The sequence below is a fragment of the Trachurus trachurus genome (genome assembly GCF_905171665.1).
Source record: "Trachurus trachurus genome assembly, chromosome: 9".
Lineage (NCBI taxonomy): Eukaryota > Metazoa > Chordata > Actinopteri > Carangiformes > Carangidae > Trachurus > Trachurus trachurus.
The window spans coordinates 33627808-33916165 of NC_139895.1; the positions used below are offsets into that span (position 1 = coordinate 33627808).

The window sequence follows — 288358 nt, forward strand, 5'->3', positions numbered from 1 at the left end:
GGTGGACAAGTTGTGACCTGCACATTCACCACGCTATGAGATAATAACAGAACGGTACGAGATGGAGTTGTTTTCGAGGCAAATGCACTGCTTGCCAAAAAACTGCCTCTGATGGGGTTGCGCATCAGCGGTTTTGCATGAATTTACCTCAAAAACAACTCTGTCTCGTAACGTTCCGTTATTATCTCATAGCGTGATGAATGTGCAGGTCACAACTTGTCCACCGAGCGTTTTGGAGTTGTTGGATTGTGTATTTCATGAGTTTGATGAGGGAAACCAAGAAATCCCATTAGCCTCTGTAGTGTAGCTCTGAGCAGCTCGCGGCTCTGCTCCACCATTCTAAAAATAGCTTGCACTGGCAATTAAAGGTAATGTAATGGAAAATTTTGATGTTAACCCATATTATGTTTCACAAGTGTTGTATAATCATGGTTGTGATATGTGGCACTCAGTTAGCCTAATCCTTTTGATGACAGCAGTGGTAGGTACACCAGAGAGTCCACTCAGGACAGGTTAAAGGTTAAGAGCCAGAAAGGCTCCCATAAAAGAGTGTCCTGTGGAAATTTACAAGGGATTGGTAGTGAGACTAGGCAGAACCACCAGAGGTGCCATATTGTGTCTATTGGAATTTGTTTGGGAACTATAAAGATAGTGAGCCTGGGAACATCTTCAGTTCACTTACCCACTGACTCGTGTGCTGTTCAGTTGTATGTGTGGCTCCATTCATGAATTAAAACTCAAGAAAGACAGCCGACGTGTGAAAACCTTCTTTTTAATTCTTCATTGAACAAAGAGAACTCATTTTTGCCACCACAAACCTGGCGACCACGAAGGGACCCCATCTGTGAGCGGATTTTGTGATTTCAAAGGTGCTTGGAGTGCACATGACAAAGGCCTAGGCTCTTGGATACCTCAAACTCCCCCACAGAGGAAGGTTGAGAAGAGGGTCTGACGTCTGGAGGACTGAGAGTCCCCTCAAAACTGGGGTCCAACGAACTTGGTGGCTGTCAACACCTCGCTGTCTTTCGTGGTGAGTTTAGAAAACCAGAGCAAGTCTTTCTCCACCTACTAATCGAGAGTAGAGCCAGCAGATGTGCCGGGAACCGTTTTTTTTTTCGTCTGAGAAATCTGAGAATTGACAGGTGCAGGAGAAGACTGAGCTTACGCTGATTGTAGGAGGTTAGATTTCCTAGGAGGTTTGTAGGCTGGAATTAATTCAAAATTAATTTAGATATACATTGCTATCAGAATTGAACCTGAAAACAAAAATAAGAGAAAATAAAATCTTTTTTTTGTTTGTTTTTTAGTTAATTCAAATTATTTTCTTTCAATTCGTAGGTATTTCTTGAGTTTTTGTTAAGTATATTTTACTGAGTTAATTAATCTAAAGTTTTCCTAAACATTTTTTTTAGTGATAACTATTAAACAAAATTTCCAAAATTAGTTTTGTTTTTCTGGATACTGCTCAAAGATCTGAGAGTGAATAGCCATGGGGTCTGGAAAGAGTAAACACTCCACGGAGGGCATTGAACCTGATTACAGCACCCCCAATGTGAGATTCATGTTGGGCAATTACGGGAAGGAGAGTGTAGAGCAGTTAGATCTGTGGGTCAGGGAGTGCAATTTCCCAAAAGGAGGTAGCCTGAGTGTCAAACAGCTGGAGGCTTTAGAGGTGACGCTGACACTGGTAGAGAAGAGGAGGCTGAGAGACAGGAGTGGAAAAAGGCTCGAGTTTCAGGTAAACTGGTCGGCTCTTGATTGTTGGATGAGGGAGGCAAAGCGCAGGCATGGCCCCAAGGATGTCGCGGCGCAGTGTTTGAAACTGGATTTGGACCTCGACTCGGCCCCACCACGCCCAGCTCCACGCCACAGACCGGACCAGCCCCCACTGTACTCAAAGCTGTACCCTAATCTCCAGGACCTGGACAAGGGAGCAGCAGCAGCCTCCCCCACATCAGTGGTGGCATCGGCAGAGAAAAAGGTCACACGCAAAGCCTGGGATGTGACACCCGAACCCCACCCAAAACCCGACCCCTCAACGCGCTCTGGACGGGACTTTAAACTAAAAGCTGAGAGCGCAGAGGCTGAGGATGGGGAGCAGGACAATGATAAAACACAGCTGATGGCTCCCATGCTCGAGGTGGCGGCGGGGAATGGTGACACACAGCTGGTTTACAGGCCATGGACAATGCGTGAAATGCAGGAGGAATGTGAGTTCCTGCCGTGTCTGATGGAGGGGGGAGAGAAGTTTGGAAAAGAGCTGGCTCTGTTAATCGGACGATACAGACCAACTATTGATGACCTGAGACGGATGCTGCGATTACATTTGAAAAATGACTGGTACAAAATCTGTGATGTACTCCAAAGAGTGGGAGATCTCAGACTGGTTCATCATGACATGAACCATGATGCAAACGTGGAATACCAAAGAGTTATTCAACAGCTGTTGAGCAAGCTGAAGGAAGAGTTCTCTGTTTGCTTGGACTGGGACAAAGTTGAAAACATCAAACAGGGAGCAGAGGAGAGTGTCTCTGCTTATCTGTACCGCCTGAGACAAGCAGCGGTGCGGTATGGTGGATTGACGGAGGAAGAAGCCCAGGGCGGTCGTGGGGGGAGATACACTGGCCACCTGCGTTGGAATTTCCTAAATGGAATGAGACCCGGGATTGCAGAAATAGTTCGCAAAGGTTTCCTCATATGGAATTGCGCGGGTCTTACAGAAATTGAACTTCACGCAATTGACGCTGAAGCTAAAATTCAGAGACAACAAGAGAGGAAGGCAGCAAAAAAGTTGGAGAAAAGCTGCAGAAACGCTGGCCGCGGCCGCAGAGGCGCTGATCGTAGGCGTTGAGCGTAGATGCAGAGATGATGACCGCTGTTTCATCTGCGGCGGAGAGGGACATTGGTCAAGGCAATGCCCCAATAAAAGGACATAAGCTCTGGCTTGTGGTCCTGGTTTTCTTTGAGCGGATTGCAAGCGGCACTGATGCATTTGTTTTCCCCTGTGTTGATCGTTCTTCTGATATTGTGCATTGTCATGTGTTGCGTTGTACCCTATATCACTGGTAACAACAATGATATCATCTGCTGTAGGGCGCTATGTGCAGATGGATGTGTGGGTTCCTCCATATGAGGAGCAGTATGAGCTGCATTTTTTTTTTTACTGCTGTTATTCATTTTTGCAGAGTGATGTAATCAATAAAGTTGATTCTTTAGTAGGTTGATTGAGAAAAAAAAATACAATTAGTAGTAACATTGATTGAAATATACTCATTTGCATTTAAATGTATTATTCCTTTATATAATCATATAATCAGTGAAGAACTGTAGTTCCATTTTTAATTGTGTTTTTTTGAAGAATCACATGTTTCTCTTTTTATTCATGATTATTATGTGTGAGTTAGAGTTAGTTTAAAGGGATTTTTTCCTCATCATATTAGAGGTTTTTCCCCTTAGTTAGACAGTGCAGTTAGATGCGGGTAAGTCTTTTACCCTCTCCTTTGCCAAACAGGGTTGGGGGGGATTTTTGGCTTGTCTGTGCCTGTGGTCTGTGACTTCTGCCTGTGATTATTTAACTCCTGTGTTGGAGATCTGGGATACTGGCGTTTGGCTGGTACGGGCAGAACTCGCAGGGCATGAGGTAGTAAGATGTGAACATTTTCCATAAATTGTGGTTTAGCATAAGAATGCTAAAACGGGTGGAATGTAATGGAAAATTTTGATGTTAACCCATATTATGTTTTACAAGTGTTGTATAATCATGGTTGTGATATCCTTTTAATGACAGCAGTGGTAGGTACACCAGAGTACAAGGGATTGTTGTGTCCTGGTAGTGAGACTAGGCCATATTGCCATATTGTGTCTATTGGAATGTGTTAGGGAACTATAAAGATAGTGAGCCTGGGAACATCTTCAGTTCACTTACCCACTGACCGTGTGCTGTTCAATTACATGTGTGACTCCATTCATGAATGTTTTATTAAAACTCAAAAAGACAGCCGACGTGTGAAAACTTTCTTTTTAATTCTTCATTAAACAAAGAGAACTCATTTTTGCCACCACAGTAACAAACCTACTCCTAAAACTATATTGATTATGGCAATGGGTCAATTTTCCAAGAATGTTGAACTATCCCTTTAAGAGTAAAATGGAGCAAAAAAGGACAGTGACATGACTGAATGCTACTTTTGCTTTGTGTGCCTCTGATGTGTAAATTAGCAACTGTTTGCAAGCACATCTGCCATTAGAAGTTAATGAAGCCATAATACAGTGTGTAGTAATACACAGTGTAGTTTGTGGTCACCCTGTGCCCTGTAAGTGCCAAAAACAACCTTCTTTTTCTATGTAACCTGAAGAATTCAGGTTTGTGGTACAATGAGAATATGTTCACAATAGAAGCAGCAGATAGTAGTAGCTGTATAAAGGAAACTATTTGTTGTACTAGCACTGCAACTAATTGTGAAGTGGTAGTGGATCCATCCATCCAGCTGTAACACTCATCTATATAGAGTCTCTGGGGGGCTGGAGCCAATCCCAGCTGATGTTGACAGCTGTCACCAGTCAGGGCTGAAAGACAGAGACAAACAACCACTCGTGCTCACATTCACACCTATGGGCAATTTAGTGCCGCCATTTAATCTAACGGCCGCAAGTTGGACAGTTGAGGGAATCGGGAGCAGCAGAAAACCCACGCAGGCCTTTATTAGATCTAGTAGGGTTAGGGTTAGACACTTGGACATTCTGATTGGAGGAGCTGAGAATCAAACTGTCTGATTGTTGATCTACAGTAGCAGATGTAGAAAATGTGTAAGGGATAATGTACAGTGATCACCATCGCCATCTCCGCTTCGCGTCAGGGTTTTATCCTCCTTGTCAAGGATTATTTCTCTATAACAACCTTCTCACTGTACATTATCCCCCTTATTACACAGCTACTTACTGTTGAAATAAATAATTTGAGACAGAACGTTAATTAAATTACGATTTTTTTTATTGATTTATAAATTGCATCAGGAGGGGGAAAAAAAACTGCAGCTTCTGGCAACGGCTGAACGAAGCTAAATCTGTGTCCACAAGGTTTCATTGGTGGCAAGAATGAATCAGTGACAACTTGCTATTTATAATTTATATTAAATCGAACATTGCCATTGATTGTAACATTTGAAACAGGACGTCTCTTGAGATGTTTAAAGTAACATTGTTGTTTCCAACTGGCTGTGGCCCTGGCAGTGATCCGCTAGACCTCCTTTTCTCTTTTTTATTTTGAAATACAAGACAAACAACACAGTATACATCAATGTATTACACGAACAAGGTGTTTGTGTGTGTGTGTGTGTGTGTGTAATACAGGTATAATATAAATGGTGGTCATAACAGTAATGGTGATAGCAGTAATAAAGAAAGAAATGAATAATAACAGTAATATAGGTCATAGTAGTAATAACAGTATTAATAAAAACAAGAGTTCTGACAGCAATAGCTACAGTTGACAGCAATAATAACTTGTGATAGCAATAGCTAGACAGCAATAATGACAATAATAATAATAATAATAATAATAGTGATAATAACAGCAATCACTCTAAAAATAAGAAAGGAAAATACAAACAAGAGATGAAAGGATATGGGAGCAGAGTATCAGTAAATGAAGGAAATTTTGAATGAAAAAAAATTGAATGAACAATGAGAGAGGAGAACAATAAATATAAAATAAAATAAAATAAAATAAAATAAAATGGGGCCAAAATGGGGTCAAGCCAGTGGTTCCCGACCTTTTTTGGCTCGTGACCCCATTTTGACATAAAAGATTTCTGGCGACCCCCGATCACGTGCAGTCATGTGATCGCAGCCGTCAATCATGCATCAGCTCAGATTTTTATATGCTGCATTTTATTTGAACTTTATATTCAAGAAAGTGAAACTATAGAATACAGTTGTTTAAGATTGTGTGTGGTGTTTTTAATAATCATTTTAAAAAGAATAACAATTGGTTAAAATTAGTTTTTATCAGTAATTTTTTAAATCAATTACTAGACATTTCAGGCGACCCCATTTGAATTCCAGGCGACCCCAAGTGGGGTCCCGACCCCAAGGTTGAAAAACACTGGGTCAAGCTATTGACCAATCAGAATTCAGCATTTAAGAGAAAGTTATATAATAGCATCTACCATAGTAGTAGAGGGGGTAGCAGCAGTATCAGTAGGCTACACGAAGAACAAATAACACAATAAAAAAAGCATTGGTGGTGTAAGTGGAGTCTGCAGTATTAGTGGTAGCAGCAGTGTTGAATAATGTTCTCCATAACATATTCCAGTATTGCAGCCCTGAAAATCACAGACTTCATTTTTTGCACTTCACAGAATTTAATTCCCTGAGATGTTCCAGGTAGAGATGACGCTCTGGCAGACACATTCATCACGGCAGCAGAAAACGTCTGTACTATTGATTTATGCAGCAAAATTAAAAGCAAGCAATCTTGTTTTTTTTCCCCGCTGTCTGTCTCGGTATTAAGCAGCGTACTTGAGGGGCGCGCCCCGTGCCTGTCAGCATGTGTGCGTCTGTGTTTTATGAGTGCACCTAAGTGGAATGTGTTTGCATGTGTGTGTTGTCATGCAAACAGCTGCACCATGTTAAGCATACGAAAGCTGCGTAATGACTGGAAACATGCCAGGTATGTTTGTGCACATGTTCACAAGCCCGTGAGCTCGCAAAAATGCAAATAACGTCCCCGAGCGTGCGCATTAAAGGGATAGTTCACCCAAAATTCAAATTTCACTCAGTATCTACTCACCCTCATGTCAACTAAGAGCTGTGAGAATTTTCAGAGTCCTCCGTTCCTTCTCTGAGTTACGGGGGGGTCCGTGCAACAGTATTTGTCCATATAATGGTTGTCAATGGATACCAACTTTCTTCGTCCAAAAAGACACACCAAAAACATCCAAATACCTCCATACTGCTCGTGTGTAATGTCCCTCTTGTATTGAAGCCCTGACATGAGAAATTGTTCTGAAAAAAATTAAATAAGTCTATATTTTAAGCTTGTTTGTAGCGGAAGCTCCCAGTGTCTCAGTTCACTTCCTGTGTCAGTGCAAATCTCGCGTGATTTGCACTGACCAGCGGAACAATTTCTCATGTCGGGGCTTCAATACAAGAGTGACATTACACACGAGCAGTATGGAGGTATATTTGGATGTTTTTGGTGTGTCTTTTTGGACGAAGAAAGTTGGTATCCATTGACAACCATTATATGGACAAATACTGCTGCACGGACCCCGCCGTAACTCAGAGAAGGCATGGAGGACTCTTTCAGCTCTTAGTCGACATGAGGGTGAGTAGATAATGAGTGAAATTTAAATTTTGGGTGAACTATCCCTTTAAATAAGTCGCTGAGGTAACGCAGAGAACCGGAAATCTAACCGCAGAATTCCATAAATGAAGATAAACTAAAGACGTTTACAAACCCAATTACCTAATGCCAATAAAAGTCTGGAGATGATAAATCTCTCTGTGCAGCTCTGCAACTCTTTTTGCCTTTAATGTCCCTTCAAAACCAACTCTGAATAAGAAGGAGAAATGAAAGGGGACAGGAGGTTACATTCATCTTGAAGGTCAAATCTGTTCGCTGTGATCCACCCTCAGAGCCGGATGGAGTCAGAGCTCCCTCGCCCCCCCACCCCCCAGCCTCATGCACGGTACCTCGCAGACGGACGCCCGTGACGACCCGCAGACTCTCACCCTTGAGGGGGTAACGTTGGGAAGACAGCGCACTGCCAAGGGATCCTTGACTCAGAGCTGCGTGTTTGGGCTGGCAGTCTTATTTTGGTCTCAGCACAGTGCACTGTCTTGCCAGACAGCAGAGAGACTGACGCAGGCTTGCCGAGTCTGTGTGTGTGTAGCAACACGAGGATTACCGGCTCCATGCTCAGCCGTGCCACATGCAGCTTTGTGGCCGTTAAGGATGTCTTCAAACGTTTGAGGCACACACACAGACTTGCAGAATTAGTCAAACATGTAAGTGTTAATTAATGTGAGTGCTCACCTAAGATAGAATGCCAAAGAAATGGGACTGTGAGCTGTGCAACTCTCTTAACTCTACAGAAGCTACATCAATGTTTTCATTTAAAAAAGAGGCAACAAATGCAATAAATATTCAAATCCAGGAAAAGGCAAACCAAGGTCCATTGGTCCCGTTAAATATTGGTAAACTTTGATGTAAGTTTTGTTTTACTTTGAGGTAATGTCTTTTACATTTAATTCATATTAGTTCACACAAACAATCCATCCGGCTGACCCTGGCCCGGTCTGGCTGTCAAATTTTTAAAATCATTATGGCCCGTAAACCAGAATATTTGCCCAACCCTGTTCTAACCTATGTATTCTCCTTATCTCTGTGGGCCATTTTAACATCTTTCGGCTTAGTGTTTGGTTTGGTGTTGGTGGAGTCAACACATACTTGAAATGGCATGCAGAAGCTTTCCACAGTTGTTAAAGGAATAGTTCAACATTTTGGCAAATTGGCCCATTGCCATAATTCCTATAGTTTTAGGAGTAGGTTCATTACCTTTAATTGTCGGTGCAAGCTATTTTTAGATCGGCGAAGCAGAGCCGCGAGCTGCTCAGAGCTACGCTATGGAGGCTAATGGGATTTCTTGGTTTCCCTCATCAAACTCATCAAATACACAGTCCAACAACTCCAAAACGCTCTTGTGGACAAGTTGTGACCTGCACATTCACCACGCTATGAGATAATAACAGAACATTACGTGTTGTTTTCGAGATAAATTCGTGCAAAACCGCTGATGTGCGTTCCTGTCTCATAGTGTGGTGAATGTGCAGGTGACAACTTGTCCACCAGAGCGTTTTGGAGTTGTTGGATTGTGTATTTGATGAGGAAAACCAAGAAATTCCATGAGCCTTCGAGGCATAGCTCTGAGCAGCTCTGCTCCTCCGTTCTAAAAATAGCTTGCACCGACAATTAAAGTTAATGAACCTACTCCTAAAACTATAGGGATTATGGCAATGGGCCAATTTGCCAAAATGTTGAACTATTCCTTTAATGTTGCAGGGAAGGTGGTTGGTAAGCCACAGCGACAACTCTGTGAGGTATTTAACAAGGCAGTAGTCAGGAAGGCCAGACAGATATCTGGGGATGCCTAACACCCTTTAAACTCCCATCTGGCTCTGCGATTCAGGGTCCTGAGGGCGAGCCGGAATATACAATAAATCTTTCATTCCATGTGCTATAAAGGCACTCAATCCAAAATGACTGCACCTGATTTGAAGTATGCTCCAAAGGTTTTCTTTTTATTCTAATGCACAGCTGTTATTTCTTTCTCATTTACATAATTATTCATCTTCTTGTTTGTAATGTAATTGAATGTGGGAGAAGCCGACGACAAATTTCCACTGAGGTGGACAATAAAGTAAAAATGATCTACACCAAACTTAACTTTTCTGTGCACTCCACCCTATGAGTCAGGCCCCATTGACCCTCATATTAAGATGTTGTTAGAGAATAAACATGAGACTAAAATTGTTTTTTTCTCTGAAGCAAATATCTTCCTCAGTGATGACTGTACAGGGGGTGAGCTTTTATACAAGTCAACTGATGATATTTAAGACTTAAAGTTCTAATTAATTTATGGCATTCCCCTTTCTGTGATGTTTGTGCCTCCCACAAACTGGCACGCATGGAAGTCTCACACATGAGTCACTGCTCAGAATTTTGAGTCAGTCACTGACAAGATGGCGACAATGGAAGTTGGAACCTTTGGAGTTGAGAAACCTGTGGGTGACATCAGGTCCATCTTCATTTACAGTCTCTGGTTTTATAGTCGGCGATGTTACTGCTCTAGTTTAGTCTCAGTATTGTTTCAGAAGTTGAAACGCTGCAGACAGGAGCTTCCACCATAGGTCAGAGACATCCTTACTCCTTTTACACTGACATCAGTTCAATCAGACAACTTGATGAATGATTTAAATGTTTATTACAGCGACAGTATTCATTCAGAGTTTGGCGTCCATGCTCCGACCTCATCAGTCCCTGTGAAGAGGATTTCATTATAGGAGTGATGAGGAACTATATTAACCACTGGAACCTGCCAGGTGGATGCTTGGGTGGTGGTGGGGCAGAAACAACAGGCAGTAGGCAACAGTGCTCTGGGCAGCAGTCTCACTGACAGGAAAAGAGGAAGATGGGGACATTTTGCAGCTTAAATATATAGAGCACCAAATTGGGAGGGTGTGTCTGAGAACAGTGTAGCTCCAGTTGACAGCAAATTATCTGGCAAATCATTATAAGCCATACACTGGTCAATTTAAATATACAATATCCATTTCCCTTCGTCTCTCTCAAGGAAGAATAACTGATGCCCAGCTGCTTTACATGACACTTGTGGCACTCAAACCTGTTCTCCTGTTCTGACTTATACAATCTCAAATTCCCCATTAAGACCGTTTGCTTGATATGCCTGTAGTTCTATGCTTTTTAGTATGCAGGCCAGATCTCATCAATGAATGAATGATGTCAAAAAGGCTTGTAGCCTACACATTTTTGTCTTCTTTACAGCTTAAAGGGAGAGTTCAACATTTTGGCAAAATGTGCCTATACTGTATGGTACAGGTCCCTCATCAAATACACAATCCACCAACTCCAAAACACTCTCATGGACAAGTTGTGACGTGCACATTCACCACGCCATGAAATCATTATGTAACATTACAACACATGAAGCAAATACTCAAATACTGAAATCATTCTGCCCAGCAGCCATGTCTGGAATGTACTTCCGGCTATGCATTTGGCTTGAAAACAACTCTGTGTCGTAATGTTACATTATTATCTCATAGCGTGGTGAATGTGAAGGTCACAACTTGTCCATGAGAGCGTTTTGGAGTGTATTTGATGAGTTTGATGAGGGACAGGGGACCTGTACCATTCACCTCCATTGTGTTCACTGAGCAGCTCACGTCTCTGCCCCGCTGATCTCAAAACAACATGCATGGATAAATAAAGGTAAAGAACCTACTCTTATGACTATAGTGAGTATTGTGATAGGTGAATTTTCCCAAAATGTTGAACTGTCGTTTCAAATATGGTGTTACAAGGACACGCATGCTAACATTAGCTAACGATAGCAACAAGCTATTGGTCATACAGCACCGATGACTGTTGCAGCACAAATCCAAAGTGTAGTAAAATCAACACAGTGTGTGTTATTGCTCATGCCCTCTGTCTAGTCTCACCCACAGTGACAGAGCATAATGAGTGGCAGTGTAACTCTCAGTGACAAAGGCCATGATACCGTCAACACCACATTCTCCACTGTGGTCACCTGAAACCTCTCCATTCATGCGCGCCTGTCGGCAAACTCTCTTTTTCTGCTCATTTCCTACTCCACACACCCCGTTTCATAATTGCAATGTGTGCGTGTGAGAGTAATTGCCTGCTGCGCTCCCATGATGCACCACACAATTTCAATCAAGCACTCAACAATGGAGCACTAGAGTGTGTCCAGCCATCTATGTTCACTTACCATATCTGCCCGTTTACCACCAGTGCCTGTGCAGAATATAAATCCAGAGGCCTGCATTATTTAGAGAGAGAGACGGACAAGAGTGGGGGGAGAGAGGGGGGGACACAATCAAACTCAGCAACAGTCCCAGCCAGGCCAACCATGTTCTGTAGGAATCACATTTCTTTACAACTACCCTGCAGCTGCAAATACATTCGGTAGAAACTGTATTTGCTCAGAGGTAATGCTTTTTATTTTAATGAATGGAGCAGCAGTGATCGGAGGAGATGATCGGCATAAAAAGCCCATCACTGTTACACCAGAGAGCGAGGTAATCCCCCACCTGGCCTAAGAAACAAAAGCACTTAGGTTAGGGTGAGGGAAAGATGTTGACTGTGAACTGTATCGACCCATAATAAACCAGGCCGCAATATTTCCACAAACTTACTGTGGGACTCTAAACAGAGCTATACTGTAAATAATGCTGGAGTCATTACAAATAGATTTTGTTCTGCAAGAGCAGATATTTTAGCAGAAAACAAACAGGATGTATCTGGACATTTTAAAGATTCACAAGCTCTTAGTTCAATTTACAATTCACTATCAGTTTATTGGTGATTTTCCACATTATGCAAATTCCCAACATATCCTCATTACGTAAATTGAAAAGTTTAGTTGTAAAGAAAACATAATTTATGAGAGAGGGAGAGTTGGGGTTGGACAGGAAGTGATCCCTGCCTCTATAAGTGGCATTTATACTGTCAATAGAAAACAGCAAATATTATTCAAATGATGCGTTTTATTTCCAGTGTTTTTGATTGAACATATCTGCAAAACAACAGAATTTGCTAACTCTTCAAAATCCTGCAATTGGCAGTGCAGTTTAATAAACTGATGAAATATTAACTGGTCTGTACTTGTACCTGAAATGCAGACACAGTAGTAAAAGTATGATTATGGTGATAACTGGAAAAAGAATAATGTAAAAATGAATTATGCTGGATAATTTATACAATATTTATTTGTAAATACCTAAGAAACGATCCCTGGCTGGTCTTACACCTTCACCTTCAACTTCTTAAAGGGGACATATTATGGAAATATCACTTTTTGAAGGCTCTTTAACATATATTTGGGTGTTTGTCTTGCCTTCTGCCCCCCAAAATGTGAGAATTGACAAAACAATCTGTAATTTTCAGGCTCCCTATGTTGAAATCCATGTGGTTTTATGAGCTGTTCCCTCAGATGTCTTCCAGTGATGTAACTAAGTTTTCAAATTTGCATAACCCCACCCCTACCTGGGACCAGTAGAAGGGGCGGGGTGAGCAGTGGTTAATTTGCATTTAAAGGGACAGGCACTGAAACCAGCCGTTCTGAACAGGGCTGTTTTGAGAGGATGAAAAGAGCTGTGATGTTTGATCCTTGGGGGATTTTGACCAAAGCATGTCACAGACATGTCTTTAAGACACTTGGGAACTATTTTAATTTGTGGAAAGGGGGCAGAATATGTCTCCTTTAATCTGTCTATCCAGACCTGGTGGAAAGCATGGACTCAGAGCTCAGAGCTCCAATAAGTTCCAAATCCAATCTACTGTATGTTTTCAAAACTTTAAGTGGGTGGTTGACGAATAACACAATTCTGACTGTCCGGGTGTCACATACTGATAAAATTTTTTATTTTTTAAGAATATATATGTAAATGTTGTTCCTCTGACAAGATATAGTATACTAATACCAAAGTTGTTGGTGGTGTATTAAGATTTCTACTCAGAATTTTGATCCAAACATCAAAAATGTCATACGGTGCGACTGTCCGGCATATGTGTGACCTTAATAATAAGAGCATATTTCCAAATAAATTATAAATATTTGATAGTTGTACAATGCATTTAAAATAATGAGGAGTTTTTAAAGCCCACAGAAAGATTTGATGTCTGTGCATAATGTCCAAACAAGTTTTGACCAAATACATTTTGTCCGCAAAATGGGCGTCATACGGTGTGACACTATTTTGTATATTTTGAATGGGCAATAATTTGGACATCTTAATGATAAAGAGGACCACACTCAACCAGGAAGTTACAGTAACATCTCTGGAGTGGTATGCCAGGTCAAGAGGTGAGCTCTGCCTTTTGGATTTTTATTTAAAAAGCAATATATCTGACATCATCAATAGTGGTCAATGTTTTGTGTCTTATGGTGTGACATTATTTGCATGAAAAATAATTATTTTTCACAAATATTACTTATTAATGCTTCAAAAGTATTGCTGCCATGTGGTGAATAACATGATAACTATAGGCTAGCTGTTTTTAGTTGGCTAATATATTAACTTAACTGAGCAGAATGTCATGTGGTGTGACACTTTGTCATAACGGTGTGACGGTTTTTCTAAGTCACACCATATGACATATCTGTCACACCGTATGACATTCACTTTATTTTGCATTAATATTAATATAAATAAATATACAAAACACACAAATTTAAGAAGTTTGATGTTAGATTTTTTTATCTATACAAATAATATTTCACATTCCAATTTTATATTTCATGTAACCATATTTTACCATTTGCCATGCTGTGCATATTAACAGATCCTATTTAAAAATAAATTTAAGGAGACTCGTGAAATGACATGTGGAAAGGATCGTCTCTGTCAGGAGTCGAAGTGGCAATCAGGGCTTCAGTCGTATGCCAACATGGGACATATTGTCTAACAACTTGACCACTGAGCACCCCCGACTGGGAAATAATGTTAAATGTTTGATGTTTTTTTCAAAACTGTGTTGATAATTTTTTTGTCCTAATGTAGAAATGTCAACATTTAATCATAAAATATTCACATTAACTCATAAGTAGATTTTAAATGCTAATTCATGCTGAGTACACAATGTAATGTAATGTGTCTATATTGGACCATGGTTTTGTGGATGATGTTATTGTTCTAAGACTTTAGTTCAGCAATTGGAATTCCCGTGTAACCTGTGCCCAAAATCAGTTTTTTATTACAAGATATGTCCTCAATTGTTTTTGTTTGAATGTCAAATACATAAAAAACACTTTTTTGCATTTTTGGTGCAGTTTGTCATGTGGTGTGACACTCATGTCATTTGGTGTGACGCTCACAATTGTGACAAGAAAACAGCTTTGTTAGTGATAAATTGTGAAAATATCCATAGACCACAAGGAAAATAGAACTACCAAGAGTCTCAAGCATTGTGTTAGAGTTATAACAAGGTTTAACAGAATTATTCTAAAATATCTTGAAAGATTGAGGAGCGATGTCATCCTTTGTATGATAATTTTGAAAAATAATCCAAAATATAATACATTTTCACAAGGAAATGTTAAATATCAAATCAGTCATGATTAAAATGTATGATGCAGTCAGTTAGAAAAGAAAAAAGTACCCCATTTTCATTTTATATAACATAGCTTTCATGTCACACCGTATGACAATTTAAGGCACTGATACAGCAAATTGATGAAAAAATGCTAATTTTGATGCAAAATCTTCAAAAACATATATATATGTGTAAAGTTAAGAGTAACGACAACACAAAAAAGTAATTTTCAGGGATAATATTTGAAGTTTTAAAAAAAATCTTTTTTTCGGCTTATATGTCAACCACCCAAAGAACATTATGTGCTCAACTCATACCACCCCTGTTGAAATGAGTAACATTACAGGGGGAGGTTGACTTGTCATGAGCTCTGATGTCATCATTACAATTATATAATTCAACTTAAGAATCTGCCTTAACAGAAATTATCATCTAAGTGATCTATTGTCTGTATCCACAGCTACTTTGCAAAATGTAAATAAAAAAATCAAATGGCATTACAACAGTCCACAGTCTTGCTCTTCAGACACATTGATGTTTCAACTTTTACTCTGACATAGGAAAAAAAAAAGAAAATACAGACCTCTCTCCATTTTCATTTTGATAAAAAGACAGTATTGCTTCTTGTTCATTTTCAGGTGGAAAACACTCAAATGTAAGTGTTAAAATAAAAAGGCTGTTACAGAAAGTTTGGCGAAGGCTGGAATCATTAGCGAGGTGTGAGTGAGGAGGCGTTCACAAACCAGCTCAGGTGATGTTAGAATCTGTCACCTCCACCTGTGGCCCGGCCTGGAGACCGGTGCTGGAGTCAGAGCGGAGCCCCTCCAGCTGCACCCTGTCTGTCCTCTACTACAAACACACAGCTTGGCCAGGTCATCGGTCTGAGTTCTAGACTCTTCTCAGTGCTGCAGGTCCAGCTATGGACCTCCTTTAGCTCCGTCTGTCCCTCCCAGGACACGGCGCTCTGCTCCAAACAACCAGCCACACATTCCCTCTGCACAGCTTGACCCCAGTTCAGATTATATCCTCCTAACCAGCAATAAATATTTCTTTTTTTTTCTCTTTGCACTTGGCTCCACAGACGTAGTTGAATTCTTTTTTAAAAAATGTTTTACCTCCATTATAAATCATGTCCCAGTGAGACTTCAGATAAACACATCCAATTAATCAACCCGGTATGAAAAGATGCTAAAAGGTGTAAGGTGATTATTGCACAAGAATATCTGTAACTCTGGTCCCTGTCATTAAGAATAAAGCCGGCAAGGTGGGCAGCATGGACAACTACCGACCAATTGCTTTAGCCAGTGTGCTGTCCAAAGTCTTAGAGAGCATCTTATTAAATAGAGTGTCTGTTTATGTACACACCTCTGATAACCAGTTTGGATTTAAGGCTAAACATGGAACTGATTTATGTATTTATGCTTTAAAGGAAATTGCTGATAGATATAAAAGACAGAATTCTTCAGTTCAATTGGTTTTATAGATGCATCTAAGGCATTTGATCGTATAAACCATCATAGATTGTTTTTAAAATTGAGTCAGAGGGGCGTGCCTGACAGTGTCCTAAGGATTTTGGTTTATTGGTATGCCAATCAGTGCATGCAAATAAAATGGGGGAATGTAGTCTCTGCTCCATTTGGGGTGAGTAACGGAGTCCGTCAGGGTGGGCTACTGTCACCTTGCCTGTTTAATGTGTACATATGGATGATCTATCAGACCAGCTGAGAAGATGTAAAACAGGATGCGTGATAGGAAATACCATTGTTAATCATCTTATGTATGCGGATGATCTGGCAATCATTTCTCCCTCTAGTGCTGGGTTTCAGGAGCTGCTCAACATATGTTCAGAATATGGGGTAGAATTTAATGTTAGTTATAATGCCAAAAAGAGCTCTGTTATGATCTGTCGAACTAAAGGTGATAAGGAACTGGTGTTCCCATTATTTCATTTGTCAGGGAATGTGTTACCCTTTTGTCATACTGCTAAGTATTTGGGACACATCACTGATGATTTGTGTGATGATGAGGATATGTACAGGCAACGGCGTATTTTATATACACAAGCCAATGTGCTGAAACGTACATTTTTCTGGTGTTCTAATGATGTTAAAATTAGTCTCTTCAGAGCTTACTGTACCCCCCTTTATACTGCCCCCTTGTGGGTTAAGTTCAAAAAGGCAAGCATTCGCAAACTTCAGGTTGCCTATAACGATTGCCTACGAATTTTGATGGTAAAACCCAGGTGGTGCAGTGCAAGTGAGTTATTCTGTCAAGTGCGTGTAAATACTTTTCATGCTCTGTTGCGGAAATTGATGTATAAATTCATCTGTCGACTGAATGACACACACAATTCTGTCTTAATGCTGTTGATCAATCCTGGACTCAGTGCTGTGACGTACCAGTCAGCCATGTGGAAACACTGGTATGACTGTCTCTTTTAAATTTGTATGTGTGTTTTTTTAATGGACCTTGAGTCTAATAATTCTATCTATCTATCTATCTATCTATCTATCTATCTATCTATCTATCTATCTATCTATCTATCTATCTATCTATCTATCTATCTATCTATCTATCTATCTATCTATCTATCTATCTATCTATCTATCTATCTATCTATCTATTATTTTAAGCCAGATGTTTGAGGAAGAATGACTCTACATATTTCTCCTCTCCGTGTGCATCAAAGGCTTCACCTGTATATGTGAGTCTGAGCACTGATGCATGAGCGCTCTGAGTGAAAGAAGTGGAAGAGTGTGTGTGTGTATGTGTGTGAGAGAGTGAGAGAGAGCCCCGTTGGCAGATCCTCTTGCTCCCTGCATCAGTGAAACTCTTATTTCACCTGTCATCTCCACCACCACTGTCATGTCCGTCTCGAGGGCCCATTGTCTCATCTGTCTGCTCGCTCTGCGCTTTTTGGTGTGTGTGTGTGTGTGTGTAACAATGCACCTGCAGGCAGATTTGGACTTTTTATTAGAAACTTAATATCATCCATCTCAGTTTAGATGTGACAGAGTTATCTCTGGGATCTAATCGTTGTGATCACAGGTGGACAAACTGCACAACCAGATGACCTGTGTCAGAAAATAGATCCTCCTGGTCAAATATCACTCAAGTGAATGATGTTCAGTCCAGTTTTTTACTTGAGTTAAAATAGTGGAGAACTTGATTGTTCCTAGCGTGGTAGGAAATATTATTGGTGCATGCGCAAAAGTGGTCTGGAACGATCTTGTACTGGTCGGGTACCAACACTCCGCCATAGACTGTCCTTTAGCCAGGATGTTGTCAGTACCCATTCGGATACACAGTTTGAACTGGCATGAAGATTGAACATATTTTTGTCGTTATAATTTAGTTCATATAAGAAATAATTTGAGTGGCCTTGATGGTTTTCATATTCAACCTGCACTTCAACACACGTAGGCCTGGGTTTTGTTATTATTTATGTTGAGGATATAAGAAAGATGTTGTTTTTGTGCAAAATTTGTACTTCACAGGAGAGAAACTGAAAGTTTAAAGAAATCCATTAAAATAGTCATTGAATATAAATATACTTTCTTTGTGTTTATTCTACATTAATGTGATGATTTTACATAAATAAATATAGTTATAAGCTTCAGTCTTAAGTATAATGATAGTATGATCCAGACAGAAATCCATTCAATCAACTTTCACTGTAGGCTATAATGTAATTCATTTTTATGTATTGTGTCTTATGATGATCTGTATGTAACCGGTTTACATTCATCTACCTGTTTGACGGATGTGACAGCTGTGAGCGAACACACACACACACACACTGTTCACAGGCACCACAGCAGTAGCTACTAAAGTCCAGAGTGTTAGAGTATGGAGCGGTTGTGGTTGTTGATGCCTGTGGGGATCTGGGCCACAGTATCAGTGGTCAGAACGTGATGTAACACAGATGCCGTCATTTTTTCCCAGCTACACGCAGCAGCACCAGCGTGTTTAACAGGGGCTCCTTCTGAAGCTGAGTCACACCACGGCCCTGCTCACACACACACACACAAACAGTACATGAAAACACATCAGATTAAAGGGATTGTTCAACATATTGGAAAATTGGCCCATTGCCATAATCCGTATAGTCATAGCAGTAGGTTTGTTACCTTTAATTGTTGGTGCAAGCTATTTTTAGAACGCCGGAGCAGAGCCGCGAGCTGCTCAGAGCTACGGTACAGAGGCTAATGGGATTTCTTGGTTTCCCTCATCAAATCCACAATCCAACAACTCCAAAACACTCTGGTGGACAAGTTGTACCAGAGCATTTTGGAGTTGTTGGATTGTGTATTTGATGAGGGAAAGAAATCCCATTAGCCTCCATACCGTAGCTCTGAGCAGCTCACGGCTCTGCTCTGCCGTTCTAAAAATATCTTGCACCGACAATTAAAGGTAACAAACCTACTATTAGGGATTATGGCAATGGGCCAATTTTCCACAATGTTGAACTATCCCTTTAAGCTCTGACAGTTGTTTTGCATACAGGGACATTCATTTGTTTGCTGGCACATAGGACGCTGCTGGTGGGTGGGTGTTCATTGTTCTTTCTGCTGTTCATTCCCAAAATCTATCAGACTGAATCCAAGTCTGAGTTCAGGTACACAGTGATGTTGGCTGTTACAGTTCTCTGTTCTTTTTAAAAAAAAGAGTGGAAACATTAAAGATGTCCTATAGTGGTTTGATCCCTGACACTTCAAGAGAAGTGTCCACGGGAAAGATATTGAGCTCCAAATTCCCCCAGAGTGTGTGTGTAATAGAGATTTGCTGCTTGTATGGAAGTACGTACTGTGGCTGAAGGTATAAAACACTTAGAGATTGTTAATAGTGGTAGAACACTGTATACATGCAGCCCATTTACAACTGACTCCCCTGAGACCGTCCTCAGCAGGAAATAATGACCTCCAGTATGTTTCTGTTTCCCTGACAAGACACGTGTTGCGGCCGTGAATAGAATTAGCCGAACATCCACCGATGCTGCAGCTGCCTGCGCTATCATCCCGAGACTTTAACACATGGAGAGAACATAAGAAAATGGGGGGAAATGTCATCATCAATTTGACGATAGCATTTGGAAAACATGCTGCGTACTGAGAGAACGCAACCAAATACACATTCATTCATGTATATAACAGAAAACGAAAAAAAAAAAAACAGCAATGGTATAAAACACCAGCCTATATAAGTAGGTCTTCAGAACGTATAGCCGAGCTGACACTGATGTGGAGGCCGTTCGATAAGGCTGAAGCTTAAGTGGCAAATTTTTTTTTTTTTTTAAATAACAGAGGGAGTGTAGCAACTCATAATAGCTTATAATGTAATAACAGCTCATAATGTAATATCACGAGTGCATAACATATTGTTATTACATAATTTAGCTGTGCCAATAAGGATCATAATATAATAAATTATTACAATATGCACAAAGCCATTATTAAGTTGTGGGCTCATAATTTTATTACATCATAAGCTGATTATTACATTATGAACTTTTATTACATTTACTGTAGGCTACATCATAAGTACATCACTGTACATCATAAGTTGCTACATGGTGCCATGACATCAGTGAGTTCCTCCTTTTTATTGAATGGATGGATGGATAGATAGATAGATAGATAGATAGATAGATAGATAGATAGATAGATAGATAGATAGATAGATAGATAGATAGATAGATAGATAGATAGATAGAGATGGATATTCTGTCTATACAGAAACAGTAAACTTGCAGAACCATCATCTCATCAGAAAGAGATGACACAGCAGAGATGAGGAAGCTCCACATTGTCATTGTGATTAATAAGATTGTTGAGTGTGAACTGTAAAATATTTGTGTCTGTTCCTGAGTGTAAGAAATATGTTTTAAAATCTTCTTACATCATGTAAAGACAGTAAAAACAGAGACAGCCACTGTTGCCTGACCCTGATACTGTGGGACCTTTAGAACAGTTGCTTGTTTTTTTTCCAATGATAAATGAAATGTCTGGCTTTTACTCCTGTGCTGCTGTCACAGTCAGTCTGATGCCTGTGTGCGATGTTCGCTACGGGCTACGCGGCAGAGATTGACTGATGGTGGCATCGGCTCCTTTTGTGTGGCAGCTTAAACTGACAAAAAAAAAAAAAAAAAGAGGGGATGACAGAAGCCAAAACAGAACACCAGCCACAGACAGACATGTGTGCTGCAGGCTGACACACACACAGACACACATACACGGAGACTCCCCTCAACAAACTGGGCCAGGTTTGAAAAGCTTAATTGCAGCTGCCTTCTGCGTTTCGAACCAATAAATCCTCATTCACACACTCTTGTTTGAACTTTTGGTAAGAAAGCGACGGAGAAACGGTTCCTGCCTCTTTCTTCAGGGAGCCTGGTGAAATTGCATTCTATTACCAGAGGCAGGGATTTCACCCATAAATCCACAACCTTTAGGAATGGCCTATATTTTTGCTGCTCATGCTCCATGAGATATCTGGAGTTAGCGCTTGTTATTCCAACACGACTCGGTATACAGCTTGCTGCGGCAGCCTACGCCGAGCGCGCGCGTGCCGCAAATGCATTCACTTTGATGCAAATATGCAGCGATCACGCTAAACCAATGGAGGAGGTGGGAATCCGATTTTGGAAACTGTGTAAAAAGAGGGACGAATTAATATTCAGCACTCAGATACAGCCACTCCTCCATAATGCATATCATGAATATATCCCACTGCTAAGCACTGAGTAATGAGATGCAAAGAAATCTACAAATGAGCAAAAAATAGATCATCTGGCCCTGACACATTTTCTCTGCTAACGGCTCTATTCGGTGGCCAACATGCAGCTGTGATCAAAGAGCACCACTCCAGAAGGGAACAGAGGGCGTCCTGGTGGCCACCGACTCTGTCCTCGATCGGAAGGGTCACGGGTTTGATTCCCACCCCGCCGAACGGCTTACCTGCCCCGCCGACCGGGATAAATGGCGGAAAATTGTAAATGTGGTGCACGGAAGCCCCCAAGGATGTGACATGTTTCCTGTCACAAACATGGCTTGTCGTGACAGTCCAACCATCTGGACCACGGGCGCTGTGCTCAAGGGCAGATGAAAGACATTTTGCCCACTCCATTTTTTTTTTTTTTTTTTTTCCCCACTCTCTCTCCTCTCCTTCCATTCCACCGAATGCAATTCTGCACTGACCTAATAATCTGACCTAGTTGAAATAATCAGCAGCAGAGATATTTTGCAAATTGCATCGCCGACCCTATTTGCACATAAATGTAGCCCTGCAGCTATACACCGCCTTTAAACCTCAGCCCACATTCTGACGCAGACCTGGAAGGAGGAGGTGCGGGGGGCCATTTCTCTCAGCTTATCTTATCAGTATCTATTTCATACTCTTCTTGACTTATTCACTTTCCATAGCGCGGCGGTGGCAGCGGCACTACCTGCACACCACAAACAGTCTAATGCAGCCCTGTGAGGGACATGAGTTAGGGCAGGGTTGTCAAACTCATTTTAGTTCAGGGGCCACAAACAGTGCAATTTGATCTCAAGTGGGCCGGACCATTAAAAGAATAGCAAGATAACCTATAAATAAAAAGAAATTAGAATTTTTCCCTTTGTTTTAGTACATTATTAAGACATGTACAGTCAATGAACTATCGTTTTACAAAATATATTATGAGCAACCTGAAATTTCTTGATAAAAATACTTGCAATTGCAACAATATTATGCCTCTTCAGGCATGATGCTTGTGGTTTTGTCTACGTGTGGAACTGCTCAGCGTGCTCTTGAATTGCCCCTTGGGGATAAATAAAGTTTTTTTTAATTGAATTGAAATGAATTGAAAAGGCCAAAAAATATGCTTAAAAAAAAAAGTATTCTATTGCTTAATGCACGGCCTTGGTGAACTTGGTTATTGATTTTATTCTAGGTGAGGGTGTCCAAGGTGAGGATGTGGATGATCATGAGGGAGAGCCAGTAGTGGTGTAGTAGATCAGTGTTGATCCGTGATCGCTCTCCCCGGATCAGCATGCAAGTGTTCCACGGATCGTTGATGGAAAAAAAAGTTATGCAAAGTGTAGTGACGCTATGCACCGCTTTGCATTGAAAAAAAACAAAAAAAAAACACTTCCGAGCCGAATAAGCAGGCAGTTTAACAAACAAAAACTCTGCTCATATATGCAGCTTTACATCGCACACAACAACAACCAGGATTGAAAAACAAAAACTGTGACTGAGCAGGACTGTGATGGTGACGAGGCCTTTCAGAACATTAGATGCAACTTTAAAAAATCTGAAGTCATGCAACCCCTACGATGAGTGCGTTCGTCCCGCCATGCACTTCCACTGCTGCTACATCACCATCCACTGATGAAGACTGCAGCAGCAGCAGTAGAACTCTCATTTACACAACCAAAGACCTTGTTACTGTAATCATCCTTCAATCTGAGCATCGCCAACAATCCACTAAACCCTCCGTCCTTTACCCTGACAAAGTATCTGCCTAAAGCACGGAGGAGCTAGGCAGATAAGAAAAGCTATTATTGAATGGGTTTAGAAGGCATGACAGAAAAAAAGGAAGTCAGTGGAGCTTGAGGTGGAATCTGTTTTGTGTGTTTTATCAATAGAAACTTTGAAAGACAAAAAAAGTCTTTTGGATGACATCATCTTCACCGCCATCCGAAACTACTACAAATGCATTTTGAGAAGTGGAAAAAAAAAGCTTTTAACTTGACCTTGAGTGAAGCATTTTGTCAGATTGTATTTCCCAAGATGGAGAGCAACTTCCCTGCTTGTAGTGCAGGTTGGAGGACTTGTTGAAACCCTGAGCTGAGGCAAGGTCGTTGCCCAAATCTTTTTTGGTTACAGTGCTCTGTTCCATGGCCCTGAGTGTTTCCTCTTGTTATTTTATTTTGGCAGCTCTGCCGTCCACATAGTGATCTGTTTTCCTCCCCTGTTCACGCTGTTGGTTATAAGTATGGGCTAGCAGTGAGCAGCTTTTATTTTAGATTTGAGAAGAGATACATGTATTAACCAAATACTATAAGAATGCAAAATGATGCAGTGGCACAAACCAGATATGTAACTTGCAAAGTGACGTAAATCTAAATTTTACATAAATAGAACACCTTGTCTTTACTAAATCACTACTGTAGTGTGCATAGTTAATTGTCTATTTGAATCTCCATTAGCTATCAGTGACTGTATTTACATGGACTTGAGTATCCCGTTTTTGAGCTTTTTCATGCACAGTAAACATCATATCTCAATTTCAGAAACAAGGATAGGCCTGAGTCCTGGTTTTGATAAACCCGGTTTTGCTACCTGGAGAATTGCGAGAAAGAACAGCACACTGTGACTACCTGCAAAAAAACATACATCATATGTCACACAGTCAACTGAAAGATGTCCTTGTCCTCTGAAAGTTTTCCCTCAACTCAGAACTCCATAAACACACAATTCTGTCCCACCATTCACTGCTGTGTATTCCCTCCACCTCTCCCTCGTCCTACACTGTGGTAGTGACAGACAGACAGCGCTCAGAGGTTAGGACCGCTTTGTTATCACTCTCTTCTTCCACTGCTACATATAAGATGAATGAGCTATATTTGCAACGCAGTCATAGTTGCTCCTCCTGGAGGGCTCAGCACATGAACAATGGATTGTACAGTGTAAAAAAAAAGTAAATCATTAAAAAAAAAAAACAAGAAAACAACAGTGTTGAGATATTTATATCATTTTATTTGACAATCACTTTGAATCAATATAAACCTAATATGAAACAAATACATAGACTAATACAATATTATTACTGCTATTAGACCTAACACATTATGATAATAATTATCCTAAAGAATAGGCCATTAAATGGTTTAAGGTGGATGTGAATGGGTTAACCCTCCTGTCCTCCCTCAAATTGACCCGATCTGTTCCCTTCCTTCCTTCCTTCCTTCTTTTGATCTAACTGACCCTCCATCTTTCTTTCCTTCCTTCTTTCCCTTCTTCCTTCCTAGAACAAATCTGTTCCCTCCCTCCATCTTTCTTTACTTCCTTTTCCCCTTCCTTCTTTCCACAATCCTTTTCCCTCCCTTCCTTCCTTCCTTCCTTCCTTCCTTCCTTCCTTCCTTCCTTCCTTCCTTCCTTCCTTCCTTCCTTCCTTCCTTCCTTCTTTCCACAATCCTTCCTTCCTTCCTTCCTTCCTTCCTTCCTTCCTTCCTTCCTTCCTTCCTTCTTTCCTTCTTTCCACAATCCTTTTCCCTCCTTTCCTTTTTGACCCAATCTGTTCCCTTCCTCCATCTACAGTATCTTTCCTTCCTTCTTTCCTCCCATCCTTCTATTTGTCCTTCCTTCCTTCCTTCCTTCCTTCCTTCCTTCCTACATACCTTCTTTCCTTCCTTCCTTCTTTCCACAATCCTTTTCCCTCCCTTCCTTCCTTTTTGACCCAATCTGTTCCCTCCATCTATCTTTCCTTCCTTCTTTCCTCCCATCTTTCTATTTGTCCTTCCTTCCTTCCTTCCTTCTTTCCCTTTGTCTGTCCTGTCTTCCTTCCTTCCTTCCTTCATAGACCCAGGTGGACAACAGGAGGGTTAAGGTGGATGTGAGCGGTTTCAGTCCAAACTAAATATGACATTCTCTGACGCTCTCCGCCGCTTCCCAGCTCTGCCTCCGGTGAGCTGACTGGCCAATGGGAGCGCAGCGGGGCGGAGAGCAGCGGCAGATTGTACTACAGTGTAGTACCGCTGCCAACAGTAGACGCGTCTCCCGCTCAGTCCGCCGCTCCTCAGCATCCTCTGGTTAATGGATTATACAGTTTCCCTCCAAGTGCAACATCAGCTCACCGTGTTCCCGACACACTTCTACCAGGGCTACAGTGTGGAGTTACAGGTACACGCGTTTCTTTTTTTCTTTTTCTTTTTTCCATCCCCACTTGCCAGTCCAGTCTTCTTCTTCCTCTCTTTTCTCTCTCTCTCTTCTTGTGTTCTGTCCATGCTGAGAGGCGTGCATGCTTGCAGAGGAGTGAATGTGACTTTATGGAGATGCTTTGCTGCAGGGGGAGAAGGCATGGTTGTCGTGTTGCATGCTGATTTTTTTTCTCCCCTCCTCACCGACATTCTTGTTGCGTGCTGCTGCCGCTGCCGCTGCAGCCGCCGCCGGGTGCCGGAGCGGTGACAAGCAGCGCTGCGGTGCACATGTGGCTGCAAAAGTAAAAGCGGAGCGATGCTCGACTCCGCGGCTCAGAGACAGGTCGTGTGTGTCGGTGGTGGGGAGGGTGGAGGGGTCGAGGGGGGGTCCTGATGCACCGCAGAAAATGAGAGAATGAGAACCAGAGCGTCAATCAGAAACGCTCTCAAAGTCTGACTGTTGCAATCAGAGGCTCAACTTTGAACGCAACACCAACAAACAGAGCCGCTTCAGGTCCCTGACAACAGACTTTCAAAATAAGGGCCATCCCAACAATCTGTTGTTGTTGTTGTTGTTGTTGTTGAATAAGAACTGTAATGAATATTAAAGCAAAGGAACAATGCCAGCATCAGCATCAGCATCAGCATCCCCCTCGCTCCGGGTCGCTCTGCATGCAGGAGAACGGCTGGTCGATTCTCTCAAGGTGACATTTAAGGTGGATTAGAAGCAGGGATGCAGCGCGAGAGGGAGCCTCGTGCGCTCCCTCCTCACCGGGAGTTTGGTGCTGGGTCAGAGCTCATATGAATTCTCATCAGATCAGCTGACAGCAGGGTCAGAGAGTCAAAGTGAGATTTGAAAAACAAAACAAAGAGAACTTTCCTCTGTTTTTTCCTTATCAGTGTTGGAGGCAGCGGATTGGAGGTCACAGTTTATCTTATTTAGCTGTTGGTGTATTAAGAAGTCACTGTGTGCAGCTCCACACACAAAACACTTGTGGTAGTGAAGTTATTAAGTCTGTTAATTAACGCTTCTTCTCATCAGTCTTTTATTTAGTTGATTAATCAATTTGTTAAATACTAAACTGTGGCCAAGGTCACTTTTTCCTCCCGACAGTCTAAAACCTAAAGATGTTATGACAGGAAAGCTTCTGGAAGAAACAGTTAATAGATGAAACAGTTAATAGATGATCCAAATAGTTATATATATATTTTTTAATTGATTGATTAGCAACTAACAGGTAAAACAACCACAACAACAAAAATATTCTTTTTATCCCATCATGTGTTTCATCTTTGTTTGTGAGGAGGACTCCAGTGGGCATGTCCCTCCTGGATACAACAGTAAACAACGTAGAAAATGTCTTGTTAGAATCTTTGCTTTGATGTCTCTCAGGTGACTTTCTTTTTTTTTTTTTTTTTACAGTGCAACGCCTGTGTAATACTTAGCTATTCTAAAACAGTCCAGATGTATTGACTACTTTCAATATTAGGCCTAGTTAATCTGTTGATCATTTTCTTGATTTATCAGTTCATCTTGTGGTCTGAGATTTCAGAAAATGCTGAATGTCCATTCAGTCTCGCTTCACAGAAGTCTTATTCTGTGTAAATGTGCTCATATTATGAACAGAATTAACAGGATTAAGAAAATCTTCATAATTAAGTTTCTGAAATCAGTGAGTTTGTGCAATTCCCCTTGCTAATTAAAGTAATTATCATTTTTATTCTTAATCAGAACTATAGAAGCCCATTTATTATGATTAATTTGTTGTATTTTGTATTTTACTGAGGATACAAGGAGATCAGGTTTATTAAATCACTTTAACTGTAAAACTAACTAAATCTGGGCAGTGTCGGGCAGATCCACGGAGGAGGATCCCCGTCCGGGCGCCATCTTTTTTTTTTCTTTAAGTCGACAGTTTGTTTCATGAGCGCACCGGCGTCGCTTTGTTCAAACAGGATATTTCATTAGGAGACAGGAGCCGTCCTCTCCTCCCACAGCTCCACTCACACAGCTCACAGTAAAGATCCAGATAGGGATGATACGTTTGATTCTGCAGCTTCCAACATGATGAGAAAAGAAAGAACAATGCAGCGTCTCTGAGCTCCATCTCCATCTCCGCCTGCCTCATTTAAAGTTGACTGTTTCCTTCAGAAAAAGAGAAAAAAAAAAACCCTCACAAAATCCCCCCCCCTCCTGTCCCTCTGTCCTCCTGGAGACCACAAGATGGCTCCATCTTGGCACCGTCAAAGCCTTTTGAAAATTTCACAGTGACACAAACACGTCCGGATCAATTCTCCTCTCCACCACGACAACACCAGAGACTGGCAGCCTCTGATAACAAAGCTCCGTCATCGACCCTTTCTTTAATATTGCAGTGATTTTCTACGTCTTAGTCGTCCCCTCTATTTATGAACAACTTGAAGCCGTAAAAAGCACCTCCTGCTTATACCGTCGGTAATTTGCTCTCCCTATAAATAAAAAGACTTTGAAGCTCGGTGCTTCGATGTCATCAATAATTGTTTTGCTTTTGTGAAGCTGAAATTGCCCCGCGTCTTTGTTGCCTTCTATTTCCTTCTTGCTTGCAGTTGTTTTCAGCTCTGTCTCCATTATTTCTTTCACGGGAGGTCAACCGAGTTGGGTCTCAGGATTGTTATAAATAGCACACACAGTGTAACAAAGAGCTCCAATAATCAGAGCTGAACATATTTACTTTCACAGGGAGCAGAAGTTGCTTTGAAGTGAATAGCTAACGAAAGAGAATGTGTAGTTTATCAAAGGTGATGAATCTCCTCCTCCAGTTTTCTTTTCTTCTTTTCTTTTTGCAGCAGCAGTTGAAAGGTGAACTTAAACGCATCCATGGATCTGCAGAACAACTTCAGATTAACTCATTTTTCAAAACTGCCATCATGCAAGCACCTTTTTTATATATATATATCTGAATTAGATATTGAATGCAGTGTCCAATAAGGTGACACCTGAGCTGTGTTCTATCAGCTGGATCCAGATGTTCACCCAGTGGACCAGCGCACTGAGGCCTTGAGGATACTGATCATTTATTGTCTTACTGTAAATGGCTGAATTGCTGTGTAGTGGTTTTGTCAAGGGTGTGAGGGCCCAAGCCAGGAGTTAATGAAGTGCAGACCATGGAACAGGACATAAAAAAACATCTCAGTGTCCCTGTAGTTTAACCGCCTCTTTATTTCCTCTCTATGGAGCTCTAACAGCAAAAAGTCTTCTGAGTGACTGAATTAAAATTGAACAGATTTTAAGTGAACACACCAGTTCTATAAGATTTGATGGTGGGTCTTAAAGATGTCCTGAAGTGGCCCTCAGAGTGCTGTGCAGTTCCACATACTTGTGTTTCCGGTAAAAACCCCAAAGCTGGGGAGGGACATGTTACATAATTGATCGCTGTGTATGGTAGCCAATCACGTTGAGTTCTTTTCTTCACCTACCACACACACCTGTGGACCGACAGGCCGAGATGAAACAGAGAGGAAACATTTAAACCAGTTTTGGACTGAGACCATGCAGATTGTTTGAGCCTAGAGCTGAAGGTGGAGAGCTGCAGGTTCATGATGCTCCACAGAGTTAGAACAAACACACACACACTGACAGCAGAGCTAGCAGCTCAGAGGTAGTGAGCTGGAGTTTAAGGGTGTATTCACACCTGGAGAAGTTGTTCTGAAACAGGGAGTGTTTCAAGTTCATTTAAACCTACCACACACATAAAGATAATCTGGCGGATTTTGCCCCGACCAAGGACAAAAATCGCCAGATTATTTTAGGCTCTCAAGTAGGGCTGACCCGATTATCATATTTTGATAATTGAAGCTACGCGCGATTGTAGCGGAAATAATGAAAGTAATGGCAAACAAACACTGCATATCTCCAAAATCAGGCAGGTTTCTAGGATGCCAAGTAGCCTACTCATTGTAATGTAACAATTGCCGATGAGAACCAGTGTCAAAAAGGAAAAAAAAATCGATCACGGACTTCATGATCGATTACCATGGCAGTGAACGAAGCTTCGGATTTTTTGGGTCAGCCCTACTCTCAAGATTATCTTATGAGATTCTCCTGTGGTGTGTGGTGTGTTAAGAGTTAAATTCTCCCGACAATCGGCTCGTAAAACGGTTGACGCCGACAATCGTCAGCGTTTGGATCAAAAGTCGTCTTGTGTGTGGGGGAAGCCGACAATCCTGAGTCACCGACTCCGCGGGATGTGACATGAAATTGAATGTAACCAATAAAGAAGCGAGCTGACTGAAGAACATGTAGCATAACAAACCAGTGTGGCTACCGTCTCCGTGGCTACCACCGTCAGATCACGTTTGATCATGTAAGATTTCTGGCGTGTCATCAGACAAATCTTTATGTGTGTGGTGTGCTGTATTTGGAATATCGGAGCACACCACACACAACACGATCAAAACTGTTCAATCAAAGATTTTTTATCTTCATGTTTGGGGTCTCTCACAGATAAAAAATCTGTTGAGATTTAGAAAATCTTTATGTGTACCAGGCTTTAGAAGGGGTGGTCACGACACGCTGCTGATGTTCCATGGTTCTCAATGGGCCGGGCCAACCCGACCTGATGCGCTGATTCGTGCTGAGTTTGGGCCAAAAATATATAGGACGACTCAGGACAATATCTACAACTGACTGGGATCAGGTTGGGTCCGGGCTTTAACCGCAGTACGGGCCAGGTTTTAATGTTCAGGTCCATTGATACCTCGTCTATTCCAAGGTTTTTGCTTTTCCTGGGTAAGATTTCTGACCAATGGGAAACTGATCTGACAGGTCTGAATGCACCCTGAGAGAAAAAAATACAAGTTTATATGAAATGTGCAGTTGCTGCTCTTATGATTTCTTTGTTTATTTCTTTTTATTGGGAAGCCATTGGCCATAATTGAGTTGCTTGTGTTACCTTTTTTTTTGTCAGTGTTATTTACAAGTAATTTGGCAGACCATCTAGTTGTAATTTTAAAATGAATTGATGAGGGGGCAGAGATAATACGTTTCCTCATTCTGCTCCTTTTCCATTATTGGAAACTGTAAATTATAATCCATAATCATTTTGTCAGTAATGTATGAATTGAAAATGTCCATGCGTGGAACGAATAAAGATTCAGGATTAAAGCTCGGAAAATATTTTTTTTAATTCACGGGGTCTTTCAGTGGCTGAGAATGGTGAAAACCTTGCTGTGACCTCACAAAGTTACAGGGGTCCTAACGCTCTGTTTATGAATACAGTCTGTGCATTTCTCTGTGCACTGAGGCTTTAATACTTCCAGATTATTGGACTGCTTTATGAACACAGGCACCTTTATACTGTATGTGACCTTCTATCTATTTTCTCTGCTGGTGTAGTGTCCCTTTAATATTCCCCAACCACTACAGTTCTCATTAGCTGCGTTGCTTCTTTCTTTTCAGAGGATGTAATTTTGTTGTGCAAGTCAGCCGCAGCCAGCATGCTGGGGTTGTTTGTGTGTGTGTGTGTGTGTGTGTGTGTGTGTGTGTGTGTGTGTGTTGTTACAGAGTGGAGAAAGATGCGTGTTGCAATCCTCAAAATAAATTGAGAAGTCATGGATCACCTAATGAATTAAAAAAGTAATGATTCCACACATTGAGGTAATGCTACACAGAATGAATTGGACAGCTTAGTGGTTGTATTTAAAGCTTAACGTTCCAGAGGACATATATTATTTCTCAGTCTCTTCCTGGCTGTAACTTGGCTGTATCAATCCTTCAATGTACTAAACACTTGCCCTCGCAGTTAAAGGGGACATATTATGGAAATATCACTTTTTGAAGGCTCTTTAAACATATATTTGGGTGTTTATTTTGGCTTCCAGTCCCCAAAATGTGAGAATTTACAAAGAAATCTGTAATTTTCAGGCTCCCTATAGGTTGAAATCCACATATCCTAGTTTTATGAGCTGTTCCCTCAGTTGTCTTCCAGTGATGTAACTAGGATTTGAATTTGCATAATACCACCCTTACCTGGGACCGGTTGAAGGTTTGGGGCGAGGCAAGCAGTGGTTCATTTGCATTTAAAGGGACAGGCACTGAATCCAGCCGTTCTGAACAGGGCTGTTTTGAGAGGATGAAAAGATCTGTGATGTTTGATCCTTGGGGTATTTTGACCAAAGCATGTTACAGACATGTCTTTAAGACACCTGGGAACATAAATTAATAATAAATTAATTTGTGGAAAGTGGGCATAATATGTCTCCTTTAAGTGCTGCGTGAATCAGACTTGCTGAGGCTTTCTGCAGCTGGACCGCTCTGCTACTGAAGTTCCGGTCTCATGCAACAGGTGTCTGCTGTAATATTCCGACTGCCGCCCTGACAGCGCATGATTGGAGTTTGATGTGGCACACACACTGGAAGGAATTAATCTCATTAAGCTGACCAGTGTCACGATTTTATTGTCACACCAACTCAACATTTGCCCTAAATGTCTGCTCTGGCCGGACACCAAGCTGATTATATTACTGAAGCGCAGGCAGTCTGCCCAGTGTGCGTGCTAATGTTTTCACTCAGCAGATCTGCGGACGGCGCCGAGGTCACCCTGCATGGGAATAGTCCACTTAGCAGCAAACACAAAGTAACTGCTCATTGTTTTGACCTCGAGGCATGGCATTACAATTTGGCTTGAATTTTTCCGCGTCCCCAAGGCCAAAGCAGCAGAATGATAGAGACAGAACGGGCAGGCAGATCGGTGCGCAGGGCTCCGGGAGAGGAAGTACAGTCTCTGCCGTGTGAGAGTGCAGCCTCATTCATCCAGTCTGGCTAATTCCCCCCACCCACTCCACCCCCGCCCCCCCACTCCACCCCCGCCCCCCCCATCTCCCCAGGGAGCAATGTTGGAGTCTCTCCCTGGCCCCTGGAGCACCAGCTGGACAAAATGCTGCCGATGACAGAGGCAACACTTTCTATGGAGCTCACCGGGCACAGTGAGACCGCAGGGAGGCCAGACAGCTGCTTTTATTCTATCTGCAGCTTTTGTTTTTTCCTTTTTTTCTTTTCTTTTATTCTTTAAATCAGCCACTGGCTAGAAGTGTCTCTCTCTATCTGCAGTAACAAGTTCTAAACTTCACTTTACAGACTTACTCATACTGAACTCCAAAAGGACACTAAGTGACATTTAGTGAACTAAAGTCTGGAACTGGAACCAAGAGTAGAGTAGACTTTCCCTCTGTTGTCCCCTTGGCAATGACAGCCTGTAATTGACCCAAACCATTAAGTCACATTTGCACAGTAGAGATAAGTGAGCTCTTCAGATACAGTGGGGAAATGAAGACGATGAATATGCTAACTAACACTGCTGCTGCTTAGTCATGCTTGGTCAAAGTAATGGGCATTCAATGGGAATCTTTCTCTCTGCATTTATTCAGAACGGACGTTTTACATGTGACACGTGCAGATTAATCAAAACACCATGTGACCGATCAATGATGGAGATCTAATCATCTGGTAAATGGTAAACACAGTAGTTGATCATTTAGACACTTTTATCCAAGCAACAGCTTGAAGTTTTTTTGAGTTTTTCATGGGCTTTTAAAAAAAAGTTGACATTTTCTTGTCTTCTGACTAATTTAGGGATAATGTTCAGTAGTTTGAGAGAGTTCGAAAACAAGCTCTCCGCCGTAGGCCATATTTGCCATATTTGCAAGTGAAGAAACTTTGATCGGTTTGAGAGAAGGAATATCCCATCCGTTTGAAACTGAATGATTCCATTTGGTTTGGGCCTGCTTATTCTGGCTGAGGTGTTTATATGGAGCATTTTTACTCGGTTTGGACATCTAATCCAATTCCAATTGGAATATTTGGCTCTGTGTAACCCAACTACAGTCTCCAACCTAAATGAGTAAATAGATGTTGTTGTTGCCTTTACAAAATGACCTATACCAGCTGCTACTGTCAGGATGGCATCTTTTTTTTTTTTTTTTTTTTTACTGCTATTCAAAATCTTAACAAATCAAATGCAACAGGTTGTTTCTCTTCTCTGTTCACATGTTGTCATTTGTAGTTAAAAAACAGATGTAAAGTGGAGCTTCCTTTGTCAGTGGCACATCCAACACAATCTCCTTGGTCCATGTTGCTATAACAACATCATCCTATATGCCTTTGCTTATGAAGACCTCTTATACTATGACTAAGCCAATGACCATTTGTTTCATATGAAGACAGTTTTCATATGTTTCCTTGGATTTATCTTCGTCTAGCAGTTAGCACCGTCCTGGTGGAAATATCTGACCAACTTTGGATTCACGTTTAAAGTTTTTCCAGACATTTGTGGTTCTCTGAAGATGAATCCTGCTGATCTTGGTGATCCCCTGACTTTTTACTCTGAAGCCACTTTTTTTTTTTTCTTCTAAAGTTCCATTTTAAGTCAGTCTGAGAAACTCTGAGTGAATTTTTGAGCGAGTCCATCCAACACGTCGGCCAGTCCCATGCACTGACCCCTAGGGGTGGTTAATTGGCCCAATTTCCCGATTCGATTCGATTACGATTATTGAAGTCTCGATTCGATTACAGACCGATTTTCGATTATTAACGATTATCGATTTGATTATTAATGATTATTGTTATGATTATTATCAGTCAGTTGCTGAATTATTATTAGCCTATTTTTATTTATTGAAAACCACATATTAATTTTCTCTTTGTGCGTTGATTGCTTGTTGGCTCATTTTTTGATTCTTGGATTTTTTGTTACAATAAGTTACTTTAACTGATCATGGACCCTTTGTATTTTTAGACGTGTCACAAAGGAGATTTAAATTAGTAAGTCACTTTTTTTGAAAGACAGATGCAACACATATTTTACTGTAGGCTTTAGATAATGTACACATAAAAACAGAACACAACACACGTAACTAGTGATCAAATAATATTGCTCTGGAACAACCAGCTTGCACACATTTTACTTTAGCCTACTGTTATAAAAACAGAGCACGCTGTGTAACTTCAACTTCAGTGATCAAATCATTGCTCTGGAGCAACCAGATTCTTATGGAGGAAGACCAGCTGGTCCTCATGTTGTGACGTGTTAACAGCGCTAAAGCCAGAATTAAAACAGCTTTTAGCAGCTTTACTGCTATGGTTGTAGCGATGCTAATTTCTGTTAGCCCGTCTATGGTGTTTTACATTATACAACGTTAGCATTAAGCTAGCGGACTTTATGCTTCAAAAGCAAGCTCACTGCTGTCTGTCCCATAGAAAAACATGACAGCGGCAGCCTAGTTTGGAACATGAACCATGTGACCGCGCTGGTGGCGACATCAAAAGCTGTCGCCACTCAATTGTATCGATCTTGTCTCGCTCCGGCACCGTTAGCACCTTGTTAGCACCTTGTTAGTGCAGACACACTTGCTCGCTGGCTCAGTTACACAGCCTCTTGTTATGACAGACAGACCGCTCTACCTTGTGGTTAAATCCTGTATGACATCCAGTAACAGGAGGACTCGCCTTTGTATTACAATTTGAAAAATATATTAAAAAAAAAAAAATTGAAAAAAAATTTTTTTTTTTTTGAAAAATATAAATAATCGATTTTTGGAAAATTAATAATCGATTCATAATCGGTCATTTAATAATCGCGATTAATCGATTATCGATTTTTTTCACCACCCCTACTGACCCCATATGTGATGTATTTATTCATGTTCCCCGCGGGATTCATCCAGCTTCAAGTTTTTGACCAAATATCTCTGGATAACTAATGACATTCCCACCAGCCTCGGCTGCTCCTCTCTGTTAAGTGATTACCAGAAAATGTGAACACACAAATGGTCAAAAGACTCGTACTACAGTGTTACTGGTGTGGGCTGAATCTCATCATATTGCCATCATTGACTAATCTGCTGATTAGTGTCTCCATTAATCAACAGCTGCGGCTGGTTTTGTTTTCACTTTGTGTGTGTTGTGTGTGTATGTGAGGACAGATTTGGTCACCATGACAACATCACAACTGTGCAGTCACGAAACTTTGTAGTGACAATGAAAATGAAAGAGTATAAGAGTGGGCATTTGTTTCATTAATTTAATTTCATTCTTCCAGTATCATGAAATCCTGTCATTTTAAAAGCTGGAATTAGGAAAGTAAAGAAATGTCCAAAATCATTTTTCATTTATTAAGGTATAATTCCCTGGTTGGTGGTGTAATACATTTAGTGTTTGTTTTTTTTGGGATAATCAGAACAGAAACGTACATGGATGAAACACAGAGAAAGAAATGTCTATTTTTACTTAATCCAGCGAATGGAAAAGCAGACAAATCAAAGTACTTCATCACAGTGATGCAACCATCCTTTAAATCCAATCCTGCCACACAGTAATCCTGCTCCTTGATTTTCAACACTGCCCACAATGGTTTATACAACCACAGATATCAAAGGGAGAACTACACAATCTCCAAAAGTACATACGTTTACAGTATTATCTCATGTACCAAACACTACTTCTGGACAAACTGTACGATCTCTCAAACGACTACCCCAAACATACTTTGTCATCGCTTCATGCCAACATACACTGATACTGTTGTGGACGATCTCCAATAAGCTGATTGGTTGATATGTAAGGAAGACTCGCCTCAGACGGTTCATGCCTCCACGTCCTCCATTCATTCCTGTTAACTGGACAGAGCATTATCCTGCACCATGGCCACTTACCAAAGACATGAATATTAAAACTATTATTTATACTTCCATGTGTTTTACAGTTAAAATCATGAGTTTTTGTCAGCCACAGCTGAATGGTCTATTTAATAGTGCAGGCAAGAAAAAAAAGGAAACCTGCTGTGGCTGCAGCCTGATAGTTGATCAGTGAAGGGAAGTGAGATGACGGCTTAACGTTTCATTATACAAAGTATTATTTCAGAAGGCCAGTGCACCTCCTACAGAGTCTCATGGTCAGAGAATGATGTGCTGAGGAAAACTTGTTAGGCTATGAGTCTCTGTTGCCATGGTTACCAATTAGCAGTTGAGCCAGCGCAATAATATTGAGACCTGACTGGAACGTCTTTGTAAGGCATCCTATAAGTAAGGGATAATGTATAGTTCGGAGGTTGTTATGGAGAAATAAACCCCGACAGGTTGTATGGATGTTGAATGGTTTCATTCAACATGAAGGGGTTTATTTCTCCATAACAACCGACCAACTGTACATTATCCCGCTTATTACACGGTTTACGAGTGAAATTATTAATTTGAAACATAATGTTGACCAAAATACGACTTTCATCGATTTAAAATTGCATTTAGCGAATCTGCAAGACCGGTCACTTCCGCTGTTTTGCCGAGCCTCCTCCCGTTCGTGCATTTGAAGCCTTTGATAATCAATCAGTGGATCGATGGATTACCATACACGTGTTAAAATGTGTGTATTGTGTGTAGTCGTATCTGTCATAAACAAGAGATTACTTTACTGTTTACGGGGTGCGTTTGTGTCGCGGAGCCGCGGTGCCAGCTGCACCGAGGCGAGAGGAGAGCTGACACCGGTCAGAGGCTCTGATCAGCAGGTTTGGTTTCCAGCCACGATGTGGAAGGAGCCTCCACTCTCCTTGTAACAGGTTACAAATCATTTATCTCTAACATCACTATTAGTCCGACGCTGTTTAATGACGGTAAAAATGAAACACAAGGTAAATATCCTGCATAGTTTCTCTTTTCTGTGCTGCGCTGATCAGAGCGGCGTCCCTAGCAACGGTCTGTTATACATGACGACGGTCCGTTATACAGAAATAACAGACCGCAGAACGCAGTGCTGGACCAATCAGAGAGCAGCATTCAATAGAGCCGTGTAATAACACTCTTTAACGGACACCCTGCAGCCAATCAGAATTGAGTATTCACCCAGAACCAGGGTAGAAAGTGTAAAAAAAAAAATTATATATAGGATGATCCAGGTTTGGTGGGATTTTATTTTTTTGTTTCTACTTTGGAAAGAAAACCGCGAACTAAAGAATTATTCAGTCACAGTTTTTACATCTGAATATATCTTTTTCATATGATCAACAGCTATATGCCAGGGGCTGTCTCAGTGGGAAACGTAGGATGACATATTGTGCCAGCTGCATATTGCAGATGATTCTGACACAGTCATATTGTGATGACACTGTGATTAAACAGCTGTGACATTTTAATTGCTCACCTTTATCTGTGTTGCAGCGGCTGTGTCAGTCACAAAATGTTATTGTGGATGGGATCAATAATCCACAGATGGGCTGGCAGTTTCTGAAAAAAACTGCTTTTTTTTTTTAAAGATTATTGCAACAGTGCAGAAGTTTTTGTCACAATCTCCCCACCCCGGCTCTGAAGTGTGTGAAGTGTGTTTATCTCTCCACCACACTACAGTTTGTGACTGTTAGATGGCATCTTCCTTCACACTGCTGATTCTTGCCTACTCCGGGTTTTTCCCACTAATATCTGGCCTCAGAGAGCCGCGTTGGAGGCCCTCCAAAATTCATGACCGACAATCTCTCTTCATTCCTTTATCATCACTCACTGTCAGCAACAGGTCAGCAAAAGATAACGACCATTCATTTAAAAAAAAAAGAAAGGAAAAAAAAAAGTACAATTCTGGCTATTGTAGTGTTTCAAAGTGATTGATTCTCTCTGCTGTGCTGGGCGTTTAAAACTCGTCTGTTTCGCTTGCAAAGTCAGGGGAAATGAGAAAAGTGCAGGTGCAGTGGAGATGACGGTGGAGAATATGAATGGATGGTGGAGGGGCGGTAACCTCTGACAACTTCATTATCACCGGCAGATAAGTTTGCAAATTTGCCTTAATTTGCTACACATTAACATTCTGACAAAGGTTGATGATGTGTAGATTTCAGAAATAAAGCAAAGGAGCAACCCTGAAGAAGATTCATTTAACTTTTAACTGAGTTTCCCTCTGAAGTGAGAACCTCTGCAGTAACTTCCAGAATGAATCCACTCCTCAGCAGGGTTAGCAGCTCGTCATCGTGATTTGCAGTCTGCTGTAATAGAGCTGTGGTCAGGGAGGAATTACTGTATAACCACACAGGCCCTCACTTATTTAATAAAGAGGCCTGTTTGTCAGGATGCTGGCAGTGCAACACAGGTTTACATAAATATAACCCTAACTCTAACTGTAATTATGGCTGGCTTGTTGAAACATTTGTTAGAGAGTGTCCAGGTCATTTCCTTCTTTTCCCCCATTTCCCTCAAATGCTCCTCAGTATACATTATGAGGAGTGTGACTAGTGCTGTGTGGTGGCTGTGCTTTCAACACCTTTCACTTTAACCACTTTCCAAAGCAACACGTCCAGAGGTTATGGCCTCATGGTGACAGGCGCAGAGGATGGAAGTAGGTCTCTGGTCCCCATGGGATAACGCTTAAAGATGAGATGACTTTACCTTTGGCCATGATACAGTTTCCCAAAATGCAATGCCAAAGCTGTTTGTTACAGGGACATTTATATACTGTATATATATTTCACTTTTATTGTATTTTTCTTTGGTTGATTATTTTCTCTTTTAATGTATTGTACGCATTTTATTTCTACAAGCACCTTGTAACTAACTAAGGAAAGTACTATATCAATATTATTATTATTATTAATACAGGTGACCTTTTTGATTGAGAAATATTACTCTGCCTGCCGCACTACTCAGAGCACTTTGCTCTATCTGTGCTGTATCACACAGATCTGTGAATGCAGGTTACATGCTCGACATCCCACCATTACATACCATCATTCTGACATACCGCTATTCCGACATGCAAACGTCCCACCATTCCGACAAGGCTTTCAATATCAGGAAATGTGCGTTACTCAACAGGTGACTCCCTTCTTTAAGACATGCTAATAGAGGAATACCAACATGGTTGTGTGTAATTACGCAGCAGAGCAGACAGGGACTAGTCTGCCTGTCTAGCCTCTACCTGCTCTTTTTACTAAACTTAACCAACTCCTTTCTTCATTGCTTAAGCCCAACCAGTGCAAAATCTTTTGGGGAAAAAATACGCTATTAAAGGAATTGTCGGAAAGGCGTGATGTTTAAAAAAAGAAAAAAATACCGTCATTCCGACCATAGGAGGCAAAAATTGTCAGAATGACAGGACATTTGATTAAGTGTTGCCATTTAGACAATTAGAGGCCTACTGTATGTCGGACTGGTGGGATGTTGGAATGGTGGTTGCCCCCCGTTAATGCATGCATTTCTTCTGAAGCTTCAACACAGTAACACACACAGTCAAGTCTGAAGCAACCACATGTCATGCTGTTAGGAGATCTGTGTTGGCAGAGTTATTGTTCGGGAAAAAAATCTGGTCCGCGCAAGCACACATGAACACATTGTGTTATTCAAATACATCAGTGCTAATGTAAATTCCACATTATCTCTTATTCTAGTTTATTGTAGAACCTCAGTAACAGCCTGTGTCCTGATGACCCTGAATGTTCATCAGGGTAAACAACAGATTATTTTCAAAGCTATAATGGACATGGTATGATGTCCGTGCTATAGGGGATTGATTTATTTCTGATGTAAAATTCTGTAAAAGTCTAACCACCACCAATAACTCACACTGACTCACTCTTTCTGGAGCTTGTCCTCGTCATAGTTTTTGCGAGTGAAATGCAGACGATGAGCCTTTTCTTAACGGGACCTCATTATGACTTTTTACTGCGTCGGGCTCCTCGGCAGCTCTGTGTGACAGTAGCTCCAAGCTACATCTTCCCAGCACTTCTCTTCTCCAGCTGATACTCTTAATGTGTGGACCCGCTATGATTAATTGCCACTTTTACTACTTGAAGACTGCGCAAAGAGTGAATGACCGTCTTCTAATTTATGAGTTACCGCGACCATCCATGTGTAGTCATCATTCACCATTATACAGGTCTACAGTTTATGGGGGAAGGCTACTTTATTCTGAGAAGTCCAGGACGTCCAACGCTGCAGTCCCGCTCATTATTTTTTTTAAATGGGTTATTATTTTTTTGTCTAAAAAGCAGATAAAAACTCATTTTAATTAGCACTGGTCTATCAGAGGCAGTACAGGCTGAACAGCCAGATAGTGCACTAAATGAGTGTGCAGTTAATATTGAATTGAATTCCTTTAAATGCTCTGCATATGATCTCATTTTCAGACTCTCTGCTCCCTCTCAAATACAGAATGACTCCTGTCATACTCAAAATAAGGAGCATTTTCCTCTACAATGCATCATTGGTAACAATATTATACATTTTTCTTTCCTATAGTCATGTAGGCATCTCTGCTATTTATTTATTTATTACATTTTTAATTTTTTCCCCCTGTAAAGCGACTTTAGGTTTCTTAAAAGCTGCTACATAATTATTATTGTTAATTTTGAATAATTAAGATATTATTTGTATCCTTTCTGTGTGTCCTGAGCTTCCTAATACCAAACGCCATTATGCATTAACATTATTGTTCTACAGTATGTAAACCTGATTGCTTTTTCAAATAGCTGAGGGACAGTCATCGGCTCCCAGGATTTGCAAGTCAAAAAGGCGAAGCCTCTGCGTAAAAGTGCTGTATAATTCAGAGACCTGCATGATACAGCTTAAATGAAAGTCTCTTTGTCATGAATTATACAAAGTCTTCTATCTCCCTAACTTCCGTAATGACCGAGTGAAAAGCTGGAGAGTTGTTTCAGGAGCTGCTTTAGGATGACTGCGGGGATAAGTGGATGAATGTTGCATGGATTCCAACGTCTTGTCTGATCAGTTCTGTCTGCCACCGGGCACAGCTTCTCTCTCTCTCTCTCTCTCTCTGAGAATCAGTTAAAGGACAATTCCGGGCAAATTCAACTCGGGGGTGTATTTTCCTAACATTTTAGGTCTAAAAGAAGGAATATGAAGATTTTCAGTTTAATTGCTCCTGTTTTGCGGTAGTTGTGTCTGTCCCCGCATCGCCATGGCAGAAATGAATGGGAGTGGATGCAAGTTCCGCTGCTTAGGCTGTTTACATCCCTCAAAGCCGCATTTTTTTTTCCACAGACAGCGTCAGATGGCGACTCAAACATGCACCGAGAAGTTTATTTACTTCAAGCAAGCCGACATGATTGTAAAACTAGATCTAATTCAAAGTCTCCCAGAGTCTCGCGCGAGACCCAAGTTGCCGTGCTCGGTGTGTTCAGGTGCAGTTGGAGCTTCCGTTTGTGTCATAAACACAGGAATATCAACTCTTGATTTGCTTCAAGTGTACATTTCTTTCCACAGACAGCGTCAGGTGGCGACTCAAACATGCGCCGAGAAGGTTTTTTTTACTTGAAGCAAGTCAAGAGTTGATATTCCTGTGTTTATGACACAAACGGTAGCTTTCCCACTGTCCGTGAACACACCGAGCACGGCAACTTGGGTCTCGCGCGAGACTCTGGGAGACTTTGAATTAGATCTAGTTTTACAAACATGTCGGCTTGCTTGAAGTAAATAAACTCCTCGGTGCATGTTTGAGTAACCATCTGACGCTGTCTGTGGAAAAAAATTGTGGCTTTGAGGGATGTAAACAGCCTAAGCAGAGAAACTTGCATCCACTCCCATTCATTGCTGCCGTGGCGATGCGGGGACAGACACAACTACCGCAAAACAGGAGCGATTACAGTAAACTGAAAATCTTCAGATTCCTTCTTTTAGACCTAAAATGATAGGCAAATACACCCCTGAGTTGAATCTGCCTGGAATTGTCCTTTAATTAGTCACTTTTCTGTGTTTCTGTGCTTGATGACACAGAGTTACATGGTGATAATGTTTCAGGTGTAAGATAACGCCGGCTTTAGCCTACTATATATACCATGTAGCCCTTTGCTGTGTGGGTCCATGTGCACGGCGCAGCCAGATTGGGATATCAGCAGCTGGTATCAGTCATGACCTTTAAAAGGTCTCCTCTCTCTGTCTACAGCGCCGCGCTCTATGCTTTCAACTCTCTGACAATTTAATGACAGAGAGAGCGGTCTGGGACTGATCTGCCACAACAGCTTTGCACTAGAGGAATCTGAGGTCTCTGTGTGGGAGGTGCACAATCACCCCAAGTGACTACAGCAGCAGCCTAAATGAAATGAACTGAGGAGGACACAACACATTTGGTCATCAGTTTGCTCTGCTCAATTAGGGTTTTTTTTTTAGGTTTAGCAGTGTTAGTGCAGAGGCAGACATAAAAAGGTTACATGCCACTAGTAGCAACTAATGAGAATTTCAGATTCTCCACAGTGACATGTCTCTTTATCTTACCAGCTCCACTCCACTGTACCCACCCCTTTTTTCATTAGGTAGAAGTACCTGAGCTGTGTCTCAATTTGAATACTTCCATGAGTGTACTGTCATGTAGTATACTATGTACACTATGTACTTACTTCTGTAGTGCGCAAATTTCGACAGTTAGTGTGTTGTCTTAAACCGAATACTGTCGTTGTGCACTTACTGGAACTAACAACGCAACGGTTGCCAATGTCTTCTTCTTTTTTGGAAGCCCATCAACACATCTACCCGCTTGTTTTGTTTGTAATTTCAATTAGCGATAAAGAATGCCTTACTTGTACACTGAGGTACTTGAGGTGGAGATTACGCCATGTCAGTGGGCTCTTACTGGCAGAAAACATTGTTAATCTACTAGGGATGTGCACGGTTACCCGAGTACCCGAGTACCCGGGTACCCGATCTGCTATCCGGTTATGAATTTATTATCCGGTTAACCCAGGATTAAAAAAAACGGCACATTAGAGCGCAGTCTAGTGTCGGATCAAACTACATGATCATGCCATAGTTCGGCTTTTTGTAGTGTTTAACAGTTTCTGATCAAGCAACGTGATTTTCTGCTGTGTAAAAGTGTTTTTGGATCAAGCCTCGGACTTTCAAACCTTTTACAATAATCTGTGGTGGTTCTCCCAGCGTAAACCGTCGGGACGGAGACGACAGGTGTCATCAGGTCTGTTAGAAAATCTGCTTTCAGTTTACAAACATTCTGAAACCTTCCCAGGTATTTCCTGAAACGATGCGAGGCAGAGAGGACCGAAGGCACCGAAATGTAGTGTGGACTAATAAATAAGCACCGCTAATGATTTAAAAAAAAAGAAAAAAAGTTTTCTCCTCCGAGGCAGCCGCGGCATAAATGCGCTGCGCTCAGAGCGCATGCAGCGCATTTATTCCCCGGCATAAAGATGCACATCTGCCCCATATGTGCATCTTAAACTCCATCTCTACTCTTATTATCCACCTGATATTTAGTCTGACGACGCTGTGTGTCAGTAATGCGACTGTCTGACGGACAGAGCGCATTTATGCACCGGCTGCACTCTGTCTGTCGGACATGATGTCATTTTATTTTTTATTACAGTATTCGGTTACCCGGATACGACAAGGTTAGGATACTCGGTTAGAAAATTATTCGAAATGCCCATCCCTATAATCTACATCTTGGAAGTGTCCATCGTTCCACACTAAACTTTTTGACCGTTATGAGTGCACCATCTGGTATAGTGCACTGCATTTTACTTGCCAGTGTGAAAGCACTCAAAATAGATAGTGTCAGTATGGAAGTATTCAAATTGAGATACAGCACTGGAGTCTTGTACTGGGTACCTTTCTGGGCTGAGGCTCTAAAACAGGTAAAGAGGTACTGAAAGGTGATGTGAAAACACTGCAGACCTCTCTCCAGAATAGTATCTGATACCAAAGCTGAGTTGAGGTTTTGACTGAGAAGAATATAGTACTGTAAATTGAATATCTCAATGATGTAATTATTAGGGGTGTAACGGTACACACAAGTCACGGTTCGGTACGTACCTCGGTTTGGGGGTCATGGCTCGGTACGGGTTCAGTAAAACAGACACTGATTAAATGTAAAACTAAAAACCATCTTCTGTTATTAAAGTAAAAAATACATGGAATAAAACATAAAACATAAAACATGTGCATTAAGAGTGTAATAATCCCATTCATTCATTCTAGAGGAAAAGAAACACCCTGGTAGAACTTGACAACTGGCAACTATTATAAAAAACAAGAAACTAGCATCAATGTTGTTTTACACAGTTAATGTGTGTAGCTGCTTTGGTGATGTTTTTGGTCCTGTCTGTGTTCATGTCAAGAGTTGTTGCACACAACTTGTCTTTTTCCTTGCACCAGTGACATATCAGAGTGATGCCGTCTTATATGCGTTAACATGTTTGATGCGTTTCTAGCGACGCACCGCACATCCCTGAAACATCGCTGACGGTCCAGTCGACCACTCACTTACCGTCGCCGTTGTGTAATTCACTGAGAAGCCAAAGTGTTCCCACACGGGTGATGTAAATGAGGCAGACGGCTCCTTTTACAGTCTATGCTCTAACTCCACACCATGGATGTATTATCTATGATTATGCTCCACACTCTCATCACTTATCTTCTCTGTCTGCTATGACAATTGCTGCTTGGAGTGAGGACTCAACTTTTTTTTTAAATATTCATTTAGACGTTTTTGTCGTATGACTGTGTGAACCGAACCGTGACGGCACAGGACAAATACAAATACTGTTACACCCCTAGTAATTATGTTATGTGTTCACAGCAGTGATCTGGTATATGAACTAGATTTCCCTCAGGTTGCCAGGTCTGCTCACCTGTCAGACCGCATTGGCAAAGACTCATTGTGTATACATCTAATCTCACTCTGCTGCCCCTGTGGATTGAACCAGAGTGGGTCGGTGTTGAACCGGAGACAACAGTTGAAAGAGTTTTTAAAAAAAAAATCTCCTGCTTTGAACTTGGTGTGGATATCAAAGTCAATTTTCTTGTGGAGACAGCAGCTGCATCCCGCCGAGCTCGTGATGACATCCCAGCGTCTGAGCCGTCCTTCGTCAAACGGACACCTAGAGTTGAAGGTCCGGTATGAATCTGGCTGGTCTGCACTGGCCTCGGTCCAGCTCCCCAGCTTAAAGGGATAGTTCACCCAAAATCCAAATTTCACTCATTATCTACTCACCCTCATGTCAACTAAGAGCTGTCCTCCGTTCCTTCTCTGAGTTACGGGGGGGTCAGCGCAGCAGTATTTGTCCATGTAATGGTTGTCAATGGATACCAACATTCTTCGTCCAAAGAGACACACCATAAAACATCCAAATACCTCCATAGTGCTCGTCTGTAATGTCCCTCTTGTATTGAAGCCCCGACATGAGAAATTGTTCCGAAAAAAATAAAATAAGTCTATATTAAGCTTGTTTGTAGCGGAAGCTCCCAGTGTCTCAGTTCACTGCTCTTCCTGTGTCAGTGCAAATCTCGCATGATTTGCACTGACCAGCAGAACAATTTCTCATGTCGGGGCTTCAACACAAGAGGGACATTACAGACGAGCAGTATGGAGGTATTTGGATGTTTTTTGGTGTGTCTTTTTGGACGAAGAAAGTTGGTATCCATTGACAACCATTATATGGACAAATACTGCTGCGCGGACCCCCCCGTAACTCAGAGAAGGCACGGAGGACTCTGAAACTTCTCACAGCTCTTAGTCGACATGAGGGTGAGTAAGATAATGAGTGAAATTTTAATTTTGGGTGAACTATCCCTTTAACGCCCTCCCTGACGAATTACAACTGACCTTTTTACAGCTGCAACTTCTGCTGGGCACTGGCTGCTGTGACCTCCCTTTCATCTCTGCACTCCTTCCCTCCCACTGTTTCATCATCATGCCTTTTTCTATTTTTTCTTCCACCTCCTCCTGCCTCGGGGCTTCTGGCTCTGTTGCCGCTCGCCTCGTCCTATACTTGCTGGCGGCTGGAGTCAAAGACGGACAGTAAACAGTGTTGACTAGGTGCGAGGAACACGCTGGCTTCCTGCTAATTTGATCGACAACGCGCGGCGCGCTGCATCGTTCCCTCTGTGACTCCTCCGTCCTGCGTCTCTCCTTCGACAAAGTGGCATTGCGGCTCCTGTAATGAGCTCATGGTGCTGTGCCGAGAAAGCTTTCGCTCTAATGATGTTGACAACAGCTGTTCTGATCAGATATTGATGATTGAATTGTGCCGAGACCCCCCCCCCCCCCCCCACACACACACACACACACACACACACACCACACACACCACCCCGTGTTGGTTTGTGATTGCCATGCCTCCCCTTATCCAATTACACTGGGTGAAAATTAATATTTTTTTCAGCATCTCATTTAGAAGAGTCAACCTCATGCAATTACAGCGATGTATCTAACAGTAAAATCCATTAGTTTAATGAATTGATCAGTGAGGAGAGGGACGTGTTCGTTCAGTGAGCAGCAGTTGCTCTTTGAAGAACTGAGCTCTTCCCTCAGCAGGAAGGTTCCTGCTTTCTTTCCTGTGCTGCTGGGTGACAGATGCTGACATACAGCACAGGAAGAAGAAAGTGAAGCTGTCAAGTAAAGAACTGAAGGATTAGTCTAGTATATTATTACTTGGTTCTTACTTTCAGTGTTGCATGTAGCATATTTCACCGGGAAAGCACTTAAAGAGACATTGTGTAACTTCTCCTGTTATCTTTTCACGGAAATCGATTATTTTATTCAAAAGTATGTTTTTCATTAATCAGTAATCCCCCCCATCAACAAAGTGAAGTGTTCCTTTCAGCTCTGAATGAGCCGTTCATATCATTCATATCTCCATGGAGCGGGTAAGCTCGGTGCTGGCTGCCATGTGGTGTCGCCATGTTTTTACGTTCAGTGGCAGCGTGACGGTTGGAAACCACGGAAACTGTCGGCTCATGGTACAGACACACCAACTCCGTCAACCGACGTTCAGTCAACGGATTCCATTCATGTCTATGTGGAGCAGGAGCTCCGGCCAGGCGGGGCAGATGGATACAGCAGGAGGAGTTGACGGCCCCGTCGCCGTATGTGAATTTGCATAAAGTTCGATAGATTGAACTTTATGCAAATGAGGTCCGTCCAACGCAATGCGGCCGGCTCCAGAAACTTCGTTCAAACTATCAAACTAGGCGGTGTTGATCAAATATAAATCCAGATTCTGTTACTGCACTACACATTTCCCGCCTCAAATGTTTTCAGAAACATACTTTAGTGTGTTGTTTAACTGTAAAATGAGATCGTTTGTGACCCGGCCGCCATGTTGGAAACGGCAGAGCGAAACTCAAGCTCGGCACTACGTCACATAAACGTCACATAGTCCTGCCCACTCGCTGGAGCGCTCGCCGGTCCGATGTGGCCGGAACCGTCGCCGCCGGAGTTGGTGTGTCTGTACCATCAGGTCGAGGTGGCGTCTGTGAAAAGTCACCGCGGTAACGCAGTGAGGAGGAATGGAGCGTTACACTGATGCTGCATTCAGGTGCAGTCGGGCAGACGGCCGTCGGTAACAAACCAGATGTCATTTTAGTCACAGAAGTCGAGAGAAAGCCGGTAAAACGTGGGTCAGGTAAACAATACGACATCGCCATGACAACATATTGTGACGTGTATTGTTTTGCCTCGTGCTGACGGACCACTTGTTTACATAGAGGCTTGTTAATGCCGTTACGTGCAGCGGCTGTCGTCCGTCTGCCGTCTGCCCAATTTCACGTGAATGCAGCATGAAAAATACGATCGAGTTGCTTGCCACCATGACACCAGTGTGTGGGAGCATTGCTGGGTCAGTGTCATAAGTGGGAGAGTTGTGGATGAAGGTGAAGCTGTTTGTCTCACAGTAACGTCAGCGTGTCACACAGCTGCAGCAGCACAGTAGTGTGACCTACAGCGTCGCTAGAGATTAGACTGCATTGATTGCATTCGAAGTTGTTTGTCCAAGAAGAAGTGCCAGGCCACAGAGTCGGAGAGAACAATTTGTCAAACAAGCTTAATTAGAATTATATATCTGTCTATTAAACATTACATGACTTTGAAGGTGGTGAGATGGTTCTCTGTGTGTGTGTGTGTGTGTGTGTGTGTGTGTGTGTGTGTGTGTGTGTGTGTCCATCAGACTCAACAATCATACTTATTTAAGGTACATCAACAGCACAAGGTCAGGCAGTCGTCCCCAGCTCAGCTGTGTGTTCTCCGTATGCTGCCTTTCCGTTACTACGGGAACGGACATGTGTGAAAAACATAATCTCTTTCCACATGGAATTGTCTTTGGGGGAGGTGTTGGGGGAGATAAAATGCACTAATATATTTGTAATATTTACCTCTGGGACCCAGCAGCAGCATGGTTTTAATGCTGACATGTCCTCAGATTTACAGCAATTAGTTTGGTAGATATAGTGTTATCACAACAGAATGGGCAAAAACCACAGAGGTAAATACTAAGCCCTGTTAGAGATGTCCTCTCTGTAGCGGTGCACTCTGCAATAACGGTAAAATAAGGTGACTTCACATGCAGACAAACGTTAGGGTCAGTGGTCGTATCCTCAACAATGGAGGCGACTAAAAGCTTCCCCGGCCTCCGGCACAATGACGCATTATTTTGACATACTAGGGGAAATAAACACACAAATTGTTGATTTGTGGTCTCTATCTGTTTATTCCACATTGCGAAGCCGCAGCAATTTGGTCTGAAACTGAGGCAAAATGTAAAAACTGAACAATGGAGGAACTCACATTGAACCCTGTGGGGGGAAGAAAAAAAAATCAAATCTAGGTTAGGAGTTGTTGTTGAATTTATTCTATTTTTTGGAGGCTTTTGCTGATGCATCTCCTCGTTGCTGTTTGCCGCTGTTGCCACTGACGCGTTTGCTTCTTAACTGAATTTAGAGTGATTAATCATTCATTTGCAGCATCTGTGCACCCTTGCTAAAAAAACAGGCGGCGGGCCCAACGCTGGCACGAGCAGATAGAGAGCTCGGAAAGCCGCTCATTTATGTTGTTTGTCCTGTAGAGTCTGAACAGAAAAACGCCGCTGCTCTTGACTGATTACAAGACTGAGGAGGAAGAGCGCCGCCGCTGATTTATTTATATTTTCACCCTCTTCCTCTGCAATCTGTCCGTGCACACACGGGGACTCCTGACATGTCTTACCCCTCGTCCTGTCATCCCGTCCCGTCGGTCTGGACGCCACAGTCCCCCGCTACAAGGTCACACCGTGTCCTGCAAAGGTGATGCTTATTAATAATGAAGGTGAAAAGAAAGCGTGGGAATTTTAAAAATGAATGATAACCAGTGATTCTCCTCATTAAATCCCACAAAACCAGCATGGTATTGAGGTTATCCTGCAGTGTCAGTTTTCATTACAACAGAGGAAATATCAGTCATAGTGGAGCTGGTGTATATGAGCTGCAAATCTCCCAGTAACAGTGCATCATATGTCACCACCAGCAGGTTTACCAAGACAATTTTAAATTATGAAATGTCCCACTCACCAGACCTAAAACCCAAACCTCTAAATTGAAAAAAAAAAAAAAAAAAAAAACTGATACTGGAAAATTGTTGTCAGACTTTAAAAAAAAAGAAAAAGAAAAATCAAATATTAATATGGTTATTGGCCTCAAAAATCCAGCATCTTATATATATTTCATGAAATAAAAGTTAACATTGCTCCATTCAAGCACTCCTCCTTTCCTTGAAGACTGTGCTGTAATATTCCTCATATTTATTATGTGCCATATACCTGCAGCTTCAGGCACAAAACTGTGGTGAAGTGGCTCCATCCAACACAAGTCATTATTTATTTACACATCATCAGAGGATGACATGGGAAATAAGCTGTGTATGTTGCAGCTTACAGAAGTTACAGCACTGAATGACACAGGCTTTTTATTTCTCCTTCAGTGATCCAATACAACTTCTTTGATATTGATTCCAGTGCTACAGATACCAAGTATTGAACCAGTGTGAAAAACATAAACAGCTGTGTACTGCTAAGCCTGCATGGGTGTGATGGCTGTTATTGCAGTTTGGTATGACCGAGCATTGATGCTATTGCTATAGAATATTTATGTTGTTACATTGAAAACTGCTTATTGTAATCACAGCATGGGACAGAATCAATCCAGATCAACCTTGTTGTCCTACCAGGTGGGGAAATTGTCTTCCTGTTGTCCTCCTGGGTCAAATTGACCCAATCTTTTCCCTTCCTCCATCCTCCCTTATTTCCTTCCTTCCTTCCTTCCTTCCTTCCTTCCTTCCTTCCTTCCTTCCTTCGTCCTTCCTTCGTCCTTCCTTCTTCTTCCTTCCACTTTTGATCCAATTGACCTGATCTGTTCCCTCCCTCCATCTTTCTTTGCTTCATTTTCCCCTTCCTTCTTTCCACAATCCTATTTGCCTTCCTTCCTCTCTCCTATCTTTCCCTTTGTCCTTCCTTCCTTCCTTCCTTCCTTTCGTCCTTCCTTCCTCCCTCTTATCTTTCCCTTTGTCCTTCCTCCCTTCCTTCTTTCCCTTTGTCCTTCCTTCCTTCCTCTATCCCTTCGTCCTTCCTTCCTTCCTTTCTTTCGTCCTTCCTTTCTTCCTTTCTTTCGTCCTTCCTTCCTTCCTTTCTTCCGTCCTTCCTTCCTTCCTTCCTTCCTTTCGTCCTTCCTTTTGTCCTTCCTTCCTCCCTCCTATCTTTCCTTTTGTCCTTCCTCCCTTCCTTCTTTCTCTTTGTCCTTCCTTCCTTCCTCTATCCCTTCGTCCTTCCTTCCTTCCTTCCTTGACTCAGTAGGACAACAGGAGGGTTAAGTTAACCTCCTGTGCTGCAGCTATTAAAAAATAAATACATAGAAACAAAAAACATAAAACAACAATCTCAATATGGAGCAATAGAAAATGTAATACAGAATATTGAGTACGCAGCAGTTCTTATAGATAGATTTAAAAAAACACACACCTACATTCATTGCACACAAACACAGTTTCTCAACTGAAGCACCAGCTTTGACGCTTCCATTTAAAAGCCTAACAGATGCAGTGATGGATGGATTTTTAAATCTGTTTAACCTACAGAGCGGGCCCCTGAACCTTCTACCAGAGGGCAGCAGCTAAGCTCTGTATGCAGAACATGAGATGAGTCGCCACAGATCCTAATCTGTAAATACAGTAGTTTGCTGCTTACATTAGTCAAGTGACCTGCTTACACAGTTGATTTGCTGGTTTTTTTGTCGTCGTTGTTTTTTCATGCATGACAACATGTAGAAAAATAATGTAAATGTGTTTTAACACTAATGTAGCTGTCGGATGCTGAGGCTCTGTCCCTCGCTCGTCTTAACTCGTGTGAATTTCGCTCACTGACTTAAAGGGATAGTTCAACATTTTGGCAAATTCGCCCATTGCCATAATCCCTATAGTTTTAGGGTTAGGTTCGTTAACTTTAATTGTCTGTGCAAGCTGTTTTGAGACCAGCCGGCCAGAGAGTGACCTGAACATTCACCACGAATTGAAATAATAATGGAACATTACAAGATTGTTTTTGAGGCAAATGCAAAGCTGATGTTGTGCCGAAAAGAGACACCTTGCCGAAAAAGTGACTGCCCCGACAGGACCGCGCATCAGCGGCTTTGCATTTACCCATGCATTTACCTTGAAAACAACTCAGTCTCGTAACATTCCGTTATTATCTCATAGCGTGGTGAATGTGCAGGTCACAACTTGTCCACTAGAGTGTTTTGGAGTTGTTGGATTGCGTATTTGATGAGTTTGATGAGGGAAAGCCCGGAAATACCATGAGCCTCTGTGACGTTAGCTGAGCAGCTCATATCTCTGCCCGGCCGGTCTCAAAACAGCTTGCACAGACAATTAAAGGCAACAAACCTACCCCTAAGTGTATAGGGAATTTTCCAAAATGTTGAACTATCCCTTTAAGTCACTATGATTGGCTGTGAGGCCTCTATTGACCTCTGCTCTAAAACCCTTCCCTTTGTCCAAATGGACTAACTGTCAATAATTTTGAGCTCATCCCATACTCTGGGTCCGGATCTGGGTCTGGACCGCTATTAGTGACTACAGCCAGAAATCACATTTTGCAGCTCTATATAGTTCCATTAAGCAACTCACAATGTAGGCTATTATTAGCAGTAAGGAGGAACTGGTATCCAGGAAGATTGCTGCTTTATATGGCTGTGAAACTTTACATTGCATTAAAATCATGTGGCATTGAATCAGTGCATAGACCTGCACTGCACTCACCAGTTTTATTCAGACAGTTGAGGCAAATCTGGCACTCTGTGAAAAATCTGTTGGCGCATACACATCCAGAAGTCAAGTGGAATTAATCAGAAAAAAGTTATGTGAATCTAAAAGTGGGAAAAAAAAAAAACCCAATAAAACTTCCTGCTGCACTTCAGTTTCTGGAGAAGAGAACTCTAACAGGTTGGAGAGTTTTTGCTGTCAGTACACCCACATGACCCCCGGCTCTCATCTGTCCTGCTGCTCCTAATGAAGACGTGCCTGAGTAAATGAGGATGAGTTGAGCCTGACTGCCTCCAAAATATGAAATGTGAGCCCCTAATGGAAGCCTGGCTGAATTAGTAATAGAAAAGAAAAAGAGCAGAGAAAGCAGTGGCCTCAGCTGTGCCTGTGGAAAAGGAAATAGAAGCTTTTTGCATCGTCTCCTCCTTAAATCCCACCTCCACCGACACACACCGCTTTCACTCATGTATTTTAATGAATTTCCAGGAAAAAAAAAAAAAACTCTTGTCAGCTTGATCCGTTGTTGTGGTTATTTATTCATTGTCGTCAAATATGATTTTTTTTTTTTTTGGTTTCGTGGCTGAGGTTTCGCTGAGATGTTTGATATTAAATGGTTTTTCTGGCTCATTGCTTGCAGAAGCTGCTCGGCATCTGTCACTAACTCAAACGCTTGATGCGATGAAATATTGATTAACAGCGACGAAAGGATGAAATGAGATTATTGTTTACTTGCTTCATCACATCTCGGTTGCTTTGATTTCTCTCCCTGCAGACGCACAAAGCAGGGGCCACAGCGCGTCGTCCTGGCAGCAAGAAATCCAATGTCTTTTTTGCGGACATCAGTTTTTTTTTAATGTAAATTTCTTTTCAGTTAGTGAATGCAGTCCACTGTGTCTTCTGTGTCTATTGAAACATCTCTTCTCTCATTTTGTTAACAGGAGCAGCGTTGTGTGTCCAATTCTCGGCCAGTAACCGGTGAATTTGTCTCTGTCTCCCTCCAGATGAAGTCAACAGAGGTGGACCAAGGGCTTTTCACAGACAGCTACTGCAAAGTGTGCAGCGCTCAGCTCATCTCCGAGTCCCAGAGGGTCGCCCATTATGAGGTGAGCACCCGCCCCTCACACCACCTGACACTGCTCCGATACACAACACTCTGGTGGAGTTAATGAAGGACTCCGGGGTCACGCTGCTCTGGCTCCCAGAGACACGATCTATGCACCTGTGCCCTGCGCCTTCCATAAACACACAGCACACACCTTAGTTCACCCTATTATTTTTTCATGTTACCACACTGGAGATACTATGAAGCATTAAGAGCCCGGTGTGTAATTGCTGCTTCTGTTTCGAGTGGTGTTGATGCATATTTTCTCAAAAAAACCTGGCTATTTACAGTGCCGTGTGTGGCAGTTTAACCCCCGATACGTCAGTCTGACTCATTGATGCAATTGTATTTGTATCGCAAAATGTGTTCCTGTAGCCTATAAACATATAGTTGAAAGCAGCAGCTACTCCAGCTGAGCTAGCAGCAGATTTAAAGAGGAACTATGCAGGATTCCTACCTTAATTAAACAGCTTCAGAGTAATTATGATGGTTAAATAAATGACTTTATAATATTATCCACTGCTCCATGGATTGCTTTCTCACCAGCTTTGTTGAAAACAAATGCACATGGCCGGGGGGAGGGTTAGCAAAACAGAGGAAAAGCGACCAGACTTGCATAGTTCCCCTTTAATTTCACAAGAATAATCGAGTCCACACAGCACACACAGAAAGCTGCCAGAATACACATGTTTTTGTGCCTGTGTGCTGTGTTAGCACGAATTAGGCTACATATCAGTTTTACCTGAGAATGCTCAGCAGATTGGCTCGATGTTAGCTTAGCACAAGGGCAAAGAGGGCCTCCTCCAAAGAAGAAAAAGTCTCTCATTTCAAAAAATCAGATCTGTATCTGTTTTTGAACCACATATGAAAGTGGCATAAATCTGATTTGAAAAGATCAGATTTGACGTGTTTTTTGCTCTTGTGAAAAAATCACATCTTAGTCACATGAGGGGAAAATAAACTGATTCAGGTCACTTGGTGGTCCTGCTGTGAACAAAGTCTATGCATGTCTGATTTTTTCTTTTGAACTGACTGAAGTAACAGGCTTTGGTATACAGTAGGAAATTTTAACAACTGTGGTGCATGTGTTTATGCTGCCTGAGTGCACTGTCACTATCAAGAGTTTCAACCTAACTGTTAGACTTAGACTTAGACTTATGCCCTATTCGCACGGGATTAGTATTACCTGGGGACGTCTGGTTATTTGTAAATTACCCCCCCACGTCTGTGTTTCTTGCGGTGCATTCGCACGGGATAAGTGATGTCTGTATTTTTACTCGAATTTACTGACATTAAGGCTCCGATATGACGTCAAAGCTGTGCACGTAGTAACATCCGCTGCTGCATGGACCGCGGAACGCATCTGGACAAGGGGGGGGCATAACTTCAAGTCAAGCGGGGAGAGGGGGGGGTAACTTGTACCGGGGGTTATTGTTACCAAGGATACGGAAATAAAAGTAGCGAAGCTCCGGACAGAGTTGCGGTGATTGTATCCAGTTTATGAAACATTATAAAAACACATGAGTCACAACAACAGATTTTCCGGGATCGATCAAATCCATTGGATCATCACGCTGATTATCCATACGAGAGGTGGGCTGCCGGTTCTCATAGCCCCGACTTCTGCAAATAGTTTTTTTTGTTTTTTTTGGAGGGTGTGTGTGTGTGTGCGCCGAGGGGACCCGTCTAGAGAGACACGCGTCTATATGGGACAGGCTTTTATTTAATTTAGAACAAACCTTTATATGCTCAGCAAAGATGGAAATATAGGCTATAGTCTAATATAATAAAATGGTTCTGTTGTTTGGCCACTGTTTAAAAGAGTCAGAATATAAGGAAAGAATCGGATCCAGAGCAGCATCATTTACACTTTACAAGTTTAATCAGCACCAATTAAACTTCTTCTAAATAAACTCAAACTCAATAACTCGGGTCAGGTCGGACCATACGCATCCCGTATTGATAAACAATGCACTTGATAGGCTCACGAATTCAAATCGAAATGCAGCACTCAGTGACAGTTTTTATTTTATCGGCAGCAGTGAAGGTGTGTGTGGTGGTGACTTGGCTCTTAAAAACACAGATACAACAAAAAATGCCCCTCAATTACTGAGATGCAGATTCGCACGGGACTAGTTTTACCACGGGACGTCGGTCTTTGGTGAAATATAGTAGGTAATTTGCGGGGGAATTTTTACTTACTTTTTTACTGACATGGCGCATTCGCACGGGATTAAGATCACAGACGTCCTCCGCAATTATTACAAATTACCTGAGGTCCCCAGGTAATACTAATCCCGTGCGAATAGGGCTTTAGAAGACTTTATTATCCCCCTGGGGGGCAATTTGACGTGCAGCCAGCAAAGCACACAAAAATAGGGTACAAACCAGGGAAACAAAAAAACAACAACAGCACACATTCAATCATATGACTCACAGCAATCCACTCCAGCAACTGCTTGCGGCTGTGCTCCAACCAGTGACAGCTAATGGAAAACGTTGTAGTTGTAGTCAGAGTGCTGCGGTGGTGCTTGCATTTTACATCAGCTGCTTCATTCATGCTCGACAGTCAGTTTCATTCATCAGCTGTTAGTAAATGGTATCTAGTGTTCATATTCTACTTGTTCAGAGGGGGGATCAGTTGTCTCTGTGTCCCTGTATCCCTGTGTGTTGAGTATCCTGGTTCCCTGTCCTGCGGTTTCTCCCCTCCCCTACGTAGCTCTGCCCCAAGATGTAGGATTGTATCATCAGAACAGACATGTCCTGTGGTTTTCTGCCTCCTTTCATATTTAACAGAGGAACAATACCTGACAGTAATTATTTCAGCTATCAGGATGATAGAGGCTAAAAACAGTACTATTTCCATGAAGAGTGGGAAACACCGTTTTTTAAGAATGAATAAATGACGAATGAAGAATGAAAAAATTAATGTTACAAAACATGAGTAGCTCTTGGCCATTTTAATTTTGTAAAAGGTTGGAGACCCTTGGAGTGAGAACGTAGACACAGGAAGGTTTGATCTGCCCAGATATCAAGAGAGCTCTACTTTGCTTATTTCAGATGTTGATTTTGCTTGTGCACATGCTACTTTATAAGAAATACTTGGTCAAATAAGCAGCTTAGCTCAAACTAGAAATATCTGCCTTAGTTTTTGACAGTCCTGCTTCCAACGCTATGTATGGTACTCCAGGATTCTTTTGTGACTCGACTGAGACCACTTATTCTGAAGGGTCTCGGAGTAGTTGTTTTGGTTTGCGCCTGAGTATGATTACTGTGCTCAGATATTTGAAAAAACAAAACAAATTGTTCCAAGAGGAAAAATGAACCAGTGCAGATTTGAAATTATCCTCAGAGAGCTCTCTCAAACAACAGTATAATCATCCTCTCACCAAAAGGCGCCTACAATATGTAACCATTTTAATACAAACCATCTGATTTAGCTTGACATACAATAGCCATACTTGTGACATGATCAACCAACCAAAGGACAATGTGAATGAAACGGCCTGTCTGAGGCTCGTCAGGTAGCCAACTTTTCTCTCACTCACTGTCACTTTGAGTTAGAAGTGCGTCTGTGCGTCGGCTGCTGGTGGACATCTGCAGTAACAGGAGTTGAAAGGACTCATATGAAGACTTGGGTCCACTCTCAGGTATTACCAAAGGGCAGCTAGCTGGTTGTTGTTCCCGGTAAAGACTTGGAAGGAAACAATTTGAAACCTTGTGTCAGTTTAGCATTTTTATTGATTCTGTGTTGTTGTTCCTCCTCCTGCCGGAGACCAGGGAGTTGCCGAGGTGAAATCTCATCAACGAGAAATAAAGTTCCATTAATTCTATTTGACAGTGTCACGTTGTTTTGAAGTTTGCATTACTTTGTCTTTGAGTCAACTTTTTTTTTTTTTTTTGTTCTTCTGCAGCACCTAACAAGACAAACTTTTTTTTTTATTTCTGCAGGGCGCAGCGCTCGCCGTGCCGCAGTGGAACGCTATTTAAAGCGCTATTTAAGGGAGTTGTAACTGTCCACGGGTAACAGGAGAACTGCTTTGTTCTTCAGGGCGTCGCAGGAGCCAGGAAGTGGCTGTACCAATCCAAATCAAATATTCATTTTGTTATTGTATGTGGTGAATGCTGAATACAGCACTTGGCCTGTTGCCTCCTGGAGATGGGGCGTATTTAGAATTTCTTTTAGCACAGTTAGGGTCTAATGCATCGTGACATGTTTGGGTCATAGTGACGACAGCTAGAACAAAAAAAAAAAAAACAGATGGGAGAGAAAAAGAAAAGGATGTGCAAACTTAATTCTGTTTCAGACAGAGGAGGCTGCTTTGCAGTGAAGATGAATAGTTTCGGTTTTGTTTACAGATATTTGTCTGTAATTATTCCCTTTGTGCCGAACACTCACTGACAACAAAATCAGACTGCCTTGTTCAACATCGACGCTACGATATAAATCTCATCTTTGGACAAAGATTGTTTTTTTTTCAGTGATTGCTAAATTGTGATGCGTGAACTGAATGACATTCAGTGGGTAGAATCTGAGCTGTCATTATAAACATACAGATTTGTCGGAGGATTCAGAACAGAACATTATGAGAACATTTCCATCAGAACTGTTTGGGCTGAACTGAACGGATGATGATTATGAGGCCGCTGTGCCGGACAGACAAATGAAAAGAATGAAAAGAGACAGACACAGAGAATGAAAGTCTCAGTGGAACTGAAATGACTTGCATGATGGAAGATTAATGACATCAAACTTTCAAACAATGTAATCAGAAGAGACTGCGGCCAGGTTGGTGGAGGTGCATGGTTATTTTCATTTCACCGACTCAGGTCATGTAGAATGATCACTTAGGGATGTCACCATGATCGATTCTCTTGGTACGATTATATAATTACATTACTAATTATATACACAAAATATTTTACGTATCTTACCCAGTTACGGTGCATTTACCGTTAACTGTTTTTGCGGCATGTTTTACAGGCTGGCGAGCCGTCAATAACATAATATGTTTGTTTAGAGGGAATGAGTCTTCCTCTGTCATACGTTACCACTCAGGCACGTCTCTGTGTGCTGATCTGTCTATATGGTTCCATCATAATCTTTTTTGGAAAGTGACGGTATTTAGAAATCTTTATGATTAATTAAAGCAGAAGTAAGCGATCCGGTCGTTTTGGCTAATGCTGCGTTCCAGGCAGGCTTTTGAAACCGTAAGTTACAGCTTCATGTCACGACTTACGACTTTGTAGCGTTCCAGGCAACCCACTTGTGTTTTTCCGACCTGTTTTACCTGTGAAAGTCACTATAACGGCCACTTGTAACATCCGACCTGTGAACTCGCACCAGATCGAACTGGTACGACTTCACAGGTCGGAAAAACACGAGTAACGGGCTGCCCTGAACGCACCATAACTTCCTGTCAGCCGATGGAATTACAGTAGCAGCCCCCGCCCTCGTCATGGATCTATTGGTCCTCGTCCCTACGTCACCACATTCACGCGCATCCCTTGGCTGCACACACAGCCCTTCATGCCGTTCTCTCTCCTCGTTGGATAAAAATTGTAGGATACGAGAAAAGTTTTCTCCTCGGCTCAGAGCAGAGTGACTGAGAGACCCGTGTTTCGGTCCAAACACTCTATGTAAGTGATTGCTGTCGGAAGATAGAACTATTTAAGACTTATATTAACACAAATATATCGCTTACTTCTGCTTTAATTGTGGCGTTTAATACAGCAATTGATTCTGAAAACAAGTAAATTGTGACATCCCTAATGCAGACCATTGATGATTCGGTGTCACTAGCTGTGGCACTCCCCAGAAGGAAAACAACAAAGCAGGGAGTGACATTGCAGAACATGTAGACAGTTCTTTTCTTTAAATATTGTGACAGAAATATCCAGGCGCATTTCCAACAGCTGGTATCAGTTAAAACCAACGGTTATCTGATCCTGTCTTTACTGTACTCAACTATCTTTTATCCATTTCAACCTGTTTCTAACAAAGCCGTTGTTCTGTGTGGTAGCAGCCGGTCTCCGCAGCACAGTCTTTTCATGGAGGTCAGTTCAGGCTCAGAGGTTGGCAGGATTCACACAACCCGTTCGCTCAAAACACTCAGGTAGACGCTTCTCATGTTTAGCTGGCGCCGACCGTCACTTTCACCAATCAGCATTACTTCTGTGAGTGACAGGGTGGCAGGCCAAGGTAGACCTGTCTTTTGTTGGGTTAAAGTCTGGTGTCTGGTGTCTGCACTCAGCTGTGGAGCCTTTGTGGCGGGAGAAACTCTGTAGCACCACTGTAGTTCCATTTAACTTAATACATCTACTGTTGAAGTTTTGGACCCTCAGGCTTTGTTCAAAAAATGTTTTTTATGTTATTTGCTACTTTTACTGCATAACGCTTTTTATGAACATCAGTTGGTAGTATAACACACTTTCTTTTTTAAAATGTTTAACCCTTCAAATGCCAGTTTGTTTGCACCTGTTGGTACACAACCTCAAAATCACCATTTTCTATATTCTCAGTGCTACTGTTGTTTCGTGTATTATTAAAGGGATAGTTCAACATTTTGGCAAATTGGCCCATTGCCATAATTGCTATAGTCATAGCAGTAGGTTCGTTACCTTTAATTGTAGGTGTAAGCTATTTTTAGTACAGCGGAGCGCAGCAGCAGGCTGCTCAGAGCTACGCTATGGAGGCTAAGGGAATTTCTTGGTTTCCCTCATCAAACTCATCAAATACAAAATCCCAAAACTCCACAGCGCTTTTGTAGACAAGTTGTGAGCTGCACAACCACCACGCTATGAGATAATGACGGAACGATACGAAACGGAGCCGTTTTCGAGGTAAATTCATACAAAACAGCTGATGCGCGTTGCGTTCAGGGACAGTTTTTCAGCAAGCAGTCTCCGTATTTACCCTGTATTTACCTCGAAAACGGCTCCGTTTCGTATCGTTCCGTCATTATCTCATAGCGTGGTGGTTGTGCAGGTCACAACTTGTCTACAAAAGCGCTGTGGAGTTTTGGGATGTTGAATTTGATGAGTTTAATGAGGGAAACCAAGAAATTCCATTAGCCTCCATAGCGTAGCTCTGAGCAGCCTGCTGCTGCGCTCCGCCGTACTGAAAATAGCTTACACCTACAATTAAAGGTAATTAACCTACTGCTATGACTATAGCGATTATGGCAATGGGCCAATTTGCCAAAATGTTGAACTATCCCTTTAAGATCACGACTATGGCTAAATGTCTAAACCTAAATTGTGTCATTCATTGTCTCCATTGGAGCGCAGTAAGCCATCATACGCCCCCTTTTGGAAACTAAGATGAAATTGCTCCTTTGGCCGAAAATGGGCCAATGACATAATAGGCTTTATGCCGAGCTCCACTACTTCCTGAACTTAAACAAGCTCCTTTATTTCCTGTCTTACATTATTGGACAAACTGATTAATCCAGGTGTGTCTGACCATTGTTGTGACTACTGAGGTCAGACTCAGACACACCCGGATTAATCAGTTTGTCCAATAATGTAAGACAGGAAGTAAAGGAGCTTGTTTAAGTTCAGGAAGTAGTGGAGCTCGGCATAAAGCCTATTCTGGTAGAAAACATTAAAAACCACAATTTTCAAGCATTGAGTTTAGAATGAAAGACATTGTACCTAAATTGTATGATTTTAATTTAATGGTTGCTAACTTTAATGATTTTAGACACGATGGAGCCAAGTTGTACAATTTAACGTATTATTAATGTAGCTCCATGCGCATTAATAAAGCTAAAATTGTCCAAAAAAAAAATCAACTCAGGTAGATTTTGAAAAATAGATGGTACTCAGGTCAAAATGAGCAAATAACTTGGAGTCCAAACTTTGACAGAGATCTCCTACCTCCATCCTGCCTTCTTGCTGATTGGATGATGTTCTATGAATTGTGTTAGTGTTTGATTAATGATGAGACTTTAAGCTTGTTTGACTGACATGTGATCAGAGGCATCACATAAATCAGCAGCATAACAAGGTCTCACAGGACGTCTTTTGGTATCACTGATGCATAGATTGTGAAGGCTAATTAGTCAAACACCTCTTTTTGTTTCCATGCATGGCCATAACTGTAGAAGCATTTCCCCTTGAGATTTCGCTTGCATAGAATAAGGATTATCATAATGTATTTACCACTTTAAACAAAGGCGCAGTTTTGAAACCGTCATTTCACTTCATGCCTCCATCCACCCCTCCCCCCTCGCCTTCAGCTGAACCATTTTTTGACAGACTGCTCATGTAACTCACACTAATATGCCGATCCCTGATCCAGTCAGTGTCCCTTTGAATTTTCATCCACTGCTTTTTTATCAAACTTTAAACTCTAAAGTTGCAGTCCTTGTGTGACAGCAGAGACCAGAGATGTAATTGATCTTTAAGCCTCCTTTTTAAACACATCAAAGCCGGCACTCCTCTGCAGAGAGGATCAGAGTGGTCTCTGGTTCACGGTTCAAAGCCTCGTGTGGCTCGTGTTAATTTATGCATCCGTCTTTTTGCATGTGTTCTGGGGTTGACTGTGGACTGCAGCCTCCATTTGACAGGCCGCTCCGCTAACCAGCAGCGCTGCAAGAGAGCTTCTTTAAACCACGGCCTGTTACTTCACAGGGGAAGTGGAGTGGGGGAGTGACCTCGGAGTAGTCATTAACCAGGGTGCAGGAGTTGTAGAGTATCTGCACTGGCAGAATACTAATGTCGAGGAACTGTTTTCAAATGGATACATGGCAGCTCTTTAGAGCTATAAATGGACACTAGATGTTTCTCTGAGTTTTGTTTGTATTTTTATTATTTCCCGATGATGAAACGCTCCTTTGGCCCATTTCAGGCATAAATACAACATCCCATTTGTCAAGGATGTCCAGTAAATGTTTCTCTCAAATGAGGTCAAGTGAAGCAGCCTTCAGCCAACAGGCTCATCCTTTGCTTCGGTATTACAAAATCCATTGCATTATTATTTTATTCATCCATCCATTATATTTTCTGCTGCTCATCTGCTCTTGGGTCACGGTGGCAGCAGGTTAAGCGAGGCAGCCCACATGTTCATTTCCCAGCTCTGCCTGGTAGATCCTGTTGGATTCCTGTGCCAGATGAGACGCATAATTTCTCCGCTGTGTTCCGGGCAGCCCACTCCAGGCGCACTCGCCTGCAGCCAAGGCTCGGAAGGGGAGCTTCCTGATGAGTGTACTGTCTAGGGGACCTGGGGTACAAAGAAACAACATGGTCTGACACCCCTCCCCCTAGGCTGTCTCCCTCAGCTGCCTGTTGCCTCTTTAAGGCTGTATTCAGACCTGTAGCTCATTTTCTTTGTTCTGATTTTGTGGCTAAACCGATACAATTGTTGCATTTTTCTTTCTGTGTTCCCACGGTAACAGTCCCAAGTGGTCCAAAGTTGTAAACAGATGCCATGCGTGAACCAGCTCTTCTCACATTGGTCAAAAATCTTACCTGGAAGGAGGATGAGGTTACCCAGGAAAAACCAAAAACGTGGTCTCAACCGGCCTGAAAATTGAAATCTGACCTGGTTCAGAACCACTGTTGATTCCCTGACCCCAACCCGAGTCATTTGAACACAGCCCGGAAGCTGAGTTAAGTTTTACAAGGAGAAATGTGTGATCGGCGGAGTCTAAAGTTTAGCCAGTAGCTAACGTTAACATTAGATAGCATTGTTAGCTAGTTAGTTATTGTGAGTGACCAAAATAATGATTTTCACCACTTTTCGGAAATGTCATAGCCTGGGTTTACCCATGCTGCCTTGCGTGCACATTTATTTGCTCTGCAAGTCAGCCTGGAAACCATGGACCAATTTTTCCCTCAACGAGGGAGCCAATCACAGAACAGGGAGGGAGCAAGAAAATGACGACACTCTGAAGCGACTTTGTTGATAGCTTGTCGATCCAACATGGCGGCAGACGCGTTACCTTTCGATGCAGCGTTAAAAAGTGTTTTAAGTAGTTTAGACCGTGTAACCGCAATTTTATTTTGAAACGACGTTTAGCGTTTTTTTTTTCCTCATTGGATTTCCGTCGCTCTATACATCATCGGGTATGGTTGATAGGCTACGATTGGCTAAGCTACATACAGACGCATTTGATAGACATTCGTAGCGCCCAATAAACAGTTCTGGGCTTTCATAAACCACGCCTCTAATACGAAAAAATGAATGGGTGGTTCCCAGACCAAATCTCAAGAAATGTCATGTAATGCCTGTTCAATTGGTCTTTAGCCACCCACATCTGTCTTCTATCACGGACACCATTTTTCTGATAGATAAGTTAATTCAAATTTTCCTTACAAGCAATTTAAATCTGCTTTCCAATGGGAGTTAACCCTTTTGTGACCATTGTTTGGCAAACCTGGCAACAGTAGGCCTATCCGTTGAATGCGTGAATTACTTTGTAATTTGACCAAAGGAACTGGTCTTTGGTGTAAAAAACTCCCTATTTTCAGAACAACTGCTCCAAACGAACCAGGTCTGAATACATAAGCTCTGTGTAGGCCAAGTTAAACCGAAGCACTGTGAGGTCTGTTGACTGTAGCAGCTCACTGTGAATGTGTGAAATCCAGATACAGTGTGGAGACTGAGTGAACGTAATTCATTGAAATTGAATCAGCATTTTTTGAGCTGCGGCGTATCCTCAAAAAGGAAATATATTAAAGTCCAGTTCTGTGAGTATTATTCATTTAAAAAGAGAGGGAGCCTATAAATTGTGTATCTCCGGAGCATGCATGATACATGCCACAGCAGCACACTCCCATCCATCCACACTGCTGTGTATTCCAGGCACTTCAGTCAGAATAATCTCATCCCCCTCACCACTGACAATGCTTGTTAGCTGGTATTTGTCAGCTCTGAGAAGACTTTTTGCAAAATGCAAAAAAGACTAATTCAAAAGCTGCAGCACGTTTGACTTCTTCTGTGGTTGTTACGTGCTCCCACTGGGTTCACATTTTATATTTTCAGTTTAAACTATGATTCTTTGTACAACATGGAGAATAGGCCTACTCATGTGCTGGGGACTCCAGCCTCAGTGACTAACAGCAGCATTCAGCTGTGTGAGGTTCAGTGAGTTGGTTGACTCGTGCCGTGCTGACTCTTTGTCCACTTCACGTCTTCACTAATTGGTTTCCATTATCTTGGGCTGCAAAGTGAATTTGCTTATCACTGTTTTATATGCTACTGTTGTGTTTGCGCTACCAACCGTGCAACAATTGCCTTGGTTGGTTTGCAAAAGGAGTAGATGGGTTTGGGAGTTCAACAGATATACAGTGTAACCATAAAGCACATCATCAAATATAATGACTCTTAGTACATGACTCACTCTGCGATGCTGCTCTGGCTCGAAGGCTTTGTAGTAGTAGTAGTTGTAGTCCTGCTGCACAAAATTATATTCTCTAAAATATTCAAATTAAATAAATGCCTGGGATGAAATTACTATGTGGTAGAATGGTTCAGACATCATGGATGTACTGCTGTATACACGGTGTATGATCGGAGGCTGCAAGTGGCACTTACCTCATCCTAACGGATCATCTGGAACATCTGCCTGTCTGTCCGTGTCTCCAGTGGTTCGCCTGACTGACTTCACACTTGGCAGGTGTCTTGCTAATGGTACGACTGAGTGCAGTGCTGACTTTGGTGTTGTTTGGATGAGAAATACAAGATACAGTGGGGGAAATAAGTATTTGATCTGCCACTAGTTTTTTTTTTTTTTTTTTAAGTGTGTTCCCTCACAAAGAAATGGACAGTCTATAGTTTTTTATGGTACGAGAGAGAGAAACAGAATATCAACAACAGATCCAGAAATGATCATATAATGCTTATGAATTAAAAAATAATTAAATTAAGCAGCAAATCAGCAGAGGATCAAATACTTATTTCCCCCACTGTTAAAAGAAACACTTTGGCTTAGAGTTGTCAGTGGGCCAGGCCTGGCTGGATGTGTTGGTTATATATCCAAATGACTTGGGTCGGGTCGGTTTTTGTGAAATGCACTGAATTGTGCTGTTTATTTTGGTGATGATCATCAAAAGAATGCATAAGTTACAGTAGTAATATAGGATACAGAGTTCTCATGTCCGTCTGTCTGCTCTGATTTGCTTTCATTCAAGTTTCATTACGTCATTATGGTTGGTAGAGTAGAAAATAAATGAAGTGTTGCCTGTAGAATGCAATAATGATGCATCATTGGAAACTCTACTTTGGCTTTTGCTGCTGTAGCCACTTCCCCTCTCACACACCTTAGCCCTGATCGAGACTGGTGGCCTGTCATGATCAACCTTACCGCCCATAGCCTGGTTAGTCTATGAAGCTTAAGGTAACAGGTTCATTGTGTTAACAGCTGGAACGTAGCTCATGTTTATGCCTCATGACAGCAGACTTAATCCTGACTATTCATTGGCTAACTTTGTCTCCTGTTACTGATCACCACTGCCTCGCCCCCTCCCCCGCGACTTTTTCCTCATTGAGTCAAGTTAGCCGTCACTGTCACCTCAGCTGTTGTGTTTAACATTATTGTTTTATCAGTTGGTATGTAACAAGTTTAACACGTTCATTTCTGAACCTTAATTTCAAATCAAGGAAGGTACACGTTGAAACCAGTAACCTGCCCATGACTATTCTCTACTATCCTTAAAATATGATGCATCTTCACTTTCTGGAATCTGGATGGTTTGTTTGTTGCAGTCCAATCAAGCTGTTCAATGAATTTTTATGTGTGCGGTGGAGACCATGGGGCCTAATAACTTCACTTGGCTCTGATGATATTACCTGCCCTCAGGCATGGCTCTTGGATGTCTCATTCCACTTTTCCAACACCATATAGTTTGTGATTTCCATCCTGTCAGACTGCTGTGTTGGGTCATATCTGTCTTTTCTTCATCCTAAGCAAAAACGTGAATAAAAAATAAATAATAAATCCACACTAAAGATTTGAAGACGTGTAAATGCAGAAAGTAATAATATGTTGAGGTTGAACATAGGTGAGTGGGGATGAAGACACAGATCATTGGAGTGTAGCTGGAGAAAGGGCAAATCAAAATGGCAAAGGAGGAAGCTGTAAAAATAGAAACGACAGTGATTTGTTTAATTCACTTGCGAGCATGACATTTGTGATGTTTGAAGGTTAGCAGGCCGTCTTTCGACAAAGTTAAATCATTTTATAACTCTTAATATTGATCTAAAACCTTGATATTTCTATGAACCTTTGGTCTTGTTTCCTTGGAGCAGCTGAGCTGCAGCTGTCCCGTCTTCACTGCGTGCTATTGCCATGGTTACGGGTGTTGTTCTTGTTTACTGTGTGGTTAGCAGAAGACTAGCAGATTAAAATGGTTGAGACACACACACACACACACACACACACACACACACACACACACACACATGCATACTGATGCCTCAAAACAGCAACATTAACACTAACGTTAAAGAGGAGCTATGCAGGATTTTCACTATTTTTACCTTAATTAAAAAGCTTCAGACTAATTGTTTTTTAACTATGCCGGACTCGCATAGTTCCCCTTTAACATTGGCATTACATCCAGTGACCTGGGCCCAACTGTGTTAGTTCATCCTTGTCTAAATATCAGTGGGGTTGTCAGTGTCCATAAATCTCTCACCGATTCCCTCCAACTAAAGTTTGCCAATAGGTTCCTTACACAAAACAGAATGAAATGAAATGTGCTGATGTAAAAAAATATAAAAAGATAATCTGATCTTATAAGCACTAATATCTTACTTATTCTACAAAATCTTAATAAACACACACTTTTCTTATGAAAGGTTATTCTTTTTATTTGTTTTTTTCATAGGCGAGTTATTGTTGATGTAACATGTCATAGCCCCAGACAAAACAGTGGTTCTCCATGTTCACACAAAATGCACATTCAGATGTTGCCGATTTATTTTGTTCATTTCTTTCTTTCTTTTCACCATTTTTTTTCTTTTTTGATGTTTGTTTTTTCCAAGTCGGGCACAGCAGCTAACGAGAGGCAAACAATCCTCTCAGCCTATCATCTAGACTCGGGTTTAAACGCCCTGAATCAAAACTCACATGCAGCCGTGTCACAGTTATATGCAAAAGGCTGTCATGTATTTTTTTTTTCCTCAGTCATAATGAAATTGTGCACATATCTTGTTAATTGACGAGACATGCATCAAAATTATGATTCAAAGTGTTGGAAATTTTTCAAAGCCTCATGTTTCCCAAACTCCCTCTGTGTCATTATCCTTCTGCTCCTGCATTTGTACAGTGTATCACAGCTCAGCTCCGCTCAGCTCATTAAAGGTGGTTTCAAAGAGATCTCTGCTTCCATGAAGATGTGTCTGTGAGAACTAGTTAAAGTAATTAACACTTTTGGAAAAGACACTTTTGTAAGGCTGTTATTCTTCCGCATTATACCTTACTGCTGCTGCTCAACATTTACTTAAAGAGAGTGAAAACTGGTAACGATCAGACTTGATGCTGGAAAGAATCAAAAGGAGAGGTGTAATGTGAAAGAAGAAAATGAATATATATTGAACAGCTGTGATGAGTGGGCAGATCTGCCTGCTTCTTTGCCTGAGGGTGTAGGAAAAGCTTGATAGTATCAGAACTACAAGACATGAATCATGACCTGTTAAGTGATCAGGTTACGGTTTATCCAATATATCTTGTAAGAGAAAATACAGAGTTGCTGTTATAAATACCTTTCTCCATATGTTACAACAATCAGTTTTAACTGAACTACTGGTTTTACTTTCACCTACTGTATTTAATGTAGCTTAATGCTAATGACATTTTCTAATTAGCATTAACACAATTGATGATGTCATTGCCTTTTATGGTTTTTAATCAAAAAACACAGTACTGAAGCAACTGAAGTTTGACATATTAACAACATTGCCTCCATTCACAGATTATAAAGGGTAGAGATGTTCCAATACCGATTTTTTTCCCTCTTAAATTCCGATACTTGTGCTTTGGGTATTGGCTGATACCGAGTACCGATACTGATACCAATGTGTTATTTACATATATAAAACAGACACTGCTACTCCTGCTTTGGTGTGATATGATTATCATTGTTGTAAGGCCTGTAAACATGGGTAAATACAGCAACTGTACTCGTGTTGGTAGAACAAACAATTTTGGTGTTTTGTTGTGCATGATGTACAGCTGCCGATACGAGCAGAGTTTTTTTCACCCGTTTATCCGGCTGGGTCGGTGCGTCTAAGTGTTCCCAGTACATGCACACCTTTTTTTTTTTCCTTCAACCTTTCAGCAGAGAATTTGCTGTGTCTTCCCTTCCGGTCTGTTGGCGGGCGCGAGGCCCCGCCCCCTTGAAAAACGGGAAATCTAGGAGCCAATCGCGGTCCGAGCAGACCTGTTGGTCTGACTTGTCCAAAACAGTTGGAGCTCTCCACCAGAAACACAGTAAGAAGCTGCAGACGGGTTCGACCAAATGGTGCTACTCTCCCTCTGCCATCTGATTTTTAAATACCAGCGCTCACCCTCAAAAAACGATCACATGAATGCAATGCAGGCTTTGGGGGCGCGGAATCACGGATGTGCATTTCTTTCAGAATAAAATCAAAGCTTAGTCGTTTTTCCATATGAAATCGAAATTTAGTTTTTTTTGTTTTCGTGCACCTACGTATGTGTCACTATGTTTCAGCCTGATAAGATGTTACTGTGTTTTCACCCTTACTAATTGAGTCATTGTGTAACTCGGAGGCTACTGGCCACTACCTGGCACTTTTAAGTTGAGATGTTTTTATTGATACATCTTAAATGTCAATGTAACACAAGCACTTAAAAAAGTATAGACATTCCAACCACATCACATCAAGTGTAGATCTTTTATTTCATCACACAGCAGTGTGTTGTTCTGCTTACTCCTTATGAACACAGCTCTCCACTTTCATTTAGTCAGTTCTTTATTTATAGCAGGGTGACCTCCGAAGGTCTTCAGTGTAACATTTTGTGAACCCTGAGCTTCCACCTCCCTCCGCTCCCGTGGTTCCATCTGCCCATCACCAGATCGTAGCCTCTGGGTGTAGGAGAGTGTGTCAGCTATTGACGAGCTAATCTGCATTTTCCATGCCAGCTCTGTTTGACCTTTACAAATATTGATTTTTGGAGGAGAGGATTAGTGAAGCACAGTGGCCCAGTAGGAGTACTAGTAGTTGCTCTGTGGTTCAGCTTTTATCTCTAAACAGATACACAAAGGATTTCTTTTTACAGAAAATGTTGTTGTTTTTTTCATTTGCTTTTCTTTTTATTCCCCCACAACTTATATAGTTGTATAGTTGTATATATTCTTCTTAAAGGTATAATGTGTAGGAATTCCCCCCATCTAGCGGTGCGGTTGCATATCGGAACGTATTCTTGATGTTGCATTCACCTGAAATCGGGCAGACGTCAGACAGACAGGATAAACAAGTGTCTATGTAAACAAGTGGTCCGCCAGCACGAGGCAAAACAATACAGGCGTGACAATATGTTGTCATGGTGATGTTGTATTGTTTACCTGACCCACGTTTTACCGTCTTTCTCTCGTCGAGTAAAATGACATCTGGTTGGTTTGCCGACGGCCGTCTGCCTGACTGCACCTGAATGCAACACCAGTGCCTCCGTCCTTCCTCACACTACACAGTGGTGACAGTTTTAACAGGCGCTACCTGGAAAACTTTCTCCCCGAGCCGACAGCTCCGCTGAGTTTCTATGGTTACCTACGGTCATGCTGCCACTCAACGTAAAAAATGGCGATGCAACATGGCCGCCTCGGTTCGGTGCATCACCCACTTATGTATTTGTAACGACTTGTAACAACTCATTCTAAGGTACCAGAAAGCTTTCATTTGTATGCGGCTGTGATTCCACTTCAGTGAAATACGTATTTATGAAAGCAATATTTGATTTTTGCTAATAAAAAGCCAAATAAGTTACATACTGGAGCTTTAATTAATGTATAATTACACAGGACTCTTCCTACGCCACTTCCTGAAGGGCAAAGTTGCAGCACCAGCGGTTTCGGAGCAGCCCTTGCCGAGTCCTGGCTGAATGTCGGTGGCGATTTGAACGTGTTTGTCAGATAAAGAAAGAAACTAATTTCTATGATCCCTTCTTAATTACTTGGCACGCGTCATTAGCCCAGTGAGTTCTCCTAATAGTCGGTCAGAGAGTTCATAGACACTCTTGTCTGCGTTTACAAGAGCCATGCCCATGCCGCACCCATCCATCATCGCCTGTCATTTTCATAGACTTGGGAGTTAATGGGATGGAAATATTACCCATTTCTAGTGCTGACAGAAAGTCATCTACAGTAGAGAAATAAGACTGAATCATCATGCCGCCTGCTGATAATTGAAGAGGATGAAACGAGCTGATGAGTGCAGAACGGGAAAACATAATCAAAAGTAAAGCTACTTTGCGTCTTTGTAACAGTACTTCTCTTTAAAAATGAAAATGGTTGAAGACAAACGTGATGTCCTCGGGAGTCTGTCTCCACGCCATGAGCTACTAACACACACCGAGACGGTAATTAAAATGCTTCCAAACATGTTGGCACAGAGGAAAGTGGTCCAAAGCGTCTTGTGTAAGCAAAAACTGCACCGCCGAGAACGCTTAGCCCTTTTTATTTAGTTCACTCTAATGCAGCGGCGTTTACACTGTTTAATTATGAGCCTGTCTCACTGGGAAACAGTGCAGCGAAGGAGGGGTTATTAATAGAAATAGTCCTGAGAGATCAGTTGTTAGTCCGCCCTTTATAAAAACGACCATGGTGAGAAGAGAAAGAGAGAGGATGAGAGACAGAAAGAGAGAGAGGTGAAACGTTCCTTTCGGCTCTTGAAAGATAAAAACGAGTTTGAAACAGCCCCGAATCTTTGTGACAGGGAGGCGATTAGCCGATGAGGCATGCCAAATTGAAAGAGCGTGAGATGCAGATTTCCACTCACACTCAGATTGAGTTCTTTTACAGTTTTTGGTATGACTCAACTCATAATCCCAGGCAGGATTTTAATTTCAACATAACCCCACACATCATGTGCTTTCAGCCCCATGAGGCACAAACTCAAAACAACAAGCTGGATTTTCAACACTGAGAATTTCCTTTTGGTTGAATGGTGAAATAGTTCTGTTGCGTGCTATAATAACTTGGTGCATTACGGCTACTGTGCATAAATACAGAGGATGCTGCACACTGAAAGCATTAAGTGAGACAATTAGATTCATTAATATATTTTACAGGCTTTAATTGAGCTGAGCTGAGTTTGTGAGTTAGACATTTAAGGAAATCTCCATAGAGAAGAGAGAATATATCCCACTGCTGGCCTTTGATCCTGTCACTCTTTTTTTGTGGGGAAAAAGAAACGGGGACCTTAAACATAAAATAGAAAATAACTAAAAAACTTGTATTCCTGAGGAGAAAAGCCTCCAAAGTGCAGGAGCCCCTCTGGAGCTCCACTAACCACTGGTTGATGAGCCTTTCCTGTGGGGTGGGAGTTTGGATGGTGGGTCCAGGTGGGCGGGGCTTAGGGCATGGCTGAGTGCACTTTGTGCTTTTTTGTGACATCACAATGTCAATGTTTCTGAATACAGGCTGTGGGTTTTTTGTTTTTTTTCTCTGATGGAGGCTTTGACTCAGGAAGTAGCGCAGGTCGTCCACTAACCAGAAGGTGTGTGGTTCGATTCCTGGCTCCTCTAGTCCGCAGACTTGCCCCTGGTGCCCCCTGGTGTGTGAATGTGTGTGTGAACAAAAAAAGAAAGTGCAGTATGTGTGTGTGAATGGGTGAATGTGACCAAGCACTTTGAGTGGTCCCACAGACTAGAAAAGCGCTATATAAGTGCAAGTCCATTTACCATTTACAATTTGATAGCGCCACAGCTTTGACCTAGACCTGATGATGAGGATGTTGAATTTACCTTTCACCTCCATCAGTATGTATGTGCATGAAGTGAATATATAATAAAACCAGCCCACACTAGTTCTGCTTGTGCTCAGATATATTAAGAAAGCTGGGTATGGTTTGTCCCAGAGGCCATTCTCAGTACTGCAACAGAAACATTCCAGAATCATTTACTGTTTTTGTGTTCATTGAACAGATAAATATAGCGTGTTAGCTTTCTTGAGGGCTAGAGGTGTGTGGAAGCTTCCGACTTGTCTTATAACACATTGTCTCTTGTGTTTGTAACTGGTAAAGGTATATTGACAGTAGGGATGTAACGATTGCTGGTATTAGGGTCAGTTTCTGTAAAGCTTTTACACAGTAGCGAAACCATCTGTGTGTAAATTAATCGCATTATCTCTGTGGATAATTATTGGGATAAGTAATAAGAGCCTCACCCAAGTCTCCCGACGTTACATGCATGTTGTGTGCATATGTAGCTTGTATGTGCACTGAAAGAACCTTTCCTGATAAATAAGCTTTGTTGCACTTTAGAATATTGCAATTATATTGATAACCGTGATAATTTGATCACTATAATCATGATGTGTAAATTCTACGTGCTGCTGCTGACCTAGGGAGCTGTCTTGTATTGTCAGTGTATTGTTGTGTTGTTTATTTGTTTGTATTTTATTTTTATTTTTTTGTGTGTGTGTGTGTTTTATGTTGTATTTGGACATGGATTGTATTTATAGGACATACATTGCATTGATACACTGCAAATATGTTGTCTGGACCCCAGGAAGAATAGCTTTGGCATTGCCATAGCTAATGGGGATCTGAATTAATCAAATCAAATGTCAAATTTTCCATATGGTAGTTGAGAGTGTGGTTCTTGAGGGTGTTTGCACCAGTTCTATGCTAGCAGTAACCTGATTATGAACCACTGATAAACCTCAACATTTTATGTCACGTACCCACTGTATGTTAAAAAGCCTATGTGCTTGGATAATGAGTGAAGTAATTACTTATCTATGAAATAAGTTACGACGAAGTGTGACAGATCAAGGTCAAAAGGACGGATCGAATAAGTAATAATATGAAAGTGTGGAAGCGGAAAGCAGTTCTCACTCTTGAGTTGCAGCGTTCACACACTCTTTTCATCAGTCCCACTTTCGTGAGAAATCATCCTGAAATCCACTGATGGGAAGAGGAACAAAAGCTTTCTAAGCTCTGGGGAATGAGAGTGAGATATAATATTAGGAGCTGTCAGAAGGAAAATCAGTGAAGTGAAAAGTCCTCCGGCTTCGTGGGGAGACATCGCGCTCAAATCGCCCACAGAATCATAATATATTTACTCTTTACAGCTGTTTCTGGCTTTGCACTTGTTTCCTTGAAATATCAAAAGTATTTTTTTTCTTCTGCCGTATGTTATGGACCGAAATGTAAAGGGAGACGTGCATGCTCTGTTTTTGCTTCTGCAGGTGACATGCTCTGTGATGTAAAAGTATGACCGAGCCAACAGGAACATCCAGATGATGTCATTCCTCAGGAAGCCGGTGAAACAGCACCATTTTTTTTTTTTAGTTTTTTTTTTTGCTTTCTAATGTGGGATGTTGCATAAAGCCGGCGGGGCCCTGTTGTCTTTGATCTCACAGGATTTATTTTGTGGTCGATACCCGTGTTTTTTAGTGGGAGTTTGAGGATTGACTGCATGGCCTACTTTCATGACAGCGTTTCTCTCGGCTGTCTCAGGGTTTTCTCCCCGCATTGTCTACTGATCTCAACAATCCTTCGCCTGCTGCCAAGGAGATTTGGCTCGTGTATGAAAAAAAAAAACCCAATCCAGCTTCCAATGTGCTGTCTCAGTTTGGAAGGGGTTAAATTTTGGGAAGAATAAAATAAAAAAAGACAAACAAACACGAATCCATCTAGAAATCGTCTCAAATTCGGTGTAAAAACAGTGAGCGTGTATGAAGCTGCAGGGACGATCGACGGTGAAGAATTGAGTCGGCCCTTCTCACTGGAAACAAATTGAACGTCTGCTTTGATTTATGCTCTGATTGCGGTTGCTTGTGTCGGCGGAAGTGAGGCTTGGATAGTTTGATGTGACATTAGCGTGATGAATGTGAGATGACGGGGAAAATAATGTGAAATGAGGAGGTGTCGGGCCGGTGTATGAGACCCCAGTGCCACTGGTAGGAGGAGTGCAGGTTGTTGCTGATGGATGGGTCCATTCCAGCTGGAGCTCAGCAGGAGCGCCGATGCTCCTTTACACCCAGCTACCTCCATTAGTCCTCCATCATTTTTCATTTCTCATTTCATGTTTACAGGCCTCTTATAAATTCATGATTCTGTGTGAAGACTGATGTAGCACAGTGTCCTTCCTGCAAAATACTATGTTACTGTGAAACCGTTTTGAACTTTTAATACAGTGCAAAAAAAAAAATCCTGCATGGTGTTTCCTTCCCCGTTTTCCCTTCATGGTCTTTATTTAAAGGACAATTCCAGGCAAATTCAACTCGGGGCTGTATTTTCCTAACATTTTAGGTCTAAAAGAAGGAATCTGAAGATTTTCAGTTTAAAGCAGAAGTGAGTGATATATTTGTGTTAATATAAGTCTTAAATAGTTATATCTTCCGACAGCAATCACTTACATAGAGTGTTTGGACTGAAACACGGGTCTCTCAGTCCCTCTGCTCTGCTCTGAGCCGAAGAGAAAACATTTATCGTATCCTACAGTTTTTATCCAATGAGGAGAGAGAACGGCATGCAGGGCTGTGTGTGCAGCCAAGGAACGCTGTGAATGTGGTGACGTAGCGACGAGGACTGTTATGGTGCGTTCAAGGAAACTCGTATTTTTCCGACCGTGAAGTGGTACCAGTTCGATCTGGTACGAGTTCACCGGTCGGAAGTTACGAGTGGCCGTTATAGTGACTTTCACCGGTAAAACAGGTCGGAAAAACACGAGTGGGTTGCCTGGAACGCTACAAAGTCGTAAGTTGTGACTTGAAGCTGTAATTTACGATTTCAAAAGCCTGCCTGGAACGCAGCATTAGCGAAAACGACCGGACCACTCACTTCTGCTTTAATGTCTCCTGTTTTGCGGTAGTTGTGTCTGTCCCCGCATCGTCACGGCAGCAATGAATGGGAGCGGATGCAAGTTCCGCTGCTTAGGCTGTTTACATCCCTCAAAGCCGCAATTTTTTTCCACAGACAGCGTCAGATGGCGACTCAAACATTCACCGAGAAGTTTATTTACCACCGACATGTTTGTAAAACTAGATCTAATTCAAAGTCTCCCGGAGTCTCGCGCGAGACCCAACTTGTCGTGTTCGGTGTGTTCAGGTGCAGTGGGAAAGCTTCCGTTTGTGTCATAAACACAACTCTTGACTTGCTTCAAGTAAAAAAAAATTCTCGGCGCATGTTTGAGTAGCCATCTGACGCTGTCTGTGGAAAAAAATGTACACTTGAAGCAAGTCAAGAGTTGATATTCCTGTGTTTATGACACAAACGGAAGCTCCCACTGGAGCACGTAAACTTGGGTCTCGCGCGAGACTCTGGGAGACTTTGAATTAGATCTAGTTTTACAAACATGTCGGCTTGCTTGAAGTAAATAAACTTCTCGGTGCATGTTTGAGTAGCCATCTGACGCTGTCTGTGGAAAAAAAAATTGCGGCTTTGAGGGATGTAAACAGCCTAAGCAGCGGAACTTACATCCACTCCCATTCATTCTGCTGTGGGGGGACAGACACAACTACCACAAAACAGGAGCGATTAAACTGAAAATCTTCAGATTCCTTCTTTTAGACCTAAAATGTTAGGAAAATACAGCCCCGAGTTGAATTCGCCTGGAATTGTCCTTTAAGTCTGGCAGCACAAAGAAGACACAGCAGCTGAGTTTATGTCGCACTCCCTGCTGTTCAGGAGTCAGTTTGTATTACTGCAGTGTTTACCACAGGTCAACAACATCTGACTCTCGGTCATCAGTCGTTTCCCATGTCGATTTGATTTCACAGAAATCCTCCTCTGCAGTCTTTCAAACACTATCGGCTTCTTTTCACATCATACTTGGAACTGTCTGTGAGACAGGTGTCATTGAATTAAAGGTTCAGTTGGTAACAATTATTCAGTCAAATTTGCTGGAACTGTCACTATATTCTGATAGTCGGAAATGAAATGAGTAATTTAGGACCAAATCCAACTCCTCTGGCTCCACCTACAGCCTGGAATCGCTTGGCAGAGGTTGATAAAGGGACCTGATGGTGTGTTGTCTTGAAATGTCCTAGTCGCGGAGTTTACTTTCACAAGTGCATAAAGTATTTAATAATAAATCAGAATAAATATAAAGCATAAGTATTTAAAAGGTTAACAATAAATACCTTAATGTGAGCTTTATTTTATGTTGAAAGGCGTCTGGTCACATGACTGGGGTTTGTGGGGTGCTGGACTGTGGCATTGTGGGTCAAAGCAGGGATTGGGCTATATAATATAAGCAAGATAAACAATTTGTGTTTCCATGTGATGTTATGCTAACATGGGTAAGCCTTGTTAGCTTGTTGCTTTTGTTTGTTTCTGCTTTTGTGGACATTAATGTGACTTAGAAACTGATGCAATGAGACATTGTGTGAACTTTTATGTTTTATTTTGTAGTTTTCCCGGCGTCTTGTGTTGTCTGATGTCATCAGCACAAGAGGAGGAAAATAAAAGAAACCAAGGACCAGTGTAACTACAATACTTTTTAAGAAGGGAATTTTAACAGTAACAACGTCTATTTTCGGCTGAGACAGAGCTATTTTGGTGGGTGTCCACATAAATATGAGTTGTGAGTGCTGTATGACTGTTTGTGACTGTCAGTGCTGATTCATTAATATGGTGAATAAAGTCCCATGAAACTGGTGTATTTTTAAATAAAACTTCAAACAACATGATTTATTTTGGCCACGACGATGACGGCACAACAGTCTGGAAACACTTTATTTTATCAGTCATGACTGAGCTGTGTTCGCAGACAGTTCCCTATCAACACAGAGAGCAGTGGTCACGGTCATTTTGAGGCATGAAACAAGAAATGGAAGTCCAATATTTAACCCCCCCCCCCCCTTTACCTTAGTCATGGTCTGAGGTGTGCAAGTATTTAGCACATGTTTGTTTAGTGGCTATACCCTGACTCCTGGACCATCCTGCCCCAGATCCCCTTAAAGGAGACATATTATGCCCCTTTTCCACAAATTAAATTAATTAAATAATAGTTCTCAGGTGTCTTGAGAACATGTCTGTGACATGCTTTGGTCAAAATCCCCCAAGGATCAAACATCACAGCTCTTTTCATCCTCTCAAAACAGCCCTGTTCAGAACGGCTGGTTTCGGTGCCTGTCCCTTTAAATGCAAATGAGCCACTGCTCACCCTGCCCCGCCCCACCCCTTCTGGTACCAGCACTCACAGGTAGGGGTGGTATTATGCAAATTTGAAAACTAATGACATTATTGGATGACAACTGAGGGAACAGCTTGTAAAACCACATGGATTTCAACCTTAGGGAGCCTGAAAATTACAGATTTTTTTGTCAATTATTACATTTTGGGAGCCGAAAGGCAAGACAAACACCCAAAGATATCTTAAAGAGCCTTCAAAAAGTGATATTTCCAAAATATGTCTCCTTTAAGGCTGCGTCCTCTCTCACCTGCACCTGTAGGACAGCCTCACTCTGCCTCCAGCTGGAAGAACACTCCTCTACAGATGCATCTATGCAACACATGGCAACGTTATACACACAACATGTCACAAAGCAGCTCCGACCTACTGAGGCCTTATGGAAATGTTCCTCCTGACTGATCTCAACATCTAAGAGCATTTTTTTTACACACTGTGCTTGTGCGTTACAGAGTGTGCACTCACCTATTTTGGCACATATTACTTTCTTGACAATATGCCCTTAAAATAACAGAGAAATACTTCACTGCTGCCTTGAGAGCAGCGGTTTTTGCTGGTCGATTGCACCACCACTTTCTGCTGCCTCTAGGTAGCAACGGTGTGCCTGATCACTCCTCATTTTACAGTTTTTTGCCATTGCTAAGACACAGAAACTGGTGTTTGTGGTGCAGTGATTGAAACCACTAACTCATGTAGCCGATCTGTTGACCAGATATGCTGCTGAACCATAACCACATTGTGTGCCTTACACTGAGTTTGCAATTCTAAAACACACTTTTTGCAAATGACAAAGTTATCAGTTCCCTGCAAACAGAATGCAACTGTGAAAACACCAATGAGATCACTTGAAAATCTTTAACCCTAGGATTCAGTTTGCTCTTTGGTTGGCATAACAATGGAGGCCCATGTTGGAGAAAGAATCAGAGGCAGAGGTGTTTGTGTAAGAGGAGGACAAAGAGGAGAAATCTCACAAGTGAGATTGAGAAGACTCTAACTGACCATGTTCCATGGGCTGAGTCTGCAGGAGGCTGGTCAGAGGGTCCAACCTCACTTGAGCTGCTACACTCTTCCACCAGAGAGGACGTCCTTTGTGATGTTGATGAGGTGCTGTGGCCAGATGCACGCACAAGACGGGATAGACAGTAATTGACCCACTGAATTTGAATTTATTTATTCAGGATAGCCCCTTGAGATGAATCATCTCATTTTCTAGGGGGTCCTTCTGCAAAACGATACAATGTCAAGTAAAGAAAAAAAGAAAGAAATACAGTACAGGCCAAAAGTTTGGACACACCTTCTCATTCAATGTGTTTCCTTTACTCTCACTGAAGGCACCAAAACTATGAATGAACACATGTGGAATTAACAAAAAAAGTGTGAAATAACTAAAAACATGTCTTTTCTTCTTTGTCTTCTCTTTCTTCTTTTCTTCTTCCTCTCCTTCTTCCTCCTTCTCCTCTATCTCTGCCCCCTCCAATTCTAGTTTCTTCAAAGTAGCCACCCTTCGCTCTGATTACTGCTTTTTGCTCTTGGCATTCTCTTGGTGAGCTTCAAGAGGTGAACCTGACCTGAAAATTGTTTTCACTTCACAGGTGTGCCTTGTCAGGGTTCATTAGTGGAATTTCAGTGAGAATCGACAGTGTAAATAGTCATGAAAATAAAGGAAATGCATTGAGTGTGTCCAAACTTTTGGCCTGTACTGTACATTGAGACACATTTCCAGGACTTACACACACACACACACGCTCACACAGAGAACACTCTCCTAATCCCAGCTAATCCACAAACGGCCAGATATCATATTAATTGTCAACGTAAAGTACAGTAAGTAAGTAAATAAAAAAAATAAATCAACAAAATGAGAGAATCACAAAAAAAATTACAGTTTGTACAAGAGAGAGGGGAAAAAATCATCAGAAACAAGAACAGGGCGTTTGGAAATGAATTAGAAGTGATGCATACTGTACAAAACTGTACAAATAGAAATGCAAGACTCTATATATAGAGTATATGTATATGGCACATTGGTGAGCAAATGGCAGGTGGCAAAGGCTACTGATTTGCTATTTGTGTGTAAAGTTGTGATGGAAAAATAACATTTTTAATATAGTTTTGAATGAGGTGTCACCTGTGCAAGAGATGTCTGAAATCAAGGGCATACTGTATACTTTGGGGGGGCACCAATCTGTCCCCCCCAATAATATATAAAAGTATGTGACATACATTCTCCTTTTAAGAACCCCAGGTGTTAACGCATCCCTCTTTTGTTATTTCCAGTTTATCTTCCATTTAAATCTATAGTTTAATTAATTTGTTAGGGAGACTGTGTGTGCAACCACCCCCCCTCCCAGCTGTGTGTTGGTAGAGCCCATGTAGCGGCGGCTTGTTTGAAGCGCCGCTCCGAGCCTGCAATGACGGGCTGCAGGAGCTCAGAGGGAGAGAGTCAGTCCACCTGTAGCTAAGCAGGACCAGCAGGTATCAGACAGTAAGCTACTACATCTCTAAATAGCAGTTTTGTTGTCAAAATGACCACGACAAATTTTGAATTAATGTGAAATATTTATTGGGTTATAAACGGCCCAGTTTTAAAGCTAGAATGAAGATACAGACATCATATTAAACCAGGAGACACGAGGCTCCTGTTGGTATCTTAAAACATACACACAAAGTACACAATTTAAGACTTAAATTGTGTACTTTGTGTATGTTTTTGTTTTTTGTGTGTTAAGTTTTGACAAAAGGGACATAGTTTTTTAAAATTGTGTTTTACCAAAAGTAAGAAAAACTGTAAGACCAATACCCCCATGGGCGCTGGAAGAGTGTGTGCTGGATGTGAAGCTTTTTTTGGTCTGAAACTAACAAACACACTCTGAGTTAAGCTCTGTGCTGAGTGTAAGATTGGCCCCCTGGAGGTAACAACCTCCATTGACACAGTGGAGTACCTCTGCTTCATGGAGACCATCACCACAACATCAGCACCACCACCAACACAGCTGAGCACAGGAAGCAGAAGATTTTCAACCTGCTGCACTTTTTTCACCGACAATCGACCAATCCCATCCCATCCCCACCTCCTCCATCACCACCTGGCTCACTGCTGCCTCTGCCAAGCACAGGAGCACACGGCTGCGTATCACCCACTCTGCAGAGAAGGTAATTGGACACAATCTGCCATCCCTCCAGGACCTGAACACCTCCAAGACCCTGAGGCGAGCAGAGAAGATTGTAGCCAACCCCTCACAGCCCACACACAAACAGTTTGATCTGTGGTGGTTGGTCCATGAGGGCCAAAACCCTCGAGGTAGAAGAGCTTCCTCTAGACTGCAGACGCCCCTCCCCCTAACTTTGCTCATATTTATGTTTTATCTTCTTACTAATTCTATTATCATGCACCAAAACATCAAAGGAAATCCTTTGTACACTAATGACTAGATTTAATCAGATTGACTGAGCTAACAGTATGCAAACACAAAACTTCCTTCATTCAGATATGTATGTTAATCAATTATAATTCAATATCTGTCTGAGTAGAGCATATTTTAATGTTAATACTTTCCCTTTGAATACAGAACTTTTCCTTATTAGTGTTTCTACTGTTGGTCTTAGACACTTGCGTACACTATGTATACTGTCTGCAGGGTTTTCTATTTGCACTATGTTGGCACAGTCCTCAGTGATGGCGTTGCTTGACTAATGCATAACGATATGTTCACTGCTGTCACTGTGAGGCTGCTTGCTACCAGATTAAGTCCTTCTAAAGCACTTCTCAGAGCCCATCAGAGGGCCCCACCGATAATCACACATAGGGATGACTTAGAGGAAGCACAGTGGGAGTACAAAAACTCAGCTCCGGTCCACATCTTTGTGTTTTCTGAAGCTTAAAAAAACCCTAAATTTTGTATTAGCGCTCGGCCTTCAAGTCACAAGTGAAATCAATTGTCTTGTGTGATTCTATTTTTAATGACCTTAATTCTTCCCATTTAGCCTGCATGTGTAGTTAACAAATATGAATAAATCTCATAAAACGGCGAGGAAACAAAGTGATGGAACAGAACAGACATAATGAGAGCAGGATGAATTTTAAAGGTGCTTATGGAGGCTGGGGACAGAAATAGCATCAGAGCTGTGATATCGGCAAGTTCTGACGTGTAAGGAAATGCAACAGAGCCCTCACTGAGTACCAGAGTGTCAACATCTCATCATCATCATCATCATGACCATCATTATGATCATCATCATCATCATTATCATCCAGGCTAATGTTGGTTGATCTTTTCCAAGCATATTTTCCTTTAAATCTCCAGAATTACTTTTAAAGTCTTGCATTTCCAAAAAGTTAGGTTGATATTAAGTTTTGAGGTTATAATATCCAACACCGGGGAACATAATAACTACATTACAGTAGGTGTATTCATGCTGTAGGAATGAAAGATAACTTGCAGAATTTCCATAAGGTTCAGATAATGTTCCTCCATGGGAGAATCTCAACCTGAGCCACTAACAAAAACTTTGTGTTTGCTGCTGCTGCAGTACTGAGAATGTCCCCACTGTGGGACACATAAAGGAGTGTCTTATCGTTTTCTTCTTATTCTGTAGTGTAGGTATTGAACTACACATCAGCATGAAGTGTGTCCTTTACCATGATACTTTCTGTCACATTCACATTCTGACCGCAAATGTAAATGTAATTGGTTTAAAGGTCCAGTGTGTAAAATGGGGGGGAAACCGTGATATGTAGCATTCAAATTCTAGATTGCAGTGCTCACTCAAAGCAAGACGGATAATTATATGAAGGAGGCTACGAAAACCAAACAAATTTTATTTTATAGCAATTATACAAATATGTTCATGGGTAGTATATTCAGATTTTGCCAATAAACCTTGCCAAATATTACACACTGGACCTATAATATGTAGGAATTACCCCCATCTAGCAGTGCGGTTGCATATCGGAACATATTCTTGATGTTGCATTCACGTGAAATCGGGCAGACGTCAGACAGACAACAGACGCTGCATGTACAGTAGGTACTACTTCGATGTGGTCGAGTTCACGCATGATTCTCACGTGAGTCAAAATGTGAGAATTTACAGAATTGAACATCTGTAATTAGTAGGCTCCCTAAATTGAAATCCATGTGGTTTTATGAGCTGTTCCATCAATTGTCTTCCAATGATGTAACTAGTTTTTGAATTTGCATAATACCAGCCCTACCTGGTACCAGTAGAAGAGGTGGGGCGAGGCAAGCAGTGGTTCATTTGCATTTAAAGGGACAGGCATGCTGAAACCAGTCGTTTTAAACAGGGCTGTTTTCAGAGGATGAAAAGAGCTGTGATGTTTGATCCTTGGGGAATTTTGAGCAAAGCATGTCACAGACATGTCTTTAAGACACCTGGAAACTATTTTAATTTGTGGAAAAAGGGCATAAGAAAGTATAAATAGACACTCTGATGATCATTTCCCTAATGGTAATGCACCAAAAACACACACACAAACATTATATAACTAAACATTCTTACTCATATGTTGGGATTCTGCCTGTGTAGTTTAGTGCTGATTCACATTTTGAATGCACTGAAGTTGAAGTTAAAATTGAAGCAATTTATTAAACTCCTACAACCTAGTTTCTTTTAAGTGTTTGTTTGTTTGTTTTTAACTTCAGTTTGTTCACGAAGAGAGGCCCCAGTTCTAACCCCATTGCTGCTTTGAAAGAAGCTCATGCGATTGGTCATTACTGAAGCTAACCTACTCCTACCACTAGCAACGTATTCAGCCTCCAATGTGCCTGATTCATCCCGCTGCCTGTTGTTACCAAAATTGTAGAAGAAGCTGCTGGTCACGCCTGTTTGTCCACAGCCCTGCTGACAGCTGTGTGAAGCAGTACTGTACCTGAGCTAAATGCTCCCAGCATGCTTATTGTCACAATGCTGCCATGTTGGTGTTTAGCAGGTCCAATGTTTACTAGGGGTGGTAGAAAAAATCGATACACATAAATATTACAATATCTTTTTTGACGATTTTTAAATCCATTTTTTTTTAAATCGCTGAAAAAATATATATTTTTTTAATATTGTACATTGTGCATTTGTTAGCCTTTTTTACATACAGAGAGTCCAGGTTTTGAAAAGGGTTTAAGTTCATTTTATAATGGAGTATGTTAATTTATAGGCTCCTACAGTATTTGTGTGCAGATAAATATTAAAAATGCAGACTAAAAATCGAGAAAATCGGCAATATCGTAATCGAATCGCCATCGAAAAAATCGTGGAAGAATGGAATTGGGAGAAAAGCATATCGTCCCAGCCCTAATGTTTACCATGTCTACCAAGTTGGTTTGGCGTAGTGTGCCACCAATTATCAAGAAGGTATCTAATAGTTGTTGAATGAAATGTCTCATAACGTCCACCTCATGATGACACAGGAGGAAAAGTCAGAGATTGACCAAAATCTGTAGGATTCATCCTCTGAGCACCGTGAATGTCCCAGTTTTGTAGTAATCTATCAATAGTTATAGATCAGTGTCAGTCTGAACAATATTGATGGACAAAAGATGATACAGTGCTATGAAATATCAATATCCTATGTCTGTAAAACCAAGTGTATTGATTTTATAGATTGAGGAGAGGAAAGCATGGGCGAACGGAGCGCATGTGGTAATTGGAGCGTCCTCTCATTAACCTTTATTCTAAGTGCTCACTGGAGACCTGCACTGTAAAGACTGTTTATCTTCACAGCTGTATTCAAAGCAGCCAATTAATGGAAATCAATCACGGGCTTCTGATGCCTTTGCCAGGTGAGCGTGCTCCAGGCTTGTGATGTTAAAGCAACAGCTGGGAGCCCTGTACACTCTTGTTGAAAGGCTTAGAGAAACTTTGCCGCGTTTCTCCGCAGGAAGTATCAAATCCTTGGAGGTCTTTCTGAGTAAACACAACTGTAATCCCCCTACAAAACCCTGCGTGAGCCTGCCGTTCTGATGTGAACCACTGATGATTCATGCGATAATGCCTGTTTTAGTGTGGACTGCGGCGCTCTTCCTCTTCCCAGGGTTCCATGCGGCGGAGAGCCTTGTTATAGGCTTGAGGGGGGGTTACAGCAACAGTCAGTAACATTTTGCCGTGCCCTGGGCTAACTGGTAAGCACAGAAACCCTCTGCTCAAATCACCCAGGGACAGCTAAGAAAGACAGCTCAGCCCGGGTCCTGGGTGTCTCAGACTCCTACCTGACCTCTGTCACAACTGCTTTTGTCTGACTTTCTTTAATTAGAGCGCTCAGCGAAGGCTGCGGCGGTCGGCCACTGGAATGGTCCATGTCACTAAGCACTCGGGGCTGCGTTTGGGCAGAAGGCTCCACAAATTATACCGGGGAGGCAGCGAGGAGCATCCATTGTAAGAGGCGTCAACCTGAGGCACTGGAGTGGAGTGGAGACTGTGGAGTGGAGTGGAGATGGTACTAATAATGGTGCTGGCCTGGTCCCTCCAGGCACAGGACAAGACAACTTGTTGACAAAACAAGGCCAATTATCAGGTGTTTTCTTGTCTGGAAATCTGAGTTTCTTAAAACAGCTGAACAACTGGAAAATCTATTTCCCTCTGTTTTCAACACAAATCAACTTGTTTTCAGTATTGTGTGTCAGAGGGAAGACGTCAGGGTGACAGCTAGCCCACACTGAGGATGTTATGTGTGTCCTGGCAGCTGATGTCAGCAGAACTGCTGCAGAGTAGAGTGTGTGTTCACAACAGGTGCATCTATTTATATTGCAACACACTAAAATGTCTGATGACTCTTCATTAGGTCGACTAGATAAGTCAACGTAATCGCCCTGGTAATTCACTTGGGTCCAAACAGTAGATAAGTGTCATGTTTCCATGACGACTGACCAGAAAAAGACAAGCGATATGTCATGTTTACATGACTCCAGATTGTAAAAATCTCTGAGCAGTAACACTAAACTTTCACAAGAGACTGGGATAGTTATTTTAAGTTTTTAATGCAAACACTTGACAATATAATTATAATCTTTTATTTTTTTGTGGTTGGTTGAAACATTTCAAGCGTGTGTCTTTTTGTAAGACTCTGCTATAGCTGGTGTTTAAATATGTAGAATAAATGTCTCATGAAAACACATGATTATGATCATATTTTCTAATTTCCAGTCAACTTTTAACATTGATCTGATGCAAGGCCTTTAGGAATCAAACCTTCTAAATTCTACTACTCCCTTCATGAATCTGTTACCTATTCTGTTAACACGTTTGGAGGCACTGGGGGGAGTAACTGACCAGTAAGAACTATGAGATTTCACTCCAAGGCTAGTTCTGGGGCAAAGTAAAAAGGGTTGTCCATCAATCAGAAGGTTGTTGGTTTGATTCCCAGCTCCTACTGTTCACATGTTGAACAGTCCTTGTGCAAGATATTAAGCCTACATTGCCCCTAATAAATCATGATCAAATTGCAATGTGGCCAAGATGGTGAAGTTCAACAGATGGTGAAGCTTTGTGGTGATACAGAGATGCTCCAGCCTACGACTCATGCACACTCGTTTGATAGAACAAATACATTTGATAGAACAAAAATCACATGATCATTCATGGTTTTTTTTAAGTAAAAATGAAAAGAAAAACGTACTGTGACTCATTTTTAAAATCACAGTATCTGTCAACACAGTTCTAGTGTTTTTTTTTTGTATGTCTTATTAAGCCCTCAGTAGAGCACAGGGGGGTATGTTTTCTGTTTACAGGAGGTGAAGAGGAATCTCACCTGGTCAAACAGAAATGTAGCCAGTGTTTGATGTTTGTCTTTCTGCTTTTTCTGTTTTATCACACTCGTTAACCTGTGATGGACCCAAGAGTTGTGTCAGGTAGAACTCAGCTTTCAAACACAAATGAGTTCACACTGAGAGCAACTACAAGGTTTACTGCATTGTATTTTTGTATTAAATGTTTTTTTTTGCTGAAAAACGAATATCATAAATTAGTGTTGAGTTCCTCTTTGAACAATCCTGATTAACAGCCTTGAATTTTCACGTGACTATATAACACTCAGTAATCCATTTATGTAGCATCACAGAAAGTTAATCCTTCCCAGAACATACGCCTGAAAAGCTCAGGCTCCAGCAGTGCTGCTTTGCATAAAAAAGGAATTTTTAAATTGCAGATTTAAAACATCATATGGTGCTTCAAAGTACAAATGAAGATAGTGTTTGGAATTTCTAAACAATCGTGTCCAGTGTATTTTTTTTCTTTCATTTCATTATTATTTATTAGTTCTTTTGCCTTGCTTCACAATCGAGCACATATAAAAGTTCACAGCAGGGAACTGTCCAGTACAGTCACAACCTGCTGCTGCTTATCTAAAATAGATTCTGATTGATTGATAAATAAGCTTAAAGGTACATTGTGTAGGAATTACTCATCTAGCGTTGCAGTTGTATATCGCAAGCAACTCAATCGTATTTTTCATGCTGCATTCACGTGAAATTGGGCAGACGGCAGACGGCAGACGGACGGCAGGTATAAACAAGCCTCTATGTAAACAAGTGGTCCGTCAGCACGAGGCAAAACAATACACGTGACGATATGTTGTCATGGTGATGTCGTGTTGTTTACCTGACCCACATTTTACCGTCTTTCTCTCGACTTCTGTGACTAAAATGATATCTGGTTTGTTACTGACGGCCGTCTGCCCGACTGCAGGTGAATGCAGCATCAGTGTAACGCTCCATTCCTCCTCACTGCGTTACCGCGGTGACTTTTCACAGACGCCACCTCGACCTGAGCCGACAGTTCCGGTGTCTCCGCTGAGTTTCCGTGGTTTCCTACCGTCACGCTGCCACTGAACGTAAAAAGATGGCGACACCACATGGCAGCCAGCACCGAGCTTACCCGCTCCATGGAGATATGAATGATATGAACGGCTCATTCAGAGCTGAAAGGAACACTTCAGTTTGTTGATGGGAGTGATTACTGATTAATGAAAATAATCAATTTTCGTGAATAGATAACAGGAGAAGTTACACAATGTCCCTTTAATTGTGTGTTTATTATTGTGACCATGGCAACAAATGTATAGATTTTATTTTATTTCATGAGGGGCGTCCTCCTATTGTATCAGTGACCCTGTATGTTCAGGTGGGAGGACTTGCTGGCTGCAGATGGAGGAGTGTGCCACTTTTCTACTACAGCACTACCTCCTCTTATAACATTTATATTCATAAAGGTCATTTTCATATATGAGCAGGGTCAGTTTTTATTACAGTTTATCCAACTAGAAACAAGGCTCGTTGATAATTGGCAGCAGTGTTACTGTCTCATTTGGTCTCTGAGTGTTCGTCCCATGTACTCTCCTGAGCCAGAGCCAGTCATGTGCTGGTCAGCTCACTGATGTAGTGGTAATGCATTATGGATTTTTCTTCGGCCCTGATCATGTCAAGCGTGCACTTAGCTACCCTCTCGCACAAACAGTGTGGTGGAGTTCTACTCTCAGTGAGGATTCTCTGTCTCTTATCGAGATTCTCCACTCTCTGATCGGCTGAGACGGGAATCTGTGCCATGCAGAAATATATTGCACTGCAGCAAATTATCAGTGTGTGGATCTTCTTGCTGAACTACCTGCGAAGTCTCCTGCTGCTTTTCTCATTGATGTTTTCTGTGTGCTTTGTAATGTTTTTTCTTGTTTTGGTCCATTTACTCCAAATCATATTCCGTTACAAAAGTCCAGGTCATTTGCAAAACATTGCAATGTGTATGAATACATTCCTCCTTCCCTCTGGTTCATTAGATTACACTTGGCATGGAATTTGTTTTGCAGACACTTTAAACTTGTTGGAAGTCCAAATATCGGAGCAGATAAACAAACAAAATGAAAGTCACAGACGCTTTTCTCGTTCTTTCCAGTGTCAGGCACCACAGGAAACATCAAGGGATCACCAATGAGATTAGTCCTCTGAGGACCATGCATGGATGCACACACTTTAATGCCATCTCATCCAATTTGTTGATGTGGGAGTGGTGGATAGACTAACACACTGCCATCCTTAGAGCCACACTCGGTCTGAGTGCAGGGGCCACGCACTTCACACTGCAAAAACTCAAAATCTTTCCAAGAATCTTTGTCTTATTTCTTGTCAAAATGTCTAGTTTCTAGTCAAATCTAATCTCTTTCACTTAAAATAAGACTCATCACCTAAAAATTAATTTGTTTTTAGATCATTTTCACTTGTTTCAAACAAATTTTCACTTGAAATAAGTAGAATAATCTGCCAGTAAAAGCAGGTTTTTTTGTGCTTGTAATAAGGAAGAAAAACCTGCTCCACTATCAGATTTTTCTTCTCAAGTGACAATATGCTTGAAAGAAGCAAAAAGTGTCTAAAAACAAGCTACTTTTTATTTGATTAGTCTTACTGTAAGTATAATGAGATTTGTTTTGACTAGAAATGACATTTTGACAAAAAAATAAGACAAATATTCTTGGTAAGATATTTGAGTTTTTGCAGTGCAGAGGCCACATCTGAAGAGGGACTGCACCACAACAAGGCTGTGTCATTGTGAGGGCTCCCTCAAATCCGGGCAATGAAAGATCCAATGGGTGGATCTTTTATGTCCCCGTCTGCTCTTAAGATTCACTGCACGTCGGTAATGAAAGCAAACAACACTTGTCTGGAAGCTTGAGGATTACACTTTGAAATGTAAGTGTCGTTCCCCGGCTAACGCTACAACTTTTAAAACCACAGACCTTAAAGCTTCAAGTTATTGTGAGAAGAAAAAGTAAAGTGTTGCCTAAGTTGCTTGGCAACAGAAACCGCACTTTGTTACACAATGGAAAGAGAGGGCACAGCTGGTGATGCGGAGCCAGACCTTCGGTTTGACCCGTTGTTGTTTACAGCAGCTTGAAAGGGCCACATCTTTGTGGACTCCTAAGGTCGTTTCCACACCCGACCAGGAGGACTCGGTTCGACTGGGGGGCTGGAAGTTGTGTAACATTGTTGTATTGATCAGTTGTTTCGCTTCTGCTTTTTCGCTGTGAATCTGAAGCACACCAAACTTTATGAACAATGTCAGCCGTGTTGGGGATTGTGTTTGTTCTTTTTTTATTTCTCAGATGCACATGGCTCAGCAAGTTGTTGAACATGACCACCAGGTTAGGCAGCGAGGCGGAGAGCATTTCACTCTTACAATGAGAAAACATGAAGGAAATGATAATGAAGGAAATAAATGGAAAAGGAAAACACAATCAATTACATGTTTGTACATTGTAGATTGTCCATCCTCCAGATACACTGTGTGTTGCGACACTACCTTCATTTGGTCCAGTGGGCGTTCACACTATGTAAACTGCACCACGGTTCACTTGCAAATGAACCAAGTAAAGACCCATGTTTTCAGGCGGACCAGAATTCGATTGCTTGGTCCACACCAGAGTTTGGATGAGCTTCCCACCGGCCCAAACAAAGTGGACTATCCAAGGAAACAAACTCTGGTGGTGTGAAAGCGACCTAAGATGCAGCCCCTGAACTAGGGGCCCAGCTTGTGTTTCCCAAACTTCTTCATCATCATTTGCTATGCAGCACTTTTAACCCTCCTCTTGTGTTAGGGTCGCCACTGACCCTAGGTTTTTATTTGCATACTAGCCTACATAAATTAGTTTATTGCATCAAGGATTTTTGACCTCGTCAGGAACCTTTATTTAAACAAAATAAAACTTCTTTTTTTTCTCCACAAAATTCTAAAATGCTCAGGGTAAAATTATGACATTTGTGGTGTTATGGTCAGTTATGACCCGGTTACGACGATACAAACAATAATGAGAGTTAAAACTGAAATCATAAGTGCAACCTTTTCATGGATAAGGAAGCCTAACATAACCAAGAGATGAGAAACACATGGGATGATACTGTAAACAATTGTTTTTACTACAGCTGATTTAAGACTCAGGTCAAAACTGACCCTAACACAAGAGATGGTAGCAGAAAGCTAAAAAGAGGAAGGTTCAATTGAAGACAAGGGGTACTGACATAAAAGGCCCAGGAGCCCACACCAAAAATATTAAAACCAACATTTCCATGGATAAGGAAGCCTAACAACGTAACCAAGAGAAGAAAAACTAATTGGATGAAAAACAAAATGGTTTTAGTGTATTTTACAGCTGATTTAAAAAAAAAAAAAACTATTTTTATGATATAAATTTGCTGCACATTCACATCTTTAGTCCAAGCTAACAGTTTGTTGGCTTTTTTATGACTAGCAGTAGGCAAACTTTGTGCACAACTAACTGAAGCTAATGTCACACATGTACTTTCAGTATGCACACAACTCAGTTACATCTCAGTAGCTCTCAGCTTGTTTTGCAGCTTTGAAAGATGCATGCGTCTTTTGGTAGAGTACAGTGGGAGGAGGTGACAGGGGACCTGCTGGCAGTAAGTAGAGCCAAGAAAGAAAAAAACTCCCACTTGAATGACATCAGCGTTCTACATGCACACTTTCATCAAATTTTCAAATGAGCCAGTTATGGAACAAACTCGTCAAACCTTGTTTTCCAAAATAGTTTCAGAATGTGTCTCCCAAGTAGCTTTGCCATTAGCTTGAACACAGGTGACATGGCTGTTCTGTGTGGACTACATCTACAGTATCTTCTTCAAGACTCCTCTGGGAGTTACAAAGTGGGATTGAAGACAGTGTAACAAAAAACAATGGGATTAATTTAAAAATGGTTTACAAGGCAGAGATGTAAAATATATGAGTGATGGGAATTGTGTATATTTTGAGTAAAAGGTTTCCCAGTCAGTTAACGTAGCATAAAGTGCAAAACATCTGGAAAAAGGCTCGGTCTAAAGATGACAAAATCTGCCTAGCGACAGTTCTACAACCACCAGGAACCATGATATTTCCTGTTACCTTAAAGAGGAACTATGTTAATTAAACGGCTTTGGAGTAATAGTGATGGTTAAATGACTTGTTACAGGGAGAATGGAGGCACTCTGCCTTCCACCTCACTTCTCTTGCTGAAAACAGCAGCATCTCCGACCCGGTGTTCCAGATCTCTTTGTGCAAGAAACATGGACTGCTTTACCGCACCATGACACCAAAACATGCCCTATATTCTGTAATCTCTTGTCTATGACATATGAGACTACAGAAATATCCGTCCATCCATCTTCAGCTGCCTATTCCAGGTTGGGTCGTGGGGGCAGCAGATCCACCAATGAGCCTCAGACTTCCCTTTCCCCAGCCATGTGTGACTGGGGGATCCTGAGGTGTTCCCAGGGCAGGTTGGAGATATGATCTCTCCACTTAATTGTAAATCAAGTTTTTCTAATCTAATCTAATTTAATCTAATCACTCTGAAACTGTAGGGAGAGCTCTGTAGAAGGAAAAAAGCGACCAGAGTTCCCCTTTAAATGTTAAAATGTAAGTACTTTAGTTATCCCTTAGAGGGGAAATTGAATGTCACCTTCACACAAAGACAGCCAACATACAGCAAGGAAACATACAGACTAAGGCAGCACCACATCAACATCACACAAACAATCCACAGCACTCAGCAGTCAACAACAATGTTCATTAAAAAACCTCACTGCACCAGGTATAAAGGATCGTCTAAATCTTTCTGAAGAGCACCTTGGCATCACAAGTCTGGCACTAAAGGAGCTCTTCAGTTCCCTAAAGACACCATAAAGTGGGTGGTCCTTATTGTGCAGTTTCCTTCCTATTCTCTTCTCTGTGAGTCATACAGTAGGCAAACCAATGATGGATCCTGACTTTTTTTAAAACTTTTTTAATTTGCTGATCCTATGTCTGTCCTCTTGACTTAAAGGAGACATATTCTGCCCCCTTTCCACAAATTAAAATAGTTCCCAGGTGTCCTAAAGTTATGTCTGTGACATGCTTTGGTCAAAATCCCCCAAGGATCAAACATCACAGCTCTTTTCATCCTCTCAAAACAGCCCTGTTCAGAACGGCTGGTTTCAGTGTCTGTCCCTTTAAATGCAAATAAACCACTGCTCACCCTGCCCCACCCCTTCTACTGCTACCAGGTAGGGGTGGTATTATGCAAATTTGAGTCTTACTTACATCACTGGGCGACAACTGAGGGAACAGCTCGTAAAACCACATGGATTTCAACCTATATATGGAGTCCGCACATTACAGATTTTTTTGTCAATTCTCACATTTTGGGGACTGGAAGGCAAGACAAACACCCAAATATATGTTAAAGAGCCTTCAAAAAGTGATATTTCCATATGTCCCCTTTAAACCCCCTTTCCCAGCAGACAATGGCGTAAAAAAGCACACTTGCTAAAATACTGAATATTGAAGAGTGACCTACTGACATCAAATGACCGAAGTTTCCTGAGAGAAAAAAAAAAACTGGGCCTTTGTAAAAATAGCGCCAGTGTTCTATGCCCAGACCAGCCTGTTATCCACAAGGATGCCAACGTACATATTACAAACAAGGAGGACACTGTTTCTGTCCAAGAAATAATCCAGCATACAGCTGTAGCAGTATCTTTTGGTTGGTTATCTTACCTTTGAAAACAACCATAGCAGATGTTAGCCCAGTCTTTGGAGGGAAATTAAGTGAATGGTATTAAAACCAACCTTATTTCCCTTAAAGCCCAACCATTACTACACTTTACAGTACTAGATTCTGTTATGCACTGCGGCTGAATGCAAAAGCAGTTGTATTTGTACAGTATTTGCAGCTGAGCCCCATTGGAAGTTATGCAAATAAATGGAGATATATCCTACATTTACAATTAAAGTAATCAGCAAGTACACTGGGCAACTATCAAGGCTAATGTGCACGGTAGTCCATTAGCTGGAATGACCTCTGTGAGCTGCTGAAGCAGAGCCTTTGTATCCAGTTTGCAGCTGGAAGTGTTTGCGCTGCAGAAACATCTCTCTGCTGCAAAAAAGAGATGTTACCTCAGTGTGTAAAGAGAAAGAAACAAATAGCACTTTGGGGGTACATAACAAATAATGTGCACCAGAGGAGCAATTGATTGCAGCTCACCAAAAAACAGAGAAAGGGGGAAAAGAAACCATGTGTTTCAGTGGGTGAATGGACGCCGAGCCCACTGCTGCTGCTAAATGATGACTTTTTGATGTGGTCGCTAACGGCAGTGACCTCACAGGAAATTGGTGTCAAACTTTGCTTGATTGTCTTGTTCCTGCGCTCCATGAAAGACAAATGTGCAATAGAATTTCCCCCACATTCATTACCCTTTATTACACGACAAAATGAAAATAAAAAAATCACATTTTGAGATGCACAGTTGTAGCAGTACAAAGCTGATTCTACCATCTTATAAAAAGCAGTTAATTATTTCACACTGATTATTTAGTGCTAAATTGGGGAGTATATTTGAATTTTAAATGCTCAGAATGTTCCAATTTCTTTCTCTTATCTCTGCTGCTGCAGTGGATGCTATAATACAACATGAATAGAACCACTTCACAATTCATATTCTCCCAAAATGCATAAGTAGCAAGACTGGAGTTTTTTTTTTACATAATGACCCGCTTTGTTCTTTTTCATGTGAGTTACAAGTGTCATCATTTTCATGTAAATACCGCGTTCGTTTTTCAAAGGAGACAATCAAAACGGCAGGTTTTTTAAGTGAGCCGCCGCCGCCGTGTGTCCTTCATGCTTTCCAGGCTTGATCAATCTTTCCTCAAAGAGGCGATGGAGCTCAGGTTGCTTTATCTCTGCCAGGAAAAACCCAGACAGGCAAGACAAATAGATCCCTGCAGCTTCGCCCTCACCCCGCTGACCGGACACGATGAGTTTGTCTGTCATGCCCTTGTGGAGGGAGAGGAGAGGAGAGGAGAGGCCGGTGGTTGTCCATCTACCTGATGGAGTAATCTCCCCCTCCTTCCCCCATCACCATGCCTCACTACACACTATTGTGTATCTATAACTCTTCTCCCTGACGATGCAACGACAGCATCGCACAAGGTTTTTTCCGGTAACACTTTACTTGAATAGGTATTCATAAGATTGACATAACACTGTCATAACCATGACATAACAGCTGTCATAAACATCAATGAATACTTATGACAGCTGTCGTTAAAGTGATAGTTCACCCAAGATTGAAATTTCATTCTATCTACTCACCCTCATGTGGACTAAGGGCTGGGAGAAGTTTCAGAGTCCTCCGTGGCTTCTCTGAGTTACAGGGGGTCTCGGCGTAGCAGTGCATGTCAATATAACGGTTGCAAATGGATACCAACTGTCTTCGTAACAAAAAGACACACCAAAAAACATCCAAATACTTCCATGCTGCTCGTATGTAATGTCTGTCTTGTATTGAAGCCCCGAAATGCGAAACTGTCCCGAAAAAAGTTAAATAAGTCTATATTTCAAGCTTGTTTTGTAGCGGAAGCTCCTCTTCGCGGTTCGTCATATTTGGACGAACCAGGGTCCGTCCTCTTCCCAGTTCGTCCAAATTTGACGAACCGGGAAGAGGAGCTTCGAGAAGCTTCCGCTACAAAACGAGCTTGAAATATAATTTTTTTCGGGACAATTTCACATTTCGGGGCTTCAATACAAGACAGACATTACATACGAGCAGCATGGAGGTATTTGGATGTTTTTTGGTGTGTCTTTTTGTTACGAAGACAGTTGGTATCCATTTGCAACCGTTATATTGACATGCACTGCTACGCCGAGACCCCCTGTAACTGAGAGAAGCCACGGAGGACTCTGAAACTTCTCCCAGCCCTTAGTCGACAGGAGGGTGAGTAGATAATGAGTGCAATTACAATTTTGGGTGAACTATCCCTTTAAGTGTCATTCGGTAAGTTATGTCACTTTTGATGCAAAGTTGACATTATTTGAGATGTTTTTGTTCTGACAACTTGACATCAAGACAATTTAAACTGTCATAGCAGACCTAATTGCCAAACTTTAAAAATGATGTCAAGTTCTCATAACAAGGACATCTCAAATAATGTCAACTTTGCATCAAAAGTGACATAACTTACCGAATGACACTTAACGACAGCTGTCATAAGTATTCATTGATGTTTATGACAGCTGTTATGTCATGGTTATGACAGTTTTATTCAAGTAAAGTGTTACCGTTTTTCCTCCACATCTGATACAGACGTCTGTGACATCTGCAGCTTCTCGTCATGAAGCACCAGCAGTTTGAGATAATCTAATCTCTACTTCCAAAATATGTCCCCCCCCCCCCCCCCCCCGCTATCAAATCCAAGGGGTCGATGGGCCGCTAGTAAGAAGACTCATACTGAACTAATTATCAATTCGATCCAGTTGTCAGGGAACGGCAGTGTACACTTCATTTCAGTCCTCTCTGGGTTTTTGATGGGATCTCTACGCGACACAAATCTGAGACAGATCCCTGACACAGACCGGTGTTTGGAAAAGGGAAAGGAAAAGGAAAAAAGTGTGACTCAGATTGATGCCACCTGCCACAATAACTCAGCCTGGTTCGATATCTTTCTGCCTTAAGCTCTGAAAGCACATTGTAACAAGGACTTAGTTGAATTGTGAAAGCGATGCACTTATAGTGGCAATTTCTCATCGCAATATTATTAATACATGACAGTGATTACCTAAAGTGTTTATTGTGTGCAACAGTGGGATACAGACTGCACCAGCATGAGTCTGTTGAGCAGGTAACGTGAGGTCACTCTTGTTGGATTCTTTGACTGTGCTGATTGTTTGTGTTCCAGTTTGGGCGTTTTAAAACAGAGCCGTTTGACAGAAGGGAGCGTGAGTTTGTAGCTTTGTATCCCTCCACTTGTCAATCGAATTGTCTGAGCTTCGCTAAAAATATTAATGTGAATAAATCCGGTGAGATTTTGTTTCCATCTAAGATATTTAAATCAAATAAAAACCTGTGGGTTATGACGTCACACACTGTTTTGCAATCAAATTGGTGTATTGAATAGATTTCCTGCATTTTAAGGATTTTGCAGTCATTTTTGAACTGAATCGTAAAACCAAATACACACAAGCCAAGTGTGACAAGCCGCTGGAGTTGTTGCCTGGAAACCAGTAAACGATACAAATTCCAGCCGAGTTAAGTTGGTAAATACTGCACAAGTTATAATAGTGCCAAGTAATTGTGGCATACCAAGACGGTTGCATGTAAATACAGTTGTGGGTTAGGGTTAGGGTTAGGGTTAGCAAAATGCTGCATGGCACCGGAGGCGACCCGTAGTTTGGGAAGGCAACGCTTCAAACAGTTCTGGGAGATGGTGGTTGATGATACTTCAGGGAAAGCCTGTCTGCCTGTTTGTCTGTCTGTCCACTTGCATCTTTCTTTGTTCACTCTCAACATGTCTTTGAAAAGCCAGAAATACATCGCAGAATAGATGTAAAACGTGATCACAATTCACATTTATGCGGCAAGGAACTGTTTCAATCAGCTTTCATTACATAAAGCCTTTTATCGATCAAGAGGAAATCCAATGAGATTGACGAAACAAACCTTTTGGCGATATGACATTCGAAATGTACCGTTTCCATGAGGCATTTTTAATTCAATATAACTTAATGCACAGTACAGTCAAACATGTGGATGGAAACTTGGAAGCTTGTATCTTTATGAGATCTGATGATGGATGGATGGATGGATGGATGGATGGATGGGTGGGTGGGTGGATGGATGGATGGATGGATGGATGGATGGATGGATGGATCGATGGATGGATGGATACTGTGACTTTATCATATATATTACCAAAAGTGCAGTCAGACTAATCCACAGTCTTGATTTTTCTAGTGCTGCTCTGTTATCACTTTACCTCAAATCACTCTATTGGTTTATTCAAAGAACCAATCAATAACACCAATTAGTGGTTTGGTTTCCTATACACAGATTTAACCTGCATACAATACAGTATGTACATTCAAACATGTAATAACTAAGTATTGTATGGATATGTAGTTATATTGTGGACATATGTTTGATATATATGCCTCTATCTCCTTAGTGGAGGTTACTACTGTATTTAATGATAATATGATCGCTTATTGGTTACACATGCCGACTTCATTATTGATAGAGGGGCATAGATGTGTTATCCGTACAGACACATTTTTTTGGACATTTAAAACAAACACCGACAGTACTTTCAGTCCTTTCAAATCTTATTATTCTAAGATGATTATGGACTAAAAATTGTAGTTTACATTTTCTGTTCAGTGGCGCTCTGTGGGCTTAGGGTTTAAGGCACCGACGAAGAAAATCCTCAGCTAATGTCCAATTTGGGAGCTTTGTAGCATGCCCGTCCTCATCTGTCTCTCCCTTCATTTCCTGTCATTTTTCACTGTCTGCTATCTAACAAAGGCAGAGAATATTAAAAGAAAAAAAAAAAAAAACATCCTCCTTCATGGTGGAATATTTGTGGGGAAAATAATGCAGAGATACAGTGGGCAGCTCCCAGGGTGGACAGGATGATTAGACAATTTGTCTGGATTTTGTAGATGTAAGAACTCGAATCTGTTGATATTTTCCTACAATAATTGTTTATTTTTTCTTCCTTGAAACTTGAAATAAGTTTTATGAACCAATTCAAGAACCTTATGAATGAAAATTGATCAAAATCCATGGCAATACTCTTGTAGAAAACAGTTGATCACACATCCAGCAGTTGAACTTGTGTTTATGTGAAACATCTGGTTCTTCAACCTAATCTCTCACTATGTCCTCTAGGTATCTAAGTACTGTCTGGTGCAATTTATGCAAGCCATTTTAACATTTAAAAGCCAGACTGGATATGTGTTGTAGATATCTGTAATTCAGTTTTGCCTAGTCAAAAAGAACATTTCAGATATCTGCAACTACATTCTTCCTATCCACAATTGTCATTTCAGATATCCACAACTACGTTCTTCCTAGGACAAATGACGTCACTTTTGCCATTCATGTGTATGGGGTTTGTCGTTACAGATATCTACAATTCAGTTGCAGATATCCGCAATGTGAATTACAGATATCTGTAACTGAATTACGACTAGTACTAATTCCAGTTTGAGATATCTACAATTTGATTCTGACTCGTCATAATTCCAGTTCAAGATATCTTTAATTCACCTCAATTAAAGATATCTACATGTCCCTTTTTGGATATCTTAAATTAAGTTTTGACTAAAATGACGTTGAAGATATCTGTAACTGGAATTATGACTAGTCAAAATGACGTTGTAGATATCTCAAACTGGAATTAGTACTAGTCGTAATTCAGTTACAGATATCCGTAATTCACATAGCGGATATCTGCAACTGAATTGTAGATATCTGTAATGACAAACCCCATACTGGCAAAAGTGACGTTATTTGTCCTAGGAAGAACGTAGTTGTGGATATCTGAAATGTTCTTTTTGACTATAGGCAAAACTGAATTACAGATATCCTGAATAAAAAATCCAACTATTCAAAATGTAATTACGAATAGTCAAACTTAGCTTTTAAATGTTAAATCCGCTTGCCATAGTAGGCAGTGGTCAGTGAGCTTTTCCTCTGTGAAAATCTTCCTGTTCCTCCTCTTCAAAACAAATCTGTGAGAGTGAACCAGAACAGTCAAGTTGTGGGGCGAAGCAGCTAAACAAGGAGCAGAAGCTGACAGTGAGGCTCTGTGCAGCAGCTGCAGATCCAGCTCATAAATTCTCTGAAAGTTCATCACTACAAGGCCATGGCTCGGTGGCCCGACCACCAGCACATACAGTAGATCGATAACAGGGCTGCAGCTGTATTTGATGCCGGCACACGAAGAGGGAGGTTTTGTTTGAGTTTTTTAAAATACAGCAATTGCCCTAATAATAGGCAATTTGGGTCCTCCATGCATTAAACGCCATTTTCTTTTACGATCACACTGCTGCATTGTGGGTGAGGTGGGGCGACACACACAGGGAAGTGGGAGGCTGGACAGTGGACACAAACAGCTGAAACGAAGGTAACTAGAATATTAGTGGAGTTATTGGACTTTATTGTAAGTGCAATAAAACATAGGAGGCCAATAAGAACTTTATCAAACCACCTGTTCAACAAGCAACAGTGTTTGCTGTATCCCAGTGTCTGGTACACAACAACATTGTGCGGGTGAAGCCAATAGCAACTTGTTACGGCCTTGTAATAATAATGATGCATCACACTGTCCAGAGGAGTGGGATACATTTATTTTTTACATTTGCATTTTTTTTATGTGCAGTCGTTTACATTTACATTAAGTCTTTTAGCAGAGTGACTTACAAGTAAAGGACACCAGTAGCTTCGGTGCAAAGGAAGCTCGGTGTAAATACTAATTGCTACATCTGTTACTTAAGTGCAAGGAGATTATATCGAGGAAGTGCGCTAAAGTTACATTGTTTATTGTTTATTGGATGGATCCCCATTAGCTGCCGCCTTGGCAACCACTAATCTTCCTGGGGTCCATAAAGTACATAAAATATAACATAAATGATAACATCCAGGACATAAAATAAATTCATGCAGTCATTCCTAGCATAACTACACTTATAATAATAACAACGATAAAACACACACACATACACATGTAACGGAGGGTCCGGGTGCACTCATCAATATGCATAATATCACAATATATTAAAGGGATAGTTCACCCAAAATCCAAATTTCACTCATTATCTACTCACCCTCATGTCAACTAAGAGCTGTGAGAATTTTCAGAGTCCTCCGTGCCTTCTCTGAGTTACGGGGGGTCTGCGCAGCAGTATTTGTCCATATAATGGTTGTCAATGGATACCAACTTTCTTCGTCCAAAAAGACACACCAAAAAACATCCAAATACCTCCATACTGCTCGTCTGTAATGTCCCTCTTGTATTGAAGCCCTGATATGAGAAATTGTTCTGAAAAAAATTAAATAAGTCTATATTTTAAGCTTGTTTGTAGCGGAAGCTCCCAGTGTCTCAGTTCACTGCTCTTCCTGTGTCAGTGCAAATCTCGCGTGATTTGCACTGACCGGCGGAACAATTTCTCATGTCGGGGCTTCAATACAAGAGGGACATTACACACGAGCAATATGGAGGTATTTGGATGTTTTTTGGTGTGTCATTTTGGACGAAGAAAGTTGGTATCCATTGACAACCAAATACTGCTACGCGGATCCCCCCATAACTCAGAGAAGGCACGGAGGACTCACAGCTCTTAATCGACATGAGGGTGAGTAGATAATGAGCGAAATTTGAATTTTGGGTGAACTATCCCTTTAATAACACTATAATTATATTAATACACTATAATAGCATGAGCAGTACCATCCATTAGTAATATATTTTCAGTCACTATTATGATAATAATAACTCTACTTATTTCAAATTAATAATAAGTTCCCAGTCATATGGTCTGCTGCATTAGATGAGCCTTCATTTGTTTTGTGAGGAGGTAAAGAGTTCCAGGACATAATTACACAGCAAGAGGTTTCAGGAAAGGACCTGATCTCCGAAGGGATGAGTTTCCCAGAGAGTCTTGATGCTAGAGATGGATGCTCCTGCATAGTTCATTCCACCACCAGGGAACCACAGATGAGAGCAGTCTGGACTCAGATTGCCTCGTGGACAGGGATCAGCTGATGACGCTCCTCAGAGGAACAGAGTGGTAGAGAGGGAGCACAAGGGCTCGCTCGCTCTGATTGAATTCAAGCAGATGGGTGCTGACCCACGCCGTCTCTCTGAAGGCTTTGATTTGATCGGGGCGGCTACAGGTAGCCAAGTGTAGGTCGATGAGTGAATTGTTCATTAAAGAAACATCGATGTGGGGAAAGGGAAAGTGAAAGTAGCCGCTTGACAATTCATCCTTGCAAAGTGTGTGAGGAGCCTGTGGAGAAGGGCCTCAAAGTAAATCCACTCTCTGTGGGCTGTTTGGTTGAAGGTGAGTTCACCAAGTAGCCATGTGTGTGTTATCAGGGGAAGTGAAAGGAGGTCATATACCACATGTATGTAGTATAAGTATAGCACCTTTAAAGGGATAGTTCAACATTTTGGCAAATTCGCATATTGCCACAATCCCTATAGTCTTAGCGGTAGGTTTTTTACCTTTAATTGTTGGTACAAGCTATTTTTAGATCGGCAGGGCTGAAACGTGCGGCATGCGGTACTTTCGCCTTTCCCTCATCAAATTACACAATCCAACAACTCCAACACGCTCTCGTGGACAAGCTGTGACCAACACATTCACCATGCTATGAAATATTAATGTAACATTACGAGACAGAGTTGTTTTCAAAGCAAATGCGTAGCCAAAACTACATCCTAGACACGGCTTCTGGGTGGAGTGATTTCAAAAACGCAAGTAGTTCCAAGTATTTGCTTCATGTGTCTTAATGTTACATACAGAAATTATACATTATTATTTTATAGCATTGGCGAATGTGCAGGTCATACTTTCTTCACAAGAGCATTTTGTTGGATGATGAGTTTTGAGGGAAAGGCGAAAGTACCATTTCTTGAGCAGCTCGTGTCTCTGCCCCGCCAATCTAAAAACAGCTTGCGTCGACAATTAAAGGTAATAAACCTAAGACTATAGGGATTATGGCATTTGCCAAAATGTTGAACTATCCCTTTAAAGACATCCTGAAACATCTGTGCAGTTCCATGTGGTTACGTGTTTCAGGTTAAAACTGGAAGCTAGAGATATTGATGGCTGTCTACAGTAGCCAATTATGTTGAATTGACAGTAAGCACCACCTGTGGGACTCATCACCTTCACACAAGCCTGTGGACCTCAGTTTTTGATTGAGACCATGCTGTTTGGTAGCAGTGGTGTTAGCAGGGGAGAGATGAACGTTCATGATGCTCCACAGAGTTAGGACACACACACACACACAGTGTTTGCAGAAACAGCTGGTTACAGCTCGGAGGCTGTGACGGTGATTGGCAGGATTTATATTCCAGGAACAATTTTTAATTGAATGCAAAATTAGGAACGCCCTTGAGTGCAGGATGAGTCATCAAACGTCTGAAAACATTTTTACATAATATGTTAATGTAAAAATACTCAAATAACTTTAAATCAACAACTAACTGTGTACTGTAGATACAGTGTTAACAGGGACATATTATGGAAATATCACATTTTGAAGGCTCTTTAACATATACTGTATTTGCGTGTTTGTCTTGCCTTCCAGTCCTCAAAATGTGAGAATTGACAAAAAATCTGTAATTTTCAGGCTCCCTAGGTTGAAATCCATGTGGTTTTACGAGCTGTTCCCTCAGTTGTCTTCCAGTGATGCAACTAGGATTTGAACCTGCATAACCCCACCCCTACCTGGGGCCAGTAGAAGGGGCGGGGCAAGCAGTGGTTAATTTGCATTTAAAGGGACAGGCACTGAAACCAGCCGTTCTGAACAGGGCTGTTTAGAGAGGATGAAAAGAGCTGTGATGTTTGATCCATGGGATATTTTGACCAAAGCATGTCACAGACATGTCTTTAAGACACCTGGGAACTATTTTAATTTGTGGAAAAGGGGAAGAATATGTCTCCTTTAAAGTACTTTTTTTTTCATGGGGCCTTTAGATAAAGGAGCTCCAGTGTTAGATATCCTGGTCTCCTGCAGCAGCCAAGGCAACCGCATCACAACAGCAAGCAGCTGCTTTCACTCTGCTTTACTGACACCCTTCTCCCTCTTCTTCTCTCCTCCAGAGTCGGAAACACGCCAACAAAGTGCGACTGTATTACATGCTACATCCTGTGGATGGAGGATGCCCCGCCAAGAAGCTCAGAACAGACAATGTGAGTCCCGCACTGCACTCTCACCGCCCCGCCGTTTGTCTGAGTAATCACAGAGGAACATGCACACGTCAGTCCACATCCACAGCTGCCAGCCTCACTGAGAAACCCTTACTGTTAATGGATTTTCCTGCTTTTCCCAACATACACACACTCACACACACACAAACACACACACTCTCCCGCTCAGTGTCAGAGCAGCTGACAGATAAACAGCAGTGTTTCTACACCAGTGAACAATGCAACAGTGACAGTGGCGCTGTGGTTGGATGCCAGGGGAGGCCAACCTTTCATCAGACACAAAGATACACTGCTGACGGCATCCCCTTGTCATGTAAATTGAAAATACATGACGGTTTTGACAGACACAATTACGCGGCCCGTCATTCCCTGTTCGATAAGTGCTTGGGTGGTGGTGGTGTGTGTTTTTTCAGGTTATTGAAGCCCTTTAAAGGGATAGTTCACCCAAAATTGAAATTTCTTCTCTGAGTTACAGGGGGTCACGGCGTAGCAGTGTATGTCCGTATAACGGTTGCAAATGGATACCAACTGTCTTCGTAACAAAAAGACACACCAAAAAACATCAAAATACCTCCATGCTGCTCGTATGTAATGTCCGTCTTGTATTGAAGCCCCGACATGAGAAATTGTCCCGAAAAAAAAAAGTCTATATTTCATGCTTGTTTTGTAGCGGAAGCTTCTCGAAGCTTCTCGAAGGACCCTGGTTCGTCCAAATTTGACGAACCGGGAAGAGGAGCTCCGAGAAGCTTCCGCTACAAACAAGCTTGAAAAATAGACTTATTTAATTTTTTTCGGGACAATTTCGCATTTCGGGGCTTCAATACAAGACGGACATTACATACGAGCAGCATGGAGGTATTCAGATGGTTTTTGGTGTGTCTTTTTGTTATGAAGACAGTTGGTATCCATTTGCAACCGTTATATGGACATGTCAATTTTTTTGAACTATCCCTTTAACAGCTCCAAGCTACTTCTGTTGCTTGCTGTCTCTATCCATCAGGGAAAAAGACAAAAACAGTACCTCTCATCCCCCCCCCCCCCCCCCCCCCCCCCAGTCAGATAAGCATCACCGTGTTGAGATTTCATGGAGCATGTAGAGACGTTATGCGACGGGCATTTTCAATCTCAGCTCCTTTCAGTGGGAGTCCGGGGTGATGGAGGAGCGGCCGCGCTGGGGAGATTGGAGTGAGGGAGGCTGAGGTCTTCTCTGTGATTACCTGTGGGGGGGGCTTCGCTACATATCAGTCTGGAAATCTGGGTTTCTGAACCAGATAAGAACACATCAGGGACACCGTCGCCTCAGCTCATCCTCCTCCGTGCTCCTCTCTTTCTCTATACGACTCTATATTTCCCTCCAACTGTCACTCTCTCCGCCGCTCTGTCTCTCTTTGTTCTCATCACTTCCCCTCTTCCCATCACACACCTCTGTGGATCTGCCTCCCCCCATTCCCTTTGCTCACATCTCTTTCTTTTTTTCCTTTCCTTCCCATAATATCATTTCATTTATTTCCTTCTCCTGCTTTCTACTTTACTATCCTTTCATTTCAAATCAGCTACTTCCGCATAATTTTCTTTCCTCCACTTTCCTACAGTATCTAATCCATCTCTCTCTCTCTCTGTCTGCTGTCATCCCTCTGTTTGTTCTGTTGCCTCTGCTTATCTGTTTTCGCCTGATCCCACTTTCTCTCGCTTTCGCTCCTCTTTTCTTTCATCTTTCATCTTCTTCCCACTCTGCCATTTTACCATTTTGCTTTTCCTTTTCTCTTTGAGTTATTCTCATCCTGTACTTGTATATCAATTTCCTCACCACTAGTTTTCCTTTTCTTTCCAACTGTCTCATTTCCACTAAGTTTTCCTCTACTTTGCATCACATCCTTTTCTTTTATCTATTCTCCTCATCCTTTTTACTGTAATTGTATACTACTTCCACTGTTCCTCTTCATTTCCCCTCTTCTCTGTTTGTCTCCTCTCCTTGTTTCCTTCCTCCCTTCTCCCCTACCTGAGCTCTTTCTCTGTGTGTTTCTTTGATGTGATCTTTGCGATCTTTGAGACTCTGGAGACTGGTGTGCTCTGTCTCCCCTCAGCGTTCTGCTGATGCTTCCATCACTCCCACAGGAACCGTGTGGGACCTGAGTGATGAGTGATGAGCCCTGGGTGTAGGAAGTGGGACGTCACAGCTCATCACTCTTCCACTCTCATCTGTTCATTTCATAACCGTCTTGTCAGGCTATACATGTAAAACATACTGCCTTACTGTAAGATAGTTTGGGGATTATATGAATGATTTTTAGGTGTGGGAATCTTTTACTATCTCATGATTAGATTTGATTCTGATTTTTGGGGCTACGATTCGATTCAAAATCGATTTTCGATTCAAAACGTTTTGATTCATAAGGATTTCTGCTTCGGGCTATCGGTGGATCCTCAAGGATCCTCATGATCTATTCCAGTCTGCTTTGCAAGACACAGTGACTACAGTGTCTTTTTCACATTTATTGAGTTTTAAACATTTATCCATACTTACAGTATATGGAATTGTTGAAACTGTTGCATAAAAGTAATATCACATATTGCTCAAAGCAGAAGTAAGCGATCCGGTCGTTTTGGCTAATGCTGCGTTCCAGGCAGGCTTTTGAAACCGTAAGTTACAGCTTCAAGTCACGACTTACGACTTTGTAGCGTTCCAGGCAACCCACAACTCGCGTTTCTCCGACCTGTTGCCTGTGAAAGTCACTATAACGGCCACTCGTAACTTACGACCCGTGAACTCGTACCAGATCGAACTGGTACGACTTCACAGGTCGGAAAAACACGAGTTACGGGCTGCCCTGAATGCACCATAACTTCTTGTCAGCCGATGGAGTTAGCAGCCCCCGCCCTCGTCATGGATCTATTGGTCCTCGTCCCTACGTCACCACATTCACGCGCATCCCTTGGCTGCACACACAGCCCTTCATGCCGTTCTCTCTCCTCATTGGATAAAGCTTGTAGGATACAAGAAAAGTTTTCTCCTCGGCTTACAGCAGAGCAGAGTGACTGAGAGACCCATGTTTCAGTCCAAACACTCTATGTAAGTGATTGCTGTCGGAAGATGTAACTATTTAAGACTTATATTAACACAAAAATATCGCTTACTTCTGCTTTAAGTAACAAAATTAAAAGTGCCTTTTTATTAAAAAAAATAGCGCTGCCTTTTAAATTCCAAGGAAATGGAGACTGACAGCAGATTTAAAATCGATTTTGGGACATTTTATATTGATTCTGAATCGTATTAAATGAGAATTGCGATTCTTATGTGAATCGATTTTTTGGCACACCCCTAAAGATTTCACTGTATTTTACTTAAAGCAGAAGTAAGCGATCCGGTCGTTTTGGCTAATGCTGCCTTCCAGGCAGGCTTTTGAAACCGTAAATTACAGCTTCAAGTCACAACTTACGACTTTGTAGCGTTCCAGGCAACCCACTCGTGTTTTTCCGACCTGTTTTACCTGTGAAAGTCACTATAACGGCCACTCGTAACTTCCGACCCGTGAACTCGTACCGGATCGAACTGGTACGACTTCACAGGTCGGAAAAACACGAGTTACGGGCTGCCTTGAACGCACCATAACAGTCCTCGTCCCTACGTCACCACATTCACGGCGTCCCTTGGCTGCACACACAGCCCTGCATGCCGTTCTCTCTCCGCATTGGATAAAAACTGTAGGATACGATAAATGTTTTCTCCTCGGCTCAGAGAACAGCAGAGGGACTGACAGACCCGTGTTTCGGACCAAACACTCTATGTAAGTGATTGCTGTCGGAAGATATAACTATTTAAGACTTATATTAACACAAATATATCACTTACTTCTGCTTTAAAGCAGTAAGTAAGTGATATATAGGAGAGAAGAAGAGGGAGAAGGGTGTCAGTAAAGCAGAGTGAAAGCAGCTGCTTGCTGTTGTGATGCGGTCGCCCCGGCTGCTGCAGGAGTCAGTCACTCTGCTCTGCTGTAAGCCGAGGAGAAAACGTCTGGTATATATACTTCCTTGTATCCTACAACCTTTATCCAATGAGGAGAGAGAACGGCATGAAGGGCTGTGTGTGCAGCCAAGGGATGCGCGTGAATGTGGTGACGTAGGGACGAGGACCAATAGATCCATGACGAGGGCGGGGGCTGCTAACTGAAGTGTTCATCGGTAGGGCACAAGAACAACACCGTGGCTCAGAGGGTAACTGTTGTTTACTGGAGATCTCAGGCCACATACACAGGTACAGCGTGTCACATCAATACCCGTCCGGGTTGCTCACTGCGCTACTTATCAGTTCCCACTCATACCACTGCATATCACAACATCCCCCCTGTTTAGCTGGAGTGCAACACAATAACCTTTACTATACATTTCAGTTACCCCTCTATTTATCTCATCATCAAACATCTATTCAATCTATCAATGTCACCGTTAACAAAACTACAATTACATATCACCACATTTTTATTCTACATTTTCCTCTTTAGTGCTTGTGCCGCCAAATAAACCCAAAGCAGAATGAAAAGAGTCCTCAGAGTACTTTACAGCACTGCATTTGATGTTATCTCTTACTTCACACATTATAACGGTCTGGTTTAATCACAGCTCGTCCAGATCTTGTTTGCACAGCTTTCAGACCTCTGGGCTCCTCCCTGTTGATATCCGTCCCACAAGTTGGTGTGGGAGATGCTCCTGCTGGTTGTGCCTCTGTTGGTTCACTCTCACAAGTCTCCTCCAGAGCTTGTGGCTCTGCAAAACAGACCTTCACTGGGCTCCTATGTGCATGTGAGTTGTAGATTCCCCGCAGATGGCTCCTACTGCGTCTCACTTTGTTGCCATTTGGTGTTTGGACAATGTAGCTCCTTGGCTCGGTGCACTTTTCTAAGACAACTGCTGGATTCCATGTTCCTTTGTCTTTGTGCAGCACTGTTACATGCTGTCCTGGACATAGTGGGGGTAATTCTCTGTGGCTGCTGCGATCATGATGTTCCTTCATGTCTACAACCCTCTGCTGTAGGTGGAGTCGGTGTTCCTCTTTACCTGGGTCACCTCTACTCGGCAACAGGGTTGTGACCGGTCTCCCAAACATCAGTTCAGCAGGCAATGGCAGCTTGCTGTCGATGGCAGTCGCTCTGACCTGCAGCAAAGCAACATGGAGATCCTCACCTTTTTTTAGAGTTTTCTTTACAATTGATTTGATGTGTCTCACATGCCTCTCAATGAATCCATTACTTTTGGGGTAATGGGGTGAACTTGTGACATGTTTGATCCCCCACTCTGTTATAAATTTTCGGAATGACTGCCCTGTGTACTGTGGTCCATTGTCTGTCATTATCTCATCAGGGCGCCCAAACAGAGACATGCACATCCGCATCTTTTGTGCCACTGCATGGCTAGACACAGGCACAGGCATTTCCTCCACCACTGGGAACTTAGAATATCTGTCCACGATTAATAAAAACTGACGTCCATCAATCTCGAACAGATCGGAAGACAAAAACTGCCAGGGTTTTGATGGTACACTGTGTGGGTGAAGAGGTTCTTTTGGGTTTGCATCTTGATGCTCCACACACACACTGCAAGATCTACACACTCTCTCAATGTCATCATTCATTTGAGGCCAATACACACTTTCTCTTGCAAGGCGCCGTGTTTTCTCTATGCCCTGATGGCCAACATGTAGCTGCTTTAATATATCATCAGTCATAGTGTCTGGGATGAGTACCTGTCTGCCTTTGAATACAACTCCTGCTTCCATTGCCAGTTCATCTCGAAAAGACCAATAAGCACGGAGGTCTTTTGGCAGGTCCTTAATGTTGTCTGGCCATCCATGTATGATCAGCTCCCTCAGTGCACTAAACTTGAGATCTTTGGCAGTTTCTTTTCGGAGCACATCCTGTTTTTCAGAAGAGAAATTTATTAGTGCAACAGTGTACAACTCTGAAACCTCAATTTCCACCTCTACTCCATCGATGCGCTCATCCAACTCAATTTCACCATGGTTTTCAGGATTTGGTAATCTACTGAGAGTGTCTGCCAGAACCATTTGGGTTCCAGGCCTGTACATAACTTCATAGTTGTAGCCTTGCGTCTTTAACAGCATGCGCTGGAGCCGAGGTGGTGCAGCATGCAGCGGTTTTGTACATATAGTAACCAGCGGCTTGTGGTCTGTTATCACAAGGAATGACTTCCCATACAGGTAAGTGTGATAACGCTGCATTCCATACACAATAGCAAGCATTTCCCGCTCTATGTTACTGTATCTGGACTGACAGTCAGTTAGTGTTTTAGAGCCAAAAGCAATGGGTCTATTGTTTTGCACTAAAGCTATGCCCAGCCCCTTCTGTGATGCATCGACCTCAAGGGTTAGGGGTGTACTTGCATCATAGTACTTCAGACAAGCATTCTCTGTAATTGTTGACTTCAGATCTTCGAAACACTTTTGGTGATCCGTGTCCCATGTCCATGGTGCATCATTTTTTAACAATCCCCTCAACGTGTGTGCTTTGTCTGCAAACTTGGGTATGTAGGGTGATAAATAATTTATCATTCCCATAAACCTATGCAGTTCGTCTTTGTTTTGAGGGGTCGGCATTTTTTGTATGTCCCTGATCTTCGCCGGATCTGGTCTGATGCCTTTGTCTGTGTACATATTACCAAAGAATGAGATGCTTTCCTGCTTTATTGTGCATTTGTCACTGTTGAACACGATACCTGTTTCAGCCGCACGTTCCATCAGACTGATCAGGTTTCTGTCATGCTCCTCCTCGCTCTCTCCAAAGACTGCGATGTCATCTGCTATGCTGACAACACCTTTGAGCCCCTCCAGAATCTGGTCCATCTTGGCCTGGAAGAGGTCTTGAGAAACACTTAGTCCAAATGGCAGGCGTTTCCAACAGTATCTGCCAAATGGAGTCCGAAATGTTGTTAGCAGTTGGGAGTCTTTTTCAAGATGTATTGACCAATAACCTGCTTTCGCGTCAAGTTTGCTAAATATTTTTGCATTTGCAAACATTGGATTAAGTTCTTCTACTGTTGGAATCTTATGTGGGCATCTCTTAATGCTGACATTTAGCTTTTGGGGGTCTAAGCATATGCGCAGAGATCCATCCTTTTTTGTACTGTATGCAAGGCTGGAGCACCAGTCTGTATGTTCTTCAACCTTTCGTATCACATCTTGTTTGACTAATTTATTCAATTCAGCCTGTAGTTTGTCTTTGATGTGAATGCTACACTTACGTGGTGGATCAATGAAAGGTTCAGCATCTTCTTTCAGTATGATTTTAGCTGTTCCACTGAAATTTCCGATTTTATCAAACTGATCCGGATATGCTTTTTTCAGATCTGCACTCGTTGATATGTTCTTTGGTGCTTTTGTTTTTTTCGTTTGTACTTTTTCCACCACTGTGTCCACATTAACAGTCACAAGGTTTAGCAGTTCACATGTTGGTAGCCCTACTACTGCTGGGCCTGGCACATCCACAACATAGAATCTGGCATTTGTCCACTGAGAGTCTTTATACTGGCATGGAATGTCAATAGTCCCTAGGCAGGTGATTGTATGCCCACTGTATGCTGTTAATCTTTTATAATTTTTTCTCAGCTTTTTCTGGATATCCGCCCTTTCACCATACATCTGCTTGAAAGTGCGTAGTGGGAGTGTGTTACCTGATGCGCCAGTATCAATCTTGAGACGTAGTGTGTGTCCACGGTCTGGTAGGCCAGGTGGTTTCACATTCAGGACTGAGTAGGCCTCTTCTCTGGATGGCTTGCTGTGGATGCTATACATGCATTTCTCACTGATAGTGACAGAATGAAACAGTTTCTGGTATGTGCATTCTTCGTCAGTGTCATTGCTCTCTATAGCATCAACATGAGACTCACGTCGCCTGCCATAACTTTTTGAAGTCTGCCAGCGTTGTTTGTATTGTGGTGGGGGGGACTTACTTCTCTGGCTTCGACTGAAGTGTTGCTGTCTCTGACGTTTGGTCTTCTTACAGCACTTCGCCCAGTGACCTTTACTACCACAAGCAGAACATTCATCATTATATGCAGGACATTGACGTGGTTTGTGACTAGTGCCATAGTTTCGGCAGGTGTACCCTCTGTCCACTGCATGGATTTTCTCGCTGTGTGACATGCCGAGTTTATGCAACTGTTCATTGCCTGCTGATAAGGCTTCATACTTTCGTCCTTCTGAAAGTACTTCAGCTAAGGAATAGCCCTTGGGTTTGCCATAAAGATCATTCCTCAGAGCATCATGTGGTGTGCTGGCAATAATGAGCTCAATCAGACGTTCGTTCAGCTCTTCATCATTAAATTGACATTTTTGTGCTAATGTTCTTGCTCTGGTCACAAAATCGTCAATGCTCTCGTCTGATTTTTGTCTGTATTGCATTAAGTGCAGTCTATGGATTCTGAAGTTCACGTTTAATTTTAACTGACCTTCAAAATAATTCCATAGACTGCCAGGCACTCTCTTCTCGTCCTCACTGAGACCACTGGCGTTTAGCCTTTTCAGCCCTTCATCTCCGATGCCACGGCATATCTTCCTTGCTTGTTTAGCTGCATCTGTTATTTCTTCGTCCTCTATATAGAGGGACATCTTTTGTTTAAACAATGAAATTGCCTCACTCAGATCCGGGTCGGACCAGTTCATCGTTGGTAGATGCGATGCCATGGCGTCTTCGGTTCCTCTCCACACAGTGGCGGCTGCCGTCGGTTAGCTTAGCCTCGTTAGCGCAGCTGCCGTCGGTTAGCTTAGCCTTGCTAGCGCAGCTGCGGCTTGCCGGCTTGCATCTACTCCTGTGATTATCCTCGGATGATCCTCTTCGTCTCTCGTCGCATCTGTAGGCTGTCCATTACCACTGCCACCATGAAGTGTTCATCGGTAAGGCACAAGAACAACACCGTGGCTCAGAGGGTAACTGTTGTTTACTGGAGATCTCAGGCCACATACACAGGTACAGCTTGTCACATCAATACCCGTCCGGGTTGCTCACTGCGCTACTTATCAGTTCCCACTCATACCACTGCATATCACAACACTAACTAACGAAGTTAGCCAAAACGACCGGATTGCTTACTTCTGCTTTAATACAAAATATCCTGAACATATCTGGATATTATACCACAATGTTTGAATTAGTGTTTGTTTATTTATTTTGTATAGTTGCCATACAGTTGAAGTTTTATATTGTTTTCTGTCTCTGGTTGGAGAAGTCTCAGTACCTGTGATTTATTTGTCGAATTTTGCAGATTCTTTACCTGCACAAAAGCTGCACAAAACAATAATACTAATGGCACCCATCATGCATCACCATCTCAGCTGTGTGCAGTATTTTAACTACTTTCAGCTTCCTGTCTTACTTTGTTACTTGGCTGTTCTGGTGCACTCTCTTCCATTCCATTCCATGAAGCAGAAGAAAGTTCAGTGTCAGTAAAAAGACTCCACTGTGTGCTACCTGCCCGGCACCTGGTGTACACGGAAAATATCTGGTGAATGGAGTGGAATATTTATCACATAAGTCGCCACATATTTCCCTCAGGAGCTGATGGAGATCCAGGCAGAGCTAACAAACAAAGTTAATTGGATTTGCATCCACGGGCCACAGTCAGGCCAGAATCACAACGTGAGAAAGAAAGTTCTGTTTCTGTTGGATGTGTAAATAAGCAACTGTTTGTGAACACAGTTGCAGTACAATGTTAGTGCTGTGCTTACAGTTTGTTTGCCTGTGAGAGAGGAATATGAATGTAAAGGAGCCCTGTGGAGTTTATGACCAGTGACCAGCAGCAGCAGCAGCACAACTATAAATACAACTATAACAGTCCCTTAAAAGTGATAGCAGTTATGCCTCACTATAAAAATGTAATTAAGTATCAAGCACTAACATATAATAACATGAAATGATCCATTTCATACATTTATGTTACGTGTTGTGTGCTATCTGTAGTGTTTATATTCACATAAAGATATATTTGTGTTTTTAAGAACCAGTCTCAGTGTAGTTTAACATCTCCTCTCTTAGTGAGCCAATCAGAAGTGAGGAAGCTTTGTGTCTCGCCTCCAATTGGTCAAAAGAACACAACATATCTCAGGTCATCACTCTGAGAAACCAAGTCCTGTAAGGTTGGATGGTGGGTCCAGGTGGTGCTTTGTTGTGACTTGTGACATCACAAAGTTACAGAAGTCCTGACGGCTTGTTTTTAAGGCTGTGGCTCCGAATTTCTCTGTGGACTTTGATATTTTTACAGTAATAAAGGGATAGTAGCATTTTTTTAAGTGGGGTTGTATGATCTACAAATAGCACTTTTATTGCAGTAGAAGACTCTCTGCACTCCTCCCGTTAGCAACGCCAGCCCATACCCTGCCCAGAGATTTACAACATACAGTGTTGTGAACAGACCCAAAGAAACAGTCTATTTTCGCGGCCTAAAAGAGGTTTTACCTGAAAAAAAATACACAGTTCCATTGTTCGCTATAATATAATTTTTTCCAGCCCTTCAAAGTGCAGGAAAAACACAGTTTTTATTTGGACCTAACCAACTCACGTATCCCTCTTCCCAGGGTTAGCACCCGCCAATCAGCAGTTGGTTAGGTCCAAATAAAAACTGTGTTTTTCCTGCACTTTGAGGGGAACCTAGAGCTGCTTTATAAGAAAAACATGTAGGAATCGTATTTTATACAATATGTGGATCTTTAATATGCAGCAGCATTAATGTTGCAGCTGGCTGAGGTGGAGTCAATCCAATGTCAGGTAAATATAGTGGAGTTTAAAGTGCAGTTTTTCCCTCTGAAATACAGTGAAAATGACATCAAATAGAAAGACTCAAACAATGTACCTATATTCCTTCCAAATTAAAAAGGTTCTTAGTTACTTTCAAACATGGCAGTGTTTAAACCCTTCAACTGCAGTGAATGGTGATAGTAAAATGTATTCATAATGTGTGATTCAGGACTTGGCAGAGGGCCCAAGGTGGAGCAGTTGCACAGTACAGTATATATTGTATTTTTAACCATTTTTCCAGCTGCTCCCGGTGTCAAAGCTGTTAGTATTTTGTGTATGTCTGTCAGGTAGAATCTGTGTCTGCTTTGTATCGGCTGTGTTAACAGGGGCGGTGGGGAAATCACTTCTACATGGGTTTGGTTATTTCCTCCACACACACTGTCTGTCTATAACGCTCGAGTCGGCAGGAAAGGCGCTCAGCACAAGCTCCCTGTGTGGGTTCATGTGAGGTGACCCCCGCTGGCTTGTGTCATCTGAAGGCCTGGTGAGGGAAGCTCCAGCTCTGGGTTTCTATGATGCAAGTCCTGTGATGTAAAGGTCAGGGGACTGCTTTGATCTCACGAGAGCTTTAGTAAACTCTGAAACAAGTATGAAGGCAGATTTCGATATCTTTTCAAAGGTTTGCGCTCCCCTGTTACACTAGAGTACAAAGGAAGATAATGCTGTACATGTTTTTACTAGTCACCCAGCTTGATGTCCAGGATGGCAGACTTCCAGGTGCTGAATGTATCACTAAACTGCAACAGTAAAGATATACAGTACAATTGAAACCAAGCATTTTATTAACATTTATTGGGAATTTACATATTTAAAATACACCAACAGTGAACATATTATATTCACAGAAAACATTTGATTTCCAGAATAATATCTGATCTTGCGATTGAATATCCACTTTTGTGACATAATCAAAACTTTTAATGGTTCTGCAAAGACTCTCATAGCATTTTGTAATATTATGAAATAAAACAAATGCAGTGACTTTAAACTCATTGTTCAACCAAAACCTTCATCCTTAAAGCCCCTGTACGGAGCTTTTAACTGGATACGCAAAAGTCTCTGGTTTCTGCTGATGTGTCTCTGTTACCTACAACAGCAAATGAGCCCATCAGTGTGAAGATAGGCTATTTAGTCTAATTCTATACCTCTGGAAGGCATGGTCGGGTCGGACCACTGACCAAACGATACGAATAGATACATTACGCTGCAAAAAAAAAGAAAAAAAAGGAAGTCCCGTCTTCTTTCCGACGTTTCCAAAATAAATCTACATGCGCCGGCCAGACAAACGTCTTCATGACAGTGGGAAATGCAGTCTTCATTCCGCCGCTTTCGTCCACAGGGGCCGCCAAAATCAACACTAAATGAAAAGTCTGTACAGGGGCTTTAAAGGGATAGTTCAACATTTTGGTAAATTGGCCCATTGCTATAATCCCTATAGTCATAGCAGTAGGTTCATTACTTTTAATTGTCGATGCAAGCTATTTTTAGAATGGCGGAGCAGAGCCGTGAGCTGTTCAGAGCTACGCTACGGAGGCTAATGAGTTTGATGAGGGAAACCAAGAAATCCCATGAAATACACAATCCAACAACTCCAAAATGCTCTGGTGGACAAGTTGTGACCTGCACATTCACCACGCTATGAGATAATAACAGAGTTGTTTTAGAGGCAAATGCAGAGACTGCTTGCTAAGAACTGCCCCCGACGGGAATGCGCATCAGCGGTTTTGCATGAATTTACCTCAAAAACAACTCTTTCTCGTAACATTCAGTTATTATCTCTTCATGAGGGAAACAAAGACTTTCCATTAGCCTCCATAGCATATAAGTAGCTCGTGGCTCTGCTCCGCCGTTCTAAAAATAGCTTGCACCGACAGTTAAAGGTATGATGAATCTACTCTTAAAACTATAGGGATTATGGCAATGGGCCAATTTGCCAAAAATGTTCAACTATCCCTTTAACTAACCCCCTACTCTAAGTGATTTAGTGGATGCAAACCCAGTCACGGATGTGGGAGTTCTCCCCAACTATACCACCCAGCTCCAGGCAATTCTCATCAAGATAACAAATGTAACACTTTATTCATTAAGAAAAGGGATAGATTGTCTCTAAACATCATGGAGCCAGTCATTTTGTTGCCTCTGCGTCGTATATGTGTGTAATTTCTAGGTGACAGTCATTAAATATGGCTGTATGGCTGTGTGATGTAGCAGCTCTGTTAGGCTCCTCTCAAGTGAAATATTCTAATTTCCAAAGACATTAGTAGAGCTGCTTTTTATATCAGATGAGGTGGGGAGCCTCCATAATTTGCTGCGACAACACAGTCTGCAGGAAATGAAGTTTACGCAGCACATTTACATTCAGTCATCTGGCAGACACACTATCAGGTGCAGTGTTTTGCCCGAGGACACTGGGACAGGAGGACATTGACCCTCAAACCCTGCCATCAGTGGACGATGGCGACAAATGGGATGTGTGCTGGGATGCTCAGCCTGCACAATTTTTTTTTTCGAGTCAGTGAAGCGGCTCATTGCACAACCCTGTCTGCAGGTGATCACAGGGCTGTCGTTTTGATCCCCAACTCCTGTTGTCCACATGTCCAAATGTCCTCTGACCAAACACTGAAGCCCATAGTGCATCGGTGGCTTGTGCTGCCATCTGTGTGTGTGTTTGTTACATAGATGCTGCACAGAGGAGCTGGCTGCAGGGTGTGAGCATGTAACTTGAACTTGTGGTGCAATGTTAGAATCAGAATCAGCTTTATTGGTTGAGTACTGTATGTGCACACATACAAGGAATTAGACTCCAGTTTTGCAATGCTGTCTGAGGACTTACATATAAAATGACCTACAACAACAGTTGTACATGAGTTAAGGAATAATACAAAAATAGTTAAAGGGATAGCTCACCCAAAATTCAAATTTCACTCATTATCTACTCACCCTCATAAGAGCTGTGAGAATTTGAAGCCCCGACATGAGAAATTGTTTCGAAAAAAATTAAATAAGTTTATATTTTAAGCTTGTTTGTGGCGGAAGCTCCCAGTGTCTCAGTTCACTGCTCTTCCTGTGTCGATTTGCACTGACCGGCGGAACAATTTCTCATGTCGGGGCTTCAATACAAGAGGGACATTACAGACGAGCACTATGGAGGTATTTGGATGTTTTTTGGTGTGTCTTTTTGGACGAAGAAAGTTGGTATCCATTCACAACCATTATATGGACAAATACTGCTACGCGGACCCCCCCCGTAACTCAGAGAAGGCACGGAGGACTCTGAAAATTCTCACAGCTCTTAGTCGACATGAGGGTGAGTAGATAATGAGTGAAATTAGAATTTTGGGTGAACTATCCCTTTAAATATAAGTGGTCAAGGCATGTAAGGTAGTGCCATTAAATGAAAAATAAATACTGGATAAATATGTGCATGTAATATGAATCACATGTACATTGTATGGTTATACATAATGTATATATTATTCACAGCGACATTTGTATTAACAATGTAAGTATAAATGAATAATAATTCCTCATTATGGGAAATACAGTGGGGGAAATGAGTATGTGATCCCCTGCTGAGTTCTGCCCTTATTTCACTTGATTAAATGTAAATTAATTAATTCAACCTTTATATGCTGATATTATTTCTGGGCATTTTGTTGATATATTGTCTCTTTATGTTAAAATAAACTTATCATAAAAACTATTAGACCATCTATTGCTTTGTGGGGGAGAAAACTTACAAAATCAGCAGGGGATCAAATCTTTGTTTCCCCCATTTGCTGTTGTAAATTAGTAACAGTAGTTACTGAAAGTTAAGCACTGCTCATAGGCTCAGTATCTAATCTGACTGTAGAACATGCAGGTATGTTGAGAAAAAAGCTCTACACTGACAGATTGATTTGAGCTGACTGGTGTGTCATCAGGCTACATGCCTCATGACCTCCGCTTGGCTGTGCATTTTACCCGAGCTTCCAGACTCACTGTTTAGGACGTGGACCTGCAGCAGCTGTGTGTGAAAAATGTTTCACAAATTGTTCCCGACAGATAAATTAAAGCATAAAGAAAAACCCTGCTAATAGGATTTGGTCCGTGGGCATTAACTGTGTAAGCCTATTCAATAAGTCACCTTGCGCAGCGTGTGCCTCAGGATGTGTTGGGTTGCAGAGGATGTCAGTGGTATCTAAACCTACACATCAGGTTAAGTCAGGATAAAGTTTGTTATGGCGAGAAACAGCAGAGACAAGGCTGTTTAATAATGCCATGAAACCAGGGTCTGCTTTATGTGTCCAGGGAACCGCACGTAGAAAAACAACAATACAACGAGGCTCATTTATATTTTAAACCTTGGGCCTGACTTCAGTTCAATGCAAATGATGCAACTTTTGAATTTTTCTCTAGGCTGTTTTACATGTTGTTCAGCTCTAGCCTAAAAACTAACTTCAGAGTTTACTTGTGTCTGCGGTGGTACCTAGTAAAAAAAAACAACAACTTTGTAGGTATTCAGCAAACCAGAATTCAGATCCAGGTGACAGTCAGTACGTTTACATGACACTTGAAAAAAACGAATTATTGCCTTAATCCGACTATAACTGGACAACTGAAGTGCATGTAAACACCTTAGTCCGACTGAAATCAGAGTTGAGAACTCCGATTAAGACACCCAGATAATGCGATTGGAATTCGATTTTCTCCATCATGTAAACACCTTAGTCGGAGTATAACTGGACAATGCATGTGCGCATGCTCCACAACCGTAGAGACGGCACCAAGTGGAGCAGAGAAGCCGCCCGAACCCCGCAAAGTAAAGAAAAAAAAAAACCAACGTCAGCACCGATTCAATGCATTTCACACAGCGCCACCAGTGTTTTATTAAAAAAAAAAAGAGAGAGACAGAGAGAGAAAGGAAGCCCGTATCCTATTCTCAGCGCGCATCCAGCCCAGACTGGCGCGTCTGGTCGGGAACTGCAGTTGATAATTTATTATTAAGCTTATAAGTTGTTTATATTCAGTTTTTTACGCGGTGACAGAAAAGTCAACAGGACAGGAGGGCGTATTTACCCGCTGAAATAACGGGTGACGCCGCATGAGGACGCCGTCAGTTATTCGATTTTCTCAGTTGCATGTATATTGAGACGAGGACAGAAGTCCAACTTGACACCAAAATCGAATTTTGAGCATAACTCGATTAAGCTCTGCATGTAAACGTACAGTACTGAGTGAATGCAGCCTGTTGCCTGGATGGCGACAGTCAAATCCGCCTATAGAGACGTGCCTGGCTTCCCCGTATGAGTTTCGCAGCATCAGCCGGCTAATAGGCACAGGGATCTCCATCGGATGGAGACAGAAAAAATCTCTTGGTCGCGGAGCTGGATGCAGAATCCTGTCAGGAGACGAGGGAGTGAGGGAGCCAAGGGAGGAGTTTAGAGCTGATATAACAACTCCTCTGAGCCTCTCTGCCGTGCAAATTAAATCAACCTTGGGGTTAATATCTGTTCCAGGACAGACAGACAGACGGCTGCTGTTTCACTGGGAGACAGGGGGAATGGGGTGGAGGGGTGGACGGAGAGCCAGGCAGAGAAGTTTACTATCATATTGTGGGTTTGCTGCAGCTGCTCAGCAATCCCTCTGAGAGTTTGGTGTCTGCAGCCTCTTGATCCGTTGTGTGTCATCTATTATGTATTTAGATCATGCAGATGAGTTGAGTTTTACACCAAATATTTTACAGTGCAGGCATTAACTTTTGACAACACAGCAGGGTCTAAGAGAAGGACACTGAACACTTACAAGAAGGGGGTGAACTCAGGTTTAACAGTGCGTTTTAAACGTCTTTTTCACAGAGAGCAGTTCTTCCGAGGCTCAGATGGCCATGGATCAGTCCCAGCTGAATCATCAGAACAAACACGAGCGACTGCTTCAGAAAATAGTTAATAGTTAAAAGTTGTAGTTAAGTTGCATTAAAGTAAGGGAACTGTAGCAGATGACTGAGACAACCTCATTTGATTGCATTCAGGAACATTTGCTATAAAGGACACCTGGCCAAAATGACAATGACAAATCTTTTAAAGGGGACATATTCTGGAAATATCACTTTTTGAAGGCTGTGTCTGTCTTCCCTTCCAGCCCCCAAAATGTGAAAATTGACCCCCAAAAATCTGTAATTTTCAGGCTCCATGGGTTAAAATCCATGTAATACCACCCCTACCTGGTACCAGTAGAAGGGGTGGGGCAAGAAGTGGTTAATTTGCATTTAAAGGGACAGGCACTGAAACCAGCCGTTCTAAACAGGGCTGTTTAGAGAGGATGAAAAGAGCTGTGATGTTTGATCCTTGGGGTAATTTGACCAAAACATGTCACAGACATGTCTTTAAGACACCTGGGAACTATTTTAATTTGTGGAAAGGGGGCATAATATGTCTCCTTTAAAATTAGATAGTATGGCACATGGTGACTGTGTGAGGGTCAAACTTGGGAAAATATTCAGGCCTTTGTTCCAGCACCATGGAACTTTCTGCAGGCAGTCATCTAAAGCTCAGAAACTACCACAACAATACTGTTTACTGTGGATAATAAAGGTCACAGAAGTGATTAATCCCTGTCCTCTGGGGACCAAAACCAATTTGTGACTTGTGATTTTCTGTAAGTGCCATCATATAAGGATGAAACTTTCACACAATAACAATCAACATCTTAAGGTACAACCCCAGAGGAGTAACACTCCCAAATTTGGAAAGTGAGTGTTGCTGTCACTTGAAACAAAAGATAAAAACAGTGGTTGATATCTCAGATTTCTGTGTTAAGAAAATATACTTTTCCATTATTAAAAATTTAACACAAATATATGGAAGATTGGAAATGAAGAAATGTCAAACTAGTGTGACAGAGACCATGAACTTGCTTTTGGAGGAACATTTGAGATGTAAACACTAGTTCTTTATTTTTTTCCACATCACTATATCTTCATTTGTGTATTATTAAATCATCACAATCATCTCAATCACAGGCTTTATTGTGAATGGAGAAGTTTGTCCTACTGAAGCTGCCGTACTTCTGACAGGCCACCCACTGTCTGCCACAGGAAACACTTGCGGACATTGTTCACAACTAGTCGGTCATTAGCGCTGACACTGTTTGAATTTGCCCACTCTTGTCTGTGATCACACCGGCCATGGCAGTGAGTTTTACCAGATCACGGAGAAAGAAGAGTTGAAAGTCTTTTCACAGGATCCGAGATGGATGATGCTGCATTCAAGACAATTCAAAATACGGGACAAACCCCTTTCAGTCCTGATTCAAGTCGCTATTTAATCCTCAAATAATAGGCTTGCACAGCTCCACTACTTCCTGAACTTAAACAAGCTCCTTTATTTCCTGTCTTACATTATTGGACAAACTGATTAATCCAGGTGTGTCTGACTCTGACCTCAGTAGTCACAACAAAGGTCAGACACACCTGGATTAATCAGTTTGTCCAATAATGCAAGACAGGAAATAAAGGAGCTTGTTTAAGTTCAGGAAGTAGTGGAGCTGTGCATAAAGCCATGTTTCAAGGGAAGGGTGGCAACTCTACCGACAGACACAGACCATGGACTGCAAACACAGACAGGCTCTACCTAAGTCACCTGACCAGGGCCGTTGTATTGGGGAGAAAGGTGATGATAATTCTATAGGGGCCCGGCGCCCAGTAGGGCCCACAAAAACCCCCAGTAGTCTAATCTTTGTATGACTGAATTATTCTGCATAAGACCCTGACTAATACTCATAGTAATGCTGCATTAGCATCAAAACAAAGTAGGCTAAATAAAAAAATGATAATACATATAAGTAGTCTAAGAAAAAAAGTGGAAAAGTCAGGGGCCCATTTTAGTATTCTTTCAGGGGCCCCATAGTTCCTAGCAACGGCCCTGCACCTGACGCAATTAATAATTGTTTTTAACAGGTTATTGTTTCCAGATTAAGCACATGAGTAAATCTCTTAAAACAAAGAGGCTTCAAAAATCTTCTTAAACCTTTAAAACCACCCAGCTGCACAGTGACACTGTTTTATCTGTGTGAAACAGCAGAGAGAGAAAATGTGTGACCGAACCAGGAGCAGCCTCACACATTGTTTCCTCTTTTCTTTTTCCAAGTGTCACAATAAATCTATGTTGGGGCTGCAGTCTGACCTTAGGCCCTTGGTAAAAGGGCACATTGCCTTGATGGGAAGGGGAGCAGGGGGGAGGGGGGCTCCGCTTAAACTACACAGATGTGATGCGACCAGGCTGCGCTTATAAGGTGGCACCGTCTAAAAATACACTCGGCAGCAGCACCGCCTCCAGAGGCTGTGGGAGCGCGTACGGCCTGGCATGGCCCGGCGTCTGGACCCGGTTGAGCTGATGGCATCTGACAACTGTACACGCTGCTGGTCATGCTAGTCGCTGTGCTAACCTGCTCTCATGCAGAGGGGGGGTGGGGTGGGGGTGTCACTCAGGCATACATGTTCTCAGTGCTGTGTGCTTTAAAGGAGTCAGGTGAGGAAGTCGGCTTTTGTCGGAGATGATGATCGCTTTCTAAATTACATCCTGCGTGCCGAACGTCATTTGTCTTGAAATCCAACCTGGGAGACAAATGTGACCCGTTCTATCAAAATGAGTCGGATGTGGCAACGTTCTATTTTTAGATAATCAGCTGATAACGTAGAAAACCCATAGAAAATCCCCCAAAAAATGTGTACCCTAATTTCAAAGTAATGACATTCAAAAACAATCTCCCAAAGTTTCACAGTCCAGATAATTGAGAAAAGGCACGTAAATTATGATTAAAGTTGACTTGCAACTTAAACCCTCTGAAAATGAGTTGCGTCGATGCAAAACATGAAATATCTCCTGAACCGTTCATGATAGAGACGAGCTGTAAACTGCATCTGAATCGCGGGATTCTCCGCTTTCCGGGGGTCATTGAATGGTGCATCTGTGACAACAAGGGACCATATAGGGTGCGTGTAATCACGAGGAACAGACGCCAGAGTCACTGGCAAAAACTTTAACTGCAATTTTCTCAGATTTTAGAAGAGAATAAGAGAGTGAAAGATCGAAATTCAAATGGCCACATCTTGAAAACCATCAAATGTATGACTTTGACTATAGGGTATCATTTTAAAGCTGATTTTCTAATCTTTCCATTGATACCAAAATCTCAACTTTGAAATTTTGTTCACTGTGACTCATTTTGATGGATCAGGTCACAAACATAAAGTGGCCGGAGACGCCTTTCAGCGCGTGCTGAGCGTCCTGACTCGGTGCTCGTCTCTAATTCGTTATCGCCTTCCGTTCAGTCCTCTGCTCCAATGTTTAGACAAGCAGCCAGGGTTCCATTTAAGCAATTTTATGCAAATTTGTGAAATATCAGATCAGGAGAGCTCTGTGAAAATTGCACATTTCAGCTACAATGTCGTCAGCAGTGCAAAAGAAACAAAACAACAACCACAGAAAACCATTTGGACGTCAGCTCGGGGCACAAAGGTTCCTGCCGATAACGGGGCTGGAAATGTATTTGTGATCTGACAAGTGTAGAATTTAAAGTATTGAACATGTTGCTGATTATAGCTTATGAAAGTTTACATGATACACTGCCTTTACCTTTAATGTGTTCCTTTGCATTCTTTGAACATTGATCTGACATTTTTTTAAGCAGCTATTTTGTATGGGAACAAGAATGATTGGTCGTAGTTTATACTTAACACGGCCATTAATTTATTCATTAGAATAATTTATAATAATAATTAGAATACAGATCTCACACATTGTAGTGCACACACCCCTGCCTGTGTTGTGACTGTGAAGCTTATTTTTTATAGCTCAGCACTGTTGAGCTCATTCAACAAAACAGCGAGATTTTAATTTGATTTCAAGCTGATGAGTCTCTGTTGAACAGTTTCTCTTCCCTGTTCTGGGACTTGCTGTGTGTGTACAGGTGTGTGTGTGTGTGTGTGTAGGGTACTTCTGACTTTATGAGGACATTTTGTCCCAACCGCAAAAGGCTGTTTGAAAATCAAGAGTTTCGAGTTCGGTTTAAGTTTAGGTTAGGATCAGTTTAAGTTGGGATTAGTCATTGTCTTTGGACAGTCAAGAGTCGTGAATGTGTTATATTAAAAACTGTCCTCACAAAGACATACAGATGTGTGTGAGAGAGACAGAATCAGTCAAATTAGTGCATAATATATGGATATATAATATACACACACACAGCACTGCTTTCAGTAGACACTAAACTGTCCTACAGAGGTTACCTTGTTAGCTGTAATGAACTGAGCTTGGGGTGAACATTTGAATTAAATGTATTGATTTATACTGTATAGGCAGACTGGACTAGACTCAAACGACCTGGGGCGTCGTTTGGCTCGGTTGGTGGAGCGGGCGCCTCATGTGCAGAGGCTGTAGTCCTCGCTGCAGCCGGTCCCAGATCGAATCCCGACTCGGGCGACCCTTTACTGCGTGTCATTCCCCCTCTCTCTCTGCCTGCCTATTTCCTGTCTCAAAAATATACTTAAAAAGAAAAGACTCAAATGACCACAGCAGGTAATATTTAAATGACCTACACCTCCTCTGGACACTCTAATGCTGCTGTCATTATACATGTTGGAGACTGGACTCTACAAGTTGTTTGTACATCCAGTACATTAGTGTTGGTTCGCAACTTTTCACGTATGACTTTGTTGTTATCTGACCATGGCATTGGTATAGAAGTTGTGATTAATGCACATTCCACCTTACAGCAAATTTATGCAAAATTGCATCACTGTATGGAAAACTACAGGCAACAACAACAACACACAGAGGCAATGGACAGAGGTAAAAAGGTCTGTTCTACTTAGTATTCTCTTTTGTTTTGCAAATATAAGTCATAATATTAATTTTGTCCAGTTTTGTTTTTTTATGCTCTTTATTTTCATCATGCAAATACAAATCTTTATGTAGGCTACAAAGCTTAGGCACAATAAGCTATCGCTTCAGCCTACACCTAAACTCAAACTCAAAAAGGAATAAATTCATGTCTGTTCACCAGCAGAGAGTTTGTGCCTATGCCTAGATTCAAACAACGTGTACATTTAAAGGGATAGTTAATCATTTTGGCAAATTGGCCCATTGCCATAATCCCTAGGCAAGCAGTCTCTGCATTTGCCTCGAAAACAACGCATAACTTTCCGTTATTATCTCATAGCGTGGTGAATGTGCAGGTCACAACTTGTCCACCAGAGTGTTTTGGAGTTGTTGGATTGTGTATTTGATGAGTTTGATGAGGGAAACCAAGAAATCCCATTAGCCTGCGTTGCATAGCTCTGAACAGCTCACAGCTCTGCTCCGCCATTCTAAAAATAGCTTGCACCGACAATTAAAGGTAACAAACCTACTCCTAAAACTATGGGGATTATAGCAATGGGCCAATTTGCCAACATGTTGAACTATCCCTTTAACCTTCAGCTGTCAGTTGAATATCAACCAGAAGGAGTTGGATCTCTCATGAAATCCCCCTCGCAGAGATACAACAACAAGAGGCAAAGCTGTTAATCAAGGAAACAGAAAACATTGTCTCCTGTGCAGGAACCATCAGAGCTCTGTTGTGTGGAACACTGGGAATATGGTTTTAGTTGTCTCAGCATGTTGCATGTGAGCTTTGCTGTAGACATCCATTAAAGCTGCAGACAGTTTGTTTAGATGGTACCTTTGATGCTTTGTGCTGCCTTATCCCAGAGGTTCAGCCCACACCAATATGGAGATGATAGTCAACACATCAGAGCAGCACAGGAGGAGACTCCATTCCTTTTTTTTTAATAGCATAAGCAGAGGCATCGTAACAGCTGCAGATATCGACTGGTGTTGAATGTCTCAGGGTCATTGGGTAGAGCATCATCTTACATACTGAAAGCAAATGTGTTCAGTTCAAATAGATTTTCTTCATTCAGCTCTTTATTTTGAGGTTGTTCCAAGTCAACTTCCACAACAATCTAACCACAACCACAGCACGAACCCTAGATAAATTAAGCAGACAAGAGCTATATACAGTAACTGTGCTATTGAGAGAAGTGCTTCTGATTGGATTGCACACATTGGCTGAAAGGTGGAAAAGTGAGAAATGAACTGGGCTCACACCTCTAGAATAGTTGTCAAGCAGCATTGGGACAAAGCACTGAACCTCCTAACGGCCTCTGTGCAGCTGCTCTGTTGCTATAGCCAAGGACTGTGCTGTGGTAATGATCTGTTGTGAAAGAATGTTTATTTTTATTTCTTTAAAGAAAGACTTGGAGGCTGCAGCCATGGCACTGCAAAGGCTGCAGTTGGCTAAAGAGATAAAATAAGATTAAGATGAGAATTACTTTATTAATCCCCATGGGTAAATTCATTTGTCTGTCAGCTCATCTACCGTTTGCAGAAGAATTAAAAAGCCTGATGGCTGTAGGTACAAAGGATCTTCTATATCTCTCTGTCCTGCATCGACTGCTGTTTTTGTTTGGTTCATCAAGGTGTTTGAAGATGGTAGAGTCCATTCTGAACAATTCAGGTCATCCACTACATGTGTGTGTCTGATTATGATCATATAGCAGGGAATGTTTTCCATGTTCACTTTTCTGCATTGCCATCCAAAATGCCACACTGCCAGAGCAGACATTAAAGGGGAATTGCTGTTTTTTACAATCTGGACTTTATTTCTAGCATAAAATACGATAATTTACTCCCCCAGACAACTTTGGTGTCATTACGAGTCGTTCCGACGAAATACGATCCAGCCGAGAGCCGCGTATATCCATATAATGCAAGTCTACAGGGCAGCGGAATGCAGCCTCTAAATAACACATTATCTGCCATGAAACTCGTTCATTTCACCAATATTTGTCATGATACACTAGTGCTATTCCCCTCTGAGTCCGGGGTTAGCTGTTATCAACATCCGGGGTCTGTAGGTTGACCTACTAACCTCTGACCTGGATGATGTCATCTCTGAGCGCCGCGCGGTGTGGCTTCTTTGCCTGAAAGTTGCTACCGCTAATGCTACGGTTCGTTTCTGTGTGTTTCCGACTTCCGATGAAGTTCAGCTTCAACAGGCTTCCTCTCCGCAGCCTGGACTCACTAAAGCTCCGGCTAGTTGCGCTAAAAATGGACCCGAATGCCGAAGTGGAATCATTATTATCAGAATGAGCCGGGCAGCGGTCGGAGATGACATCATCCAGGTCAGATGTCAGTAGGTCAACCTACAGACCCCGGATGTTGATAACAGCTAACCCCGGACTCGGAGGGGAATAGCACTAGCCTATCATAACAACATATTGGTGAAATTAATGAATGTTTCACAGCAGATAATGTGTTATTTAGAGGCTGCATTCCACTGCCCCATGTACTCGCATTATATGGATATATACGTGGCTATCGGCTTGTAATGACACCAAAGTTATCTGAGTGAGTAAATGATCGTATTTTAGCTAGAAATAAGGTCCAGGTTGTAAAAAAACGGCAATTCCCCTTTAACTGGAGCATGATCTAAATATGAACAGTTCTTTCATCTTTACTTTTTAGGTCTTGATATGACCTAAAAACAACCATTTCTCATACCTGACCCTGAGTGTTTGGCAAAGCAAACCCTCTGATTCCTGCCCATAACCGCATGAAGGATAATTTCTCCAGCTGTTTCTCACCAAACAAACATTAGATCCCTTTATATCGTTGCATTTATATGTGTTGCTTTCTAATCAATGCACAATTTAGCACGTTGTCGAGCAAACGTAATATCCAGTACACTGTATACACGTCCATATGTGCAGTTGGTTGGCTGGTTCTGGTGTTTGCCTGTCAGTTTATTTAACTGCCAGTTTCCATTAAGTCAGGCCTGCAGCGCTGCCACCGGATCATGGTGGAGATACGGAGCAGTCGTACTGGAGATGGCACAGGTGTCCCGCACTGCCTTGACTAAACAAGAAGTGACTGCAGTCTTATGCTTGGCTGCCTCGACCTCTCCTTGAGCAATATCCAACAGATTGCACACTTGCATTTGCACACACACACACACACACACTTACAGCAAGTGCACACATTTCTTGAAGCAAGTACACACACAAAATCTGTAGCAGGCCAGGGAGAGAAACAAGACAGGAGAAGAGTCCTTTGGTGGTTTGACTTCATTGTGTTATCATTGGTTTATCACAGATGACATGCACGAACTATAAGAAAATAAAATATGATGAAGTTGATTTATCATTCTGAGGAGATAGAGTATGTGTGCTGTCGCTGTAAACACACAAAATTGTTACTCTTTTACAAACGCGTTAAAACCCACACTGAGAAAACAACAACTAGGCTAAACATTTAAAAAAATAAGGAATAATACAGTAGATTCAATAGTCTGGTCTGCAGATGTCCACACTCTGCAGGAAGCGTGCAGTCATGCATGTAAAATCTATTACTCACACGTGCACGCAATCTATGTCCAGAGTGTGTGTGTTTGCATGTTTTCATTATCACTTGTGCACATCCTTTTAACAGCAGATGGAGATCCCTCTTGTACAGAACATACTGTACTGTGCTGTCTGTCAGATGTGACTTAAGAATTTCCAGTTTGTACAAATTATGTACAGTACGAACAAATCTGTGTGCAGCTGTGAGGAACAAAAGGGCCTCCAATATTTCATCTTGTTCTCTTTATTTCTAATCATGTAGACGTAGTCTTCAATTCCATTACGGTTACTGTAATAAATGGTGATTTATTTGATTATTTAAAATCAGGACCATTGACATACAGTATATTGTACAGATGCAGATTCTTGTTCTTTGAGCAAGACGCTAAAATTTAATGCTAAACAGGTGTAATGTTCAGCTGCTTTGGTAGCATGTTAGCATTCTCAAATTAGCTCAAAACTGTATGTGTCAAATATGTGTGGCGGCCTGGGAAAACCCGTCGGATGTCGCGGACGTTCGATTGTGGCAAATAGCCAAAATAGGTGAAAAAGTAGCCTACTATTTCCACGATTTTGATATTTTGTGTGATTCTGGTACTTTGAACTCCCTACTACATCGTGGTGAATAAATATTTTAAGAAAACAAAACAGCAAGTACTTATTTTTATGTTTTTATGGCGAGTAGAGCGTTTCGTTTCCAGCTGAGCCACAGCACAGCTGAGCTGCAGCAGCAGTGCTAGAGGAGAGGATGTCCGTTGTTATTGTTGAGGTAACATTCAAGGACCCTCGGAAAGCAGAGAATCCCGCGATTCAGATGCTTTTTTACAGCTCGTCTTCATCATAAACGGTTCGGGAGGTTTTATTTTTGTTGTTGATGTTTTGTAAAACTTGTGCAAGTGCCGATGATAAGTTCGGTTTAGCGCCGATGCTACGTTCTGTTTAGCATTGATGCTACGTTCGGATTAGCATCGATGCTATGCTAGGTTAGCGTCTGTTCCCGTACCACGTGATTACACACACTCTATATGGTCCCTTCTTGTCACAGAGGCACCATTCGGGGACCCTCGGAAAGCAGAAAATCACACGATTCAGATACAGTTTACAGCTAATCTCTATCATAAACGGTTCAGAAGTTGTTTAATGTTTTGTAAAACACTCGTCTTTAGAGGGTTAAAACAGCAACGTTCTAGTTAAAGCAGATATCAGCTTCACGGCCGTTTCGGCTAATGCTGCGTTCAAGGCAGGCTTTTGAAACCGTAAGTTACAGCTTCAAGTCACAACTACGACTTGGTAGCGTTCCAGGTAACCCGTAGCTCGTGTTTTTACCATCCTGTTGTCTGTGAAAGTTCCCTATAACGGCCACTCGTAACTTCCGACCCGTGAACTCGTACCAGATCGAACTGGTATGACTTCACAGGAAGGAAAAACACAAAGTACGAGTTTCTTTGAACGCACCATGAGTTAGCAGCCCCCGCCCTTGTCAGGCATCAATTGGTCCTCGTGCTACGTCACCACATTCACGCGCATCCCTTGGCTGCACACACAGCCCTTCATGCCGTTCTCTCTCCTCATTGGATAACACTTGTATCCCACAAGGAAAATTTTCTCCTCGGGTTACAGCAGAGCAGAGTGACGGAGAGACTCGTGTTTAGGCTGAAATACTTCATGTAAGTGATTGCTGACGGAAAATAGGACTATTTAGGACTTATATTAACAAAAACATTCCACTGATATCTGCTTTAAAGCCATTTTTCTCACTTTTCAGTTTGTTGGTCATAATAGATTAAAATGCCCATAACTTTTGATCTGAAAGGGCTATCTCAGTTATTCAAACAGTTATGAATGGCTGAAAACTTCTAGTTTATGGAAATATCAAAAAATGAAAATCCCACCATGTGAAGGGTTTTCCCAGGCCACCACACATATTAGGTCAGATATCAGTCACCCCATTTACACTTGGCATTAACATGCTTCTCGTATCCAGATTGTATATAGGTACAATTTGACTGAATAGCATTTACACCTGGCATTAATATGTGTCTCCAGTGTCCACATTGAGATCCGATCACATATTTGTGTGGGCAAATTAAAAAAGAAAATAAAAGAAGTAGAAGTAGGCCTAGTAGAAGAGGAAATGGTAGCCATCCCTGAAGTTGCACTTTTACGCACTTTTCTCATCCTCACTCCATCCCCGAATATCCACAATGTTTTCCATAGCTTCTGGCGCTGACCGCTGCTATCCACCAGGCTAGCTAGTTTGTTTTGGAAACCATAGCACGCCACGATGATGTATTTCTGCCTGCGTAGTTTACAATGTGGTCACAATTCGTCCCTGACCAGCTTCGGAAGTGGTTTGGCCGATCAAATCACAATCCATCCTCAATGTGTCTTGGGTTTGGGTTGGGTTGGTTCATGTGGTATCTGATTGCAATCCAATCAGTAAATGCATGGTTAAATGGGTGTAAACGGGGTAAATGTTGGGCTTACAGGACGTTTTCTGCAAGAAAAGGTTGTTGCAGTTCATTTTGAGGAGAACAGACCTCTCTGTATTTTAATGTCATGGAGATCCATTGAATATTGTTATCACGGAGCAGATATTTCACTTTGAAGTAAAAAAAAAAAAAGACAAGCTGCCGGTGGCACTAGAGAAGTAAACAGGGGTCACTGAAGTTCACCAACAGTCTGATGAGGTTCACCGCCCCTCATCTCTCTCTCTGGAGGTCACAGCTTCTCTGTATTCACCATGCATCATCTTATCCACATATTGCATATAGATAAGAGGGCCTATTGTCCTGATGAGGTCCGTTTTTATTAAAGGGAGATTCGAGAATTTGTGTTCTTGTGGGATTTTAGCTGTTGCCTAGCGACACAGTGTTGTCCTTCAGTGCGTTCTGGCTTCTAAGACGACTGAATCCCAGTATGTGGTTGGAAGCAGCTGTTATTGGCGTCTGATCTTGTTGGGTCCAGTCATCTTGATGATTTTGGACTTAGTAGATCAGGTCTCCATTCTCTAAATCATGCTGAAAGATAATGAGGTCCAACACAGAGTCTTTATTTTTGGTTCAAACCCAATTCTAATTCAGCTGTTCTGCAGTTTCAACCTTGAGTTAAATGTTTCCTGTAAGCTCTGACTTCTATTTGTTGTATTTTGTTCACACTTGATGTAACATTTTTAGCAACTTCTCCTTGGATATAATCCAAACTCTCATCTCATCTGTCCAGTGACACTTCAAAAACAACCATTACACATCACTTAGATAAATGCACACACAGTAAATCACACAGAGCTGTATAACAATAAAGGCACCTCAGAGAGTGTTTGATATTATATCAAAGGTTTCCTGAACTGAAGTGTCAATCCTCCGCTGTGTGAAAAACGACCTGAGGAGAGGACGATGCCTCCTCATCTCCCAGACTGCATTTCGAAGCTCCCCTCAGTCTACAACCTGGACTTCACTTCATTTCTCTTCTAAAAGTGCTTCTACATTTTATATCTCTGAGCTCCCTTTGCATACGGAGCTGCATAGGGATGAATGTGAATTGTGAGCTAGGTGGGCCATTATTCCCCCCGCAAAGGGCCATGACTTAGCAGAAAGCGTCGCCTCTCAGAAAGCGGAGCCCAGCAGAATGAAAGCAGGAGCCCAGGGGTGCGGTACGTATGCGAGGGTAATGAACCATTTGAAAGAAGAACCTCCAGGAAGCAGCCAAACAATGAGTGTAGAGAGAAAATCCATTTCCAGCCCGGGGAAGGTGTGAGTGACGACAATGAGCATTTCTCCTCGGTGCATGCGATCCAGGCGCCACGTGATGCTGTATTTCTGGTGTCCCTTGTGTAAAGTTTGAATAATCAGTAGTTTGAATATAGCCTGGTCCTAACCAGTCTCTTGGACGTCATTTTATTTCTGCAAAAAAGACTGGCCGCTCTCCATTGAGAAACATTTACTTCCTGGTAGGTGTATACTCTGTTGTAGTTTAAAGGGGACATATTATGGAAATATGACTTTTTGAAGGCTCTTTAACATATATTTGGGTGTTTGTCTTTCCTTCCGGCCCCCAGAATGTGAGAATTGACAGAAAAATCTGTAATTTTCAGGCTCCCTAGGTTGAAATCCATGTGAATTTATGAGCTGTTCCCTCAGTTGTCTTCCAGTGAATTTGAATTTGAATTTATTTATTCAGGATAGCCCCTTGAGATGAATCATCTCATTTGTTGTGATGAGTGATGTAACTAGTTTTCGAATTTGCATAATACCACCCCTACCTGGTAGCAGTAAAAGGGGTGGGGTGGGGCGAGCAGTGGTTAATTTGCATTTAAAGGGACAGGCACTGAAACCAGCCGTTCTGAACAGGGCTGTTTTGAGAGGATGAAAAGAGCTGTGATGTTTGATCCTTTGGGGATTTTGACCAAAGCAAAAAAAGGCTTCGCAAACATCCATCTACGCCGCCATTACTGTACGTTCACACCAAAAGTGTCTTGAGCGGAAGCTACGGAAGCTCTGGTCGCCGGCATCGCGCTGTCTGCCAGCAGCTTCCAAAGCATCCAAAGGGGCGGAGCTTTAAAACTGCGCTGCAGATCTATGTGTCCATCTAGGCTGACCAGCCATGCACTTTACAAAGATGACCATATACTGTCATTCATGTTTCACTGTGTATTATTCATTATACTCTTCTGAATAAAGAGACATCATACAGCTCTGGGAAACCAGAGACTGCAATTATGAGCTCTTTAAATTCCTCTTGCCTTGGGAATCCCAGTCTGCAATTGGCTGCTGCTTCGGCGGCGACGCTGCACATTTGCATGAAGTTGAGCTTCTTTCAACGCGTCGGACGCCCATTGACGCCAGCATCCATTGAAAATGCATGGCTGCCGGCTGCATATGACGCTCTGGACACTTTTGGTGTGAACACGCAGTTACTGAACTTCAACTAACCCTTAACGGTTCGCTCCAATCACAGTGAGAGGTAACTGCCTGAAAAGTGTTTGTCTTGCACTGTGCATGTCTGGCAGCCTGGGTGGTCTGTGATGTTTTCAGCTGAAGGAATCCAAAGGGAGGAGGTAGGAAAAAAGGTTTCATGTTTGCCTTCAGCTTTGACTGTGTTTCTCAATAAAAAGTAGGGGTGGGAGAAAAAATCGAATCACATAAATATTGCGATATCTTTTTTGACGATTTTTAAATCGATTTTTTTTTCAAAAATCGATTTCTTTTTTTTTTTTTGGGGGGGGGGGTTTAAATATTGTGCAATGTGCATTTGTTCGCCTTTTTTACATACAGAGAGTACAGGTTTTGAAAAGGGTTTAAGTTAATAATTTATAGGCTCCTACAGTATTTGTGTGCAGATAAATGTTGAAAATGCAGACTAAAAATCGAGAGAATCGGCAATATCGTAGAATCGCAATTTAAATCGAATCGCCATTCAAAAAATCGTAGAAGAATCGAATCGGGAGAAAAGCATATCGTCCCAGCCTTAATAAAAAGGTCCTGGATGAATTTCCAGATCAGTGTTTTTGCCTTGGATCCCGAATGCTGCATTTCCTCTGATAAAATGCATCAAATTTTGATTTCTTTCATTAAATGTTTTGCCTATCAATGCCAGATAATCTTTAGTCAGGTTTTATTTTAGACAATGCCTCGACTTCATCACCAAGGTGAAAAATTACTTTAACAATGGAAAACCAATTGGTACTGATGTGATATGTCAGCTTTTTGCGGTTCATAAAAAAAAAAAAAAAACGCAGAGTTTGCAATCATCACAGCTGTGCGTTCTGCTGAGTGGATATAACTGATCAGAATACCCTCCGAGTCCATGAAAAGGGTCGTCCACGGTGTGAACCTGCTGTTCATAATTATGTTAGACTGCGAACGCTGAGATAAGGACAAGAGAGGAACTGTTCAACCTTGTGAAGAGACAAAAACGAGTCGACAGATTAACCCAAATGTGTCAGTCACATTCCTCAATACCTTTATATTCTTATCTTAAATCTCTCTTTCCTCCCCTCTTCTCCACGATGATTGTTTCATCGAGACAGACCCTGAGCCCTTTGAACTGCACAAAACTGTTGTGTGCCACCTTTACTGATCTGTGCGTGAGTTAAAGAGAGAGAAAAAAAATGCTGTGAAGTCAGATTATTTTAATTAATTCATTTCACAAGGGCATGGTCAAATATGTGTGCAAATATTTTTTTTGTGGGCTTCAGCAGTCTCAGACCGAATGCTCTTGACAGTGATGACCTTTGAGATTCCAAAGCAGAGGAAGCAGTTGTAGCCGATTGGCTGTGCTGCTTCATCCACTTTTCATTTCATTTACTTCTCCATAGATCAGAAGCTTAATATATAAATATATAATTTAATGTGAGACTGCTGGATGTGTGAATTAGCAAATGTTTGGGGTGCAACGTCTCTGCTGCTGCCAAGTGCCAGCGAACGCAGCTTTAAGTGTGCGTTTGTGAAGATAATCATTAGCATAACTGATGCCCCCAGATTAAATGCTCTATTAAGCCATCTGCTCCGTTCCATGTGCAGCCAAGCCTCATTCACAAAGTGTCACTCCCGTTAAAGTTCATACAACAGGTAACCTGGGATGTTGCATGACCTGAGATTATGAAGACAAGCTTGTAAACACAGTGTCATTACAGGTTTAATACAGCTTGGGTTTCTCTTCCTGTCTCCAGGTAGGCACAGTGAGGGCTGACATCTCTGAATGAGCCATGTCAGAAAATATGAGTTGGAATAGATAATAGTTTTTCTTGTACTGTGTTTTGACATGAAGTTTAAATGGGCCGAGGCCGAGGAAGAGGTATGTGGTTTACACCTTTATTGACAAGACAGTCGGAGAGAGGGACAGGCATTGGGGAGGCAGAGAGAGGGGGGAACAACATGCAGCAAAGGTCTGCCAGGGGAATCAAACCGGGGCCACTGCAGAGAGGACTGTAACCTCTGTATATGGGGTGCCTGCTCAACCCATGCAACGCCCCGTGGTGATCTCTTTTAAATCAAACACAAACTTTATTTCTGCCTCAGGCACAGCATCCATAATTTAAAGGGGACATATTATGGAAATATCACTTTCTGAAGGCTCTTTAACATAAATTTGGGTGTTTGTCTTGCCCTCCAGCCCCCAAAATGTGAGAATTGACCAAAAAATCTCTAATGTGCAGGCTCCCTAGGTTGAAATCGTACGAGCTGTTCCCTCAGTTGTCTTCCAGTGATGTAACTAGGACTCAAATTTGCATAACCCCACCCCTACCTGGTACCAGTAGAAGGGTCGGGGCAAGCAGTGGTTCATTTGCATTTAAAGGGACAGGCACTGAAACCAGCCGTTCTGAACAGGGCTGTTTTGAGAGGATGAAAAGAGCTGTGACGTTTGATCCTTGGGGGATTTTGACCACAGCGTGTCACAGACATGTCTTTAAGACACCTGGGAACTATTTTAATTTGTGGAAAGTGGGGATTAAAGTTTTGAATTTTATCATAAAAATTGACAAGAGAGAGCTCCTGTCCTCCTGGGAGGAGAAAAATAATAATCAACATCAAAACTGTTCAATCAAATCATTCATATAATCAATCATTTAATAATATCAGTGTTAATTAACAAAACAAGAAAAATGTCTCTATAAGGTGTGACAGGGATAGGGACAGAGGACATGAGTTGGTACAGGTCTGTGGGGAAACCTCTGCAACAGGTTCTGTTGAATCACTCATCCCTGGAAGAGTTGTACATGTGTTTGTGTGTGGTGTGAAAATGAGCAAAGCCACTTATACTGTGTTTGTATTGTCTCCCTGTTACCTTGTGACACACTTTCCTGTAGAATCCTGTCATGGATCATTCTGTGTCTGTGTGGCTGCCTCCTGCTGTTTAATGTGAAGGTCACTCTGTAGTGTGTGTATGGGGCTGAAGCAGCAGGATCCACTGTGTCAGCCCAGTTTAGCACTCCTCTGTATGCTCTGCTTGGCAGCAATAGACTACATTGTCCACAGCTATGTTTGGAGCTAGTCCTTTTTTATCCCTGTTTTTTTTTTTTTTTTTTTTGCAGGGATACCCTTGCACTTGGCTGTCCTATTTCTTCTGCGTGTGCCTTGGGGGAGATGCACATGAGTAGTGAGTGTTCCCTGACCTCCAGATTTAGCCCAGGCATTATACGGCGCTAAGCGCAGGGCCAGGATCAGGCCAATCCAGTACAGCCACAAACAACCCCCCCCCCCCCCCCCCCCCCCCCAAAGCTATTACCTTAAGGAGCGGTGCAGCTTGTTGACTGCAGGGAGAGAACGCTGCAGCTGAGACGGAGCCTCATGCAAACTCCGAGCGCGTTGGTGCCGTGGCGTGTGTGTGTGTGTTAGTGTGTGTGACGTGGTGACAAAAAGACAAAACAACGGTCCGGTGCAGTAAGACATCACACAGCCTGTCTACATTACAGCACAAACACAGGCAGGCGAGGACACGCTGCTTCGCTTAAAAAACTAAGATGAAAATGTGCAGCGCAGCGCTGACAGCAAAGAGAATTTACTGCTTGCAAATCAAAAAGATTATTTTATTATGCCTCACATGAATGGGAATGAGGCAGACCCCCACCCCTCCTCCTCCTCCTCCTCCTCCTCCTCCTCCTCTTCCTCTTCTCCCCCTCCTCTCAAAATGCAATGTCTCTCTGTCTCTCCCCCTCTGTCTCCTTGCCTCCGTCGGTTACATATTCGGAGAAGTGCAGCATGGCAGTATTATTCCGCCAATGCAGAACTCCAATTATTTCTGTTGGGTTGAGATTACACACACACACACATATACACACACACACACACATAAAATGAAGCCCACCATACATGACTGCTGCAGTATGGCAGAGGTTGGATGTGTTGTACTGTACTTCAGATGACTCATGGGCATTCTGGATCCCACACACCCCACCCCACCCTGCCAAAATGAAAAGAAAAAAACATTCTAAAAACTACTATGTTGCTGAGCTTATGTCTGAAGATTCCTGCGCAGACCCTGAATCTGGACGATCCTTCCACATCCAGCTTGTTGTCTCTCCCAACAGTCCACACAACAATGATAAAACTCCTGTTTGCCGGTGAAGTCCGTACGTTTACACTTTGATTGTCAATCTGGTGGCAACATACACCTATCTGCCGCTTCATTAATTACATTTCCCAGCAATTAGCTCCTCGTTTATCCAGTTTTAATTAACCATGAAATTATGGATCCGTCCTATTTGGAGGATGGTGTATTTTGGTCTCTTCCTGAATATATATTTGCTCATTATGGCTATGAAATCCTGCAAATAAGATGGAGCAGTTGCTCTGCTGCTGCTGCTGCTGCTGCTGCTGTTACCCTAGGAGCTGAAAGAGGTGTGCGTGTGTGTGTGCACATTTGTATGTTGTGTGTGGTAAGAGTTAGTGAAGGACAAGGCCAAGGGCAGAAGGAGGGGCGTGTGTGTGTATGTGTCAGAATGACTCAGTGTGCAGCAGTGTTCCTCTGTTATCACACACTGTGGGAGGAAGAGCTGTGTCTCTGTCTTTTCCTCATCCACACACATACACACACACACACACTGGTGATCTTCACTAGATTACAGCTCACTACAAATAGCATTTCAGTAAAGACTGAAGTCTTAGACTGCACCCCCTCGCTGGTGAAACACATCAATGACTCCATTTAACAATGAGGTTTTCTCAATTTATGTTCAACTTCAGATATTTCTCACATTGTTTGTGGCTTAATATGCATCTACAAGCTTCATATCTGTGGATAATATAAATGAAATTAGACGGATATGTATTTGGAGGTATTTTTGTTAAAGGGATAGTTCAACATTTTGGCAAATTGTCCCATTGCCATAATCCCTATAGTTTCAGGAGTAAGTTTGTTACCTTTAATTGTCGGTGCAAGCTGTTTTTAGAACGGCGGAGCAGAGCCGCGAGCTGCTCAGAGTTGCATTCACCGCGCTATGAGATAATAACAGAACGTTACGAGACAGAGTTGTTTTTGAGGTAAAGTCATGCAAAACCGCTGATGCGCGTTCCCGTCGGGGACAGTCTCTGCATTAAACAACTCTGTCTCGTAACGTTCCATTATTATCTCATAGCGTGGTGAATGTGCAGGTCACAACTTGTCCACCAGAGCGTTTTGGAGTTGTTGGATTGTGTATTTGATGAGTTTGATGAGAGAAACCAAGAAATCCCATTAGCCTCCATAGCGTAGCTCTTAGCAGCTCGCGGCTCTGCTCCACCTTTCTAAAAATAGCTTGCACCGACAATTAAAGGTAAACCTACTGCTAAAACTATAGGGACTATGCCAATGGGCCAATTTGACAAAATGTTGAGCTATCCTGGCCTGTCACAATCATCATCACGTTGTGCCTCCTTCTTATTCTATGGTTCAGTGACACATTAGTGGAGCCACAAACTGTTTATCTCAAGGCGCTTTATTTCTACTACTTGACGACCGCATTTTGATGAGCATCTATTGACATTAGCATCATGAATTTAGTTGCAAAGCCAATAAATAGCTCTTCCTCTTCATAAAGGTGTGTTATTTAACTATGTTTCGGTATACTATAAAACGTGGCATAAAATGATCAGAAAAAGGCAGTTAAATCGTTAATTGCAATTATTTGTATGGCAGTTAATTGTCACTTAAATGTCTTGATTGTGACAGCCCTACGTCCAGTGGAATTCAGTCCGATATCAGCCCGTGGACTGTCAGACTAACACTATGTGCTAGTGCTTTTAGATCTGTTACATGAGTAAAATCATGTGACCCGTCCTCACCGTCTCTGTCAGGAAATAACCAATGAAAGGAGAGATGGAAATAAAACATCATTTTTGACAGTGACCTTGTCGTAGAGGTGAACACAAACTGTCCCTGCAGAGATCAGTGTCCTCACAATGTCACAGTCCTCCATGTCCTCAAGTCCTCCAACAGTGTTGTTAGTGTCAGAGCTGACACTGGTGTCTGTCATAAATCAAACTTTGATCTCACTCACGGCTCCTCAAGAAGATTATGTGCGTGATGAGGATTCTTAGAGAGAGCAGACACAGTACAAGGTCTTAATATAATTCATTCTTTAAACTTCATTTTAAATTATAGAGGGCTATAAAATGATATGTTCATATTGTTGTGATGCATGTGTATGATTAAGCAACATGTGCAGGATGTGGGTGGACGCATCATTTTGATTTATGTTGACTTAGGGAGTAGTACTATTTTGCGCTGCCAAAATGCAACACTCAGAAAATCACAACATGTCATTATAATTTCTACTTTGCTGCTTTGAGTGTGTTAGACTGGTATCTCAGTCTTAGGAGCAGCTAATCCTTCTCCATGAAAGTCAGTGCAGTTTGCAGATCTGAGTCTTTTTACACATTCATTGAAATTCCAGAGAGTTATTCTGAGACACCTAATAAATATTTACCTATTGAATTTATTCCGTGTAAACAGAGACATGCTGTGATTGATCAGAAGTCAGTACATGCAGTGAACTACACTCAAAATTACACAGGCTACAGTAATGTTTACCAGTGGAAGTGTCCAGATTTCTTGGGGAGATTTTAAACAAGTCTCAGACCGTGTCCACATGTAAATGCAAACGGACAAAACTGGATACTTTTTGGGCCTATCATCCGTTCCTAAACGGTGTTTTTGGTCCTTAAAAACAGATATTTCCAAAAACACCTTCTGGGCAGTAGACTTTCCAAAACACTGTTTGGACCAGGGGAGTGAGCTGCTGCTTGCTGAGACACCGGCAAGTTCTGAGAGCATGGTAGCATGCTGCTGCTGGAGAAGCAGGTCGACGGAGCTGATTATGATGAACTATTAATTCAATCACATGACTGTTAGAGAATAATTTCACTTCCCTATAGTTTGTGTAGTTAATGGTCAATCCCTCTGTGTTGCAGTGGAGAGCTATGAATTAGAAGACTTTCTGTTAGATTACTGCTGGGGTCAGTTATCTGCCCTACTTTCTCTCTGAGGAACACGCCAAGGCCATGGTCGCTCTTTGGCGTCTTCAATCTCACTCTCTGGCTGGTTGCAGACACAGCTGTAGAGTTAGAGGAGAACTATTGTTTCTCTCTCATTCCCTAGCTGGTGTGAATCCTTATCTTCATGTTTATGCACGATAGCCAATTGGATGTTAAAACATCTCCCCATTTGCTGTCTCGGCCCACCTTTCTAGTATAAGAACCTGAACTTTGCTGTTTGACCCTTAGAATTGACCCTTCGCCAACCCCTCCCACAAACGGCTATTGTCCAATCCTACTTTAGCAACCGTAACTATAGGCCTGACAAGCTTTCGGCAGTGAGTCATTACGTTTGCTTTTGTGGACACATTTTGAGACTAGGACGAAAAACATTTGTTTGTAGAGAAGGTTGTTGTTGTTGTTGTTGTTGCTGTTGCTGCTGCTGCTGCTGCTACAACGGCGGCGGCAGCAGCAGCAATATAGAGATGTTCAGATACGAGCTGACTTTTTTATCGACTTGAGCAAGTGTAAATATGGGGATAACCATATGTCCACCTCCAAAATGACAGCTGTACTTTTAGGTCTTTTACCTGGGCTTTTAGGCGAGGGATCCTCCAGGCAGGGACTGCTTTCACTGACTGATACAGTGGTGGGAGAAAAAAACAGCAGCCAAAGCTGTATGTGGTTCACAATCGCCCAAAAACTTGCAGTTTGACAACGTTTCATGACCAGTGAGATGACCCAAGTCTTGGTGGGTTGATAGATGGTAAAATGACCAGCCCTTACTGCTGCTCTGTACATTGTCCAGTCGTGTCGTTGAACAGATGTTTTATCCTCCTGCGCGAGTCACGTCACTGAAAACTATGAATGATCTTTGTGACTTCTTCTCTCTATTATCTCAGAACAGTTTATCCAGAAATGTGCTGATATTTCCTTTGAAATCGATACCAAATATTGCCAGGAGCATGGCTGAAAAAGCTTGCCCGGCGTAGCAACAGTAACCAAGGGGCTGGGCTTACGCGAAGGGTCAATTGATGTGGCCTCACACACTTATGTTGTGTTGACGACTTCTGTTCTCCTCAATCGAGCCTAATAAACTCCTTCAGCATAAGACATCCAGGACTCTGGTACTTCTTCTTCTTCATGCGGTGCGCTTGCTGTATTCATGTTGCACCTATACAGTAGTGGAGCTTTGCGTGTTTGATGCGCTTCATTGAAAGTAAAGGATTTGTCTGTGCAAAAGATGCTACATCTGAACGGCCCCCTACAACACAAAGTATGACGGAAGTTATTCATATAGTGAACAAAGATCAGACTGGAAGTAAGCTTTGATACTTCTATACTATACTATGCTACTGTATGATTGGTCAATGTGTTTTTTTAAAAGTTAAAAATGATATCGCCATCTGCTGGTGTGGCATGCAATGCACATCGTTTTTATGGCATTTTAGCTTTTACATGGACAGAGATTTTTAAACAGGTGATGTGATTTATTTTTGGGAACCAGAGAAGGGAAAAACTCAGTTTGCAAGAATACCTGGGTACATGTGGACTAGGCCTCAGTGAAGAAGTCTCTGGAGCCTAAGATGTCTTCGTATGCTGAAGAAGTTTACTGATGTCTGACCTTCCCTTTATTCCGTATGTTTTGAGGGATGGGATTCTTGGCTTCCAACACACACACAACAAAAGAGAAAACATCATTTACATTAGGCGTCAGTCTGGAGAGCACAATGCCCTGTTTTCTCAATTTCCCCCGCCGGCCTCAGAGACCTCCATTATCTAAATGAGAGCATTTTCACTGTCGGAGTGTCTCTCTCCTAGAAAACCAAATGAATGACGTCTAACCTTAGTTTAGAGGTCGGACGTAATTATGAGAGGAAGCAGGAAATGGTTTATGATCACATCGATTCACTTCTTTTACCTCGTGTTTCGGATATAAGACAGAGCCATAGATTTGCTAATGTAGACTAATTATTTACAGCTGTACATCTGGAGCTTGTTTCCAGACACCTATGGATCTATGGATTTATGAAGGAATGAAGAAGTCTCTCATGTTGTTTCAGTTTTGGACTTTGGCTGGTACCTTATTGGACTCATCATTAGATTATAAGGTACTGTATTATCTAATGATTGGGAAAATCCATCAAAATACTTGACTGACATGTACACTGTTCAGTCTAAATAAACAAGGTTTTAAAGCCAATAGTTGGAATAATAATTTAGAGTTGATTTTACATGAACAAGGGGTAACGGTACGGAGTCAACTATGTCTCACAAATTATTAGTGTTTTGTCTGCCAAGGAGTGACACAGAGATTTAAAAAGTATGGAGCTTCTGATGGTGGGACATGAGCACTGGAGCCCTGTTCCTCCACATGCCAATTCAAAATGAACACTATGCATTTCTGTGTTGAGCCACATACATGAATGAATTGGTACGTTCGTTTTGTTCTTGATTTAAACCTACTATAAAACACAACGATTGCAGTGGTTAATTATTAATTGCAGATTCCGTTTCCTTCCAGAAATTCAGTACATAAGCTGCTTTTCAATCTCAACCCCCCACAGTGTGTCAAACAAGTGATTGATGACATATCATTGATTGGATTTTGTGATTGTCCAGTGAGCCCATGCAGTCTCAGCAGCATATGACAGGCTCACAGAGAGGGCCAGTTATTTCTATAGGAGAGAGAGTGTGTGTGTTTGTGTGTGAGACTTCTACTGTACCCAGTCTTGAGTCCTGCTCTTGGCTTCACTGAGTGCAGCAGGAGTGATTACTTTCCTCTCTGTTCATCATACAGTGAGCCAGTTTGACTTTGACACAATCAGAGCAACACTTGAACCGAGTGTGTATCGTCTCCTCCTAAACTGCTCTAACATCTGCTCTCAGCTTCTTCAGAGTTTGCTCACTGAGATTCAGAAGTTTCCTCTTGGGAGAATCTTCTGTCTCTGAGCTAAACAGTTCTCTGCCATCAGGAAAAAATCTGTTACAGTTCAACTCTGAAGGACAAAGAGTGTTTTTACTCACTAAAGCCTGGTACACACAAAAAGATAGGACAGCAATTTTCAATTCAATTCAATTCAACTTTATTTATAAAGCGCATTTCATGCACAAGGCAGACTCAATGTGCTTCACAACAGGTATACATAGTTATATAAAAATCAATTAGAAATCAAATAGAAAACAAGAAGAGTGCAAGTGCAAGTAAACAATCATATAGAATGTCATCTTCAGCACATACACACTTAGACTCACACATGCGCACCCACTGACACAATCACATATGGACACATGCACACACATATACACACACACAGTTCAGCAGAATGCTCTTGAGAAAAGATATGTTTTTAATCTGAAGAGCTCTTTTCCAAAACGCTATAAATCCATTTTACTAGTTTTCCAGAAAATTAAATTTTTTACCTAGACCCACCCATTTTGTTAATATTCGATTTATCCTGTTAAAAATGATTGTTGGCTCAGTCTGAACATGTTAAACAATGATTATTAAATCAAACATCAATATTGTTGATTAAAAACTAAAAGTTTATTTTTTTTTCTTCAAAACACTATAAATCCACATTTAAAAAAAAACAAAAACTGATGGTTTCTGTCTTGAAAAACCAACCAACAAAAAAAGAGAACATCACTGAGTTGCACTGAGAAACTACTGAATGAATGACTGAAAACAAACCTGGGTTCAGAGCACCGCCATGTTGGACTGCATGGAGCGCTGCTAATAGAATTCTGAGGAGAGGGAGGAGATGTCGCGTTTTGGCTAAAGATAGATTTGGCGCTTATCGCGGTTTGGAGGAGAACTACATCTTGCGGTGCCTTTTAAACAGGGAAATGTAGCGATTTGACGTGAGATGTTGATGGAGCAGTGAATAGGCTCAGTACACAGCAAAATGGCGTGACAAACTCTTTTTTTTTTAATTTGGCGTTTATTGCGTTTTGGAAAAGAGCTCTTCAGTTTTTAAAGATGGCTACTGACTTAAAGATGGCTACTGACAACCACCCGATTATCTGATAGCTCTGAACATTATCCTATGAGATGATCCTGTGGTGTGAGGTGTGTTAAGAGTCAGTTTCTCCTTATGATCTGCTCGGAAAATGGTCACGACTGATGATCATAAATATTAAACCTGTTGATGAGGTATGAAATTTAAATAACAATATATAGCAAAACACAAACGTGGAATTGAACGTAGCCAATAAAGAAGTGAGCTGATGAAGAATATAGAAGCATAACAAACCAATATAACAAACGTTCTTCCTCTTGGTTTGGTTTAACGGTTATTTTGGTTTAACTACCTCCTACAGGTCAGTCAGGGTAGTACGTCAGATCACGTGAGATTTCTGGCTCGGGGGACGAGACGCTAGTGCAGTCGTTCTCAAACTTTTTTACATCAAGGACCCCTAAATTGATGCAAACTAGACCACGGACCCCCATTGGACCAAAATTTGAAACAAACAAAAAAAATACACAAATATTTGTTCTGAGACTGAAGAACGTTACTTTTTTAAGTCAATGTATGTTCACATTAGGGTCAATGGCGTGATTTTTTGGACAGATTATCGAGAAATTTCTGGGGAAAAGTGGTACAATTTCTTCAGAGAAGTTAAAACATTTCTAGAAAAAAGTGGTAAGATTTCTCCTTCAAAAAAAATTTAAAGTAGTAAAATTTCAAGAAAAAGTTGGGGGCCCCCGAACCCTCTCAAGGACTCCTGGGGGTCCCTGGACCCCACTTTGAGAACCATTGCTCTAGGAAGGTGTAACTGTTGTACAGTAAGACAAATCTTTGTGTGTGGTGTGCTGTATTGGGAACACCAATACGATCAAAACTGTTCAATCAATGATCTTCATGTGTGGGCTCTCAGAAAAATGTATACCAGCTCCAAGTCCATTGTATTGTAGTTTTCATCAATCAACCATCATTTTAGCTCAGTTACCAGCCTCATTAGTGTAAGTGTGATGTGTAATAATCCTGATCATGTTTATGTTGGGCCCAGGTGAACGTTATGACCATGACAACGACCCCACTGGGGTGCAGCGGAGCAGCACCGAATGATGTGGAACACACAGTGAATTCAACATGTCACCTGCGTTGTTTCAGAGCGATCAGACTGAACACAAAGCTGCCTGCATTGCCTGTGACTGTATACAAATGTGAACAAATATTTCCACAGCACTGGGGTGTGATTATGAGTCGTGTCACATTCTGCTCAGTCTGGGCTCAGCTCAGTCATTCAGCACGCCTTTGATCCATTTTATCAAAGCGTAAACAATGCTGTTGGGCTTTTCCAATTTTCACTTATTAATCTTACATCTTTGCAATTTCAGGCATTTCTGCATGGTTCAGTTGTTGATGGCTTTGTTGCCTCTGTGCAGTATGTAGCCTACTCTGTCCATGTTGTTTCATCATGTCATGGAAAAAGCTGTGGGGTTGGTTGAGCAGTTTTGTGGTGTGTGTTTGGACTCAATGAATCAATGAATGAAAATGTATTTTTTTTTAAAAAGAAGCTTGTTTGCTTTCCTCAGGAGAATTAAAGGGAAAAACTGCAGCTGATTGACATAGCTCTGTAATGAACAGGAACTATTCAAGATTGTTACCTTAATTAAACAGCTTCAGAGTAACTGTGATGTTCCTTTATTATCTCATAGCGTGGTGAATGTGCAGGTCACAACTTGGATTGTGTATTTGATGAGTTTGATGAGGGAAACCAAGAAATCCCATTAGCCTCCGTAGCGTAGCTCTGAGCAGCTCGCGGCTCTGCTCCGCCATTCTAAAAACAGCTTGCACCGACAATTAAAGGTAACAAACCTACTCCTAAGACTATAGGGATTATGGCAATGGGCCAATTTGCCGAAATGTTGAACTATCCCTTTAACCTCAGTGTTTTCCCTTTGCCTTTTGTCTGTACCTGTGACATCACTGAAGCTCAGCATAAACAAGATTTTTAGTAAAAAAGCACAAATGAGAGGAACTCTACTACAGAGGTCACCCTACACAAGGTGAATGATGACCCATCCAGCTCATTTATTCACTAATGTCTTCCTCCTGCATAGAATAGACAAACTCTCTGTAAAGCACAGACTAATGCAGTAAATACAAGAGTCCTTCTGCTGGTAAATTGAAAGTGATTGAATGGTGCTGAGAGTAATTGAGTACTGTTGAAATCAGCTATTGGTTCCTCCAAGCAGAGTAAAAAAAGCAAATGGTATTTAAAAGGCTCTAAAATGAAGTCGTGTAAAATGGGCAGCTGTTGCATTGCGGCTCACATCCAGCATTCTTAATGAGAACAAGCAGGGAACTGTTGGCTTAAATCACAAGTTTGAATTTGTAATTAGTTTGGCTACTTTTCAAATCCTTTTGGACCATAAACACACATATTATTGTATGCATTTGCATAGGATTAGAGATAAATTGGAGTTCAGTGCAACTACTGTATCATTGATTCAAACCAAGCACATGAGCCTCTGCTTCTGGAGGATGTATACTGACTTTTTACAGTGTCTTAACAGAAGTTTAACACAATGCACTTTATTGCCATTCACAAACCTTAAGCAACTTGAATTCCAAAGAACAGAATTAAATCACCTAGAGCAGACGTGTGCAAACTAAGTCCTGCAGGCCATATGCGGCTCATGGTACAAAATTGTCCAAATTATAGCAAAGACTTCAAACTCTGATGCATGGGCAAAAATGCACTGCTGCCACTGAAACTGAAAGTAATTTGAATGTAAGTTTTCTTTTACTTGTATTTTACTTTAATGTAATGTCTTTTACTGTACTTATAAAACCACAGGTCACTAGTGAGGTCCTAAAAAAACCTCATCTTCATTTTGTTTAGCTTACCACCCCCTGGTCGCATCCAGAACAAATCTCTTCCCACATATCATCTTCTCTAATCGTGTTTAGCTCCAGTTCCCATCGTCCTTTAATATGTAAAGTGTTGTCAGATGGATCCATCATAAACTTTTTGTAAATCTGAGATTAGTTTTTTGTTGTTGATCCAAGTTGCTCAAATAATAGCTTTTGATATTTGTTGGTTCTCTTTTCAGAATTTCCCAGTCTATTTGGTTTGTTATGTAATGTCTAATATGTATATAACTAAGCCACTGATGGTAAGTCTGTGGGGAAATTTGTCTTGAAGTTGCGAAAAGTTTTCATTTCCATCAAATAACTGATTGATGATTCTCAGTCTGTCTTTTACCTTGATGCAGTTTAATTGTTAAAATGCCCAGAGACAGAATCCATATCAAGCTGTGTTTTTTTTCATACCATCACTAGATATTTCTCTGTCTCTAGGCATCATGATTTTGATATTATGAAGGTGAAAGGGCTCATTACCTTCGTTCTTCCCCGAACTTACACAATGCAGCTGTAAGGACATTTCTCCACTGTGTGCACTAACTTGGCACAGGGGCAGACAGTTGAATGAAGTTACAGAGTTCACTTTCCTCCTCCGTCTACCATGAGTATCAGCCTTTCTTTGACCCTCTCCTCTCTACCCCCTCTCACTTTTCTGTAGAAACAGCAACATCCATCTCTCTGTGCCTTGCCGGGTTTTCTCCGTGTCCTCTGACTTCTCTGAGGATAATGGGCTTTGGTGCAGCGTGCACAGATGGAGGCTCAGGGAGCGGTCCACCATCAGCTCCACTATCACCCCTTAAAACAGACTCCACTCCATTTGCATCCCGCCAGGATTAAAACACTTTCGGCGTCAAGCGCGGCACCCCTCCCCTCATCTGAATTAGAAGCGGTCGAGATTAGTGATGTGTTGAATGTGCAGCTGTCTTTTCCAGCAACGAGACACTGCTTTCTTTAATAATACATATAACAAGTTTGATTGAATCCCGTTTTTTTTTTTTTTTGTTTAAAGCTCCCACAGATGAATGAATGTTGTGATGGATTAATGTACGTTTACATGGACAGTTTCAGTCGGTTTCAGAAAGGTTTGGGAGACCAAACCGATTGAAAATACTTCATGTAAACACCTCAAACCGTTTCAATTACCCAAAACCGGTTGAAATTCCAATCAGATTGAAGGGGGTGGTTTAAAGAGATCTGTCTATCATGTAGCCTATACACTTGAAACGGGTTGATCCCTGGCTGCGTTCGTTCAGGACTTGACGTATGTATGTATGCACGCACGCTTGAGCACATACGAGCCGTGCCTGCCTGGTTGTCACTCAAGTATTATTTGTCAGTCATTATTATTCTATTTTTTTAAATTAATTTTTTCATGTTATTTTGTGTTTTTTCACATTAAACTGTAATATAAGGTGGAGGCTTAAAAATAAGCCCCTTGTGGCTTTTTGCCTCTCCCTGCACTGTCTTATTGTTACCTACCATGTTGTAAGTTATTCTTTTAACTTTGTGCAAAAATAAAAATTCAAATTCAAGTGAAAATGTCCATGTAATATGGGAAAATGTCGAGCAAGAAATTTCATAACGGACTGACGGGTCACACGGAAGTTCTGTTTCCACTTGGTGTCCGAAAATTCATGCAGATAGGAGGAGGAGGAGTAGGAGGAGGAGGAGGAAGCGGTGCACCGCCGGTGTTGTGCCGAAAAGAGACTGCCTGCCCGGGCAGTCGTTTTTCTGCAGGTAGTCTCTTTTCGGCACAACACCGGCAACATATTGCAAACGCACTCCCGACTCCAAACGCTCTCTCTTCTTTTCCTGCTAAAATTAGTAATATGCCACGCTGCTGTTTAATACAGAGAAATATTATAACAGCAAAGACTGCGCTCAACAAACGATGTATTTCGGCACAGCTCACTTCCGTAATCAATACTGTTGTAACCATAGTAACGCAATCACTCACGGCTGCGGGCACATTTGAAGCGTTTGTTTCATCGGCGCATGTAAACACCCAACCAGTTTACTTTGTAACCCATGTATACGCTCAAGCTGAAATCTTCAAAGAGATTGATTCAAACCAAACCTTTCTGAAACCGTTTGAAACTGTCCATGTAAACGTACCCTATTGATAAGATTCTTTTCTTTCTCTGTTCCTCCCAGGGCAGCGATGAAGGCGACGTGGACAAGAACAAGTGCTGCACGCTGTGTAACATGTCCTTCACCTCAGCAGTGGTGGCACAGTCACACTACCAGGGTAAAATCCACGCCAAGAGACTAAAGCTGCTACTGGGGGAGCAGCCCGCCATCACAACCAAAGGTATAGCCCGCTTTTTTAAAATGCATTGTGGGTATAAATGATGGAGGAGCTGCATTTTTCCAAAGGGGATTTATTATTGAGAGGGGGGGGAAAACACAACAACAACTATGGAATGAGATGCCTGCTGCTATATGTGTTGACAATGTAGGGAGGTGTTGTTATGTACGTGTGAAGTGGAAAAGAAAGAAGTGATTTTAAATAATTATGGAGCACTTAGTATAGGCTGTGTGTGTATGTTCTCCCCACAGCTTTCCCTCTGTTGTTGAGTGAGTCGAGTGCTAACAAAAAGAATTGCCAGTGCCTGATATATTATTGTGTACAAGTGCAGCGTCCTGATACAGTGCTCTGAAATCTCATACTGGCACAGAGGGGCTGTAAGGGTCAGAATACACAGCAGGAGCTCAGAGGCCAAGTCCACACAGCAGCTCCATCAAAGGCTGGAGAACACATTACATTTACACCTCAGGTGCAGTTGGAAGCAAGCATCTTTTTTTGTCTTCTGTTTTGGCTCAGCCTTTACTTTCTTTCTGTGCATCTCAGTAAATTAGAACATCACGGACAAGTTCATTTATTTCAGTAGTTTAATTCAAATAGTGAAACTCATATATTATATAGATTCATTACACACAGACTGAAATACTGCATGTCTTTATTTCTTTTTATTTTAATGATTATTATTGCTTACATTTAGAGTGGGTATCCTTGGTCTTCATACAGTATTGAGACAGGCAGGTATGTTGGCACAGCAGAAGACGATAGAATTTGTACTTTGTGTGACATCCAAGAGGTGGAGAATGAAATTAATTTTGTGTTAGATTGTCCTTTCATAAGACAAAAACTGTTTAGTAAGGTAGATCCAAATAATGAATTTGTGTGGGGACCATGCTGAGAAGCTAAAACATCTTTTTCAGTTGAAAATTTTTGCATTTTCTTTATTTCTTGAAAAGGCTTGGGTAATGAGTCGAAGAGCAATATACAGATGAGTACTGAAAGTAATCTTGAGTTGTTTATTTATGTGGCAGGTAATACCAAAAGGAAGGACTGTCTAGTTTTTGATTTGTCAGTAAATGTGTCTTGTAATCCCATATGGGATGGGCCACAATGGTGGCATGACACAAACATAAATTCATTCATTCATGTAATGAAAACCCATAATTCAGTAAATCCAAAAATAAAATATAGTATATGAAAGTATTTACAGCACTCAGACTGGAGGAAGACAGCACACCTTAGCATTGTGTTGTTGCTACGCTAGCCAGTAAAATCCAAGCTCAGTGTCATCGCTACATTTTCGTCATGGCTGATACTGGGACAGGATCCGCAAAGAGAAACCTACCGCTTTTGTCCACAGGGGTCGCCAAAACCAACATAAAATGAAAGTTCTTTGTAGTTGCTGTAAGTGAATTTGAGCTACACTGAAAAAAATAACTAATAAGATTTACTTAAAAAAATTATTGTAAGTATTTGCACGCAAATGATTTAAGTAAAATTTAATGTTGCAATATCAAGTAACATTCACTTGCCAGTATCAAGTAAATTCTACTTACCATAAAACATAACAGTTGTGAAGATATTAAGTAACATTTACTTAATTACATCCAAGTTTTAAGTTATATTTATTTAAACAAATTAAGTAAAGTGTACTTGTTTTTCATAGGTAGGAACATCATTTTACTCAAAATTTCAAGTAAATTTTATATATCTGTAGTATTTGCTGTTATGAAGTAATTTAGTAAATTTTAATTATTTTCTTGTGCTTGAATTTAACCAACACACTAATATTCATCACATATCACACAACTAAATTGCAATGCAATTAAACTGTTTATTTTCATTTTAAACAGTTCAACAAACAACAAAGTACCGTCAAAGTAAATCCACTACTACTGTGGACTGAATTGCCCAATCTTTTATGGGGCAGCCATAAATTTAACTCTAGACTAGTGCACTTTTAAGAATGCAATTAAAACATTAATGAAATAAAACCTTATTTGACAAAAAATGAAAAACATTTATGACAGGCAACTTCTCACTAGTAAACCAGGATGAACTGGAACTCAGTGCTAGTTCTTGGCATTTCTTTACAAGGGTCCATGTATGATGCCACATTTTCCTCCTCTAGGATGTGAAGTCATGACATGCATTTTAGGAAAGCAACTTCAACTTCAAGGTGTTTACTTTTGGGGACAGTTTAAATCCATCCAGCTCCAGCAAGAGTTTTTGGAAGACTTCAAAAGTGTAGCGCAAAGTGGGAGGGTACTGTATACCAAGTTCAGGGCATAAATTAGTCCCATGAGCAGTGAGCAAGCTTTCGCAGTACTGTTGCACCCTGGTATCGACTGGATCCTCATCAGCACCGTGGACGACGAGTATTTTGACGATGTGGTTACTGACATCACTCCAGCTGTCCTCCTGCATACAGTGTACAACAAAAAAGAAGAATCTTATTGAGAAACAAATAATAGAATTGCATGAATCATTCAAAGTGACTTCATTATCAGGGAAGAATGAACACAAGAATATCTTTGTTCCTTTGTCTGTTTTTTTTTTTAACTTAAACATTAAAGCAGAAGTAAGTGGTCCGGTCGTTTTCGCTAATGCTGCGTTCCAGGCAGGCTTTTGAAATCGTAAATTACAGCTTCAAGTCACAACTTACGACTTTGTAGCGTTTCAGGCAACCCACTCGTGTTTTTCCGACCTGTTTTACCTGTGAAAGTCACTATAACGGCCACTCGTAACTTCTGACCGGTGAACTCGTACCAGATCGAACTGGTACGACTTCACGGTCGGAAAAATACGAGTTTCCTTGAACGCACCATAACAGTCCTCGATCCTACGTCGCCACATTCACGGCGTTCCTTGGCTGCACACACAGCCCTGCATGCCGTTCTCTCTCCTCATTGGATAAAAACTGTAGGATACGATAAATGTTTTCTCCTCGGCTCAGAGCAGAGCAGAGGGACTGAGAGACCCGTGTTTCAGACCAAACACTCTATGTAAGTGATTGCTGTCGGAAGATATAACTATTTAAGACTTATATTAACACAAATATATCACTTACTTCTGCTTTAAATTAACCCGTGTCATTAAACATTATTTTTAAATGATAAAAATCATGCTATACCAAGCAGTCTTCAAAAAGTTCCTCTTCCTTCTCGCCAAGGTACAGTATAAGGCTGCGGATAACGGTTTCACGTCTCATCTCAATGGTCGGTTTCTGTGAACAGATTAAGAACATGAACAAAACCATTAATACATACACAATGAACTGTCAAGTGAAAACACAAGTGCATATGTTTGCTTTTGTGTTTTAAGTGCATGGACCCAGAGCGTGCAAGGGCATGGAATCTACAGTACCAAGTGTGAGGCTTGTGCTGTATATGTGTATGTGTGTGTGAGAGAAAAAAAAGTAGGCCCATCACCCTGTAAAACACATGAACAAGCAAAACAAGCACACCTGACTCAGTCTGTCCAGGAGCGGCCTCATCTTGATCCCCACGACACCTAATTTTCGTCAAGTTTGTGCATGAAGGTTTGCTCCAGGGGAATGGTATTCTCCTGAGCTCCTCCTTGATCTGAATGGACAAAAGATTCACAAGTACATCAATATTTTTTATATAAATGTAAATAATACCCCCCCACACACACACACACACACACACACACACACACAGTATCCCTGCAGTAAGCTGTGCTGTGTGCATGTGATTGAACCTTCATAAAAAGGTACAGTTGACAGCAGATCACATGACAGTTATAAAAAAAGATGATAAATTCTGTTCTGTAAATACTGTTGCAAGAACAGTACATTCCACTCATATATTGGGAGATAACTTATTTTAATTATTACTATTATCTGCTTTGCTGTTATAGTAACTTGTACATGTAGCCTATTAACAGTCAACACGTCGGTCCGCACATCACGAAGTTGCTGTGGGCTTCACACCGCACGGCACAGCCATGCTACTAGCTGTGCTAACTAGCTTCTTGTCAAAAAAAGAAAAGAAAAGAATGACCTATGTTCACGACAGTTGATAAATGTCCTACCGTTATGTTGGTGCTTTTTTAATATTCTAACTTTAGTTAGGTATTTTTATCGGGGAAAAACTGCAGCCCTACCACTTACAGGCCAGCATGGACCAATGTAGCGTTATGCTAACTTTAAATTAACTTATGATTATGAACAGTAACATATCTTGCGTCAAACTATCAAAATACATGCAGACCTATTATCACAAATTTATAACAGAACGGTATAACTTACCTGCGAAATGACTGTCGTGCGTGCTACACCTTGCTCTGTGATCCTGTAACGTCCGAGCAGAGCCAGTCCTGTTGTGTTACTGTGCGCATGCGTCGTGCATCCGTTTCAAAAGACTGGACTTTCAGAGTAAAGTTTATGTAATATTTTTAGGTTTATGTCATACAACTATTAAACATTTAAATAGTATGAGGAAAACAAAAGTAAAACTTACTCTTCCCCCATAATTCATGTTTTACGTTAATGAAATGTTTAAATTTACTTAAAAAACTCTAGTTCTCACTGAATCTTAAAAATACAAGGTAGAAATTATGACAGTTACTCTAATAGAGTTTACTACACCAAAAAGTCACTTTTTTCAGTGTAGTGGCCTAATTTGAAAGTATGAATTAGTAAACTTAAACAAAACAAATCCAGTATTTTGATCAGATACACAGTTACTCCAAGGGAATGGTGTTTGATTTCAAATTTGGAAGTGACCACATTTTTTTTTAGCAAAGCTGAAGACGGTTATGACGGAGGCCAAAGTTTTCACCCATCTATATAACAGTAATATTGGCAGAGTGAGTCTGGTCATGCACTGTATATTAGTTTTATAGCTGTGGTTCAGTGATTTTTATCACGTCTTTATGTCTCAGTAGTACACAGCCTCTGTCCTGTGGGAATAATCTGTCTCTCTTCCACAGCTTCAGTGCATTATATGAGTCATCAGCTAAAGACGTTGTTTGTTAGATCTGACACACAAGTAATTTAGAGGAGAAATAAAGTAATGCATATAAACATGTCCATTTAAATAACCACATTCAGCTGCCATATTACTCAGATACCATCTGGTCATGTTCCTGGTCCCAATGTTTAAACCATAAATCACCAAACCACAACTGATAAAACTGATGTTTTTAGAGGAAACGAAACAGTATGAGCAACAAAACCGAATGCACAGTCATTTGGCATTCTTTTGGGAATGTTAGTATATCCATCCACAGGATCACTAGATAGAATAACTAGACTAGTTATTAGAAGTTGCTGTACAAGAAAGTTTGCCTTTTTTCTCATTTTTCCAAGAGGGAACATCAGATTATATAAGGGGTCGGTATCAAAATTGTTATTCCACTCAGAATGAAGTGATTGGGTAAGTGGAATGATAATGGACTTGCACTTACAGTACAGCGCTGTTCTAGTTTCTGGGAAAACTCAAAGCGCTTCCCACCATGATCATTATCAGACAATTTTAAGTTGAATATGTGATTGATAGGCTAATTCAGAGTTCTTTTACAAGATACTTAATTGTCATTGCACTGAAAAAACAATACAACAAAATTTACGTTTGGCATTAATCCATCTGAATAGCATTATTTGTGAGAAAATAATGTGATGTATTGTCTTATTGGTGAAGTAGAGATATTCATGGCCCCTAGAAGATTAATCTTAAGGACTGATTTTTCCTCCAGCACTAGCAGCTGGTCTGGTTTTTACTCATCTACATGTCTCAGCATCACACTGGATGGAGTCACACAAAAGCTTAAAGGTCCAGTGTGTAATAATTTGCAAGGTTTATTGACAAAATCTGAATATACTACCCATTATATATTTGTATAATTTGTTTGGTTTTCGTAGTCTTATAATTATTATTTTATATATACATATAGCAAGTGCGGCCATCTTGCGCCGCCATGTTTGTACGGCAGCCCAAATGGAAAATCCAGCCAGCCAGAGAGCGCGTTTCGCGTTCATAAACCAACAATGAAGAAGGTGGAAGAAAAGAAGGAGTAGTGAACAGTTGACATATTGTAAAATGGTTTAGATCTTTCACCTCATCGCTCCATGCTCCTGAAATACTCCCAGTCATTCCAAGACATGGTAAACACGTGTTTTTGTCCTCAGAGGCCACCGTCACTGCCGTCACACTGCTGCTAACTCAAAGTACTGAACCTATACAGTATGTACAGCTGCACAGAGCTGCTACCTTGGCTAAAGACTCATCTGGTATGCCACGATTTTGTGGGACTATAGTTACAACTTCCTCAAGCTGCTGTGGTTAACCGATTTTCTTCCGGATTCTCTGTGTGTCTGTGCATGTTATTTAGATTTAATCACCAACTGTTTTTGCCTCGGGGTGATTGAAGTCTTGCTGTTGTTATCCGCTGACAGCTGCTCACCTTGAATCCACTTACAAATGGGCCGTTGTGAGGATAATGAGTGAAGGTCACTGGGGGAAACACAGTGAATGAGAAATAAAGCAAACACAGTAGTTTCAGATGCTTCCTCCAGCCGGGTGGTTGTGAATACATCGGCCCTGAGCTTTGTTTGTTTGCTGTGGCTGGTTGCCGTGCCCGCTGACCAAATCATTTATATGCAGTTCACAGCTTTGTGTTGTACTTTGAGCCCTCAGATATCCCGCACCACCACTTCTCTTTTAATTTGCTTGAAGTTTTGTGTTGGCTGATAAAGTGGAGCATATTAATAGTGGTATTATCTGAAGCATCCCATTGTTGGGCTGTCCTGAATCCATCCAATAATAAAACTGCAGCTGCAGCTGTTCTCCCTCTGAAGTGGTAGGGTTGAATCAGTAGCTTGGTGCACAAACCTCTTGTCTTTGACTTAAAGGGATAGTTCAACAACAATTGTCGGTGCAAGCTATTTTTAGAATGGCGGAGCAGAGCCGCCAGCTGCTCAGAGCTACGCTATGGAGGCTAATGGATTGTCTTGGTTTCTCTCATCAAACTCATCAAATACACAATCCAACAACTCCAAAACGCTAAGTTGTGACCTGCACATTCACCACGATATGAGATAATAATGTAACGTTATGAGACGGAGTTGTTTTGCAGAGACTGCTTGCTGAAAAACTTCCTCCATAGCGTAGCTCTGAGCAGCTTGTGACTCTGTTCCGCCATTCTCAAAATAGCTTGCAAAGGTAACAAACCTACTCCTACTCCTATAGGGATTATGGCAATGGGCAAATTTGCCAAAATGTTGAACTATCCCTTTAATGTTTGTTGGATGAGTCCTTGAAACTCAGTGGATGAGAAGAAATTCAAGAATAATTCCTTTAATAAAGCAGTAGAATAGAGCGAAAACAGCACAGAAGAAGGATATATGAGGTAAAGTCTGCAGAGTTAATTCAGACCAGATACAGATGCTATACAACAATATTATGCACAGAGAAAGCCAAGGGGAAATCAAATCCCCTTTCTGTGGTGCACCTGAAATTGAAGACATGAAAACAAGTCTGGAATTCTGATTGGACCGAGGCTGAGAAATCCGGTGCAGCTCCGTCCTCTAAACATCTGTCACGACTAAATGTTCATCGGGTGCTGCCTCACACAGATCTGCTGCTGCAGCTTCCTGTGCTGCATCGACACAATAACAGCCCTGCATCCACCTGTGGGCTCTGCTCTGTCTCTGTTCAGGGGTCTCGTATCGATCACACTCTGCTCTTGCTTCGGCGTGGTGAAATATTTATGTTCTTGGGGCGTGATCAAGACAGAGCCTCACGGCAGAATGAAGTTTTCTTCCTTTGTTTTTTTTATTTATTTATCTTTTTTATCGTCAGTACAGTGCTCCTGTTCAATTCGTGGCTGAAGGATATACTCGTTTTCACATTATCTTGAAAAATAGATTTGTGCAATTATTTCAGAGATTATGTTTGAAGCATTTATCACTCACCTTGGATTGTGTTTGCTGTTCGGAAAGTTGTCGGCTCATTATTAGTCAATTGAACATTACTAAACTTTGAAGTTTAAAAATAGATGATCAAAACTAATACTACTATTACACCAGTGTTGTTATCTTTAATATCAGACATCTTAAAATGTCTCATGTTGCAAAAAATGTCCATATCTTTGTAATTATGAAGTAGGTGTAGGTGCTCACAGGTATATAATGTGAAAGTGTCAATCCTCAGTGAAAAGAACACAGGTCATGGTTGGAACATAAAATGAGCCAGTACAGGGCAACATGAAAAACCAAAGACTAGATACAGTAGATTAGACAGCCGCCTAGATTCCTGAACTCTAGCTACAGTGTGTATAGTACTGCACCAACTTTATTGAAGCCAGATCTTATCCAGAATCATCTCCAGCACTTAAATTTGACATTGAGCACTATTTTTATTGTTAAAGCAGAAGTAAGCGATCCGGTCGTTTTGGCTAACTTCGTTAGTTAGCAGCCCCCGCCCTCGTCATGGATCTATTGGTCCCCGTCCCTACGTCACCACATTCACGCGCATCCCTTGGCTACACACACAGAGAGGACCGCCCCTTTATGCCGTTCTCTCTCCTCATTGGATAAAGCTTGTAGGATACAAGGAAGTATACAAGAAGTTTTCTCCTCGGCTTACAGCAGAGCAGAGTGACTGACAGACCCGTGTTTCAGACCAAACACTCTATGTAAGTGATTGCTGTCGGAAGATATAACTATTTAAGACTTATACAGTATTAACACAAATATTCCGCTTACTTCTGCTTTAATACTATTATGTCAAGTTGAGATGGTGAACATGATGCATCACAATGACAATTGATGAACCTGATGTTCATCCTTATTTTCATTTTTATCTTTAACAATGACAGTTAACACTTATGACTGAGTCCAGAATCGATAGAATAGAATAAAGTGACTGTGTTTTCAATCCACTGACTGTAAACACATCACAGTGTGTGTGTGTGAGTGATGGTGTGATGGTGTCCGGATGTTCTGTGCAGCACAGGGTCTGAAAAGAGCATAAAATGTCGACTGGGATATACCTAGAACAACTATAAAATAAAAAACACTGACCTGATAAGTAGGAAGAAAAACGTTTCTACATACCGGTAAATGCATGAATGAATTTTAAGTTGAGTTAAAAATGAAAGACAGGCAGAATGTCCAATTATAAAGAAGCACATCACATCAAATCGAGCAAACATCATTTAAAAAACAATCAGGACCAATGATTAAAAAAAGTCATAATTATTTGTCAGTAGACCAGATAGTGAGATACTTTTGCTGTAAGTTTAGAAAAGTTAGACACTATTAGATTGTGTTTGTACTGATTACGTCCTCATCATCCAGCGCCCAGACAGCGCCACTTTGCCGTTTGCTCTCTTCGCCACATGTCAGTGACAGACAGTCATTAAGCAGGCCATCTGTGGCCAACGGCTCAGAACAGAGGCAGCTCCATCCCGGCTAAAAGAGGTGGGGGGGGCAACACGGCCATCAATCGCAATGTCATCCAGAAAACTACTGAGACACAGAGGAACCTCCTCCTCACCTAACACAGGATTTGCATTGGTAGGTTTTTGGATGGCAGCTGTGAATGTTCAGCTTTTTCCTTAAACTTTGTAAGAATAAAAAAAAAAGGCAAGAAGAAAAAGTATAAATACCCAGTGCGTCTCGTGGATTAGTCAGGAAATGCTTGAAGCTGCATTTTAAAACACTAAACCCTCTCCATTAATATTCAAAGATAAGAAATACAAATATCAGATCCATCCATCTAACTGCTGGCTTCGGACCGCAGTGTGTTTTATCCTCTGAAACAGTAATTTAAAGTACTTCTATTGTACAGATCTGTTACAGATAGAAAATGTCAGGAAGATAAATCCAGGGTACCAGGAGGCCCAGGATATTGATTTCTACATAAGTAATGTCAGCCGACTGGCCGGGCTCCTCTGTTGATCTGCCTGCCTCTCGGGACCCGTTGTTGTTCCATTCTGTTGTCAGTCGGTATTCAGTTGCAAACTTCAGGCTCCCAAGAATGTTGTTTTTTATCTTCCTCACGCCACAGATCTGTGATGGTACATAGTGTGCTGGAGAAGAAAAAAGCCTCCTCCATAGACAGTGATGAAGAAATACAGGATCTCTATGTCACAGGAGAAACAGAAAACTTTACTTGATGCCCTTTTTTCCCCCAGTAAAACAGATGGTGCATCATCCTTTTGGGGCCATAACCCCATCTGAAAACCCTTGTAAACATTTCAAAAATGCATAATCATAGTGTTGAAAAGTGCTGAATAACCAACCTGATGTCTGAATTTAACATTTCATGCTTTTCCTGCAGGACTCACAGCCTCTGAAGCTATAGCACAGCCCTTCCTTAACCTGCACAGCCCCAGCTGTATTTATGTGAATATCTTTCAATGACATGCATGTATATTTAGTTGGATATCAGCTGCTGGTGTTGCAATGTGTTGCAATCCCAATTCGGTTTCTATTTTAGAGCTCAGGCAGGCTGAATGAATGTTAATTTGTCATTAATGTTTTACATAATCACTGCCACATGTATTTTCATATTCCTCCACATGGCCTCTCTAAGCACTGTTTCCACATCCTGGCCTGCTTCCAGTTGTCTGGGCCGTAAGCACAATAGCTGCCACCAATGTCACTTCCTTTAACATCTGCAGCTTAATGCTTGATATAGCTTCTACATGCTGAATTACTGGGAGGTAATCTGGAACGTCATGGTTAATATGGCAGTTCCTTTTTGTACCTTCACATTTAACTTGGACTGTTTTATGACACTAGACGTCTCACCCAACAGTTAAAGCACACACGTCATAGCAGTAACATTTAAAGGGTCTGTTTCCGGACTGCCCATTTTGTGCTGTTTCAAAAACTAACTGTTGGGCTGCCTAGACATTTTTATATATGCCTATTTACAGATCCTTGGTGAGAGGGTGACAGCTCAACTCTGTAAATTCCAGAAATGGAGTAAAATGACCCAACAAGGAACTTAGCGCATTAATGTACCATAAATTCTCAAATAAAAGCTTAGTCTCAAATAGACTCCGGTCTCCTGTATTGGCCGGGTCTGGCCACAGGTTTGAGCATATAAAAGCTGGTCTCAATTAGTAGCCGGGTTTATTCCTATTTTCTGCAAGTTCTTGTGAATGAGCAGTTTCTAAGCTGTTTAATTTGTGCTAGAGTTCTCAAGCTTGAAAATTAAGACCCAGCCCGACCTGGTTTGATCCGCGGATGTTGAAGCCCGGGTCAGTTCAGCAGTTGAAGGAAATAAATGCCAGGGCTACTATTTGCGAATTTATGGTACTGTAGAAAAGCTTTTATAGACCAATGTAGTATTTAACAAAAAAGTTTCCCGAAAAACATTAGCCGAGGCAGTTTAGCTAGCATGGCTAAACGCTGTTGCTACGCTACAGACAAACTGCCTGTGTTGACTGCAATGCTAATGCTAACACTAATTTCACCATTACCAAAAAACTTTGTTAAAGTACCTGCAAAACTAATGGCATTTCTATCACTCAAGCAGTACTTTGTATTGTGTTTAGTTATGAAAAGTAGAAATTCCATAGTATGATAACATGCTAAACTAAATTTGTGAACATTATAGGCTACTCTCAAGTCTGTGGTCTATTGAAGCTGAGTCGAGAGTGGTACAAAGATTGCATAACTATTTTGTGAAGGTTTTAAACAGTCTCTATAGTAACGTCCTAAAGTTTTTTTTCTCCACAAATTTGAATTTGAATTTCTCCACCCTTGATTTTAAAAACTACTTCTTACCTTGAGCTTTGTAAAGCTTTGACCTTATACAAATCTCAAGGACTTGATCAGGCACCCAGATGACCCACAGGTAGGCTAGTTCTTGTTGAGGAACATCTGAAGAAATTTAAATCAAGGAGATCACGTACTGTACAGCTCAGCTCGCACAGATTCGTCCTCAGAGAAAAAGTGAAAATATGAGAAAATGTTTAATTTCCCAAATCCAGAGATGGTTTGTAGGCATGGGGCTGGGGGTGTGTGTGTGTGTGTGGGGGGGGGGGGGGGTGGGTGGGGCAAAAGGAAGCATCATTGTAGGAACAGATAAGTGCATGGATTCAGAGCACTTTGATCTCCTTTTTTTCCACAGATGCTGAATTTCCTCAGATTCACTTTAAATAGGTCCACTTTGTACTGCTTCTCTCTGCATGCAAAACCACATGGAGCTAGTGCAGGCAAATTGACATGTGTTACATGAGCTGAGAAATTAACTGTTGCATTAGCAGGACACATGGAGAGTGTATTTCTTTCTTCCTTTGAGGAGATGAAAGGAAAGTTTTTTTCTCTGCTCTACCGTCGATGTGATTGTTTATGGATTTCCAGTTTTCTGCCATTAACGGGGCTGGTTAGGGATGAGCAAAATCTGCACTTCACAGTCCTGAAGCATAAAACAGAACAAAAAAGGACTGAATATATATATAAACTTTATATATAAACTTTATTTCAGACACAGGTCCATATCACAATCAAACAATATAAATAGTAAAAAGAAAGTACAAAAATACATTTCATAAAATATACAGACTATTGCACCAATGCCACCTTAGCCTAGAAGTGAATCGGTAGCAGCTTTTCAATGGGCTTACTAGAGCCTCAATTATGTGATTCTCTGATTTGTCGAGGCAACACATAAAACTAAACATCAACTGTCTTAAAAGTGCCTCACAGGTTGGCACTCTATTAGACACAAACAAATGACTGGCACTATGCCATCTGGGGACACAGAGCAGTAACCTCATTGCATCATTGTATGCTACCTTGAGCCTCTGCATGCTCTTCTGCTTATAACTGGACCACAATTGGGAGGTGTAAAGAGGTGTTATGTAAGTTCTGAACAGAGAACACTTAACAGAGTCAGAACACATAGAAAACTTCCTACTAAGCATGTTAGCTTGAGCGTAGATTTTACATCGCTGTCGATAAAGGTCTTTGTCATCTGACCAGTCATTAGATATGACGTGACCTAGATATTTAGTTTCCTCACACACAGCAAGGGGACTGTCTGCCAAGGAAAAGGTAGGAAAAGTTGATTTCCTGTCCCCAGCACTTCTAACTATCATTATGTGGCTTTTCTTAGCATTGTACTTTATGTCATGATCAAGGCCATACTGGGAGCACACCTTCAACATCTGCTGCAGTCCAGCACTATATGGGCAGAGCAGGACCAAGTCATCTGCGTACATTAGATGATTAACTACAGTGTTGCCCACAAGACATCCAGTTTTTAGCCTATTTAATTGATTTGATAAGTCATCCATATACACATTAAATAATATATATATATATATATATGAATAAATAAATAAATTACAATGAGCTTTTAAACTGACAGCTGACAAACCCACACGCTATCTAACACAGAGCAGCGTATAAGTCCAAGCAATCTGACGGTGTTTACCGCAGCAGCACCTCGTCAACACATCACAACTCCTGTTGGTCTCAAGTCCTCGTCAAAACAAACACTGTGGTGTAGTTTGTAAAATGTATTTGCATGAAAATGAAAATGAAAATACGGCTGTTTATGTAAAGCTGCCTTTTGCGATGTAAGATTTTCATCAAACAAAAGCGGTACGCATCTCCCCTGAGACAAACACTAAGTGATGGGAATGTGACTAATTACTGCCACAGAAAATGTTTACTGAGGAGCAGGGAAGGCTCCGTCTGAATCACTTTCACTTCCACACGGTGCAGCTGTGGAGACAGAAGAATTTAGCAGTAGAGACATACAGTACTGGGTACAATACAGATTAAAATAGAGGTGTCAGTCAGATGAGCCATACTGTACTGTGTGTAGTTCTTGGAGGAAAATATAAGCATCCACAGGATTTTACAGCAGTTCTACAGTGAGGCTGACATGGTTTGTAGTCCTACTGTTTGAATCCTGTCTGATTTCTTTTATCTTTTATCCACCTGTCTCCTACCTTGTTCTTTAAGTAGTAGTATTTATGTATGTGTGCTTTTCTGAACAATAAATGTTTAAAACTTCTCCGGAGGCTGGTGGTGCCATTAGACTTTTAGTCTTGTTTTATGCCATTTTACTATTTATACTGTTCATATTTGAATATAAATATATCATTATTATAGTTGCCTTCAGGGTTTGTGCATGCCCAACCCTGGCTTTGTGTGCTCTGCCTGTGTGAGCAGCCGATCTTCTGAGTGTCTGTAAAAAAAAAATAGACCCATGCCTGACTCGACCACATTTTGACTTTGACTACAACATACAGTATATGGGTGATATCCAAGTGTTGCCTGCGTGAAGTTACATTTCAAGCACATTCATGTTTCGGTTCCAGGTTCCATACTGATTAGACCAGTGGTTCCCAACCTTTTTTGGCTCACGACCCCATTTTGACATCACAATTTCTGGTGACCCTGTCAATCAATGTGGCATGTGTAGCCTACTGTCTTATTGACTTGATGGTAAATCAAGAACATCAGGCTGTGATGATTCATACCCTGGTGTACTAATAATTCTATTCAAAAATTTTCCTTTCAGACATCAATGTCAAAAAAAAAGAAAAAACTATTTGAGGCTTCAGGAAAAAGCTGCAGTTCTCCCTTTGTGGTTTTAGTGTGTTCTTCAGGCTGAATGCAGTGATTCCAAAACCCATCAATTCATCTATGTGCAGCAGAATATGGCCCATTTTTATCTTGCCGGTGCTTAAGCCTATGATATAGAGAAGCGATGTACTTTTCCCCAAGTTTACCATCCGCACGGCGCGCTGAGACCATCTGCCTCTCGGCGATGGCAATGAGCTGCACCTTCTGATCTCAGCTGAACCCTCAATCAAAGCACAGAGGGGTGTTAAACAGTACGGCTTAATGATGCACTTAATGAGAGGAAATGGTTTTATTTCTTTCTACAGTGTGGCTTCTGGGCTATCAATGAGACCAGAGAGCCATCATGTAATAACACAGCCTGCCACCTTGAATATAAAGACTTAAAGCAGATATCAGCTTCACGGCCGTTTCGGCTAATGCTGCGTTCAAGGCAGGCTTTTGAAACCGTAAGTTACAGCTTCAAGTCACAACTACGACTTGGTAGCGTTCCAGGTAACCCGTAGCTCGTGTTTTTACCATCCTGTTGTCTGTGAAAGTTCCCTATAACGGCCACTCGTAACTTCTGACCCGTGAACTCGTACCAGATCGAACTGGTATGACTTCACAGGAAGGAAAAACACAAAGTACGAGTTTCTTTGAACGCACCATGAGTTAGCAGCCCCCGCCCTTGTCAGGCATCAATTGGTCCTCGTGCTACGTCACCACATTCACGCGCATCCCTTGGCTGCACACACAGCCCTTCATGCCGTTCTCTCTCCTCATTGGATAACACTTGTATCCCACAAGGAAAATTTTCTCCTCGGGTTACAGCAGAGCAGAGTGACGGAGAGACTCGTGTTTAGGCTGAAATACTTCATGTAAGTGATTGCTGACGGAAAATAGGACTATTTAGGACTTATATTAACAAAAACATTCCACTGATATCTGCTTTAAGGTGAATCTAGTGGCCGGTGCACTGTGATGTAAAAGCCATGAGAATTAGGGGGTGGTTACACAGCGCTGGAGAAGGGTAGCTACTGATGATGATGATAAATGATCTTCGCTCACATCCTGAAATTGTCCCCCTTTAATTCCTGAATATTCTGAGAAAATTATTTGCTGGAGTTTCTCCTCTTTGTTTCTCATTTCCTCTCAACTAGTGAGCAATATTTCATATTTGACAAATAAGTCCTCTAACAATCTAGACTATCTTATTTGCAGCTATTTTAAAGGTCCCATATTTTAAAATGTTCAAAGAAATCCATAAGGAGATATATTAGTGGTTATAAAACAGGAAAACATCTCAATTTTACATCTCTACTCTCGGGCTTCTCTCTGGAGCTCTTGTTACAGCCGGTCGGTGTCAGCCAATCAGAGGAGAGGAGACACTGAGCCTCTCTTCTGATTGGCTACCACTCATCTGGGGAATAAAGAAACCAATATTCTGCAAGACTGGATGGTGGGCCCAAGTAGGCGGGGCTTAGGGAATGGCTGGGGGCAAGGACTGCTGCATTATGACATCATAAAGTTACAGAAGTCCTTACAGCTCATTTTAAAGCTCAGTTTCTGAACACAGGTGATGTTTATTTCACTCAACTGCCTTTAAAATCGACATCTGCCTGTTTACAGTGTAAGACCTTACTGTGGTTGAGGTGGATAGTGGACATACAGTCTGAAATATGGTTTTGTTTAGCTGCACTAATCAATATCTTTATATTAACAACAGATTGAATTACTCTGACAGAACTCACTTGTGGGACAACCCCAGAGAAAATAATTACCAGACTTGGCAGTTCCCTTCAGTTCATTTCAAAGTTTTCGTCTTGAACTCTTTGTGTTGATTATCAGACAGCAAACCAAACTTTTTCTTTAGCTTATTCTCACTGCGCTCATCACAGTAGCTGGCAGTAAAAAAAACAACAAACCAACCCTCTCCTTCCACCTCCTGCTCCAGCATGAAACAGCAGACAGAGGCAGTTATTTACTAGTTAAAGAGCAAGATATTTCCCGTAGGAGTTAGTGTAAACAAGAAGACCTTTGAGGAGATCACATATCGAACCAGAAAATAAGAAGAATCTGGGTTGTGGAGTTAGAAGCGGTTAGTTGTGGTGTTGCCACACCTCTGCAGCCTCTCCTCGTCTCTGCTTGAGGCTACAGACATTAGGTTGCACTGGCATTACACATTCTAGCTTAACTGTGGTGCCAGATTTTGAGGTAGAGGAAGAAAAATACAATACTTCTGAGCCTGCTGCATCCGTTTTCATGCTTATTTAAACTCTCATGAGTTCGGTGTGTCAGTGATGTGATGCTAAATTGAGGAGCATTATCAGAATTGGTGGTTTTGACACTTATATTTCATTAATTATCAGATCCTTTTGTCAAACTTGTTATTGACGCATAATGAACTGCCTTTATAAATCCAATTTTCACCTTAGCCAAAAAAAAAAAATAGTACCAATTAGCCATTTTCTACTGATCCTTAAATTGAATTAAAATTGCCAGAGTCAATGTGATAAGCCAAGCCTCAGTAAGCTATAAATGGACCAAACACAGCTACTGACTTCATGGACATGGCCCATTTCAATAATTGCTGGGAATGGATCTGGCCCTTTGATTGGATCCACACCACTTCAGTTGTAAGCAGAACTAAAGGCTCTCTAAAGTGTGTGTTCTTCTCTGACTCATGTCCTGTTTTTGGGTGATCCTGCAGACAAAGGAACAAACAAACCAAACATGAAAAAGTAGAGCCGAGAGTGTCGTCTTGTTGTCCTCGAGTCTTTTCCTCCCTTTTTATTCTCTGCCTTATTCGTCGTCTCCATAAACAGTAAATATTTCAGCCTCTTTGAGTTTCTCGCAGCCTCTTAATTCTCCCTTTCACATCCTGTCATCCCTGTCTCTGCACTTCCTGGTAATTGACTGATTGTTATTGTTGGAACCAAGAAATGTTCTTTCCAGTTCATGTCTTATATACCAGAGGTGTCTAAACTGGTTTGATGCAGCATTATTCTATTTCTTCTCTCGACTGACAAGTAGGGCTGGGTATCGCTGCTGGTTTACTGCTTTGATTTGATTCTGATTCACAAGGTCCTGATTCAATTCAATTTGATATTCATTTAGAGCTATTACAGTTTTAAATACCAATTTGTCCTGGTTATGAAAGAGATTTTCACAGAACTAATGCTGCAAATTGTACAAAGACAGAACTCTCTAACCTGGTTTATTATTAAGAATATCAATGTTAAAAATGGACCCAGAAGCAGTTACATGAATGCACATTTAATTAACATGCACTCCAGAAGTAAACAATGCAACTCTACAGTTGTGTGATAATGTCGTACTGCAATCAATGTGTAGCCTACACTTCAGCAGTGAATGGACACAACAAAATGTAAACAGCAGCATGATCATAGATCTCACGCTGCTCTGTGACCAGCCCTGTTAGTCTCGTTGGCATACATTAAAAGATCGATCCAAGGATTTTATGAATCGATTTTGTATCTTTCAGATGAAGATCGATATTTAATGAAAATGCATCTGATACAGGATACATCAGACTGGAAATAATGACAACATACAGGAAATAAACACAAATATGCCATTAGAAACTTCAATAACCCATACATAATATCACTGAAGTACATATCAGAGTACTCAAAGAAAAACAACAACAAACCAAACAAACAAATGAAAAACCAAGGCTACAATTGCATAACCTTGCTTTGCAATTATATAAAAAATCCTTATTTGACCAGAAATTATCAAGTCTATTTCTAAAAGAGTTCACTGACGGAGCTGCACTACATCCTCAGGAAGCTCATTCCATACTTTTACAGCCCTAAGTGCAAAAAAATGTTTCCTTTTGTCATAACAACACTTTTTTGGAAGGAGTTCCTTCTTAGTTCATACTGATTGTTCCAGAAACTAACAACCAGCTCCACTTTGGAATCATATATTTTATGGACAAGTTTATACACCTCAATGTCACCCCAATACCTCCTATAGACAAGAGTTGGCAGTTTTAAAGCAGAAGTAAGCGATCCGGCCGTTTTGGCTAACTTCCTGTCAGCAGATGGAGTTAGCAGCCCCCGCCCTCGTCATGGATCTATTGGTCCTCGTCCCTACATCACCACATTCACACGCATCCCTTGGCTGCACACACAGAGAGGACCGCCCCTTTATGCCGTTCTCTCTCCTCATTGGATAAAGGTTGTAGGATACAAGGAAAGTTTTCTCCTCGGCTTACAGCAGAGCAGAGTGACTGACAGACCCGTGTTTCAGACCAAACACTCTATGTAAGTGATTGCTGTCGGAAGATAGAACTGTTTAAGACTTATATAAACAGAAATATTCTGCTTACTTCTGCTTTAAGTGCCTTAATATTTCTTCACATGAATCAGAAAACAGATTTTTTAAAACTGACAAGTAAAGAACAAGTGAATCTCCTCCTGTATGTGAGGTTTCTCATAAAATGGCTGCTAAGAGTTCTTGGATGCAGTTGTTTAATTAATGCACATGCCCACCCCCTCCCCTCCCAACAGCTACTTTCCTTTGAGCAAGGCATTAAATCCATAAGAGCTCCGGGGCTGCTGTTTCTGTAGCCGACCTCTGACCCCCCCCTTGCAAAGGCGCCCGCAGTGATTTGATCAAGTCTGACAGTTTACATTGGCGTATTAGTTGGAGAGGTCACCCTATAACCACAAAGTCACAGATTCAAATCCTACATAATAGCCTCGGTTGCTGTGGATGAGACCGTCAGCCAAGTGCTGTATGTGGAGATGTAAATGCAAATGTAAACTGTATGGCTGCTGCGCCTATGGCTCCGCTCTGACTCACTGAAGAACAGACCTGAGAGCGAAAAAAACAAAAGAAAAAGCTTACACTTCAGGTTCTATACATTCTCTTTCTCTCTTTCTCTCTCTCCCTGTGTTTTCCACTGGAGTTGCCATTTTGAAATGTTGACTGGTGTAATGGAACGTAATGGGACAAAACTAAATGTTGACTTGGGGTGGGCCGAGCACTGGAGTGTTAAAACTGATTAAGCTGATAGTGCCGTTTTGTGTCGGGGGAGCGCTCGGCGCAACGCGGCACTCGTTCGGGGTTAATGCTGTCATCCATGCATGAAGGCACAAGTGGGCAGCCACGGGAAGAGCAGGCTCTTTATTCCGTTTGCCAAGTAGAATTTAGGTTTTCCTCTTCAGGCATCTAATGGAGATAACAGCTTGTTATTGCAGTGTGCTGCGCTAGCGGGGCCGCACTCATTGTTACGTTGCTGCTGATCAGTGCTCATTAAAGCCCTTATATTGATCTCTGTCCGCTGGCTACAAATCTTTACTTAAAAAAAAAGCCCACTCGCGTTTGTGATGGTGTTGACACGGCCGTTAGAAGCCTGCGGACTCAGTCTGTCGTTTAATAATTCACTTCACTTAAAAATATGTCTTTTAAAACAGTTTGCAGTAGTAGTTGCTTTTGTTCTGTTTTGTTCTAAAACAGCGTTTTTCATGTTTTTGACTTGGAAAACACCCTGTCCTCCCAGGTTTCAGTTGCCTTTCTGGCATACACACATAAACATTTCAAGAATTTAACATGGTGTTAAATTGTGTGTACCAGCCAAATGCAGCTCTGAGTGAAGTAACACTGAGTTAGAGCTGGAGCTTCAGCTCAAAACTAGACCAGACACACAACACAAGTAACAGGATGGTGTGTTGTAGATTATTAGGTAATTATGTAGATTTCATACATATACTGTACTAATACTAAAAAAACAAAAGTACAAGAATCCAAAAGAACGACTTCATTACAACATATGAGGTGTTTGCTCACTTCATCCTTCATGGCCTCAGTCATGACTTATGTAATTGTACGATGGATGGATGGATGGATGGATGGATGGATGGATGGATAGTAGGGATGCACATTTCAAAAAAAATTTCTGACCGATAACTGACGCTTGTTGACCGATTATTAACCGTTACCCGATAAGATTACGACGCTGGCGGCGCACGTGTGTATTTAACAGCAAAAAATAATAATAATTTGATCGCTCCAGTTTATTTATTTATTTATTTTTTGCCGCTAAATACACATGTGCGCCGCGACAGCTGATCAATGCCATATCCACTGTGCTCCATCTCAGCCGATCGCACTCAGGTAGATCGTCCAATGTAGAACTATTTTTATACAAAGTGCAGCCAAACACCAGGCTGAAGGAGCAGCAGAGCTCCTCTGACAGCTCCTCTGTGGAGCTGCAGGAGAGCTGCAGGTGAACAGGCTGGAGAGCAGTGACGTCTCTTTTATTTTATTTTTTTTCGTTTTTTTCAGCGCAGTTGTTACAGGTGATTTACATCTATGTCCATGTAGGCTACATTTATTGTCTGACTGGGCTGCTGCGAAATATGACTGAAGGCATGTGGAAGTCTGCACGTGTCGACACGCCCCCATGAGTTGACGACATAAGGAGCTAATAAAAAAAATAAATAACCGATAGTATTAATCGGTCAAAGTTCTTGTTATCGGTTAACGGTTAAACGGTTAATCATGTGCATCCCTAATAGATAGATAGATAGATAGATAGATAGATAGATAGATAGATAGATAGTCCTTTATTGCCATTCAATTATACACAGTAGTGTACAGAGAACGAAATGTTGTGCACTAACCCAGATGAATGAAGCTGACCTAAAAGAAAAAAAACTGAATAAACAGATCAATATAAGAATATTCACTCTAAATTACTGAAATAATAAGTAAAGTGTGAAATAAAGACATACTGTAGGTTAAAATAATTGATAAAAATAAAAAAAATACTGCAATTTAGATTTTGCTTGATGTGCCCAACAATACAATCGCAGTATGAAGATGACAGCGCAGGGAGATGTCATATTTGAACATAGATGATCCCTTTGTTTTCTCTTTGAGTCCCTGCTCTGGTCATGTGCTCTGATTGCAAACCCTTGCCTCCCCAGAAACACAATGGAGTTGATGAGCTGCTCCCTGTTCTTGCCTGACTTTGTTTTTGTGGGCAAGAATTTGGTTGCTGCGCTGCTCATCCAGCTGGGAGTTAACTCTGGTGTCACCAGAAGTTTTAAATCTCTCTGTAGCTCCGGGGATGTGTGTCTGAATTTTGATGATGCTGGGCTGACTTTGTCAAATTAGTAAGACTAACAGATCCAGCAGGAGCCCAGGAGGAAGGCTTGTCAGGTGAAAGAAAAAGGAGGGAAAGTCATGCATGAGTGGCATCAACTTTGAAATGTCTTCCAATAGTTTTGCTCCTAATGATAGAATCGCACTTCCCTCGTGGATTCTTAAATGTTTTTTCTGCAGCGCTGTTAAAGGGATACTTCACCCAAAATTGATAATTCACCAATTTTCTACTCACCGTAGATTTAGTTTATGGTGAGTTTGGAGAACTTTTGAAGAAAAGCGAGAAACGCTTTTGGAATTCGAGTGGGGGTCCGGCTGACAACGGATTCTCATATAATGACGGCAGATAGAGTTCACTTTTGAATCATCCAAAACACATACTATGAAACGTCCAAATAACCTCCATACTGCTCGTCCATACTGACCCAAGTGTCCTGAAGCCATGACGTGAAAAAGTTGTTCGGAAAAAATGTATTAGATCTCTGTTTTTGGCCTTGTTGTAGCAGTAACTCCCAGTGGCTGTGTTGATGTTTGTGCGCATGCGCGAGATGTTCATTCATCGTTGTAAACCACTGGATGTCTGATATAAACACAGAAGAACATCTCACAGCCAATCTTGTGCATCTTGCGCAGCCACTGGGAGTTAATGGCTTTTGAGAAGGTGCCATGCAATATTTTCCTGGTCCTACCCACTGTACATGTAAATCAAAATCTGATTGGTTAATTATTTCAGTCTTCTACTTTAAATGCTTTCCTTCATCTATGTATACATTTATATATGTGTGAGCTTGTATGTGTGTCCTTTTGAAGGGGTAAAAACTGTTTAAAAAAAAAAAAACAGCACAGCCTGACATCAGTGTTATGTTGTCTTTCTTCAGAGGCGTCTCCCAGTCCTGTAAAGAGCTCCCCAGAAACATCTCCCATGACCTCTCCGCGACAGCGCCGGGACTCAGACCGCTACTGCCAGCTATGTAACGCTTGGTTCAACAATCCGGGCATGGCTCAGCAACATTACGATGGCAAAAAGCACAAGAAGAACGCGGCCAGAGCAGACCTGCTGGAGCAGCTGGGCAAAACCCTGGACATGGGAGAGATGAAAGGTATGATGTCATGAATTACTGCCCTTTTTTTTATTGATACAAAAACACAAAAGAGATATTTTCACAGATGTTTCCAAAGTTTCACAGCTGTACTCCATGATTGCTCCGGTCTTAATCAACACCAATGCCGTGCCAGTGCCGGAACGTTGCCACGGACGCCAGATTTAAAACTCCAGTATACAGTCAATTACAGACAGATTTACTTGGCAGTGTTGGGCTTAATCAACATCGTGTAACAGATGTTCATTTATATGGAAAATTCCCACACTCTTTGAATGTGGTGAATTGCAAAAAATGCATGAATTGCCAATAAATCCAACTTTTTATTTTGTGTAATGAAAAGAAAATAGTCAAACTTATGTAGAGTCATGGAAAGGTAGTAATAATGTGTTCCTATACTGCAGGGCTTCTCCCCCACAGTATAATATGCTGTATTGAACAGGGGGGGTGGATGTAGTGGTGGTGGTGGTGGTGGTGGTGGTGGTGACCCAGTGGCAGGAGAAACAGGATGAACATCGTGGTTCATGAAGTTCATGACATCATATTTGCCCCAGAGCTCCTGTTCAATGACCGACCCTTACTACTGACCAGGACCTTCCCCCCAGCGATCAATGACATGTCCCATTGTTATTGGTTAGAAAACTGATGTGTTTTGAGGTATGGCCTCAGGCAGTTTATGTATTACTTTGTTTTTGTTTTTTAGCTTTTCAAGTATCAAGACATTCGCACCAACAGTTCTCATTACAAATATGGAAAGAACAGCAGAAAATTAAGAGTGTATACAACTAACCAGTGTTTATAATTGAAGAGTTAATTTGCAAAAGCAGATAACTCCGTTTTAAAAAAAATCTAGAATCTTCATTTTTTATTTTTTATTTACATAAGGTGATACCAGTCAAACCAAAGTTGAGTGACTTTGAGATGTAACAAAACAGACATATCTCAAAAAAACTATGCATAGAATAATTACAAAGCCTCAGCTCATTTTTTTCAAAATGGCACTTATCTGCTTTTGCAAATGAACTCTTCAATTATAAATGCATTTTTACGAAGAGACAATAGAGAGATATAGAATAATCTTGGCACTTTTTCTTCTTGTTAACATTCTTCAGTTTTTATTGCTCCATTTCCATTCAAATTCTTGGCAGAGGTTCATTGATATGATTGTGGGAATATGAGTTTTTAAAGGAAATAAATAACCCACATAACAGAAGTTTTTATATTTAATATTAATGGAGACACACCATTTGAAACACAGACACACAATATGGCAACAGCAAAATAACAAAGCTGGTAAACCTGTGAAAACGAAAGCAACAATTACTGGAGCATATTTAAAAAGGAATTGTTCGACATCACTGTGTGTTGTATTCACAAACTGACACATTGTTGTCAATATACCAACAGCAACTCTGACTGTAAACACAACCTGACATCATCGCTTTATGAAGCTCATTTGTTAGCAAACACTTCACACACTGAGCAGACACGACTGAACCATGACAGTGAAGCTGTGGGGTATCAACCCTGCTGTTGGTTCTTGTCAGAGACCAGGGAGAAACCAAGTGATGACTTTTCCTCTTTGCCTTTTGTGTTAGTGATGTCTTGAGTGCTGCAGCAGCCAATAATGTGTGGATTATTGATCAGCGAGCCCCACATCTGAGGAGAACTCCGACCGTTTCCTCCCCTGTGGAAGTGAAGGGCAGCCCTCTTGACTGGAGCTGTCAGCTCGACTCCAGCCCGAGTCCACCACGCACGTCACAAGCTGTTAATTTCACAGAATGGAGGGAACGTTCTTTCTTATCCTCTCCCAGTCACAATATGTCAATAACAATTACACAATATTATTCCGGCCCCGTGGAAGGCCGGCTGCCAGAAGAGCAGAAGGAGCCCAGAGGTGTTGTAAAGGGCACTGGTGTGTGACCGCACCGAATGGGAGAAACAAGTCCTCACAGCTGATTGGACACAGACTCCTAACTCCAGGCTGGGCTGCTCCTTTGCCTTGTAGGGTCAGTGTAGCTGGTTAAGGACAAATTGACTGGTCGCAGTCTGGCTCTTGAGTTTTTAAGCATATGATGTCTATTTTCTCAGTCCAGGCTGATGCACACTGGAACAGAGTGTTTTCATTGTTGCATTGTTGTTAATGTCAAGAGTCCTAGTGACATGATTTCTAATAAGATGTTAGATACATTCATACATAAAAACTGCTCACATCCATACAGGCTGTATACAAACAGCATAGGCTGTAGACACTGTAGACATTCTTACTATCTATCAATTCATAACTACCACCTGTCCACCTCTTGGCTCTCTGCGTTTATGTAATCTGTTGCTGGGATGTACTGCCACTTCTGGTGAAACTGATTTTCAAAAAGTTAGATAATCCTTAAAGAGGAACTAAGCAGGATTTCTCCTGTGGCTATGCTACATTTTTACCTTAATTAAAAAGCTCTGGACTAATTGTGATAGTTAACTACATGACTTGTGACTTGTTACGAGTGAGACCGGAGGCTCTCTAGAAGATAGAAGATAGAAGCTTTATTGTCATTGTAAAAGAAAATACAACGAAATTGCCAGTGGCCTCTGTGTCGACCCAGAGAGCCCAAAGCCGCTGCACTCATGCGCGCCACCATCTTGGAATCCTCTGCCTTCCACCTGGCGTCTCACGGCTGAAAACCAACCTTGCAACATCAGTGTAGTTAATCGGTCGCCGCCCGGTGTCCCAGCTCTTGTCTCTGCACACCGCAACACAAACATGCTCCGTAACAGGCAATCTTTTGGTTATCAGGGTTCAGACTACAAAAATACACATGTCATAACATCGTATACGTTGTATAACGGTATCCACCGCTCCATGTATTGATTTTCCGCTGGCTTTGTTGTAAACAAATGCACATGGCCGAGAGGAGGGTTAGCAAAACAGTGGAAAAGCGAGCAGACTTGCATCGTTCCCCTTTAAACCAAAACTCAAGAGGGTTTGTCTCACTCAGTAGTAGTAGAAGTAGCTTAGATACTGCAGTAGAACAGGAAGGATGCTGCATTATTCATATAGTTATCATTATAGAATATAGAAGACCCACTTCCACTGTACAGAAACCTACTGAGACCAGCAATGGAAACAGTTCTATAGATGTTCACACTCAGGTCAAATGACTGTGCAACAGACACAGATTAGTTTAGTCTTCAACTGGCATCAATGTAAACACAACACCTGGGTGAACACACTATAGACTAATTTAACCTCTTTCCGTGTTGCAACTTATTTCAGAGCTCACAGACACTGATAACAGACCTGCCACCTGCAGTTAATTACAGATGTGGCAGCTGTTTGCTCAGGCCTGAGAGTTACTGTTAAGGTTTTTGTCCTTAAAGAAATGGATGCCATCATTTGTGTTTCTAGATATGCTGCATTTAGACGATGTGGTACCAGCTCAACTTGACTCTTCAGCTTTTTTTTTGCGTTTGTACCAGCTGGTACCTGGTACTACTTTTCTGTACCACCTCGGTAACGAGGTACTAAAAGGTGACATGCAAACACTGCAGACCACTGATTGCATTGATTACGCATCATTGCGTAATCAATGTGCCACATGCATGAATATCCTGCTTGGCTAAAAGCTGTTTTAAATCCTGCTGTAGGGCTGTATGACACGTTATTAAAGGTACATTGTGTAAGTTCTCCTGTTATCTATTCACGAAAATTGATTATTTCGTTCAAAAGTACGTTTTTCATTCATCAGTAATCCCCCCCATCAACAAACTGAAGTGTTCCTTTCAGCTCTGAATGAGCCGTTCATATCATTCATATCTCCATGGAGCGGGTAAGCTCGGTGCTGGCTGCCATGTGGTGTCGCCATGTTTTTACGTTCAGTGGCAGCGTGACGGTAGGAAACCACGGAAACTCAGCGGAGACACCGGAGCTGTCGGCTCAGGTCGAGGTGCCGTCTGTGAAAAGTCACCGCGGTGCAGTGAGGACTGTGAGGACTGCACGTGAATGCTGCATTCAGGTGCAGTCGGAAAAACGGCCTTATATCCCAATATGTGGTCAGTTTACCCAAATAACGCCTTTTTGGATATTTGCTCTGACATTTTTGGAGATGTGAAGAGCCGCTCATGGGACCAGCGGGTCATCTCAGAGGCGAGGAGCTGGTCTCCTGAGATGATCGGCCGGTCAACCTCCGTCGTTGTCCCGGGGCAGAAAGCCATCCGATGAAGTTACCAGCAGAGGTTTATCACTGGTTGATATAATTTATTTTGTCTCACAGGTGAAATCTAACAACTGTGGCAGCCACATTAGTTTGTCTGAATGTAAAGTGAAGCTTCATGTTTGTACTGGACAGAACAGCAGCGCTGCCTCAGGGCTCTACATGTAGGCTACAGATATCACCACATTTCAGTCAATACATGTTTTAAAATGAACAGATCAATCTATATTAAATTTTAATTTATTAAGCGGTGTCGCTATGACAACCACCTACTCTAAAGACTGTATTATCCTGTAATGGAAATGACCACCAGAATAATACCTGGTACCAAAGCTGAGTCAAATCAAGCTGGTACTACCTAGTGGAAACGCAGAGATAGATAGATAGATAGATAGATAGATAGATAGATAGATAGATAGATAGATAGATAGATAGATAGATAGATAGATAGATAGATAGATAGATAGATAGGGGTGGGAGAAAAAATTGATTCACATAAATATCGCAATATCTTTTTTGACGATTTTTACAATTTTTTTTTTTCAAAAATCTTTTTTTTTTAAAATTATTTTTAATATTGTGCAATGTGCATTTGTTAGCCTTTTTTACATAGTACAGGTTTTGATAAGGGTTTAAGTTCACTTTATAATGGAGTATGTTAATTTATAGGCTTCTACAGTATTTGTGTGCAGATAAATGTTAAAAATGCAGACTAAAAATCGAGAGAATTGGCAATATCGTAGAATCGCAATTTGAATCGAATCGCCATCCAAAAAATCGTAGAAGAATCGAATCGGGAGAAAAGCATATCGTCCCAGCCCAGATAGATAGATAGATAGATAGATAGATAGATAGATAGATAGATAGATAGATAGATAGATAGATAGATAGATAGATAGATAGATAGATAGATAGATAGATAGATAGATAGATAGATAGATAGATAGATAGATAGATAGATAGATAGATAGATACTCTAAGTCTTTCAGTAATACACTGCTGTCAGTGTGATAGGAGTCAAGGTTTTTTTTGACCGAGCAGAGCTCCACCTGCAGAGAGCAGAGCACGGAGGAAACAAGAAGCAGGACTATTGTTTCCTTGTTCGACCTCATCACTCACAGTGAGAAGCTGATGGAGAAAATCAGAGTCTGTAAACTGCCTGAGTGTGTGTCGCAAAGTCAGCTCCATTTCCCCTCTTTTGGAGTTCAATACAATGTGAACACTTCCTCTATTATACCCTTAATATGAGCATTGATCGGAGTAGAATCAGTGCCGGTTTGGATGTTAGTAAAGGATTCCTGTCGCCGTTCCTGCAGGCATAACATAATATAATACAACATAATATCTTGTTACCAGTGATTATGATTTTTCCAGCATTCTGCACCAAACTCCTCTCCACATCTTCACTCTCTAACTTCCAGCCGTCCCTATCTGCGGCCTCATCTCTTTGCCACAGCCCGCGCGTGTGTTTTTTTTCTTTCTTTTTTGTTTAGTTTTTTGTGCTGTGTTAGGAGGAGACACATTCTCCAACATCAACACAGTCATTACGGAGAAGCTGGAAATGTCAGCGTGCTAGCTGCACCATTCAGCACTTGGGCTAATGAGCGTTTCTCTCCGGCGATTATCAATTAGTAATGAAGTGGCAAATCATCCTATCAGGCAAAACCAGCACTGTGAGCCTGTGGAGGAAGGATGGTGGGGTGGTGGTGGTGGTGGGGGGCGAACGGGACGGAGAGAGGCGAGGCAGGGGATGTTGCTTACATCCTTCACAGCTTCCACTCCTCTCAATTCGCTCCTTTCATCTTTTTTTTCCCTCCAGCATCTGCTTTTTTTCGCTGATTTCCTCGCTTCCCGTTGCCCTCGCCGTGCTCGCCGTTCCCTCTCCCTGACCCCCGAGCGCCGTCCTCGCCGTCCGTCCTTCTCAATTTTGCGGTCTGACTCTTAGATTGCCATGTGATGAAATATTCAAAAGCTCCCATAGAGGAGGAGGTTCTGTCATCCACGGCGCTCTGCATATTGTTTCCGCATGCGGTCGCGGAGGGCTGACGGCAAAAAATCTGAGAGAGGGTAAACGCTCGCCGGCTCGCATCCACACAGTGAGAGGCCATTAGCGACGCACTGTTGTTGTTTGGATTGTAGAGAACCTTCAGGGGTCAGATGCTCAACGGCAACCACCTAGCTCTTATAGCTTCAACCACTATACGTTAAAGGGATAGTAGCATTTTTTTTAAAGTGGGGTTGTATGATCTACAAATAGCCCCTAAGTACTTTAACCCTCTATGGTACGCACTATGATGCCAGTGGGGAAAAAAATGTTTGGAGTGTTTTTATGTCTCAAAATAGACTAAATAAACATAATCTAAAGAAATTTTTTAAAATTATTTATTTTTGGAAGTTTTTGGGGTTTGTTGCTTGTAGGCAACATTGTACCATTACGGTTCGTCATATACTGTATTAGAAACACCAGTCTCTGTAGACTTTCACCTTCACTGGCCTCATCCTCATCCCAATTCTCATTCTCATCTTCCTCATCATCATCATAATAGCCTGATGTTTACTTTACTGCATTCAAAATAAAATTTATTAAGGATAAAAAACTAAATTATGATGAATTATATGTTTTTGAACATTATATTTACACCTAAACACACACTACCATAGTCTCATAATGCAATATTGATTCCATAATGGTCCACTGTTGCCTCAAGGCAACACTGCAATTTTCTATAATGGTACGTTGTTGCTTTCGGGCAACAGGTGCATTTTAACAAGTTTCCATTATTTAATAAGTAAATAAATTGCATGGAACTATTAAAAAATAAACTTTACTAATCTATTAGTGTAAATATATTTTTTTCCAGATGAAAAAGGGCCAGGAAGTTATGTTTTCAGACCGTTTTAGTGGAGCAAAATGGCAAACCTGTTTCCTTTGAAAAAGTCTGCAAAAAAGGGTTTCAGTATGGCTTCTTGAAAGTCATGTGATAAATTAAAGCATTGTTATTGGTTCTCTAAGGTCTCCTCTCTTTTTTAAAGTATTACAGCATTAAATGGGATGAATTGTGGAGATGTGACAGGCCAAAAAGTGGTATGTTGCCTGAGGGCAACAAGGTACCATAGAGGGTTAATTGCAGTAGAAGACTCTCTGCACTCCTCCCGTTAGCAACGCCAGCCCATAGCCCTGCCCAGAGATTTACAACATACAGTGTTGTGAACAGACCCAAAGAAACGGCCTATGTTCGCGGCCTAAAAGAGGTTTTACCTGAAAAAAAAACACAGTTCCATTCTTCGCTATAATATTTTTTTTTCCAGCCCTTCAAAGTGCAGGAAAAACGCAGTTTTTATTTGGACCTAACCAACTCACGTATCCCTCCGCCCAGGGTTAGCGCCCGCCGATCAGCAGTTGGTTAGCTCCAAATAAAAACTGCATTTTTCCTGCACTTTGAGGGGTTGGAAAAAATTGTATTATAGCGAACAATGGAACTGTGTATTTTTTTTTCAGGTAAAACCTCTTTTAGGCCACGAAAATAGGCAGTTTCTTTGGGTCCATTCACAACAATGTATGTTGTAAATCTCTGGGCAGGGCTATGGGCTGGCGTTGCTAACGGGAGGAGTGCAGAGAGTCTTCTACTGCAATTAAAGTACTTAGGGGCTATTTGTAGATCATACAACCCCACTTTAAAAAAAATGCTACTATCCCTTTAAAGAAAGAAGAATCTGGGCCTACATCTTGAAGTGTTTTACAGCAGCTGTCTGTATATAGTGAAAGGTCGCAGAGGTACATACACATCCACCGAACTCCATTAGAAAATATAGCCTTGCTTTATAGCACACTGTAAAATTGATGGAACTGCTCGCCGGTGCTTTTTTTCCAATGACTTGAAGTCATTTTGATCTAAATTTAACATTTTACTGCAAATAACTAATAACTGCAGAGTTTGCAGTCGGCTGCTGTTTCTGTTACGCTGTATGTTTTGCTGCTCGTTCGCTTCAAAGTTTAGCGCGGCGCGGTGTGGACATGGGATGTTTCATTTACCCTCACGCCGAGTACTGTTATGTTTGCAGAAATGTAAATGGGATGGAAAATGAATTTGCGGTAGATAGTCCATGAAGACACTTATGTGGGTAGATTGTGTAAGCGCTTTCCCCTCGTAATCACTGCAGTCAGTGGGTTTGAATGAGGTGATGATGGTGTCTTTTTTTCCCACAGTTTTCCTTTTCAGCCTTTTACTTCAGAATCAGCACTGGTGTCACTTGTTCCCAACTACTTTAGAGACATTTAGAACTTTTATTCAGCAGTTTTTTTTTTTCTTCCCAGAGATTTACCAGTCTAACTTTTTCTCTTCCAGTACTTAATCCTACTTCAGCTCAGGGTATCTGCAGATAAGAAATCTGATATCAGTGCCGTCTCTCCCCGATGTTCACAGCGTGTGTAAGGAAAAGTGATCAGGGGGAACTGCCACACAAAAACCTGATGTACTGGATGAATAAATGTGCTGGATTATACAATAACAGTAAATATTGGAGCTGATCACAATCTGACTATATCCTCATTACTGTAGGATGAAGTCAGATTGTATCATACAGTATATAGTCTTATATTGGTATGTAGATGTTTCCTGATGAGTTTACAGGTCATAAGCACAGAAAATACATGATAACAGTAGAGTTGTCAGTTTATAAATTACATCCAGTTAAAGGGATAGTTCAACATTTTGGAAAATTGGCCCATTGCCATAATCCCTATAGTTTTAGGAGTAGGTTTGTTACCTTTAATTGGTTGCAAGCTATTTTTAGAACGGTGGAGCAGAGCCGCGAGCTGCTCAGAGTTAAGGCTCATGGTATTTCTTCAAACTCATCAAATACACAATCCAACAACTCCAAAACACTCTCATGGACAAGTTGTGACCTGCACATTCACCACTACACTATAATAACAGAACGTTACAAGACAGAGTTGTTTTCAGGGTAAATTCATGCAAAACCGCTGATGTGCGTTTCCGTCGGGGGCAGTTTTTCAGCAAGCAGTCTCTGAATTTGCCTCGAAAACAACTCTGTCTCATAACGTTGTGTTATTATCTCATAGCATGGTGAATGTGCAGGTCACAACTTGTCCACAAGAGCGTTTTGGAGTTGTTGGATTGTGTATTTGATGAGTTTGATGAGGGAAACCAAGAAATCCCATTAGCCTCCGTAGCGTAGCTCTGAGCAGCTCGCAGCTCTGCTCCACCGTTCTAAAAATAGCTTTCACCGACAATTAACGGTAACAAACCTACTCCTAAAACTATAGGGATTATGGCAATGGGCCAATTTGCCAAAATGTTGAACGATCCCTTTACAACTAAGTGGAAACCACCTCAAAGGCTGAAAGCTATAACACAGAAGTAGGTGGCCACTACAGGCTGGCTCCACCACTGGGGTAATCCCCATTGACTCCCATGTTAAAATGCCCTACTTTACAGCAGAACCATTCTACAGCCTCTCCACTGTTATTTCTCTCCTCCATGATAATTTTGTGGGGACATGTACCAAAGTCACAGCTGGACATGTACCTCCTCCTTTTTGCCAATTTTATAATGAGCTGGGAGTTCAGGTAGTCGGCAACGTTGAAAAAGCTCAATCAGAGCTTCAAAACCACTCATCAGAATCCTATGAACCTAATACAAGAGCCATGCTCTCCTCTTGTATAAATGGGGTGGACAAAAGAACAAAAACATTACCTGGAGACACATTATTAACATTTATTTTAGAGCTAGGCTCATGTGTAAAACAAGAGAGGAAAGAGATATAAGAGTCTTGGGATTCCCCCATTATAATGTATTTATAATAAGATTCAAGATTCGAGACAGCTTCATTAATCCCTAAAAGGGCAGTTCCATTTGGCAGCTCGCGCACCACATGCTCATAACACAAAACACACAAAACAGAGAAAGAAAGAAAAGAGAAGATTGGCTGCTTTATGCAAAATCTGCTAGCTCTAATAATAATTTCCATGTATGAATTTGAATGAATATCTTCCTTAACTCTTTCGCGACCACACTAATTCCTCAGCACATCCGCTCAGGACCACATGTTTTTGGCTATTTGTTTACCTTTTATCTCACGTCGAACCGAACTCTGTACATCACCTAGAAACAAACGGTCTTCACGTGATTGAAGAGTGGCTTTACAACGTGCTCCACGAAAAAACGGCGAGTTTTTCCGCCGTTTCGTTCGTGAGGACGAAGTAGAAGAAGAGAGCTGGGTTTCTCCAAAAACGGAGCTCCCGCTCTAGTTTCAGAGAAAAACGCACTTTTGTGTCAAGTGGCAATCTGCTCATTTTACCGCTACTCTGCAGTGTGGCATGTCTCCCAAATCATTTCTACGGCTAAATAAATATATTTGTAGGTAAATCTGGGGGGTGTGGCAGCCTGGAGAGCAGCGGTGCAGCGGTGTGGGTCTCTGGCTGCAGCGCAGCAGCTCCGAGACACTGCTGTGTGACTGGCCGGCGATGAGTGCTCTGTGGCGGGGGCGGCCGGTCACAGCCCCCGCTGCAGAGCGCCCGCTGCACAGCGCCCGCTCCGCTGCACAGCGCCGTGAAAACAGCCGTGATAACGGGCTTTCAGATCCGAGTCTTCAAACCATAAACGTTTGTAACAGCACCGGTAAAAGTCGCCACATTTGTCGTCGGTCGCTTTTGTCAAAAGAGGGTTTGGAAAGTCGCCAGATTCAGCGAGAAAGTTGCAACACTGTAGCCAACAGCTGCACAGCGCTGCACGCTGTCCCCACAGCAGCATTCAAGGAGAACGATTACTCAAACAAAACCAAGATCACACAGTTTATAAAAAATATTATGTTTTGATTTTAGTTTAAAACAGTTTTACATATCAGAGGACTACCATATTCACACACAGGGTACCTCAGAGTGTCTATTATCGTAATCTGTAAAAAAACGGTTTTGACGAGTTTGCTCGTCAATGGTCGTGAACGTTCGGCAGGCTGTGACGAGTTAACTCGTCAATGGTCGCGAAAGAGTTAAAAGTAGGCTACATCTCTTTATCTCTAAATGATAAAATACATAAAAAGTACACGGTAACACTTTATGATAAGTACACACTAGTAATATTAGTGAAGCTTTAAATTCTGAATTCATCATTTATAACACATGAATAACCATTCATATGTAATTTATAAACTTATAAACTACATACTTATGAGTTTTAATGTGACAAAGAGATTTAGATGAAAAGGGGGTGGGGTTGTGCAGAATATATGAAATAATATTTGTCTTATTTCTTGTCAAAATGTCTCATTTCTAGTCAAAACTAATCTCTTTCCACTTAAAATAAGAAAAATAAACCGAAATAAGCCGAAAAATTAACTTGTTTTTAGATCATTTTCACTTGTTTCAAACTAATTTTCACTTGAAATAAGTAGAAAAATCTGCCAGTGAAAGCAAGTTTTTTTATGCTTGTAATAAGAAAGAAAAACTCGCTCCACTATCAGATTATTTTAAGTGAAAATATGCTTGAAAGAAGTAAAAAGTGTCTAAAAACGAGCTACTTTTTATGTGATGAGTCTTATTTCAAGTATAATGAGATTTGTTTTGACTGGAAATAAGACAAATATTCTTGGTAAGATTTTGAGTTTTTGCAGTGTGACAATGACAACGTGATTGTATAGTTGAGATGGCGACCAAAAACACCTGAAGTCAGCTGATTACAGGAAGTGGTGCTGAAGAGAGAGAATAAACTGTAAGTGAATGAGGAATAAAGGTGGTTCTCCTGATTGAACCTGATGCTCAGCTTAATTAGTTTGGAGCCTGCTGTTCCTAAACAAGTGACAAACTAGTGACAGACGAGTGTGTTATGTGGCGAAATGATCATCTATTGAAAGGTAAAAAGAACGATTTGGAATCGGGTGTCATTTAAGAGTCTTATTCTAGCAAAGACCTGTGTAATGAGGGCACACGGTGCCATTGATCACTGTAATTAACTCAAACTAGTGGAATATAAAGACATGATTGCCGCTTAATTCTTTTTATTGCAGAGGGATATAATGGGACTCGTATAAGAGGCCGAAACCTCGTGCTCTTTTATCTTCATCTTCCATTCTGTCGTCGTGCGGCGGCTAAATGAAACTGGAGCTGCAGCCTGAGCGTCTGTTCTGCTTTAATGGTGGGAGTGTCACGGTGAAAAGGCATCCCATGTTTACCCTGATACCTGACAGACAAGCAGACAACACAAAGCCAGACAGCAGTTGACTCTTAACTCTCTCTGAATGGACCAGCTGCTGCTCATGTCACGTCCTGGACATCAAACACATGAGCGTTTCTAGTCCATAGCATATCTGCAGTGTGACATTACACACAATATACACAGCTGCATTTTTTATCTCTTGCAGGGCAGGTTTAGCGCTGTCATGTCCTGTTTAGTGAACACCATCAACATCATTAAAAATGCGTCCATGCTGTCATTTTCCTTGTTTTATTAATCACTTGTGCTCAGGCTATGTACGTTACCTAATGTGATGTCTGTCACCGGCAGACATACTGTACCTACACTCATCAGCTCATTTCTGTCCAGACAGGAGGATATTATACATTTAATAATGCAAAGTAGACCAGAGCGCAGGGCAAAGCAGTTACTGTACAGTACATCCCCACCGGGATCAACTGTTCTCGAAAACGACTCTCTGAGCTCCGTTGTGGCACATTTGAATCTGAAGTTTAAGAAATAGTTCACCAAAAAGTGGAATTCAGTCATTATTGACTCACCTTCATGCTGATGAATACTCCAGAGTAGTTTTTTATTCCTCAAAGTGCATCTGCAGACCCGGGAGGCCGGTTCGTAGTCCAACAAAATCCTTATATGAGAGTCAATAGTGCCCGACACAAAAAAAGGTCCATAAAACTACACAAAAACCATTAATATTCCTCCACACTGCTCGTCCGCTGCAATCTAAGTGTCCTGAAGGGATATAGTCCAGAGTTGTGTGGAAACAACGTCATTTAGGATATTTTTACAGCCTAAACAGTCCTGTATTGCGCTCTGACATTCATGCATGAACGCGGCCCAGGCAAATTCAATACAGGACTGTTTAGGCTGTAAAAATGTCCTAAATGACGTCGTCATCCCGGGTCTCCAGATGCACTTTGAGGAATAAAAAAACTACTCTGAACTGAATTTCATTTTTTGGTGAACTATAACATCCAGGTGACTTTAAAAAAAAAAAAAAAAAACATTTTTTAAAGGTCCCATATTATGCTGTTTTTCAACCATTTCACAGAGGTCCAACCACAGTGTATATTGCCCCCAAATCAATCTGCAGCTCTAAATCTCAGCAGTCTAAAAGTGTCTCTCCAGAGCTCTCCTGAGAACGAGCCGTTTCTGTGTCTGCACCTTGAAATACAAATAAGATGTGTAAACCACGTCCACTCCACAGCCGTCACGGGGAGAGGATGTGGTTGTCGCTACTGGTACCATGTGCTAATGTTGACATTGGGAATAGGGATGGGCAATGATTTCCTAATGATCAAATAGACGCTCAATTAAAAATAAATAATAAATAGAATAGTAATAGTGGCAGAAGGAGAAACATGGAGAGATTCCTACAGCCATCAGAAAGTTCTGTGTGAAACTGTCAAATAAAAAACAAGTGAAACTGAGGAACAAGGAGGAAAAAATAAATGTTCATGCTCCTTGTTGCAGCCAATAACTTTGCACTTGGGCTGCTCGCTTCTTACTGTCGCTGTTCCGTAAATATCTGAGCGGGTGGAGCTCACCTTCTTTGGCCCAGAGGGAGTATAAGGAAATACTGGGAGGTGGGGTTAGCTGCTCTTGATGTCAAGATCAGCAGCATTTCCAACTGCACACAATCTGAAAAAGGTGAAGCAATCAATTAAGGGAGCAAACCAGTTTTTTTCACCCCCAGGCGTCAGAGAAAGGCCATGGGAAAACATACAGTATACCTGCTACAAAACCAGTATAAAGTGGATTTTGCATAATATGGGCCCTTTAACTCCCTTTCTGTTTTGACAAGTGCTGCAATGTGAGGCTGGAACAGCGATGACAGCGGAGACGGCTGATGGCGGAGAGTGATGCGGGGAGGATGTGACGGAGCGAGTCGACCTTTTCATGGCGAGTCTGTGCGTTGCATACGGCGCGACAAGAAAAACACTGACAGCTTTTGTTTATCTTTCTATTTTCGTTCATCTGATATGATGACAAGTTTTACCTGAGCGATCGACGGTGGCGCAAAGAGCCCGGTGATGGGTATGAAACCAGAACTACAGCGCTTATTTATTTCCACACTCAACTCCCTGCACTGAAGTCAAAACACATGGAACTCGACGAGGCTGTAAACCATGGGATGGTGTATAAAAAAATGTTTTTCGGCACTTTCATTTGAGCAGAATACTCCAGCACAGAAAAAATGTTTTCATGGTGGCAACATTAACTTCTTCAGGCCAACAGTTTGCTCTGAGGAGGGAGTGGCTGCACACCCAGCCACCCAGTCACAGTGATTGAACAAAATAACATTTTATATATAAATATACAAACAAAAGATTACCAAAAAGCACAAGAAGTTTATTAATTAAACCATTAAAATGTATCACAGTTTGCTGGAGTCTCCATATTCTGCACGTTTGCGGATCTACCTGCCCTTCTCCTAAGCACCTGCCAATCAAATTAACGTGCAAAGTATTTTCTAATTTTGGCACTTTCATTTGAGAAAAATGATAAAGACTAGAGAAAAAAAAATGTAGTTTTTGCATTTGTTTTAACTTAATAAGTAAAACAATTCCCTCTGGCTATGTCTGTACATTTCCATAATAATATTTAATAGTTAATTCTGCATTGTTGTGCTTATGTAAATCATTGCAGATTACCTTACACCTCCTACAGACTCCTACTGAGCTCAGTGTGAACATTTCATCATGGTCAGCAACATCTTTTTGCTTCGTGATGACATAAAATGATTGATAGCCCTTATATTAGATAATAAAAAAGTAAAAGACTAAAACTTCTTTCTACAACAGAGTCACCTGCCAGCATGTTCCCAAAACTGGAGTCTTATAAAAAAAATGCCATTCAAGCTTATTCCATCAAAAATCAGTGCTGCACAGAGTCAAAACCATGGCTGCTGATTTTATCATCCAAAAATCCAAAGTGAACTGATTTGTAAAATAAGTTTCCTCAGAGACTCACTTCAGATTTCCAAGCTCAGTTATGGATCAGGATTTTTTTTGGGGGGGGCACATAAGCTTGCAGCTTTTTATCAGACAACCTGGTATTTTCCAACTCAGCTGCTCAGTTTTTTTGGACTGACAGCTTCGGAGTGAAAGTTTCCTGCTGATCCCAGCTATAGAAGTTCCCCAACTGTGAGTCACTTAACATTGTCTAAGGGAAAATGGGACTTTTACTGCAGGGGCACCAGAAATAGCTGCTCCTCCTCCTCCTCCTCCTTCTCCTCCTCCTTGCAACAGCTGGGTAAATCTGCAGCCACAGTCTTCTTTTATAGCCATTAAAAACATTAATTTAATAATGCCAAGTGTTTTTAAAGACACATCGTTTGTGGCGCATTTGTCGAGATTTGAGCATTGTGTGAGTTTGATATTTTTAAACCCCACAGATGAATTGCAGAGGTGTTATTTTTGTCTGTGCAGCTGACAAAAATGTGGAAAGGAATCAAAACACAGGAAGGACGACACAACCTCCCTTTTAAACTCCATACTGTGCTCCAGCTGGTGTTTTCACCGCCATCCGTTAGCATTATACTTCATGTCTGCTCTGCATCTGCTGCGTCTCCCCGTTTAAAGAGTCGGTGGAGATGATTTCAGACCGAGCAAAATGCACATAGCTACGCAAAGTGCTCCTCCTGGTGATGCAACTCCTCCTGAGTGCAGGGAGAGAAAGCTCTTCACGTGGAGAGAGGCAGGATAGAGCCATATAGAGAGCAATTATTTTAAAAAAATAAATAAAAAAGAGGGAAAATGTACTAAACCTCCATGTCCATTTCTCACTATAGCTGCCGCACCTAGCTGCTGCTGCTGCTGCTGCTGCTGCTGCTGCTGCTGCTGCTGCTGCTGTCGCCGCCACCTGCCTCAGCTTTTATAAGTAAAATGAATGGCGGCTGGTGAAGTGGCCATTTCAGCTGAAAGCACCTTAACTTTGAACTGGCATCAAATCAGAAGCTGAGAGAGGGATTCAAACTGCTTTTTGGTCGTTGTTGCACTTGTTTACAGATGAAGTCGTCGTAGCTGCTGATTTTTATTCGGATGGGACAGGATGTGAATGTGTGCAACAGAGTTTTGAAGTCGATGATTTGTTGTGTCTTGTCCAGATGCACCTGGGAAGGTGGAAATTTTACATCCACAAGTTTGTATTTACTTTTACATCGATCAGTCATAACATTCTGACCACCTGCCTGATATTGTGTTGGTCCCTTTTGCTGCTTTAAGGGGACATATTATGGAAGTATAACTTTTTAACATATATTTGGGTGTTTGTCTTGCCTTCCAACCCCCAAAATGTGAGAATTAACAAAATAAATCTGTAATGTGCAGACTCTCTGGGTTGAAATCCACGTGGCTCTTCCCTCAGTTGTCTTCCAGTGATGTAACTAGGATTCGAATTTGCATAACCCCACCCCTACCTGGAACCAGTAGAAGGGGCGGGGCAAGCAGTGGGTCATTTGCATTTAAAGGGACAGGCACTGAAACCAGCCGTTCTGAACAGGGCTGTTTTGAGAAGACCACTTTGATAGATCCTGACCACTGCAGAACGAGAACAGCCCACAAGAGCTGCAGCTTTTCACATGAGAGACCCAGTAGTCCTTGGAGAACTGGATCCAATCTTTACGCTGTCCATTTTTCCTGCTTCTAACACATCAACTTTGAGGACAACATGTTCACTTGCTGCCTAATATATCCCACCCACTAGCAGGTGCAATAATGAAGTGTTATTCAGTTTCATTCACATCACTTCACCTGTCAGTGCTCAGAATGTTATTCTTGATTGGTGTAGCTATCTCTGGAGTCAACAGTACAGTGACAGTTGTTCATTTTGCAACAACTGAACTGCCAACATTTGTGAGGACAGAAAAAAATGTCATTGTTTTCACTGTAAGAATCCAGCAGGACAAGTGTTGCTTATATATTTTAGTTCCAAAAAATGTTTTCTATGATAAAATTAAAAATATATACTATGTAGAGAAAACCACTCAAATAATCTTTACTTAACTTGTGTGTAACACTAGACATCATTTCCAGCATCGGCAACCCAGTGGGCAGGCAGCTGCCACCGATTACACCACAGATAATGAGGAGCCATTTCCATAATAACATGAAATTATTGGAAGCTATGGGTTGGCAGGTTTCCATTGTTTGCAAGTGTTGCATAAAATCAAATTCATGGACGTTTGACAAACAAATGAACAATACTTAGTCAGTAGTGTGCAGTTTTGTTAATATCATCATTATTTCTGTTTTCTAGGTGATTGCTTAATGCAGCTGTCAACATCAACAAATCTGAGTCTGAATGCAACCAGGAAACAGTGAAATCTGCTTGCTCAAAGCATTTAAAAAGGCATCTAAACTCCTAAATGAAACTATGTCACTAAGCAGTGGGTTAAATTTCCTTCTATTGTGCTTTGTGCCATTAAAGGAGACGTATTGTGTCTCCTTTCCACAAATTAATATAGTTCCCAGGTGTCTTAAAGACATGTCTGTGACATGCTTTGGTTAAAATCCCCCAAGGATCAAACATCACGGCTCTTTTCATCCTCTCAAAACAGCCCTGTTCAGAACGGCTGGTTTCAGTGCCTGTCCCTTTAAAAGCAAATTAACCACTACTTGCCCCGCCCCACCCCTTCCAAAGTAGGGGTGGTGTTATGCAAATTCGAAAACTAGTTACATCACTCGAAGAGAACTGAGGGGACAGCTCAACACCCAAATATACTGTATGTTAAAGAGCCTTCAAAAAGTGATATTTCCATAATATAATATGTCCACTTTAAAGGGACAACGAGGAGTTTTGGAAAAGCGAAGTGTTTTCACACTACATTTATGAGCCTCCGCGCACCGTGAAATTCTTTGACCGGTGCAAGACAGACTCATGTTTTCATTCATCAAGAATTAAAGTCAGAGGTTGGAAGACGATCACATACCGTCGTAGTTCCCACCATAAACGGAGATTCGGCGGCCTTATTCTCATGACTCGCCACGAAACCGAAAGTAAAGAAACGCTGGTCGAGCCGACCAGCGTTCCGCCACCACTAATAATAACAAAATAACGATAGAGACAAAACGATATATTTATCGAAAATGGGCCCATTAAGTGTGGGTAGCGTAGATTCATCCACATTAACGTGAGACTTTTTTTATAACCAAATAGAAACTCCTCGTTGTCCCTTTAAAGTGACAAGAAGGAAGCAGCTACTGTAATTTCAATGCAAGCCAAGTGTGATTCATGCATGTGGTTTGTGTTGGCTGTGGCTGTGTAGGCTAAGCTGTTTTAAGTGTGATAGTGCAGTGAAAGGGAGGGCTATACATGTAGTTGATCAGTGAGCAGGTCCATTATACCGGTCACTCAGTCTCCTGACTCCTCTTGTAGCTGCCAGAAGAAGAAAAAGACACAGTGCTGTTTTTTTGTCAGTGCTCAGTCCAAAGCACTAAATTTAGTCCGTAGTCTTTGCCTGTCAAACACCCCGACAGACAAATTGTGTTTTTCCACACTCTATCACAGCCCTTAATCGGAGATGCATTCCTGGCAGATGTGGCTCGTTCTCACTTCTCACTCGTGTCTTTCTCTCTTTTTTTTCTCCAGAGCTTTGCGATAGCAGTTCTCAGGCTGTTGCTTTTGCTTGTGCCTTTGTGTTACAGTCACCACTCCCCCTGACCCCGAAATAGATCTATTACTGCCTTAATAGCAGGCTCAGAGGCCAGCAAATTGCAACGAGCTGATCAGGGTCCTCGTGCCAGAACCTGTCCTTGTGCTGCTTCAATTTAAACACTCGATTGGACCAGCAGAGGGCCAGCCATTTGTTTCCAGCTAATCCAAGTTGCTCTGCTGGCGATATTTCCTCTGTACTTGCTGCACATTTCGGATTTTTCTTTTATCCAGGATTTGGCAAACATACTTGTTTTAATGCCTCGAGGCGATCAAAACACTTCTGAGTGATGATTTCATTCTGGAAGGCGCTCGCAAAGTAATCCATTATAATATATTCCACTGTAGCAACTAACCAAAAAATGTATTTCACATGGATTCAGATTCAGCATATGCTCTTTCAGCCTGGGTGCTGCTGCTGCTGCTGCTGCTGCAATCAGAGATGGAATGAGCCAAAGTTGCACCATCTGAGTGGGGCAGATGGTTCCCGGTTAATTTAGCATGAACCCTGGACCTGCACCACCTTTCCCTGCTCATAAACAGCCCGCACCAGAGGACCAAACTGCTGATCAGTCATACCGCCACCACGTTCCCTCCCAAAGGCTCAGGCAATAGGTCTCAATTAGCTGAGAGACAAGCAGAGATTTACTGCGGAGCGAATGAAATAACTCAGCTCAGCACCCGATGAGAAAACCCAGTCTGTGGCTTATTGGTGACTCAATGTAGACGCAAATGGGGCAGATATAGACCTGCTTACAGCCACCATGTTCTATTAGTTCTCTATGAGATTGGATTGTGCTTTATTAACTTCCCAACACTGTTTATGGGCAGTGAAGGATTCTCTCTCAGCCGGACCGGGTTCCGACTAAAGATGTAGATGATTATTTTTTTTAGGAAACAGCATCTTGCTGGTTGCAATGTTTTCTGTTCATTGTGAAATGCACTGAATTGGCGCTGCTCGTTTTGGTGATGATTATCTGCTAAAGCCTGGTACACACATAAAGATTTTTTATCTGTGAGAGAGAGAGAGCCCACACATGAAGATAAAAAATTATTGATTGAACAGTTTTGATCGTATTGTGTGTGGTGAGCGCCGATATTCCCAATACAGCACACCACACACACAAGGATTTTGTCTTATGACACACTAGAGTCTCGTCCCCCAAGCCAGAAATCTTGATCGTGATCAAACGTGATCTGACGTAGTACCCTGACCGACCTGTAGGAGGCAGTTAAACCAAAATAACCGTTCAACCAAACCAAGAAGAAGAACGTTGCTGGTTTCTTATGCTTCTGTTTTCTTTAGTCAGCTCACTTCTTTATTGGCTACATTCAATTCCACATCACAATCTGTGGGGTCAAAGACTTGGGATTGTCGGCTTCCCCCACACACAAAAGGACTTTTGATCGTAAATATTGAACAGGTTTAACATTTACGATTGTCGGCCGCAACCATTTTACTAGCAGATTGAGAAATTAACTCACATTGCACACCACAGGATAATCTCATAGGATAATGTTTAGAGCCATCAGATAATCGGCTGGGGAAATTGGGCCAAAATCAGCCAGATTATCCTTATGTGTGTACCAGGCTTCACAGACAAATGTATAAATTTGTTCAGTTATAATATAGGATGGCTTCTCTGCTGCCTTTTGGTATTTCATTTATTGTTTCATCATGTCATTATGGTCGGTAAAGTAGAATATTCATTTTAGCATCATCATCACTCATCACTAAGGAAGTAACGTCACCATGGGACCTCAACTCGGAAAAAGTCTCCATGTAAGTGAATGGAAGTTTTATTTCGTGATCTGATTCAATTGTGCCATGAGAAAACAATATGACCTCTACCTGTTTAAAACATCATGAGAAATCAGCAGCTTATCGTAAAACGGCAACGGAAGAATGTATTTTGTGTGAGGACACTCTACGGACTACAGATCTGGTGTCCCACAAAATATACGACCTGTAGTCTTTCTGGTTACGGATTCTTCGGAATTTTATTTTACAATAGTTTTACAACAAACTGCTGATTTCTCGGCACGAAACGTGATGTTTTTAACAGGTAGAGGTCGTATTTTTTTCTCATGGCACAATTCAATCGGATAGCGAAATAAAACTTTGATTCCCGTTCACTTACATGGAGACTTTTTTCCGAGTTAAGGACCCATGGCGCGTTACTTCCTGCTTCTGCTTCGGCACTCCATAAGATCACAATAATGACGCATCAGGCCACGCGCTTTTTTTTTTTTGCTGGGTTCACCCATAGACTGTAAAAAGAATGGACGTAGCGTCCGTGACGTCACCCATTGGTTTTGGGGAGTCGTTTTTGTGACTCAAATATGGCGGCCTGAACAGCGCCATGTTGGATTGGCCGGCCGAGAACCCGCCCACTGGCCTCGAAGCAGCCTGTCCACGGAGCTGCTCGGACCTGTCACTCAACGTTTCCGCGCCCTAATTGGCCAGAATCTTAACCTAATAACAGTAAAACGGTAGAGTTAAAAAAAAATTCACCCCCCTCAGAGTGTGTGCGGGGGTAGAAACTATCGATTGAGGAAAAAAAACGTTCTGACACCAGGCTTTTAACATGTTTATTGAGGATGTAAAATCGGCGATTTTAACATGGGGGTCTATGGGGAATGCTCCCTTCTGACACCAGCCCCCAGAGGAAGAAGAGGGGATTGCAGTTTTTTGAACGCGGAAGTGAGCTTCACTTCTCAGACCCACAACTGCCCCCTTGGGTTCACCTCGATTTTGAAACCAGCCTCAAGTGGTCATGTGAGGAACTGCAGACTTTGTTGGCTTCGTCCCAGCAGACCCGATCGACCATGATACACCGGCCAGTGTTTTAGCCAGAACCTAAATGGGATGATTTCCTTTTTAACCAAAATGTTATTAATCCCCTCTCCTGTCTCTCTGTTCATTATTGTACATTTACATCAGAGCGCTATGGACACGTCCCTGTAAATAAACAATGGAAGACTTCAGAGGACTTTTAGCTTGTGTATATTCTGTATGTCTTTTAATTTGATGTGGTTATCTTTATTATTGTGGGGGTGTGACAGCCTCCAGGTGCTGAAGATGATAATATCATAATGTTAATGATACTGTACTATTAAAATGTGTAACATTTGAGGACTCTCCTGACTCTGCCCCCAGTTTGAACCCAGAGAAGTGAGTTTAATGAGCAGCTGAGATGAGCAGGTTTTTATTACACCGACTCCGACGGAAGCGCCTGTGGCTTCTTTTCTTTTTTTTGGTACTTTAGTGTTTGGGTAATTTACCCATTGGCTACTTTCTTTCCAAAGTTACCTTTTGTGGCAATGAGATCAGATGAGGACAAAACACATCAGGCAGCATTTTTCTTCACATGCATCAACTCCACAGCCTCTTACTGTGGTGTTACTGTAACAAAATTCCAACTTAACCCAAATAAATGAGACTGCAGTGCATATTTTTCTTCTTTTGCACCCTTCTCCTGAGCTCCCTCCCCTCCGTGGCTTAGGGACAAAGTTAACCAAAACAAACGAGTCTCCGAAGACTCACCGGTGATGCTTTTAGAAAGTAAGAAGTAAATGTGATGGAGAGGGAGGGAGGGAGGGGAGGCGGGGTGAGCGCTAACAGAGGCCCCGAAGGCTCCGGGCGCTCCATCGCTCATGCAGGGCAAAGCGCCGCGAGGGAAGAGCCGCAGGTGGCTGGCAGTGATGGATACCAGGATGTCTGTATAATATTTCACCCTTTCAAAAATTGTTTGAGAAGCAAGCTGTCAAAGGGCCGCGCTGCAGAGCCAGACCCTCGCTGCCTGCTGCAGGACTTTAATGTCAGCTCATGGCTGCGTCTGGGGACGGGCGTGCAAAATTGAAATCTCAGTCTGGTGGCGGTCGAACTGACAGAGTGGTTATTGTTCAGCTTATCGGGGCGGGTGGGGAAAGTGAAAGGGGAGATTTGCCTGCATCCCTGTGGGGGAATATTGGCCTCCGTCAAAACGTTTTGTAGGGAAACAGCTGACATCAACATCTAAGAAGTAAGTTGTTAGTAAAAAATGGCAAATTTTCAACCTCCCGCTCTGAAGGAAAGGGGAAAATAATACGCTCTCTACGTTTCAGCAGCTCATTCCGTGGTGCGGCGATTTAGAATAAATGATCATTCATTCATGGGGGGAATTTGATTGAGGAGGATATGGAAATGTGATTCAATGAGTGCAGGGTGACATTTATTTTCTCTTGGCCTTTTGCTCCGAGGCATATTTATGGAGGAGTTAACTCAATTGTGAGAGCGGGGCAATCAAGATGGCCATTTTTCATAGCACAATAAGATTAGTACAACATGACAGCGATTACACTGGGTGCTCATAATTTGCAGAAACAGGGCGCTGACTCCATGTAGCCATTATCACCGACACTGAGGACGTTGTTGATGCACAACTTCAAAGAAAAAAGAGGAAGAAAATGTCAGCAAGCTATTAAACGTCGTGGATTGCAGATTAATCAGACGGCTCAAGGTCTCAGGTCCTTGCTCTGAGCTGTGATTGTGATTTTTCTCTTGTAAGTCAGGTGGGCTTTAAATGCAGCACGTGACTCTAGAGATGGATGGGTTACCATTTATGAGACGACAGTCAGGATGCCCAGAGGATACATCCCATTAACTATTGATGAGCCCCTGATTCGTCCTGTAGCGCCACCATGAGGTTTTTAAGTTAAATGTCTCACACTGTGAAACTGTGCCTAGTACTTTGATTTTTGACCTGCAACTTAAAGATAGTTACACCAGTCGGCTATATTTGGTCCACAACCACACACAGCAACACATGTAATATGAAAAAAAAAGAAAACATGGCAGCCATATTGGCCACTCAGCTCAGATAAGTGGTGTGAAGTTACCGGATATAAAACAACACTAGTGTTGTGTGATACAGTACTGTGCAAAGGTCTTAGATTCTTATCCATTATGCAGAGAGGTCTCTGATTGGTCCCACATGTACAGTATTCTACACCATGACAATGACCCAAAGATTACAGCCAGTGTCAAAAATAAGTATTTTAGTTTACAAGAAGAAGACTGAGTCCTGCAGCAGATGGTGTAGCCCCCCCACAGAGTCCTCAGTCTGGGATTACATGAAGAGACAGAAGACACTGAGACAGCCTCAATCCACACAGGAACTATGGCAACGTCTCCAAGATGCTTCACCAAGCTGTCAGTCAAGAACCTTTAAAAGTGTGTGCAAGTGTCTGGAGGAGAACTGGTGTTGTTTTAAAGTCAATCAATAGTTAATCCATAAATATAGACTCGTCATGGCATTATTTTTGATAGGAGCTTCACTTTACTAACTAGTTTTTTTTACCTGTCTTAAAGCAGAAGTAAGAGGAATGTTTGTGTTAATATAAGTCTTAAATAGTTATATCTTCCGACAGCAATCACTTATATAGAGTGTTTGGTCTGAAACACGGGTCTGTCAGTCACTCTGCTCTGCTGTAAGCCGAGGAGAAAACTTTCCTTGTATCCTACAACCTTTATCCAATGAGGAGAGAGAACGGCATAAAGGGGCGGTCCTCTCTGTGTGTGCAGCCAAGTGATGCGCGTGAATGTGGTGACGTAGGGACGAGGGCGGGGACTGCTAACTCCATCGGCTGACAGAAAGTTAGCCAAAACCACCGGATCGCTTACTTCTGCTTTAAGGCCCCCACATACTCGGGCGTACTTGAGGTGGACTCAATGTGGACCCAAAGCGGACGTCCACCAGACCCGTCCACACAAATCTCAGTTTTTACGACGTTTTTACGTACTTGATGTCACACAATAGACTGCTTGGCTGGGAATCTTCACATCGACCTGTTTTAAATGTGGCACCGTACGCTCGACTATGAAACCTCAAACGTCCGCGGACAGTCCGCGCAGCTCACAGTACGCGCACAGTACGCCTGAGTATGTGGGGGCCTTTAATCAGAAATCCCGGGACAGGCTTCAGTCGGTGCACAATCCTTCCGCCAGGCTTTTAACTGGAACCAAGAAATGTGAGCATATTACGCCTGTTTTAGCCTCCCTGCACTACCAGTACATTTTAGGATTGATTTTAAAATTTTATTGATTACATTTAAAGCACTCAATGGTTTTAGTCCTGCATACATTGCTGACCTTTTATCTCTGCGCATTTCTGCTCACACTCTGCAATCCTCAAATAAAGGTTTTTTAGCCGTCCCATGAGGCCTGACTGATGACAAAGGGGGAAAAATCATTCTCAGTCCGGACCCCAAGGCTTTGATATGATCTGCCGGAGGACATTAGGTCAGCTTCATTAGTAGCATGTTTTAAATCTCTGCTCAAAACTCATTCTATCTGAAAGCCCTGATTGTATTTGAAGTTACTTTATTGTCTTGGTTGCCATTTTGATTGTTTTTACTTGGAAAGCACTTTCATTTGTTTTGAAAAGTTCTATATAAGTAAAGTTAATTATTATTATCATTATTATTTACTTATGGTGCCTAAAACTTTTGCACCGTACTCCATGTCCATTAAACTTCATCAAGGCAAGGCAAGTTTATTTGTGTAGCCCATTTTTACAATTTGTCTCAAAGGGCTTTACATGGCATCATAACAACATCCTCTGCCCTTAGACCCTCACATTAACTGAGGAAAAACTCCCACAAAAAAAAAAAAAAAACCTAGAAACCTCAGGGTGAGCAACAGAGGAGGGATCCCTCACCCAGGAGGGCAGACGTGCAATAGATGTTGTATACAGACAAGAAAACAGTTTACAGCATGGAATATGGGAAAACATGGACATGGAATAAGTCAGTTAACAGGAGCTGATGAAGGCAGCTTCTGGTGGGCAGAATGGGTCATATACAGGAACAGCAGGGAGAGCAGGCCAGCTTAATGGGAGTAATGGATGGCAGACTGGTTCATGAGCAGGGAGGGCAGGCCGGTCTAACAGCAGGGGAACAGAGGTGATGCAGGCAGGGGTTGGTGCAGAGGGATGGAGCTCTGGAGAGACACCAAGGCCAAACTACAAAGTGCAACAAATAATGACAGTTCCATACTGTACAGTATGTGCAAGAGAGGACATCACAATAGCCTCTCTTAATATCCTCTCTCTTCACAATCACCAGGTAAATGGTGCATTCCCCTTATATGGTAATCTGCCAGGAGGGTGCGCTTTAATTGGCCGTCTGAGTTACGTGATGCTGGATGATGCTGCGTCGCAGGAATTGAGCCAAGTGTAATTTCATTAGCCCATAATCTCTGAAGAGCTGAAGCACAGGTGTCTCAAGTTGCAGCTCTCAGATTCGGCTGTGAAATGTATTTCCACACTTCTAATTGATTTTTGCCACTCCATCACCTGCAGCCTCTATCAGTGAAGCAATCTCCAAAGCAGAGGAGGATTCTCACCTTCAGTATGAATCAAATGTATCTGCATGAATTTTTTTTTTTGCACAGCGCTTTGATGGATCTGACACTGTTTGTATGCAGGAGAGAGGATGTCGTGTTATTGTATGGCCATCTGAAAATGGAAATATTTTTAATTTTCATTCCTGACTGTATAACTGAAGAAGAACAACAGACTGTATTTGATGTGTGTTTATCTCCAAAATTGAATCATAAAAAAAAAAAATTAAAAAAAAATGTGTGTCTGTTCTGTGTTTGATTCCAGGTCTGAAACGAAGCTACACCTGTGAAGTCTGCAGCGTCACACTGAACTCGGTGGCACAGTACCATGCACATCTGCAGGGCTCAAAGCACCAAAACAAGTGGGTGGATCACACAACAGTCACTGCAGCAACACAGCTGCGTTACACTTCCTAGATATTAATGCTGCAACGCTAAATGCTCAGTGCTACACCTCGTCCCTGGCACAAAACCTGTTGTTTTCTCAGCTTTGATCTGCGTCTGTGAGACCTCCTGTTTCTTAAGGACACCTTTGAGCCTCGGATGCAGTGGATTTCACATTGCTTGCATAAATAATGGGGCTATACCGTAGTGATCTGTACTGTTGAAACAAAAAAAGGAATATGTAGGATTCATTTTGCTCAGGGCACCCTTTGGGTTCAGTGTGCAATTTTAAGGGAAACTGGGTTTTTTCCTGCTTTCACAGTGGAGCTAACTGGCTGCTGTGCTGCCTGCAGGACTCAGTCTAAAAGCCGATAATCAACAAACTCTCTCTCCAATGCAAACAAACAAACTTGCTGGAACTCACTCTCCTGCAGATGTCTGCCTATAAAAACCAGCAATAACACTGTGTCTGGGAAAATCCTGCACACAGGTTCACTCCTGCATGTCAAATAAGACCAGGATGAAGCTTTGAATGCACCATGAAGCAAATGTGGTTTAAACAGTTCTGATTTTATTATTCAATACATTGCATTTAATTTTAGTTCAGTTTTATAAAGATTATTATAATGATTATTATAGCATAATTCTACAACCTGTCATTTTTTACTGGTGTGGTCAGAGCCCGCAGTCTTCTGGCTTGAGGGTTGAATTACCTGATAATAGCAGAGTGGTATGAACGGTCTTATCTAATTCTAGGCAGAAAATTGGAGAAGTGTATTTCCTAAAAGGGCAAGATGCCTCTTTAACACCAAGTGGTTTGATCGAGAGTGCCTGGAAACAAAATTATTAAGTGGGTAAAAAAAGAAGAAAAAAGGTCTCAGATGACTGAACCTACTGGGAAAAAAGGTAGAGAGAAAATGAACAGTGATGATTCAAGCAGCCTTTTATCTCATATGGATTTACGTGTGCAAAGATGTTCTAAAGTGCAAAAACAATTGAAACTTTTATTAACGAAGAGCGGTACACGCAGAGGATGGAGGGACAGAGATGGCACTTTGATTGTCACATCACGATCCAATTGACTTGAACATTTCAAGATGACTGGATGGTATAAATGGTAAATGGACTTGCACTTATACAGTGGACGCATCGGCCACCAACCTTCCAGTTAGTGGACGACCCGCTCTACCTCCTAAGCCACAGCCGCCCTATATGTTGTTTTTACAGGATTGTCCGTTCCACAGGTTTGCAATTGGGTGTAAAGAGGATTTCAAGCAATTCAGGAAAAAATGCTCCAGAAAAAGATTATACCTTTGAGGGGATAGTTCAACATTTTGTCAAATTGGCCTATTGCCATAATCCCTATAGTTTTAGGAGTAGGTTTGTTATCTTTATTTTTTATTCTTTTTTTTTTTATTCTTTATTCGGTGCAAGTTATTTTTAGAACGGCAGAGCAGAGCCGTGAGCTGCTCAGAGCTACGCTACGGAGGCTAATGGGACTTCTTGGTTTCCCTCATCAAACTCATCAAAAACCTCAAAAACAACTCTGTCTCGTAACGTTCCGTTATTATCTCATAGTGTGGTGAATGTGCAGGTCACAACTTGTCCGCCAGAGTGTTTTGGAGTTGTTGGATTGTGGATTTGATGAGTTTGATGAGGGGGAAACCAAGAAATCCCATTAGCCTCCGTAGCGTAGCTCTGAGCAGCTCACGGCTCTGCTCCACCATTCTAAAAATAGCCTGCACTGACAAATAAAGGTAACAAACCTACTCCTAGGACTATAGGGATTATAGCAATGGGCATATTTGCCAAAATGTTGAACTAGCCCTTTAAGATTGAACCGAATTCAACTAAAAATGGTGCGAAATCATGCTAAACTATAGCTGCTTTTTGCTTATATGTGAGATAACAGCTCTGTAGCACAGTCTGCAGCCAAAAGGTACAAACACTGAGCTGGAATTCTGGAAATAACTGCTGTACGATTCTATATCAGAGTTAGTTTGTGTTTTGCTTTGACTTTTTTTTCCGCAAACCAAAATTTTCAGAGTGAATATTTGTTCATTTCTTGGGAGGTTTCTTGAAGTACTTGACCCTAAAGCAGTTTGAGTAAATAAAGCACTGCTGACAGTTGCTGGGTTTTAGCGTGGGGCCCTGGGCAGTAGGTGTGAATTGATGGTGCTTACACGGTGCATGTCCTGGAATTAATTCCCCCTGTTGGCCCGTCTCTGGCTGCACACATCCACAGGGAAGCTGGCATCGGGAGACGTGACATGTCGTTTAACAGCCGCACGCTGTGGTCACGGATGCCTGCACTGACTTGTTGGAGACACTGGGCTTTCATGCAAATCTCCTCGTATTGTTTCACATGCACACACACACACACACACACACACATCCGGTTCTCAGCAGGGCAGAGCTCTCATGGGGGAAATCAGACCACACGCGACCTCGCGAGCCCCCACCTCCATCCCAAAGAGCCTGATTTCATCCATATAGCCTAGAGTGGTGCCTCTGTCTATTTAGGTCATTTGCCTAATGCCAGTTTACATGGAAAGAATAAAAGCTTATCTGCTTTACAAAACTCCAGAGAGGGGAGGATAATGTTTTATATGTCTGACGTCCTTTATCGCAGGACTGGGAAAAACAACTTACACAAAGGCATTAACGGCAAACCTAATGGGAATGAGCTCATGCTCTGTGATGATGAGTTATAAAACAAACTCTGAAAAAGTGCAGATATCCAAACAGAAAAACAGTGAGATTCTTATGAGGAAATAACTTGCATAATAAACAGTGTCTTAGAAAGATAATGGAGGTGGCAGAGTCATTGAAAGTTGAAGAAACTTTAGAAGTTAAAGCTGCACTAAAGTTCATGTTATCATCTTGCAGTAAGCTATTGTCTCTTGAAGCTAGGATGACTTTTATAGATTAACACTATAGTGTTTCTTGATATTTTTCCTCTTAGATTTGTTATTGAGTATCAGTTTAAGGGTATCGGACTAATGCAGCCTCAGTCAGAAAGAGAAAGAGTGCAGAAAGGTGAAGTTGTCTCAGCTGAGTGCAGCAGTTTAGTCCAGCAGGGAATCACATGTAAAGATCTGGTTTGTTAGTGGAGCTGAGTGGTTTGTTTTCAGCTCTGCTTTTCCAAGTGGCCAAAGAAAAACAACTCCATTAATGCAGGTTAAATAAGGAATTCACAACTCTGATCTAAATGTGCAGTGATTGCAGCTTACTTTTTGTATCTGACATGTGAAAACTATTTGTCGTTGGGTTGTATAGTTACACAGCAGTTAGCGCTATCCACCGACAAAACACAATCACAGCACTGGTCTGAACTATACAGCGTTTCAGGTCGACTCGATTGATATCTACAGGTATTGATGTCTTTTTCCATTAGTGGCTCACCAGGTCAGCTAAGGTTAGTGTGTGAGTGTGTGTGTGTGTGTGATATAAAAAGAGTTATATTGATGAACCGCAAAACAGGAAACAAAGTGCGCGGGCAACGCAGCTGCTTGGCATTTCTCCGCTAAGACGAACTAAGGGCAAGAACAAGATGAGGAAATTCAATTTTGACTCAGGAAGGAGACAAATGACTGGTTCGTGGCAGGCGTGCTAATGAGAAGTGTGATCGATACCCCTCTAACGAGCCAGCTACATGAGTAAAACAACCTCGATGCTTAAACCCTCTGATTTGCTGCTGGCATCCAAATTAAGAAACTCTAACCCACTGGACTTTGCTTTCAGATTTGCTAAATTGATTTGGTTCACTGGCACAGAAGCTCCTCTCTGTTTTTTCACTAGTCACAGCATCTGAGACATCACAGAAAGCCTGTTACACCTGTGATGCCTTTGAGAAAGACAAAAAAACAGAAGTGATCCCAGGCTGAGGAGGAGCTCAGTGCTGAGAACTGCTGTGGATGGTCGGTGTAGAATGAAAGAAAAGGCATAGGAACCCTACTGACCTCCATGTAAGTGGAACTGCTGATGGGAGCGCTCTCCTCTGGCCTCCCTTTTACACCCATTGACCAGACAGAGTAAACGGTGGATGGCATTCACTTACCAATCAATCTGGGGATCCATGCCGTTATTTTAAGTGTTGACCTTTGCCAGGATTTGACCTCAAAGTGCTTCACCAGGATTAGTCTTCAGGCATTTTAGTAACAAATTCAGCGTAGCAGGGTAAATTTCATACACTGTGTTGTTATGGGTTTAAAGGGATAGTTCAACATTTTTGCAAATTGGCCCATTGCCATAATCCCTATAGTTTTAGGAGTAGGTTTGTTACCTTTAATTGTCGGTGCAAGCTATTTTTTGAATGGCGGAGCAGAGCTGCTCAGAGCTACGCTATGGAGGCTATTGGTATTTCTTGGTCTCCCTCATCAAACTCATCAAATCCACAATCCAACAACTCCAAAACGCTCTGGTGGACAAGTTGTGACCTGCACATGCACCACACTATGAGATAATAACGCAATGTTACGAGACAGAGTTGTTTTCGAGGCAAATGCAGAGACTGCTTGCTGAAAAACTGCCCCCAACAGGAACGCGCATCAGCGGTTTTGCATGAATTTCCCTCAAAAACAACTCTGTCAAATTAACCCCAAGGAACACTGGTGCGTACATGTGTACAGGACATTTAAAAAATATCAACATGTTAATTTTATGTTTACCCAGTTGTCCCCATTAAATTAGGAAAAGTCATCAAATATGAATCAAAAAAATGATTATTATTTAGAGTCATTAACTTTAAATGGGGTCAAATTGCCCCCGAGGATAATGGGAGGGTTAGGTTCAGTGTTGTTTACAACGATGCTAACTGAAACCAGACAGGGTCAGAACCAGTAAGAACCATTAGCAGTTGTTTGACCTGGGTGCGAATGCTGATTTAAGCCATTTTTGTTTCCAGCAAAAGGCTGATGTTTTTGTCTTCATTGGCTTTTTGTCCAATGGAAAAAAGCCAGTGATGCATGTGTGTCTGTTCACACTGTCTCAATTGTGTTGCTCTGTCTCTCTGCAGAGAGTGTGCAGGTTACTGGAATGTTGGATTCCGTTGTTTCTTCATTATTAATACATTTCTGACCTAGTTTTGGCAACAACAACAACAAAAAAACATCACAAAAATCCTGTTGTCTCTACCTGCACTGACTCCTGACTGAGCCTACACCAAACTATAGTGGGAGCTGTCAGTTTTATGTAATGTCGCTGCTGACATGAACATATGACGACAAGTCTTCTCTCTGTCTGTTTCCTCTGGGACATGTACAGCATGTATGGAAAGTGGGAGAGAGGCTGAAAATCTACAGTAGATCACAATACATGAGACATGTTGTGTGTCACACAAACCTGTTGACATGTTATGAAAACCAATACATTACAGTGCAGTTCTGTTCATGGTTAAATAGACACCTAAACAGGAACTACCCTCTGTGAAAAGCCCAATAGTTCATTTACAAGAGCAGATTTATTATATTGTCATTCATAGTTTCCAAAGATTAATAGACAGGTGACAGAGCATTTGCTACTGGGGCCTTTTGATTTTAGACTGACCTGTCTGAGGAGATCAGGGCTGCAAAAAGCTTCTTCATAATTCCCATGTGTTATGTAATATTATGAATTTCCAGTTCATTTAGTCTTTTTGCATTTTAAATGTCTGTTTTCATCATGAAGCACTTAATAACTACTGTTTTGCAAGGTTTTAATTGTGCTATCATAATTCTGATCATTACTTCTCAGCCAGAGAAACCACTTCATTAAACCAGTCATGAATACACTAGAATCTGTCTGAGTAACCGTCCACGACAGAGCTTTATTACAGGGGAAGATACTAAACAAAATAGTTTTTAAAGAGTCTCTCAGAGAATTGGTTGATATTTGGGAAGTTTGTGATGATCCTCCACAAAACATTAGCGTCAGAGAAGCAGTGGGTGAGAATTACTACTGCTGTTATCCTGGTTTCCTCCATCAATCAGTGAGGTGTGTTAATGTGTCTTCTTTTAATAATGTGTTTTTAATAACATGTCTGACCTTCTGACTAGATAAGCCAGTGAGAGCAAGAAGTTTGGTAACACTTTTTAATAAGTACAAACTATTAAGCATTAGTTAAGCATTAATACATACTGAATTCTTCATTTATAACGCATGAATACTCATACAGTTAGTGCTTATCAATGATAAGTAAAACATTTTAACTGTGTTTATAAACTACATCCTAATGAGTTTTCATGTGTTTTAAATGATGAATTCAGTATTTTATGCTTAAAGGGATAGTTCAAAATTTTGGCAAATTGGCCCATTGCCATAATCCATATAGTTTTAGGAGTAGGTTCGTTACCTTTAATTGTCGGTGCAAGCTTTTTTTTAGAACGGCGGAGCCAAGCCGCAAGCTGCTCAGAGCTACGCTACGGGGTAAATTAATTCAAAACCACTGATGCGCGTTCCCGTCCGGGGCAGTTCTTTGGCAAACAGTCTCTGCATTTGCCTTGAAAAGAACTCCATCTCGTAACGTGGTGAATGTGCGAGGTCACAACTTGTCCACCAGAGCGTTTTGGAGTTGTTAGATTGTGTATTTGATGAGTTTGATGAGGGAAACCAAGAAATCCCATTAGCCTCCGTAGCGTAGCTCTGAGCAGCTCGCCGCTCTGCTCCGCCGTTCTAAAAATAGCTTGCACCGACAATTAAAGATAACAAACCTACTCCTGAAACTATATAGGGATTATGGCAATGGGCCAATTTGCCAAAATGTTGAACTATCCCTTTAACTAATGCTTAATAGTGTGGCCAATTTTAGTGTGTACTTATTAAGTAAGTGTTATAAAGTTCTCCCGCACCTTATACCACATGCATATTATACATTAATACAGTAACTAGACTCGTCTGATCCCCAGCGCCTCCAGAATGCGGTGCCTCAGTCACCGATTGTGACTTTGTGAATATGCACTGTATTTATAATCATCTCTGAGAACCACAGACGTATTTTGCACAATGAATCCCAAATTAGTAATGTTAATTATCTCTTATGGGTATAAAATCAGGAAAAAATATTACCTTAGAAGAGCTTAACTCGCAGGAATCTGTGACTTTGTTTTTACTTTGAAAACAGTGATTTGCTTTCTAAGAGTGTTTGGATATTTTTTTAAATAGTTACTGAGGTCAGTAGAATTCAAATGCATCACAAAGTCAGACTGGTTCCCTGAGCAATTGTATTGATTTGTCTCCCTGCTTCATGTAAGCTGATTGCAAGAGTCAGTGGTAATTATCTCTTTTTTTAGCATTTTTAACGTGTCCACTTAAAGCTGCATACATGATAAATTGCTTGTTGATATGAGCGTACCTGCATGTGTTCAGACGCCGCTGCTCCTGATAGGTCAACTGGAGCTGACAGTGTAATTACTGTGCCATCACCTCCTCCCGGGGTAGCCATCCATCACCGGCCACTGCATGTGTGTGTGTGTGTGCGTCCAACACGCGTGAGCCCAGACCCACACATGTGCATATAAATGGGTTTTTAGATTCAGCCACGCCAACGGGCTGCACAACCTGATTAGCCACGTTTTTTCTGCTCCTCAATACCGACGCCTGCGAATCCCAAGCAGATCGTTTGACTCAGTAATTGAAGGGTTAATTTGGTAAAACCCTCTGCAAGCGGAGCCATTTTGATTATAATCAATGCGGTTTAGTAGCTGTTTAGTATTCCTCGCCTCCAGAGTCTGCCCGGCATCATCTCAGACTACTCTTGTGGAAAAGCAATGTGACTGTAAATGGGTTGTTTTTGTCACTGTTGAGTTGCCTTCATGACCTCAGGGCACACAAGGAAGATTAAAAGTTGACATGTTCTGTTGAGAAATTACTGGAAGTTTTAGATTTTTTTTTTCTTTCTTCTTCATGTTTAGAGTAGTAGGTTCAAACATCAGCCCTGAAGCAGCGCAGAAAGGTGGAGTGATCTGGGCAGAGTGCAACCATTCGCAGAAGAGACTTTCAGTAAAAAATTATTTTGGGTAGAATCAATACACAGCCTAGTAACTGTTTAGTATTCTTACCCTTCTAAGTCTGACTGCCCTCGTCTGAGACCGCTGTTGTGGAAAAGCAATGCGATTTTAAATGGGTTGTTTTTATTCACTGCTGAGTTGCTTTCATGACCTTTGGGCAAATGAAAACTATTAGAAACGTGGCTGTACAATGGCAGATACACTTTAGTAAAGATAAATCTCTCATTTCTTTCCAGCATGCTGTTTTCTCCTAGTTGTTCACACACACTCTGCCAGCAGAAAGACAGATTTATTACATCCTCATTCAAGTACTTAAGTTTAGAATAAGTGTTTTGTTATTTTTTCCACACATTTTTTTGTATTATAGTGAAAAAAAAAACACAGTTCCATTGTTCGCTATAATATAATTTTTTCCAGCCCCTCAAAGTGCAGGAAAAACGCACTGGCTAACCCTGGGCGGAGGGATATGTGAGTTGGTTAGCTCCAAATAAAAACTGCGTTTTCCTGCAATTTGAAGGGCTGGAAAAAATTATATTATAGCAAACAATGGAACTGTGTTTTTTTTTTTTAGATAAAACCTCTTTTAGGCTGTGAAAATAGGCCGTTTCTTTGGGTCTGTTCACAACACTGTATGTTGTAAATCTCTGGGCAGGGCTATGGGCTGGCGTTGCTAACGGGAGGAGTGCAGAGAGTCTTCTACTGCAATTAAAGTACTTAGGGGCTATTTGTAGATCATACAACCCCACCCAAAAATGCTACTATCCCTTTAATCTAATCATGGTTCTACACTGTTATTGGAGATTATTCAATGATAGCTGAAAGCTTGGCAAAATAGTAGAAAAATAAGGAAGTAGAAGTAGAGGACTTCTGTGTGAGGCAGGAATCGAACCCACAACCTCCTCCTCAAATTACAATTTGAAAGAGGCTGAGGTTTTGAAGACTGTTGTCAATTATTTCAATGTGATGATGTGCAGCAAAATGCCAAGTAAGTACAGGACTACTGTAAGGTGACTATATTTTGGTGAATTTAAAAGTGTAGCATTTGTCAGAAATGTTCATGTGCTTTGAAGATTCACTCAGATTCATGCTTTCAGCATTCACACTAATAAGAGGGTAGATGTGTTCATATTGCCTTCACATGGTGGTGTTTGTGTGTTGGGGGCTGCGTTCGTGATTCATGCTGCATCCTCTCCTACTGAGCAGGAGAATGTGCTGTGATGTGTACTGTGCTCAGCCAGGTTAAATCCAGCCGGTTGTGGTGGCTGACAGGAGCAGCAGGGTTTATCCTGTTGATCCTGGTAGTTTACTCTGCGCTTGAGCCCAGAGCATGAAATAGAATGGCCTATACTGTAATGACAGAGCCTGGATGAATGCACCGCTACCTGTTTTTTCCCCTCTAGCGCCTCGTGCGTCCTCTCCACGGCCACTTTCAGCATCAAGTGCTCACACGTTATGTCTCTTTTTAGAAACAGACCCGTGGCAGAGCAGGGACAAGCATATAGACTCTCCAGTTCAGCTGTTCTCATGCATTTTGTTCATTCTGTGCCCAATTTACCAACACTTCATCTGCAGCTCACCTCTCACTGTTTCTCTGGGAAACAGATTTTGCTTTTTTGCTTTTTTGCTTTCTAAGAGTGAATTTCATTGCATGGCTTAGTCAAACACTGACACACATTGATGCAAAGATGGATGAGCTTATTTACTGAAATGCAATGTGACATGGCAACAAAGGTGGAACTAATTGGACAAACATAAACACACAAGAAGATACAACGTTTACTCAGAGTGAGATTCTATTTGCGGCTGCAGCTGACGTGAGATACTGTATGATTAATAAATAATACCCTATATACTGTAACATGTCCCTCTGTAAACATTTTAATTGCAAAGTACTTTGTGAGAAACACACAACTATAAATACACAGCTCCATGCTGAGCAAAACAGCGCTCGACAATGAAATTGTAGCTTTATGCGTGGCGGTCAAAGTGGAGATTATGCAGGCTTGATTGTCAAGTTTATTTAAATTCTTCCTACACAAAGCCAATAAAAATACATGAAACAGAGTTGAGTTACAAGGGAGAACTACTTGACAGGTTATAAAGGATTGGATAAAATGTGCATGCGAGTTTTGTAGATTTCTGGGAAAGTCTGTGGACAGACTCTGAGGACAAACGGTCACATCCTTCAAATGAAATGAAAAGAACCGTTTGACTACGGAGGCTGAGCTGAGAAGAATGTTCTTTATTTCACCAATATATTTTGACAAAGAGCCTTTGCTCTTACTGTAGAAAAAGGCTGAGTCTTTGTCATCCAGTGAACCACTAAGCACTTGACACATATATATGGCCTCACTGAGGGAAGCTGCACCTCGGAAAAGAAACCTAAAAACAAAGCACATACAGTAGTGTAATATAAAAAGCAAAAATAATTTCATGACATCCCATCACACAAACAAGGACAGAGGTTAAAGCAGATATCAGTGGAATGTTTTTGTTAATATAAGTCCTAAATAGTCCTATTTTCCGTCAGCAATCACTTACATGAAGTATTTCAGCCTAAACACGAGTCTCTCCGTCACTCTGCTCTGCTGTAACCCGAGGAGAAAATTTTCCTTGTGGGATACAAGTGTTATCCAATGAGGAGAGAGAACGGCATGAAGGGCTGTGTGTGCAGCCAAGGGATGCGCGTGAATGTGGTGACGTAGCACGAGGACCAATTGATGCCTGACAAGGGCGGGGGCTGCTAACTCATGGTGCGTTCAAAGAAACTCGTACTTTGTGTTTTTCCTTCCTGTGAAGTCATACCAGTTCGATCTGGTACGAGTTCACGGGTCGGAAGTTACGAGTGGCCGTTATAGGGAACTTTCACAGACAACAGGATGGTAAAAACACGAGCTACGGGTTACCTGGAACGCTACCAAGTCGTAGTTGTGACTTGAAGCTGTAACTTACGGTTTCAAAAGCCTGCCTTGAACGCAGCATTAGCCGAAACGGCCGTGAAGCTGATATCTGCTTTAAAGAAACAACATTATTATCCAAAAGAACTAAAAAGAAATTAAAGAAATATACAGTCATTGTAAAACTGTGAAGCTGATCAGAACTCCAGAAATCACCTGGACTGACTTTACCTCAGAAGAGTTCATAAAAACCCTAGGAGGGCTTTACATTCACCATTTCACATACTATATTAATACTAATACTATTTCGAAAGCCCCAGCTCTTACCCTGGGGGATCGTTGCACCTTTTGGAGACTGTTCAAGTCCCAGTTCTGCTGCTGCTAAAGAGAGAAATGTGCAAAGAAAACTGAATCAGATCAATAGTTAAAGGAAGGGTTGGAGATCCTATTCTGGAGCTTTTTTTTTTACAAAATTGTTTGAAATCCTCTTCACACTCCGATTGCAACCAATTAATTTAATACTTCTTCACAAAAATGGAAAAAGTCAGTCACCTGTGGGACAGACAATCCTGTAAAAACAGCATCCAATCATTGTCTTCAATGACCGTGGAAAAGACAACGCTACTGATACAATGTACCACACTGAAGTCTGGTGGTGATGTAGCTCTGAGCTGGATGCTGGGTGGTTTATTATGATGTCAGGTGTTTTCTTTCACGTGAATGAGCAAAGAGGAAAAGCTGGAGGAAACTTAGCGATGTTGCGCAGTGACACGTGACAGTATCGCAGAAAGCCACGTCGCTCACATTGGGATTACATTAGGTCACGCTGCGAGCGCGACACCTTCACCTTGATGTGAGGTGAACCCAATGCTAAACAAACGTTGCATGTTGCTGAGCTCTGGAGGCTTCAGAGAGAAGTCTGAGGAAAGGAGCTTGGACTTCTGATGTGTTTATTTTCAAAGTGTGGCCTGCTAGGACCGTTTTTCCACGATCTCCTACCCTAACTTTAAAGGGGACATATTATGGAAATTTATGAAGGCTCTTTAACATATATTTGGGTGTTTGTCTTGCCTTCCATTGAGGAAAACTGAGGAAAAATTGAGGAATTGAGGAAAAAAATCTGTAATGTGCAGGCTCTCTAGGTTGACATCCATGTGGTTTTACGAACTCTTCCCTCAGTTGTCTTCCAGTGATGTAACTAGCTTTTTAATTTGCATAACCACACCCCTACCTGGTACCAGTAGAAGGGGCGGGGCAAGCAGTGGTTCATTTGCATTTAAAGGGACAGGCACTGAAACCAGCCGTTCTGAACAGAGCTGTTTAGAGAGGATGAAAAGAGCTGTGATGTTTGATCCTTGAGGTATTTTAACCACAGCATGTCACATACGTATATGTCTTTAAGACACCTGGGAACTATTTTAATTTGTGGAAAGGGGGGATAATGCTTCTCCTTTAAGGCTCGATGAAGTGTTCTCCATCCTAACCAATACAACTGACAGGACCATGCTTGTTCAAAATAGCTCAACAGAATCAAGAATTAGACGCCAACGTCACACTTTTAACAATCTAATTAAAAAGCAGTGCAGAATGAAGACAACAATTTCTCCTTGTTACTTAGGAACAAGTCCTTGTCTTAAAAATGAACTAATCTTTATTTTCAGTAGAGTGGTTGGTAGCAGATGGTTGTGTGTTATAAATAGAATCACAAATACCAAACATGAGGTACAAGTATTGTAAGTTTTTTATCCACACAAGAAGCACAGCACTTTGTAAGTTCTCACAAAGAGAAATTGACTCAGAGCTAAACAGCTGAAGTTACTGCTTCACTTGGAATGAGACGCTGCCTCCTCTGGCTGTATGGGACTGTCACACTCTGCAATCATCATTTCATATATACTGTCAACCAGCGCTGTAATAATGTTCCTTTAACGCTCATATGCTGAACTTCATAATTATGATCATCATTATATAAATCAGTGATCTCCCACCCTTTGACTGTAATTGGCAGCAACAGTGAAGCAGGAAACTCCTCTGGGTGTCATTGACAGGTCTATCCACAGTTTCCTTTAGTGTTCTCTCAGGAATCCCAGTCGATGCGAGAGGCGAGCCCGAGGGAGCAGTCTGCCCCTCGAGGCTCTACCCCCTCTCTATCCCCCCCGCCCGCCCGCCGCAAATCAACATCACCAGCGGCGTGATTCTTCCCTTCAGCCCGTTTCACACAAGTAAAAACATGCGCATACAAACGATCACGCCTTCAAAGCGCGAAAGAAACGCTCCCTCATAAGCCGTGACAGTTTCCCTCATTGCAATTCAGACAACACATTTACTCTGAGCGCTTCAAAAGGAAGTGAGATTCAGCTGGTACTATAGCGTTTGTTATCAGTACAGTGTACAGAGGCCGCTACAGCTGTGGAGAGCCTCCAGAAACTGAATGGCTTCTACTGCAGGCATCTGAGAACATCAATCAGACAATACTGTGGCGCTGTTGAAAGGCCACCTCCGTCACAATTTGCATTTCAAGAGCAAATACGTCCAATCAGGATGGACGAGGAGGTCACAAGTCACAGAGACTGGCTGCTCAGGCTCCTGTGGAAAGGAATCATAGGTACTACAGCAATATTGAAACTCTTGCACTGTTTTCTATTGGTCCATTTTGTGTAGCAGTCAATGTTTGACAAGTTACTGAAAATTAGTCATTAGTTATAGTAACTAGTTTTTCAAGAAATAAACAAATTTACTACTTATGGTGAGACACTGCAGGCGACAACATTGTTTTCTTGTGCACTGATCAATTTTGAGATTGTATGTCTTCTTTCAGACTAGTGGAAAGAAATGACAATGACAGATAATACAATAATTGAGGTGTTTATTTGACTTTGATGAAAGGAAACAAAGAAAACAAAGTTTTCTTTCATCAAAGTCAAATAAACACCTCAATGTTTATTTATTATATTTCTCCTTAATTCACCAAAAGTTAGTATTTTACCGTTTCATGCCTGTTGTCTGACCTGTGTCATGTCAGGTATCACTGTAAAGCTCTCTTTCTCTCTCCTGGAGGATTTAAAAAGAAATATCTAAAATCCCCCTTTTTTGACTCAATATTTCAACAAAATAAAACTTTTTAAAGTGGGTTTATCCAATGTTTAGATTTCTGTTCTAAAACAAATTGCTAATCAGTGCATATTTAATTAGACAATGCCTCATTTGCATATTCAAACTAAAAATTTGACAAACTTGTAATATAAAAATAATTGTCTTAATGTAAGTTTAAACTTACATAATTAGTTAATAGTTACAGTAACACTTTATAATAAGTACACACTATTAAGCATTAGTTAAGCATTAATTAATACTGAATTCTTAATTTATAACACATGAATACTCATTAGTATGTAGTTTATTAACACAGTTAGTGCTTATCAATGATGAGTAAAACATTTTTAACTGTTTATAAACTACATACTAATGAGTATGTGTTATAAATGATGAATTCAGTATTGAATGCTTAGTGTGTACTTATTATGAAGTGTTGTATTCCATAGTTTCATAAAAGTAATTCACTAAGTAAATAATTATCTATGGAATAAAAGTTAAAAGATAAAAGTAATTATCCTTGGAAAGTCACTTGTGCGTTTTGCCATGTCTTTTTTTTCTCTCTTATGCCTCTTCCCAGAGTGTGAGACAAGACATAAGAGAGTTGTACCCATTATCTATGGAATTAAACATGATTGATCAATACTAATACTAACTCATTTTGTAGATTCTGATGGACAGGCCTTCAAAACCAGGCCGCAGCCACAAGTATGTAGAAGTGTGTTGTTTTGTTCGATGCTTCAGCAGATTAGTCTTTGCTGTGGACACAGTTTTCACACCTGCACACAGGCTACAGCCCAACACAGTATTCTCATCCTTTATCTTGAGGAGTGAGAAATAATGTGTGTGGTTGTGTGGGCTGGCGGTGTTGTGATCACTTGATCATAAATCATCTTATCCTCTGAGGTTGGTGGCTGTGTTCACATAAGGCGCTCATTACTGCACAAGTAGAGGAATTACAGTATTAGAATGCATTTCTCCCAACACTGGAGGGAGGATAACACTGCAAAAATTCTGTTTACATTGAAAGACAATATTTTTCACATTTACTACCAATGTTTGTTTTTAGGGTCCGGGTAGCTTAGTGGGTTTTGAACCCAGATTCATTGGCACCAAGAACTAGCTCCTAACTCACTGAGCTAATTGTCTGTTGTGTGACTTCTCGAATAGACTCAGGCAGCGGTGTCAAGGCAGATTTCAAAAATGGTCACAAATTCTGTTAACTAAACAACAATTTGATAATACATAAATGGCATCTAGACACCATGGAAATGTTGGTGATTTGTTTTTAACGATAAGTGTTTTTTGCATCATAAGAGAAAATCTGATGTTTAAAATCTGCCTGCACAACAGTGAATGGCTTACTCAATTTGTGAAGCCACGGTTCAATTGTCATTTGCCAATTAGCTCAGAGCGATAGATGACAGTCTTTGGTTCCAGAAGTTGTGGGTACAAGCCTCAACTGGTGCAAAATTAACATTATAAGGTAAACTGTCTTGTCTTCCTATTCTCCTGTTTGTTGCTCAGAATTTGCCTAAATTTGCCAAAAAATAGCCCGGACCTGACCCATCGCTGTGCAGCAGCTATAATTTTATTCTGACATTCTACAGTACCTGCACATGGATGTACTTAATATATGAGAAAGCCTTTATATAGCAAATAACCATACTCATTTAGAGTATGGCATAACTCATTTAGATGATAGAATCATAATTATATCACTATACATTCAAACACACACAAACACACACACTCAGTTCTTCATTCTTGATTTATACACATGTATATTATATCACAAGCTTAACAATAAGAAGCTGCTTTATGTCTGTGCAAATCAATGTACTCACCATCCGGCTGTTGAATGAGTTGAAATGTTTTGCTGATGAACACAAACACCCTTTTATCACTGCTTAATACTTACAATGTATTATTTACACTTATGCCTCATGAATCGATGAATACAGCCAAGTTCATTAATAGCTGTTGTCTCAGTGCCAGAGGCTGGTTGCTCTGATATCTGTGATATACTGTGCATAGTTGTGATTAATTATGATACAACAGTTGTCCTTGACAGAAAAAAATAGGTATCACTTTACTTGACGCCTATCTCTATAACATACAGTACATACTTATAATGAGTTATAATGCAGTTATAGCACTGTATAATCATAATGCTTTATAACAATAATCATAACACATTATAAAGTATTTTATCATGACTTATAAGGTCAGGTATAATAATACATTATAATTGTTAGTAACTCGCTGACAATGGCCACATCGATATTGCATTATAAATATAGTTATAATGTTCTATTGGCTTATAAGCGTGTATAACTATCATTATAAACACTCATAAATTATCATAAGGCTTTATAACAATAAGTATAACACATTATAGAGTATTTTATAATGGCTTATAAGGTCAAGTATTATAATATAATTATAATGCTCTATGATTCATGCATGTGGGCATTGTCAGCGAGTTACTAACAATTATAACGTATTATAATACCCGACTTTATAAGTCATGATAAAATACTTTATAGTGTGTTATGATTATTGTTATAAAGCATTATGATCATTTATGAGTGTTTATAACTATAGTTATACAGTGCTATAACTGCATTATAACTCATTATAAGTATGGTTATAATGGGTTATACAGATATAAATATCAAATAAAGTGTTACCAAAATATATATAAAGTCAACTGCCAAGCACTTGACTAGAGGCTGCAGGTCCGTTCCCATGAGTTATACGGAACGATGATCTTGAACTAACAGCTTCATCCGACATGGAAAATGGAAAAGTAAAAAATAAAAGGTTCTTGGAGAGACGGTGCTTTTCAAACGACCTCATCAGTGAGAAGAAGCTGTGGGGGAATGGCTCGGAGCACCTGCGGTGGTGAAGGTGCCGGACGCCTAAATATTGAGCATGTACAGTGCTTTGTGTGTTCAAGCAGAAAACAGCCGGCGCCGAGGCAGGAAGGGGGGATTTTCAGTGCCCATATTTTCCCAGCACTCATCTCCCATGTAATGGTTCCGTGATTTACAGCAAGGCACAGCGGGAGCTCTGTGAAGTGCCAGGCCATTTTTACACCTTGTGCCCATTAGCTGCTCAGCGGAGGTTTTCCTTTTTTTCTTTTTTTTTTTTTTTGTACAAACCATACTCCATGTGGACGAGGTAGGTGGGTATTGATGACAAAAGCGGCTCCCAGGCATGACAGTCATCATCACGGGGCGGGTGGGACGGAGGACAAAAGAAGCGGCGGCACACGGAGAGATCGTCATGCTTTTTATTATTCAGTCTCATTTCCCCGATCATCAAGCCCCTAATTAATTCCCCTGTGCGCTGAGAGATAACTCAGGGACCCAGCTGGCTGCACAGCACACAATCCTCATCCTCCAAGTGGGGCAAGCGCCTGTCAGTTCATCTGCCTTTTTCCTCCCTTTTTTCTCCCTCTTTCTTGTGCTGATACCTCTCCCTGGAGCCTGCTGATACCGGCGCTATAGGTGAGATGCCAACCCCTCGTTCGTTTAATTCCACTCATTCACCACGAGGTGCTCACATATTCACTTTGTTCTGGGAGATGCATTATTGGAAAGCGGCTCTCGTCGTTGAAGAAGGCCTGATCGTGCTGCATGTGTGACGTTCATGCGCTGGGTTTGAGGCGTAGTACGGCACTGTGGCAAAACTAAGCTGAAGCGTATCTCATTATAACAATAACCCTGCTCTGGGTTTGTCCCCTGTAAGATTATGGATGGAAACAGCTCAGTGACTCCTGGTCCTGGAGGAATGGCCATGAAACTTGATGAATCCCAAAGGTTCTGATTTGATTTGATCCAGTCAGATATTTCACTTTCAATTCTCCAGTTCAAAAGACCATGCACATTGGGTTTATTGGTCTAAGGCTGTGTTTACACTGCAGGCCTTGATGCCCAATTCCGATTTTTTTTTGACTTTTTTTTTTTACTGTAATAACTCCTGTGACAGTGACCACAGCTGGCCACAGTAGTCCAGGTCAGCCCCACGTGTCAATCACAGGCTACAGAGGTTCAGTGAAACGTGTGGGCACACGGTTTAATATTACTATTGATTGATGTATGACACGCATTGCCAGGAAAGATTGGATCTGTCTGTTTAGACTGCAGACACATTGGCAGAAATCCGATTTGTATCTGATTTATTTCCACATATAACGGGGGCCTGAATCTGATCTGACAATATCCGATTCCATGCGTATTTGTCCCGTTTACACGTTCATGTTACAGATCCGATTTGGGCCAGATTGAGAGGAAAAAACTTGAACCGTGCAGTGTAAAGACAGCCAAAATTCCCCCATTTAGGTGTGAATGTGAGCGTGTGTGCTTTGTCTGTCTCTATATACTGTATATCATCCCTGTCCGGGGTGTACCCCACCCTCGCCCCTGTCTCAGCTGGGACCAACAGCGTCATAACCAGCATCCATTCTCCTTCTGAGTGAAGATGAGAATCAATCTCTTAGTTTTCTCTTTCATCAAGAGCTCAGCTCATTGAGGGCTGAGTCACAGCTGTCAGCAGGATCAGTCTCAATGATATTGCATGAACCACTAAATGTACCGTAAATTCTCCAATAAAGGCGGAGTTTCAAACAGACGCCGGTCTCCTGTACTGGGCCGGGTCTGGCTACAGGTTTCAACAAATAAAAGCCAGTCTCAATCAGAAGCTATGGGTTTATTTATATTTCTATTTTCTGCAAGTTCTTGTGAATGTACAAACCCTCTCAAAGCCTACGATCGTTGATCGCTTGTTTGAGCAGTTTTGAAGCTGATTAATTTGTGCTAGAGTTCTCAATGGGCCTGAAAATTAAATGTAGGGCTAGAGATCCTATACTGGAGCATTTTCTACAAAATAGTTTGAAATCCTCTTCACACTCCAATTGCAACCAATTAATTAAATGCTTTTTGTATAGTCTGAGGCCAGAGCACACATTTATTTTGAAGAACTTTAATCGGTGCCGATTAAATTTGTAAATGAATGCTGCTCCAGTTCCGACTCTTTCCTTCTACTCTTACTCTTTTAAGCAGTAAGAATAGAACGATGTGAGCATAAGATTTGTTCAAAATTAAATAAAAGCCTGTCCCATACAGATGCCTGTCTCAAATATAAGCCGGGTCAGTTCGGCAGTTGAAGCAAATAAAAGCCTGGGCTTCTATTTGAGAATATACAGTAATTCCAATTCAGTATGAACAGGATGGATGAGTCTTCCTGGAAAAAAAATTTTTTTTAGAGTAATCAAAAAAATAGCTAGTTAGGTACATGTCTGATAAAATATGTGTAATAGCAGCACTTTTACAGTATTGCTTCCTGAGATGGAGCAGATGCTGCGACTAACCCCACTACATACTAATGACCCACCCTCTCATTCCAAAACTCTGGATGTATATGATGTATGTAAATGTGCCTATGTAGAAGTCCTTGCAACCATGCATCTTCAATGCAGTGATTTTTTTTTTCATGCATGATGCAGTTCAAGTCGCTTTGTGCTGCAAAATAAGGCTTCTGCATCCTCTGAGATGTCCCCCAGTAATTTATCATCCAGAGTACTAGAGTAGTGCGTGTGTGTAGAGTGTAGAACCTGAAGTGTTCCTCGGATGTTAAAAAAAAGCACTACGGAAGCCTTTTCTATTTTTGCATGGTAGATTATTCGATGTAAATCTGTCCCGCGCTCCAGTATTGTACAGTAGAATCACTCTGGACAGGTGACTTCCTTCAGCACAGACAACACAGACAATCATAAGCCGCAACACAGCCGGCGTGAGCGAGGCTGTTTATCATGAAGTGGGAATTAACTTCAAAGGGATTTGAAAATGTCCATGTGGAATGTAGGCCCGGGGATGAATTATGCATGAAAAATGCTTCAGTAGAGTAATATGCTGACACAATTTGTCACACGCCACATGAATACATAAGTTGCAGAGTAGCCTTGTTGGAAGAGTTGATGCACTCAGGTGGTGTGGTTCCTCTTGGCTAGTGGAGGTCGTGCAGCCGTGTAACCCACACCGACTGCACAGTGAATTACTTATGAGACCCCCTTCTTTGCCTTAAGAGGAAAGCTTGGAGCCTTGATATACAGTAGCTTTGAAAATTTTTGACTCTTAACTGCGTGAGTGTGTGTGTGTGTGTGTGTGTGTGTGTGTGCGTGACTGTGTGTGCAGGGTGGCTCAGTGCTAGTAGGATTTAAAGGCTGGGCTCGGGGCCATGTATCATCCCCAGAGGCCGTCCTGCTGTCACTTTGTGCAGTTGCACATTTGAGTGGTGACATTTTGATGGAGAGGAAAGTAAACAGCAGCACAGATTTCACAGACCCAGTCAAAAAAAGAAAAAAGAAACTCATTTTTTGATTTCAGCAACTGATTCTACTCCTGCCACTTGCCACCAAGAGGCTCTTATGATGTTTTTTTTCTTCCTCATTTCTCACACTTGACTCATTAATCTATTCAAAGTGTTCATCAGTAATGTGATAGACCTCATGCTGAGCTGGAGAGGAATATATTTTTTTTTTTAAACAAATCCCAGCTTCACGTCAGCCATCCAGAGGTGGCTGATGTGAAGAGGAACAGCACTCAAATGCAACAGGATTAAACATATACAATTTCCTGTCAAGGCAGTAGATAGAGGCCTCATTTACATTTGTCATTTCAAGTCTGTCTGAATAAAGCAGAAGAGGTTTAAGAGTATTTCATTTACACTTAACCACAGGTATGCATCTCCTATGTGCTGGGACTACAATCCATCTTGGTTCACCATGTTACCCAGGCTACATGCAAATCAGGATTGACTCTATAGGAAGGTCGAATGCACCTGCACTTGCTTGGTAACTTAAAGGTCCCATATTATACACTTCCCTTGTGTTTCGTTTGAAGTGTTGATCCATAAGAAGATTTATTTGTGCTTTCAAAAACAAGAACGAAACCTGTCTCAGTGTATTTTCTCAGGCTTCTGTCTCGAGCTCTAGTAATAGTGAGCCAATCATAAGAGAGGGCAGAGGGACTCTGTTGTGATTGGCTCACTAAATTTAGAGCAGATTTCAGGTAAACACTTTGAGAAATTAATTCCTACAAAGTTGGATGGTACTGTAGGTCTAGTTGGAGCTTAACTGACAGCAGTTATTGTGACATCACAAAGTAACAGAGATCCTCACAGCTCGTTTTAAAGGGGAACTACTATACAGTATGCAAGTCTGGTCTGTTTTCCGCTGTTTTGCTAACCCTCCTCCCGGTCATGTGCATTTGTTTACAACGAAGCCGGCAAGAAAGCAATCCATAGAGCGGTGGATAACGTTATCCATCATACAGTATACGTTACAATGTCTATATTTGTGTAGTCTTATCTGTCATAAACAAGAGAATGCTGGGACATTGGGTCAGAGGCTCTGTTCTTTAAGGTTGGTTTTCAGCCAAGAGGTGGAAGGTAGAGAGCCTCTGTTCTCCCTGTAACAAGTTACAAGTCATTTATTTAACCATCACAATTACTATGAAGCTGTTTAATTAAGGTAAAAATGTAGCATAGTTCCTCTTTAATGCTCAGTTTCTGAATGCAGGTTGTGTGGTTTTCACAGTTCATTCAAGATTTGATATTATGACAGTATTCACACTACACTTCATGAGAAAAGATCAAGAGAGATCACGTTCTGCACTTAAAAACTTTAGTTTCAACAGTAACATTTTAGCTTCAATTGCAACTTGTGCTGTTATCAAAGACCATACTGTAGATGTATTAAGAAAGTCAGACAGTGGGCAGATATCTGGGCAGACTGACAAAATGACACTACAACAGCTGTAAAGATTATGAATAAGTAATGACACAGATATTTACAGTACACCTTTTACATATCTGGCTGAATGAGTTTCAAACCTCCTCTGTTGGGCTGAACAGTGTTTCAGTCTGTATTGGATGTGTTTTCTGTGCCTTTTCTGAGATCAGAAAGTGATCCAATCTGTTCATGACACAAGAAGCAACCAGGTGTAAATGAGGTCACAGATTCAGGTCCTGACCCGGTTAGAGAAGAGGAATTTGTCTCGGTGACCAACGATGGATAAAAAACAACATCTGAAGCCTTTAGAAAAGTCACATCTTAACAAAAACACCCTGCTGAAGTTGAAAGCTCGAAACACAGAGCAGATTCTGTTTGAAGCGTTTCAAGAGCAGTTACTGTCTCAAATGAATCCATTAAATGACACACATGCCTTCATTTATTCTGCAACAACTGCAACACTGTACGTCACAGCACAGATGAGTCATGCCAGTGCTGCTGCAAGCTCTGTCAATCAAACCGTTTTAAACCTGTTTACTGTCAGTTACAACAACAATTGCACATTCATGGTTAGATTATTGTTTTGCAAAGTTAAAGGGATAGTTCACCCAAAATTGAAATTTCACTCATCACCCTCATGTCGACCAAGGGCTGGGAGAAGTTTCAGAGTTATCCGTGGCTTCTCTGAGTTACAGGGGGTCTCGGCGTAGCATGTCCATATAACGGTAACAAAAAGACACACCAAAAAACATCGAAATACCTCTATGCTGCTCGTATGTAATGTCCATCTTGTATTGAAGCCCCGAAATGTGAAATTGTCCCGAAAGAAATGTAATAACTCTATATTTCAAGCTTGTTTTGTAGCGGAAGCTCCTCTTCCCAGTTCGTCAAATTTGGACAAACCAGCTTCCGCTACAAAACAAGCTTGAAAAATAGACAATTTCGCATTTCGGGGCTTCAATACAAGACGGACATTACATACGAGCAGCATAGAGGTATTTGGATGTTTTTTGGTGTGTCTTTTTGTTACGAAGACAGTTGGTATCCATTTGCAACCGTTATATGGACATGCACTGCTACGCCGAGACCCCCTGTAACTCAGAGAAGCCACGGAGGACTCTGAAACTTCTCCCAGCCCTTAGTCCACATGAGGGTGAGTAGATATTAAGATAATGAGTGAAATTTCAATTCTGGGTGAACTATCCCTTTAATATTTCACAACATGTGAACAGGGATTATATATCTGACTGCTGTAGGAAGGCGGCACGGTGGCACAGTGGTTAGCACTGTTGCCTCACAGCAAGAAGGTCCTGGGTTCGAATCCCCGGCCGCCCAGGTCCTTTCTGTGTGGAGTTTGCATGTTCTCCCCGTGTCTGCGTGGGTTTCCTCCGGGTGCTCCGGTTTCCCCCCACCACTAAAAACAGGCCAGCTAGCCTGATCCAGTCAGCGCCCCTGACCAAAGGCACTGGCTCATAATCTGGAGTTGGTCCCCGGGCGCTGCACCGTGGCTGCCCACTGCTCCTCAGGGATGGTTTAAATGCAGAGAAAGAATTTCACTGTACTAGCTGTATATGTGACAAATAAAGTACCTTTAAATAATCAAACCTCTGACCTGCTGCTTTACCAGGCAGCCTCATCTACACTCTGTATTAACCACACCAACAAGAGGAGCACACGCTCAGGTCTCAAAGGTGGCCTTGGCTGCAGCTGTTGGCTGTCAGACTGAACTGGCGTTACAACCGCGCTTTGTCAGCTGCATCACATGAAATTAAATATGTCAGAAGAAATGAGGGAAACGGCATTGAAGTGTAGAATACAGTCTCTGAATGAGATCGCTTTGCTGTATGTTTCATCTGGGGATTTGTGAGAAGAGGAGAATCTACCTAATCCTAAATGTGCTATAATTAAGGCAGATTTGACACCAATGTAAAGCATTAGATTGAGTGTATATTCATACATATGAATGACACTGGGAATGTAGAGCACCTCAAATTAAAGCAGAATACAAAATGGAAGCAGGCTATTACTGGTATTTGCATGCAGAGAATTAGCATTTTTTTCTCTCTCTCCATGTACAGCTTTTTTGTCCCAGTGGTGTTAAGGTTGTTTCTATTTTTTTAAGTCCTGAGACACCGTCAGCTACTACCAGCTCATTTCATTATCACATCAACCTCATTTCTATTTCCATGATAATGATGGAACAGAAAAATGTCCATATTTGACTTTTACTGGGATTAATGCTTCAGTTCATTCAGCTCATACATTTAGCCTTAAAGGTACAATACAGTATGTAAGAAATCTAAAGCAACTGGCTGTAAAATCATCCTAATATGTCACAGACTCGGGAATAATGTTCATATAACATACTGAACTCACCAACAGTATTTTTTTTTTTTTTTTGCAGACCGCAAATCATGTTTATGTTTTGAATTTCTATGGTTGGCTTGTGTCGCCACCCAGCACTTTCTCCCTGTCACAGCGTCTGGGGCATTTCAGACTCCAGGTTGCCAGTTAAGCTTCCACTGAGCTGCTATACGGCTGGGAGATAAAACGAGATCGTGAAAAAAAGATTGTGTTCTATTATCGGTTATTATGGTCATATTTCCTTGATATCACACGGTAAAATAAGCGGCTTGTCGCTCTGCCGTTTAATACACAGCTTGCTGTTGTGAGCATATAGCCTGGTTAGTTTGAGCTGCAGCTAACGCTAAAGCTAAAGGGAAGAATTACAAAGTGAAAGTTATATTAGAAAAGAGGGAGGAAATGTGACGAAATGGAGCCGATGGTAAATGAAGTGATTGTGAACGTGTCGCCTGTCTCCGGTCGTCATGTTTTATGATCCGACGTCAGAAAGTGGAGGAGAACCGGAGCGGCTCGCGTCGTTTATTTTGCAGTAAGACGTCTCATATGTTGGCTCATCTACGGCGTGATTAACACACACAGGCTCGCGGTAATGTAACTGTTAACAATAACTTCAAGATCAACTGGGTGACGTGAACTCCGCTTGTAGTTACTGTGAGTCAGTCAGAGCAATAAAACAGTGAGGTTGTTGACAAATATTTAGCTTTTTACTCTGCTTTGAGACTTTGAGACTGACTGAGTGAGCAGAGCGGAGGTTAGCGTGTCGCTGTCTGGCAACCTGGAGTCTGGTGGGTAGGGGAGGGGGGACAACGCGCTGCTGTGTTTTGAGTTTGACTGCAGCAACAATTTTGGCCACATTCTTACATATTATACCTTTAAAGAGGAAGTGTGCTGGATTTTTAGCTTGACTGTGCTACATTTTTACCTCAATTAAACAGCTTCAGAGTAATTGTGATGGTTAAATAAATGACTTGTTACTTGTTACAGGGAGAATGGAGGCTCTCTGCCTTCCACCTACAGTAGCGTCTCTTGGCTGAAAAACAACCTTTCAAGATCAGCACCTCCAACCCGATCAGCACCCCAGAACCCATAATCTCTTGTTTATGACAGATAAGAGTACACAAATATGAATGTTGTAACGTTGTATATGATAGATTATGTTATCCAGCACTCGCTGATTTGTTAAAAACAAATGCACATGGCCAGGAGGAGGGTTAGCAAATCAGTGGAAAAGCGACCAGACTTGCATAGTTCCCCTTTAAACAGGATGTTCTAACATAATATTACGTAATAACATCAATGTTTACAGCTGGAAGAAGTGGAACCAAAACCATCAGCTGAAAAAAGATTTAAAAAAAAAAAAAAAACCTCCATAGAGCTGTGACGCTGGACTGCTGCAGGGCTGATGTGTTGTTGTAGGTGAACCCAGAAGTTCAGGTCAGTGAGCCAATCAGAAAAGAGGCCAGAGGGGCTCTCATGTCATTGGCTCAATGCTTGTCTGAGTAACTGAACAAATGACGGTAGCATCACCCTGGGTTTAGTGACAAAATGCCAATGGGATTCATCTGTTGGTTTTTGGATCACTGCAGGAAAAAAAAAACTGACACATACTGTTCAGCAATTCATTAAGAAGAAAGAAGCAACACCATGGTCATGACTTCAGTGTCACCGCCGCTAAACTTTAAATTGCAGTTTGATTTAGTTCTGATTTCTTCAACAAAAGTCTTTCGTCTTCCAAGCTTAGTGCAAAAGAGCGAGTATGAACAAAATGAGACTGTTAAGGTGGACTGGTAGATCAGCTTTCATGTTTGGCACAACGATGTTTATGCTAGTTAGCAACGACATCTTAGTAAGAGACCTAAAATGTAAAGAAATGGGAGATTTACTGTATTTTATATCATTAATTATTAACTACACACCTCCAACATCATCTGTACATTTATAACGTATATTTAAGCTTGTCTACACATTTATGAATAATTTAAAATGAGAGGCATGAATCCAGTCAGAAAGTGCTGAAAGTAAAAAGCTGCTGACATGTTTAGGGGTTGGAGGAGATCCACTCACACGTCTGCTGTAATGATGGTGGAGAAGCTGATGGGAATGCTGTGAAACCCGACAGCTTTGTCAGGAGCATAACACCACCGTTCTCTTCAGCGCATCTTCAACCTCTCACTGAACTCAGACTACAACACAGCTCTTAGTTTTTGTTTCCCTTTGTTTGGTAGTTTGACAATCTGTGAAGTTTTTATTTAACGGAAACGAGATGCCGAGTAGTTGAGTTTTACCCTGCGGTAAATCTTGTTTCCATGGCTTCAGAGGTGCCAAAGCCAAGAAATTCTCTTGTAGAAAACATTACGATAAAAACAGGATTGTAAAGCTTTCATTCACTTTCATTGGCTCTATTCCTCCTGGCTGTATCTGCATTTAAAGCAGGTGGCTGTGCAGAGCAATGTCAATAAAAATGGCTTGAATGCAGTGTTATCCTTGTTCTGCCCCTGTGCTCAGTGACACTGGGAAACCGTCTTTCTGTTCTGAACACTTACATTTTGTACCTTATTTAAGTCAGTCCCCTCAAAAATGTTGTGTATTTCTTAAAGGTAATGATTAGGAAATCTGCTCGGCACAGTGTCAACACATTGTGTGTGTGCGGTACTGTATGTGGGATTGCATACTCTGCTGCTCCGGTGCGTTCTGCTACATTAAGCTCTCCGCTGAAATGAGCATGACAGGTTGTTGTATTGTGGATGTTTTGTCCTCGCGGGACACGCACAGCAGGATGTTGGTCTTTACGGGGCGGACTGTGATTACTCTGCTTAGTTCACCTGAAGACAGACAACATGCAATTCCCACCGCACTGACATGGGGAACGACATTGATTATGCGCAGTAAAAATAAAGCAGCGAAAACAATGCTAACTGCCAATCTGTCGTGTTTCCACCCCCGGCTGCACTGTCACTGTGTATCCCCACAGGGGCACACTGCGGGCTAAGCTTCCTCTCCATTTATTTCCATCTGCGCTATTAAAGCATGGGTGGGCCGGCGGTGCTGTTTATGCCGTGCGTCTATGAGATAGATACAGTAGACAGTCACCGGCTTGTTTTGACTCGGTCCTCAGTGGGTTGGAGCGATGGAGTCCGAGAGCGCATCAGTGGCGCGGGGCTGGTGAGAGATGATGAGCAGGGCCGTTGTACAGGGGAGAAAGGTGATGATAATTCTAGGGGCCCAGCGCCCAGTGGGGCCCATAAAAAACCCCAGTAGTCTAATCTTTGTATGACTGATTTATTCTGCGTAAGACCCTGACTAATACTCATAGTACACTGTAAAAACTCAACATCTTTCCAAGAATATTTGTCTTATTTCTTGTCCAAATGTCTCATTTCTAGTCAAAACTAATCTCTTTCCATTTAAAATAAGACTCATTACCTAAAAATGAACTTGTTTTTAGATCATGTTCACTTAAAGGGACAACGAGGAGTTTCTATTCGGTTATAAAAAAGTCTCACGTTAATGTGGATGAATCTCCGCTACCCACACTTGTTAATGGGCCCATTTTCGATAAATATATCGTTCTGTCTCTATCGTTATTTTGTTATTATTAGTGGTGGCGGAGATGCTGGTCGAGCCGACCAGCGTTTTTTACTTTCGGTTTCGCAACGAGTCATGAGAATAACGCAGCTGAATCGCCGTTTATGGTCGGAACTACGACGGTATGTGAACCTCTTTGAACCTCTGACTTTAATTCTTGATGAATGAAAACATGAGTCCGTCTTGCGCCGGTCAAAATAATTTTACGGTGCGCGCGGAGGCTCATAAATGTAGTGTGAAAACGCTTCGCTTTTCCAAAACTCCTCGTTGTCCCTTTAAATTCACAATAAATAGAAAAATCTGCCAGTGAAAGTAAGTTTTTTGTGCTTGTAATAAGGAAGAAAAACTTGTTCCACTATCAGATTTTTTCTACTTATTCCAAGTGAAAATATGCTTGAAAGAAGTTAAAAGTGTCTAAAAACAAGCTACTTTTAATATGATGTGTCTTATTTTAAGTATGATGAGATTTGTTTTGACTAGAAATAAGACAAATATTCTTGCTAAGATACTTGAGTTTGTGCAGTGTAATGCTGCATTGGCATCAAAACAAAGAAGGCTAAATAAAAAACGATAATACATACGTAGTCTAAGAAAAAAAAAGGAAAAGTTAGGGGGAGGGGCCCACTTTAGTATTCTTTAAGGGGGCCCAGAATTCCTAGCAACGGCCCTGATGATGAGGACAGCATTTTCTGCATTGATAAACTGCTAAAGATGAGATCATCAGTGTATGAAATGTTTCCACTCACACAGCAGCAGGGATTAGAAGACAACCTTTGGACACCAGTGTCAGAGGTTAAAAAAAGAAGGAGGTGGGTGTAGAAAAAACCCTCAAAACACAAAACTGCTGTTCCTCTTTGTCCTCATCTGATAGATTATGTAATCAACCTGTGTAATTGTACTTGTGAATTTTCAGCTGCAGGTGTTTTCTATGGAGAATTATCAATCATTTGCTCCTACCAAAGCAAATCACCTCTAAGTGTCCTCAATTACAACTGAGTCTTAAAACTAATGGCTGAACTTTCTTTTTTACTTTTCTTTTTTTTTCCTGTAGGGTTATTCATTATATGGAGTGGTACATTTTGCTGATATACTGCATGCAGCTACTCACCTGCAGCAGTTTGTTCATACTGCAGAGTAGTGCAAATGTTTTACAAGAGCCCTGCTGGTGTCATACAAGACAGATACTAACCCTGCATGTGTACCAAATGTGAAAACATCAACTAACCAAAAACATACAGAAAGTAGCCAAAATGATCATGACAAGCCCAATATTACTTAGCCAAACAAAGCTACGATACTGTTTTGATGTTTTCTGTGCGACATTACAGTCACGTACAGCTCACCCTGTGTTGTTTGTGAAAACCAAGTGAAATTTCCTCTAAATTAAATGAATAAAAGTCACATCACCTCACCTTTGTGAAGATAAAACTGCTCTTGGTTTTAGAGCAAAGACTCAGTGAGAGATGTGTTTAATATATTGCAACAACTCCAGCAACCCACCCCACTGCAGAGACCTCACTGACTGATCTTCTTTCTCTACTTGCAGGAGAAAATAACTTTCCATGGAAGTTTGAGCTGTTTAATCTGAAGTTTAGTAAACTCATACAGTACATTTATCTTCCAACAGGAACACAAAATGTAATACCAAAACAGGATACTGCAAATTTAATGGTACATACTGTATGATTACAGAAAGGTACAAATACAAGTATGGATCTCATATTACATCATAATTAACAAGCTCATAGTCACAAATTTGGATTACACAAGACTACTGTATGACTGTATAATACAAACATGTCTATAATGTGTGTTATGTCAATGTTGTTGCACTACAGTCAAATGAAAGATATGGCATAGCAATGGAAGCTTTGTGTTGTGGGTTATTTCACTTCTTTCCAGTGTAGATCTAGGACTTTACCTAGCCTATTACATGGAATAGTCACCACAGAATAGGTGGAAAATAGTTTGTGTATCTGTGTGTGGGACAAATAGTTTAACATACACTCCTCATGTCACTTTTCCTATAAAATCAACAGTCATAATATAAACACATCAAGGGCCCTAGTTTGCTGGCGCAGCGCAGGTGGCGCAAGGTAACGCAGCCGGTCTAATGCAAGTTTCGACCAGCGCAGCCGAGCGCAAAGTCAGATTGGGAGATTTGTAGATCGCGCTGCGCTGAGATAGGCGTGGCCGCGCAGCAGGGGGAGGCGTCACAGATTCAGCTTGGTGCAGTGGAAGTTTTGTGCGAAAATGTCTCGCCGAGGTTGTGCTGAAAGCTCGCCACCTCCAACCAGGTCTACTCTCAGCGCAGGGCGAAGCGCAGCAGGTGCAGTGGAAGTTTGACTGACTGACCTGCAGTGCACACACGTCACCAAGACCTCACAGGCAGATCTCCACAGTTCCAGACACATTTCAATGCAATAAATATCCACAATAACCACTATTTAATGCAACTAATGGAATCAACACGTGAATTTATATCTATATAGATTGTCCCGTCACATCTGACGTCAGATCCAAGCAGAGATCAAAGGCTGTCGGCGCGTAAAGGAAACTCCACCTGAATTAACACAGCAGGGACGAACTGGCACTGAAAAGCAGCTGTGGATGTCCCAAGCAGGACTGAGGGTGGATGACTGCATGTCGCTGCCGTGTTGAGATACCACTCTGCCCTTGTGATGATCGCTTTATTTATTTATTTACTTATTAATTCATTAGAGCGAGCGACCGCATCACGCAGCCATAATGAAAAACAAAACACAAATCATCATCTCTCTTAGTCCACCACCACTGCCTCGGTATCAGATAGTCAGTATATAGCCTACTACAGTACTCTCTATCACAGAAAAAAAGAGAAAAAAAAGGTACGGACAGAGAGAGAGAGAGAGAGAGCGTCCTTTACGCTGATTTCATTCCGCATGGTGTTTGTTTATGTTGTGATTAGTGTAGGCTACACCTTCATCTTGCTTACACAGGGTTTGAATAACTGGGAGTTTCTTTATTAGTTTATTAGTTGTTGTTTCTTACACTGAGCACCGGTTCTCAGTGTATCAGATCAATCCTGGTTAAGTATATTAGTAAACTCATTATTGGTCACTCTGAGCTCGGACCTCCGGACCGCACAGCTGTTTCCTCCGGGGAGAGGTTCGGCCTCTGGCGTCGCTGTTTCCTCCGTCCATGTCCAAGTATAAAATGACAAACTTGCAGCGCGCATCACCCGCCGCGCAGTTAAAGGTGAGGAGAGGAGCTCATTTGATTGGTGAAGATCTGACTCGGCTGTGTCAAACCCACTCCACGCCTTTCTCTCCTCCTCCTGTCTCCCTCCCGCCCTCTCTCCTCCCTCTTTGCCGTTTGCGCCGGTGGGAGGGACGAGGGGCGGGCTTACGCTGGTCTAAGTCTGACTGCGCGGCCCACCAATCTTGCGAAAAGGACCTGGTCCACGCCCCGTTGGCGTGGCGAAGCTGCGCTGCACTTAGACTTCGCTCGGTCTACGAGACTAGGGCCCCAAGTCTTATTGTCAGAAAATAGAGTTTATTTTTCCCAGTTTGCATCTGTTTGTGAGATAAGTTTTATTTGGTCAGCGTTTTCGCATGAATTTACCTCAAAAACAACTCTGCCTCATAACGTTCCGTTATATCTCATAGCGTGAATGTGCAGGTCACAACTTGTCCACCAGAGCGTTTTGGAGTTGTTGGATTGTGTATTTGATTAGTTTGATGAGGGAAACCAAGAAATCCCATGAGCCTCTGAGCAGCTCGTGGCTCTGCTCCGCCGTTATAAAAATAGGTTGCGCCGACAATTATAGGTAACAAACCTACTCCTAAAACTATAGGGATTATGGCAATGGGTCAATTTGCCAAAATGTGGAACTATCCCTTTAAAGGCAAAAAGCCCCCCCCCCCCCAAAAAAAAAGGGGAGAAAAAAAGAAATACTTTAAATAACTACACAACTGTAAAGTTTCCGTGAGTGTGTGTACAATTGTGACGTTATCACAGTCAGACAGTCAGACCTGCCAAGGTCCCCAAAACCTCCTCTGGGACTTTGTAACATGACACACACACACACACACAAACTGTTGTGTCTGGTAATAAATCATGCATCAGTCAACCATGGGTTTTAGATCATGACATCTATGTTCTAGTTAGTAAAAGTAAAACAATGACATCACCTCATCTTATTCAGCCTTTTGGACTGACATTAAAACAAAGTGTATATTAATTTATGTTCAGGTGACCACCACCAACACCAGGTATTTTTGTGTAAATATAGTAAGTCTAATGCATCATTTGAGAAAACATCATAGAAAATGAATATGTTTTTGCTTGTACTCTGAATGCTGATCAGCCTGTCCTTCCTCTCTCTTTCTGTGTTTCTCCAACAGTCTGAAGAACCAGATATGTGTCCAGTGAGCGTGGGACGAAGATAACAAACAACTACTGGATTGATGTCAGACAAGCTGTGGTCAGCTTGCCCTGCTTTTTCTGCCTCTGCCCTGCTTCTGCTCTCCTCCACATCGTTTCAATCTCTCTCTCTTTCTCTTTCTCTCTCTCTCTCCCTCTCTTCTGTCTTTTCTCTCTCTCTCTCTCTCTCTCTTCTGTCTTTCTCTCTGTCTGTCTGGGCCGCCCTGACAAGGAGGAAAATCAGAGGATTTCTTTTGTAACACTAGCACTGCATCAACTCTCACCTGTCAGTTTAGTAGAGTACAGTTACAGCAGTTACTCCGCATCGCTGGCCACTCTTCAATCATTGACCTTTGACATTCCACTCCAGCTGCGTCCTGTGTTTTTGATCCACTGGCAGTCAGAGAGCATGAAAGTGGATCCGACACACTGCAGCCTTTCTAAAAATGCATGGACTAAATTGTACTCTTTTTTTTTCCACAGGATGCTAAGTACTGTAAAGCAGAAATCTGATTTGATAATATGAGGATTGTTTTGAACTGTTTTTGTCTGCTCATATTTCAACGAACCGAAACATTTACTTGAAAGCAAAAGCAAAAGACATACGTTATTTATTATTTATTATTTGTGGGTTTGACTATGAGAAATTGATTCTCTCAGCCCTCAGATTCTATATAGTGCACACAGTGTAACTTGACTATAATGCTTTTATTGCATACAGGCTAGCAGTGGAGCTAAATCCCCTTCTTGCTGAAAGGGGTTGATGGCAATAATGACACTGGTTGGCCTCTTATTGTACATTGAATGGTATTATTTGCTGTTGGTTGTACTGAACAGTAAATGGCTCTGGTAGTGCTTTAAGGAGACCAGCAGAGTTAATAACATACATCAGCATCTACAAGGGCCAGAGAATAGTTCTTAAAGTGATACTTCTGGTTTGTTATTACTTGGCCTCTATTATCTTGTGGCCATCCCTTCTATTGCTATAAAACCAAATGAACTCCTGAGCTCTGGGAGCACAGCAACAGCATGAGAAGATGTTCAGTGGGGCAAAAAACACGAGGTCACATGATCGAGCAGGTTGTAAATTAACATCCAAGTTAATTTGAAGGGGAAAAATAAGTTTTTAAAAAAATGAAATATTACTCGAACTCAAAGGTTACAGGGACAGTTTTGCTTTATTTTGAACATGTAAAACAAAATAAGGCACAATTTCAGTTTGTTCCTTCGTCTGTAAATAACATAAACGTTGAAGAACAAAAATTGGAAACAAAAACACAAAAGCATAATCATCATACATATTCGAACAGGAGTGAGAAGAAGCTGTGCTTTTTGAAACCCACCCCTCTTCCATAAATAAATGGATCACTTCTCCCACTTCCTTAATTCCCCTTCATTACATTGTGTTAGGAAAAATTAAATAAAATGAATTTAAAAAAATGGATAAAAAAATAAGTAAGTACTTGTTATTTAACTTCTAGGCTGATACACATAAAGCACTTATATAGAGGGTGAAATGTGTAACCACAGATTGTAGGTGCATTGCAGAGGTATCCCACCTGTGTATTACCCCATAAACTCAGCCTGGGGGGTCTAAAACAAAAGAAGTTTGAAGCTAATGTTGCCAACAGCACCACATCAATCAATCAATCAATCAATCAATTTATTTATTTCGGGCATGTCAATTTAAATCATCATCATCACACTTCATCTTAGTTCAATAATACAATGCACATGGCCGAAAGGGAAAGCGGGAGAAGCAAAAGCTTATCTAGTCCCGCCCCCACATCATCTGCATAAAGTAGAGCTTTACACATCAATTAGCCAAGAGAGTAAGCAAACTTAAAACTTGAATGTGATGAAACATCTAGAAATATTTCTACCTTCATACAATGGTTCCTACAAGATTCTGCTCTGATTCCCTTTGAGAACTCTACACACTGGCTTCCTTTTTGATTAGTCTTGTAAATCTGAACGATTATCTTATTTTTAAGCAGTCTGACTGACTCACAGATCATGTTTCTTGCCCCACTTTGCTGTAGCATTTGCTCCATGCTCCCAGATCTCAGCAGTTTGGTGACACCATGGTTACCATACCCAATGAAGTGCTACCAAATACTAGTAAAATAATAATATTGATCATTTAATTCTTCTGGCCTAATCAGATTTTAAAAGACAAGAGGATGAAAATGCTCTTTTTTTTTCTTTTTAACAGCATAAACTGTACGTGATCAGTGCGATAAAGGAGAGAAATATTTCCTCTGGTTAGGATGCTTTCATTTCAGTATGGTCTTCATCTCAGGGAGGTATAACTGGTTGCTTTAGAGAAATTTAACACTGCTGTTGAGAATCAAACATTCACTTGTTCTGAATCCATTCCACGATACAGCCTCGTAAAATGTGTTGGTACATAACGGACTGAACTGAACCATAAGTGTCATGGTTTCACAAAAAGAATATTGATATTGTGGAGTGTTTTTAAAGGGTAATTCAACTTGATATACACTACTGGTCAAATGATTTAGACTCCCTTTCCAGTTTTTATTTAATTGTAATTGTTCAATTCCAGTGTCTAATCTTAAACAGGTCATGTAAGCCTACAGTACAACTGTCCTGCAGCAGACGTAGATGAAGCCTTGAAGGTTGATAGAAACAGTTCCTACAGGTGTCACATGTGTTGACTTTATACAAGCCTGTGTCCCTGTCTTTGTTCAAAACATAAATGCAGTGATACAAACTGTCCTGTAGGAAGTACAGCTGTATATTGTCTCGATGGTGAGAACAGACAAGTCAAGACAGACTTTGGTCTGAGCTACATTCAACGGCACAGCGGTTCTCAGACCTTCAAACATTAAACTGACACTAAGGATACCACAGACCCTAATCTGATAGGTTGTTTGCTTTTTGCTAAAAACCCATGACCACAGTAGTTGTATATGCTGTGAACATTGGCTGTGTCTGAAATCACTCACTCATTCACTACTCCCTATTCTACAGGACTATATACAATGGCATGCAATAGTTTGGGCACCCCTGAGCAACATTTCTGTTCATGTGAACAGTTCAGCAAGTGGAAGATGACATGATCTCCAAAAGGCATAAAGTTACAGATGACATATTCCCTTTACATTTTAAACAATATATATATATTTTTTTTTTTTCATCTTTCACATTTTCAAAATGACAGAAAAGGAAAAACTATCACAGTGTGTAAATAGTAAATATCTTGTCTGATACCTTGGTCAAAGTTATCTGAGAGCTCAAGTCTCCTGGGTTTCCCATTCTCTTGCAGGCTGCTGCTTTGTTTCCCCTTTTCACCCTAAACCAAAAATAATACACTGATATTGCTTAAAATATTGCAAAAGAGTGTTTCATGTTTAACTTTATGCCTTTTGCAGATCATTTAATTTTCCACTTGGCTAACAGAAGTTTTGACCAAGGGGTGCTCAAACTTTTGCATGCCACTGTAATGAGCTCATTGGTAAAATGAAAAAAAAAAAAACATTTTTGGACACTATTCCGCCTCGCAGTTGAATATGTCATTACTGTCGCACAAATAAAACATGCCAGATCAATGTCGACCACACCTGCAATGCATTATGGTATATATGGCTTGGTTATTGTTGTGTGCTACTTTTCAAGCTGCATTGTGGGATACTATGAAACCACAGTAGCCTATAAGTTGCATGATACAATCGGACAACACTACAAAATAGCACATTCACCTTATAGCACCATATAGTGAGTAGTGCGTAATTTCGGACACAGCCATTGTGTGAGTTATGGTGAAAATGAATTTTTCCTGGGGACCCCCTTAATAACCACTTCCCCAACAAGGTATTGATAGTAGAGGAGAACTAGACGGTGGCTTCATATGAAAGAAGCAAACTACAAATGCAATGCATTCATAAGAACGTCTGCACCAGTGGTGGGATGAACTGTTTCCTTCCCATTGCAGAAAGAAGCCAGTGAAGAAGAAGTGAGTTCTGCTGCTGAATGAGACAAAAAAAATTGATGATTATTATTTGTTTCGAAAATGTGTTTTTGTTATTTGTTCTATGCCTTAATTTCAGAAACACTGAAACATTGAATGATATAAATTGAAATAACAACTGGAAAAATGGAGGAGCTCTAAAACCATTAGTGTATATAGATCTATATAAATATCTTAATCAAAGCTTATGTAGCATTCTTCTTTCTTACGTGTCACATTAAGAAATTAAAGATGTCAGTGTTGTATAAATGAGAAACTTGAGGAAAATTATAAATTCATCATATATTACTGTTGTGGATCAGATAAAATTTGTAATTGCTATCTGTTTACAGTATAAGTGAGTTCTTTTACTGTCATTTTCAGTGCTGTGTCAATTACAGAGCTGTGTTTATTCAAAATGTAGCTTTGACTCACGTCGTTGAAGCGTTTTATTTCGCAGAGACCTCTACGTTTATTTGACAAATGAAATCACGTGAACATAGAGCTGGAGATTTGTACTGTAGAGACAGAGAAAATAAAAAAAAATCATCATATGACATCATGGGACTGAAAACAAACCGCCGCTGGCTGATGTCAGAGCCGCCAGCTGATGTGAGAGATACCATCGCTGGCAACATTAACAAGAATTTATAGAAATGTGTTTTTTGATATTGCAAACAGAGACATGCACGTATGATTTATTATTGCAAGTCAAAAAGAAGAAAAAGAGAAAAAAAAAAAAAAACCTCCACTGAATTGCTTTGCTAAGCCCGAGTGAAAACATGTCTGTCCAAACGCTTTGCTTTGGATCGGTCATCATCTCTCCGTCATCACAGGACGTCCACCTCTCATACACCCTCTAGTCCCTTTGTGCTCTGGGTTATGTGCTCTATTGTGTCTGAGAAAAGAATTAAAGACACTTGCAACTACACAAAGTCTGCTTTGTAGTGTGGTGCTTTTTTCATGTTGCTTCTCCGTCTTGTTTACAGTAATTATACCGTCAGTATGGGATGGCGAAGGCAGAAGGCAATTTAAAATAACACCACAGTGAACCACCAAGGAGGCACGATCCTTTTAATCTTTTTAATAGCGTGTTTTGATATTTTTTAAGTAAGTTCGTTGCAGAGTCCACAAGGGCAACTGTCTGACCCTCACTGACTTTAAAGTGCTGTGTTAGTGTCAGACAAGAACATCATTTCCTACACTTTAACATCAGACTATAAACAAACATGTGTCCCATCCTAACCTCTGCATTCTTTTCTTCTCAAATAGCTGTTGGACACTAGCAGGGCTCTGTGCCGGTTCCGGTTCCCAAACTTGACTAAACCAGCTGCCGTGTTCAGACCGGGGAAAAAAACAGGTTCAGAACCTGAAAAGTCGGTTGGGGAAGAGATGGTCAAGGCTGTGTTCACTCCAACACCAGACCAAACAATTAATAACCTTAAAAAAGCTGAAGAAGGACAACTGAGACAGAAAAAAAGGTAAAAGTTACACCAACTTTGGTTGCACTTAAAGGGATATCAACATTTTGGCAAATTGGCCCATTGCCATAATCCCTGTAGTTTTAGCAGTAGGTTCGTTGCCTTTAATTGTCGGTGCAAGCTATTTTTAGAAAGGCGGAGCAGAGCCGTGAGCTGCTCAGAGCTATGCTACAGAGGCTAATGGGATTTCTTGGTTTCCCTCATCAAACTCATCAAATACACAATCCAACAACTCCAAAACGCTTTCGTTGACAAGTTGTGACCTGCACATTCACCATGCTATAATGGAACGTTACGAGACAGAGTTGTTTTCGAGGCAAATGCAGAGACTGCTTGCTGAAAAACTGGCCCAGATGGGAACGCGCATGAGCTGTTTTGCATGAATTTACCTTGAAAACAACTCTGTCTCGTAACGTTCCAATATTATCTCATAGCGTGGTGAATATGCAGGTCCACCAGGTTGTTGGATTGTGGATTTGATGAGTTCGATGAGGGAAACCACGAAATCCCATTAGCCTCCATATGAGCAGCCCACGGCTCTGCTCCGCCGTTCAAGAAATAGCTTGCACCGGCAATTAAAGATAACAAACCTACTTCTAAAACTATAGGGACTATGGCAATGGGCCAATTTGCCAAAATGTTGAACTATCTCTTTAAACTGGTGTTAACGCAGGCTGGTTCACCAGAAAGCACCAAGGTTCTGAGACTCCAGAATGCAGACAGAACCAGAACCGTATCTGTCTGAAAGCACCCAGAGAGTCAGATCAACCTGCCTGATTTTACAACTATAGAGGACTTGGACCCCAACTCAACAAATAATATTATGATTTTTGAATTTTCCTTTTGCTGCAAACCAGCACACAAAACAACTTGGACAGCTTGTTTCTTGCAGAATACAGATTTCCTAGTGAAAGATCTTTAAGATCTCATTTACTGTATGTTGCCCTGTGGCTGAACAGTTATGTTCAAACCTGAATCATCTCTAGATTCATGGTCACAAGACAACCAGTTGTACAGTGAGAACAGCGCAGCACTCTGCTGACTCCGAAGGTCACAGTGGTGCGTGGCGTTAAGTCAGGCTCAGAACCACTGACCTATGGCAGACAATCCATCTTGTAGTGAAGCCACCTAGTGGTGAAATGTAAAAGTTGTGCAGGCTTTCAGTTGACAGTCTGCAATGTGTGCACTAATGGTGTGCTATGTTACAATCTGCTGGTGCAGTATATGTCATTATATCTATTTTAAGATCAATTTATTTAATCTATTTGCAGACAAAGAAGCATATGAGAGTGCATGTGAATTAAATACGTTAAATATCTTGCCATTGATGTAAAGCTCCAACAGTCTACGTGCTTATCTGTTTCTGCAGGGAATCAAATGCAACCAGGAATAACTACCTCCACAGAGACCATAACAGTTTCATTCTTTAGATCTATACTGTTCCAATTTAGGATGTTAGGTGGAGGGAGCTTATTAGAGCCTTTGCATAGGTGGAGCTAATAACATTTACTACACTCTGGTCCAGCAATTATTGCAGTGCTGCAATTAGCACCCAGCATCGTCAGTTCCACCCGTCTGATGGAATCAGTCTCAGGTGCTGGAAAAAGCCAAAGTGACCTGAGCACAGATACAAGGTTTATTAAAATCTGCCAGCTGTGTGACTGACCTGTGATCAGCTGGAACTGATGTGCTGTGAATCCTCTGCATGCTTCCTTCCTCCTCCAGTGAGCTGCTCTGTCATGCTTTCCTGTGTCCTGACCCATGGAGATAGATTATCCTAATCAAGATATTCCGACAACAGAGGCTCATCAGGAAGCAGGACTCATTAATTCACTTTTTAAAATCTGAATAATGGCATGTAAATGTGGAGGAAGGATCCCAAACAGCTCTGCATGAGGGGGCTTATAGGGAAAGAGGCCAGAATAAAACTCATTTATCTACTGACCTCTAAGGGGTCATTCAAATTTTCTTAACTCACTGCAGTGTTCATCAATTTGCAGATGACACACACATCAGAGGTGCGAACAAGAGTTTTTGGAATAAAAGTCAGGGTAGTTGAGGGCTTTGTTGCTCGGATCCACTTTAATCCCATTTCACGTTATATCCTCCTGACTGCTAAAATTAAACCTGATGTGTAGGTCTGTGTTTGATCTGCAGGGGTGTAATCACAGCATCTCTAATGTTATACCTGAGTGTGATAAGAGCGATGAAGAGGAGTCACAGCCCTCAGGCTGGGAAACATCTGAGCCTGGGAAATCTGTGGGGGTTGGCGCGGTTCTGTCCCTGCCTTTGAGAGAGAGAAGAGGAGGAGGGTTATTTTGAGGACCGGGGCTAAGGCGGGTGTGTGATCCTCTTCCTTTTTCCCCCAGCTCTCATACAGTACGGTGCGGTCGCATTTTCATGGGCTCTCAGACAGTTTGAGCCATGAGCGAGAGGGGCAAAAAAAAAAAGTAAGAAAAGAAGTGAGAAAAGGATGCTTATAGATCTGCGACAATATCCAGCCAATCCAGCGAGAGTCGTCCGTGTCTTCTTAAAATGCACAGAAATGTGTGTTATTGCCCTTTTCCATGACCAAAGGAATTAGGGAAGTGATTTAAGAAGCTTTGCTGAGGCACAGTGTGCCAGTGGCGGAGCTTACAATCCGAGGGGAAATGTGCAGCCTCTTTATATTCCATACAGATATCATCTTCATGAGCTACGAAGTGTGTAGTGTGCTGAAACATTACTCAGGTTATCTCGGCCTTGGTATGGAGGATTTAAGCTGCCTGAATAAAACTGGCTTTTTAATCAGGAACAAATAAATAAAATAAAACCCACCCCATATGCATTTTCTTTTAAGGGATTATTTTACCAAAGGGCAACATCACACAAAACACAAAAAATGGAGCCAACATAGAAGTGCTGAAACTGCACTTCCTGTTATTCTGAGGGTGTTGGTCTGGGTCTCAGCATTCGTGGTTACACAACAACTTGGATCAACAGGACTGATTACTCTTTCTTTCTTTCTTTCTTTCTTTCTTTCTTTCTTTCTTTCTTTCTTTCTTTCTTTCTTTCTTTCTTTTTTCTTTCTTTCTTTTCGTCTTTCTTTCTTTCTTTCTTTCTTTCTTTCTTTCTTTCTTTCTTTCTTTCTTTCTTTCTTTCTTTCTTTCGTTATGTTTTAATTTTATGAATTGAGGGTGTGGCTGTGTTGAGTTGGGGGGAGTCAGCAGTGCAGGACTGATTACTCTTTCTTTCTTTCTTTCTTTCTTTCTTTCTTTCTTTCTTTCTTTCTTTCTTTCTTTCTTTCCTTCCTTCTGTCCTAATTTCTTTCTTTCTTTCTTTCTTTCTTTCTTTCTTTCTTTCTTTCTATCGTTATGTTTTAATTTTATGAATTGAGGGTGTGGCTGTGTTGAGTTGGGGGGAGTCAGCAGTGCAGGCCACTCTGGGCTGAGGCTGCATCCATCTACATGTACAGCAAGGATGGGCAACTCTTTCCACAAAGGGCCGGTGTGGCTGAAGATTTTCTTTCCAATCTAGTAGCAGCACACCAGACCTGACTCATTTAATCAACTGATCTCAGTCTTCTGACAGCTGATTGGTCAAACTGTGTGCTCTTGATTGATTGGTTGGAACAAAAACCTGCAGCTACAGCAGCCCTTTGTGGAGTTGCCCATCCCTGATCTACAGTCTCTGGCGTTTACTGTGCCATTAATAAATAAGATAATATAAAAAAGTTCTTCACATCCTGTTTTTTGACCATAGCACAGTACAACTTAATGACATCACAAATTCAAGACCTATAAATGTGATATCATCAGTGGGATTCACGCAGAATCAGAAAACAAACCAGCATGACTGGGGAGCTTCTATGGAAATCAACAATGAGTTGTTTTTGTCCTTTAAACTGAATGAATCACCAAAGCAGCGGGTGGAAAATTTTCATTATCTCAAAAAGGGAAACTTCCCAGTTATCTCAGAGTAGCAGAAATAGCTTTTAGCTCCAGTGATCTGGTCAGAGCCATGGGCTTTAATAAACGGAGGACAGTTTTACACCATGCCTGTTTCAGAACTGTAATCTGGAAGATCTTCATCCAAATAAAGCGATGATTTAACTCCTTGCAGTCTTACACTCTCTGAGGAGATGAAGCATGTTGAGCCTTTGTCCCACTGACAAAAATATTGCAATATTAATATACTTGCAGTGTTATTAAGTGCTGCAGTACATTACTGGACAAATTGCTGTATGAAGTTCCTGCCAGTACAAACTAAACTTTTCCTCCGTCTGCAGCTTCACGTTAAAAGCATCTAATGGCAAAACACAACCTGACTTTTATTAAGAAGTCACAGGGAACTCTTTGTGTTTGTCAGTTAGTTAAGTACTTGATTAAAAATGTGTGTGCAAAACAAGACGGCAGCTATTTTTGGCAGATCAGCGTGAGATAGGACTGCAGGGAGTGAAGGAACAAGGAGCAGCCACAGTGAGCTGTTAAGAGGAGCTGCAGGCGACAGGCAGCACACCTCCAACTACTCAGTCAGGCAGCTGAGCCCTGCTGCTCACAGACTGGTGCCATGTGCAGCATGAAGTAAGAGTTGCCCACAGAATGATGGGAAAAGGCCAATTATTGTCTGACTTCATTAAAACAGCAGAAGTTTATTTTTTCTCTGCTTTCTGTGTGAGTGTGTGGTGGAAAATTGCTATGATGGTAAACTTGGGTGCATGCTACCTCTCCTGTCTTGTTCTTTGACTCGCCACCGGCAGGACCAATATTTCCACGACAAGTGTTTGTCAGATCTGGTGGTTACAGCATTCTTATAGAGCATGTTACAGATGTAACAACCAGATGAGTGTGTCAGCAGTTATACAACAATAATTTAATGCTAATGTTTCTTTTTTTATTAGGGCTGTCAAAGTTAACATGTTTTATCACGTTAACGCATTATTATATAACAGTAAGTTATAATTATTTTAGAATAAAATGGCATCTTTTTTTTATTATGGCACACATTTATTATAACTATTTGTTTCCAGCCGTCACTGGAAACATCAGTCAGTCAGACTCAGACTCAGTCATGATGCTGCCTCATTATTAAGCTCATGATATCACTATTTATTTAAAACGTGCATGTTGTAATCTTCAACCTGTGGTGTCCATTTACACAACACTAATCTCTGCAAACATGCATTAGCAGCTGACACGCAGTTCAAGCCGAAACATTTCCAGCTGCATCACTAAATTCCACATTGACACACTTGTGTCATGATTATTATGAGTCTATTATAGTTCTAAGCCCTGATTGGCAGATTCTTAACTCTGGTCCTAATTCAGCTGTCTCTGGATAAAGAACATTCAGCGCTTATTGCAGCGAACCACTAATGCCTGGAGAAGATGAAATTCTCTCTCTGCATACAAAGTGGATGAAAGTTATCAGAGAAAGTAATGAACATGAATCAATTTTTAATGGCACATTAATAAAATATTTTTCGCCTCACAATTTCCTGAGGCTGAAACACAGCCTCCTTAAACTTCCCCCAGGCCGACGGCAAGCTCTGCTCTCATTACCGGAGCAAAACATTTTACATACAGTATGATATTTGGGGGGGTGGGGGCATGCTGCTCGGTTTATGCCACCACACCTAATGTACAATACACACAATATAGACCCATATTTACATCCGCTCAGACAGACAAGGACACAGAGATGCTCAGATACAAAGACATGAACCTCAGCAATCACTTCCTAAGTTTATCCAGGATGACGTGCATGACATAATGTTATATAAATATAATCATGGTGAATTACCAACAGCTGGAGGCACCATTACCTGCAGCTTTACTGGACTAAGCAACTGGCTTTTCATTCTAAGGGCAATTGTTTCTTTTTATGTGCAAGTCTGAAAGGCCTGGAGTTAGAGTCAGTGTGATGTGTTGCTTTTAAGGGGTCAAATAAATAAATAAACTTCTGTTTTATGAACTTTATGAATCTCATCAGCCAGAATCTGTGATGAAAACAACCTCTGTTGTTGCAGTAGAAATAGATTTGATTGCTCCTACATTATGGACACAGCATGGACCTACAAGAGACATGATGAGAGAAAATATCCATTACTCAAACACAGACATCCCAATTAAATGTCTGTCTTTGCTAGACAAATTTGTCCTCTGAGGGAAATTAATGTAGCCTATATATAATGTATTCATTTACCACCCTTTGATTGTTTCAATTTGTAACAAGGACAGGAAAGTGGACATTGAAACAGGGTTATACATATTCTTACACAAAATGTATTGAAGCCTTGATGAAATTTAAAAAAGAAAAAGAAAAAAAAGTGAATGTTGCTTTGTTCCTGTTTTACACCCTTGACACCCGTGCTATGACTAAATGTTCTATTGATAATCAATTCTTTGGATCTGTCCTGATGATGCACGAAACAAAAACTTTCCCATAGATCATTTTGGATTAAACCTGTGACAGGAGACTGACTTAACTTTTAATAGTATTTGTACATATCTTTATTCTGTTCTTATAGTATATGTGTATTTATCGTATACGGTATGCATATTTCCTTTTTGTATATAGTATATGCGTATCTTTTGCACTAGAATATTTTCATTCATTCTATTTAATTTAATTTAATTTAATTTAAATTTTTAATTCTCTAAATTCTTATTCTATTCTATTTTTTGGTACTTTTATGTTTGCACCTGACACCAAGACAAGTTCCTCGTGCTGTAAACTGACCTTTACTGCTCTTGGCAATAAAACAGTTCTGATTCTGATTCTGATGGACATGTTACATTTATTCAAGCACCATCCTTTAGTTCAGAGGCAGTCACGTTTCCAAGTTCCATCACTGCTATTACATCAGTGATATTGGATGTGCTCTGGACAAAGGCAAATATTATACTCCCCTCTTTGTTGACTCAGTGAAACCATCTCCACCATTGCATTTTATATGAAAAGGTGGGGGGTGGGGCACCTTTATCTGTGAGATTTTTTTTTGAATAAAATTTTGAAAAGTGACTTGATAAATTACTTCAGTAAAATATTTTAATTCCATGTGGCACTGTCTCCTGCTAAACCACCGCTGACATCCTCTTATTTACCTCATGATAATGACAAAGAGCATCGTGTTTTCTGTGGAGTTAATTTATTTTCATTTTATTGCAAGGGGTTCCTCTTTCATAGATGGCCAATGTGCAGTATTAAATTAGAAATCACTCCATTTCCCATGAGTCACGTGTTGCTGATAATCTATCCAGGGAGGAGAATAGATTAGCGGCCTGTCTTATCCACTTTGCCGTTGCATGGTTGGACTCCGAGATGAACTCTGGAGGGAATTCCGACTTGTCAAGGTATATCTGCCCACACATCATCCTCACTCCAGCGGTGCCTTCGCATGACACAGGAGTGAACCTTACTCATAGAAGAAGTTACTTCCTCCAGATGCCATGTTTAAATAAATTTAGCTTGAAACACGAAACGAAGCTGATTAAAGTGTTCATTGTTTCCTTATTGCTGGCAGACCGGTGGGATGTTAATGACTCAATGAAAACATAATGTGATAATTAATAAAGACATTCTGATGAATGCTGTGGAAGGCCAGTTTACAATGGCTTCCCTAGACAGCAGGTGTAATCATTTCTCACTCAGGCAAACTCCAACACATTCACCTCACTGAAAATGAACAAACCATGAACAACAAAGACAAATATTATCCTGATGTATCAGCATTTCAAAATTGTGTCATTTCAATTATTGACATACACCAAGAAGAAAACTGTACATGACGGACGGACATGTATGTTTTTTTTTTTATTCCTATCAAACATGCATCACCCAGATGCTCATCCTGGGGGTGTAGACCTGTCAGGGCAGCTTAGTGTTTGCAAGTAGGTTGCGTTTTGCATGTGCATGTGAGGGTAGGGCTGTCAGTCAAATGGGCTGCAGCGGAGCCTCATCCCTGTGGCTAGCATGGCATAACTCCCACACGAGGGAAGGCCGGTGGCAGTATGCACGGCACCCTGACCTCCCTTTGCAACAAGCACATCTGGCACCTTGAACCAGAACCATGCTACCGCTCTGTGGGGCTGCACTTAGCTACATTAATGATATGAGCTACAGTATATGCTAAACATTGGCATGCTACCATACTCTATGAAAATGCTGGTAGATTTACATTTTTTCTGAATTACTATACATTAGATTCAATTGACTGAGCTAATAGGGATGTACCCGAACCCGAATACATTATTCAGAAGTTTTTCTGTCTGAAGTTTCGGGAGCTTTTTTCTAAAGAAAAATAAATGTTTGGATGCATGTTTCGAGGATGATTCTGATCCAACTACAAGAGATTAAAACAAAACAGAACAAAAAAACATGTTGGTGCGTGTTTTGAGCCAAAAATACATCCATGCACGTGACACTGCCACAGTTTGGTTTTGGTGAAGAGAGCCCTCAGGCTCAGTCCCAACAGAACATAACCAGGTGACTCTGGTTCAGACTCCAACACAGTAGGTGGCGCTAATGCACCACTTCCAGTTTCTTCCCAAATACAAATAATGAATCCAAAGTTTTTTTTTCCGAACTCGAATTCAAATAATGCACTGGCTGTCTGAGCTTATTGCTCAGTGGCCTAAACACGTTTATTGAATCACAGAATGTCAAACCTATTGTCACTGAGTTGTGATTATATTTTTTAGAAAACATAAAATTCATTTTTAGAAAAAGAAATCTGCATAGAAGCAAAGAAGGTGCATGTACTTTGGTAACTGTAAAAAAAAAAAAAAAAAAAAAAAAACAACCCAAAAAATCCTGCAGTGTCTTTTATGAGTATCATCACAAGTTATAGCACTGGATACTACGCGATATGAATGTCAACAGTTTTGTTGGGTTTTATCATGAATGAACTTTCATGATGGATTGTACCAAAACCTGGTTTGGACACTAATGATAAGGTCTGACCTTATCACTTTTGTGCTTGCAACTGGAGAAAATAGATTACCTTTTTTTATTGGCCCAACAAAGTTTTTTTTTTGTATGTCACCAGCTTCTTCCCTGAGTCGGTCAAGAGCACACACAGAGGGGGGGGCTGGACCCTGGACCCTAATCACAATGACAATGGCAATGAGAACTAACTTTCAATAGTGCAATTAAGTCTTAAATGTGCAAAAACAACCAGTCTCTTGAAGTCATGCAAACCCCATCACATTTGTGGACAAATGTAAAGCTGTTTGTCTGTAACTGCAGAATGCAAGCAACATGAAGCCCATTTGTTGCAAGAAGGAGTCTTCACAATAATCATTGTTCAAGGTTCAAAGTTTTCAGCTGTCAGTGAGATAAAACCACTGAGTACCATCAATACTTTACCAATTGGTTCAGTAGTTACTGAAATCATTCAGTGGGTAGATTAAAACATTGGTCTGTTGGTGGTGCTTAAGCTAAAGTCAGGAAATCATTAAGGCCATCAGGATTTATCCTCTTAGGAATTAAATCCATAATTGTTTAGATGTCTTAATCTGGACCAAGTCCAATCAACCAGCAGCCATTATGACCATTCACAACAAAGTGGTGAAGGAGAAAAAATAATAAAACTGCTCCGTTAACATTAAGCATCCAGTGTTAAACTCACATCCTGTAATTCACTGTCCCCCAACTGTTGTATTAAATGTTTGTGTTATTTTCATGTGTTTGACTGTGTCCTGTTGAACAAGGCTGGGGCTTGTCAAGCAGAGCGGGGAGCAGCAGCATTGTTTGGACGTTTGCACATCGTGGATAATCCTGGGATCTTCGACCGGTGAGGAGCTACAGCCAAAGTGAGCTTGTCAAGCTGTCTCACATTCTGAGATATTGCATTCATTACACACATGCACAAATGAGTGTGTGGAAGTTGAACTGAAAGAAAATTACCTCCACAGTGTCCTACATTAAAGGGATAGTTCACCCTAGAATGATATTTCGCTCATTATCTACTCACCCTCATGTTGACTAAGGGCTGGAAGAATTTCCAGAGTCCACCGTCCCTTCTCTGAGTTACAGGGGGTCTCGGCGTAGCAGTGCATTTCAATGCAACGGTTGCAAAGGGACACCAGAGCTCTTCGTAAAAAAACACACACAAAAAAACATCCAAATACCTCCATGATGCTCGTATGTAATGTCCGTCTTGTGCTGAAGCCCCAAATTGCGTAATTGTCCCGAAAAAAATTAAATAAGTCTATATTTTAAGCTTGTTTGTAGCGGAAGCTTCTCGAAGCTTCTCTTCCTGGTCCGTTCAAATCTCGCGTGATTTGCGCCGGCGTCAGTGCGGTTACTGCGAATCACGCGAGATTTTTAATGCAAGTTTGGGAAGTTTATGAAAGATTATTGTTAAAGGAATAGCACAGGTGTTTTCAAGAGGAGAGTACATATCTATAGGAGAGAGGAGGTATGAGAGTTTGAGTGTAGAGTACTTTTTATTTATTTATTTTTTTCTTAGCCTTTATTTAAACCTTTATAATTTGCTGCAGGATTTTCCCTCCCTCCCTAGATACATTTTTATTTATTTATTTATTAAAAGAGAAAACGTAACCAATCCATATTAATACCGGTCACATGACCCAAAAAAAAAAAAAAACTCGCGAAATGATCATAAATCACAGGAAGTACGTTATTTCCGTTTGGTTGAACACACAGACAACAGGTGCGCTGGAATGCAGGTAAGTGGATATGAGATAAGTTCAGATGTTTGCTAAATAAAATTCGGGCGATGCTCCTGATCAACTATGTAGAGTGAACGGAGGAAAGTAGAACGCCGTGCGGCCTGTGCGTGTACTGTATAGCATGTGTGTGTGTCTCTCCATGCTGCACGCTGTGCGCAATGCGTGACGGAGCCGCTATGTCACAACTATAAATGTCACACTAAGATTTATTTCTTTTCTCTGTACAGATAATTTGATGTTTAGAAGTACAGAAAGGAGGCAGGACAGAGTGTGTCAGTGCTGAATTTAAGATGATGTGCTGCTGTTATTGTCATGAAAAGGTGTGATTGAGTCATGCCTGTATTAATGGTTGGTGTAGTAAACAGCTGGTTGGTTTGGCTCTGCCTGCCTGTAAAAGTCAGTGCACGCCACTGTTCTGAGGTTGTAAAATGTGTTCAATTATTCAAGGTAATCTTCCTTAAAGTATCAAATGTCTGCGGTTGTTTATGACAAAAGCTGATTTGCTGCACCCTGGACACAAGTCACCAACAGGCTCTGGTTAATTCAGCAACAAATGTTGCTCATTCATAATTGATGGGCCTAAAGGGCAACAGGATGGCCTCCCTCCCCATCTCATTCAAGCTCAAACCCCTAGAGCTTGAAAACATTATTACTGGAAAGCAGCATTGAATCTTTTCAGATTGTTGCAATAACAGAGCTGAAGCCAAAAGGAGGAATTTGACCTTTAGCTGAGGATGATGTATTTCGGCTGCCTCGTATCTCGAGAGCCGTCCTTCAGAGATTCATCAAGTGGTTGCTGGTGAAGATACGGTCACATTTTCTCATCACGGCAGACGGAGACGTGTACGTAACAATCTACGGAGTCGGTTTTGTTGAAATGCGTGTAACTGTTTGTTTTCCAGTGAGTTGACAATGCTTCTGGTTAAATATAATCGTTTATTATTTGCAATGGGCTGCATGTTCAACAAGTTTAATTACATAGCGCTGGGCTTTATGTTGCATGTACAGCGGCACGCGACTTCACCTTCGGGGTATGGAGTAATTTATGCAAATTTACAGGCCCTCCCATAAGCAGAGCCATGTATATTTAATTAGCATTTCACTCTTTTTCTCACTTTTTGCTGGAAGGCTGTATGTGAGTGTGTGCATGTGTGTGTGCGTTAGGTAGGCAGTGTTGTGATTTCATGCCATTCATCTGCGTGCAAGTGCTCATCAGGGAGACTCGTAGCCACACTTAGCAGGGGAGGACTCCTGCCTTACTGACTTCATCAAAGATTCATTGACTACACTCATTTGGCTCAAGTTTGTCCCATCTTGGCACTTGTCACTAATTCTCATACTCCTTCATTCCCCATGGACACTAGGCATGCCCATCCAAACCACGCCTGTGGAGATAACAGCCCATCCACAGAGGAAATACTCCATACCAGTGTATGATGTTAAATCTAATGGCATGAAAACATTTACAAAACAGAGTTTAGATTTTTTATTTATTATTGGTGAAAAAGCAGGAACAAGTGACATGAAGGGACAAAGGACATATAGGTTTATGAAATGGCCAACAGTTTCCCTCACCTTCCCCCCTCACAACACTGCATCTCGCATAGGTACCAAACTGTGATTCATGTCATTCATGAACTTTCATTCACGCAAAATCAGAATATGTGGGGTTTTATCCAGACATTTTCAAAATAGTGCAATATGTGGTATTGGAATATGAAACTAAAATCTGAACACTGATTACAACCAGGTTCAAATTTATTGTTTAATTAGACACATTACATTTAAAGATTTTTATTGAAGGTTTTTATATATTTCAGAGTTCAAGAGAAGTTATATCATTGTATAATAATAGTGATGATACTAATAAACTTTATTTATAGCACTTTTCATAAAAGATAGCTTAAAGTACTTTACAATAAAACATGAAATGGAACAATAAAATGAAGGTGAACTGAAGGATGAGACACAATGATCATTTGTGATAAAAATGTGTGAATGTTGAATAAAAACAGATACTGAGAAAACTAAAATACTGGAGATTTAAATAAATACCAAATGCATGAATTAGGTTTTCAGCTTTAAAAGCTGCTTGCTTTTGTATTTAAAAGTATGCTAGACTGGAATATGCAATGTAGGTCAAACCATTAAGAGCTTTAACGAGTAAAAGGACCTTCAGTTCTAAGACACTGGCAGTGGAGTGAGGCTAAAACCAGGGATATGATCTCTCTTCCTTGTTTAGATAAATATTGCTTCACAGTTCTGAATATACTGAAGTTTTTTCTCAACTGCTTTGAGAAACCAGAAAGAATTGCAATAATTGAAAATAATAATGATCATTTCAACATCAAGTAGTATGAATATGTTTTTAAATGTAAAACAAAATTGACATGTTTTTGAAAAAAATGCTATTTCACATTTACATTATATTTATCTTTACATACAACTTTTTTCGAGCAATATTTAGTCATATCAACAACATCTAAAACACACTTTCACAAGGTGTGACCATGAACGCAACCACAACAACACAAGTCCAGGGGAAACAAACCAGTCACAGCATGTCTTTGATGATTGGCTGCTGGTGCAAACTGAGCCATGTTTGGACTTGACATGATTGTGCAGATGCGAGAGGCTGCACAGCGACCTGTGAAGATACTGTATGCTGCAGACAACACACTGTGCTTACTTTATCTTGTGTGCATGCTTACTTTTGGTGAATTTAATAGAAATCTACAGACACAAATGGACAAAGTATAATACAATAAACACCTTAATGTGTATTCTTGGCACTATCTTCCCACTAGTGTGACAGAAAATATATTATAGATGCAAAACAGACCAAAATCCCCAAATAGCCACGTCTCAGTCTCGGCTCTAACTGCTGAGCTGGGGTTCCTCTGTAACTAGGCAGAAAAGTCTGCACTCAGACATTGTCTGGTTAAATTTTTACACTGAGCTTGTAATCACTGTGCTTCCATCAGCAGCGACTGCAGACTGTGCTGATGACACTATTATGTGCTCCCGGCCGGAGGCAGCCAGCATATTGATCTGCCAGCTGGGGGGTCAGCACTGCTGGAATCCTCTAATGACAGTTATGCGACTGCTGCAATGGAGGCACATGCCAGTGTGTGTGTGTGTGTGTGTGTGTAGTGATTGAGAGTGGACAGCAGTCTCCAGAATCCCGAGTTTGAGTGTTTTACTGTATATTGTCTTTCCCAGAGAGATACTGGGGCCATTATTTCAATGCATGTTGTCTTCATCTCATTGGGCTCCCTTTCTGCTAGATGTGGGTTTGTGCTGCTGGAATTTCAATTTGCATCTAAAAAACTGGCGAGAGATGGGCTGATGGAATAAGTGAGGGAATGGGAATATCTGCAGAGCTGTTCCCCACGCAAGATAGCCACTGAAAAAAACATGCGACACCCACTTTGATTCGAGCCCCCCTCCCCTGGCATGGAAGAAGCTTTTAAGGGAAATAGTTGACATGAAGGACACTTTGAAGTACCAAAATAGGTTGAAATTGTAATAATTCATATATTTAAGGATAAATAATGGATTTTAGATTTTTAGCCAAATACAATTTACAATGAAAGCCTTTGGTGCAGTCTAAATCTGGATAAATCTGTTTTGCGCTCTGTCTGTTTGGCTTTAAATGTGACATGTTCCTGCTAATTCAATTAAGAATCATTTAAAATTGTAGAGATTATATCTCAGAAAATTCCCATGGAGACTAATCACTTCAGTCGGCTCATCAAAGCAGACGTTTAGTGGTTGAAGATTGTCCAACTCCAGCTCTTGACACTCCATGGGGTAAATGGAACTGTCACTTGGAAATCCTGAAGATGAAATGACAGGGTCTGTGCGTGTGTGTGTGTGTACAATTCAGAGAGGGTGAAAGTAAGAAAAGAAAAAAAAAAGTCAATAGGAAAGATCTACTGCTGCTGTTTAGATCTACATCTGTTCAAAGGAACCATCTTTTTGAGAGAGAGAAAAGCCAAGCTAAACAAATAAAATAAACCATCCATCCATAGTGAGAATATTGGTTGTCTGGGTTGTGATTGGCTGCATCCCAGCAACAGATAAATTCAGCCATTTAACTGCCTGTGTTCAGAAATGGTGCATGGAAAATGCGAGACTTCTCATCAACAATTCATGGCACTGTTATCAGCTTAAAATGAAACTGCAGATATAAAATGTGAATGAAATGCTCTATTTTCTTGTTGCCTTTCATCTGCATTGATATTCCACCAGGCTGAGAGGATGCAACAGTGTTGAAAGTCATTGGGAATGGTGACCTTATTATAACAATTAATGCAAATTAATAATTTAACGCAAACAGACTCTATGTTACCTGTAGGTATCTTGGAACATACACAACAGCTGTGTGTATGTTTGTTAGTGACACTGTGATCAGAATTCACCTGGAACTTCCCCCTGTTCTTTTCTGGTGCTGCCCAAAAATAAACAGATTTTTGTAACATGTTCACTCCCCTCCTAAAACAGGGCAGAATGAAATGTATTAGTTTTATCTCCAAGTGAGAGATGTGGTTATTTGATGGCTGCAATTTAAGCAAAAGGTGGATCTATTAAGTATTACATCAGGGGACTGATGACTTTTCCAACCCTGTTATTCTGGAGTTGTTGTTTTTTTCTAACTTTATCCCCAAAGAAATTTAAATCAAAAGCAAGTGGACTTGGTTATTTATTATTTCCTAGACAAATAACCAAGTCCAGTTGCTTTTGATTTATGTTTTGGGGGACAAATGAGAACATTTACAGGCTTTTTTAACTTTACTTTTATTAATTTTAAGAACTGACGTCGTCGTCTTTCATTATTTTGATGTTGTAGGGGTAAATTTGTAACATCAGATGGAACTTGTAGACACCTTGAAGCCAGTGAAAACAGATACAGTAGCATGCAGAGGTTTGGGCACCCCTGGTCAGTTATGAAATGATCTCCAAAAGGCAGAAAGTTAAACATGAAACACTTGTTTGCAATATTTTAAGCAATATCAGTGTATTATTTTTAGTTTTCTATATTTTTAGAGTGAAAGCAGCAGCCTGCAAAAGAATGGGAAACCCAGGAGACTGGAGCTCCTTTGACCAAGGTATCAGACAAGATATTTAGTATTTACACACTGTGATAGTTTCCAAAGGGGAATGACAGTTTCTGTCATTCTGAAAATGTAAAAGATGACAATAATAAAAAATATATACAGTATATGTATTGTTTAAAATGTAAAGGGTATGTGTTACTTTAAGCCTTTTGGAGATCATTTCATCTTCCTCTTCCTTAGCTGTACATTAACAGAAACTTTGACCCTGGGGGCCCAAACATTTGCATGCCACTATATGTTTCTACTGCAGTTGCATAAAATTAAACTTGGTCTGCAGCTCACCCAGGCAGGAGCAGGAGAGAAGCCCAGTGTGATTTAAACTGCTTGTTTCCATGTCCTCCGGCATGGTCTGTCTGCCTCAGGGTGTCCTTCAGTTTAGACACCTCCACACGCAGGGAGGTACAGTACAGTATAACCAGCAAGGCATCCTGTCCAACAGACCTAACCACTGAAGCTGTTTGACATCCCCTCACCTTGTTCCAAATCCATCCTCAATGAGGGTTTGAGAGAGGGAGAGAAAGATTTAATTTGATCAAACTAGTATAAAGTTTTACTGCTCATGTTGAAGGCAGAGACTGGTCATACATATGAATTATGAAGAGGCACTCTGTTGCTATTACATGTATTAATTTGCAAATGCTTTCTACACTTGGACTTGATGAGCTTTGCTACCTTATTCTCCTCCTTGATCATTTATGTCTGATCTTAATAGAAACTTTATAGATGTGTTTCCTCTATTAGAGGATTAGATGTGGTCTCAACAACAGTGTGTGTGGCCCTCTGAATTATTTAAGCCTGTATATCATTTGCCATGTTTTCATGATCCTATACTTAATATAACATATATGACATGAAAAATAGATTAGCACATTAGCAACATTAAGCTTAATGCACTGAGGCACTGAATCACTCAAGCCAACCACATAGAGGTATCTACAGTGCCTATAGGAAGTCATCATGCCCTGCAAAGACTTTAATGTTTGTCAAACCATTTCTGAAAAAAGTGCCACACAGCACACCATCCATAACGCCGCCATACCTACAGTACAGTGAAGCATGGTGGTGGAAGGTTGGTCGGGATTAAAGGAAAGATGGATGCTGCCAAGTACAACCATATTCTTGAGGAAAACCTGTTTCCATCTGCTAGACAGCTGAAGATGGGCAGATCATTCACCGATCCCCAACAATCCTTAAATTGATACTTCACTCAAAATCAATAATTCACCAATTTTCTTGACACATGACGGTGAGTAGAAAATTGGTGAATTATTGATTTTGGGTGAAGTATCCTTTTAAAGACACAACTTTTTTTAATTAGGCTTTTGACAAAAAATTTGAATTCTTCTTACGTTCTTATGTGGTTCTATCTTATTTTATGTTGTTGTGTGTCTGTGTGTGTGGGTGGGATGGAGGGGCTTTCTTGTAATTGTTTATTTCTTTCATGTGTAAAGCACTTTGTGTTGCATGTCCTTGCATGAAAACTGCTCTATAAAGTGTTTTGATTGATTTGATTTAATATACAGCCAGAAGAACAATGCAGTGGTTTAAGCATGGAAAGGTGAATGTCCTTGAGTGGCCAAGTCAGAGTTCTGACTTAAATCCAATAGAAAATCTGTGGGTGGACTTAAAGAGAGAAGGTTGTCTTGTCACCACTCACCATAGAATTTGAATGAACTTGAATAAATCTTCATGGAAGAATGGGTAAATATTCCCCAGTCTAGGTGCATAATAGAAGAGTAATGTAAGAAACTGATGGCTGTAATTTAAGCAAACAGTGGATAAAGTATTGACTGACTTTTCCAACTCTTTTATTCTAGTTTTTTAAGTTTTTTTTTTTTACTTTCAGAACTTTTGTTGTCTTCTGTAAGGGTAAATCCATACCTAATTATTTTTTAATGGGCTTTGATTTCGGCCTGTATGACAAATAATCTTGTTATTTCAAAGAGGTTTGATGATTTTCTATAGGGACTTTATAGCCTATAACATTAAAACAGGTGACATGCCATCTTGCACTGCAGTGATGATAAACTACTCACACTGATTGACCTAATTCTGGGAAGCTGTACACCATCCACAGTAATGTATTTAGAAAAGCTCTGCAGAATGGGATCATGTTCATCGGGAACGTGTACATTCTGTCATTGTTTGGTAACCCTTAGAGGAAAAAAGGTTGGAGACCCCTGATCTGAGAGCTACTTTTACAAAATGACAATGGCTGAGAGCTGCTCATGTTCTGTAACGTTATTTTTTTACATTTGTAAAACAAAACTGTGTTTCCCACAATTACTTAGAGAAGTCTAAGTCATTTGACATATTTGAGCATTTTATTTTAAAGGTGTACAGAAATGGCCGTTTGTCCTGTTTGTCGCGCCGAGTTGTCACGAGCTGCAACACGAGTTTACCCGAGTAAGGAAAACAAATTTGATTGGTCGTTATCGAGCGGGCGGGATATTCAAAGCTTGGGGCGAGACCGAGCTCCGTGTGTGTGTGCGTGTCTCAGGCGTTTGATTGACGGATGACGGATCCAATATCAGTGGCTGGTGAATCGCGAGCAGGCTGACGTATAATCCGTGCGCCTGCATTATCCAATGCGAAAAAAAAAATACACACTTTCATCCCGGATTTACTCAAAAATAGAATTTTGCACAAAGTTTGGCCTACATCGTCTGATAGATGAGTTATTACACTAATGTTATGACCCAGAGTGGGCTCAAATTCAATTTTCTTTTCTGTACACCTTTTAAAAAAACGCAATAGTTACTTTTCCTGCAATTAATCACTTTTATCATGTAGTAACTATTTTACTAACTCAGTAACTTTTTGGGGAAAGTAACTAGTAACTATAACTTATTACTTAACATGCCCAACACTGCTCATTAATTCTCTGGCCAGCTACTGGGAAAGGGGCTGCAAGCTACTGGTAGCTCGTGAGTGACGTGTTGGAGACCTCTGCCTTAGATTGTTTCTGACTTCAGTTCAGTAAGCTGTTACAGGATTAGCTGCTAACAAGAACATTTCGAGTGTGAGGAGAAGCAGCAGTGACAGAAAGGTCGGAGTTTCAAGGTTATATTCCAAACCTCGTGATGTGGTTTTGCAGCAGAGACATTCTGTTTAATACAGTCTTGCTCTCTCAGACAGCAGAGCCACACCACCAGTGACTGAGTCATGCAGCGTGATCCAGGGCTCTGACTTTGCTTGTTCAGGGAAAGTTTCATTGTCATTAGAAGTAATAACTGTCCCCTAATAAAGGTGTGGTGATTGCAGCTTCAGTGCTTGTTGGGACTGACTCCTGTGCCCTCTGTCTGGGACTACAGCAACATGAGTATCACCTTTCTATTCATGCACATCAGCCACCTACACTTCTCAGGGCTAAATAAACTGTGTATCTGCATGGGGTGATTTTTACCAGAGATTTATGTTTTTAATAATCTCATTCCTCATGGAATTAACTGTAATTAATTTATGGCTGGACATTCTATTATCCTTCACTATAGTATCTCATGTTCATTAAGGAGGTGTGACTGATTGTTTAGAGACTTTATGGTATCGGTCTCTGAAGGGACTCATCAGTTTGTATGCAAATTACAGTTGTTTTCCTGTGTGGTTATCCAACCACTGATCGGGATGAATATCAGTGTTAATATACAGTATTTTCTGTGGTGTTCTGGTACCCACGTGGCAACTTGTGTCTCCCGGCTAATTATAAATGTAATTTAGATAGCAACAGTAATAAGTGATGATTATCAGCAAGGAAAAACAAAAAACAGCCTTCAACCAAAAAATGCAAGAGCTTCCTGAAATATGGATTGAGCAGAGATCCTACAGCCCCAAAAACTGTGTGTGGTAGTCTGAGTGGTGATGTTATCAGACAGGTCTAGAACACTTGAGACCAAACATCCTTGTCTTTATGTTCCACAAAATAGTAAATCAATATAATATTTGATTAGGTCTTAGAATAATTACAAATTGATGTAATAAATATATACATGAATCAAAGTCTAGTCTAATACCTGAACCTCAGTTCTGAAATGAAAGTAATCTGCCATTTAGGAGACGGAAAACCATCAGACATAGACGTAGAACCCACACAGCCATGACCCATCAATTGTTGGACCCTTTTCCCAGATGGGTTAAAGAGTAGTCCAGATGTTCCTCCCCCAGAAACATTAGCCAGCTCCTTTGGGGGATTCCAAGGCATCCACAAGACAAATGTAATATATAATCTCACTAGTGTGATCTGGATATATCCAGTGATCTTCTACCAGTGTCATGTCCCTGGAAAACAGTTTTGATCAGATGCTCAATCCACCTCATCTGGCTTCTTTCAATGTAGAAGAGCAGTAGCTACATCCCAGTGTTCCAGTGTGTACAGCACAGTCAATTTTACTCTCACTTGAGAACAAGAGCATGTGAACTAGTGACACAAATCAGTGATATGAATGACCAGCTGCCCCATATCAGATCCCGAACAGATTAAAACCAAGACATAAAGACTGAATATAGAGGGATTATACGCCTAGGTCACTGACGTTCTACTGCGCATGTCGCCTGCAGAAAGAGAGCAGCAAGAGCCGCGATCATGTCTTTTTGTGCTGTTAGTTGCACTAATTGTTTTGATAAAAATAACAAAACGCGCACATTTTACAGAATACCGTCAACTCGCACCCCTTTCAAGGCAAACGAGAGAGAAAACAGTACATTGCGTATTCATTTCGAGCAATGTAATGTGTTAGACAAGTTGGTTTGAATGGTGATGAAGCTGGATATGCTCACAGGAACAGCTGTAGAACTGCAGCGAATGAGTTGTGAAATGTTTACTACGACAGTGACTGAAGACGAGGTCACATACTAATGGAAAGCAAGCTGAGATTAATTAACGGTAAGCTATATTGTTTTAAATCACCGGTACATACTCAGCCATGCAGGTAACGTTACAGTTACGTTATGCAGTTGTTCCAGACTTTAGACATGTCCGTCCTCTTCCCTCATCTCAGTCCTCACAGCCACCAAGTTTTGTAATCGTGTAAGAGTGTTTTCCTGAACATGATTGTCTGTTAAATAGCTGTAGGTAACGTTAGGGATGCACAGTGTTTTTACCGATAACCGACGCCGTGCTGTGAGTGTCCGTGGCTTGTCCCGTGGCTGAGTTGCCGTTGCCGCGGTACAAACTCAATCCTCCGTCCTGACGTTTTTTTTTTCTTTTTCTTTTACTGCCGCTATAAAACCTACAGTCTATGTATAAAACACACACTACATCGGTAGGTGATAAACTGTTGTAGTACACTGACAACATCGCTAGCTAACACCGCTTTGACTACACTAGATCCATGGAGGTAACCATGACAACCGGTTCTTTCTGCAGTCAGGTTGCGCACGCATCAAACATATAATCCCTCTATATCATGGCGATCATGTGAAACAGGATAGAAATTGAGTAAAGTTAAAGGTCTAGTGTGTAAAATGGGGGGAAAGCCGTGCCATCTAGTGTTCAGATTCTAGATTGCAACGCTCACTTGACGGTGGCCTCCGAGGATAAAAAAAACTTGTCTTCCACGACCAGGACGACTGGGAGTCTTTCAGGAGCATCAAGCAACTAGGTGAAGATCTGAACCATATTACGATATGTCTGCTGTTTCCTACTCCTTCTTCTTTGTTGGTTTATTTATGCACGTGAAACTCACAAAACGTGCTCTCTGGTTGGCTGGATTTCTGTTCAGGCTGCTGTAACAAACATGGCGGCGCAAGATGGCGACACTCTCTAAAGCAAGACCCTTGCTATACTGTAGGTATAAAAGAATAATTATAAGGCTACAAAAACCAAACAAAGCACTTAAACCAATATATTCATGGGTAGTATATTCAGATTTCGCCAATAAACCTTCTCTAATACTACAAACTGGACCTTTAAATTTAAAATAGAACTAAAATTAAAAATTATTTTAATCATCGTTATTATAATGAAGTGGTTGATTCCCTCAGGGGCATCAGTGGACATCAGCTAGAATTTCCATTAAGAAAAGATTCAGGTGTACGTGGTACATCTGATATCAGCAGAGTTATGGTGAGAGGATTATATGCACACAGAACACAATTCTAACAATCACACCTCTGACATGCTGCATTTGACCTGAAATGTGAGTCATATGCTAATCCTCTATCCTGCCCTTCCTTTTCCCCTTAAAGTGGAAAATACTGTGAAGGGAAACCCGAGGCAGATGATCCACCAGCTAGATATTGAATTTTGGTAATGAAATGCCACATTATGTGGGGTTTAATTGGTTTGTCCAGCATTATAGAGAACAGTGATAGCCTGAAACTGTGATGCAGAGATTTTGTCTGTTCTGCAGTAAATTCATCCTGTCTTCTTCTGAGCTTTTCTGGTTTTTGTTGGGATTTGCTGAACATTGTGCTGTTGTGAAGTTTTTGAAAATTTCAGATAATGACGATGAAAACATAAAGGACATAAATAGTGTCTTGGACCCTTGACACCTGACATGTTACAGGTTACCTACTGCATTGTGACTAGCTGTGGCAATGAATTGCCTGTTGTCCTATCTGGACTGAACCCACCTGTCCAACATGGTTGTGATTCTTAGAGGTTCAGTATGTGTAAATGGGGGTAAAACCGTGATATCTAGCATTCAGATTCTAGATTGCAGATTGCTAAACCATTCAAGATATGTCTGCTGTGTCCTACTCCTTCTTCTTTCCTTCCGAAACTCGCGAAACGTGCTCTCTGGTTGGCTGGTAAGGCTGCCGTACAAACATGGCTGTGCAAGATGCCGATACTCTCTAAAGCAAGACCCTTACTATATGTATCTATAAAAGAAGAATAGTAGTATATTAAGATTTTGCCAATAAACCTTTAGGCAAAGCAAGTTTGATTGCATAGCCTTGTTTTGTTGTTGAACAGTTTGTCTCAAAGGGCTTTACACAGCATCATAACAACATCCTCTGCCCTTAGACCCTCACACTGACTGAGGAAAAACTCCATGGAAAACCCTGAACCAGGAAAAAACAGCAGAAAGCACAGGGTGACCAACAGAGGAGGGATCCCTCACCCAGGACGGACAGACGTGCAACAGATGTTGTATACAGACAAGAAAACAGTTTACAACATGGGAAATGAAAAATATGGAAGGCAGGATAATTAATTCAGTCAAGAGAAACAGATGAAGGCAGGCAGGCTGGACCTTATACAGGGAGAGCAGGCCAGCTTAATGGGAATACTGGTGGGCAGACTGGTTCATAAGCGGGGAGGTCAGGCTGGTTTAGAAGCAGTGATAACATGTAGCTGTCATGTCATTGGTGTGTTAAACTATTCGTTCATACTGGGCACAAGTAAAATATTTGCACCGAAACAATAATGTTATGCTACAGAGTTGGTCAAAGGACTTCTCTTCTGTACTTGTTTGTTCTCTGCTTGTTTTATTTCTGCTGCAGTGGAGAGGAGAGGAGCTTGAAATACTTTATAATGAAGCTGGATAAACTGATCAAAGAGCTTGTGTTTGGGGCTTTAAGGTCAGAGAAATAATTACTAGCCTGTCACGCAGTGTTAACACCAAACTGTTTGTAGTCAGTATAAGGGCAGAGTAAAACCTCAGTAGTTCATCTTCATTTGTTGAAGGTTAAACAAATATTTATCCATTATTCATATGCACATGTGGGAAAATATAACCCATTTGATCTGAGCCTGTAACTTTACTGTGTAAACTACAAACAAAATCTGCGTCTGCCAGCAGATCAGTTTACTAAGGATGTGATAATTGGGACAGATTTGAGACAAATTGAGTCTTGGGGCCCACCTGAGGGTGCTCGTCTCTCTTAAGCTCATAATTGTTTAATTACTTAAATGGCTGGTGAAAGGACTGCTCCTCACAAACACTGTCCCATGTGTAAAGAGCTCTGTGCCACAGGGGAGAGCTGCAATCCTAAACCAACCTCCTCCTAAAAGCAGGAAAGGCAGAGAGGCGGGAGCTGGAAGAGTTTGGCATATTTAGAAACATTAGTCTGACACTCGGTCTGGACTGGTGCTATTTGATTTCCCATGGTGGAAAGTTACATAATCGTATTGTGTTTTTTTTTTTTTTTTTTTTTGGTGTGTAAACTTCACATCAGGTGGCTGAAAGTTTCCCATATGTTTCACCTCTGATCACTCCCCGGATCACTGCTACTGTAGATGTGGTTGGGTGCAGTCAGAATCCACTCCCCTCAACTACCTGAAAGACACATGACATATTATTAATGAATAATCATTAAAGGAAGAGTCTGTAGGATTTTCCCAAAAAAACATAAATATAGACTTATACAAAAGAAATCCTGCTTAACTCTTTGACTGCCAGCCATTCTCACAGCAGCTTCCTCCAGCTTGCCAGGCATTTTCCAGCTTTTTGACTGATTTCCGTAGACCCACCATATATTATGTACTGTTACTACATACACATTCAACCCATCAAAGGAAAGATGACGGTCTCTAGTTTCCAGTAAAAAAAACTTTGTTTCTATCTTGTTCCAGTCTTGTGAAATTGGCGGTTGAATATAGGTTAGTTTAGCCCAAAATGCCATTTTGGCACCAAAATCTTGAGAAAAAGAGGTTTTTGTGTCGGCCGTCATTTTCAGGTGAACCAGTACAATTGGCTCCTTTATATTTTGCTTTAGTGACGCCTCAACATCTGTACAGTTGTTCTCTTGTAAACAACAACTAAATCAACACTGACAAATTACTTTTGATGACAAAAGACAAAACATTTAGCTACTGACACACACTACTGCAGCCTTTTTTCTTTCTTTTCTTTGAGTTACAACTTTTTCTTTCCTTTTTTTTAGTGTGTGTGCGTACGTGACGTGCGTGTGCGCGTGTGCGTGTGTGTGTGTGCGCGCGCGCGGATCAGTTCGACAGGTTTTTGTAGCCGAAACACGGCGCTTTAGATCAGATCCAGCTTCCTCTGGTCAGCAGGCAGCGGTCTCACTCACTCTCTGTCTCACACACACACATCTACACACACACAGCCTACAGCTCTGGCTGACGTGCCCCCTGAACTCAGCCACAGACAGTCTCTGTACGCTCACAAGACACTCCCACCATCTTTAGCTCTCCTCGTCACGTTCGCCGGCGTCGTCCGCTCCTCATCCACACTAGATCGCGGGATTTTCAAGCTGCTATCTGAGTGATTTCTCACAAATTCTGGCGACTTTCTAAACGCTCTTGACGACTAACGACGAGCGATCAACGGGGTTGTTGTTACTAACGTTTGTGCTTTGTATCACGGAGCTGCACGGAGCTTCAAAGAGCTGCCGAGCCGCCATGAGCCCCGCCGCCGCCCCCTAAGCTCTCACCGGCGGCCAGAGTGTCACGGAGCGGCGCCGCTGCAGTCAGACACCCGCTCCGCTCCGTGAGGGGGGAAAAACACGCTATATTTTTTATATCTCTCAATCCAAATGTGTTTTTCTGCACTTTATTTTGATGATACAAGTCTGATCTTCACAGAGGAGTAGGGCAAGACATTCAACATGGCGTTGCCATTAAAAAAACGCTAAGACGAGTTATCTCGTCTTTGGCAAACTACGCTTGGATTCGCTAAGACGAGATAACTTATCTTTGGCAGTGAAAGAGTTAATCATCACCTATGGGCTAACTCTGAAACATCCTGGAAAGACATTACTAACCGATCGCAGAGCGCCTTCTCCCCCACAGAAACAAACACTTTTTCCTTGTTGTGATGATTTCTTTACTAAAATAAACGGTGGAGCTGTGCAGTGGTAATGTCCAAAATATCTCTGACCGTTTATTTTTTGTAAAGAAATCATCACAACAAGGAAAAAGTGTCTGTTTCTGTGGTGGGGAGAGCAGGCGCTCTGCGATCCGGATAGTAATGTCTTTCCAGGATGTTTCAGAGTTCGGCTATCTGAGGTGAGGGACTACATGCAAAAACACAAATACTGTTTATACTGTACACTATATGAGTTCAGTGGTGTCTCGTAAGGATTCGAGTCATGTACAGTACCATAGATATTTGATTGTTTTTTGAGTGTTTGTTGTGGTTGAAAGAATTGCCCCCATGGGTTCGCATTGTTGCTATTGCTTGGCCGTCTAGCCATGGTGTAACTCTGGTTTCCCTGCATCAATTTTAGTTGTGTTTTTTGCTCCCCCCAACACTGGGTGACCATCAGGACAACGATTTAGGGGTCAAAAATGACCGGAATTCTCCTTTAATCAGTTCATATTTGAAGTAGATTGGTTTTGCTGTAACTTACTGTAGAGTAAGGCAAGGCGATTTTATTTGTATAGCCCACTTTTATGAACAGTTTGTCTCAAACTCCATAGAAAACCATTTTAACAGGAAAAATTTGGAGAAACCTCAGGGTGAGCAACAGAGGAGGGGTCCCTCACCCAGGACGGGCAGATGTGCAATAGATGCTGTATACAGACAAGAAAACAGTTTATAACACAGAATGTGGGAAAAATGGATGATGATGATGATGATGATGATGATGATGATGATGGAGGCAGCTTCTGGTGGGAGGAAAGGCAAGGAGTAAGTATAGGGATGTGATACTGGACCTTGTCTGCATGCTACATTTAGTAAAGAAAATCATAATATTGTTTCTGTCATTGTTGTACTTCAACTCCGCAACTAATTTGCTTTTCACTTTTTATGACAACATGACCCATACAGTATATTCTGCATCCCTTTTGATGCAGTAGGGATGCTGAGCTGAAGAATAGATAGAAAATATCATACATTATTTATAACACAATTGTGATGATAGACCCATGGGTGGACATGTTACCTTCAGCAGAGTTAATGAGGTCAGTGCTTGATGCCAAATGCAAAAGAAAAAAAAACCTATAGAGAGTGTGTGCAGTGTGTGGGTATCGGTGTACATAGAAAGCATTGTGGTCTACCCTAGGAGACAAACACACAACACAAACTGTCAGCATCTTCCACTGTGATCGGAATCTGACAGTGAATAGGTTTAATAGATACAGTATAGAGTGTTTTATCTTTATCTTTGCCTTCATCATCCGCCACCATGAGCAGCTCAGGTAACACCATGTGAAGCCTGGTGATTAGATGTTTCTGACTGACATGCACCTTGGGAGTCGAAGACGACTTCTTTTATTTTGCGCACCCACTCGTCCTGTTTTATTAAAGAACCAGGTGTTTTCTATTACAGGTTTTCATCCTTTCTACTTATGAAACTTTCATGTCCTTTCATTCAAACCTTGAATGTGCTCCGTGACTGATGTACCTTTTTTTTTATGTGGTGCCAGCTTCTAACCTCGTCCAATTCACAGCCCCTGTAAAAAAATCTCAAGTGTTGGCAGTCCACACCATCTCTTCCTTTTCATCAAAAGTTTTTCACCAATTTTTTTTTTCTTTTTCTATAGAAAATTACTTTTTATTTTCACTAAAACTGTACTTTTTTGGGCCAAAGTTTGCTCATCAGTGGTTTATAGGAAAGATGAACGGCGGTCTTACTTTTGGAACCAGGCGCTCACATTCAAGAGTCTAATTGAGGAATTTGATGAAATCCTCTCGTTATTATTCTGCTCACATATTTAGCTGCACTAAAAATACATCAGATCACTGAAGCTTAAGATTCTGTTATCTAATAATCTGATCTTAATCACTGCATCACATGAATGAACTGTTTGGTAATAATCCCACATAATTCCTTGTCACTAAATTTTATGAGACAGTTCCTTTTACACCAGTCTACCTGCACATCTACCACCACAGCCCAGCCAATTCTGAATAGAAATGTCTACAGTGTTACGTGTGAAGTGATGCATCTGCTACCTAGGAAATATATGAAAGCCCCTTGTCAACAGGATCTCGGCTCACTCGCTGTCAGGCCCAGCAGCTGGGTAGCTGATATCAGACAGCAACCCCCCTCAAAGAGTTTTCTGAACCCTATCGGGTTGTGTTCATCAGCTGAAGTGAGATGAGATGGGACGGGCCAGGAGAGAGTTTCTGTCCCACACTGTCAATCCCCGCCAAGGACGCATGGACCATCATCGGCCCCGGCCCGTACAAAAGCTGTCCCTGTTTCTGGATCCAGTGTCAATTCAACAGACGGGCGGCCCGTGCTGGCGGCCAACTGTGACAGCTCCGGTTACGGCTGCTCTCGCTGAATCATACAGACTTCATTTAGATTGTCTTTATTAAACCGCCTTCAAGCCAAGTCTACACACTGACACATACAAGATGAAATATTATAGTCTTTCTTGATCTCAGCAAGGATGCAACGCTCATGTGAAATGGAAAATTATGAAATATTCATGATAGTCTTTTTCATTATTATTATTATTATTATTAGGCCTCTTTAATCCAACAACATAAGGAATCCAACACAAACTAAGCTGATTAAAGGGACAACGAGGAGTTTCTCCATCGGCAGAACGAAAAATTCTGCGACAATAAAAAAGTCTCATATTAATGTGGATGAATCTACGGTACCCACACTTGTTAATGGGCCCATTTTCGATAAATATATGGTTTTGTCTCTAGCCGACCAGCGTTTCCTTACTTTCGGTTTCGCAGGCGCTGCCCGGCGAGTCATGAGAATAACGCCGCCGAATCGCCGTTTATGGTCGGAACTATGACGGTATGTGATCGTCTTCCAACCTCTGACTTTAATTCTTAATGAATGAAAACATGAGTCTGTCTTGCGCCGGTCAAAGAATTTCACGGTGCGCACGGAGGCTCATAAATGTAGTGTGAAAACGCTTCGCTTTTCCAAAACTCCTCGTTGTCCCTTTAAAACAAATATATAATATCAATTTCTGATTAATTCTAGGTTAACCTTTGTGTCTCCCACCAGTCTTTGTTTGACTCAGTGTGACATGTTTTGTACTTAATTAATCAGTGGAGGTTTTGGTAAGTACATGAAGATCATGTTGATCTTGTTCTTCAAACACTAGTGAAAATATTTTTTGAACAAAGAGCAGCTGAGTAAAAGGGCTGGGGATTCAGCTCAGTGTTTTGATCCTGCACATCTGAGCGTTCACCTCAGTTTTACTTTCAGTGAGCAGTTTTCAAAGTGTGCACAAACCTGGGCAGGTTCACATGGCAGAGAGAAACATCTGGGGCCTCATGTATCAATACTTGCGTGGATTTCATACTGAAACATGGCGTACGCCAAAATCCAGAAACTGTCGTACGCACAAAGAAAATCTGATGTATCAAAGTGTGCGTACGCATGGATCCAAGCACTTTTCCTTTGTACATCCCAATCAACGTGGAATTGAGCGCACATGTAGAAGTGGTAATCTCCTCCCTGTCCACGTCTCCATTTAAATATGCAAATCAATGTAAATAAGGCCTGCACCAAAGATTCCCTTCTCTTTACGGTCAGATAACACCATGAAAAACTGTGAGGAACAGCAATTTAACCAAATTTGAGTGGAAGGTGCTCCTCGATAAAGTTGAGCCGTGTAAACATCTTTTTTTTTTTTTTTTTTTGCCGTCCTCCGGCACCATCACAAAGGGGGTGGGAGAGTGTATGTGTTATATAAAGGTGAACGTGAAGCGGAGGACCGCTGTCATCCCAAATGAAAGCAGACACTGTACTCTAATTAAATTATGTGAAATGGATTTACAATTTTATTTGCCTTCTTTTATACACAGATCGCGTAGTAAATAAATGCAGAAGTGCGCCAGGGAGGCTGATTTTAGTTTAATAAGTTTATTTGTATCAGGGACAATGTACAAAATAACATTAGTCTCGAAATGAGACGAGATGCCTTGTACCGGATTTAGCTTACTAGCTACTTTCCATCCGTAGTCCCTGGGCAGGTGAATAAGAACAATAGAAATATAAGAATTATCAATTTACATAGCATTCTAAACATCCATAGACATATGCATATACACCCTCTCACACATCACAAACACTCAGGACATAGTCATATTTCATATCAGTTAACAAAACATACAGTTATTAAAATACTTCACATTTTGCCAAGGTTAAAAATAATTTAGGCTCATGATTAATGCTGACATGTCTGATTTCTTAGGATCCATTGTTTGACTTCCCGGGAGAAAACATTGAAGTCTGTACAGAGTTTCAGATTAGTTGTAAGATTGTTCCATGATTTGACAGATTTAAAAGAGAAGGCAGATTGAGCAAAGGCAGAGCTACGCTTAGGGATGTTACAATCTCCACTTGAGACAGATCTTAAAGCTCTGGTGGAGTGCTCAGAGCAGAGTTTAACAAAGGTTTTCAATGGGGGAGGGGCAACATTATGAATTATTTTGTACACTAGACGGACATTAGAATACATCATTAGATTATCAAAGCTAAGCATTTTATATTTGTTTAGTATTTCACAGTGATGATACTGTCGTGACTTTCTGTCTAATATTTTCAGTGCTTGTTTGTGTAGTGACCTGATGGGTTTCAGGACAGATGGACTTGCCTGAGACCAACAGGACATACAGTAATTATAATGTGACAAAATCATGGCATTGAAATAAGTTTTCGCGGCTTCAACTGTTAATGAGTTCCTGATGTTTCTAAAATTTAACAAGTTATATTTCAGCGTGTGGCTCATTTTCTTAACATGGCCCTTAAATGTAAGAGTGGAATCTAGTATCACACCCAGGTATTTGAACTCATTGACATTTTTTATTATTTCTCCATTAACATATATATTTGGGAAAATAGTATTTCGTTGTTTATTTGAGAAATACATGGTTACCGTTTTATTAGTATTAAGTGTAAGACGAGAGTACTGAAGCCACCGTGTAACTTTTTCCATTGCCATTGACAGCTTCACAGCTACTTCTTCGGGATCTTTCCCAGCAGTGTACAGGACCGTATCGTCCGCATACATCAGGGTCCCTACTTCATCACACAGAGATGGAAGGTCATTAATGTATGTGCTAAACAGCAGCGGTCCTAAGATGGAGCCCTGCGGCACTCCCAACACACAGGCTTTAGAAGACGAAGTTTTATCATTGATCCGTACACACTGAGAGCGGTCAAGTAAGTAAGACTGGATCCAATTTAATACATTAACTGAGAGTTTAAATGTTGACAATTTTGAAAGGAGCACTGAATGATTAACTGTATCAAACGCCTTTCTTAGATCTAGAAATAAGGCACCCACCACCCCTCCTTTATCAAGGCTGCTTTTAACGACTTCAAGGAAGTAGCAACATGCAGTTTCAGTAGAATGGTTTGCTCTGAACCCAAACTGCATAGGATGCAGTAGGTTTTCTTTATTTAAATGAGCTACCAGTTGTTCAGCCACTGTCTTTTCGACAGCTTTGGAGATAGCCGGGAGTATATTAATTGGTCTGTAGTTGCTCACTTCCTGTCTGTCACCTGATTTATGGACAGGAGTCACAATGGCATTCTTCAATGAACTTGGAAATATGTTTTCATTCAGTGACAGATTTATAATTCGAGTGATGGGGGTAGTTAGAACATTCTTATATTTTTTAAGACAAACAGTATCAATTCCCCAAATATCTTTAGCCTTTGAGTTTGACAGTGATGATAACATTTTATTTACCTTTGCCTCATCTACATTTTTAAAAAACAATGCATTTGTCTCATTAGCTGGACCAACAGGGAGTTGTACTAAAGGGACATTACCTCCCAGTTCTATAACAGAGTTGAGAAAATAATCATTAAAAACATCTGCGATAAAGACACATGTCCAACTTTACGCATGTGTTTATTGACATTAAGTACTTCACACAGTCTGTGTAGTTTAACCAGCAAAAAGAAAGTCACTGACAGCGTGATATTTCGGCAGACATGCTCAATGTGCATCGGGGCGGGGGGTTACATAGGACAATTAAACAAATACATTTACTTTGCGCGCATAAAGTCCCAGGCTGTAATCTGTACCCAGCTATGCTGAATGAATGAATCGTGCGCTGAACCAGCCACCTCGCCACAATGTTTGTTAATATGTGATGCATTTACGCATCACATATGATCAGTACATTTATAGTATAAAAATGCTTCATGTTCACAGTGTGGTCAGCACCTGAATGGAGGCGATGGCTCCCCGACGTGTCGCGCTCTCAGGCCGGTTGCAGCGCACTGCGCTCAGTTCCAAGAGAATTGCCCTCGGAGTCATCATGTGCAAAAAAAAAAAAAACCTCCGGGACTCGTGTGCACTTCGCACTGCAGCATCTGCAATATCTTAAGACTAAAGCTGATGCTATTTTCTGCACCACTTTGCGCATGCTTTTCTATCCACCTATCTAATTGCAACATGTGGATGGGTTAGTTGTTCATAAATGTGTCTCTGATGTGCACATTACTCTGAGGACTAATTGTTTTCACATTATTAACAGTTTCCCAGCTTCACCTCTAAGTGTCGCCAAAGGAACAACAGCAGTAGAAACGTGCGTACGCCAGCTATGGAGTTGGCGTGGGCCACCGCACTTTTCCACGGTCATTTCACTTTTGATACATCTGAACGTTGGCGTGGAAAATGACGTACGCCACTTTTTTGTGCGTACGCAACATTGATACATGAGGCCCCAGGTGACTTGCCAGTGAAGGTTTAGCAGCTAAAAGCCAAATATTATCCTCAGGAGTTGAAGAAGTTGCTGCTAATTTCTCCTTGAAAAACGTGACAATGGAAAAGCTTTTTTTAAACCAACACTAAGGAACTTTTCAACCTTCATAAAATATTTTCATAACTTTTGTGATGATACATCGACTTACAACAAGTTGAATGACACCTCTGTCATGGCCTGAGGGGGTCTGTATCTCTTTCTCTGGCACTAAGCAGCTTTGAGGAGCATGGTAGGAACCCTGCTCTCACGCTAGTGTTCATGGGAAATGGAGTCTTCCTTCACTTTCACTTTTGCGAGTCACAACAAGGAGGGAACAGGCAAAACAGCACTTTAGCAATGGATTATGTTTGTGTTTTCACTTTGAAATGATCCACTGGAAACAGAAACTTTGTTTTGATGTCTTTTGTTAATTTTAATGCAGGATATTTACAGGGCTTCATGCTAGTGTTCATGGGAAATGGAGTCTTCCTTCAGGCAAAACACTACCGCTTTGGTCCACAGGCGCCGCCAAACTCAACCAAAACTGAAAGTTCTTTAGTACTGCTTTAAATCTAAAATTTAAGCTCAAAAACAAAGAACACAACAACACACAGTCAGCAAAGTTAGGTTAGGTTAAACTGAGGATAAAGAAACAAGATATACTATATAGCACTTCACTACTATTAAAAATAATATTAATACTTAATGATATTGATTGTCTGACTGGGCCACAGAGGATATACTGTAGTGCGCATCACTGAAGGTTCAAGTTTGTGTTAAGTAATTTCTTAAATGAAATGCCTTTTTATTTGTAAAGTGTTTTTTGTCAAAGCCATTTCCTCTGCGTGACTCCTTCAGGGCTGATGCTGCATGTTCCATCATCACTTCTTTAACCAGTGGTTCAGACAAAAACTGTTCATACCGGCAGTGCTTTCCCTAGAAGAGAAAGCCTGTCTTATGAGGCGTTGTGTTACAACTGATTTCATTCCCTCCATTTAAACTCTGAGCAAACACACTTTTAGTCAGAATGGCACAGCCACATTTAAAGGTTTATTCCACTCTTTTCCCCTGTTAAGATAGGAAGACATATTTGTCTGTTTTAAGAACCAAAAACCATCTTTGTCTCTGAGCCAATCAGAAGAGAGGCGACTGTCTACTGATGGGCGATTTTCTGAGTGACCAAATAAAAAGCAGATTTCAGGCAGACATTCAAAGAAACAAATCCTGTGCAGTTAAATAATGAGTCCAGGTGGGTGTGGCTGAAAGCGGTGCCTGCTTTGTTGTGACATCACAAAAGTACAGAGGTCAAGATGGCTTGTTTTAAGGCAGTTTCTGGATACAGGCTGTGTATGTTTCACTTTCGCCTGAAGCTTTGACACTTTCACATTATTAACACACAGCTTACACCTATTAAACATAACATAAACATTTTTGCACTGCTAATAGTTTAAAGAGGAGCTATGCATTATTGTTACCTTAAAGGGATAGTTCACCCAAAATTGAAATTTCACTCATTATCTACTCACCCTCATGTGGACTAAGGGCTGGGAGAAGTTTCCTCCGTGGCTTCTCTGAGTTACAGTGGGTCTCTGCGTAGCAGTACATGTCCATATATCGGTTGCAAATGGATACCAACTGTCTTCGTAACAAAAAGACACACCAAAAAACATCCAAATACTTCCATGCTGCTCGTATGTAATGTCCGTCTTGTATTGAAGCCCCGAAATGCGAAATTGTCCCAAAAAAAATTAAATAAGTCTATTTTTCAAGCTTGTTTAGAGCGGAAGCTTCTTGAAGCTCCTCTTCCCGGTTCGTCATATTTGGACGAACCAGGGTCTGTTCTCTTCCCAGTTCGTCCAGATATGACAAACTGCTACTGTAGGTAGCAGGAGCTTTGAGAAGCTTCTGCTACAAAACGAGCTTGAAAAATACTTATTTAATTTTTTTCGAGACAATTTCGCATTTCGGGGATTCAATACAAGACGGACATTACATACGAGCAGCATGGAGGTATTTGGATGTTTTTCGGTGTGTCTTTTTGTTACGAAGACAGTTGGTATCCATTTGCAACCGTTAAATTGACATGCACTGCTACGTCGAGACCCCCTGTAACTCAAAGAAGCCACGGAGGACTCTGAAACTTCTCCCAGCCCTTAGTCGACATGAGGGTGAGTAGATAATGAGTGAAATTTCAATCTTGGTTAAACTATCGCTTTAATTAAACAGCTTCAGAGTAACTGATGGTTAAATGACTTGTTACAGGGAGAATGGCGGCTCTCTGCCTTCCCCCTAGCATCTATTGGCCAAAAACCATATTTCCCCTTAAACACTGTGGAATTACACAGTATAAATTTGATATAAAAACTGTATTGAAATATCTACTGTACTCATACTTTGATAAACAATTAGTATGTTGCATTATACTATCCCATTGATCTTTAGTCGTTATGTGTTACAGTAAAAACTATAACTTAATTTGTGTTTTGAAACTTAAGCACATTTCATACCATGCAAGTGCATTATGATTCAATATGTAGCAAATTTCAGTGGTAATATAATTGCAAGATTGAATTGTCTGTGTCCTTTAAGCCAAACCTGTGTGGAAAAGAAAGGCCATACTCACCACCTACCAGTTTATTATAGCATTAGAGATAGTGGATTAAATACTGCTGAATTTACTCTTCCTCAATAGTTATATTAACCATGGAAGTGACTTATAGTTTATTAAACGGTGTCTCTGCAGGGAAATCAATGTGTCTGAATGAAAACAATATCTATATGTACTGTAAGTTATTTTATGGCCCAGCCACATAGGAATAGCTATTTGTATACTGGGGGGGTTGAAGCCTGCATTAATTCAGCTCACATGAATGATATTGATTGTCTCTGCAAATGTATTTTGGTAATTTAAAAGTTTTGTCAGAAATGTGAAGCCTGGGGAAGGTAAATTAAATTCCATCTGTAATGTCAAATGCAATTTAGATATGTGTTGAAGGATTTCTCTCAGCCTGCTCAATCAACACAGAGTGAGCGCACAAACACACAGAGAGAGAGAAAGAGAGACAAAAACAAATGCAGGTGCACGCAGTGAATTTAGTGGAGAATGTCATTTTATCCCAGCTTTGCTTGATGCACTGTCATCTGAAATGTCGCCGACTGTAGCTGACAAATTGCTCCCAGGGCATAGAAAAAATGGAAGGAAAAATCTATGAAAATATTTCTCCTCTTGTAATGTGTGCCCATCAATCTATTTGCGGATAAATGCTGTGGAGACAGCAGGATTTAGGAAATGTCCTCTTCAGTACTGCAGCAGAAATTCTGCTCAACCCATCCTGAAACATTGGAAATTTGTCACACTTTGCAAAAAGCAAACCAAACTCACCGCAGGGTCCTGCTGCAGAATCAACTGCAGACTGACGTGGGAATAATTTACTGTTGCTGTAAAATATATCAGACTGAAAAAACATTTTTTTTTTGCAGCGTATTAACGGAACATTGACAGAAATGGAAAGTGATTGCTTTACTTGCCAAGTGAAAGAAATGCACATGGCCTTTTTTGCAGCTATGTATTGATCGCTGACAGACTGCTGACACACATGGCTGAAGCACAGCGGGGTGCTGACAGTGGAAAGGAACAGTGCCAGGCAGAGAGGGCGGTGTGATGTGTGCTAAAGCTACAACTGTCACTTTAAAGGAATAGTTCACCAAAAAATGAAATTCACCCTCATGTTGATGAATACTCCGGAGTAGTTTTTTTTATTCCTCAGAGTGCATCTGGAGACCCAAAGCGCCCGACACAAAAGGTCCATAAAACTACACAAAAACCTTGTAATATTCCTCCATACTGCTCGCTCACTGCAATCCAAGTGTCCTGGATTGCAGTGGACGAGCAGTAAGGAGGAAGATTACAAGGTAGTTTTATGGGCTTTTTGTGTTGGGCGCTATTGACTCTGCACTTTGAGGAATAAAAAACTTAATTAAAAAAAAAAGAAAAAAAGAACTATTCCTTTAAGATGTTGAAGATAGAGTCTGTAGAATTTTCCAAGACAAAACAAACTACAGTACAGACTTGTAAAAAACAAAAAAAACAAATCTGCCTTAATCATCACGTATGGGCCTCTAGTCATGTGTGGTGGTGACTGTGTCTGCAGAACCACCAGTGTTTCTCCGGGTTGACGATGTCCAGTCTCTAACTTGGTAGTAGTAGCAAATATTTAAAGGAGAACTTTGAAGAAACACCAGTAAATTTATGTAATTGAAAAAAGAAAAAAAAAAACAATCTACCATCTATCTACCAACTATCTCTTTTGCTCTATACAGCATCATGGTTTTAAATCTCTTTATTGCCATTTTCAGTTAGAACATAATAGATTTACATGAAAAATCTCCCCTGTCCTCACATCAGCCTACACTGACTGCCCACAGCTGCCCAAACTTCTGGCTCAGTCTGCACCATCTACTTGAACTCAATCACAGGCTTATGATCCTTCTCATTTACTCCTTTTGAGCTTGTGAAAAGAATATGGTCTGACTGCCACCACCATGTCTAATTTAACAATAGAAACCAGTATCCTCATAGAAGTTAAAAAACAATTCTCGTGTGTATATATCTCATGTTGGTGACTATAATTTGCCCCCAGGTGTGAATGTCAATGTGTGAGGTTTCAGTTGGCGTGTTCAATACTTTTTTCCTGCGTCATTCCACCTTATAGCACATAACTTTTTATGGATTGAAATGTTAAAATGTCCTAAGTTCTTTAGTTTTATTGAGTAAAAACTAAGGTCCAAATGTATTATTTATTCACTTACTTTCCCACTGTACTTCCCGCTATCAACATACCTTTCTACAGATGCATTTTCTTACATAGCCTGATAAGACACTGAATGATTACTACTGTAGGTGTGACTTTTGTATCACCTTATTCTTGTGCTTTATATTTGGACTGAGACACAAGGAGTAGAAGATGATTCATAAAATAACAAGACAAGAAATTCTTACTCTGTGGTTTATATAACAATGGACATGAATATTTACAACCAGAATATTTTATGACCAGAGAGCTTTAGAGCCAGAACTGCAAAATAAACCAGTCTGTAGCCAAGTTATATTGTACCTGGTGGTTCAGAGTTGCCAGGTCCACAGAATTGGGCTACTTTTATAAATGTTGCCACGGGTAAAAAATTATGTCGAGGGTTGGGCTTGGCCAGTCCTATTGCATACAGATGATGTGAATAATGCTTATGGATAAAGATTCATATTTTGATATACAGTGTGTGTGTATATATGTATATGTATATATATATATATATATATATATATATATATATATATATATATATATATATATATATTTTGATTTTGTTTTATTTCAATAACAGAGTTTTATATATACCCAAATCCTGTCAAACTGATCCTGGACAGATCAGCATCACAAATAATAAGCCACTGCAGGATGACATCACCACAGCACATAACCAACCACGGTATCAGCACCACCTGCACCCGGTGCCCGCCGCCTGCCTGAAATAAGATATAACAGTAAACACATAGCCTGTATGTATTTACTGTTACTATATGAATAAAATATTGTGAATGTCTGAGCTGACGTACTGTAAGGTAAGTTTAGTACCGCTAACCACCACACGCTGTCACTTCTCCTTACTGGTACCTCGTGTTTAGTGACTATACCCGCGGACCTCCGTTACACACATAGGGCTGGCACATAGTTTGAATCAGTTGCAGCAGAAGTGACCCATCAGATTTTTGTTACTGCAAGAGCCAGAAGAAGAGCCTGTACGTAAACCGCATAAACTACCGCTAGTCAGATGAATGACACAAGCATAACTGTCCATAATTCAAAACCTGGAAATTATTACTTTTAGGTAAATTTTGAGCAAATATTGCGATTAACCTTGATCAGCTATGGACACTCGTGATGATTGTCTCGCTAATAGTTGTTTCCTGTCCATGTAGAATAGCTTAAAGGTACATTGTGTAGGAATTACTCCCATCTAGGTTGTATATCGCAAGCAACTCAGCTGCACATAATGGCATGAACAAGCCTCTATGTAAACAAGTGGCCCGTCAGCACAAGGCAAAACAATACACGTGACAATATGTTGTCATGGCGACATCGTATTGTTTACCTGATCCACGTTTTACTGGCTTTCTCTGGACTTCTGTGACCAAACTGGGGTCATTCCTATATGTTCCCACAGCCCTATGTTCCCACATTTCTAACTTTTGTTGTCACTGAAAATGAGGCCCTATGTTCCCACAGCCCTTTGGTCCCACCATTGGTTGGGTTTAGGCAATGAAGAAAGGAGTTGGTTAAGTTTAGTAAAAAAAGACCAGGTAGAGGCTAGACAGGCCAGATAGAGAGAGTCCAGTGGGAACATAGGGCTGAGGGAACATAGGCACGCTCCCACTAAAATGACATCTGGTTTGTTACCGACGGCTGTCTGCCCGATTGCACATTAATGCAGCATCAGTGCTTCAGGAGAAGTTACACAATGTCCCTTTAAACAAATATGTTGAATTTTGAAAGAGTGAATGAATGAATGAATGAATAGGCATTTTTTCATTTTGTCAGTTGGGTAATAAGATACACAAAAGTCAAAGTACAGTGCAGTAATCATTTTATTTACTGGTTGTTCGACACATGTAGTGAACATTCAGTCAACATTCAGTAGTAGGAATCCATGATGCGCCTCATGCTCTGGAACCTGGTGCCGCTCATGCCCATGTTCATGAAGTTCCTGTACTCGCCGGGCCTCATGTACATCATCTTGCCTCTGTAGTGGGGCTGCTCGTACATCAGCCAGTGGCCGTCCATCACGTTGCAGGACATGCAGTCGTTCATGCGGTAACGGTCCATGATGTTGTCACAGTCGTCCATCAGCTCGTGCATCTGACCGCCGAAGTTCTCCCTCTCGTAGATCCTCATCCTGTACTGGCCTCTGTGCTGTAGGGGGAACACAGTTTGAGAGTTGACGTCAAATGTGGAGTCAGAAATACAGTATGTGATATGGTGAAATAATATAATATCTTCTAGAGTTTCCAGCTTACCATGGGGATCATACGGCAAGACCTGATGCACTCCCTCATTCCCATCATGCTCATGTAGTCGGCGTACTCGCCCCTCCTCATGAAGTACTGGTTTCCCATGTAGTTGGTGCGGTCGTAGACCATGAAGCAGCCGCTCTCCACCCTGCAGGAGTGGCACCTGCTCAGGTAGGAGGTCATGTCAGAGAAGTCGTTCATGCACTCATAGGAACGACCCTGGAAGTTCCTATCCTCGTAGAAGATGATCTGGAGAAAGAGAAGAGTAATGTCAAGAAGAATAATATTATAATTTTTTTTTTTTTTTTGGGGAAATTTACATTTATTAGAAAAAGATTTTTAACAGTAGCTACCTTGCCCCTCATGCTCATGCCGGTGTTGCTCATGTTGGCTGCTGGTGGGTTGTTGCTGCTCCTGTGCTGCTGTGTTCCTTCCTGGTTTAACCCTTTCCTTTTATACCTGACTGAACGTAAAGAACCAGTGACCCCCCCCCTCAGATAAGCGCTTACTCAGCAACTTACTATTATAGCCTATAGGCATTGAGGTTGTGTCCATTCTTTTTTTTCTTTTTTTCCACACACACTGGGTACCTCGCAGTCTTTAGAAAGGCCTTTTCTCTCATGACAGAAAGCATTCTCTGCTGTGTTTGTATGAATGGGCCGGATCATGTCATGTGACGACAAATTCCATGTATGACCTGTCCAGGGAGTATTCTTTCTGTGGTTGGTTATTTAAAACAGGATTTGGTGTTTAAGTTGATTTAACAAACATACATGGTCCAAAACTAGTTAGTTTGATTCTGTGTGTAGTCAACTTCTGAGATACACCAAATTTGCTGTGTTGAATCAATTATGCGTTTCAGTTTCTGTTTAATTTATTTGACAAGGGACAATGTACATTAATAAAACATTGTAAAAAAAAAAATAATAATAATAATAATAATAGTAAATGCACCCGAGTTAGCTAAAAAAGCTAGTTTTCATCGCCAGTCCCTCTGCCTGATGATAAAGGGCAACCTTAAAAAAGAGCAACAATGAGGTAAAATACCAAAGACACATTCAGTACACATTAATAATATACATTTGTAAGGCCATAACACACATTTGCGATGGCACAAGGTAGTTAGTGCTCATAATATAATCAGTGCTTAGTGTTCACATCATAGGGCATCAGCAATACATAGTATTAAGGAATGGGATTCATTAAACAAATCACTATAACTATCTGGTTACTACATATAGGAAGATACATGACAGAATACTCAGTGCCTATACTACATGCAGGAACTATCTGGTCACTACACATAGGTAAATACATGACAGAATACTCAATGCCTGTACTCCATATAGGAAAATACATGACAGAATACTCAGTGCCTATACTACATATGTAGTAACTATCTGGTTACTACATACATGTATGGGAAAATACATGACAGGATACTCAATGCCTAAACTACATATAGGAAAATAAATGACAAATACTGCGTTGACATACAGATGCACTTTGTGTCTCAGAAGTGGCAATTTTACCAGAAAAATTACTTATTTTTCTGTTTGTAGGGAGTATAAAACCCTGTTTGTAAGGAGTATGAAATTATTTTTTATGGTTTAACATGTCTCGTATATATTTCACAATACAACCATGTTATTCTGTTGTTATAAACCTTGTGTGACAACATCCACAAAAGTGATTTTGTTTAATACGGCCTTTTTTAGGACCTATAGGGGAAACAACAGTTTGTATTTTATGTTTATGGTGTTATTTTATAGATATTATAATATATTTTGCAATTATAGCAATGCTTTTGGACTTTAAAAACACCATGTATTTCTATGCGCATATTTTGAGTTCTGGTTTTGGGCTGGTTTTGAGTTGCTGTTGGACCTGGAAACCCTGGTTCTGTCTGCCGCTACACCTGGCAGCAATACAGCTAACTCAGCTAGCTCGCCCCACATCCAAAAGACCAAACTCATTGTCCACTACGGAGCCCAAACTGTTTCACACACTGAGGCAACTTAGAAAACAATAAACAGGCCACCATAACCACAATGGCTCTTCATAAACACTTAATAGTCTGTGGTGTCTCTCACTGTCTTGGAAAAGAGGCTCGTTCTCATAAATAAAAAGGATCTTTGTTGTTCAAAATGTACATATTTATTAAGTTGGACTTGCTTAGAGAGCTGCATATGATGTTAATAAGCATCTCTCTTGGAAAAGCCTTAGTTTAGTCCTTAATTTATTGTTCCAAAACATAACATGATGTAACATAAATAGAAAAAAAAAACACAAAATGTGGGAACGCACACTAGACTGGGTAAAGAGGATCTACAGTATGATTTATTTAGAGCAACGCGTTTCGCATGTGGCTTCTTCAGGCTCGTGCTGAGACCAGGAAGTCATGGAATTTATAGTAGGAAACAGTACTCAACCAATCAATTTACATATTGAACAGGTGAAAAACATATTTAACAATCAAACTTCAATGGTTAGGGAGTACCAATATACCATATAAAAATGGGTAAAATACATATTAAAGTGCATTCAGCAACTTCACGACAGATTCAAGTACAGGTGCACCTTCAGTGATTCACTTAGAGAAAAGCAGTATATAAACAGAACAATACAATACAAACAGGTCATATACATATAGAGTAGGCAATACCATCCGTCATAACATCAAAAGTATATACATACCAAGAATTAACTCAGGTGATAATAGTGAGGATTATATCCTACAAGATGGTTCTGTTACACCTTCTGACTCACACTTCTCTGTACAAACACATGGAAAAACGATATTGACCAATTTCAGCTCACTTTCCTCTTTCTGCTTTTACAATCATTCAGACATTCAACTCTCAAATGACGGCTGAGCTCCTGTATCTCAAATCTGTTAAACTGCGATTAGGTTGTTATTATGTTAATTGCTTTACTTGTTTTTATTACTGTATATGCTTATTTTTTTATATAGGCTACAAAAAACACTTGTATAGCTGATGGGCAAATTGATCCAGCACGTCGCAAGGCCTGGCGCTGATTGTCCCCCATTCACAACAGTAACCTGTGTCTTGGTGCACCACGATGGGCCACAATTTCTCAGTGGGAGGGGGGAGAGGCCTTTATACTGCATATATTATCATTTGTACCTCATACAACCCCACTTAAAAAAAAACTGAACTACGCTTTAAGAGAGAAGAGCGGCAGCGTGAGAGATTAGCAGAAGAAAAGAGGAGAGGAAAGAAAAAAGCAAAGAGAGGAAGAGATAAGGATTAGGATGGAGGAGGAGGAGGAGGAGGAGGAGGAGAGGTTAGGAATGTGTAAACAAACCCTGCTGTCCCTTTAGTAACATCTCTCCCTAAGTTACAGCGATGTGTGTTAGGTGTGGAGGTTCCCATGAACCCTGGAGCTGTAGAGGCAGGTGTTGGGACCTGGCCTGCTTCCAACATCTCCTTGTTTAGTCTTTCTCTCTCCAGAGACGGATGTGCTCATGTGATGTCTGTGGATGTCCTGAACCTGGTTCACCATGCTTCGCAGTTTGGCCTCCATCAGTACAGTCACACAATCTGTTTTAAAAGCACAACCATTTACCTGTAATTGTCTGTCTGGTGCATATTTTATAGTTAGTGATGTCAAACTTTTATCACATTTGCCATCTGAAAAACTGTAATTGTGAATAAACAGAGTTATGGATATTATAGAGGCCCACTGTAATGTGCCTTTAATCATCATGCCAAAGCTATGGGGGAAATAAACAGCTACAGAAGTAAAGAAATTTTATGAGCCAATAACAATTTAATGTTAAATCTGCGACTGAAAATTTCACCATCATCCATTACATTAAATGTCCACTAAAAAATCACACATTGGTGAAAGACTTGGACATTTTTAGCCCAGTGCCAAATCACTGAAGTTTGAGTTCATACAACACACACAGACATCAGGAGGTCAATATGAGAGCATGCTGAGAAAGTCTTCCATTGCGATGCACAGTGGTACTCAGTGTGAACCAGGCTGCTTCGCAAATACTTTTTACATCCAACATTAGTGAGAACAGTTTTGTCAACAATTGCAATTCTGGGAAAATAGTGCAAATATACAGAATGTGGGAATAAGACATCCTTTCTTATCCATGACTTAGAAAGCAGGGCATGAATCATTTAAATCTGTCCTGCAGTCCCTTATATTGCACTGTATTGCAGTGTTGGCTAATACACATGTATACATTTTGACTCCCAATTTTCTCTCTTTCCCACCGCCCGAGTTTAAGCAGCAATCGCTAATAGTGATTTTCTATTTAGCCCCAGGGAGCTCTGAGCTGAAGGTTAAGAATAGCTGGTGGCAAATGTAACCTCATTTCATTTTGCATCATTTAGCTCTGCTCCTTCTAGCTGGGAAGTTTGGGCTCAACACAAACACTTGTCTTAGTTTAGACAGACTTGTGCCAAAAGTTGGAAATTACTCTCTGGCTGTTGGCTGCTGAGATAACTCAGTGTTCCTGGACCAGAATGTCTATGTGCAGGGTGAAAAGCTAAAATCATTCAGTAGGAATGTGTCCTATCAGGCAGTGCAGTTAATAGGGCTGTAATATCTATAGGTGTTAATGAACATATCCACTAACAATACGAGAATGCCATACATACACCACTTTCAAAACACATTTAAAAAACTGTCTGAAAAGCAGTCAAAATTGCAGTCACTTCTTTTAACTGATTTACTGCACTTAACGTACGTAAGCATTGCCACTATAGCACATTATTCTACCTCTTTGTCTCTTTGTGTTGCTTTGTATGTCAGGTTTTTGTTTTGTTGCCTGTTTTGAATGTTTGTTAGAACACTTCTTTGTACCTGTGATCCCTGTGCTTTGCTCTGTCGAGTTCTAATTGTACTGTCTATTTTACTCCATCTGTCAATATTGTGTCTGATTCTATGTCTGTCTTGTTTACCTGTGTCTTGTCTAATTGTAATGAAATATTTTCTATGTAAACTGCCAGAGGACAGCGGGTGAAAAAAAGAGCTGATGTTATTATTGTACATTGTCCTTTTAAAATAAATGAATTAAATTAAAAAGTTGACAGCTCTAAGTTCAGGTGTGATGCCAGACACACGTGAAATATTATTACTGGAGGTGGCCTGGACCACATGGGGCCATATTATTTTAATAGTCCCAATGCAGTAGGCCTATACTGAGAATATTTTTGGCTGGATGCCTACAATTTCATTTTTATTGCAAGAGCTGTTTGCAGCACATAAACTCACTCTGTGCCTTGCCCACTCTTGTGCATGTAAAGGCTGTGAACAAAATGCTAATGTTAGCATGTTAACATTGGCACCACAACAATGCTAACATGCTAATTTACCATCTTAGTTTCACACTTACATTAGAAAAGAAATGAAATATGGAACCGATGCTTACAGTTTTGAGGTTTAGTTTTGGGGGGTATCTGGTTGTAAACAAAACCTGTCAAACAAAATTGTAAATGTTGATGGTGATGTTGGTACAAGCCAAAAAGGGGATTGAGAAAAATTCAATATAATCAAGTCAGAACATCCCCAAAGTTATAAATCAAACCAAGCAGTAGTTGTAGAGACATTTCAGTTTAGATACAGTAGTGGTTTGAACAAAATGCTAATACTGGAAGTCCTAGAGCCATGTTGCATGGATAAAAGCATACCATAATAGGCCAGTATTACCATTGTAGTAAATTAATAAATAGTGGAGAATGTATACAAAGACAGGAGATCCTTATGGAAATTATTGGTCTGAGGTGACTAACAATCTGAAGAGCTCTCTTTGTCACTTTGCATTTGTGTTTCGTTTTTATGTCAAGTTCCACAAAGAACCAGGTTTCAGTATCAGATCAGGAGGTAAAAATATCTCCTCTGCTACATCAGTCAAGCATCCTCCTCCTGCAGTGCAGAGCAGATCTGGTGAAAAGTGATGAAAGGTTGTTGAGGGTGCATCTCACAGAATGTCTAAATACCAGTCTGATATTTCCTAAGGGTTTCTTTTATGATTTCCAGGCAGAATAGAGGCTGTTAATCCTTGGTTCAAAATAAAAAAAGTGTATTACACCTGCATGGTTTGACTCAGATATGACTCAGAGGGTGAGGAGTGCGATGTCTGTCATGACTATTTATCATCCAGGTCATGGTTAAGGTAAGAAAGCTGAGTTGAGGGCAACTGGACTTGGTTGTAGATACTTGACAATGTCGTCCAGAATGCTTCTTCAGTTCTGCAGAGGAAAACATGTTTGGACTCAACTCTGTGCGCATGAGTGTGTGTGTGTGTTTGTGTGGACTATCCATGCCAGCTCCATCCCCCCTCAGACTGCAGTTGCGTTGGCTGACTTTTCAGCAGAGATTTAGCACACGTTCTCATAAATATTACAGCGGCCTCTTTGGCTATACTTAGCCAGTTGAATCATGCATCTTGTACAACAGATGTTTTTTCATTCCTCCTGCGTCTTGACTGAAGGATTGCGGGCACGGTGGTGGACAGGCCTGATATTGTTGTGTGGAAAAAACGTTGCATGGCAGAGGATGAAACCTTCACATGCAAATCTGGGTTGCACGTCTTACCCCACAGGCTTTCTATATGGCATCTGTGCTCGTTACATTTTGATTCATGGCATTCATTTGTTGATTGGCAGCAGTATTTTTTGCTAATGTTGTCTGTTCTCATCACAGCATGTACTAAATATTATTTCACCAGCCATAAGCCCAGCACAGAAGTTTCAAGAGGCCAAGCGTTAATGCAGGTGGTATTTTATGAACCAGATGGTGCTTCTTAGTCTGGCTGCCGTGATGTTTGTTCTATAATTGGTTGAATTTCTAATCAACTGAGGCTTTTGTTCGATATATTAGCAAGCATCCGCTCTTTTGTGAAAACCCCTTTCCAAACGAGCGCTTTTCTCTCTCCGAGCCAATCCACCCACAGCAGGGGGGCACTGAAACTTGAGTCCCCACCAGGGGCCAGTTTTGGCCCGTAATCATATCATTTCTGAGGCGTTGCAGTAAACACAGCATGATTCACAAGGCCTAACGGCTCTCTAATGCACTGCAGAGACAACCACACACACCAGAGTATAAACACTAATGAATGGACTCGAGCAGCTTTATTTGTTGGGAGACGATTTCATTTTTTTCTTCCATTTCTGGGATCAATCAGTGCACTGCACCGAGTCCCAATCAGACGGTAACTGAATCGTTTTGCATTATGCAGCAGGATAAATATAATCACATAGGCAAACAAATTACATGCCGTTGCTTATCTGCAGAAACATCAGCAGCACCCTGGTTTCACATTAGCAATTCTTATCAGGTGAAGGTGTCTCCTTCTGATAATGAGATTAACAGCCCAGTTACAGATGTTATTCGCTTCATTCCTGCTATTCATCTGTTGTGTCCATATTAACAGCTCGTTTTTAACAAGCAAGGGTCTCCTTTTGTTTGGTTTTATTACATCTATCAAACAGGATGTACAACAAGTGTATATTATTAGCAGCATCTAGGAATGCAGTTCATCTAATTTTCCTAGAGCTTTTATAGTACTATAAATGCATGCATATGTAGCCTACTGTATTGTAGAAGTCCTCTATTAGGTAGGTTAGTTTCTTTAAAGGGATAGTTTAACATTTTGGCAAATTTGCCCATTGCTATAATCCCTACAGTTTTAGCAGTAGGTTTGTTACCTTTATTTGTCAATGTAAGCTATTTTTAGAACGGCGGAGCCAAGCGGCGAGCTGCTCAGAGCTACGCTACGGAGGCTAATGGGATTTCGTGGTTTCCCTCATCAAACTCAACAAATACACAATCCAACAACTCCAAAACGCTCTGGTGGACAAGTTGTGACCTGTAACGTTCTGTTATCATCTCATAGCGTGGTGAATGTGCAGGTCACAACTTGTCCACGACAGCGTTTTGGAGTCGTTGGATTGTGTATTTGATGAGTTTGATGAGGGAAACCAAGAAATCCCATTAGACTCCGTAGCGTAGCTCTGAGCAGCTCACGGCTCTGCTCCGCCGTTCTAAAAATAGCTTGCACCGACAAATAAAGGTAACGAACCTACTGCTAAGACTATAGGGATTATGGCAATGGGCCAATTTGCCAAAATGTTGAACTATCCCTTTAAGAATTTTGTTCCAATGACCCCACACATACCTGTGGGGATTTCCATGCATGTGGATGTACACACACACATGCACAAAAGAAAGAAAAAACAAAAAGAGAGAACTTTTTGTTTTTTCTTTCTTTTGTGCATGTGTGTGTGTTGTGCTGGGCTGTTGTCCACTGGCAGGTTGAGTTGAGTAAAGTCCTATTGTGCTGCTGTGTGATGCTGTGTTACACAGTTGTGACCTCTCTCATGTTGCTGATTGTTGTGTTTTATGACTGGGAGCTGTCAACTGAATTGCCCATTGGGATAAATAAAGTTTTTCTGATTCTGTATTACTGCACAGCCAGGGTTTGACTTGGGTTGCATGATAATGCATGGTGGTTGCCATGTGTCTTGATGTATTGTTAAGTATTACATGTTATGTGTGTTACTTTATAGCCAGGACTGAAACTGGTGTAGCTGCTGTAAACATTTAAGCCCTTTTTTCTTTCTTTCTTTCTTTCTTTCTTTCTTTCTTTCTTTCTTTCTTTCTTTCTTTCTTTCTTTCTTTCTTTCTTTCTTTCTTTCTTTCTCTCTCTCTCTAGATTTTATGAATTGATGGTGTGGCTGTTTTGAGTGACAGGTGGGTGAGGAGTTGGGGGGAGTCTGCATCCATCTACAGCATTGATGGGCAACTCGTTCCACAAAGGGTCACAGTGGCTGAAGGTTTTCTTTCCAACCTAGCAGCAGCACACCAGACCTGACTCACTCTTTCTTTCTTCCTTTCTTTCCACTGCTCACAGACACTGACAACAAAGTCAATTGTGGCTGGATGAAAACAACTGCTCACCCATGGTCCGGTCTATATTTGCATATCCAATCACAAGTGCTCACTCGAGACGCATGTGGAGATGTATTGTTACGCCAGGTGTAGACTGATGTACATGTAGAGCCGTGCTGAGACGCATGGTAACGCAGGTCTGAACAAGGCCCGGAAAACTAATGACCCTTCAGGTTTGAGAATGAAGTGATTGTACAGGCTGGAGGTTTTTCACAGTGTAGTACAAATGGCAGAGTGGACTGTGTTTATTCAAAGTGAATGTATATCATTACATATAAAATGGTAGGCCAACTTTGCTGCAACACTGTACCAAACATTGTAAAAACAAAATCTATTCAGCAGCTACTGTGTTTTTTCAAACAATAAAATTAAATAAATTTATTAGATTCCTGTTAAATATGTAGCTATGCCTGAACTGCAACTGATGACCACAGCCCATGTGTGCTGGCTGCTGATCAGCTGATCTCAGAAACATTGATGGAGAGCTGGAAATTCCAAAAAGTTCTGATCCAGTCCTTTAATTGGCAAAAATGAAGTCAGTTTTTGAGAATCCATTCATTTTTATGTATCAGCAACATTTGGTAATTTAGTTTTTGGACAAAGAATCAGTCTAATGGTAATATTAATATGATATGACATCTGTGTGGGGGCGTATGGGGTGGTGCCATAGAAAATGATTAATGTGCTGACTGAAGCTACTCATGGTGTATTGTTCCACATGAGGAATAATACTTCTTATCCAGCTCCGTGTGTGAGAATCTCATTTCTAACCAGATTACACACAAACAGACAAATTCTTCTTTTGAATTTCTGAGCATCAGCTCGAGATGTGCTGGCTACCATCAGTTATTTATATTCATGTTATTTTATCCACAGATGTTGCTAAATCAGCAGGGATGGAACTTCAAATGCAGAGTTACTGCAGTGTTTTCTGAGCAGAGCAGGGAAACCTCAACAACATGGTAATACTTTATTTGCCGCCTATCTCTAAACGCATTATAACCATACTTATGAGTTATAATGCAGTAATAACACTGTGTGACTATAGTTATAAACACTATAAACATTATAATAGAGTTATATCACTGTTATGTTTATTGTTATAAAGCCTTATAATTTATGAGTATTTATAATGATAGTTACACATTCTAACTGTATTTATAATGCAATATCGATGTGGGCATTGTCAGCGAGTTACTAACAATTATAACGTATTATAATACCTGACCTTATAAGTCATGATAAAATGCTTTATAGTGTGTTAGGATTATAGTTATAACGCATTATGATCATTTGAGGGTTTATAACTATAGTTATACAGTGCTATAACTGCATTATAACTCATTATAAGTATGGATATAAGGCGTTATAGAGGCGTCAAATAAAGTGTTACCCAACATTTTTAAAACCGTGTGAAGAAACCAAAGATGTTCATATATCCCTTGTATTAAATTTAATCCTCTTTGTCTTTCTTCATCAGTGTGGGATCTGATCCAGATGCACTGCAATCAATTCAGTTTCCCACAGATAATATTGATCAGAGCAGTATCGACCATGTCTTTGCTGTCATCATATTCAATATATTATCAGTCATAACCATAACTGATATGTCCAATTTCCTGAACCAGCAGTTATACTGATTGAAAGGTAGAGAAAACTGATTTTATAGACTATAACACAATTACTTGACAACACACTCAACAGCGTGTATTCATCTTCATCAGGCAGACGTCATGCACGCTCCCTCATGCATTTATGCATTTCTATCCTTAGCGTGAACAGGTAATTACTTGAATGCGTCTGGGCGAGAGACGTGTCTCTGTCAATCTCTGCGGTGAGTCAGTGTTATCTCTCTCAGCTCTGTCCTTGTGCTGCGACCTTGCCCCCAATACATCACACATTCAGCATGATCTCATTTGACATTTCAACCTGAATCCATTTCTCGGTTCTGCTCGGCCCTCTTGTCAGAGGGTAATTGCATCAAACATTCATGAAGACCAAAGGTATCAGATATTACTGGGATGATTTCTCAGCCGTGTGACTGGTGAGGTGACGGGGGCCAGAGGATAAACACCCACGTACTTTCCTTCTGGTTGTAAAGTTGGCAGGATTGTTCCAAGATTCAGAAAAGAGTCTGTCGAATAGAAAGTGGTGCAAAAGTTCCCAACAAGGACATCTCTGGCCTTTGGTGCAAACTAATCCGTGAATGACATCAGACAGCTCCCAGATGTTTGTCAAGGTGAAGTGAAGGGCTTCAGATAGTGTCTGCTATATCGTAGTCAACAGCCTTCGATTTCACACAGGGTGCATAATTACTGGAGAGGCAATCAAGTCACATTATCTGCAGGAGAAGGAGAAGATATACGACTGTCAGCAATCATCCTCATCTCCTGCTGCAGATTGAATAATAGCACGGCCCACTGGAACGCTCGCCTAAGCCGAATGAATGCCGCAGTAAGTGGATCTAAATATCATCTGCGCTGTCACTTAC

General features: G+C 41.2%; 2 protein-coding genes across 2 annotated transcripts; one reads left to right on the plus strand and one right to left on the minus strand.

Moving 5' to 3' along the window:
• Positions 1 to 25550: 25550 nt before the first annotated feature.
• Positions 25551 to 199995, plus strand: zmat4a (zinc finger, matrin-type 4a; the record flags this gene model as incomplete). The annotated part of the gene is made up of 6 exons (XM_083978641.1): positions 25551 to 25747; positions 53800 to 53901; positions 103863 to 103952; positions 150172 to 150328; positions 172901 to 173122; positions 199844 to 199995. The coding sequence occupies exons 1-6, from the start codon at positions 25661 to 25663 to the stop codon at positions 199993 to 199995; spliced, it is 810 nt and encodes a 269-aa protein (XP_083834767.1). The 5' UTR covers positions 25551 to 25660.
• A 76558-nt stretch (positions 199996 to 276553) lies between these two features.
• LOC310991292 (gamma-crystallin M2-like) lies at positions 276554 to 277316 on the minus strand (the record flags this gene model as incomplete). The annotated part of the gene is made up of 3 exons (XM_083978939.1): positions 276554 to 276832; positions 276937 to 277179; positions 277284 to 277316. The coding sequence occupies 3 exons, from the start codon at positions 277314 to 277316 to the stop codon at positions 276554 to 276556; spliced, it is 555 nt and encodes a 184-aa protein (XP_083835065.1).
• Positions 277317 to 288358: the final 11042 nt, after the last annotated feature.